The sequence below is a fragment of the Ailuropoda melanoleuca genome, chromosome 19, assembly GCF_002007445.2.
Source record: "Ailuropoda melanoleuca isolate Jingjing chromosome 19, ASM200744v2, whole genome shotgun sequence".
NCBI lineage: Eukaryota > Metazoa > Chordata > Mammalia > Carnivora > Ursidae > Ailuropoda > Ailuropoda melanoleuca.
This window is the reverse complement of record NC_048236.1, coordinates 23591169-23879526: the sequence shown is the minus strand read 5'-3', so window position 1 is coordinate 23879526 and position 288358 is coordinate 23591169. Positions and strand designations below refer to the sequence as shown.

The 288358-nt window shown below is 37.5% G+C and overlaps 3 protein-coding genes, 1 long non-coding RNA gene and 1 pseudogene across 6 annotated transcripts in view; 1 reads left to right on the top strand and 4 right to left on the bottom strand.

The window, feature by feature from the left end:
• The window catches only part of LOC117797144, a 28094-nt pseudogene extending 16785 nt beyond the window's left edge, over nt 1-11309 (bottom strand).
• The window catches only part of RIMS1 (regulating synaptic membrane exocytosis 1), a 721356-nt gene extending 710026 nt beyond the window's left edge, over nt 1-11330 (bottom strand). Inside the window, exon 1 of the mRNA XM_034647841.1 lies at nt 11214-11330. The gene's annotated coding sequence lies outside the window, so the exon portion shown is untranslated. The remainder of the gene's footprint in view (nt 1-11213) is intronic.
• Nucleotides 11331-165916: 154586 nt separating this feature from the next.
• Nucleotides 165917-265044, top strand: LOC109491336 (putative uncharacterized protein encoded by LINC00472). 3 transcript variants are annotated; one of them, XM_034647888.1, is made up of 3 exons: nt 166062-166728; nt 170057-170152; nt 264889-265044. In XM_034647888.1, the coding sequence occupies exons 1-2, from the start codon at nt 166363-166365 to the stop codon at nt 170084-170086; spliced, it is 396 nt and encodes a 131-aa protein (XP_034503779.1). In that variant the 5' UTR covers nt 166062-166362; the 3' UTR covers nt 170087-170152; nt 264889-265044. The 3 variants fall into 3 exon arrangements, 2 of the variants coding, with proteins under 2 accessions (XP_034503779.1, XP_034503778.1); XR_004622030.1 differs by lacking the exon at nt 264889-265044 and having other exon boundaries at nt 165917-166258; nt 170057-184779; XM_034647887.1 differs by lacking the exons at nt 170057-170152; nt 264889-265044 and adding an exon at nt 168018-168032 and having other exon boundaries at nt 166062-167209.
• LOC117797145 lies at nt 190146-265560 on the bottom strand. Its single transcript, XR_004622031.1, has 3 exons — nt 265124-265560; nt 260375-260497; nt 190146-190238 (listed from the first exon to the last, which is right to left on the bottom strand). It is a non-coding gene; the product is annotated as an uncharacterized LOC117797145 (long non-coding RNA).
• Nucleotides 265561-266809: 1249 nt separating this feature from the next.
• Nucleotides 266810-287488, bottom strand: OGFRL1 (opioid growth factor receptor like 1). Its single transcript, XM_034648273.1, is given in 11 exon segments — nt 266810-273414; nt 273674-273884; nt 275624-276002; nt 280343-280488; nt 280594-280624; nt 280626-280658; nt 280755-280833; nt 284212-284293; nt 284441-284527; nt 286899-287036; nt 287477-287488. Coding segments are annotated over 11 exon segments (1272 nt in total). The 3' UTR covers nt 266810-273340.
• Nucleotides 287489-288358: the final 870 nt, after the last annotated feature.

Sequence of the window (288358 nt, the reverse complement as noted above, 5' to 3'; positions counted from 1 at the left end):
GCAGAGGGAAAAGAAAAAATATATGAAAAAAATAATGTCTAAAATGTTTCCAAATTTGTTAAAAACTATAAATCCACATATCCAAGAAGCTCAATCAACTCAGTACAAGAAATATGAAGAAAGCTGCAGGAAGACTCACATCATAATCAAATTGCTCAACGCCAGTGACAAAAGGAAAATCTTAAAAGCAACCAGAGAATAGATACATTACCTACAGAGTAACAAATGTAAAGACAATATCAACTTCTTATCTGAAATAATTAAAGTAGAGCAACATCTTTAAAAAACTAAAATACAACAAAAAGCCCCTGATAACCTAGAATTCTATGCCCATAATCCAACAGGAAGGCAAAATAAAGTCCTCTTCGGACTTTATTTTCAGACTTTATTTTCAGTCCTCTTCAGACTCTTTTACAAAGGTAAAAGAATTCATCATCGGCTTCCATCTTAAGAAAGTACAAAGAGAAGGTCAAGTTAAGCCCAACATAGGTCGAATAAAGGCAGTAATAAATTTAGAGTGAAAACAATGAAATAGAAAACGAAAAGCCAACAGAGAATAATCAATGAAACCTAAAGCTGGATCTTTGAGAAAATCAGTTAAAATTAGTAAACCTCTAGCCAGAATGATGAGAAAGACAATTGACACAATTATCAATATCAGGATTAATAAAGTATTAGTAACAATAGACTCTATAGATATTAAAATGATCATGTGTGAACATTAATAAATAATATAAACAACTTTATGGCAGTAAAATCTACAACTTAGAGAAATTGACAAATTCTTTGATACTAACCATCAACGACCAAGAAGTAAAAAATAGCATGAATAATTACATATCTTTTATTAAAGTAATTGAATTTGTAGTTTAAAATCTTCCCACAATGAAAATTCCAGGCCCAAATGGCATACCAGTAAATATTACCAATTATTAAAAAGAAATAACACCAATTCTACACTATTCTATTTCAGGAAAATTAAAGAAGAGAGAATACTTCCCAACTCATACTACATCCTGCTACCAAAACCAAACAATTGTAAGAAAAAACATAGGTTAGCATCCTTCATAAACATAAATAAAATTTCCTATCAAAATTTTATTGAATCTGACAATATCTAAAAAGCATAAAACATTATGACCAACCGGTTTATCCTAAAAGTGCAAAGTTGGATTAACATCTCAAAATCAATCAATATAATTCACCATATTAACAAACTAGAAAAAATAGAAAAGAAAAAGAAAACTACAATGATCATCTTAATAGATGCAGAAAAATCATCTGACAGAATTTCACAGTAATTCCTGACAAAAGCTCTCAGCAAAGTAGGGATAGAAGGGAACTCTCTTAATCTGATAAAAAACATCAATGAAAAGCCTATAGCTACCATCATACTAATGGTGAAAGACTAAGTACTTTCCTCCTTAGATTAAAAGCAAGACAAGGACATCTGCTCTAACCAATTCTATTTAACATTTTACTGGAGGATCTAGTCAGTGCAATGAAGAAATACAAAGAAATATAAGGTGTCTACACTGGAAAGGAATAATTAACATTTCTTTATTCCCAGACATGATCATCTATGTAGAAAATCCGATGAAATCTCCAAAAAACTAATAAAACTAATAAGTGAGCTTACCTAAATTACAGGATTCAACAGGAATATATAAAAAAATATTACTTGCACATTTTAGCACAATATTATCAGGATTAATACTTAAAACTAATGCCATTTACAATAGTATCCAAAAATATGAAATTTTTAGGGATAAATTTGACAAAAGATGTGAAAGACTGGTATAATGAAAGCTACAAAACAATGATGAGAAATTAAAGATCACAAAAGACCTGCACATGAATGTTCACAGCACTGATATTAATAATAGTCAAAAACTGGAAATAATGCAAATGTCCAGCAAGTGATGAATGTACCAATAAAATGTGCACATCCATACCATGGAATATTATTCAACAATAAAAAGGAATGAAATATGAATGTATGCTATAACATAGGTGATTTTTTAGCCATACTCTCAAGACTAGAGCATATGATTCCATTCATCTGAAACTTCCAGGAAGAATAAATCTATAAAAACAGTAAGCAAATCAGTGGTTCTCTTGGCCTGGGGTTTGGAATAAGGAGTAATTGCAAATAGATTTGAGGGATATTTTGGGTTGTGGAAAGTTCTAAAATTAGATTTGGGTTTTGAATGCACAATTCTGTAAAATTTGCTTCATTTAATTGTCATAAAGGGGGATTTTATTGTATATAAAATCCTATATATACTATGGCCCATATAGAGGCCATATATAGGCCATAATAAGGCTGTTTAAAAAAAAAACTATATGGATATCTATTTTTATTTTCCCTCCAGATTACCTTAAATAAACTAATAACAACAGTAAATCTAGTAAGTTTGATTAATGGCTTTTTTTCAGTAGCAATAAGAAATTTTATCAAGAAATAGCCAACCCGGGCCTTTTTCAGTCTGCAGAAGTATATAAACTAGTTTCTTTTTTAAAAGACAAAAGTATAAGTAAGTAAAAAATCTGCAAGACAAATTACTCATCTTCAGCAATTTTACACTATTATATATTTGTCAAAGTATTTAGAGAGCCATCCTATGATGTTGATAGATAAAATATCTTAGTTCATTTCAAAAGGTGAAGAAATTTAAGGCACATTGAGTTAAAGTATTTGTCAAGTCACAAGACCTCAGGCTTGGAAGAAAACTGCCTTCTTTTTAGGATGACTACTCACTGATGTTTAAATGCCGCTCTACAATCCTCCCAAGAGCTCATCAAATCTCTGCTGGAAGACTTTTCACAGCAAAGAACTTGCTATCCTCAAGAGGGAGGAAGTTTCCATCTTTGCAAAGCACTGATAACTAGAAAGGCTGAACATGGACTTTCTGAAGCTTCTATCCATAACATGAAGTTAGTTGGTGGAGAGAGATTTATACTAATCTCCAGATATCCACTACTTTAAACATATATAGTGCATATTTAAAAATGTGGATTGACACAATCCAAATCTCCATTAGATATAAATTCCTTGAAAGGTGGGACAGAGTTCATCATATTTACCATTGTATCCATTGAATCTATCACTGTGCCTGGCAATTTGGGTACTCAATCAATGATTTTAAACTAAACTTATAGTTTTATAATGCAAAACAAGCATATGTAAATTATCTGAACAATTTTCCCACATTTATTCCATAAACATTTATTTTATGCTGCTGTTTTAGAGAAATTAATATACTTTCTTATTATATGTGACATACAAACAAAACATAGGAAAGTGTTAGCCTAGGTAAGTTAGGGACGAGGTGATAAAGTTAGTGATTTTATTGATATGACTAAAAATGACTGAAACATGCCACATGATGTACAATGAACTATGATTTACAACCACTTTTATTATTAGAAAATAATATTGTGACAGCCTATATCACCTTATTTAGAATTCAAATTATTAGGAGGCTTAATTTGTGAGAGGTTTTATTTTGAACTGTACAGTGACAACAATAGTCATAGGAATAACATAACCTGAATTATTAGGGTAAGAATAATACCTGTCATTGTTACACATAGAGAAGCAACATGTTGCAGTGCGATAACACACATGTGCACACACACACACACACACACACACACACACACACACACACACAATTTTAGAAGTCAAAAGGCCTACAATAAATCTGGCTCCTATTAGCTGTGGTTAACTCATGCAAAAACTTCACTTTGTTTACCTATGACAACAACAGCATTATAATTCCTGCCACATATGCATCAGAATATAATTGTGAAGATCAAACAAGATAGTGGGTATGAAAGCAATTGGGAAACTAAAGTGCTAAACAAAACTGACAGAGAAACATGGTATTAAATTGCTGGAAATTTGCTTATACATGTTTATTAAGTTATATAAGATTATGCTTTGACATCCAAAATGTTCGATTCCCTGTGAAATAGCAAGTTTGTTCTAATTTTTCACATCATCAGTTTTACAGATGGCTGTCATTCTTCAATAGGACAAAGCCCATGCCTTAAATACTAGAACAAGTATATAACAAGACAGTGCACAGTAAAAAGATTCTTTGCTGGTAATAAGCACTTAATAAATACATGCATTTGGAGAGTTGCTCTCCAACATCCTTAAATTATTATTTGGGAGAAAATTAATTCTATGGCAGCTTTCAAAAATTATCTGTATCTTCATTGATTTTTTATTTAAAATTTAGCATAATTCTTAATTGGTTTTTTGAATCTTGAACACTGAAGGGAATCTGACAAAAGTGAGAAAAATCTAGTAAAAAGCTTATATGCACACACATTCTGCTTACAGATTCAGAGACCCTGCAGCCTAAGAATTAACCTATAATTCACAGACTCCAGATTAAGAACCTCTGTTTTAAATTGTTATGAAAATTCTTAATTATGCAATTAGAGTGTATAGAGTAAGTGAAGCTTCCCCCTTTTTTGGCTCCTTAAACAGCACTCCTTTATATTTGCAAACGTGCAGCTTTTACTCTGACCGCAATGGTGTATCCAGCAAACAAACACAGTCATTATTCAATATGAGGTAGCATTTGTAAACAGTAATGAGGTGGAAAATTAATTAAATGTGGCTGAAAATTATAAATTAATGTTACTTCAAAATTCTGTCAGCGAATAGAAGCTGCAGGATGGAGTAGGGATAGGGAGTCTCTCTGAAAGCCCTTTACCTTTTGCAAAAGTATCTCTGGAATTCAAAATAGCAGACACACAAATGTTCCAGGAACTTAGGTCAAAGCCTTTTACTCCTCTCTTTGGAAATTAGCAATAGTGCTGGTTCCAAATAATCTGCACAATTCCTATAAATCTTGTGATATGTCATAAATGAATCTGATAAGTAAATGCATGAATGCATTTAGACCCCAGACCTCTCTGCCAGGCCCCTCCAGGAATTTGACTCTCTTACAATAGTGCTAATTAAAATCTTGCCTACAAACAACCAAATTCAGTATACAGGGTTACTCTCCATGAAAGTAAAACTATAATTTTAACATAAAAATAGTTTTAATTCTCAACCATTTCAATGCAAGTATGATCACCAGCATAACTGAGACCTTTCCCTCGATTAATCAGGTAACTAAGCCACATATACATATTTTTGCTTTTGGTGACCAAGAAAAAAAAAAAAAAGGAAAACCAGTTAACTTCTCTACCTGAATCAATCTATTTTACAGTTCTACTCAACTAAAAAGTTCACAGTTAACTACAATCAGATTTTTATTTTTCATTTGGAAAGAGCTTTTACAAATGATCCACTAGGAAAATCCATTTTGAGCTTAAAATTGATGTCTGCTTACGTTATAACAGATTGTGTAATCAGTGAATCTAAAACGCTCAGCAGCCTGCCTCTGCTTAGGAAGCAAGTATTCATATCCCACAGGCAGTCTTCTTGTCAGATTTTTCTAGGGAATTAGCCCTCATTTCCATCCTCCCTCATCCTTAAAAAAACATATTTTATTCCCCAGAAACTAAACTTGTTGGAAGACTTTTTTTTTCCTCTCAGATGCCTATGGCCATCCTGTTTTAACCCTAAAACACTGGCCAATAATGAAAAGATCTAAGACAGTATGTTAAGAAGTACTCTGTTTTCTGTCTTTAGAAAAACCTTCAATCTTAGTAAAAATAAGGAGAAAGCTGAATCAAGAATTCGGCAACTAAGGAGATTTGACTTCTAAATATTTTTAAACCTTTTAAAATTTGTATTAGAAATATATTCTCTCTCATTTCTTCCATCACCATTCCATTCCTTGATGCCAAATAAGCAATTTAGATACTACTCTAAAAATCCTATGGAAAGAAACATTTAGCCTTAAACATTTAGCAAGAAGGGTATTTCTTTTCCTCGGGCCACAGAGTAAGACCCTGAGCTTTGCCTCTCAAAAGTGTATGATATATGTTTTGATACAGTAAGGAAACTAGGAAACAGGCAGAAGGGAAATATGTCTCCCATGCCCACCAGGAATTTAAGCAGCCAGTTGTGAAAAATGAGCTAGCGCTAGAGAGATGTCCAGAAAGGTCTTTTTGGTACCATTCTTTCACTCCTCTCATCTGGTTGGCCTTGTCTTCTTCCCTCCTTCAGGAAAATCCAGTACCATTAGGTTCTCTTGCCCATACCACTACAAAATCTGCACAGTAGATGCCAATAAATGACCAGAATTATGCATTTGAGGTCTGTAAAGGGGGATGACCAGGTCTGCTCTGTTCATCTCCATATCCCTGGACTCTAGTCCTGACCTTACTCAGAACAGATGCTCCATCAATACTGGTAAAGAAATGGATGAATGTTGACTGAAGGCAACTTGAAAGTATTAATCCTTCCAAGGGCTCGTGTGATTTAACAAGTGTCAGATCCTCAAGCTGAAGTGATAAAGACTAGAAGGTAGCTTTCAATGATCAATAAGCTTGACGGCAGAAGCATAGGAGTCCCAGGAGACCATCAAAGGCCCAAGGATCACTACATGTCACTTATAATTAGAGATGGTTCAGTCTCTTTGGGTAAGTGTGCCCTGCATGGCTTATTGTCCTTGGTTAAGGGCTAGAAAAAACACTGGATTCATCTCCAATTAATTCCTCCTTCATGTCAGAGAATGACCTAGTTTCGTACTACAGACTCTCTGTCTCCCCAAAATTCATACACTGAAGCCTAATCCCCAGTGTGATGGTACTTGGCTGTGGGGCCTTTGGGAGGTGATTAGGTCATGAGAGTGGAGCCCTCATGAATGGAATTAGTGCCCTTACAATAGAGGCCCCAGAGAGCTTCTTTACTCCCTTCCACCACGTGAAGTTACAGTAGGAAGATAGCCATTTGTGAACTAGGAAGTGGGCTCCCAGAAACCAAATCTGTACTTCCCAGCCTCCAAAACTATGAAAAATAAATGTTTGTTGTTTAAACCACCTAGTTGATAGTAATTTTGTTACAGCAGCCCAAATGGGCTAAGACATATGGCAAAGCCTGGGAAGTAAGTTGGAATAAATAGTGGACACTGAGGAGAGAGCTTCCCAGAGAACCTGAATGAAGTCTGTGTGCTCCTTTCTTCACCACTGGGCACCTTTCTTCTCTGTTTTCCTTCTGTCTTGTCCACAAACCCAGGGTCCAGATCTAAGCATCTCTGGATAAAGTAAGCCAACGTTTTTGAGCATTTACTATCTGCCCAGCCTTGTTCGAAGTGCCTGTCATTCTTTAACTGAAATCTACACAACAACTCTAACAACAGGTATGGCTTTACCTCCCTTTCTCCCACTCCATGAACGAACTATGCCCAGAGTAATGCAGCCTATAAGAAGCAGAGCCAGAGAAATAAAAGAAGTAATACTTATGGATAGCTCATTATGTGTCAGGGCTTTATATACACCACTTCATTTACTTCTCACCACAATCCTATGAAATACATACTTCTATTATTGCCATTTTACAAATGTACAAAATTAGACTTGAAATGGCTTTGTAACTTTTCCATACCTACACAACTAATAAGTGACAGGGCCAGCCTAGGGATACAGAATTCCAAGTTCCTTCCACTTACCCTCCCCAATCCTTTGTCCTCATCACACACAAGGTTCCGGGATCATAAACAGACTACCGTTTTATGGAATCCCTAGTATGTGTCAGGCATGCTTCTAAGCACTTTACATATATTAATTCATTTGCTCCTTTATGAGCTGGGTACAATTACTGTTACTTTTATTATTACTAATGTCATTTTGCATTTGAAGAAATTGAGGCAAAGAAAGGCTAACCAATTTTCTCAGATGCATGATGAAAAAATGGCTACACTTGGGCCTAGACCCAGCAGCCTATCTCAGACTCCATGTCCTGAACAACTGCATCATTATGCCACTTCTCAATGTTCATATGACTTAATTTAAATAGCATTTCTTTAGAAGTCATATTCATATTCCCACTAGAAGCTGACCCCAAGTCCAAAGCACTTAATCAGATTCCAGGTAAATTTTATACAAAAATAGTATAACTTCTCCATTTCCTATATTTTCATGGTAAGGTTGGGGTTGGGGGACACTTCAAAAATTTTAAAGGCCCAGACACTTGTTTGAAGACAAGACAGGAGAGTCTGGAATACTGGCACCTTTCAGCTCCAAGAAGCCTGGGAAGACATTCCTGCTTTAGCACCCTTCCTGGCTATGCAGTAGGGAGGGGTGGGCTGAGCCCTGGCCAGCTGAGAGGTAAGAGAGAAGAACTGAGCTGTGAAGAAACTGCTAGGTGGAGTTAATCCTTGTAGGAAGTTCTTTTTTTATTTTTATTTTTTTAAAGATTTTTATTGATTTATTTGACAGAGAGAGGGAGAGAGAGCACAAGCAGTTACAGCAGCAGTCAGAGGGAGAGGGAGAAGCAGGCTCTCCACTGAGCAGAGAGCCCGATGAGCTGAAGGCAGAACCTTAACCAACTGAGCCTCCCAGGCGCCCCTGGTAGGAAGTTCTTCGGAATCCCACAACCTTGGAAGGGGAGCTTCCTAATGCCCACGCCAAAGATGGGGCAGGCAGTGAGACATCTTCAGCAAACTTCCCTTTCAGGGAAAGGGAGGAGAGCTGGAAACTCCAGGCCCTTCCTTCCAATATGGCACCCTAGCCCTCCATCTTCTACCTGTGTCCTTTCATCTTGGGCCACACCTCACTTACGCCTTGCTCCCTGGCAGCAAAAGGTACCACTCGTTATATTTCTGCACTTTGCATCATTATTATTATTATTATTTTGGTAATCAGTTGAATTGATAGAGCACTGCACCAAATCAAATCAGCAACTTTTTCCATTGGTATGCCCCCATCTCTAATAGTTATACGCTTTGAAAGTATTACTCACTAATCCCCGGTAGTAACTGGGATGGAGGGAGGAGAATTCATCTCCATTAATTAATTAATTTACTTACTTTCATCTCCATTTAGAAAAGGTCTGTGCTGTGTACTTTATTTCTAACTCTCAGCCAGTTTCACATGATTGTGACTCACAGAAGAGATGAGGAAAATATGTTAATTAACAAGGTTTTTACTTCCAAGCTGTGCTCTTAGTGTGATTCATGCTGTAAACTATTGAGGGGAAAAGGCTAAATGATAAGCAAAATTTTACACTGCATAATAATTGCTACATTTTTGACACTAAATCAAACACACCAATACGACAAAGGGAGTGCCCCAAATACGCTCAAAGAGCCAACAGTGTTGTTGAGCACCCTGGATTATAGAACACCATAAATAAGAGGCTGAGTGGTAGGAAGGTAGGTTGGGGACGTCTGACCTCAAAATCTGGTGCAACTCTCCACAATAAAAGGTTATTTATTTAGGAGTGGCAACAGTGGGAAAATAATTACTGTGTTCAAAACAAAAAATTGGTAAATGATAACAATAAATGGAGATGCCTGAGGCAGGTCGTGAAAGAGGGTTTAGAATTCTGTGGAACTGAGCTGTGCTCCCGAGCGAGGAACAAGCTTGTGGGCCCCCAATGCACCTGACTCCTTCCAGCCCTAGGTGCCTCAGGGACAAAAGCACCACTCTCACCCTGCCCTGGGAGATCTGACAGGACTCATGTTCTCAGGTCTGCAGCAGAGACTGGAATCTCTCCTGCTGGTATGCCAGAGGTGAATCCAAGTGGAGTCAATGGCCTTGCCCCTTTCCCTCTCCTGCCTTTGGAACCTCCTCTGCAGCGAACCCCAGCCTGAGAAGTGCTCCTGGGCCAGGGGGTCCACTGGTAGATGGCACCAGCAAGGAGAGCACAGGTTCCTCTAAGCGCCCCCCCCCCGGGGGGGTGCAGAGGGGTGCTCTGGCCTGGGTGCCTGCAATGTCATGCTGCTGCACACAGAGCGCAGAGAGGGCACCTGGGCCACTGGTGCACCGGGACAGCAAGTTGGCCAGTGTGTAGGTTGATGTGTGCATGGCCGCTACTGTGTTCCAATTGTTGTTTGCTGCCTAAAAAGCCCCTTTTAAAGACGTCGCCAGATTTTCTCCATTTGTTCTTTTTTATTATTTGTTTTTTAAGCATCCATTACATATGCAAATTAATTTTGGCCATCCCTAGGATTGAGATGAAATAATGGGAAGGGTATATGTGTTTGAAGGTGTGTGGTCCCCAATATATACTGCTTACTTGATTGTTTCCTAACACCTTGAATACAGTAACGATCTACACATTACATGAAAATGCACCATATTGAAAAATAAAAATAACACACAAATTGCACAAAAATTTGTACAAGCATGATTGCTATACAAAAGAAGGCAAGAAGAACTCTTTAGAAATCGGAGATTATGTGATGAAAACAGTTTGCAATGCAGAAATGTTTCTAAAAATTTCCCAGAATTCTTGCCTCATTTGTTTAGAACCCAGACTGTCCACATTGTGTGCTTTCATGTTACCAGCCATGTTGGGGGCTTGAGAATCCTGGGATGATCACTAAACTGCTGGCTTCACAACAGACAAATGACAGAAAATTAGGCATGAAGATATGACAGACTCTCCTGCCTCTTCGTACTAAACCTCTTGAATGTGAAAATTATTATCAGTTTTAAGGGGAACTGTTTTGTGGAGCTGAGCACCAAAATAACATTGACTCATGCCAAAACCATACCAATGCCATTAAAATGTACACAGTAGCTTCAAGCACTAATAAGAGTTATTAGAACACTAAGTAATTAGGCAGTTCCCTTCACAAGTTGCTTTCTAATATGGGTGTTGACTAGGCTCCTTCAGCTTCCCTGGCTACTGTTAGGATTATGCTCATAAAAACACACATAGATGATACTCATTGTTTATATTAATAGAACATTTCATATTTTTAAAAACATTAAAACTGAAAGGAATGCAAAGGAAGCAGGCCAGATTATTCAGAGAGGAAAATTGGAATCAGTAGATGCCAATGTCACAGCTGTGAAGATGACCCCTGGGGGTTCTCTTCCAGGTAGTGTCAGCAGAGAGGAAAGCCTACAAAACCTAAGTCCGTCCTTGTAGAAGCAAAGACACGCCTTAGAAATTGAAGCAGGGATTTCAGTTCAAGTCTTCCTCAAGCTGAATTCTCCACATGTGGATAGGAATATCTGGAGATTGTACAATGAAGTTCTAAATGTTATATTTTGGGGTAGGGGCTAGAGAACTTTTAAAGTGAGTCCGTTCTCCACTAAGAACCATCACTATCACTCTGACCTACCTCCTTCTTGATGCCTCAGAATTCCCTCTTGGAAACTGGAGGAGAACAGAAGATTCCCTGGGTGCATCCGTATCTAAAATTCTATCACGCCACAAGCATGCACTGGAGAGGTGGAAGGCTCTTGCAGAAGCCTCACCAGGGGGCTGGGGGACCAGGAGGCAAACAGCAGCCAGGCTCTGAAAAAGAGGAAGGGTATGAAGTTTGAGAAGGCCTTTTCTTCAGACATGGAACAGATTCAGCAGAAGGCACAAATAAGAGAAGTTTGAGAAAGATGATAAGGAAGCCAGGCTTTCGTCGTATCCATTCAACACATTTATTAAGTACCTCCTCATTTTACCAGGTGCTTGGAACACACAGTAGGATACAAGGAGGTGGAATCCCTGCTTTTACCTTTCTTACAATGTAGTAAGATACAAGCAAACGTGAAGCAGATTCAACAAAGTAGACATTGCTGGGTGGTGAGGTCATGGTGCTGTTTATGATTTTATGATGAATTCCCTGTGTTTTGTAAGTTACCTGCAACAATAAAAATGCATTTTTGGGGGGCACCCGGGTGGCTCAGTCGGTTAATCAGCTGCCTTCGGCCTAGGTCATGATTCCAGGGTCCTGGGATCAAGCCTCGCATCAGGCTCCTTGCTCAGTGGGTCTGTTTCTCCCTCTCCCTCTGCCTGCCAATCCCCCTGCTTGTTCTCTCTCTCTCTCCCTCTCTCTGTCAAATAAATAAACTTTTTAAAAAATGTATTTTTTGTAATGAAAATAGAGTTTTTAAAAAAGAAGAAAAAATATTTTAAAAAGCTACTTAACACAAATATTAGATTTTATGTCTAGCAGGGTGGTATTATAAAATCCTTTGAGAGTTAACAGATGAGCTACCCGAACTCAGGTTAAGTAGCTTATCAAGATCACAGAACTATAGTGAAAAACCAGAACACAGTGGCATGCAGAGAAGTACATCTTACCAAAGTTTTGTGTTTTGTTTTTCTTTCTTAAGCAGGAGAGCTAGGATTAAAGCCTAAATCCTCTAAATCTCCAAATCCCAGCCCCTTTCTACCACCCAACAGTGCCTACCAATAACTGCAATAATGCAATCTGAAGGATCAAGGTAAGAACTGCAATATATTCCATCATAAAAAATGAAATGGAAGAAACCTATGTAAGAAAAACATCTTCAAAAATTTGAGTCTCATTGTCTTCTTTTCACTTTCCTCTATCACTCTTCCTTTTAGTTCTTTTTTTTTTCTATTTATATTAAAGACATATTCTTACATAGTATTTGGGACAGAAATAAAGGGAAAAAATTACATATTCCCACTATACTAAAATGACTACTGTTGATAATGTGGAATGATTCCTTTTAACTTTTTTTTTCGTAGAGTTAGGGCTTTAAAAAATTATTATAATTATACTGATACCTAATTATAAGCCTTTGGTGGATTTCTGCTGTAATTACCCAAAGTCAGTATTAAAAATTTAGCCAACAATAAGGGAACATCCCCAAACTAAAAGAGTAATAAATATATCAGATAAACAATCTTAGATCAACATTTCCTTAAGTGTAGGCCATAAAACACTACACACACGAAACATTCATTAAGAAAAAGGTTTAGTGGTAAATGAAGTTTAGGAAACATTTTAGATTCTCATCCCATTTTGGAGATTCACCATGCACTTTGCAAAAATCTGAAAGAAGCAGGGTTTAAGAAAGGAAAAAGTTCTTTAAATTTTGTTTAACTCAACATTTCCTAAATTTATTTGTACACAAAAATTTTAAATATATATATTTTACACTTATTAATGTCTTTTGGAATAGAAACAAACTTTGGGATACGCTGCATTAACTTCTCTAGTTATCTCCAGTGTTAGATTTTAAAGGACAACATTATTAGACCCGGCTATCTTGCCATGCGGTAGCCAATAGAAAAAGACACTAGAAATCAAGGAGCTTCCAAGATCCGCTAGGCCAGAAGTGAGAGGGCAAATGGGGACACCCAGGAACTCTGCACTTGGAAACCACACCTAGAAATGAAGCATTCAGAAGTCTTTAAATATAAAGTGTTTGTTTAACATAACATTTCAAGATTCTAAGTTTTCCCTGTCAGAGATGTCAGCCAATCGAAGAAGCCTGGAGAAATCACTAGCAGAAAGTGAACCACTGACATTATTTGCTGATTCTTCCTTTCTTCCTGACATTTCCTTGACAACATAAAACAACTTGTTCTGTTTCACACTATTCCTATCTCTACATTCAAGTAGATCCTACAAGGAGAATATCTGTTATGTCTTTTCTTTCCTCTCTACTCCTAGCCTCTCACTTACTCATTTAATAATTCTCTTTTGGGCACCTGCACCATTCTCAGTAGACATTTACCAGAAACATGGTATCTGCCCTGAAGAAGCCCACACCTAATGCGAGAGACTCATTCAGGTGTTATCATCTCTCACTAACACCACTGTATTAGGTCTTTCCTGCCTTCAGGTCCTTGTACTCCAGTGCCTCCTCTAAAATTTCCATGGGTTAGCCTGGCGATGGGTATTGCATGGAGCACTGGGTGTTACACGCAAACAATGAATCATGGAACATTGCCTCAAAAATTTAATTTAAAGTAAAGTAAAGTAAATAAAATCCCCATGCTTACCCTTTCAAAACCCAAATTTGATCATGTCACCCTCTGTCCTAAAGTCAAGTAATGGCTGCCCAATGTTATCTATGTACATTTAGGTAGAATTACATGAAAATGTCAATATTCCTACAAAGATGACAATTTCATGTGGTTCAACACAATAAAATGAAATTTCCAATTTTCCACTTGTTGGCTACCACATTATATGAAAATCCTGAGAAGGATCTTTTCCAAATCTGAAAAGCATGTTAGTATCACCAGACTTAAAATACAGACGATGAGACATGCATAAAATCTGCTTTAGGAGCCCCAAATCAAAAGCCATAGGGCACACTCTTCAATTACTGGCAGTGATTTAAAATCTAGATGCTTCTCACATGGGCAACTCTGTAGTTTGTTCTAGGTAAATAGCAGCATCAACTCCTGCTACATGTACCTCTAACCCAATAAATTTCCTGCATGTTCCAGCTTTTTTCTTCATGTTGTACTTCCTCATTGGGTTATTGTGAGAATTAAACATAAAAGAAATAATCTATGTAAAGTAGATGACAAATTACATTTGCTATTAGCAATAGGCCTGACAAATTCTCACTTTTGCAAAAAACCTTCATTTACAACCCTATTGGAAGTAATCTCTCCTGCACTGTTCTTCTAGCATTTCCTAATAAAGTGCATATCAGGGTCTATCTTGAGTTAGAATTATTTATGCATGTGTCTATTTTCTACTCTGGATTATGGAACCCTTCTGAGCAGGGATCATATTTTATTCATGTGTCTCACCTACATTGGGCAGGGGGCCTTGTACTGTGAAAGCAATTTGCCATGCATAAAGCCCTATCAACTTGATAATGATTTGCATCAAGCATATGCTGAATTGTATTGAATTCTTTGTTAGTAAGGGTCAATACCACTCCTCTCTGGAAACAACGTTCATGAAGTTAGAAGTTAGGACTTTCTTCTTTCAGTGAGAAGGCTTGCCTAGATGGCAGAAATGTGGAGCCCATATGCATCTTCTTATTGTTCTCCCTAGAACAATTCCACTTTCCTAAAGGTGGAATTATCTTTTTGCCTTAGTCATAGTGTAAGCAAATACAAGTCACCTTGCCTAATAAGACATCCATTTCCTCTTTTATGAATTCTTAGACAAAGGCATGAATGCATAAGACTCCTAATTATCTAAGTAACTGGGACAATGAAGAGTTAAGGAAGTATTCAAGAAAATTCATGGCCTATGACTTCTTTTTCAGTGTTTTGAGAATTCAAAGCTATTGAGAAGGGAAAACCATGGAGGGCTATCCCTGTGAATGACTTCCACTCTCTTTCCAAGCTTTCCATTCAAACTTAAGGAGAATGGAATCCAGAGAAGTGAAGAAACATATTCAAAAATCATATGATGAGAGGAAACTTTTCTGTTCTGCAATGGATTTAGGCCAACCTATATGGAAAGTAAGGGGTCAATTTGAGATGGTTCCAGAATCTTCTAACTTTAGATATCATACTTTCTAATCCCATGGGCTATCTTACCCTTGCTGTCAAAAAACTGACAGAGGAAAATCCAGGATAGACAGCAGAGTAAAATTGTAGCTTTAAATGCTTTTCTATGAAATGCTGCTCCTGGTGGTTTCCAGGAAGCCAGGAAGGCATTAAAACTGAAGAGACTGCTGTGGAGAAGGTCACCTTGAAACTCAAGTTTTGAGAGCATCATATGCTCTTTTGGACCTTGGAGAAGATAATCTTTATTGTTCTATGGAACTTGCAGCTCATCAGACCAACTTCAAGATGTTAGGCAACCTTGACTCAACTGACACGGAGCCAGAGAAGCCACAGACATGAAAACATTCATTTTACCTCCTTCCTCTTCATCATAGTTACTATTTGCTCACCATGTCAGCTGTGCCCAAATCAAACCTCTTTAATGATTTAATCAAACCTCACTTCCCCATTTAATTACCTCCCTATCATGATCTTCTGCCCTTTCTTCTGCTTTCCATGATCAGCCTTACTATCCTTCCTTGCATAAATCTAGCCATATCCAGGTAATTTCAACCATACCCCTTACCCATTCCAAAATACAGCAGAGCAAAGAAAAATTCCTTGACCTCCTAAATCACAGATGGCAGAAAATCACGTGTTAAAATTAATTAAGTACAAATTAGCTTTATCAGAGGCAGTAGAATGTTATGGTTAAGAGGGAAAACTCTGAAGCCAGACTGTGGTTCAAATCCTGGTTCTACTACTAATCACTTAACCTCTGAGTACCTCAGTTTACCCAATGTCAAAGTGAGAATGGTGTTGATACCAACAGCATCAGTTAGATAGTGGAAAAATAACAGCCACCTAAATGAAATAGAAGTTTATTTCTGATGGAGGAGTGTAGGGTTGAGGAGGTGGCTGTGAGACTGTGGGATTAGGCTCCTTTGTCAAATTCTGCTCTTCTTAAAATGTGGCTTCCATCTCATGGACCATGATGGCTACTCCAGCTCCCACCTGGCTGGATGTCCACACTATAGCTAGCAGGAGGGGAGTAAGAGAAGGAGTAGGCTCTCATTTCCATTAAAACTATGATCCAGAATTTCCCCCAAGTCACTTCCACTCACATCCCATTAGCCAGAACCTATTCAATGGCCACATCTAGTATCAAGAGATACCATATGTCTTTTGCTGAAACTTCTATCACTATATCAAAACAGGAGAATAAAAACTAGTGAGAAACCCAGTAATCTTTGCCACACCAATGCTGTAGAGTTGTGTAGATTAAATGAATTACACATGTAAAGCACTCAAAAACAGTTCCTAGAACATAGAAAATCCTTGATGATTGTTAGGTATTAAAATAATAATACTAATAGTACATTATTATGCCTATTTCTTCCCTGCTTTTGTACTATATGTTTGTGGAAAGTGAGAATCATGTGAAATATTTAGACCCTTTACAAATTACTATTAATATGAAATGCATGTTAATTTTTTAAAACTAAAATAAGTGAAAGTAAAAAGAACAACATAAGGGGTGCCTGGGTGGCTCAGTTGGTTAAGCGTCTGACTCTTGGTTTCGGCTCAGGTCGTGATCTCAGGGTTGTGGGATCAAGCCTGGCATAGGGCTCTGTGCTCAGTGGGGATTCGGCTTGGGATACTTTCTCTCCCTCTCTCTCTGCCCTCCTCCTCGCTTGTACACACACACACACTCTCTCTAAAATAGATAAATAGTTAAAAAAGAACAAAATAAGAACTACCTATCAAACTTTTCTTTATAAAAAGCCACATAATTATAATAGGAACAGTTTTGAGCAATAGAATTTTTTTATTATTTTCAGAAAATCTGTATGTACACATCAAAGTATTAACTAGGAAATTAGAAAATTGTGGGATTCAGAAAAACCAGTGTTTGCTTTGGCATATGTTTGAAAGGAACTGAATTTCTTAACAAAGAGAGATGACAATTATAGAGCTATTTTCTTTATAAAAGATCAACGGATTTAATTTGTTGGTCAAAGAGTTGACTAATACTTATGGGTACTTCTAAAAGAATAAAGAAACTCTCTAACCAAAATGTGGAAACACAAGTAAAACAAATGAAGGCAATCTTTTAAGCCAACAAGTGGCAAAACTTTGGCCAATATCAGATGTGTGTAAAGTGGAGGCTTTTCTCATATAAGAACTCATTAAGTTTTTAAGGTTATTACCAGCTCTTTGGGACAGTACAGAAAGCTGATTTCTGTACCTAATGGATGAATTTATGCTTTTTATATTGTCTATTATCATGGAATTTTATCACAATATTGCAGACTTAGCTCCACCTGTGCAGCTTCTCGTGGCACAACCCACGTCTGTGGCGCTCAGTGGCCTCTTCTCCGTGAACGCGGAGTGCATGCCCTGTTGCCACGACAACGTTGTCCTCCCGCCGGATGTGTCCTTGCTTGTGGGTCTCGGCCTGGCGCCAGTACCTGGTGCGTCCACAGCAGCTGAACTCTGGACCAGAAGGGGCCAGGAGATTGAGTTCAAGTGGCCGGTGATTGCATCAATCATGCCTACAACATGAAGTGTCCATAAAAACCTAAAAGGAGGAGGTTCAGAGAGGTTCCAAGATGGCGGAGGAGCAGGAGACCTAAAGTTCTTCTGGTCCCAGGAATTCAGCTAAAGAGCTACCAAACCATTCTGAATACCTATGAATGCAACTGGAGAATGAAGAAAAGAGTAGCAGAAACTCTATGAACAGAAAAGTGACCACTTTCTGCAAGGAGGAGAAAAGATGGCAGAGGAGTAGGAGACCCTTTCTCAGCTGGTCCTGAGTCGAGCTGGATATCTACCAGACCATCCTGAAAACCCAAGGAATCAGCCTGAGATGCAGGAAGATACATCCAGATCTCTACAAACGAACATTTCCAGCACTGAATATTGAGGTACAAAACAGGGAACCGTGAATCCGCACACAGATATCAGATGATAAATGGAAGGGGGATGGAGTTGACAAGCTCGGGCACCAGGAAGCAGTAGCCACTCGCGCTGGGGAGCGGGCCAGACTCGTGGAAGGGCACCCGGGAGAGAGCAGACTGAGACTGTGAGGCTGGGTACACACGTGCGACTGGACTGAAAACCGGAGCTCCAGAGTGCTCACTGGAACCAGACTAAAACCGGAAGCTCAGGAGCGCGTGTGGGAACTGGGGGCAGCTGGCGGCATTAGAAGCACAAAGGACAGAGAAAGGCGACCCTTTCTCAGCTGGCCCGAGTCGAGCTGGATATCTACCAGACCATTCTGAACATTCTGAGCACCCACAGAATCAGCCTGAGACGCAGGAAGATACATCTGGATCTCTACAAATGAACACCTCCAGTGCTGAGTATTGAGGTACGAAGTGGGGAGCTGTGAATCCGAGCACATATAGGAAGATAAAGGGAAGGGGGAGGGAGCCTCTGCGCTCAGGCGCCGGGAAGCAATAGCCCCTTGTGCTGGGGAGCGGGCTGGACTCTCAGACACGCACCCGCAAGAGAGCGGACTGAGACAGTGAGCCTGGGAACACCCGTGTCCAAACTGAAAACAGGAGCTCCCGAACGCACACTCGAACTAGAGTGAAACCGAGAGCTCAGGAGTGCAAGCGTGACCAGACTGAAAACTGGCGCTCCAGAGCACAGGCGAACCACACTGAACCAGGGAGCTCGGGAGCGCGCGCAGGGCGGCTGGCGGGGTTAGAAACACAAAGGACAGAGACGCGCCGGCCCTGGAAGTGAGGGCTGGGACGCCGGGTGTGGGGCACACATCCCGGGTTGCTGCAGGGTTGAGCAGCACCAACAGTAACAGAGCTAAAGTGGCCAGAACATCAGTGGAGAACGGGCCGCAATCCCTCCGTTCTGTGACAGAGGCTGAATTTCGGCCGCTACTGCTCTCTCAGAAGAGGCACAGCAGACCGCCAGGGAAAGCCACCAGAGANTTGCTGCAGGGTTGAGCAGCACCAACAGTAACAGAGCTAAAGTGGCCAGAACATCAGTGGAGAACGGGCCGCAATCCCTCCGTTCTGTGACAGAGGCTGAATTTCGGCCGCTACTGCTCTNAACTGCCAGGGAAAGCCATCCGAGAAAAAAAGCCCAGAAATACCACCTTACATTGTGCCCATCCCCATCCCCTCTTGCAGGGGACAAGGTGACTCTACCCAAACAGGGTTGCCTGAGTATCAGCACAGCGGGCCCCTCCACCAGAAGGCAGGCTGAAAAATCAAGAAGCCCACATCCCTAAGGTCCCTATAAAACAAGTGCACACTGCCTGGGTCCTGGTTAATAATTTGGGCTCTGGGCATCCCCGCAAACTCTCCTCATCAGAATGACGAGGAGGAGAAATATCCCCCAGCAAAGAAAAGCCTCTGCCACAGAACTGATGGATTTGGAAATAACCAAATTGTCAGAAATGGAGTTCAGAGTAACAGCGGTCAAGATTATGTGTATACTTGAAAAAAATATTAACGAAAACATTAACGATAATATAGAATCTCTAAGAGCGGAAATGAGAGTGAATCTGGCAGAAATTAAAAATGCTATGAATCAAATGCAGTCTAAACTAGACGCTCTGACAGGGTAAATGAGGCAGAAGAACGAATTAGTGAATTGGAGGATGGGATGGTAGAAGAGAAAGTTAAAACAGAAACATGGCTCAAAAAAATCCAATCTCAAGAATGTAGATTACGGGAAATTACTGACTCAATGAAACGTTCCAATGTCAGATTCATCGGCATCCCTGAGGGGGTGGAGAAAGAGAGAGGTCTAGAAGAGATATTTGAACAAATTGTAGCTGAGAACTTTCCTAATCTGGCAAAGGAAACAAGCATTTGTGTCCAAGAGGCAGAGAGGACCCCTCCCAAAGTCAATGAGAACAGACCTACACCATGTCATGTCATAGTGCAATTCACAAATATTAGATCCAACGATACAGTATTGAAAGCGGCCAGGAGGAAGAAAATCCTTATGTACAGAGGGAAAAATATCAGAATAACGTCAGAACTGTCTACAGAGACCTGGCAGGCTAGGAAAGGTTGGCAGGGTATTTTCAAAGCTCTATCTGAGAAGAACATGCAGCCAAGGATCCTTTATCCAGCAAGGCTGCCAATCAGAATTGATGGAGAGACAAAGACCTTCCAAGACCAGCAGAAATTGAAAGAATATATGACCACCAAGCCAGCCCTACAAGAAATATTAAGGGGGGGTTCTATAAAAGTAAAAAGATCCCAAGAGTGATACAGAACAGAAATTTACAATCTATAGAAACTAAGACTTCACAGGCAACATGACATCATTAAAATCATATCTCTCAATAATCACTCTCAATGTGAATGGCCTAAATGCTCCCATAAAATGCCACAGGGTTGCAGATTGGATAAAAAGGCAAGACCCATCCATTTGCTGTCTGCAAAAGACTCATTTTGAACCTAAAGATATATCCAGACTGAAAGTGAAGGGATGGAAAACCATTTTTCATGACAATGGACCTCAAAAGAAAGCTGGGGTAGCAATTCTCATAACAGACAGATTAGATTTTAAACTAAAGACTGTTGTTAGAGATACAGAAGGACACCATATTATTCTTAAAGGATGTACCCAACAAGTGGATATGACAATTATAAATATCTATGCCCCCAACAGGGGAGCAGCTTGATACACAAGCCAACTCTTAACCAGAATAAAGAGACATATAGATAATAATACATTAATACTAGGGGACCCCAACACTCCACTCTCAGCAATAGACAGAACACCTAAGCAGAAAATCAAAAAGAAACAAGACCTTTGAATGACATACTGGACCAAATGGACCTCACAGATATATATAGAACACTATACCCCAGAACAACAGAATACTCATTCTTTTCTAATGCACATGGAGCTTTCTCCAGAATAGACCATATACTGGGTCACAAAACAAGTCTCAACTGATACCAAAAGTCTGAGATTATTCCCTGCATATTCTCAGACCACAGTGCTTTGAAACTGGACCTCAATGACAAGGAAAAATTTGGAAGAAACTCAAATACTTGGAAACTAAGAATCATCCTGCTCAAGAATGATTGGGTAAACCAGGAAATTAAAAATCAGTTTAAATAATTTATGGAGACCAATGAGAATGAAAACACATCAGTCCAAAACCTGTGGGACACTGCAAATACAGTCCTAAGGGGAAAATATATAGCCATCCAAGCCTCACTCAAAAGAATAGAAAAATCTGAAATGCAGTTTTTATTTTCCACCTCAAGAAGCTGGAGCTGGAACAGAAGAACAGGCCTAACCCATGCACAAGAAGGCAGGTGATCAAGATTAGAGCAGAGATCAATGAATTAGAAACTAGGAGCACAGTAGAGCAGATCAACAGAACTAGAAGCTGGTTCTTTGAAAGAAAAAATAAGATTGATAAGCCACTGACCAGACTTATTCAAAAGAATAAGTTTATTCTTTTAATTAATAAAATTATGAATGAGAGGGGAGAGATCATGACCAACACCAATGAAATAGGAAGGATCATTAGAAACTTTTATTAACAGTTTCATGCCAAAAAATTAAACAACCTGGAAGAAATGGATGCCTTCCTGGAAACCTATAAACTACCAAGACTGAAACAGGAAGAAATTGATTTTTTAAACAGACCGATTAATTATGAAGAGATTGAAGCACTGATCAAAAACCTCCCCAAAAACAAAAGTCCAGGGCCCGACGGATTCCCCAGGGAATTCTACCAAACAGTCAAAGAATAAATAATAACTATTCTCCTGAAGCTGTTTCAAAAAATAGAAACAGAAGGAAAACACCAAACTCATTGTATGAGGCCAGCATTACCTTGATCCCCAAACCAGGCAAAGACCCCATCAAAAAGGAGAATTACAGACTGATATCCCTGATGAATATGGATGCCAAAATTCTCAACAAGATCCTAGCTAATAGTATCCAACAGTACCTTAAAAGGATTATCCATCAAGACCAAGTGGGATTCATCCCTGGGATGCAAGGGTGACTCAACATTCACAAATTGATCAGTGTGATAGAGCATATCAACAAGAAAAGAGTCAAGAACCATATGATCCTCTCAATTGATGCAGAAAAAGCATTTGACAAAATACAGCATCCTTTCCTGATTAAAACCCTTCAGAGTGTAGGGATAGAGGGTACATTCCTCAATTTCATAAAAAACCATCTATGAAAAGCCTACAGCGAATATCATTCTCAATGGGGAAAAGCTGAACGCCTTTCCCTTAAGATCAGGAACACGACAAGGATGCCCACTCTCGCTATTATTATTCAACATAGTACTAGAAGTCCTTACAACAACAATCAGACAACAAAAAGGGATAAAAGGTATTCAAATTGGCAAAGAAGTCAAACTGTCTCTCTTCACAGATGACATGATACTCTACATGGAAAACCCAAAAGACTCCACCCCCAAACTACTAGAACTTGCAGAGCAATTCAGTAATGTGGCAGGATACAAAATCAATGCTCAGAAATCAGTTGCATTTCTATACACGAACAATGAGACTGAAGAAAGAGAAATTAGGGAATCCATTCCATTTACAATAGAACCAAAAAACATACATTATCTCAGAATTAACTTAACCAGAGACATAAATGATCTATACTCTAGAAACTACAGATCACTCTTGAAAGACATTGAAGAAGACACAAAAAGATGGAAAAATATTCCATGCTCATGGATCGGAAGAATTAACATAGTTAAAATGTCCATGCTACCCAGACCAATCTACACTTTCAATGCCATCCCGATCCAAATACCAATGACACTTTTCAAAGCACTGGAACAAACAGCCCTTAAATTTGTGTGGAACCAGAAAAGGCCCCGAATCGCCAAGGAATTGTTGAAAAGGAAAAACAAAGCTGGGGGCACCACGTTGCCGGATTTCAAGCTATACTACAAAGCTGTGATCACAAAGACAGCATGGTACTGGCACAAAAACAGACACATAGACCAGTGGAACAGAATAGAAAACTCAGAAATAGACCCTCGGCTCTGGGCAACTAATCTTTGACAAAGCAGGAAAAAACATCCAGTGGAAAAAAGACAGTCTCTTCAATAAATGGTCCTGGGAAAATTGGACCGCTATATGAAAAAGAATGAAACTTGACCACTCTCTCACACCATACACAAAGATAAACTCCAAATGGATAAAAGACCTCAATGTGAGACAGGAATCCATCAAAATCCTAGAGGAGAATATAGGCAGCAACCTCTTTGCCATCGGCCACAGCAACTTTTTTCATGACATATTTCCAAAGGCAAGAGAAACAAAAGAAAAAATGAACTTGTGGGGCTTCATCAAGATAAAAAGCTTCTGCACAGCCAAGGAAACCATCAAAAAAACTAAGAGGCAGCCCACAGAATGGAAGAAGATATTTTCAAATGACACTACAGATAAAAGACTAGTATCCAAGATCTACAAAGAGCTTCTCAAACTCAATACATGGGAAACAAATAATCAAATCAAAAAATGAGCAGAAGATATGAACAGACACTTTTCCAATGAAGACATACAAATGGCTAACAGACACATGAAAAAATGTTCAAAATCATTAGCCATCAGGGAAATTCAAATCAAAACCACCTTGAGATACCACCTTATACCAGTTAGAATGGCAAAAATTGACAAAGAAGGAAGCAAGAAATGTTGGAGAGGTTGTGGAGAAAGGGGATTCCTCTTACACTGTTGGTGGGAATGCAAATTGGTACAGGCGCTTTGGAAAACAGTGTGGAAGTCATTTAAAAAGTTAAAAATTGAGCTACCCTATGATCCAGCCATTGCACTACTGGGTATTTACCCCAAAGATACAGATGTAGTGAAGAGAAGGGCCATATGGACCCCAATGTTCATAGCAGCATTGTCCACAATAGCTAAATTGTGGAAGGAGCCAAGATGCCCTTCAACAGATGACTGGATTAAGAAGATGTGGTCCATATATACAATGGAATATTATTCAGCCATCGGAGAGAACGATTACGCAACATTTGCAGCAACATGGACGGCACTGGAGGAGATAATGCTAAGTGAAATAAGTCAAGCAGAGAAAGACAATTATCAAATGGTTTCACTCATTTATGGAACATAAGAAATAGGGATTGGTAGGAGAAGGAAGGGAAGAATGAAGGGGGGGTAAACAGAAGGGGGAATGAACCACGAGAGACTAGGGACTCTAGGAAACAAACTGAGGGCTTCAGAGGGGAGGGGGGTGGATGATGGGCTAGGCCGGTGATGGGTATTAAGGAGGGCACATATTGCATGGTGCACTGGGTGTTATATGCAAATAAGGAGTCATGGAACATTTCATCAAAAACTGGGGATGTACTGTATGGTGACTAATATAACAAAATAAAAATTATTAAAAATAAAATAAATAGATAAATAAATAAATAAATACAATATTGTAGACTTAGGTAGAACAGAATACTTGTTTTGGAGCTAGATCATCTGGGTTTATATCCTAGCTTTAGCTACTGGCTGTACGACCTTGAACAAGTTACTCAATCTCTGTATGTATTAGATTTGTCATCTGAAAATAGGAACAATAATAATACATGTCCCATAGAGTAATTATGATGATTAATTAAAATAATACGTATAAAGCTTTTAAAGCAGAAGCATTCAGGAATTGTCAGCCATTTAATTATTAATATTACCCAAGTCTTTTAAATGTTTTACAGCATTACTGGGGTGCCTGGGTGGCTTAGTCAGTTAAGCATCTGCCTTTGGTTCAGGTCATGTTCCTTGGGTCCTGGGAGTGAGCCCTATGTCTCCCACATCAGGCCTCCCGCTCAGTGGGGAGTCTGCTTCTCCCTCTCCCTCTGCTTGCCGCTCCCCCTACTTGTACACACTCTCTGTCAAATAAATAAATGAAATCTTTTTAATAAAATTTTTACAGCATTATAGATGTTAACTTCTTACTTTTATACAGCTTTACCAATCACAAAATTCTATCTCCACTGTCTCATTTGATTGTCACTATTTTGTCACTACAGTTCTCAATTAGGGACATTATCCCCATTTTAAAGGCAAGAAAATTAAAGCTAAAAGAGAGGAAATAACTTACCCAAGGTTGCCCACCCTCCAAACCTTGGGCTCCAGTCAATGACTTGGTACTCTTGCGGGTTAGCTTACCTTTGCTTTAATCAGAGGAACACTGGTGGTGATGATACATGAGCCTTAGGTGATATGGTCCAAACAGCTCTTTCTATGGACCATGACACATGGCCATGCCTTCCTTGACACCCCTGATTAAGCCAAGGAGAGCACATGACTTTAGGGCAGTGCAAAAGGTCTACCCCAACAAAGATGACAGTCACTTTCTATTCTCTCTTTTGGAAATTTGATCATTTCTACCTCTGACAGCTAGTGTTAGAAAGAGCTTCACCCTACTCCATAATCTTTATCACTCTAACCTCAATTTCTTAAAATGGACCTTTTCTTAATAATGAAAACTCCATTTTAAAGCCTCTCTTCAAACCTGATTGTTACCCTTAAGTCCCATCTAAACAGAAATTCTAAACATGCCACTGAAAGGAGACTTGAAAGTTCTTACCAGAAACAGAAACTGAGAAGCATGTGGAGGAAGGCCAAGGGTGCCCAAGGGAGGGCATGCTTTTCATGAACACTGCCTAGTAGTAATGTAGCTATTGCTGGCTAGCATAGTAGCAGTTCCGATAGCAGGGTGAGTTTCTAAATCATGATAAAGGCAAAGATCAACAAAATCTTACTTTTGTGGACAAAAGTTCACTTAATTCTAGATTCTAACTCAGTGTTGAATCCTACTTATTTGGGAATCCACAAGTCTTCCTTAAGACCCCCTGTGGGTCTCTTTTGTTACTACATGAGTGTCTCAGAGTAACTCAATGGTGTCTCTATTTCTTGCAACCACAGTCTAAGACAAGGAGATATGTAAATGATCAGTTAAGATCTCTGTTAGGATTTTGAAACAAAAACACCCTATATTTTACATATGAAACCGTATGGACAGAGATGCGCAGAAAGGTCGTCTGCAATGAGAGAGAAGAATGAGGCAGAGATACAGAGAGAACTAGGAAACGAGTCAGAGTCAGAATCCCTTAGTTCAGCTCTTCCTTCCCTTGAGTTTTCTGAGACATCCAGTGGCCTTATAGTAAATTCTCCTTTTCTCCCCAAGCTAGCTTAGTTAGATTTCTGTAGTTTGCAACTCAAAATGGAGCTAATGTCTATATTTCTCATCCCAGAATTCTTTGGGGGCAATTCAACCGGATAAACTCTGGATGTGTAATTCAAATATGAACGCACATAAAAATGACACCAAACAGGCTATCCTAGAAGTTTAGGAAAGCATTAGGTCGCACTGAAAACCCAGCATTTAACCTTAACTGCCTGGTTTTGAAAAGATAGTCACGCACACCAGTAATATTCAACTAGGGCAACATAATTGTTGTTAGAAAATGTTCCGTGAATATTGTAATGTTTCTGAGCAAAGAGCACTGGCACCTGGATTAAAGGATGATTGAACAGCAACCCTAAATATAGAGCCCTCCAGAGAGTTAGAGAAATCTGTCTCCCTGGAGCTATTTGTTTACATTCCAGGGTGGTGAAGGTAATGAGGTAGAAACCTTCCCCTCCTCAGAGATCATTTGTTTACATTCCAGAGCAAGCCCCCTTGGCCCCCACTCTGTCTCTTTCTCTTCCCAGAGAGGAGGATGGGAAGACATGCTAGCTGCCCATATGCTATATAAGTTGTGAGTTTCACAATGTGTTCCTCTCCTGTGGTAACCGTGCAGGTCCACCTGGTTCTCCCAGAGCTCTCATGTGGGGAACTGACACAAGATGCTCTATGAGGAAATAAGAGATCTACTTTCTGATCCAGCCAGAGATCTTGTGTTTCTACCAATTAGTATGTATATAATTATGTAACTATAACTACATACATATATATAGTTAAATATATAAATATATAATTTAATATATAAAAATATAACTTGTTAACCTGCAGGTAGGGTAATATCTCAAACTCTGCCCAGTTTCAGACTTAACACTATATCCTAGATTGCCCAAGATAATCTTAGTTTACACTTACTATTTAAAATAATTATTAATAGACCTCATTTTGTTCTCAAAACTGTCCCTGTTTGGGAGGTAAATCATATGTTCACCCAACATACAACTCATAGAATCTCAAGTGCTATCCTTCAAGAAGTGCAATATTACCTAATTTTTTGCAGTTTTTGTTATTTGGTGAATCATTCCTTTAATTTGCTAACTCAGGTTACTTTGCTATTAGGTTATAATGCCAACTCAGGTTATATTGCCGCTGAAATCGTCTTAAGGGTCCCTTGAGGCTTCTCACTCTCAATTCCTCTAGAACTTGGTATCTGTGTTGAAGCACACATCTTCTGCTTTGTCTTGTAGCATATTTACGCATAATAAACTATACTATACTAGTCCACAATATTTTTCTTCATATACAAGTCCATTGACTAGTCCAGAGTTAAACAAAAGAATAAAATATCTCTTGGATAAGGCAAATAATTATCCCCAGGTTCAACTGCTTAAAGGTTCAGATTGTTTTCAGGTTTACTAAGAATATGGTTTACCTATGCCCAAGTTGTATGGCAACGACTCTCATGCGGCAATTTAAACAGGGTTGATATTGGTTTTCCTCCACAAATGGAAGATTGAGACACAACATTAAATCATTTATACCAGGTTAATGGCAAAAGGGAAAACAAAACTACAAAATATAGCTACTGGAATACCTGTTCAGCATTCTATCATCAGTATAACTGTGCTTCTATTTTGTGTGTTTACTCTGTGGAGTAATGTATTTTATTGTGTAATGTGTATAATGTATTTTATTCATTATAAGACACCGTTCTGAAATATTGGTCCTGCCTTCTAACACAGCATTAATAATAATTCATTTTTAAGGACCATGTTTTATTTATAATATTGATTTGTATATGTATTCATATATATGTGTATGTATATATTAATATTCTGGAACTACACAGATAGGTCCAGAAATAGAAGTTTTTGTTCAAACTTAGGATGGAAATGCATTTAACTATATTACAAAATTTTCTAACACTGGAAGACAGTGTACTCCAGCCTCAAATTACAAAACTAATGTATATTAAAGTAAATTTAATTTAAATAACAAAATTTTCTACAACTGGAAAAGATCCTAGTTCATCCCCCTTAAATTGTAAGAATAATGTTTTCCCTTTGCCATTCATTCCCAAACAAAATAATTTAAGTTTATTCTAGACAACCATATAGGTCCCAGTGCCCTTCTAGTTATTTCATTATTTATTTATTTATTTATTTATTTATTTATTTATTTATTTCCTTCTTATATTTCTGAGAGAAGCTACCTATTGGTAATGGTTTATTTATATTCTTTTACTCTGAACTTTTACTTTTAAATCCAATTCTTCACCACCACCATAACTGCTACCACGCCCTACTCCTCAGTCCCTCCCACACTAGTCTCAATCCCTTGACATATTTTCCTTGCAGTGATGTTCCTGTCCTTGTCCTTCACTGGACTTTCATTCTGTAGGCTCTTGCCTGCTGCCATCTGCTAGACCCAGTGTCTCCTCCAAAGATCTTTCCCACAAGTCTTCATGTCCCAGTGTAGGCCTCCAACCAGTCATATGGACCTCATCAGGAAATTCAGCATCCTATTACTTTATCCTACAGAGTAATTTTCTCTCTATTGGTCTTTACCTCTTCAACCCAAATTAGGCATAGAGTCTTTTTTATCATTATTGTTTTTACATTAAAAGGAAACATAAATTGTCCTCCCAAATGAAAAGAGCAATTATGTTCAGGAGTAATATTCAAACTTTTGAGCAGAAAAAAATGGCAAAGGTAGCAAGCTACCAGAACTGACTGTAGCAAGGCTGCAACTTTGTATATGTGTTGCCGAAGTGAGCACAGTGAGGCTGCAACTCTGAGTGACAATCCAGTGGGAGGGGGATTTCTCTGACCTCTTAAAGCAGCAATTCTCAAATGTGGCTGCACATTGGAATCACCTGGGGAGTTTTTCAAGCCCATCAGTGATTGGTCCCAACACCAGTCCAAGTGAATTGGCACCTCTAAGGAAAGGGTCCAGTGTTGGTATGTCTTAGAACCTTTGCAGCTGATTTTTTTAAAATTGTGAAATGATTACTACAATAAATCGAGTTACAATCCATCACCATAAACAGTTAACAGGGTCTTTTTCTTGTGATGAGAATTCTAAGATCTCTCTTGGCAACTTTCAAGTAAGAAATACAGTATTATTAACTATAGTCACCACTTTTGCAGCTGATTTTAATGTACAGACAGGGCTAACAACTACTGGGGTAGATGAATGAAATATACAGCCATGACTATTACTGCTCAAACTGTAGCTAGTTTTTGACATGGTTTTTCTTCTGTCCTTCTGAGGTCAAGAGGGTGAAGTGAATTGACCAAATTCAACACAAGAATCAGCGGCTAAGGGGCGCCTGGGTGGCTCAGTCGTTATGCATCTGCCTTCAGCTCAGGGTGTGATCCCAGAGTCCTGGGATCCAGTCCCACATCGGGCTCCTCCGTTGGGAGCCTGCTTCTTCCTCTCCCACTCCCCCTGCCTGTGTTCCCTCTCTTGCTGGCTGTCTCTCTGTCAAATAAATAAATAAAATCCTTAAAAAAAAAAAAGAAAGAAAAAGAATCAGTGGCTAAGTGGAAACTCTACTTGATCTTCTGATTCCCAGACAAGTCTTTCCACTGCACCAGGCCTCTGCAATATAAACTTAGCCTGCTGCATATTGTCACATTATATACGTATTTTGTTACAGTAGCCACTTGTGATTAGTCACATGATTCTATGTACACTTATTGACCTACTTTCTTGAATGCTCATCAAAGGCAGTTGTTGAGGATGGACAGGCTATAGTCCTGATGGCCTGGCTGTTTAAGATCCCCTGTGCCATGTCATGCAATAAGTAGGTAGTAGTGTTATTGTCATAATTGTCATTACAAACTGATGAAACCAAAGTACAAACAAAGAAGGGGTACAAAGCATAGCAGGAAGTACTCCATGATTCTGAACTCATTGCAATATCCACATGCTGTCTTGTACCAAAAAGAATCTGTGGGAATGCAAGTGAGCAGTATTTACAGCATCTGTGTAAGGGGACAGCAGACCCGACAGCAGGTTCAGAATGACTAGAGAAAAGCTAAGTTCAGTTTGTTCCCTTACCTCATAGATGAAGCCAAAATCATACATTGGGCTGGGATGCAGAGCCACAAGTAGAAACTGGATAGCTTGATCATCACAGGAATGCTTTACCAACTCTACTGTGATGTAGGATGGGGTGTTCCTTACAGCATTCCTTATAAAGGGAGGGAGGAAGAGAGAGAGGGAGAGATCATTTATATTCATTGTAATTAATCCATCAAAATTGTCTCATCCTAATATCTGAATTCTGCTTCAGGCAGTCTGAAAAAAGAACCCAGACTCTTGAACTATCATGCAAAACTACCTCCCTAGTAGTATTTAATAATATTAATAAGTAATCTATATATTAATTTTGATCTGTCAATCTCATATAATTATATCATAATATTAATTTGATATGAGGTACACCCATTGGCCTATCAGGGCTGGAAACATAATCCTTCCAAGACAGTATTTGACCCTGGAACAACACAGCTTTGAACTGTGTGGATCCACTTATATACACATTTTTTATCATACAGTATTGTAAATATATTTTCTCTCCTTATGATTTTCTTAATAACATTTTTTCTCTAGCTTACTTTATTGTAAAAATACAGTATATAATACATATAGCATACAAAATATATGTTAATCAACTGTTTATATTATTGGTAAGGTTTTCAGTCAACAGAGGGCTATGAGTAAAGTCAGGTTATACTCAGATTTCTTACTGTGTTAGGGTCAGTGCCCCTAACTCTGCATGTTCAAAGGCCAATTGTATTTAGATCACTGAGACTGTAGGATAGGATGAGTGAGCAGAGTTTTTGGTAACTTTCCTCCCCTTTCCCCAGAGGGATGGGGAGAATTATTCTATACAAAGTGCCTTGGGCTCTTTGAAGAAGAGCTGCCGTAATAATATAAATTTACAATTTGGCATGAATAGGAACAGGAATTCTACTAGATTAGTAACTAATACAATTCTGAATATTGAGAGTAAAATCCGGTACTCTAGGGGTGCCTGGGTGGTTCAGTCAGTTAAGCGTCTGCATTCAATTCAGGTCATGATCCCAAGGTTCTGGAATCAAGCCCCACAACAGGCTTCCTGCTCAGCAGTAAGTCTGCTTCTCCCCCTTGTTCCCACTTGTGCTATCTCTGTCTCTCTCTCTCAAATAAATAAGATCTTTAAATATAATAATTAATTAATCAATTAATTAAATTTAATAAAATCCTGTACTCTAGTTCTTCCTATATCAGTTTTGGATATTATAATTACAACCCAATTAAAAAATATTTCATTACAGCAATCTAGCAATCTTGCTTGCCATATACCTAGTGGTGTGCAGAGCTTTCCTCTCCCTGAAAACAAAGATCTCATAACCAGTAATCACCAATGTTAACAGGCCCTTGCTGTAATATTTAATTTATAGGGAAAAAAAGAAAGAAAGAAAATCCAAGCTGCAGCCTTAGGCTGGCTGGCAGTCTGTGGCTCAGCCTCTCTGCATTTTAACCAGCCTACAGTATTAAATATTTAGGCTCAAGGGATCTGTGATAGTTTAGACCCAGCTGTAATATTGGTTTAACAGTCAGGAAAAATAACTTTCCACCTCAGAAGCAAAATTAAAGTAACAATCATTAAACAGTATAATTGAACAGTATAACTTTGAACCACGATTCAAATAGAGGTGTACATTTTCCCATTGTTTCAACTTGTCAATAATTAAAGTCATCATTTAATGTAGTTTATGTAGCAACCATTAAATAACCCAAGAATGGGAATGCCTAATAAACTGTATAAATGTATTTTATTGATGCACAGTTTTTTACATGACTCTATGTGTACGTATAAATATACCTCATTAATCCAGACACCACTAATTTATGGAGTGGATTAATACAGACACAGTATTTTTGAAACAGTTCAGACACAGAATCTCTGTTTGGATTAATGATGTAGCATTTAAATGAGTTGAGGGCTGAAAGGGAAAGAGGAAAAAGCTCCTTGTCTTAAAGATTCTTTTAGGTTAGATTTTTATAACTGGATTACTATTTTGAAATTAAAGTGTTAATTGCAGGGTACATTGAAAGTCACTGAATGAAAAGTATTTGGGAGGCAGAATAGCATGGCTGTTTGAATGAACCTACAAGGATTAAATCCTAGCTCTGCCACTCAAATAGCTGGGTAGGCTATATTTAATGAAATACGGCTTTAATGAACAAAAGGGGGAATGTACTTGCAATTCAGACTGCTCAAAAATATTGATCACATGATTACCATGTACATAGTCTTATCTAGGCTCTGACTCAAGTAGACAATGATTCATTAAAAAATAGAACCCAAAAGTATCCCTGATACTCAGGTACTGATTCCACAAATAATCTCCATCACTTGTTCAAAGCTATCCTAAAACAAGACTGCCTGTGGGATAGAAAGGTAGGACTTGGGGCCTACAAAGTCATGAAGAACCATGCAATTTTGGCAAGTCATTGGACATCTCTGAGCTCCACTGTCCTTCATAGTAAAATGGAGATAATACCAACTCTTATGTTTGTTGGAAGAATTCAATTAAACAATATAATTCTTTGATAAATGGTAACTATTGATAGGAAGGTAATGATATCAGCATAACTTTTAAAGCAAACATTTGATCTGACTAAGAGAAAATGTTTTAATAGTAACCATTTGAACATAACTAGGGTCTTGAAATTCAGATAATCAACTTTTTTTTTTTTTTAAGGTGAAAGCAGCAGGATCTGTTGATCTATTCCAGGGTTGTTTAGTGGTTGCTAAATAAGCTACATTATTCATAGTCTTTGCAGGTCCAAATTCAAAAAGTAAATAATTTGATCCAAACCACATAACTAGGTAACACCCCAAAGGTATTAGTCAGGGTTCTCCAGAGAAACAGAACCAATAGGCAATACATATATGCATACATTTGTTATAAAGTATTGATTTAAGTGATTATGGATCCTGAGAAGTCCCACAATCTGCCCTCTGCATGCTGGAGACCCAGGAACGGTGGTGGTCTGGTTCAAAAGCCTGAGAGCCCAAGAGTCAATGGTAAAGATTCCAGTACAAGTCGGAAGGCCTGAGAACCAGGAGTGCCAAAAGCAAAAGTAGATTAATGTCCCAGCTCAGGCAATCAGGCAGAGAGTGAATTTAACTTTCCTCTGCCTTTTTGTTCTATTCAGGCCCTCACCAGATTGGATGATGCTCCCCCACACTGGGGACTGTAATCTGCTTTAATCAATCTACTGATTCAAATGCTAATCTCTTCCAGTAACACCCTCACACATACCTAAAAATCACATTTCTCCAACTATCTGGTCATCCCTTGGCTCAGTCAAGTTGACACATAAAACTAGCCATCACACCAAATGTCTTGATTCCCAGGAAACAAAAATTTTATAAGGAATCCCCTGTTCCTCCTCCTTTTTGTTCCCTTTATTTATTCCAATAGCAGAATTATATTTTCAAATGAACTCTTATTTGCAATCACAGAAAAAGTCGGAAGGGATCTTTTGCTTCCATAAACCCTTCGAGACCTCATGCCCTTGAGACATCTTTCTGAGGAACCCTCAGGCTCTGTGTAATACAGATTGAAAACCATTCTGTTTCACATTAATGTAGTTTCCACAGTCTATTTGAGAAAAGTAATTAAAGAATTGAATATTCTTATTCACATTTGAAAGTAATAAATCTATTTGGACATTGTACTAAATTTAGCAAGGCTTCTTTTATTATTAATTATTGAAGGAATATCAGATACATGTATTAAACTTACTAAAAGCCTTGCTCTTCATGGAGCTTATATGATAAAATATGACAAAATGTGATAAAAATCTAATTTAGAAGTGAATACATTTTTTCCTGTGACTTTCTAGCACCTTAATACCTTTTATGTCATATTTTATTTCTCCCGAAAAAATGCTGATTAGAAAATCATAAAATGAGAATGTATGTATACAATTATATATATCTTGCTCTTATATATGGGTACAAGAGCAAGCAAGAAAGAAAATGACTACCTAGTATAGTTAAGCTAGTACTAAGTCTTTTACATTTAATTTGTCACTTGATTCTCATGTAACTTGAATATGCTTAGGCCTCAATCATGCACAGATAAGAATGGGGCCATATTAGTATTAATATTCAATCTTGTTTGTTCTGTTTTTCACCCACTCAGCACAGAATTCTCAGTCCCGTTGATGTTGAGCATTATTTTTTTGTGGTTACTTGCCAGCCTTATATCTTATTTGCTGAAATGTGTGTTCAAACATTTTGCCAATTGTTTAATTGGTTGTTTTCCTAATGTTGAGTTTTGGGAGTTCTTTATATAATCTGAATACAAGCCTTTTAGCAGATTTGCAAATATTTTCTCTATATATCTGTGGCTTTTCTTTTTTGCTTTTTTTAAAAGATTTTATTTATTTATTTGACAGAGAGAGAGAGGGTACAAGCAGGGGGAGTGGCAGGGAGAGGGAGAAGCAGGCTCCTGCTGGCAGAGAGCCCAACATGGGGCTCAATCCTAGGATCCTGGGATCATGACCCAAGCTGAAGGCAGACGCTTAACTGACTGAGCCACCCAGGCGCCCCATAACTCTGGCTTTTCCTTTTGCTCCCTTAGCAGTGTCTTTGCAAAAGCCAAAGTCTTTAATTTTGATGAAATCTAATTTATCATTATTTTGGTGTATTATCTAAGAAATCCATACCTAACCCTCATTATGGATCATAATTTCGTGCTTCTCTGGATGCACTGTAATTTTTATTGGGTGCAAGATACTGTGATTTTTACCTTGTTGAGTGCTGAATATTTTTGTAGCTATTTTTGGCTTTTGTTCTAGGATGCAGTGAAGTTATTTGCAAGCAATATGACCCTTTCAAATCCAGCTTTTAAGATTTTTTAGGAAGGACTGGAGGAGCGTTTGGTCTACGGTTAATTATTCCCAAAACTAAAGGAAGGCCTTTGTGTACTCTAGCCAATGCCATACTAATTATGAGGTTTTCCAGTCTGGCAGGTAGAAACTGGTACTATTCCTGGTCGTGTATGTGCAGGCACTATTACCGCAAATCCTTTCAGAAGGTTATTTTCTGGGCCTCAAGTAGTTTGCCCACTTGAATACACTAATCAGGACTCTCCTAATTCCCATGGGGGCACCTTCTGCAGCTCTGCAGAGTTCTTTCTCTGTACAGACCTCTCCTGTACAATATTATGCCCAGCAAACTCTAATAACCTTTTCCTGGACTCTCAGCACTGTCTCCTCAACCCAGGGAGTTCACTGGGTTCTGCCTGGGTTCACCTCCCTGCACTGCAACCTGGACACATTCTCAAGGCCCTAATATGGGGGTAGTCATGTGACTCACCTTGTTCATTTGCTCTCTCTCAGGGGCTACTGTGCTTTATTACTTAATCTTGAAAGCCTTGAAAATCATTGTCTCATTGTCTCAATATATTTTGTACATTTTTTGTTGTTGTTGTTGTTGTTTCATGCCAGAGAGTGAACCTTGTCTCTGTTATTTTATCTTGGTCAAAAGTATAATTTCCTCCTGATTTTTAATTGGAAGTATGGTTACTTTAAATATGTCGGAGTAAGAAGATTGCTAAATATAAACACAAACCTCAATAAAGTGCCAATTTGGACAATCCAAGGACAACATGAAGACACAGGGAGTAGGAAAGAAAAGCAGGAGATAGTACATTATGAATGGTTCTGAATCAACAGAACACAAAGGTCTTTCCTTTTAAGCCACTGCATTCCACAGCACTAGCAGCATCACGGCACATGTTATATAAGGCTGACCTACCTTAAAATGCATGAATCAACCTTTATTTAGAATTAATTTTTGATCCTTTGACCTTTTATGAATTCTTAGCATCAAAATGTCAAAAGGCTTTGAAAGTTTAATCAAAATGATGTCATTCCTTCTCACGGTCAAATCTGCACTGTGCCTTTTGATAGTGACTATGAATATTACAGTTAACTATTTTAACTCTCAATAACTCTCTAATATTTCTTATAAAGGAGAAAGTGAGAAGACTACAAAGTGATTTACACATTGATTAAATTACTACAACACCAAATCTAAATAAACATTGACCTGCAACACCTAAACCATCAATCAAATGATTTTGGAATTGATGGAAATCTGTCCAATTTTTTGCCCTTTCTTTTCTGCCTATACTTTTTGCTTCTACTCAGTTTTGTTCTAAACTTTGCCCTGCAAAGCTTGAGCAAGCAAAAGAACCCGAGGAAGGGGCATCTGCTGTTCACTATTAAGAGTTGCGCCAGGCAGGTAGCATGACCATATGGTCTCAGTGAACTGGGGCAATGAAGTCCATCAAGAATTAAGATGACTCAAAGTAATTTGTGTTCTAGTTGCCTACTGCAGTGACATCAGTTGGTGACCAAGCACTTGAAGAAAGTAAAGGAATTACCATATGCTGTAGAAATTAGCAAACCCAGAGAACTTCAGAACCCAGAGGTCTTACTCAGACTTTGCAAGCTGAACAACCATAGCCAAGTTTTACACAAGTTATACCAAAGGCAAAAATTGGAGTTATTAGTGGCATATCAAGTATCTGGCACTGTAGTCATACCTTGAGACATATATCTCAATCAGTCCTCACACCAATTATGGAAGAGTTGTACTATTGTCCACATTTCACAGATGTGAAACCTGAGGCACTAATTAACTAATAAACTGAGGCACTGTTTGAATCCAGGCCTAATTCAAAATACTTCTTCCTTATTTTTTATTTATTCATTTTTGAATACATAATGGATGCACATAGTACAGAATTTAAAAGAGTAAACGAAGTCATAAAATAAAAAGTAAGTTTCTTTCTTATCTATTCCCCAGATGCACAGTTCCCCTCCCAAGTGACAATTAATTTGTGACTTAATTAATTTGTGTATACTTCTATAGATGTTTTACCAACTATAATAGTATACATCTCCATTTTCCCTCTCAGTTGTGTTAGTAGTTGCCTTATGTATTTTAATGGTCTGTTGTTAGGTTCATAGTAGTTTAGAATTATTATATCTTCTTAGAGAATGGTCTCATGTTATCATTACATAATGCTCCTATGTATCATTAATGATCTTCCTTGTTCTGAAATCGGCTTTGTATGATATTAATGTAGCTCTTCTAGCCTTCTTTTGATGAGTGCCAGCTTGCTTTACCTTCCTCCATCTCTTTACTTGAACTTATCTGAGTCTCCATGTTTAAAATAGATTTCTTGCTCTGCCACTTCAATTTTATGATGGGTCCAAGAAAGGCATTCATTTTCATCTGTCCAACTTTTTAAAGTCGTGAACAATAACTTCCAAGAAGCCCAATTATTTTTAAACATAATTTCTTCTCAGAGACAATGAACACGCATTTTAATACAGAGAAAGTCTTACCTTTCTCTTGACTAAAGCAGTAGAATGTGCATTGAATTTACTTAAGAGTTATATACATTACTTTAAAATATGATTAAAAAAAGAGTTAATAGGATTCAGCTGTATATATCATTTAAGGTTGGATTTACATTTGTCACAAGACTGTTCTTACTAACTATATGTTTAGTATTAACTGAGAAAGTATTAAAATTCAAGGAATCTAAGTTAAATAAGATCTGTATCCTTTTTTTTTTTAAAGAAAAAATATACAATTAATTTGAAAACTGCTGCAAATAGTCTTAGAGTGATCTTAACTGTTCCTTGGCCATAATTTTCTTTGGATCTGCATCCTTCTATTGGTTCAGTACCTTAAAAAATGCAATTCCATAATTTATTAAAGAGAAACCATCTGTACATTTTATAGAAATGTTTATTAATCTGATCAGTCTTGATTGTTACCCTTGGACACCATCATGAGGGCTCATATAAGTGATTATTGGTAGGGACAAAATAAATCTAAACAACTGAGGTAACAATAAACCATTTTCTAGGAGTCTTTCTTTTTCCATATTAAGTGATAACTCAGATTTCTTAGAGTACATAGAGTTACTAACCATGGAAAGACAAGATCTCTAAAATCTACAGAACTGACCTAGTTCATGAGAGTTTTGTACAATTATCAAGTTTCAGTCATGAATGTAGATTTGTGATGCCTTTTGCTTAAGACATAGTTGGAAAATATATCATTCCTGACAAGCTATGACAATTTTTTCCATTAAGAGCATTTTTTTAGTAAGCTTTTTTTATTGACTATAGCATATTATTTCAGTTATACATTGCTGATTAGCCATCCTAAAACTTAATGACTTAAACCACAATTGTTTATTTTTTCTTAAGATCCTATAAGTTGACTGGTTCTTCTACTGGTCTGGCTGACATTGCTTATGAGGCTGCATTCAGCTGGTGAGGAACCTGAGGATGGGCTCAGCTGTGACAGGTAGGATTTCTGAGCTAAATTTTCCATGAGTTTCCACCTGGGCTCCATCAGTAAAGCACTACAAGAGGGCAAGCTTCAGTGGATAAGCTCTCATAGGGCCTCTGTTAGCATCATGTTTGCTGATAGTCCATTGGCCATACAGCCAATCTCAAAGCCAACTGGGAGGGAAATATATTTATAAGTGTCTGGATGCTGGAAGGTTTTGTTCATTGGGGAACATTATTGTAAACACCCCTCCCAGTCCTTTCTTTGGTTCCATGTATTCACATCTTTCCCACATGCAAGATGTACTCACTCCCTTATGAGAACCCCAAAAAGCTCATCCAATCACTGTATTAGGTTCAAAGTCCAGAATCTAGTCATTTGCATGAGGTCCTGAGGCAAATGAGACTTCACTGGTGAAATTTCTCAAGTGCACGTCTTTGGGAGCAGCTCCTCTTAAACAATGGATTCATGAACTAAATAGTTATTATTTTTGCACATACATCCAACATACATTGGTGAGATAGGGAAAGGATAACTTCAACCAGTTACTTGGATTCCAAAAAGGGAGGAACAGAGGCACATAGCAGTCACTGGTCCATAACAATTAAGCAGTCCTGCCCAGGACATGTCGTCTGGCCCACAACTCTAAGAACCAGGTATGTTCTGGGGCACCTGGATGGCTCAGTCATTAAGCACGAAAACTCTTGATTTCAGCTCGGGTCGTGATCTCAGGGTCCTGAGATTGAGCCCCGCCTCAGGCTCCGTGCTCAGTGGGGAGTCTGCTTGAAGATTGTCTCCCTCTCCCCTCCCCCCACTCTCTTTCTTTCTCAAATAAATAAATCCTTTTTTTTAAAGAACAGTTTATATTCTTTAACAGAAACCAGTTCTGTTTATCAGTCATTCCCTAATCCTTTATTATCCTCACCTCCATCTTTAATTTTTAGCTATTTTAATATAACATGAATTTGCCTGAATTTGGTAGTGCTTCCTTTGGAGAATTCACTGTTGTTATATCTGTAGATATTCCTTCTGCTTCATCCTCTCCCTTCCCCCTTCTGAAATTTAAATCATGCAAATGTTAGATTTTCTCACTGAGTCTCACACATCTCTTGCATTTTCATTTCTTTTTTAGGACTTGTGATTTCCACATGAACCAGGTTAACAATAATAGAGCTGGAGCAAGCACACTCAAGTGAATTAGGAATGAGTAGCATGTCCTCTGCTTGTTTCAAGTGAGTTTGTTGTCTCCTCGGACTATTTGGTCTTGGGATAAAAGGCTGGATTTACTGTTGGGTAGTAGCTAACAATATTCTGTGGCTGGAGATAGAGAGATTAGGCCAATATCAAAACAGAAGGCCCTTTACTGAAAAGCAGGATGGAAAAAAGGAAGGAGGCAGAGTGTACAGGGCTAAGGTATAGTGCACAGAACCTGGGTTAAGAAAAATATTAGTATTTATCCTACCTTCAATCCAGCACCCTTAGTCTAGACAATTTTTTCCAGACATTCTAGTTCAGCACAGTATCTTTTCATTCAGATTTTATCACCACCCAATAGGAGAAGAAAGAATAGATAAGTAAAGAAATAATGCACATGTGGCACATATTCTCTCTCACCCATTTTATCAGTCTTCAATAATTAAGGGCAGGAAAACTTTCATAGGATTTTCCAATTCACAAATGTGTTAAAACACACATCCCAAGAATGTGCTGGATTTGCTGCACAGTCTCTTGCCCCCGTGATGTATAATTTAAATGAGGACTTCAGTCGGTAAGGGAATGGAGTGAGTGAGCTATAAGACAGCTATTGATACTTCCCAAATAACCATTCTCTGCTTATTAAAAGATGATGAGGTGAACCAGTATCTTATAGGAGCCAGATTTGGCAGGAAAGTAAATTGATTCTCTCCTTCACTTGGATGGAAACAAAGGAGTTCTCTTGCATTCATCCAAGAAATAAAACTTCCTTAACACAAAGAAGATATTCAAATTCAAAGCTTTAAAACAAATAAAATAGATAAATGGGTATTGAACAAACAAAACAACCCTTGAAATCTGGCATATACAAAAAGGCACAGCACTTAGGCTCAAAAATCTATCCCAGATATGTCACTTACTAGTTTTCTGACCTTGGCAAAATACGTAATCACTTAAAGCCTCAAATTGTACAATCTTAAAAGAGAATGGGAGATGCACGCAAACTCTACCTCCATCACTATTTTGTTAGGAGGATAAAATAAGATAATGCACATGAAAGCACTTTGTAAAGCCTTGAGCACTGTGCTGATGTAAGACAGTATTTTTGTACTGATACCTATTATGAGAAAAATAAAAGATTAATTCAAGACTATGCTGCATGGTTATGAAAAACTCTGTACTTTACAATATTCAGTTATTTTTAAGGATCCCTATTGCCATAGGCATGAACATTTAATCAGTCACCGAAAGAAAACAACATCCCCAAAGACCTTTGTCTAAGAAAAGCTGATAAAACACAGTCATGCCATGTTTCCATCTTAATCTTCGTTCAACATCCTCCCACCTTTTCTGGCTGCATACTTTGCATACTTAGAGTTTTAGGCCATTGAGTGTGTGGCACACACACACACACACACACACACACACACACACACACATATATGAATGGCAATGGTGCAACAGAAATAGATGCCATTATCATGGTTGGTAAAAATCTAGCTTCAGGGGCAGTATCTGCAGTCAAATGTGCAGCTAACCTAGTAAAGCTTGGTTAGCTCTGTTATGGAAAAGGCATGCTGAATCGGCATGTACATAAAGAACATTCTCTCCCTTAGGATGTTATAACTTCTGCTGATACACCTCACTGATTTTATCATTCAGATAGAATCTTTAAAACAGGAGAATATAGGAAATCATTGGTAGAAAGATAGATAACATGGAGTTATCATAAAAGAAACTTAACTTTGTAGCTATTTCACATTATTGCTAATGTAGGCATGAAACAAAGACACAAATTTTCCTGCTTACTTAGCAATGTCCTATTTTTCTTAGCTATTCTTAAAGACTGAATAAGGACACCTTTTTACATCATCCTTCCAGATTCTAAAAAGCAGGCAAAAGTAATGTGATAGTGATAATGTAAAAATAGCTACCATTTATTGAGTGTCTACTCTGGATGAGGCAGTTCATACACATTGTCTTATTACATTTTTAGTCTTTGGGATCATTACAGGTAGATACCATAATTTTCATTTACAGACAAGGCAACTAAGTCTCAGAAAGGTTAAATATTTGGTCACATAACACAACTAGTAAGTGGCAAAGTGGCAAAAAGATTTTATGCAATGACTTTCCCCATTTGCTAATAAAATCTGTTAATTAGGTTGTAGGGTGTTTGGGAAATGGGAATGCTGCTTTCTTTAATTTTCTTGATAACTGATGAATAATCAGAGAATTTGCTGTTATAACCACTGGCACTGAATATCTTCTTATGTGAACTTTTCTGTCTTTTTATGTAATGGATACAGCTAGTTTAAAACCTTTTTAAAATAAAGACAGGGGATGAAGAGAGAGTCAAGAAGGGAAGGAGGAAAAGGGAAAAAAGAAGTGTGAACAAAACTGATTCTCCTTTACTATTCTAGAGCATTAAGTCATTGTTTTGTATGTGTACAAAATCTTCCTCTTCCCTTGTCCCTGCTTCTTTGCTTGAATGAACTACTAGCTGATTGGAACAGACAAACACTTTCTAATAGCTTAAAGTTTTTGGGTACCAGTAGTTTTCTCATCTGCTCAAAATGTGCAAGGAAAAGAAAAGACCCTAGAAACAAAGAAGTCATCAACATGCATAATAACTATATTTACAATACTGAAAATCTGGACAAAAGTTTTGACAAAGAAATGTAATGCTACTTCTGTGTCAGGAAACCTTAGTTTGAGTACAATATTGGAAATTTGGTACATTTCAATGGTTTATGGGCATTAATATATTGGTAGTTTATAGGGTACCATGAAATGTGTCCCTCTCCTCAAAAACTAGAATTCTAAGATCACTCTCAACAGAAAAGAGAAATACACAAAATCACCTTAAAAATACTAGCTCCTGGTATACCAGCATTGGCTGTTGTATATTAAAAGATTTTTCTCTACATAAAGGAAGAATATGTCAGAAAAGAACTAATCAGCCATGGAAGAAAAATTAGGAAGGAAAAGTTTAGCATCATATATTTAAGAAGTCTCTGGGTAATGGGTATCCTTGAATAGATAATCTGATCTACTGGATTCTCAATTGTTGAGATGATGTTCATACAGTGAAAGATCGTGGGCTTCAGAGTCAGATAAACCTCCATAATGCAAATATTTATTTAGCATCTACTGTGTTCCCAATACTTCTAGACACTTACGATGTGTCAGTGAACAAAACACACAAGATCCCTGCCCAATGTCACAGACAGGGCAATAAGCATTAAACATAATAAATAAGTAAATCATAGAGTATGTTAGAAACCCAGTAAGAGCTATGAAAAAGAAAACATAAGATATAAGGAATTGAGAGGGCTCTAGAAGGAGGAAAGGGTATAATATTAATTTGCATGGTCAGAGAGTCCTTCTTGAGAAGTGATATTTGAGCAATGAACTGAAGGTGATATCTGGGGGGAACCATGTCAGGCAGAAGGAACAGCTAGAGCAATGGCCTAAAGATAGAAACACTCCTGGCACATCTGAGGAACTTTAAGGGGACCAGGATGGCAGGAGTTAAATGAACACAAGGGAAAGAGAGTTAAGGTCAAAAGGAGATCACTGTAGGCTACTGTAAGGACAGCTAGAGCAAGTGTGAGATCACGGTGCCAGGGTCTGGGGTGGTAGCAATGAAGGTGGTAAGACGTCATACTTTGGAGGGATTCCTGGGTGGCTCAGTTGGTTAAGTGTCTGCCCTCAGCTCAGGTCATGATCCTAGGATCCAGGGATCAAGCCCCACACCAGGCTCCCTGTTCAGCAGGGAGTCTGCTTCTCCCTCTGTTCCCCTCTCCCCTGCCCCTTGCTTATGCTTGCTCTCTCTCTCTCTCAAATAAATACATAAATAAAATCTTTAAAAGAAAAGAAGTCATACTTTGGATATATTTTGAAGGTGGAACAAATAAGTCTTCTTGAAAGATTGGGTGTGGAGTGTGAGATAGCTATCAAGAAGCACTCCAAGGCTTTTGGCCTGAACAACTGCATTCAAACCCCACCTCCATGCCCTACTAGTCATGTCTCCTTTGGTAATTTACTTCACTTCTCAGTATCATCCTCTATAAAATTGGGATCAAATGGTATCTACTAAGCAGGATGGTTATGAGGCCATTAAGTAAGAAACTATTTGCAAAGCATCTCATACATGGGAGACTTCAAACAACTGCCCATTATAAGCCACTTCCTTTTAAATTTTTATTTTTATTTTTTAATTCCAGTTAGTTAACATACAGTGTTAGTTGTACAATATAGTATGGATGTACAATATAATGTAGGTGTACAATATAGTGATTCAACAATTCCATATATTACTCAGTCCTCATCAAGGTAAGTGTACGCTTAATCCCCTTCACCTATTTCTCCCACCACCCCCAAAGACCTTCCTCTTATAACCATCTATTTTCTATAGTTAGGTGTCTGTTTTTTGGTTTGTCTCTTTTTATCCCCCCTTCATTCATTTGTTTTGTTTCTTAAATTCCACACATGAGTGAAATCATATGATATTTGCCTTTCTTTGACTGGCTTATTTCACCTAGCATTACACTCTCTAGATTCATCCATGTTGTTGCAAGATTTCATTCATTTTTATGGCTGAGTAATATTCTATTGTATATATATATACACCACCTCTTCTTTATCCATTTGTCTGTTGATGAATACAGGTTGCTTCCATAATTTGGCTATTGGAAATCATACTGTAGTAAACATATGGGTGCATATATCCTTTCAAATTAATGTTTTTGTATTCTTTGGGTAAATACACAATAGTATGATTATTGGACTGAATAGTAGTTCTATTTTTAATTTTTTGGGGAACTCTCCGTTATGTATTCCACAGTGGCTGCACCAGTTTGATTCCCACCAACAGTGTATAAGAGTTCCTATTTTTCCGCATCCTTGCCAATACTTGTTTCTTGTGTTCTAGCCATTCTGACAGGTGTGAGGTGATATCTCATTGTGGTTTTGATTTGCATTTCCCTGATGATGAGTGATGTTGAACATCTTTTCATGTGTCTGTTGGCCACCTGTATGTCTTCTTTGGAGAAATATCTTTTCATGTCTTCTACCTATTTTTAATTGGATTATTTGTTTTTTGGGTGTTGAGTTGTATAAGTTCTTTATTTATCTTGGATACTAGCCCTTTATCAAATATGTCATCTACAAATATCTTCTCCCATTCAGTAGGTTGTTGTTTAATTTTGTTGGTTGTTTTCTTAGTTGTGCAGAAGCTCTTTATTTTGACATCGTCCCAATAATTTATTTTTGCATTTGTTTCCCTTGCTTCAGGAGACTTATCTAGAAAGATGTTACAGCCAATGACAGGGAAGTTACTGCCTGTGCTCTCTTCTAGGACTTTTATGGTTTCAGGTCTCATATTTAGGTCCTTAATCCATTTTGAGTTTATTTTTGTCTGTGGTGTGAGAAAGTGGTCTAGTTGTTTTCTTTTACATGTAACTGTCCAGTTTTCCCAACACCATTTGTTGAAGAGACTGTCTTTTACACATTGCATATTCTTGCCTCATTTGTCAAAGATTAACGAAACCACTTCCCTTTTATGATTCCCTCTCAAGCCAACTTCAAAATAGGATTTACTGTGCTATCATTTTTACTTCCAGAAGAAGACTACCCCAGCCACCCCTCCACCAAGAATCTAGTAATCTAGCCTACTGTCCCAGCCAAAAACTCCCAAGAATCTAGTAATCTAGCCAACAACTGTGTTGTTATTCCACTCTCATGCTTGAATCTTTCTGAGCCTTCCTCCTGTGAGTACAACCCTGAGAGGTCTATCAATTCTTAGTGGTTTACACTTGTACTGTAGAGTATCTCCCCAAAGTCTACCACTTCTGAAGCCCGTTGAGTGGGCAATTAGTCACTTCTGGGCATATCCTGACTTTACCAAGTGTTTTTCTTTAATCAAATTACACAAACATTTAAAATTAGGACCCATCTAAACATCTTGAAGAGTTTGGCAACTGCACTGCTTTAATTCCAGTAAACTGGATTTAGAGACATGGATTGTGCTCTATAGTATGAAAATTTGAGAAAGTCTGATTTTTTTTCAAGGACATTTAACATATTAAAAAAAGAACATTTTGGATTATGATTGTATTAAAATCCTAAGAAAACCTACTAGTTATTGAACACTTACAATGTAATAGGCACTGTGTTAGACATTTTACATTGTGTAATCTCATTTAGCCCTCAACGCAACTCTTCAAAGCACTATTAGTTTAGCTGGGCAGGCAAAGAACCTAGGATCGTGGAGGGTTTATACCCCAGTGCCTGCACATGGTTCATAAGCAGTAAAACACTCAGGTTTTCCCACTGTCTTAGTGTACTTTTTTGTTGCTGTTCCCATTTGCTTCCTTTTTTTGTTTTTTTTTGGTGAAGAGGAGGTTGTTTCATTTTGTTTTGCTTTGCTTTGACTATGTTTCACCGTCATGAGATGATAGACCTTGTTTACTTTTAACTTTTTGTTTGTTCACTTGTGTTGTTTATTGATCTACTCTTTGCCCTCAACCAGACTTCCAGGCACTGGGAGTGGGAAAGACACTGGAAATAGCAATTCCCAAGATATGCTCTGCAGAGCACTGGACTTATAAGTAACTATCCTAAAAATGGTTCCTTGACCAAATAATTGAGTCTTATAGTAAAGATAATATCTTCAACCCTGTTTAATCTAATAGTTTCAAAACTATTTGACCACATAACCATTTTACTGGAAAATGACTTTAATACTCTGAAACTAATTCTGAGGGACAAATTTTGGGAATAAGGTTGTGGGGATTAGGAACAAAAAAGTCATTTGTCTGCCTTCTCAGAGGGCTCGGGAAAGAGAAGTTGAAGGTTTTCTCATGAAAATAAGGTTATTATAATAGTGAAGAAACAGAAAGAATTTCCATGTTATTTAATTCAAGCTGCTGAAAATCTTTGCAATTCAAGGCAGAAGAGTGAGTAATGATGCTGTGTTTGTCAGGATGACAGATCAAGCATTAAATTTAGAATTTGAATTGAAAAGCTGCTTGTGTAGAATACAGGGCAGCTTCAGGAATGGACCTTGAAATCCTGTCATGCTTACTGGTCCTGCAGCATAGTGACAGGGCTCTGGCTGAGCACTAGGCTTTGCCTCTTCACCTTTCACCCCAGTCCAACCTATACACATTGTCCATAAGAACCATGTTCCATGTTCAGAAATGTAAGAACCAAGAAATAAACAAAACATGAAAGGGTAGCAAGTTTCCCCACATTGTTGCACATCTTCAGGAAGAGCTTGAAATGATTTTTTAGAAAGGCAGCTGCCATTTTACACCACTTCTCATCAATCCTGACCAAAAATGGTAGAAGTGAGTGTTAGGCTAAGTGTCTCTGCCTGTGATCCCACCCCCAATTCCACCTCAGATCTGAGCCCTTGTTGTGAACACCAGGTGGTCACTGATCACTACAAAACAGCTTTGCTCCTGATAGTTTTCATTTCCTAGTGTTGGAATTAAATTACTGAATTAATGATTTTATTAATTTAACTTAATGATTAAGTTAGTCATTATCTAGGAGGATATTTTGTGCTTCAAAAGGAATACCCACCATCATTTTTATTTAATGTTCAACATATTAAACTTATACCCAATTACCAAAACTATGAAAATTAAATTTTGTCAAACGGTTAAACGTTGATTAAAGTCTTAATTAAAATCTCTTAAATGATGTAAACAATAATTATAAATTTACTATGACTACTTCCTTTGAATACTTTTAAACTCCCAAAAAAACAAACTGTGTACAAATCCAATGAGTATAAAATTTACTTTTTTCTTAACAACAATTTTGTAAGAATTAAGACCTGGGTTTATTTCTTCTCAGTATTTCTCCATTATTTTGTATTTTTCTCATTATCATTTATACACCTTTTTTTGTTATTACATTTTTTTGAAACCTAACCTACTTCCCCCTTCCTCCAATTAATACCTCAGATTAGTTGAGGTTCCAGGATTTGGATAACCAACCAATTGATTTTTGGCAGAAGTTGAAGAATCTAATTGCTTCTCCAAAGTGAGTTAGATGTGAACTAGTAGTCATCTGTCTGAGCTTTTTTGTTTGTTTTGCTTTTTATACTTAAACTTGATCTTTAAGGTTACTAAGACTTTTTAACTTCATGCTTTCACCTACATTTTTTTGCAACCTGGTATCTTGCCCCTTTTTATGGGTTTTAAACTCCTGCATGGTCAACACAACCCATCTCGTAATTTATCTCATCATGCTGTATAGACCTGGTCTGTTAGCGTTATCAGAAACTGTTGTACCATATTATTAGGGGCACTATTGACAGTAAGTCTCATTTTCCAAAATATAAGGCATAGAGTTTGCCCTATTATTGATTCCCATATGTCTTGTTGGTTAATCCATTTTCCTAGTACCCCCAATGTTTATTTTTTTCTACTTGGTAATTTCATGACACCCTTCCTTCTGATACCTGCAAAACCCCATTCTACCTGGTTGCTCAGTATACTCAGCAGCACCAGAATTGGTTGGTCCTGTGCCTACATTTCCCAAGTGTATTTGGCTTACTCACTTCCTACTTACACAGAATAAAAGTGCATATCTAGATAGGCTGGGAAGATGGCAAAGTAAGAGGACCCTAAGCTGACCTGACCTCGTCCCATGGATATAACTAGATAATACTCATATCAGTGTAATAACCCAGAAAATGACCCTAAAACTGGCAGAACAAACTCCATAACAAAGGGTGGAGAAGAGGTCACACTGAAGAGGGTAGGAAGGGCAGAGACACAGTAGGGAGTGGGAGAAAGCTGCAGGTCTGGAGAAGGGCAAGAAACACACTATCACACTGGAGAGCCTGCATGGGGAAGATGAATCCCCATAAGATTTGGCTTTGAAAATGAGACAAGTCAAATATTGTGAGTTCTTACAACCAGAGGGACATAAAGTCTGAAATTTTAGAAATCTCTAGGCTCAGCTCTGGCAGAGCCCAGAGGGCACTAGGAAGCTGAGTCCTGCCTCTAAAGAGATAGCACAACAGACAACCCACAGAGATACACTATAGAAGCAGCAGTTTGAAAAACATCTGGGATAAATGGGATGGAGAGCCATTTACTCATCTCAGAGCATGCCCAGAGGGAGATTCTTCCAGGAGCAAAGGAGCTGGCAGGTGCCATTTCCCTCCCCCACCCCCAGCATAAACACACAGCCACTTGTGGGAACCAGTGCAAAGCCAACATTCACTACCAAACTTGCTTACACCATGCCTCACCCCACCACACACACCCGGCATTGGCAAATGTGGCATTTCCAGTCATATTTGCCTCAGTCCCTGCACTGTGGATCCCCTCCCCCATAAGACCTGTATAAACCTTGCCAACACCACAGCTATCCACACACACATTTTGTGGGGTCTTGGTCCTGATGGCAACAGCAGTGGCAGGCACTGCAGAAGCCCAGACACACTTTGTTAAAATTACGTGTCCTGCATGGTCCTGGTCCTGGAGGCAGTGGCAGCAGCAGGTCTCATTTCACAAGCAGACAGTGGGTCCCTTGTTAAAACTGCGACCCACCCCAGCTGGGGACGAAACACTGTCCACAACAGGCAAAGAGAATCTCTGCACACAACTGGACTGAAGGGAAAAAGATGCCAGGACAAAACAGCAGGGCACATGCAGCACACATAGGAGACAACCTCTGAAGCATCAGGTTCTGGGGAACAGGGGACACTGCACAGCAGGGTAGTACAAGACCTCTTCTTCATAACGCCATTGCTTTCAAGAGCAGGAGATTTAGCTGACTTTCCTAATACACAGGAATAGATACAAAAAGTTAAGCAAAATGAGGAAACAGAGGAATATGTCCCAAATGAAAGAACAGGATAAAACCACAGCAAGAGACCTAAGCAAAATGGATGTAAGTAATATGCCTGATAGAAAATTTGAAGTAATGATCATAAAGATACTCACTGGACTTGAGAAAAAAATGGAGAACATCAGTGAGATCTTTAAAAAAGAAATAAAAAAGAACCAATCAGAGATGAAGAACATAAAATCATGACCAGTAAACCAGCCCTACAAGAAACATTAAAGGGGACTCTGAGTAAAAAGACCATAAGTAAGAATATGAAAGTAGGATACAAAAGTAGTAAAAATAACTGTATCTATAAAAACCAGTCAAGGGATTCACAAAATAAAAGGATGTAAAATATGACACCATATACCTAAAATGTGGGGAAGGGAGGAGTAAAGAATGAGTTCAAACTTAAGTGACCATCAATTTAATATGGACTGCTACATGTATAAAATGTTATATACAAACCTAATAATAACCATAATCACACTGGTAAAACATTTGCAAAGACTAAAGAGAAAGGAATCCACGTATATCACAAAGGAAAGTCAACAAACTGTAAAAAGAGCAAAAGAAGAAAGGATCAGAGAAAAAATACAACCACAAGCAACAAAATGGCAATAAATACATATCTGTCAATAATTACTCTGAATATAAAATGTTCCAATCAAAAAACATAGGATGACAGAATGGATACAAAAGTAATATCCATCTATATACTGCCTTCAAGAGACCCATTTCAGACCTAAAGACACATACAGATTGAAAGTGAGGGGATAGAGAAAAATCTGTCATGCAAATGGTTGCCAAAAGAAACCCAGAGTGGCAATACTTATATTGGACAAAATATACTTTTAAACAAGACTCTAACAAGAGACAAAGAAGGACATTATATAATAATAGAGGAGATAAAATCCAACAAGAAGATATAATAATTGTAAATATTTATGTGCCCAAATACATAAGGCAACTAATCACAAACATAAAAGAAGTAATTGATAGTTAATACAATAATAATAGGGGACTTTAACACCCCGCTTACATCAATGGACAGATCATCCAAACAGAAAATCAACAAGGAAACAGTGATACACTGGACCAGATGGATTTAACAGACACATTCAGAACATTCCATCCTAAAATAGCAGAATACACATTCTGTTCAAGCGCACATAGAACATTCTCCAGAATAGATCACATATTAGGCCACAAAACAAGTCTCAACAAATTCAGAAAGATCAAAGTCATACCATGCATTTTTTTGACCACACACTATGAAACTAGAAATCAACCACAAAAAAAATCTTGAAAGACCACAGATACATGGAGGTTAAATAACATGCTACTAAGCAATGAATGGGTCAACCAAAAAATCAAAGAGGAAATAAAAAAATACACAGAAGCAAATGAAAATGAAAACACAATGGTCCAAAATCTTTGTTATGCAGCAAAAGTGCTTCTAAGAAGGTTTATAGCAATACAGACCTACCTCATGAAGCAAGAAAAGTCTCAACTAAACAACCTAACCTTACACATCTAACGGAGCTAGAAAAAGAAGAACAAACAGAACCCAAACCAGCAGAAGGTTGGAAATAATAAAGATTTGAGCAGAAATAAATGATATAGAAACTAAAAAAAAAGAAAAAAAAAAAAAGAACATCAATGAAACCAGAAGCTGGTTCTTTGAAAAGATCAATGAAATTGATAAACCCCTACCCAGGCTTTTTTTTAATTTCAATTTTTTATTTACAGTCCAAACTACTCAAAGCAACCTACAGATTTAATGCAATCCTTATCAAAATACCAACAGCATTTTTCATAGAACTAGATCAAACAATCCTAAAATTTGTATGGAACCATAAAAGACCCCAAATAGCCAAAGAAATCTTGAAAAACAAAAGCAAAACTGGAACCCTTAAGTTATATTACAGAGCTATAGTAATCAAAACAGTATGGTAGTGGCATAAAAATAGATACATAGATAACAGAACAGAATATAAAACCCAGAAATAAACCCACACTTACATGGTGAAATGAATATAACACTTATGTGTTATAATAGTGTATGTTCACTATACTGGAATTAAAATTTTAAAAAGCTTTTATTACAAAGAAGTGCATAGCTATACTTTATAAAGATAATTTTAATAGCGCACCTATGTACCCATATATAAGTATTCCTTTCCTTATTAAAATCATAAAAAAACACACACTGCTATATTTTCCTTTCTTTTCTATTAGAGTTATTGTGCCCTTTATGTCAACTTGTCTTGAATTTTCAAAGATATTTAAAAAAAATACAGATTTCCTCTAATTATGATCAAGTTGTTACGACTTGACCAAAAGGAGTTTCATTAAGCTGTCCCTTATTCTTTAGCACTACCTGCATCATCCTTGAAAAAGGTTGCTTGCTTTCCAGCAAGAATAAGATGTTCTTTGTTCACTTTGAATTTTGCATTGCTCATGATAGAATCAGCTACTCTCCTCGGAACCCTGGTGTTTCTCTGTGGAAACAAGTGTAAGACCAGATCTAAGCACAGGAGTGTGTCACAGTATACAAATGCACTGCTGCTCCTTTTAACCACTTTTCATATGGTGCTAGAAAAAATATATTTTTAAGATGTAAGTTTACTTTAGTTTTTCCAATAAAACACCATAAATTACTGCTCCCTTGCATTTCTTAAAGAATGACTTCAAACCAGATTGACATACTCCATATACTTAAGCCCCTGAGAAATTATTTTCCATCAGCCTATATACCACTGTAGTAAGAGGGCCTTCCACCTGGGCCAGCCTCACATGTCCTTTTTTGTTGGAGTTGCTGAGGTCCCACTGTGCCAAGACCCATCCCTTGTCATCTAACTGCTTGCTATCCATAGCACCACATCTGTTCATAAATTAAGTCTGAAGTTTCCAATCATTGAATGAATTCTTCTACCTGCTGAGCAATGAAAATGACCTCATGGAAAAGTCAAGAATTTTCATACATTTGGCTTTTAGCAGAATTATGTTTCTGACAGATTATTATATTTGCATGTCTCTTTTTCCCCTGTAAATAAAATGTCCTTATCAGTGAAACGCCCTTTTAAGAATTAGACTATTTCTGAAGTTACAAAGCTTTAGAGAGGTACAGTGGGAAGGACTCCTGTCCACTCCTTCCAGATTTTTGAGCAACATTTCTGAAGGATCCCTGCTAGTAAACAAGAACAGGAATGTGGACAATCCATTTAGTAAATATAGGTCCTGGAGGGCAGCAGCTATTCTCCTCTTAGAATCTCCCCAGAGGGCTTCTATTCCCTGAATGGAACATTCTTTCCTGCCATGCTAAGAGGCACTTAGTCCTTTGGCAAACCTGCTTTTTCTCTGAGGTGTCCTCTGCTATTCCATGTCTTCCAAGTATTTCCTGGAACAAATAGCCTAGAGGTATTATAGTCATTAGCTTATTAAGCATGTATCACAAATTGAGCGCTATGGTTACATATCATCTCAGTTAATCCTAACAACAACCATTTGCAACACCATTGCTTTTATTCCATTTTCCAGACGAGATAACACAAGCCTTGAGTTGAATTAACCCAGCTTGGACGGGGCAGTATAAGGATTAGAACTCACAGAACCACCCCTGAGTTTGTACTCTTACTTCCTGTTCCTTTTCATCCTTGCTTATATCCCAATTTCACATTTAGAGAATGTGCCCCCCCCAAACAGATTTTATACTCCATTAGCCTAATCATCACCAATTCAATTTAGATACCATCTAGCAACAGCCACCATTCCTTATTTTAAAATTGTAATTGACAGTAACCTAGAAACCACATGCTGTTTCCAAACTATCCCCATTAAGTGTATATAACATCAAACATTCAACTTCTCCTATTGTTCACCTGCACCTTCCCTTCTGGCCTCTTATCAGTGAAATCAATTACAACTTCGTGTTCTTGCCTTTCACGTGTTGTCAAATCCATTCTCACACTACACGCTTAGGCTAATTGTGTGAATTCCGTTCCCTGGAGTTACTGGCTTTGAAAGGTTGCTTAGCTCTTTCACCACCTGGTCACCAGCACCCACACACTCTTCCTAAGATGATACCTTGGCCTCATTTTGATTAACTCTTTTCTGCTACTCTGGGGGAATTTCTTCTTCTCTCAGTTCCAATTTCCCTTTTCGCCAGCAACTTCGTATTTGGCACCAATGCTGATTGGTCCAGAGCATGTGAACAGAAAGAGTGAACTTGAATCTTAAAAAAAAAAAAAAAAAAAAAACTATATAAAACAATGTCTTGAAATACAGATATTTCTTATGCACAAAAGGTAGGAAAGAAGAGCAATGGTGCAGCAGAAACCAACATCTATATAATATATAACTTGTATTCTCTTGGACTGAGTATCTCGACATTATGGAAACATCTCCATTATACTGATATTGTATTGATATTTGATGGACTTCCACAATGGATAGCATTAAGAATCTTTTGTATCTCACCTCTGTTTCTCTCCCATTTTATTTCCTAATGTATGCCTTAAATTCTCATATGTAACATAGTTCTGTCAAAATTATGAATATCAAAAAACAATGAAATACCAAAGAATCCCTTCTAAGTAGCATAATGCAACTTGAATGGTACTTTTAAACAGACTCTTTTTTTTTTTTTTATTTGACAGAGATAGAGACAGCCAGCGAGAGAGGGAACACAAGCAGGGGGAGTGGGAGAGGAAGAAGCAGGCTCATAGCAGAAGAGCCTGATGTGGGGCTCGATCCCAGAACGCTGGGATCACGCCCTGAGCCGAAGGCAGACGCTTAACCGCTGTGCCACCCAGGCGCCCCTGAATGGTACTTTTAAAACATTCCCAGCATCTACAAGAGAATTCTAAATCAGGAAGAGACATAAAAGTCACCTAAAACAATCCCTTCTTTTTCACCTAAGAAATTTAACTGTTTGCTTATAGGAAATAATGGAAACAGCTATTAGTTAACAAGAATATATTTTATCAATAATAGTAGTTCTGAAGTCCGTGATCAAGTTCAAAAGCAAATTTTAAACTTCTACGTTGTGAAATAGTGGGAAAAAGTGAAAATGTCAGGATCCACTCACTGCATTTCTGAAACAATACTGGCTCCATCTGGTGGTTAAAGTAATGACTTCCAGTTAACAGCATCTGTGTTTATGATTAATGAACTATGCTTTCTTGAATTGGAAATGTCCAATTGCATCCAAGTAATTGAAGAATTTAAAACATAAATGTAGTCTCAAGAATGTTACTATTTCTACCTGTGATTAGTCTCTTCCAAAGAATATCATGATTAATACATTGTTTAAACTGGAATTGAAAAGGGGGAAAAAATCCAATATAGAAAAATTAAGGTACTTCTTCAACTATCTTCCAAGAGAAATTTGTGTTCAACTGAAAATATATTGATATATTTGTCATTTAAAAACATCAATAAACTCCATTACTTTTTTAATCATAGCTATATAATTAGTACCAATTTATTATTTAATATACATTGTCAATTAAGATGTAAAACACACAAAAGTTATTTAGTGATTCTAAAAAGCCATGGGGGAGTTACACTTTACTATTTTTTTCTCCTGTTCTTACTATAAACTAAAATGTAATAAGAAATTGCTCTATTCTAATAGGAAAGAGAAACTCATTTTGTTTTGTGTAGGGGATCTTGCTTAAAGTTCAGATTCTCAGAGTAGTTTCCGGCACCTTAATTGTTTATGAAACCCTGAGAATTAGTTACACAAGTGAGTTCGGTTTATGAAAATTCATCAGTTGTGCACTTAAGATAAGCTTATAAGTTATACTTAAAACACATTTTTTAGAAGTTTATGAATCATTGTTTTCATGTTCCCAAACTAAATATATAATAATAAACCATCACCATGTGCCGAAGTAAATACATGGTAAAGGTTATTAACCTTCTGAGGATCACATTTTCTAATGGCAAAATGTGAATCACTTCCTTTGGGTGGTTAAGCAAACTACTATATAAAATAAAAATTGTTTGAATTTTGATCCCTGTCTCTGAAATCCATCCATGCTGCCCCTCACTAGTTCTTCCTTCCCAGCTAGTCAAGGGCTGCTTGGAATCATTGACACACTGCCGAGGAGTGGGATTACAAGTTTTTTCTCACTATCCCACAAGAGAAGAAACTTGGAAAACAGAGAAAACGAAAGACGTGCACGTTTTAGACAATGTTATAGCACCAAAGTCAAAATGCGGTTTTGCAGTGCCTCTGGGCTGGTTATCTATTTCTTGCCTCTCAGCTCCAGATTCACCTTGTTTTCCTGCTCTATCAAAATGAATACGGGTCCTTTAAATGATTTCCTCTGACAGCTGACCCCAAAGCTTTATGAGAAGCTGCTGGAGAGACATTTCAGGAGAACAAGTTTTGCTTCCTGGTTCCGGAAGACTCACTCAGCAGGTTTCTGCTGCATTCGTGGCTTCTCCAGCCCCAGGCATAGGCCGTGCTCACAGCATCTCCAGCGGTCAGCTTCCATAGGATAAGGCAGTCAGTAGCACTCAGCAGCCAGCAGCTTCCTACAGCCACCCTCTTTTCCCACCCAGGGACTCTGTGGCCGAGTGCCTCAACTCCTGCGGCACTTGTGGCATCTCTACTGCCCAGCACCTACAGTGCCTGGTGGTCAGTGGCACCCAGAAGCCAGTTTCTTGCCCCAGTATTCCCCCCATGTGGTTTTGCATTTGGGTGCCCCCTATTAGATAGCTCTTCCTGAACCTATCTGATAAAGAGGGAAACACAGGAAAGCAGAACTGAATGGTACAAAAAAGAGGTTGCTGATAATAGCATCTGACGACCTGGATCTGGTCTCTGGCTGCAACTTTCTGAGGTTTTCAGAAACAAGAGAGAGTAAATGCCCTAAGTAAGTTTGAGTTTGCCCTGTCACTTGCCAATATAGTTGGTTACTACAAGTGATTTGTTTAATTGAGGCCCTTAGGTCATAGAAGGCTAATTCACAGTTTTCCTAGGTCAAAGTCCAGGAAATTTCGGTTAGGTATCTATCTATTAAACACTGACTGTGTACACAGCACTCTATGCTAGATACACAGATAGGTTTCTCCCATGCACTGGCAAAAATAGTGACCAGCAGATACTCGCTTATATCCAACAGTTCGGCAAACCCGGCAGCAAGAGATCTCCTCTTTCCAAAAAATTCCAGAGAAGTTCTGAGGCTCGTACTTATTAGATGGATTTGTGTTTTTATGCTAGAGAAGGAGCATTAGAAGATCAAATCTGAAAAGTGTTTCAGTGATGGTTGATGTTATTACCAGAGCAGACACTTCTACCCTTGATGTTCGGTAACAAAGTTAACACTGCTTTGGGTCAGACAATCTTGCTCAGAATATTTGGAAAAACACTTGCCAAAATGGCCAAACACACTTTTTGATGCTCCAATTTTTTTTTAAACCCTTTCCCTATTTTTTCTCATTCTTTTTCCAGTTGATGATGGTTAAAAATATTGAGATAGAAGTAAACTGTAAAAATTCAGCTCTGACTTGAGACAGATCAAAAAAGTGCAAGTGTAGCTCATTAAAGGTTGGAGTCTTGGGCTCCACTCTGTCTCTCTAACAGCGCCATTAGCATGCTGCCTACACTGACATGTCTCACGTCACCTAATATGATTGATTAAAGGATACATTTTAGAATTTCACCACTGTCTTTGTTTTTAGTTTTTATTTTCTAGACTGCTTGTCATTGGCCCCAGATCCATGAGAGGTTTGTATAAAATATAAAAGTAAATTTTAAAAGAAATACAATGTGTGACACAGTGACAAAAGCCAGAAAATTGTGTGTTCCTCCGGACGTGCCACTCTTCCTTCAGGTCTCTGCTTTGTTGTTTTCAGCTGGGAGAGTGACAGGCTGAACTGCCTGGTGTTTGTCAGTGGATGTCACAACCAAGATATTTAAACATAGGCCTTTTTGTAGTTCTTTTCTTCCATCCAAAGTCTTTTTGGAAATGTGCCAAATATACATTTACTCAAATAAATACAAAAGGTCAAGTTTTCTCCTCTGCTTTCCCATTTAAAGCAAAATATTTTTTCTTTATTTATTCATGGAAGTGTTAAGTCCATTATTTTTATTGTGCCGTAATATGTTGCTGGGTTACAATCCATTACTAATGTCAGCTTTTATCATCTAATCTCTTTTCAGGTGTTGAAATTTTCTCCTAGGTGCCTCTTTCTATTTGTCAAACTTAATTTTTTTTCTTTTGGACTTAAAATTCAAAACTCAGTGCCCATCTTTTTAAAAGTTTTAGACTTTTTTTTGGTTTTGCTATGAATGTTTTTAGAGGGGGAAATGTGTTTAGAGTAATGGTTACATGGAAATCGTATTTAATTAAATCTGTTATATAATCTTATTTTTAAAATGTATCATTTTACGTAAATCTATCAAAAGATAGATTCATATAAACTTATTCTAGAATACTACTAATTTGTGTTACAGTGTACTGTATTTTAGCAGCAAATTGCCAGGAAAAGTATAGTTTCTAAATGATCCAATAATAAAACAACATATTTTGGGTGTTGCTTATTGGCATTTTGTCCTAAAAGTTAACATTTGCTCTTTTTCTTGAAAAGACCATTAGGCATTACAAAACTAGAACCTGTTTTTCAAATATTTTAAAATAAAAGAACATCGCTCCAAAGCAAACAGAATTGATCTAACTGGTTCCCATTCTCTTCCATCATCAAAAGGTCACTTTGTTGACTGACCAGGTATAGCACTTTTAACAAGGACACTGAGATTTCTGTAATTTCTAAGGGTATACAACTGACTCAATGATCGCCTCACCCCAGAAGGCAGTAAAAGAAGAATTTTAGCAGTAGTTTCACTTGCTGGGTCTTCAGACACCTGCAAATAGTTAAAAATGTAAATATCTAACAAAATTGAGTTACAGTTGGTCTATAATTAGCTACACATTATTATTTAGATCACATTAATTTTTATCCATATGTCTTCTATCGCCAAAAGTAATTGAAGGTGTTCATAATATTATATATGCAATTAAAATTATCAGGATAAAATATTATAATCCAAGAAAAGAGATATTAAGGTAGTCATAGCAGGAACAAAAAAGGTCAAGAGCAGTTAGTATAAATTTTGCCGGCAAGACAAAAAACAAAGCATAATATATTACATAATGATCATCCAACTAAAGGAAGTATAACTATTCAAAAGAGACAAACATTTCCAAGTACTAATCTCTAAAGATTGATTGTTTCAAAGTTTATGGAAGGAAAACTTAAATATATTACCATCTATAAAAGTTTTTCAAAAATACCAAAAATCTATCATATGACTAGATTTCACTTAGTAACTATGGATGATAGCCAAGGAATAAATGTTAAGCCTTCCTCTTGTGAAAACATATTTATGAAGCATTATAGCATAATTTTTGGGTAAATGATTTCAACTGATAGGTCATACATAGGTCATACATAGAAAAGATCAAGGATAAAATAGCTTGTAGTCCAGTGGTTTCAAACTGTTCTGGGCCAAGCCCTAGAAATTCTGTGCTGCCACCTCCAGTCTGAGCTAGTTGTGCTCCTAGAATTCCCTATGATCACCCTGTCCCTCATTTCAATAAAAACAGCTCCACTTTTATGCATTTTTAGCCTTCTGCATGAGACTGCATTTAACGCACAGTTTTCAAACTAAATAGGGGTTATCAAAATGGCTATTTTAGGCTATTCAGATTCGACTTCATGAAATTGTCACAGAATATAAGAGGAGTATGTTCTGGAAAAGAACAGTACTACAAAAGCTATGGTCTTCTTTAAAGATCTATTTACTTTATTTTAGAGACAAAGACAGAAAAAGCACAAGAGCAGTGGGAGGGGCAGAAGGAAAGGAAGAGGGAGAGAATCTCAAGCAGACATCCTGCTGAGCATAGAGCCCCATGCAGGGGTCCACAAGGGGCTCGATGTGGGCCCCCCTCCCATGACCCTGAGAGCATGACCTGAGTGGAAATTAAGAGTCAGTCACTTAACCGACTGAGCCACCCAGGTGCCCCCAGAAGCTATGGTCTTTTAAGAAAGGAGGAGAGTAACCCAGAGTTTGGTCAATGACTGTAGGAATGGATAGTGGAATATGATGGGAAATTCAGTACTGGGATTTCTCAGAAAGAGAGAGGGCCAAGGGTTTGGAAGTAGCAATAAAGGAGCAAGAAGGATATCTAGTCTCCCTTCCAGACCTGGGACATGAGGGCTATGAAAGAAAACGTGTCCTCAGAGGAGAACCAGGTGGCAGAACAAGAATAAGGGAACATTAAGAAAATATGTTGAGGACACAGATTTACAGTGATGACTACCCAAGAGTTCCATACAGCGTGGAGGAAGGGTTTTAGGTATTGAGAAGAGGTAGGAGATGAAGTTAGAAAAGAGAGGTATAGAGCCATAGGAGCTTCTGGTGGCAGTTGACATAAACAGTGGAATATGGGCCAGGGTAAGATTTTTCTTGATGGTCCCATCAAAACTGTGAGTCTTTAAGAGAGGAAAAGAAGGGTCTGAAAGGACAGCCCAGATTATTAGGTCTTCCACCTCACCCCTGCTGACAGAGGCACAGACTCTACAGAGGGATTGGTTTATATTGAGTACCTGGGTTTACCCCTAAATTCTTCAAATGGGGCCCAAAGCCCATGAAGGGACAAGCTCCTTCTGATTCTGAACCCATTCCAATGTTTAGGTTTTTCCCACACTGCCAAGCAATTCTAATACCAGCAGGATGTCCTACAATTCAACTCAATTCTGACACTATCTACCTGGAGATGGCATTGGATCTCCCAGGTTAAGGGGTTCAGTTTCACAAGACTACCCCTCACACCCCACTTCAGACACCAACTGCAACCCCAGATTATCACCTGTGCTTCTGACATACTGCCTATATATTGGAGCTTCCAAAGACCCTCCCTCCTTGGGTTCAATTAATTTACTAGAGTGGCTCTAAAACTACTCACTAGATTAGCAATTTATTATAAAAACTAAGGAAAAGCCAGTTAGAACAGATGCAAGGGACGAGGTATGGGGAAAGGGTACAGATCTTCCATGCCCTGTCTAGGTGTGACACTTTCCCCAAATCTCCACATGTTTATCAACTCAGAAGTTCTCTGAATCCTTTCCTTCTGGTTTTTTTATAGAGGCTTCATTACACAGGCACAACTGATTAAATCATTGACCATTCTCCATGATTTAACCTCCAGCTCCCTCCCCTCCTGGAGATCAGGGAATGGAGCTGAAGTTCCAACCTTCCAATCACATGGTTGGTTCCCCTGGCAACCAGCCACCATCTTTAGGTGCTTTTCAAAAGTTACCTCACTAACATAAATTCAGTTATGGTTAAAGGGGTTTGTTAGGAATGTCAAAACACCTTTATTGCTCTCACCACTTAAGAATTTCCAAGAGTTTAGAAGCTCTGTGCCAGAAATGAGTATGAAAAACAAATACATATTTCATATTATAGATCACAACATTACATAACCCAAGTGTATGGGCCTTCTTATTTGGCCCTTTCTGCAGAGGTATGGAGGTTCTGTAGATGAATGTTTCCTCTTAACACCAGCCAGTACAAACAGTTTTTGAGCTTACAAGTTATAGATCCAGCTGGCAAGAGAGACCATGTCAATCATATTTTACTATTCCCTGGAAGCAGATTCTGATTGGTCCAGTTTGAGTCTGAGTCTAATTGTCTGTGACCAGGGCCTGTATGATTATGTCATATAAAATGGGCTACCAATGGTCCATCAGTGATGGGGGAAGGCAGACAAAGGAGTCTTTGTGCACTGGGCAGACACCTAAACAGGTGTCTAAGACTTTTAGATTATAGGACCAGAATCTGTCAACAGTAGGTGTCAGAAATAGGTAATGTTTAATGGCAAGATTTACATATACGTGTGCCCAGCGCACCCACCACCCCTACTTGATTAAGAGGTTTCTAGTTCTGAATGCTCAGGCTCTCTCCCTTCCACATTCTCCAGGGAGGGATATTTTATTGCTAAAGAGCAATTTAGACTTTTGTGATGTCAAAGTAAGAGAGGAGAGATTAGTGTGTGACCTACAGCTGCTGAAGGACTTTTTGGAGAAAGAAATACTACAGTGTAACTGCGTGGAGTGGAGGCAAAGTATATGAGAGGGAAAAAAAAAATTGGGGATTTTATTTTTATTCATTTATTTATTTTAAAGATTTTATTTATTTATTTGGCAGAGAGAGACAGCCAGCAAGAGAGGGAACACAAGCAGGGGGAGTGGGAGAGGAAGAAGCAGGCCCCCAGCAGAGGACCCTGATGTGGGGCTCGATCCCAGAACACTGAGATCATGCCCTGAGCTGAAGGCAGAAGCTTAATGACTGAGCCACCCAGGCGCCCCCCAAAATTTGGGATTTTATAAAGCATTTATGTGCAGCGCTACATATCTCATTATGTTTAGTGACCAAAAGAAAATTATTGCAACCATTAGAAAAATACTTTTGACCAGTTAAGTGTGTTTCTGGACTCATAACAGCACACTCAAGATACACCACATGGATCATGGCTTCAGTGAATCTCAATGAGTGGGGAGGGAAATTGGAGCTCCTATAAATGAGAACATTGCGCAATAACTGGACACCTAAGCAGAGACATCTTGAACAGCTGGACATACAGAATTATAGTTCAAATGAGAGGTCAGTCCTGGAGTAATACATTTGGAATTTATACACATACAGAGGGAAAAACAGGCTGTGAGGGACCAAGCCTCATAAAAACTTACAATTGCAAAGCACAGAAAAAAAGAAGATATAAAAATGTAGAAATGTTAAGAACTATGAAACTTATAATGAGAGAAGCCAGAGGAAAATATTCTAGGAACAAGGACAAAGTCACATAAGAGTTTTAAAGAACACAAGAATTTACCTAGTTCAGTCTCCTGCACTAAAAAACACCCATTTAAGCATCTTTGGAAGATGTTCTCCTGGCCTCTGGACGAAAATTTCCTGCTAGGGGAAGCCCATCTCAAAGGTAGCCACTCCATTGCTGAACCTTGCAAGATACAGGGTTATATCTTGCATACTCAATGGGGACAATATTTTCCCCTAACAGAGAAAAAATGATTCTTAAAGGGGACCCCCCCAAATCTTACTATTCTCCGTGGTATTACCATTTCATTGTTTGGGGGGGGTGTGGGCAGTGATTAGAAAAAAACATCCTCAAGGTCTCCTTGATGAAAAATAATTGAGAAACATGGTTTATATTAATTTGTGGTTAACAAATACCAGTGGATTTGTTCCCAGTGGAACATGGATGTTGCTATAAGTCCTTTCTGGAGAGCAAGGGATGTGATCCTAGTGGTTTCTGAGGTGTCTGCTTGCACAGCTATTCTTGGACCCAGGCTGACAAGGCTGTGGGTTTTTGTGGCTGGTCCCATTATGGAACATTTCTTTGATGGAGTGGAGAGAAACTGGAGAATCAAGGATACTTACTATCTCACACTGGAAGTCACAACCATCTCTTTTGCTCATATTTCATTGGCCAGAATAAAATACAAGCATTGTATAAATTCAAGGGGACCAGGAAATACAGGGGAGGAACTGAATATTTGGCAAGCATCACAACGTCTGCCATAGAGTTACCATGTGGAGCTGACGTCTACCTCTCTATAAAGACCCTATAGAGGTCCTTGCTTTGCAACTTTGGACAACATATTGTCACCTTATTCCTCTTCTACAATAGAGAAAATTAATTCTCTCTAAATTCCTTTCATCATTTCTGCAATGAGAAAATTAACAACACATTTATCAAACTGTCTTTCTCCTCAAGACTCTATAATTTGTCAATGACTATTTTTTAAAGCAGTCCTTAGTGGGGTACATAAGGCTGTGGGCCCAAATCTAAAGTATGAATTCCTCAATGCAATCAAATGTTTTTTATTTCACCACATCATTCTTTGCACTGATGCTAAGCTTATGGTCAGTCAGAATCCGGGGTTATTTTTTTACACAGCTTGCAGCAAAGCAAGAAACTATATGTCTCATCAAGGATTAGAAATTGGTGGATAAAATTTATAAGTGTGTTATCTAAATAATGCACTTCCAATAATAGATGTATTTATTTGTTTGATCTTTTGTGTAACAGAAGTTGAAAATAACAATAGCAAAAGCAATGGCTGTTTAAAACCAGTTATAATTTGTGACTAAAAATACCGTTATATAAGCATTGACCTGGGTTTTTGTTGTTTGTTTTGTTATGTTTGTTTTAAATATAAATGCCTTCATGGAGCTATGGAGGATTGTCCCAACTACAAAGGCTAATCAAGTAGGTAAAAATCAAGTGGCTGGGATTTTCAGCAGTTTTATTCTCAAGGTAGTGTCCCAAGTTTCCTCTTGATTTTAATGACAATTATGATTGTAACTCCTGTCCCTTTTTGTACTTTTTTCCCCCACCAAAATTTATCTTCTCATTTTCTAGATCAAAAAACACTTATGTGCAAGGCACTTTGTAACTATTAAGAATAAACTTTATGAATACAATTTTCATTATACAATAAAGTTTCTTATCTCCTTTCTGGCCTTCAAGGATGTTACATACTGAAAGAGAGACAGAGAGAGAGAGAGGGAGAGAAAGAGAGCAAATGAATAACCCAGACAAACATCAAAAGATTTGCAGAAGCAACTAATAGAATTTACATGGACTAAAATCACAGAAAAGAATCCATAAAAGGAGAGAGCCCTCAACTTTGTTTAAAAGAAAGAATATGATTTGGAAAAGTATGCTGATTGGGGTAAGGCATTCCACATTTTTCCACATTTGGGATACATTATGAACAAAGGTAAAGTGGTAATGAGAAGTTGTATAACTCAGGGGACAATGAGTAGAGAAACTCCACCTAAAATCCAGAATTTGTGCTAAGAGCAGTGAAAAACTTAAAAAGTTGTTTGAGTAACAGGTAATGATCTCAGGGTAAGTGAGATCAAGCCCAGCATTGGCTCCGTAGGCAGCAGGGAGTCTGCTTGAGATTTTCTGTCTCTGCACCGCCCCCCCATTCTCGTGCTTACATGCTCACTCATTCTATCTCTCTAAAATAAATAAATAAAATATTTTTTGAAAAAGATGTTTGAGTCATTTTATGCTGGCAAGACTTTGGTCTTGATGTCAAAGAGCCACTAAAGACTTCTGTGGAGAGCAGTGACATGATCAAAGGCAATTTTTATGACAAATATTATGACAGCAGTATCTAAGATGGATTGGGGTAGATATACAATGGCAATAGAGTGAGGAATTCAAAACTGAATGCAATGATACAGTGTTATATGACAAGAGCCTGGACTGGGGGCTATAGGAGAGTTGTGGAAACAAAGATAAATATTAGATATAGGAAAGGTCATAAAGGGTTAACTAAGTCACTTTATTAATTAATTAACAGCAATACGGGAAAGAATAGAAAAGAAACTTCAAGTTAATATGGCTGCATAAGATGCTGAGTGAAATAACCCCCTCCCATTTTAACCACTAAGAAATGCCCCACAACTGTAAAATTAAATCTGAACTAAAAGGTCAGGGTGGTAATAGGGAGGTGAATCTGAAGGCTTACCAAAAGAATTGGATGGACACTGATACTTGCCGTAGGAAGGTCACTGGGAGCTGGAATTGGAACTTGTGATATGCATTTTAGAATCAGAAAGGATTGCCCTGTAGGTAAAACAGCACACACCAGGCCGTAGGAAAGTGCTAGACAGGAAAAGTGCTAGACTAGGAAAGCAGTGAGACAGCTTGTCAACTTCGCAGAGCCGTGGTAGAAAATATTTACTTGTGGGAAATACAGAAAGCAGGCCTGAGACACACATATGCATTGTCTGAATTAAAGAAAACCATGCAATAGAGAAACCCTTTTCTGAGAAACTGGCTTAAAAACTATCTGGTACTTGGGGCGCCTGGGTGGCACAGCGGTTAAGCATCTGCCTTCGGCTAAGGGCGTGATCCTGGCGTTACGGGATCGAGCCCCACATCAGGCTCTTCCTCTATGAGCCTGCTTCTTCCTCTCCCACTCCCCCTGCTTGTGTTCCCTCTCTCGCTGGCTGTCTCTATCTCTGTCGAATAAAGAAATTAAAAAATCTTAAAAAAAAAAAAAACTATCTGGTACCAGTGAAAATCCTTTAATGTATTTCCATACACATTTGCATATACAAATCACTCTCTAAGGTTTCTCATCTAACCCTGGCAGAAACTGCAATGCACACAGTGAAAGGGGTCACTATGAGAGATAGCAGATGGAAAAAAAGAAACAATGAGGATTTATACCTGTGAAACAGAAGGTAATAGATTTTTTAAAAAAGCAGCGTGAACAACAATTAGACAATCAAACTTAAGTAACTAGAAAAATGGCTAAAACTTCCATAGAAATATGTCTCATCTCATGAGAAATATGTCTTTTCTCATGAGAAAAGGCCTCAAAGCAAGAGAAAGTACATGAAAGAAAACTAAGAAAAGGGAGAGCCAAAGAGGCATAACCCAAAATTCTATGCTAAGCTCAGCTCAAGTCTGGCTGATCTCTGAATTACACATTCATGAAACAAACTGAAAGCAGCTTCCAACTAAGACTGAAGTGATATCTGAATTGTCAACCACTATAGTCATGAAAGTGTGTAATTTGAGTTTAACCAAGTTAGTTGCCTACTAAAACAAAAACTTCAATATACTTGAAAAAATATAACAGAATATAGAGTCTGCACAACATAATACTCACAATCAACTATAATATTATACAAAATTATTCACCGTACAAGAAAGTATGACCCCTTGCCAAAGAAAAAGACAAGTCAAGAAATGTCAACTCAGAGATGACAGAAATGTTGGAATTACCAGGTAAGAACTGAAAAATAGTTATTATAATTTGGCTCAGTGGGGTAAAGGAACATATTCTCATAAATGAAAACATAGGAAAATTAAGCAGAAATTAGAAACAGTAAAAAGATCTAAACGGAAATTTCAAAACTGAAAAACACAGTATCTGAAATTTAAAATTTTCTTGAGGAATTTAATATCAGAATGGAAAAAAAACAGAGGAAAGAGTCAGTGAACATGAAGATAGATCAATAAGAATCATTCAATCAAGAAGAAGGAGAAGAAGGGGAGAAAGAAGAGGAGGAGGGAGGTGTGGAGGATGAGAAAAAGAAGAGAAGGAAGAGGAGAAGGAGAAAAGAGAGAGGAAAAAATATAGACAGCAAGAATATACTAAGCAAGAACAGAGCTTTCGGGATGTGAGACCATTCCAAAGGTCTACATATGGGTAGTTAGAGGCCCAGAAGGAGAAGAGAGAATGGAGCTAGGAAAAACATTGTAGAAATAATACCTCAAAGCAAAAAAAAAAGGTGAAATTCATAAATTTACATATTCATGCAGTTCAGAAAACTCCAAACAGAATTAGTTAGAAAAAGACCATGCCTAAGCATGTCAGGGTCAGACTACTAAAAACTAAAGGTAACAAGAAAATATTGAAAATTGTCAGAGAAAAATGACACATTACATACAGAAAATTATTGATTCAAATGGCCACTACACTTCTCATCAGAAGCCCCAGAGTCTAGAAAACAATAAACAATATCCTTAGTGCATGGAAAGAAAATAAAATGATGATCCAGAATTCTCAATTCACAAAAAATATTCATCAAGAATGAAGGTAGGGGTGCCTGGTGGCTCAGTTGGCTATGCCTTTGACTCTTGATTTCAGCTCAGGTCATGATCTCAGGGTTGTGAGATTGAGCCTCATATCAGGCTCCTCACTCAGCAAGGAGTCTGCTTGGGATTTTCTCTCTCTCTCCCTCAGCCCCTCCTACCCTCTCTCTCTCTCTCTCAGATAAATAAATTTAAAAAAAAAAAAAACGAATGAAGGCAAAGCAAAGACATTTTCAGATCTTATAATTGATTTTTTTAAAAAGTGGGCTTCATGCCCAGCATGGAGCCCAAAATGTGCTTGAATTCACAACCCTGAGATCAAGATCTGAGCTGAAATCAAGAATCTGACACCTGACCGATTTCCTCTAGAGGCAATCAAGGGAACTGATTACCTCTAGATCTATACTACAAGAAATACTAAAAGAAATCCATCAGGCTGAAGAGAAATAATACCAGAGAGAAATTCAAAAGTAAACTTCACAACAAAGAATGCTATTTAATATAATGAAGAACACTTTATAATAATAAAATATTCCATTCATCAGGAAAACATAGCAATCACAAATGTGTATCACCTAGTAACAGAGCCTCAAAATATATGAAGCAAAAATTGATTTTAAAAAATTTATAGAGTAATAAGGGAGAATTTTTACACTCCTATCCAACAATTTATAGAAACATGACTAAAAAATCACAAAGATATAGACTATAAAACACTACCACATTGATCTAATTGAAAAATTCGATAATAATAACAATGTATTGTAACAGTTCTAGATCACTTCAAAACTTTTATTTCATGTGCACGCATTACTGTCGTATTAAATATAAATATAACTAAACTTGAGAATAAACCTTTACTTCTCAAAAAGCTAAGGATGAATTCTAAGTGTTATTTCTTGAGAATAGGACTTGTAAATGATCAATACACACATATTTATATTCTCTCTCTATATATATGCATATTTTGATTTCAGGAACATACTTATTATAATTTAAAATATTTAAGTTTAAAGATTTTTAAGTCAGATATGAGTGGTGGACATGGCATCATTATATTTAGAAAAATCTCTTCACGAATGACACTGTATACTTTGTGATTCCATTTATGTAAAATGCAAATAAACCTGTAGTAAAAAAACAAAGCAGAGGATGCTTGGGGCTGGAGACAGAGAGGGAGGAGTGGAATGTAAGAAAGCATAAAAAATCTTTCAGAGGTGATGAATTGCTCTATCAATTTTTGATGGTTTCATGAATGTATACAACTGTCAAAACTCATTAAGCCACATGTTAAATGAATGTACTTTATGGTACATGGAATATTCTTCAAAAAATTGATAAGAAAAATAAAAAGTTGAATACCTTTAATTTAAAAAAGCATAAATAGTATGATCCCGTTTTTCTAACATTTTAAAATTTATCTTTCTATTGCTTTATGCATGGAGAGATTTCCTGTGTGATACTTCTCAAATGTTTATGATGGTGAGTTGAGGGACGTGGAAGGTTGGGAGATTTTTAAAAATCTTTTTATGTAGCTTACATTTCTTTTTATAATGCCTATATGTCATTTTTATAAAATAAATTAATTTTTGAAAGTGAATTGTTTTTTGTTTTTTTTTTAAGATTTTATTTATTCATTCAACAGAGATAGACACAGCTAGCGAGAGAGGGAACACAAGCAGGGGGAGCGGGAGAGGAAGAAGCAGGCTCGTAGCAGAGGAGCCTGATGTGGGGCTCGATCCCATGACGCCGGGATCACGCCCTGAGCCGAAGGCAGACGCTTAACCACCCCGAAAGTGAATTGTTAATGAGAAAATGAAAACACCATGATAGAACATTTCTCTTAAAACACTGACAGGGGCGCCTGGGTGGCACGGCGGTTAAGCGTCTGCCTTCGGCTCAGGGAGTGATCCTGGCATCATGGGATCGAGCCCCACATCAGGCTCCTCCGCTACGAGCCTGCTTCTTCCTCTCCTGCTCCCCCTGCTTGTGTTCCCTCTCTCGCTGGCTGTCTCTATCTCTGTCGAATGAATAAATAAAATCTAAAAATAAATAAATTAATTAAATAAATTAAAAAAAAAAAAAAACACTGACAGCATGGGGCGTCTGGTGGTTCAGCCAATTAAGTGTCTGCCTTCAGCTCAAGTCATGATCCTGGGGTCCTGGGATGGGCGGGCTCTCTGCTTCCCTGGGAGTCTGTTTGTCCCTCTCCCCGCCCCCTTCTACTTTTGGTAACTTGTGCACTCTCTCTCTCCCTCAAATTAAATAAATAAAATATTTTTTAATTAAAAAATAAAACACTAACAAAATAGAAGCAAAAAATGCTTATATGATTGTAGGGCACATTAGAAAAGGGGAAGAGTTTTCCCAAAAGGGAAGAATCTATAAATAAGTAAAACAGAGTCATGGAGGAACCCTGTGCTTTTGCCCCTCCTAATTCCCTGACTTTTGTTTTCCTGATTAGAAGCTAATCGACCTGTGAAATAAATTCATGCCAACATGCAAATAGGTACAAAGATTTTCCATTAGCCCATGTCAAATTTTCTCTTAGCTTAAGCCAAGGCGATCCAATGCCTCCTTCCAGAGAAAGGGCAGTAATGTTGCAAAATAGATAATCTGAGGATTCAAAATATGGTATGACATAGGTATTCAAAAGATATAATTTTAGTAAACAAATGAATCAATGAATGAAGACAGGCTAGCTCTCCAGCATAATTTACACTCCATCAGTGACTGCATGTTCTACCACAGCACATGTCTGGCGCACCTTTCAAGCCCTTTAAATTTGTGGTGATACAGGATCACTTTCTCAAATAATGGGTCATATATAAAGCATCTCATTATACTGTGGATGAGATTTTATACTTCAGTGCATATCATGACACCTATGTGTCATAGACACACCTATCATAAACACACATGTGTCTATACTAAGGAACATACAACTCTATAACCATTAAGTTAGAGATTCTAGTCTCTCAGCAGTTCCTGAAACTGAATTATAATATCCAACAGCAGTAACTAGGCTTCCATGAAATATATTATACACCACGGATAGTTTGCCTTTTGAAGTATCTTAATCATCCCCTCTTCGAGTTTATTGTTTTATACATGAGCAAAAATATAAATCAATGATAGGAAATGTAAAACCTGATATCCATGAAATGATAAAAAGTTCAATGAAAAAATTGAATATTATGTTTATAAATAATATCATAAATGCCATCCAGATATTTAAGTAAATGGTGTTTTTTAGCTGCTTTTTTTTCTCCAGTTTTATCTAGGAATTGGTAATTCTTAAAAGCCCCTGTAGGTATGTATTTTTGCGCTTTTTCAAAATAATCTATTTTTGTGACATTATTTTTGGCCTAAACTTGAAACAGTTGGTGCTGTTGCCATTAGCAACAAAGAGACGACATAAGCAGTATCCATAAGACAAATCTGACAAAATGATGGGTCACACTCATGACCCAGGAATCCTCATTTAAGGCTTATTAAAGCTGTGAATACCATACCAATTTTAAGCCATAGCATGGCTACTCTAGGGATCTAATGGTAAAGTCTCATAGTAGGTATCTATCTTTAAAAGGAAAGAAAAAGGTATGGTTTTGAGTTGTCATAATATAAAGAGATCTTTGGTTGTATAACTAAGAAGTTAAAAAAAAATCCCAAAATATCTTGGGTCCCACTTCCAACAATTCTGATTTAATGGTTATGAGATGTGCCTGGGCATTAGGATTTCTAAAGACTTTCATATGATTTTAATATGCAGCCAAATATGAAAACTTCTCAACTGGAATATCTTGAAATCTTCCTGTCCAATAGCTTAGTGACTTTTCCAGCAAGAACAAAAAGGAAATCTGATTTTCCTAACAATTACATGTAATTTTAACTTTATCTTGCGGTACTCGTTCAGCTGGCAAGAAAGAAACAATGATTTAAGTTTGGGGATAAACTGCAAAATTCTTTAAGGGCTGTAGAATAGATCAATGAAAAGTTTAAGAAATTATATGTTTTCCTTACAAAAATCACAAAGACTTGTCATGTCAACCCCTCATATTTGACTTAAAAATCTTTAAACTTAAATATTTTAAATTACAATAAGAATGTTCCTGAAATCAAAATATGCATATATGTATATAGAATATAAATATGTGTGTATTGATCATTCTCAAGAAATAACACTTAGAATTCATCCTCAGCTTTTTGAGAAGTAAAGGTTTATTCTCAAGTTTAGTTATATTTATATTTAATACGATAATAATGCTAACATGAAATAAAAGTTTTGAAATGATCTAGAACTACTACAATACATTCTGTTGTCATTATTGAATTTTTCAAATATCCAATGAAGTCCAAAGAATAACTTAAAACGTAACCACCACCTAGACTTAACATATTTTTAATTAATAAGCTTCAATTTTTAGAGCAGTTTTAGGTTCACAGCAAAACCGAGCAGAAAATACAGAGTTCTCATACACTCCCTGCCACCTCACACACATAGCCCATCCCCACTGTCAATATCCTGCACTACAGTGGGATACAGTTAGTGGACCTACAATGATGTATCATGATCACCCAGAGTCCATAGTTTACGTTAGAGCTCACTCTTGGTGTTGTACATTCTTAACCTATTATTTTGCAATATTTGCTTAGTTTCTTTTTCTTTAGTTTTAAGAAAACTATCCAGTTAAAGCCCGTTTTATGCCTTCCTATATCACTCCTTTTTTTTGTACGTAGATGTGCACTTGCACGTGCACACACATACACACACACACACACATCGCCACCTATTTCCTTCACAATCTTTGTAGAGAGAGGCAAACAACATTTTAAGTTTGGTGGGTGCCCTTTCACTCCATATTTTAAAAAATAACTTCACTAGGTATGTATTGTGTAGTATAATATCCTGATTTCTTAAACTTTTAGTTGACTTTCTCAATTAAATGTGTTTGAAGTTGACATAAAGGAAATCATACTGTATACATAATTTTGTAAACTGCTTTTTTTTTACCTGACATATTTTTATGATAAATCCATGCTTATAAGTGTAAATCTAGTTTGTTTATTTAAGCTGCCATAGAAAATTCTGTTCTGACTTATCAGGATTTATTGATTTTTCTGATGGATATTTAAATTTTTGCTTTTTATCATTTATAAACAATACTACAAATAATACATATTTCTTGTGCATACATATGTGCAAGTGCCAAAATTTAACTAGATTATATATACTTAGGGGTAGAATTCTAAGATTTTAAGATATACCTAACTTCAGTTTTTTTAGGTATTGCCATACTGTTCTCTAATGTGGTTATATCAATTTATGCTCTCACCAACAGCTAGCATTGTTAAACTTTTAATTTTGGTCTTTCTGATAGCTTGAAGAGTGAATCTTGTTTTAACTTGCTTTTCCCTGATTATGAGTCTGGCTGAACATCTTTTAAAATGATTATTAGCCATTCAGATGTCTTCTTTTAAGAACTGCCCTATCAATCTTTGCTCATTTTCAACTGGGCTTTATATCTTCTTCTCATTGATTGTACAAGGGCAGGAGTTCCTCCTAACTTTTCTGACATGTGTTTCAAGTATCTTTCTTAGTCAATGGCTTGTTTTTAACTTTGTTTTTGGTGTTGTATGGCACACAATTTTTAATTTGAATATATCTCATTTATCAATCTTTTCCTTTCTGTTTTATGCTGTTTGTGTCCGCGTTTAGGTTTATTTCTATAATACAGAAATGTAATTGTTTGGTAAAAATGCCTAGGAAGATTTTGAAGCTCTTAATAAAATGGTCATATTATTTTCCAAAATTGTTGAAGGGTTAATACACCTACCATTGATGTATGAGGGCAACTGATTTACTATGTTCTTGTGAGGGCTAATTTTCTGTGTCAACTTGGCTAGGCCATAGTATCCAAATATCTGGTCAAACATGGTAGATCCTGTGAAGGTATTTTTTTTTACACAAGATTAACATTTATATCAGTAGGCTCTGAGTAAACAAATTATTCTTCATAATGTGGGTGGTCCTCATTCTATCAAAGTCTTAAGAAAAAGACTGATCTTTCCCCAGGAAAAAGAAATTCTTCCAGAAGACTGCCTTCAGACTCAAATTGCAGCATCAACTTTTCTATGGGTCTCTAGCCTACCAGCCTACCCTACAGATTTTGGCTTGCCAGCCTCCACAATCACGTTGCATCAGTTGCTTAAAATAAATCTCTCTCTAAACACACATTAGTTCTGTTTCTCTGGAGAACTCTGACTAATAAAGTTCTATTACACAAGTTTTATTTTCTATATAAGTTAGATATATTCACAGCCCAGTGCCACTCACAGTTAATATGAGATGTCAGGCTTTCTGATTCCAGTTTGCTATAGTAGTCTCTTCCTTCTGCTCCTTTTATCACCATTATTTGTCTTTGCCTTGACTTGGTTGACATTTCCTCAGGATGGACTTTTTATGAAACTCTGTCCCCATTCATAAAGATCTTGTACTTGGAAGGTTTATTTCCACCTATCGAATCTCCTTATATTACTCTAAATTATCATATCATTGGCATATGCAATCAAATTGCTGAAATACATTTGCGTTTTCTTATTTTCCAGTAATCCAGTGATGGTGTTTAAATAAAATAGTACCAGGGTGCCTGGGTGCCTCAGTTGGTTAAGGGACCGACTCTTGATTTTGGCTCAGGCCATGATCTCAGGGTCAAGAGCGTGGAGCCTGCTTAAGATTCTCTCATCCCTCCCTCTCAGGCTGCCCCCTCCCTCCCTCACACATGTGTGCGCTTACACACTCTCTCTAAATATAAATGAGTGAGTGAATGAATGAATGAATGAATAGTACGTTATGAAAGAGAAAACCAATTTCTAATTATTTAACTTAATGCGTCTGCTGGAATGTGGTTCAAGGAGAAATTTTTACATCAGTAAGATAGCAATATATATTTTTAAATGTAGGAAATATCTCAAAAACAGGTATTTTAAAAAACAGCTTCTGTATCATTTGTATATAGCTATATCTCTAGGAACAGGTAGAACAAAATCATTCCCTGATCTATATAAACTATTTTCCATTTTAATCTGATGCTTTCTTTAAAACACAGTTTGAAAAGCACTATGGACTTTCAATAAACATGGACTGAAAATGGGAAACTTGCTATTGTTCCAACTTCCACAGTAACCAAACCAGCCTTATCCACATTCTACATCAATAGCCCAATGCCATTCATGAGACAAAGTAATTGCTGATAGCAACAGAAATATTTTTAAACTACCCTCTTCTTTTTATTCACATCTGTTCAGTGTTTGAGTGAATTTTTGCTTTGTTTTAGAAAATGTGCTTAACTGTATATTAAGTAGCTAAGATCTATGTGTGTGAATGAGTGAGAGAACAGCTGACACAGAGTATATCACGGACTGTAACATAATATGGATGCGGTGACCCGTGATGGTCTTTGCCTTGTGGGATAAAGTGTAATAGAACTCTTTATTAGTTTCCCAAACATAAACAGTACACATACTTCTGCGCCTTATCATTTTCAAATCATGGTGTGTTATTCTTAGAAATAAATGCTGGCATTAAAAATAGATACTTAATTCCCAAGTACAGGATTTGATAGTACAACAGTAAAACTGCCTTTTGATTTTAATATTTATAAGAAGCAAATTTCCTACGTGGAAAGAATGTAACAATTGAGAAATAAGCTGCCTTTTATTGTTATCTTCATGAAGCAGTAACTATAATGGATGTTCAGAAAAATCTTAAAAGTCTTCCTAAAACAAAAAGTTAAGAGAAAAGAGCCCCTCTATAATTGTAATCCTAAACACATCTCTTTCTCTGAAGGAAAGAAATTTTTTCTCTCAAGATTACTTTCTCCTTTAAGAAATATGGCTTAGTGCTGGACGCAGACTCAACTAGCCTACTGCCACTAGGGATGATGTACTTGTGTAGAGCATTTAATAAGGCTTTTTTTCTCCCCTTCCAATTAGGGACTCCTTCTGAATCATGAGTTCATCTCACCAGCCAGGTTTGTTCCAATATTTGCTGCCTTTCTCAAGCAGAAAAGCTCTTTCGAACTCAAGTGACGTCATTAGTAGTAAGAATGCCTTGAAGCTGTAAAATGCTGAATACTTTTAAAAGGAATTTCCCAGATAGTGTATCATTTCACAAGGATAGATTCAATTACTCTCTTTTCTTCTTTCCTTCCATTCAGCCTTCCTTCCATCCTCCCTCACTCCCTTCCTTCCCTTTTTTTTTCTTTTCTCTTCTCTTCCCTTCCGTTTCCTTTCTTTCCTTTTCTTTCTTATAAAAAATATTAAGCCAAGGGTGGTTTCTGAACCAAGCCTCACAGCTTGAGCTGTGCCTGATTCCACTTTCCCTCACGCTCCAAACCCAACCCATAAGCAATCCCGTCAGCCCTATTTTCACAATATATCCCAAATCCCACTATTTCTTCCACTTCCCCCACTGCCACCCTAATTCAAGAAGTGATTTATCCCTCCTCGGTACAACTGCAATACCCTCTAATTGGTATTTCTGGGTGCATTCCCACCTACAACCATCCAGTGTCCACACGACAACCAGAGAGATCTTTCTAAAGTATGAATCAGATCATGGCTCTTTTCTGTTTACATATCCTCCATGGCTTCCCGTGACTTTCAAGGCTTTTGGTGATTTGGCCCTACCTGTGTTTCTTGCTTAATTTTCTCCCCACTGGACTGACCTTCTTTCTGTCCTTCAAACATGCCAAACTTTTTCCTGACTCAGGGCTTTTGCACCTATTGCTACTTCTTTTTGGGTTCCTTCACCCCCAGATCTCCATGGTTGCCTCTTTATGAACAGTGATGCCTCAACTCAAATGTTACTTCCTCAGGGAGGCCTTCCCTTCCCACCCTTAGCAAAGCAGCTCCTCCACCATCCTTATAGCATATTGTCCCATTTTATCTTCTCTGAGCCTTGAAATTATTTTATTTATTAATTTATGTGTTTATTTTATCACATCCTCTATATTAGTTACCAATTGCTGCATGATAAATTAACCAAAACTTAGCAACTTAAAACAACAAACATTTACTATCTCACACAGTTTTTATGAATTAGAAATTTGGGAATGGCTTAGCTGGTTGTTCTGGCTCAGGGTCTCATATGAAGTTGCAGTTAAATGTCAGCCAGGGCTGCAGTCATCACAAGGTTTGACTGGAGCCGGAAAACCTCATTTCAAGAGGCTGACACACATAATTCACAGGTTTCTTCTGGTTATCAGGCAGAGGTGTCAATTCCTATAATGGACTTTTCCATAGGGCTGCTGGAGTCCATACAATATGGTTAGATGGAGTCCCCAAAAACAAGTGATCCAAGAAACGACATGTGTTTTATGACCGAGCTTTAGAGGTAATACACAGTCATCCAGCAACACCCTACTGATTACATACATAATCAGTATTCAATATGAGAAGGGATTGTACAAGGGCATAAATACCAGGAGGCAAAAAATCATTAGCAATCCCTCTTGAAGGCTGCTACACCATGGATATCACAGACTTTGCCCTGTTCAGCAATATCCTCTGTTACCAGGAAAGTTCCTGAAACTCAATGAATGTTTGATGAATAGTAGACTAACTGGTTGGTGGCAGACTTCTGCCTCAGTTTCTCAGTTTGTATATGTGCACATGTATGTGTAAAAAATCCTAACGGGAAGTCAAGGAACTGGTTTCCTTTCTACCTTTGGCTCAACTTCATCATATAACCTTGGAAAAATCACTTAACCTCCATGATCTCTAATAGTGTTATCTATAAAATAGAAATAACATCTATCCTGACTTATTTGCATATTTGTTATAAACATTATGTAACAGAAACTTAATTCAACCGGGGTTTAGGAAACTAAGATCTAGATTCAAATCATGTGGTTTTTAAATTATGTTACATTAGCCCTGACCCTCCATTTCTTCTTTGATAGAGCAAATAGGTTAAATTACATTATCTATAATACTCTTCCAATCCTCAGATTCTGCAGTTTTTATGGCTAAAGCAACAATTACACTGTGTTAAACTGAAGGCACTTTAAAAAACAGTATTATGTGGTTAGCTAAGGAACACTATTTTTATTGCCAAAAGAGTCAAAATACAAATCAACTTGTCGCTAAAGCAGCCGGAAGGTGTTTTGATTGAGGAGATGGGGCAGGCCGAAATGGGAATGCCACCCATTGTTAGGAAGGGCCCAGGGGACAGTTGGAAGTGGGACTGGCAATCACTGCAACCCTGACTTCAGTCAATTATGCAGCTGCTATCACTTCTCAGGCCCCATTCCAGCTAAAATTTGCCACTGGCCTTTGAGTTTTCTGACTTGAGGACCCAGAGAATTCAAGAAAGTATGAGGTAAACTTTTTTTACCAAGGCCCAAGAGGGCACCCTTGCTCCTTTCTAGAAATGGAGGGGAAACTGGTCCAACTACAGGTCAGCCTTAATATACAGTACTGTGCTCAGTATAAATACACACCTTTATTTTGGAATTCTAGTCAGCCGCCCTCAGTCCCTGCATGTACTCACGGATCTCAGCCAAGAACATTTTTCTCCCTCAAAATTGTAAGAAATCTCTTAGAAGCCACCAAATCACTAAATGCTAAGACTCCTAGCTCACAGGATTTCATTTAAAGTCCTCATGGCTTTTGTTTTAAAACGTGTTTGTTATATGTCAGTAGGAATTGAGGATAACACCTACTGTATTTGTACTTCACCCATGTTTGTTTCTTCAATATCATTTTGAAAACGAAGATTTGTAGGTTTTATAAAAACAATTTGTTGATTTGGCACAGAGACAGTTTAACTTTTAGATCTCTCTCTTATTACTTTTCTTACTAAAAACTGCTTCAATTTTGGGCAGTCATAACCCACTTGAGCTTCACAGTAGATGATACGATTAGCAGCCTGGGTTTGGGGGTGGGGTATTGTTTTTTGGTTTATATTGTGACACAAATGGAAATGTCTGAAGGAATTTTAATGTTTGTATCTTATAAGAATACCACATTTCCCATGCTTCTAAGAACCCAGAAATGTCTCTCATTTGTGTTTAGAATAAAATCTGGGGTGTAACATTCTGAACGATGATGTAACTGATATATTTGAACAAACATCTGTAGGCAAGACAAACTGTCATTGATTTGTTTGTGGAACTGGACCGTTTAAAATTAAGTATTAAGATCTTAGTTGCTTATTTGTCAGCATTCTTACCAGTTAGTCAGTTTATAATAAGCTTAATACACCCAAGCATTTTAGCACAGCTCTGGGCCTAGACCCCTAAAAAAAAAAAAAAAAAAATTAGGATTCAAAGCAATACAAAATAATGCTACCAATTGCATTGCATTACACATGTTGAATTTTTGATGCTTAATCCCTCAAAGCCACCTTGAACCATGTGTTGCAGCCACCAAGGGTGTTGAATGAAAAAAATCTGAAGGGATTAAGGAGTCATTTCCACTAGACAGAAACACATTTTCTCAACTGTTCTGGTTTCAATGAGGAAGGATTTTCCCTAAACCCTCCTGTCCTCTTCCCTCCTCTTTACTCCCTTTTCCCTGGGGGAAATAGAGTAATTTATCAGGTTGGGAATTTAATAATAAATTTGGCATGCTGAGCTCAGTTCCAACCTTTATCATCTTTGGTGGAGAGGCCCTCTGCAACTTGACCCAAAAGCCCTACCTGGCAGGCTCCCACAGCTAGGCAGACCCACCTGGCTTCAGCAGTACATTCAGGGTGGTAAATCTCTCTGGCGATCAGTGAATAGGAATATTTATCTCTCATAAAGTACAACCCTTAACTCTGTAATATGTTGGGTTTCCATTTGTCAGTCTTTACCATACTTCGCAAGACTCCAACAGTTTTCCACAAACCAATTAATAGCCTAATTAACAGAAATGTCCTGGCAAATTTCCATACACCTTCATATCCCCTACACCAAGCCCACATTGGCAGCAATATACTAGGTTTGAAGAAATATACATGCTAAGAAAGTAGTTAAGGTTAAGACAAGAAAATGCCTTTGATACCATATTAAGTGAATGTAAAATTTCTGTATTTTAAACACTGCATTAAACGTCCATGTAAGTCAACTTTTGTGGATATTCATGAGTATTTTTATTGACTTTAAAAATCTTATTTTTTTTTTTTAGAGAGAGAGTGCACGTACGCACGTGCATGCAAACAAGGGGGATGGGCAGAAGAAGAGGGAGAGAATCTTAAGCAGGCTCCACACCCAGCATGGAATCTGATCCACGGCTCCATCTCACAACCCTGAGATCACGACCTGAGCTGAAATCAAGAGATGGACACTTAACTAACTGAACCATCCATGCACCCCTCTATTGACTTTTATAAAAGATTTTTTTGGGGGGGTCAACCAGTAATTCAAAAGAGAAAAAAAATTTACATGGGAACAAAGAACAATGACAAGACAAGCGTCCCAAAATGTTGGGATACAACAAAAGCGAATCTTAAAGGACCGGTTACAGCAATACAGGCCAGCTCCAAAAGCAAGAAAAATCTTCCCTTCCTACTCCACCGATCTTCCTATTTCTTATGTTCCAGAAATGAGTGAAACCATATGACAATTGTCTTGCTTTCCTTGACTTATTTCCCTTAGCATAATCTCCTCCAGTCCCGTCCATGTTGCTGCAAAATTTGTGTAATCGTTCTTTCTGATGGCTGAGTAATATTCCATTGTATATATGGACCACCTCTTCTTAATCCAGTCATCTGTTGAAGGGCATCTCTGCTCCTTCCACCATTTAGCTATTGTGGACAATGCTGCTATGAACATTGGGGTCCATATGGCCCTTCTCTTCACTCCGTCTGTATTTTTGGGGTAAATACCCAGTAGTGCAATTGCTGGATCATAGGCTAGCTCAATTTGTAACTTTTTAAGGGACCTCCACACTGTTTTCCAAAGTGCCTGTACCAACTTGCATTGCCACCAACAGTGTAAGAGGGATCCCCTTTCTCCACATCCTCTCCAACATTTCTTGCTTCCTGCCTTGTCAATTTTTGCCATTCTGACCTGCGTAAGGTGGTATCTCAATGAGGTTTTGATTTGAATTTCCCTGATGGCTAATGATGTTGAACATTTTTTCATGTGTCTGTTAGCCATTTGTATGTCCTCATTGGAAAAGTGTCTGTTCATATCTTCAGCTCATTTTTTAATGATTTTTTATTATATTATGTTAGTCACCATACAGTACATCCCCGGATTCCGATGTAAAGCTCGATGATTCATTAGTTGCGTAAAACACCCAGTGCACCATGCAATACATGCCCTCCTTACTACCCATCACTGGTCTATCCCATTCCCCCACCCTCCTCCCCTCTGAGGCCCCCAGTTTGTTTCTCATAGTCCATAGTCTCTCATGTTTCATTCCCCCTTCTGATTACCCCCCTTTCTTTATCCCTTTCTTCCCCTACAGATCATCCTAGTTCTTATGTTCCATAGATGAGAGAAATCATATGATAGTTGTCTTTCTCTGCTTTACTTATTTCACTTAGCATTATCTCCTCCAGTGCTGTCCATGTTGCAGCAAATGTTGAGAATTCGCTCTTTCTGATAGCTGAGTAATATTCCATTGTATATATGGACCACAACTTCTTAATCCAGTCATCTGTTGAAGGGCATCTCGGCTCCTTCCACGATTTAGCTATTGTGGACATTGCTGCTATGAACATTGGGGTGCATATGGCCCTTCTCTTCACTACGTCTGTATCTTTGGGGTAAACACCCAGTAGTGCAATGGCTGGATCATAGGGTAGCTCAATTTTTAACTTTTTAAGGGACCTCCACACTGTTTTCCAGAGTGGCTGAACCTATAAAAGATTTTTTTAATGTTTTAATTAGTTCGCTCCCTACTGAGATACTTTGTATCACATTTTCAAACCAGTAAGTGTCCTAAATCAAAGATCTGCTGTCTAGCATAAAACTACAGCAGGGGTGCCTGGGTGGCACAGCGATTAAGCGTCTGCCTTTGGCTCAGGGCGTAATCCTGGCGTTGTGGGATCGAGCCCCACATCAGGCTCCTCCGCTATGAGCCTGCTTCTTCCTCTCCCACTCCCCCTGCTTGTGTTCCCTCTCTCGCTGGCTGTCTCTATCTCTGTCAAATAAATAAATAAATAAAATCTTTAAAAAAAAAAAACTACAGCAATTTTTCTATAAAATATATAGCTTTTCTTTATAATTACTTGACGATATATTTTTAAATGGAAACTTAGAAGTGAGGTGAAAATTTTAACTAGCCCAGGAACCAGTTTAGAAAAACAAAGTATTTGTAGACAGCAGAGCAGCTGTTTTATAATCAGCAAGTGTATTTCCTCCAGCTTGGCATTTATTTATTTTATCCAGTAACCCTGAAGGGAACGAACCTGCTGCTAGTCTTTCTTCCTTATCTGTGTTCCTTTCACTTCTTCACCCCACACTTTGTCCTATGCTTCAAAATCATGGCCAAAAGTTCCACTTCCCTAGTGACAGTCACTTTCAAGGACTCCAACCTGCATTGGGCAGCAGTTGGCTTGGGATTACGCAAATCACTGAGGACTTCCTCAATTCAAGCACACAAGTGAGTCTGTCAGAATATTTTTGTTTTATATTCTTGTGATTGAATTGTCTATATTATGAAGCTAAGAGAATCATGTATATTTCATTAAGGGTAGACTGCTCATGGTATTATATTGAATTGAACAGAAAACTCATTTTCTGAAGGAAAACTTTATGTGACTAGCCATTTAAGTGTTTCTATTAAGGTCCAAATTTATTAATAATTTTACATTTTCAGCCTGTCCATAAGCTAATTAAAAATGTCCAGGGGCGCCTGGGTGGCACAGCGGTTAAGCGTCTGCCTTCGGCTCAGGGCGTGATCCTGGCGTTGTGGGATCGAGCCCCATATCTGGCTCCTCCGCTACGAGCCTGCTTCTTCCTCTCCCACTCCCCCTGCTTGTGTTCCCTCTCTCGCTGGCTGTCTCTATCTCTGTCTCTGTCGCATAAATAAATAAAAAAAATCTTTAAAAAAAAATTTAAAAAATTAAAATGTCCAAACTCTTTTAGTATCTATACATCTTGAGTCCCTGTGTGTAGGTGTACGTGTGTGTGTGTGTGTGTGTGTGTAAGTGTAGGAAACAGGTGTGAATTTGGGATGTTCTAATTCACACTTACCTTAAATGCCTATATCAGAGCCTTTTCAGCTTCTTCCAAAATCTACGTGGGCATCTAAACCTACTTTCTCAGACTTTGCTTAAGAATCATGAGAGACTTGTCATTCACTTTCAAAGCATTCCTGTCTTTTGAGTTTCTCAGATAACCAACTTGATTCATTCCTTAAAAGCCACTGCAGCTCTCCTCTTAACTTTTCAGGATATAATAAGAAAGGGTGATAGATCTTCAACTTTGTTTAATTGTCTTCCTCTGAAACTACTTAAGGATTTTGAAATTGCGACAGAGACCAAGAAGAAATCTTTAACATGATTTGTTTCAAGGGGAAATGAACAGGATGTGGCAGGACCTAGCATGAAATGGAATGAAAGGGGAAACGAACAAATGGAAGATGTCCTCTGGATTAAGCAGTGAAAATAAAAATGAGGCGATGAAGACCTTTCATCAGAGAGTTAAAGGATTTTTAATTTCCCTGGACTCTAAGGGAAAACACAAAGCAGTTATCCATTAGGTTCACTGTGCCAAGATTTTCATTTCTTTCCTTCCGTGATTATTATTTATTATGAAAGGATTATTAAAACAACGTTAAAGGAATTACTAAACATGAAAAACACTGTTTGCCATTATTCTAACACCCTGAACTTTTGTATCACTACTGTGAGCCATCATCTCCTACCTCTAGGCCAGACCAGGTGCCTGTTTAAAGCTCCCTGTGTTTGTTTTCACAAATTTAGCCCAGCAGAGCTTAGATATTTTACTCTCAACTTTAGGCCCAGCATTTACCATAGTATGTGACACACAGTAGGTTTTCAATATATTTTTTGAGTAAACATGAATGTATAAATATTCCTCTTAATTATACATCCTTGAAACCCATACATCATCAGTTCTCCCCAGTTTGTAGTTACAGATGACAACATTTAAGCCACCAAACTGAATTTCATTTGTGTCAAGACCTCACCTGCTCATGCAGAAGTTCCTGGTTCCTAAAAGAGTCCCTCCTAATATTTAAATTCCCAATTCTTCTCAGTCTTTGCTGCTCCAAAGGGCAATTAGCCAACCATACCAGCCCAAGGTTCTAAATGCAACCAGAAAGGAGAAAAACAGTTCTTCCCACTCTCTCCTTCCTTCCCCTCTCTACCTACAGGAAGACCAGTTGGGCTCCAAAATGCTGCAAAGCTTTCCAGGTACACAGTCTACCTCTACCTCATGGTAAATGTGTGCTGGAAGATATGAGTCAATGATTGAGCCCCATATGAGTCAATCGGTGCAGAATCTCAGGGGAAAGTGGTGTCTTCTAGCCCCACTTCCAGTTTTTACACCTATGTGTTTAGGAAACCAGTTAACGCAACAGTCTGGTCTTGATAGGGGCATGAATGACATGCTGGTTTTGGGAGGGTTGTTTTTTATTTTGTTCCGTTTCTTGCCTATCATTTTATCTAACCATAATCTATAGAATTTCCTTTCAAGCCCTTGTTATCTCTGTCAAGATATAGAATGCAAAGAGTTTTGGTTCCTAAATGACCACAGAGAAAAGCTACCCTCTGACCAATAACACACACACAGACTTTATGTGTGCAAGAAAAAAACACTATTGGGTTACACCTATTCTGCATCCTAGCACAGTACCCAGAATTATCCTAAGCTAATACCTAATAGGTCTGTGAGAGAAGATGAAGAGTTTTGAGGTGGTTGTTGGAGCTTTCAAGGCCAGCTCTGCCACCTCTAAATGAGCTCTAGAGATGCCTAGATACTCTGCCTACTCCCATCCCTACCCCCAACTGCTATCAGTGTCTCTAAACAAAGCTTAGGTATCATGGCTCTCTTCATGTCTATGTGGTGAACTTCCCAATGGCCACATGCTACCCCCACTCCATGCCCTCTTTATCCTCCCTTGTCTATATTTATTGTGAGTCTCAGTGACTGGGACCAACTATAAACTCATGTTCGACCATTGGCTCCCTAGGAAAGGTATTCAAATTCTCATGGAAATAGAATCCTCAACAGCACCTCCTCCCTTTTCAGTCCCTCCCCCAAAATGAAGAATATTCACTGATCAACCTGAATTCAAAATAGCTACACAGCTAAAGTCTTTACTCTGGAGCTATGGCTGGGATTTTAATCATCAAGTATGGAAAACACTGTGGTCTACTCTTTCTCTTGCCATTTTTCATGCTGATTTTCCATGTATCAACATTGTCTGTTTATTTTTTATTTTAATAGTTGCATGAGATTACATTATACAAATAAAAAATAACATTTAACTATTCTTTTCTTGACGGACATTTATAATTTTCTTTTGTCCAATTTCAGTTTATTTTCACTAAGAAAAAAAATGACTATCCTGGTATCTTCAAAAAGACAAATTATTAAAATATAATTAATCCTGGCATCTAGGGAAGAAAAAAAAAAAACCTCCATAAAGTAGTAATTTCCTACAGGATCTCAGAGTATCAGATAGTGGATTCCAAGCCAGGAACTCTAACCGAGGCTGTAAAACTATGTGTGGTATGTTAAAAGTTACCTATTTGTTAATAATAAACTTATGAACAAGAATCTTTCAAACTCTGTTCACTTGGGAATTCAGGACCCATGAAAAGTCCAGTAGTTGTGAAAATTGCTTAACAATCTAAGTATTCCCAGAATTTTCAAAGTGTATTATGATGTTTGATTATTAACCTTAACTTTGGAAAAGAAGGTAATGATGATGGTATTACCACAAAAAGAATATTGACTCTCTCCCCAACATGTCGAATGACTGAGGAGAGTAAATAAACACAGCAGGAGACTCAGCAATGAGAGGCTTTACTGAATGCAAAGACACAGGGCCCTTTAGTGCAAGGTTGGAGTGTGGAGGCCTGAGGCGACTGAGGAGAAAAAAGAAAAAGCTGAATCTTCCATCAATCACATTTTGAAAACAGTGCTCTAGGGTTCCAAAAGTTATAGCTGGAAAAGCAATGCTGAGGACTAGGTCCAATGTGAAAGGTCAGAGTGAAAACGGAAGAACATTTAATGGGATCAGAATTCCAAAGGATGGGGAGTTAGCAGGCCAGAATGTTCAGAATAGGTATAAGAAGTAAATTTAAAGTGGGTGCAGCCACTTAAAAGGGTGGTGGCCTGGCACTCTATTGATAAGAATAATTACAGATCAATGACAGTCTATTTACATAATAACAACCTGAAGGCGATATAAGACCTAAAAATGCTTTCAAATGATCAAAAATATTTCATCTAATCTAAAATGCTAACTTGTGTAAGATACATTTAAATGCTTGTAATGAAATCTTAATATGAAGAAAATGTAAAAACTATAAAAATTAAAATGGAAGAATATATAGAAGAATATTTGCACAAATTTTGGTCAAGGGAAAGATTTTAAGATCAATAAGAAGCTTAGAAAGAAAATACAATTATATTTAACTACATTAGAATATACATATAAATTTTTTTCTATAATCCCTAAAAAATACTGTATGTATTGTTTTAGTTAGGCTGGGCTAATACGAAATAACCACAAATTGACTCTCAAATCCAAGTAGTATGTAGAGATTCCTTTTTTGCTCTCATCCCAGTCCGATGCCCATTAGGAAGATTCCTCCCACCTGGAGCAGCACCATCTGTAGCGCCAAGCCTCCCAAGGCCAATGCAGCAGGGAAGAGATGAAGAGGCCAGTTGAGGCGGTTAGTAGCCTTGGCCTGAAGCTATACTGTCTTTTCTGTCCAAAGTCCACTGACAAAGTGCTTATCTAGGCCAACTGAACTGCAAGGGAAGCTGGGGGTGTGGGGAATGACAATGGATACTTTTGGACACTGCCTCTGACAGAAACATAGCTAATCAAAGGGCTTTAGTTGGAAAGAAATCCTTCCAAACACCATGTGTGTTTTCATTAGAATCAAACAACTGAAGAATTCAACTGAGTCTATAATAGACATCTGTACTTCACGTTTGCCCAAGGAGACTATCTTTTGAAAAATAAGTAGCACCTTCTACCTTAATATTTTATAAATGGCACTCCTCTATAAAATATCAAATATGATTAATCTAAAGTAAACTCATTGGACTTAATTGCTTTTAAAGTACTGTGGACAAAGTATTTAGAATTCTATGGTAACTGCAATGTACAAGCGCCCTTTAGACCGAGAAGCTTTAAAGACTTAGACATAAAGCCCACCAAATAACCGTAAGCTAAGACAAGACTGCTGCATCCCACGGCCCAGGGAGTGTCATCTGTGCACCCAGGTGTGTATGGTGTGATGCACGGTCACTCAAAAAGAGAAAGGAGAATGTACCCCTGGAGTTACACAACACAGCCTCCCTGAGTGGAAATCTGGGAAAATATTCATTTTAATCTTTATTGGAAAACGATATCTGCCTTAGGAACTGTTATTAAGGACCTCAAGAAGAGAATGACAGCAAAATAAAATTAGAGAGCATTTTTGTCTAAAACTTTCTGTCTGAAATCAGGTAAAAATGAACTAATAAAAGAATTTAGCTGCTGGCCTGAAACTGTGAGTAAACATTGAAATAAATGAAAAATAAGAAACACTGCACCAGTACTTTGGAACAAGGCCAGGAAAACGGATACTTAAAACAGCAGAGAATCATTAGAACTTCTGAGGCTTCACCACAAGACCAGCAGGAGGGCTGGAAGCTCCTTCACTCCTACATTACTTCAACTATGTCTCGTTACTCTGCCTTGAGTCTGGTTATAAAGTAGTGTTACTAATTTTTACAAACATGCCAGAATTTATGCATCCAAATAACTGTTGTTTCAGTTAAAGTAGTCACCTTTAAGAGGCTTTGAGCTGATTTGATTGGCATTATCATTGCCCAAATATTTTTGGAAACTCCTGTTTTGGAATTACCTTCAAAGTCATCCTCAAGTTCTTTTGAATGGTGACAAATCAATATCCTAAGAAGAGAGACTGGTTGAAGCCATCAAATGTCAGTTGAAGTTAATTGAATAAGGCATATTATCAAGCTGGTTAATATCACTTTAAATTTTAAAATACATATAAGGACACACAAGTTTAACAATGAATATAGTTCTACTTTACCCCACACACAGTTCTGAAATATGCTCTGCTAAAATGCTTTGAGCAAAGGCAGCTAGCATTAATGTTATTGGTACATATATTTAACAGAAATCTCTGTGAAGTCCACTGTATTTACTTTAGCAATATACTCACACTCTCTCTCAGTCAAATAAATAAAATCTTTAAAAAAAATAAAATAAAAATAAATAAATAAAAACAGGCGTAAGGAAGAACTTCTAGAAGCCAATCACCCTCTCAAGTTCTAATAGTTTCTACATCTTTATGTCCTCCTTGCTCACAGGTCATTTCTTTCTAATCAAAATATGTCTATTATTTTCACTCATATATTTTGAAATTACAAACCACTTTTCTTTTATAGTAGTGTATACAAAATTTTTCTTAACTTTCCTCCAATTAATCAAAATAAATTTAATTCAATAAACACTTCCTGTCTGTTGTTGTCTAGTATGTATCCAGTACTGGGGGAAACATTTCCTGGGATACACATAAGGAGGTATGTGACATGGTAATTTCCAACAGGGCACTTCCAAACTTATTAGATACCATGTTACTCCTAAAACCAAAAATCTACACAGTTCATAGAGTTAAACTTGATATTAATGGACAATTTCCATACACTAATAATCACTTAAAATTTGGTAGCAGGAAGGGAAATGGCAAAGAAGTTGTTGTATGTAAAGATGGGAGGTTGTCTTTTTTTATCCTCTTCTGGCAAAAAAAACAAAACAAAACAAAATAAAATCTAATTTTCACTTCCTTTTCTTTTCAGTTTGTATGTGGCTTAGAGGAAGGAAGTGTTCAGGGGAGAAATCAGTTTCCTAAAGTTTTTAGAACCAAAAGACTTGGGGGATTGGATTTTTCTTTTGCTAAAGCAACAACTGCAAACGGATATTTATATAAAGAGTAAGGTCAAACCTAACAACTTAAGAGTTTATTTTTAGATTTCTGCTTGGCCAAAAGGGAAATATGGTAAATGAGCCTTATGTTCTTAAATGGGCATGTAGTTGAACTCAAAATATGTCAGAAATCTGACAGAAGTCACTGAAGAACACCAGCTTTCCTAGGCATCATTAGAAACCCCAAACAATGACAATATTACTACTGTTTTCTTTTCTTCCTTTTTTTTTTTTAACTTACTTTCAGTTTTAGTACTCAAGATCTCTACATTTTTGAAGATGCCAAGACAAAAACAAAAAAGATTATATAAACAGAGAGATATAAATAGAAAGTTAAGCTGAATAAGTAGCAGAGTTGTGTTCTTCTATGTGGAGGCCACCAGCCACATGTGGCTGTTGAGTGCTTGAAAGGTAACTAGTCCCAATTGAGATGAACAGTTGAATTAGATACACGCTGGATTTCAAAGATGAAGTACGAAAAAAGAGTATAAAATATCTCATTCAAAATTTTATATTGATTACCTACTGAAATGGTAATACTTTAGACATAATTGGTAAAATAAGGTATATATTAAAATTAATTATACCTGCTTCTTTTTCCTGTTTTTAAATGCAACTATAAGAAAATTTAAAATTGCATATGTGATTGACAAAATGTTTCTGTTCTACTCTCTACTGTAGTAGCTCTGAAGTAACCCATCTGGATTTAAACCAGACTACTGACACACCAGCCATTCCTCAGGAAAGTTATGTAGGCAACCTGTGCTTTAGGTTTCCTTACATATAAATTATGAATGATAAAATATTCTCTACTTCATAGGGCTGTGTGAGGATTAAGTGTGAAGAGCCTGGTGCAAAGTAAGAGTTCACTCAAGGTTGGTTCTGTTATTCTTACTTCAGAATCCAGAAGAGCGAGGCAAGCCATTTTTTTCTGCATGAGGAAGCTCTCAAAAGGAAGGGAAAAAATAAGTTAAAATCAGGAGTTTGCTGAAGTGAGGCTTTGCCTACCACCCTTCCCCACCCTATTACAGCCAATTTACTTCATTGAGAAGAAATCAAACCATCCTTCTAAAACAACATTTTCAAGATTTGTAGAGTCCCAATAGGTATTTCTTAGATTCCATAGCTGGGCCCGATTCTCTGAGGAGGCCAATGCAATTAGACAAAACTGCATATGTTTCCTTGGTATGGGTACACCTCATAGAGAATAAATAGGGTGTGATATATGGATCTGACTTAAAAACAAAATTAAAAGCATTTATCTGATGCTGCTGAAGTCATAGGGGCTAGCCTGAAAGTAATAATAATAGTTAATTCTGTTGAGCTTTTGCTACTTATTAAGAATTACCCTGAGGGCTTTATGTTTTTTTCTCATTAAATTTACCTAAGAGTTCGTTGGAGTAGATATTATTATTTTCTCCATTTTATGGGGCAATGGTGTCTCAAAAATGTTAAGTAATTGCCTGAGGTCAGAGAGTCAGTAGCAAGCAAGGACTGATCCAAACTCATCTGTGGACATATATCACTAGGGGATCTTACTAGTTTTCAAACAACTATCAGTAGGACTGCATAGCACAAATCACAGCCCTGCAAAGAAAGAGGAATGCCCTTATTTTATTTTTTTTTTAAAGATTTCATTTGTTTATTTCAGAGAGAGAGAGAGCGTGAGCAAGGGGAGCGGCAGAGGGAGAAGCTGACTCCCTGCTGAACAGGGAGTCTGATGCGGTGTTCTATCCCAAGACCCCAGGATCATGACCTGAGCCAAAGGCAGACGCTTAACCAACTGAATTACCTACGTGCCCGGAAAGCTCTTATTTTATAGCAAGGATATCACATTGGTGAAAAAAAAAGTTATGAGGATCATCACATTGTTTCTGCTTGAGCATAACTTCAGAAATAAGTTGTTTTCATAATTTCTTGTTCACTCAATGTGATGTTTCTGAGGTAAATGAAAGTCCTCATTTCATTTAGCTCTGCTGTCACTTAATACAACACTGAGCACACAGTTAGTGCCAATTTAATGACTGTTGAATGAGTAAGTGTATGAGCAAATGTGCTGCCAGCCTTTTTCAATCAGGGCTTGTCATCTGAACCACAGAACACAAAACATTTTGAGTGATTATTTAGTCAATTCTCCCAAGTGTGTACATAACAAATACCACTCTAGATTCACAGAAGAGAAGTTTAATCACTATATACAATGGATGCCTTAGGACATTAGGGCTTAATTCCCTCTTGGAATCCCATAGAGAACCATACTTGGATTAATCCGTGTTCTTTGAGAACCACCTTGACTGTAGTCAGGGGTGACAAATTTGTCACCAGCCTGGGACAAATGTAACTCATAGTTTGTTTTTGTAAGGACTTTCAGCTAAGAATATTATATTTTTAACGGTTAATAAAAAAAACAAAAAAGAATATGCAACGGACCAAAAATGGCTCACAATGCCTAAATTATTAACTATCTGACTCTTTGCAGAAAAATTTTGGCCTCTGCTTTAGCTAAAAGTGGCTATTATCCAAGTGGCACAGGATTAAGTTACCTGATAATATTTGAGGAGCTCTCAAGCACCCATGGTCTCCAAACTCTTCCCTAGAAATCTATCTTCAGATATAAAATTCCTATTTTCTTTCATTTGTATGTGGGCACCAAATCATCAGCTGTCCCACCTTCATCCTGAACCAAAGGCCCAATATAAATGCACAAGCCCTCCAGCAGCATGGCATAAAAGGTGATGCCTTGAACTTACAGTGACATGAATTCCAATCTCAGCTCTTATTAAGTGTTGCTTATTACATGACAAAACTGAGCATGCTGGAGTTAATTTCTTCATTTACCAGTAATATGTACAACAGACCCCTATCAAGAATGCTTTTTCAGTATATAACATGTGTATTCGTTATCTATTGCTGTGTAACAAATGAGCCCAAAATATAGTAATAGGGGAGTTATCTTGGAGTCTGACTAATACACCACAATTGTCATGGGGCAGGAAATACATAAAGTGGGATCAGATTGGCATGGTGGGACTAGAGAAAAGTCAAAACCTAGTGGAGCATATCAGTATCTCAGGGAGAGTATTACAGCTCTGAAATAACACAGAAGTTAAAAACTCTCTTGTTCTGTGACTTACAAACTATATATCCTTGGACAACTTACTTTATGTCCCTGACACTGTTTCTTCAACTGTAAATTGGAGATAATAATATCTACCTTGCAGAGTGGATGTAAAGATTAAAGCAGGTAACATCTAGAGAGCCAGCACAGTATTTGGAATATGGTATATGGTCAATAACAAAAGTTATTATTTTCCTTTTTACCTACATATTAGTCTATCAAACTATCAGTCCATACTTTTCAAATCACAAAGCTCTACACAAAGAAAGTTACATCCAGGAATGATGTTTCTGAGAAAAAAGCACTACGGTAAAATAATATATTAGTTTAGCACTTTGCACATAACAAAGCATTTTCACATGTTTTATTTCACTTAATTGTCACAAGCCCCGTGAGGGCAGTTTTCAGCTTACCTAGACTCATATAAATTGGGAAAACAAAAACAAAAACAAATCCCAAAAAGAGAAAGGTTAAATGACTTATCCAGGATTGCACAATAAATCAGTGAAAAGTCTCTGAAAAGATGGGGAAAGATTCAGGGGAGGCTGGTGGGGTCAGGACCAGCAACATGTTGAAACAAGAAGTACCAGTGAGACAGGAACCCACAGGGTCAGGAATCCAGAGGGTCCCACACTCCGAAGGATGGAGCAAACCAGTGAGTCAGCAGCCAGGAAACAAGTGGCAGCAGAGCTTGCCCAGACCAGAGCTCAGAGCAAACATGTAATAGAAAAAAACGCAATCAGGAAATAACCACGACTCGAACGCAGAAGAGCAAGGCAAGAGAAGGCCGGTGAGGTGGTGGGAGGCCTAAAGGAAAAAAGAATAAAGGGGATTTCTCAGCAGAGGGAATATTCAAGGAGATTTGAGAGCCACACAACAGTTAGAAGGGAGCTAGAATGGAGCACTTAGCCTACATGGTGTGGCTCTAGCGTGTGAAGAGGGGCATACCTCCATTGATTGGTTTAGGAAGGTTACAATGATGTTAACCTGAAGGAAGTAAGGAGCTCGGACTCTTTCCTAATGGTGACCTAGTTCTGAAGCAGACCACTTTTAAGTAGGGGAATGACATGATCAGATTTGTATTTTAGAAAAATCCCTTGGAGTCAGAGAAAAGGATGGCATAATTGGGGAAAGATTTCAAATAAAATAATTTATTTGCAGAGAAGTTTCTGTGAAGACCATACCTAATCAAAACAATCTAATTTTATGCACATTCTTCCACTGTATTCTGTATACCTGATTCCATTTTTAACCCCTTGTTAGTAATTCCCATTGCAGACACATCTATTTTAGGCTGGAAACGACTTTAATTGGTGTCCTATTCAGAATGCAAGGTCTTGTGATTAACTTCACTTATTCACTAACTTCCTAAAGACACGTCTGCTGGGATTTGATGGCCACTATGTTGTTTTTGGTTTTGTTTTTTTGTCATTTATAGTTGAGTTTATATTCTATTTCAAAAATGGCAACTGAAAAATAGTTTGTTTTTATGGAAATAATGAGCCATAGAGGAATTTTTTACCATTCGTTAGTGGCATCTGCCAGTCTGCTTGGCAGTGCATGACAATAAATATCTTTCTTGCTTTATGGAAATGATAGATTTAAATGTGACTTCATTTTAAAATGCATTTGGAAGGGAACGGATACATATCATAAATATCACAGGCACAATAAAGCGTAAGATAGTTGCACCTGACTCTTTTTACAGAGCCTCTTCATACTTCTTTAGTAGTAAGAAAGAAAAGGTATGAAAATTACCAAATGACACACAATAGCCATCTGATATTCACAGAGCTGAATATGTCATAATTTTTTAAGATTTATTTATTTATTTGAGAGACAGAGAAAAAGCACATGCACCTGAGTGGGAGAAGGGGCAGAGGGAGAGAATCTCAAGCAGACTCCCCACTGAGCACAGAGCCCACCATGAAGCCAGTAGTGGGACTTGATTTCATGACTCATGAGATCATGACCTGAGCCAAAACTAAGAGTCCGATGCTTAACTGACTGAGCCACCCAGGCACCCCCGATTATGTAATTCTATGGCATTAGGAGATGGGATGGTTGCTTTCGTGTGTATGGAGAAAGAACTAGTAGCACAGTGTTTAGAAAATAAAAATACTATCATGGACCCATAATTTGTATCACAGATGATCCTAAATCTTTGTTGTTTCCTATATTCTCAATTTACAGAACTACCAAATATTGAAGGTTGATGCTGTACAGTAATCATTAGTACTGTTCACCATGAAGTTCTGATTCTCTTCTCAAGCCTATAACAGAGCAATAGTTCTCTGTCCCTTTAAAGTTAAAAGCACCTATGTGACTCACTTTGGTCAATAAACTGTAAAAGAAAAGTAACGTGTCATATATGAGAAGAGGTCTTAAGAAGCAATGGCTCTTGTATCCCTCTGACATGGTAAGTGGGCATATCCAAGGTGGTGGCTGCTCTAACAGTCTGGGTCACCAAGTGACATAAGTGTAGACTTGGTGGGCATGTAGCATATGTAAGAAATAAATGTGATTGGGGCACCTGGGTGGCTCAGTTGGTTAAGCGTCTGACTCTTGATTTCGGCTCAGGTCATGATCTCAGGGTCGTGACATCAAGCCCCACGTCAGGCTCTGTGGTCCATGGGGAGTCTGCCTGAGATTCTCTCTCCATTTCCTTCTGCCCCTCCCCAACTGTACTCTATCTTGTTCTAAAATAAATAAATCTTTAAAAAAAGAAAGAAAGAAATGTGTATTTTTACTGCAGCAACCTCACCTATCTTGAATAATACCAAAATCAGTACCTAAACATGGTGTGCTACCATAGTAAATAAGCCTGCAATATATGGTAGTGGCTTAGGGCTGGGTAGTGAATAGCAAATGAATTACCACTGGAGACTAGAACAATGTAATATGGATGTTTTAACAAAACATTTGGTAAAACTGTTGCCTGTGATAACCTGGATGGCAGAAAATGTACCTCTAGAGAAAAAGATCAGAAAACAGTTTTAATAGAATCTATTGATTATCAATTGGCTGTATTTTATACGATACCATAGAAAGAGATGACCTCGGAAACAATCGAGTGGTTTGCAAACATCAATAAAATAAAATACAGAAATTTGGGAACCTTTAGGGTTGGAAGAGGAAACTTTCTCTCTCTGATAGGTAAAAGGTAAAACTAAGGGCTTTGATGTACAAAGGCCAATTAGAAGTCTGCCTTGTGACATAGGTCATATAAAAAAATGTTATAGGTTGAAACGTGTCTCCCCAAAATTCATATGTTGAGGTCCCAACCCCTAGTACCTCAGAATGCAACCCTATTTTAGGATAAGGACTTTAAAGAGGTGATTAGGTTAAAACGAAGCCATGAGAGTGGGGACCTAATCCACTAAAATTGGCGTCTTTCCTAGGAGAGACAGAAAGAATGCCTGCACATAGGGAAAAGGACATAGTGAGAAGGTGGCCATCTGCAAGCCAAGGAGAGCTGCATCAGTAGAAACTAAACTTGCCAACATGTTAATCTTGGGCTTCCAGCCTCCAGAACTGTGAGAAAATAAAGTTCTGGTGTTTAAGCCACTCAGTCTGTGGTGCTTTATTACGGCAGCCTTAGTAAACTAGGACAAAGGGAATAGTCATCGCACTGCTGAATGAAATAAGGTGTTTCAGCAAAAAAAAAACAGCAAAAGTTTTCAATTGGATCAGCTATCACAGAGCTCAAAGTTCTTACAATTAAGAGAAAGAGAGAGGCAGGAAGAAATCAAGAGAGGAGGAAGAAATCAAATATGGCAAATCTAAGAAATATGTCAAGAAAAGAACTATGGGTAGCTACAGACACATTTCACTGCTCGGAATCCAACAGCTCAGAAGCTGTATAAGCTAGTTTGGTGGGAAGCAGAAGACACACACAAAGTACAGTTGACCCCTGAACAACGCAGGGGTAGGGCCGCTGACCCCTGTTCAGTTGAAAATCCACATGTAACTTTTGGCTCCTCCAAAATTTAACTACTAATAGCCTACTGTTGACCGAAAGCCTTACTGATTAACATCAACAGTTGATTAACACATATTTTGTATGTTATATGTAGCATATATCCTTACAATAAAGTAAGCTAGAGAAAAGGAAATGTTATTTAAGAAAATCATAAGGAAGAGAAAATACATTAACAGTACCATACTGTACTTACCAAAAATAATCTGCATGTAAGTGGACCCACGCAGTTCAAATCTATGTTGCTCAAAGGTCAACTGTACTTAACTGAAAGGAATTTAATAGAGACAGTTTAGAGAAGCATGTCAGAATTAAGGTATCAGTTAAGGATGAGGAGGTACTCCCTGATAATTCATATGTTGAAATCCTAATCCACAAAGGTGGTGCTATTAGTAGGTGCAGTCTTTGGGAGATGCTTAAATCATGAGGGTGGAACCCTCAGGAATTGATTAGTGCCTTATAAAAGAGACCCCCACGGAGTTCCCTAACCCCTTCTACCCTGTGAGGATATAAGGAGAAGTCTTCAATCCAGAAGGGGGTCTTCACCTGACCATGCTGGCACCTCAGTTTTGGACTTCCAGTCTCCAAACTATGAGAAGTAAATTTCCATGTTTATATGCTACCTAGCTGGTGGTATTTTGTTACAGCAGCCTGAACAGACTAAGGCACTGTGCTTCATATTCACCAAACAAAATGCCAGAGGGTAAGGGAGTTTGGATAATGCAGTCCATAGAAGTCAGTTCCTACGGCAAAGAATAAGACACAAAAAGGAACATATTTGATGAGGAAAACAGAGAATAAGCAACACAGAAACTTACTAAATCTTTAAGATAGATGTACTGCCAAAGAAAGAACAGCCTTGAAGGAAGAAGTGAATGTTTGAGACTAAAAATGATCCTGGGGCCCCCAATCTTCTATTGGCCAGAAGGAGGAAAGCTGCTCATCACATCTCATTTGAAGAATTTGGGCCCAATCAAGCAGCATTTCTCACCACCCAAGGGCCATCACTTCTGCCCAACAGGTTCTTAGAGTTTCTATGCATCAATGATTGCCTGTGTCTCCCTTTCTTCTCCTTTCAATGGCCAAGGGTACAAAAGTGCTATTCTGTTTCTCTTTGCACTTACCTACCCAATAAAATTTAGAAGGTGTCATGACTTAATAAAACGTGAGCAAGATGATATGTGTGACTTCTAGATGGAATCCTTAAAAGCTAGCATGTTACTCATTACCCCATGCCTTTTACTTCTGGCACAGCCTCTAGCAAGTTCAAGATGGTGGTTCCTCCATATGATTAGGTCCCTGAGGACCTACAATAAGCAGAAGTGATTAACGTATATCATGAGCAAGAAATAAACTTCACTCATTTTAAGTCAATGTGAGATTTGGGGGTAGTTTGTTTTTATTCCACGCTTATCAGCCAATCCTGACTGATAGGCGTGGACAGTGAACTGCAGTTTAGACTATGTAGTAGTAAGTGCTAAAGTGGAAACAAACTTTAGAATCCTTAATATCAATATCTCCATTGGCATTGTTTAGGATCACATCAGTTGTGAAACAGACCAAATTTGATTCAATTATCTCTATCCCTCCATCTCCAGACCCAATGGAAAACTTCACTGCTCTACGCTTCCTATAAGCTTGGCTATAATTTGAACTGAACTGAATAATAATGGCTAATAACAAGTGTTGGTTTCTCTTTCACCAGTGGTCAGTGAACTCCTCCACAGTGTCAACACATTTCTAGGCCTCAGGTATCATAGAGTGAACAAGACAGAATATGGCCCCTACTTTCATGGAACCTACCTTCTAGTAAGAGGAAACCAGCAATGATATGAGTGACTCAGCCACTTTAGTGGGGAGGATGGAAAGGTCATTTCTGAAGAGGTGATATTAAAAGTATAATCTAAATGATGAGGAGCAGCCATGTGAAGAAGACAAGGAAAGAGGAAAATCTAGAAAGGGAGAACAACTTGTACCAAGGCCCTAGAGCAGGAATGCACTTGGCAAAATCAGAGAAAAGTCAAAAGACCACAGCTGCCGCTGGAGTATGGTGGTTGAAGAGAAAAATAATAGGTAAAGCCTTTCAAGGAATAGGCAAGTCCAGACCATATGTGGCTTTATAAGTCAGGGTAGGAGCTTGGGACCTATTCTAAACACAATGAAAAGTCACCAGTGGATTTTAAGAAGAGGAGTGATATACTCTCATTAAATTGCAAAAAGCTCACCCTGACTGATGTGTGGAGAAAGAATTAAAAGGAGAAGAGTATGAAAGCAGCTGGGTGAATTACAAGGGCACTGCAGCAGCCCAGGTGAGAGACGGTGGTGATGGCGAGAAGAGGGCAAATTCAGGATGTTTTTATGTGGATGTGACACTTAGGAATGCTAAATTTGACACCTATGAAAGGATCAAGAGTAACTAGGATTTTGGCTTCAGCAACTCGGTGGAGATGGGTACTATTTAACTAAATTAGGCTGGATGTCAATTAAGGTGCTTTGATAGCATTTGCATTTAACTGTGGCCTTTAATGTCTTAACCAGGATGGTGAGTATTTGAAGAATTGCAGAATTATTAGGAGAAATATTTTTGAAATGCTGTGGAGAGAATGCCTCCTTCTTTAAAAGAAAAAAAAAAGGAAAAAAGGAAAGGAGGGAGGAGTAGGGAAGGAAGGGAGTGAGAAAGGGAGAGAGGGAGGAAAAGAGGGAAGGAAAGAAGGCTGGTAGGCAGCTGATTTTTCTCACTTTGGCAATCAAGGATCTCCTCATGGCATAAAGTGATCTGGACTAAGGTGCTCTAGTCTTCCCACTAGATTAGCCCCTTCCCTTGATAAAATCTTATCCTTTGGACCAAAGGGTAAGAAGGTAAGAAAATTCCTATCTCCCTTTAATGTTAGATCCAAACTGTTAAAACCTGATTAAAGGAGACAATTTAGGTAATACAAACTTTAACACTTCATGAACCAGTCTCCTTTTGGAGAACTGCAAAATGGGGCAGATGGCAGGAAGCTTTTATAGAATAAAGAATAGAGAACAAGTCAGAGAAAAGTAGAAAATATCACATTGGCTGTAGCCACACAGTCAACCTTGTTTTGGGTTAGAAAGCCCAGAGTTGGCTGGGCATTTGGGAATTGGCTGACTGGAAGTATTGCATTTCTGGTCAAGGGGAACATTTACAGAGACATGAAAGTTACCTAAGCTTTTCATTTGCTGACGTGGTATCCTGGACAGGACCAGCACCATCTTGGGCCTAGAAATTTATTTTGACAAAACATAGCCAAACGACCCTTCCCTTAGTATCCTTGGAGCACCTCTTTGACAGAGTGAACATTTAAATGTGATTTCACTAAAGGAAATAGATGAAGGGCATAGCATGAAACTTGATTTTCCAGTTTGACAAGACATAACTTATCTTCCTCATCTTGCTGTCTACCACGGGGCTCCCTTTTACATTCCTAGTCTGTCCTCAGGAGGCGAGGATGGTGGGGTAGTGGGAGTCACTGTTACCCTAGCACATCTACTACCCAGACACCCACACCAAGACCTCTACTCTCACCTAGTCTACCTGCCCAAATGTTCCCTCTTTTTTTCTCACATGAGACCTCCTCTTTCCTGGGTGATTGATGCTGGGGATGAGCCCCTCCCTATCCACAGGACCGTGGTAACTGCCACTTTAAGTTCAAAAGAATGGCACATGAGTTACACATATATACTTACTAAGACAGGAAAGGAGCAGGGCGGCTGCGGTGGGGGGGTGGATCCTTTGCTTACCTCAGCCTCCTGGTATCAAATCAGTCTATGTCAAAGGCTTTCTCTCTAGAAACACCTACTGTGGTGGTTAAGAGCTCAGACTCTGAGGAGAGGCTACTAGTTTTCAAATCTTAGCCCCATTGTTTACTAAATGAGTGAACTTAAGCAAATACTTAACCTCTGGAAGTCTCAGTCTTTCACGTGAAGATCAGAGATAATAACAGTATCAACCTCACAAGGTTGTTGTGAGGATTAAATGAGATAATATAGGTAAAGTGATTAACCCTGTGATTGGCACTTATTAAATTCTCAACATACATTAGCTATTTCTATTAAGGTCATTATCGTTGTCATCCTCCCAGTTAGAAACCAAAGCATATTACAAAGCTTATAAATTTTCTGTAGTGTCAACCCAAAAATAGAGTGCTTACAGAAATTTCTGAGGAATGTGCACAGATGATCATCAATAAATAAGTAAATAAGCATCTTTCTGTATTTTCTCTGTCACTCAAAATATTTAGCTTTCTCACATACTAAAAATAAAAATTAAATCCATGAGTTCTGAAGCAATGCATTTTAAATGCCTAAGATACCCATTTGATATTAACTCTAGTGTTTGTGGATATAAAATATCGTTCAGCTAATGCTATGCCTCCAGCTTTATTACAGCTAAGAATTGCCTCTTTCATACTTGCTGCCATGTAATAACAAGTGAACGCTCTTCTAAGTTCACTATTGAGTAGTTGTTTGCAGACTGCTCTTAATAACAGTGCAATTTTGTTCTGAATCTATGATTCATGAACAAGGTTGAGAACTAAAAGGCAGAAGATGAACCATAAATCCTGGTGCTGACAGAATCAGGATATTGAAAGAGATGGACCCCAGACACCTCAGATTTGTGATCTTCTGGGTACTAATCATTATTCCCAGTAACAGGGAGAAATAAAAATAGTTGTATTTCTACAATGGATAAAGAGGCAGTTTACACAAGACTTTTCTATTCGGGTTAAAAACAGAAATGTAAATAAAAGCAAAGAAACCACCAAATAGTTAAGATCCACTTAAGCCAAAAATAGCTACTTCTGAGTTGAACTGTATTTGCAATAAGGCCCATTGATGACCCCAGTCATTCTAAAATATCCCTTCATTTTATTCTTTTCTCCTTAAAAGACAAAAACCAAACCAAAACAAAACAAAAACACACAAAGGAGACAAGTTATATAATCTACACACTGGAAGACTAACCATTTTTATTTCTTATTGCAATTTGAATTGGAAAGGAACACTCAGTCCTAGAACATGGTAATTCATCTCCTGTTTCTTTGTCCGCAACTACAAGTAGGAGATAGTTCAGAGCCATTGCCAATCAGAAAACACAACAAAGCCGTATTAGCTTCTCATTTGTTTACTGGCAGATCACAGGCCACTTCCCTCGCATCTCAGACATCCTGTTAGCTCTTAGAGACTCCATCCAGGCATACCTAGAGTACTCTGGAATAGAGAGGGCATCTGAAAATGCTCCTCTTTTTGTCTGTGAACATGTCATAGTTGAGTTGAGTTTTTAAAAAATTCTCCACCCTTGTTTGTTTCTTAATGCAGTCCCAAGATGTAATTTGTATGGAAGCCAAAAGTGAAGACATGCTGAATATGTGAATGCTGAGGAAGTGGTTTCCTTAGCAATAACAGGCATGTGAAAGTCAAAACTTCCTTTCCTTCTCATGTGACCTTTTTTTCAAAGCAATTCAGATAGAGGACAGTGGAACTGAATTCCAAGCACCCACAGTGTTCATGAATTGCTAAGCAATGATTCACCAAGCACCCAAATTACTCTAGACTGCTTGAGCATTTTATTAGAGAAATTGCTTTGTATTTAAATTTTCCTTCCTCACTTTGCACATCAGTTTTGCTCATTCCTCCAGGCCACTTTTCCATCACTCTGAGAAAATGCAGATACATGTGCAGCAGTCCTAAATAGTGATTAATATAAAGACTTTAGAATGTTAGAAGTAGAACATTACATACAATATTCATAACTATTTGTTCCTGTTGGACACACTGGATACTTATAGAAAGGTTTGTTTGATAATTCAAGTCTATTATTTATTCAGAAAAATAAATATAATATAATTTTTTGGCAACTCCTTAAATAATATTTTAGAAATATTGAAGCTTCATTCAATTCCATTACTGATTTATTTTGACCCACTCATCCTTAAAAAAGTGCTACATTTGGCTTACAAATTACATGTTCCAGTTAGTCCTCAAAGGTTAAATGGTGGTAACTTATTTAACAACATACTAGAAAGCTGGGACCTTAAGGTGTCATGTTATTTTGCCTTTAATTAAATTGCAGTGTTCTTGAGGAATGTAGGCAAGACCATTCTACGAATGCTTTATAGCCCTGAATCGGAAGCCTAAAGTCCCCAATATTACTCAACTTCTTACCATCATAATTCTGTGAAATGACTTTGAAGGGAGAGTTGTCAGACAGACCCAGGACATGGGGAGCTGGGTGACCTTTCCCCTGTGATCCTTACGTGTTGTAGGGATAATAGTGACTTTCATATTGGGTTATTAGACTCATAAAATAAGTAAAGAGAGGACCTAGTGGAGCAAGTGTTACACAGTAGCTCCTCAATAAATATTAGTTTTGTTTCTTGTTCTATATGTCCTCTCTATCCTGACATTTTACATTCCATTTATGCAGATCTCCTCCTAGTTTAATGTCTCTTCTGGACTCAGAAGTGGTCCAACATAGAACCTTCATGTTCAAGTGGGCCCCAACCAGTATCTTCCTTGATAGTAAATAAAGGATGAATTCTAATGAAAGCATAAGCATCTCCAGTGAATTCACTCTGGCCACTTTCTACAGTGTTTGTGAGGTTTGTTTCACAAAGACAATCTGAGTTTCCAAGCCAGCAGGGTAATTTTCCATACCCTCGGACAAGGGCAGGGGATATATAAAACTTGCAATGTTCTCATTTGCCTAACACACACTGCACTTTGGCAGTGAGAGAGATCAGCCTCTGGGGAGGTTATTTCTCAACCTGGATGTGTATCCCACAGTATGTGTTCACGAGGTACCCTCAGTAAAGAAATGGTTCTCGTTACTAGTGCCATCCATGTTATGAACATACCCTTCTTTTCTAATCAAGGCTAGTTCTGGAAGGTGGGCACTGGTTCACACGGCTGATTGGACTAGCCCTGTTACCACTAGAACCAAAATCACTAGGATAGTACTTGCCAGTCTTTTGGAGTATAATGAAAGAATAGGGGAAGACAGTGGGAAAAATATATAACAGAGGGATAAGTAATTGCTTGCCATAATATTTTTAGTGTTTATTTGTGGTTGATTCAGCTGGTCAGGGAAAGGTGACTCCAGAAGTTAGTAGTGACCTTGGCTAAGTCACTTTATCTCTCTAGGCTTTGGAACCATGGATTAAATTTCAAACTATGTTTCCTGGTGCCTTAGAGTTCTGCTATGGTGGAGGCTGGGGGAGAGGTGATAAAAGAGACACTTAGCAGGTAGGATTCTGCATGTCTGGACTCTGAGAAGCTCTGCTTTTATTTGTTTTTATACATTGATTTAACTTATTAAAAAAGGTCCTTTGGCAAAAAGAAAAAAATTAAAGATATAGGCTAGATATTTTCTGATTTCCTTTGAGCCTTGATACTCTAGAGCTGTAGGAATACAGATTTATAGATTACAATTCATATAAGAACCAATTAGCAAATACAAAACAACCACAAAAACATGAACCACAAACTGTTTCAAGACCAAAGTCTATTCTAATCTTAGTCAGGATCTTCTAAATGCTTATGTTTGTCCACAAGGCATTGAGAAAGATGTCAAGATAATTCATGGTAAATCTGTAGTGATAGTAGACGGAAACAACAGAAAATGCTGCACAAGCCTGAGGTTAACATGCCTATAAATCAATATGGTTCTCCCTATTACTTGTGGGGAAGGAAGTCCCCAATACCAGCCATGCATTTTGGGCTATCTCAAACTAACTTATTTTTATTCTTTTCAACCGTTGAAAATGTCACAGGCACCACGGGGTGTTCAAAGTGAAGGTCTTAGAAGTAGACAATATTTTGTCTACATCATTAGGCAACATTAGGAAGAATCAGCCACGAGGGGGTGGAGGGAACCCTCTTTCTAAGTGGTTCTCTTAGTAACAGATTTGGGGTCACTCTCTGTGCAGCCTATTTTTAAGAAGTGAATTGTTTGATACCTGTTCCCTATTATCCAGTGTTTCAGAAAAGGCTGGAAGTAAAGCAGCCAGTCTTTTTGGCATGGTTTTACCCCTATTAAAAAGGCTATTGTTGAACTGTTCAAATTGGGATGCTTTGATTGTTAGCACGTTCAGCAGGCTGTGATTACAGTAATTACAGACCTGTGAAGGTCAAATTGACAAAACTGAATATAAACTGGAACTGAATATAAACTGGGACAGCCCACTGCACTAGTTCTTTCTGCACTCTTTGAGATTTTTTGTTGTTGTTGTTGTAACAGTTGCCAAGTGGTAAATATATAATAAAAATGAAAGTCATTGATTTGACAATTTGGCTTTGACCACTTAGACTCACTATTTGAGGCACTGAAGTGAATGCTACATCATACTTTCAGGTCCAGATACATTTTTGGTGCTATGACCTTCCTCCCTAGTCATGGCCTTGAGTTTGTATGATGTATCTAGGAACTTTCTAAAGCACACCATGAGTCTTCAATGCCCCCCCACTTGTCTCTTTGCAAGAGTGTGATGCTGAATACAAAATGGACAGATACATTTTTTTATTTGTACATGTATTGTGGAATATTTAGCAGAAACAGCTCTCAAGAAAAGAAAACCCACAAAAATATATGAAAATAAATGAAATAATCTTCTTATAATTACCTATTGGAAAGCCAAAATAAAATTATTTCTCGGGTACACTAAATACAAATGTCTTTATTTTCCTTTGTCCTTATTGATGGCTTCAAGCAATAGTTTAAGTAATAATTAAGTAAAAATAGAGTCTATTATCATGTATACTATGTGAAGGAACAGAAAAAGGTAGAAAAAAATAAATCCTTTCTACACAACAGAGAGGGGTGTTTGTGCTAGGAAAAGGTATGGGGTCAGAAGAAAGGCTGTATCTGAATAAAGCCAAAATAGGAGAGGCGGATGGAAATTAATCAATTCACAAAAATCCAGATGTTTTATCTATTCAGAGCCAAGTATCTGAATTTTGGCTGCCTGAAATGTTCATGTTTCCTCCAGATGTTCGCTTTCAGGTAGACATAGTCATAATCTCACATGCCTGATTTCATTATAATTTACCATATTGTTCGAAATTTAAAGTGGCTTATGACAAGAATAAGGATAGGATAGTACAAGCAATTTTCATGTTTTAGTAGAAATGACATTGTTAAAGCATAATTTTTTAAGGATGAAATTATGCCTCATATAAAATGAATATGTATCACAGATCTTATTTAACTCATCAATGAATGACAAAAACAGTAAAATGTTACAACTGGTTCAAAGGAGAATTCTAAGAACCTTGTGTGTGTGTGTATAAAAGAATTTTGAGGTGAAATTATAAAGAGATGCAAAGTGGGTCTATCTAAAGGGCAACAGTCAATTGCCTTTTACCAGATACAATCATTTTTTATTTCTATGGACAAGAGTCATTACATTATTATCAGGTTTCTGCAACTTACTAAAATAGCTAAAAGACAATGGAAGGCAGAAATAACCCAGAACAGTGCACTAAACAGGACATGTGCTAGGCATGTTTATTCCAATTTCAGTCTTTATTGTAATTTTTCATAAAAGACTTTGCTTATTAAATTAAAATTAGTATACAAATATTTCTGAACTCCCACCGTACTTTTACTGTCACCTAATTTACCACCTTCTTAGACATCCTCAATTACATTATTGATTCTTGTATACATCTTGCCTTGTAAGCATCTCCTTGTTTTAACTGCCTCCTATTCACCCTATTGGTGATGGAGGCATTCCTGCCCCAGGGTTTTGAGGATGGCCAAACACCTGACACCGGACAGATGCATGCCATGCAGTTTCTCAGTCACACATATTCACAGTCCAGGGGAGGACACCATGCCATGCAAGGCCACACAGTGGCTGCACTCAGGAAAGAGTAAACAACCAGGGCTATGGGAGGCAGGCACTGTACTATCAAAAGGATAAGGTGCTGGTGCCCAGGCTCTGGGCATATAGCAGTGGAGGGAAAAAAAGGAACACTGTCTTCCCTTCTAGAGACAGTCAATAAACAAAAAAGTAAAATACTCAGTATGACAGAAAGTAAAGAGGGCGATAAAGAAATGACAAGCAGGAGATGGAAAAAGAAAGTGCAGAGTGATGGGGTGGAAGCACTTTGTTGAAATTTTAAATGTGGTAATAGGGAAGCCTCACTAAGACGATGACATTGACACAGGAACTGAAGCAGTGAGCCATGAGGACATCTGGTGAAAGAGCTTGCAGATGGGGAGACCAGCCAGTGCCACGGATGTGCAGCAGAAGAATGGCCTTATGTTCAAGAAAAGCAAAGGATCCAGTATGGCTAGAGTGGACTGAGCTAGGGAAGAAGCAGAAAGAGATAGGGTCCCACTAACATACTGGGTTTGGAGTAGGACTTGCGCAGGGCTTTCCAGTCTTTGATTTTTTTTTTTTTTAAGATTTTATTTATTTATTTGAGCGAGCGAGAGAGAATGAGCAGGAAGAGCTGCAGAGGAAGAGGGAGAAGCAGATTCTCCGCTGAGCAGGGAGCCCCATGTGGACCTTTATCCCAGGACTCTGGGATCATCACCTAAGCCAAAGACAGACGCTTAACCGACTAAGCCACTCAAATGCCCCCTAGTCTCTGATTTTTACTGGAAGTGTTGGGAACACATTGAAGGGATTTAGACATGGCCCATCATTTGACTGATTGTTCTCTTTTATCTCTTACAGGGCCTAGCAAAGCACTAAGAATATAAAGACTGTAGAGCAGTAGTTAATTATAAAGGGGACAGTCCCTTCCTTTATTGTTTCCCGCAGTTTCCTACCATGATAACAAGTAGACGTTGAAGCTTCTCACCTAAAGCACACTCGCACTGCAGAGAAATGGGCGCTCAGAAAATTCAACTTCTACATAGCTGAGTTTCTGAGGCAACACCTATTTCTTCCCCGGTCACATCCCCTAAAAGATCTGGGTCTCCCTGACATAGAAACATGGCAGGGATATAAAAAACTAACACAGTTCCAGGCAGCAGAGGATACAGTCTTTCCCTGTACATGCAAATTCTAGAATTTTCTGCAGCCCTCTACCATAGGACAAGGAACATTTGAACTTTAATACAGTAAACATATTTCAACTAGCCTTTCTTCTTCACAAATTTAGTTTACACAATGCAAATATATTTCAGGTAGTATAGTAGTTATAAATTTATACTGGAATAGACTCTTAAAAATTTTCCTTCTATGAACAAGTTCAAATATAAAAACAGTACGTGTTATAAATTCTGAAATCAGCAACTTGACTATATTTTGTGCAGTTTGACAGACAGGACTCATAATTTAGTCCAGTCATGCCTTTACTGAGTAAATATAGATCTATCACTGACATGATTATGCTGTCTTCATTTTCCCGCACCTTGATCATGGATTTGATGCTTTTACCATTAGCATTTAGAAATAGTGGAACATATAATACATTAAAGATTTGGCTATAGAAAGAAAGCTAGAGGAATTACTTTATCTGCTGCAGGAATGTGTCATTCTGAACCCTGAAGCTGATTCTGTTTGCTTTTAATAAGGTATCGTCTCCTAAATTTTATATTATTTTGGAAATACTAATGACTGCAATGGGAAGAGTCCCAAAAACATGATGAGGAAAGTTGTTTGATGTTATTAGAGAAGGGCTCTCATGCACCCTTTTTCACACTCTTCAGTTCAGACACATCTGAAAACCCACCACCACCACTCCCACTCTGTTCACCTGGCACATAACACTCATCATCAAGATTCAACTCAGGCATAACCCAGTTGATGAAGAACTTTCTTCCCCTGCTCCTCCCCTCCCAGAATTGACCCTGCACTCATTATATCCTATATGCATTTTTATTATTGTGTGTAAGGCACTATGTACTTCTTTCAGTCTGTTTCTCCTATTAGACTGGAAGCAATTTAAAAGCGGGGGCCACAATTTAATCATGTTTCTATCCTGAACACCAAGCCCAATGCCTAGTACATATAGGATTTTAAAAATACTGTTAACAGTTCAATCTTGTTGTATTCACTAGGTACAACATTATACTGTGCGAGAACAAAGACTAGTCCAGCTTTATGATTTGGGAAAGGCCATTCTTCTTTCCTAGAGGCAGCATCATGACATAACAGGGCCACCATTCATGGCAGCAGAGTTTGGTATATAAAGAGAAATGGGACCACTAGCATTTAAATAATTCTGTTTCAGCACTATGTTACAAGGTATTTATTTAATATAGGTTTTCTCATATTGTCTCTTGTGCATTGTCCCTGAAAAACCCACCTGCTTTGTGTGAGAGATACCACTTTGCTGAGCCTTGTTTCATCATGGGTATGTAATGAATGCACCTAACCACTGTTCTCAGAGAAGTGCTGACTAGTACAACATCCAAATGGCCATAGTTTGGAACAGGATTTACGTATATTATATTCCATTTTTTTAAAAATCATCACCAGTTGCCTTCTCGGAGAGTAGCATGACACTGCTGGGATTATTTTCACATTCAGCAATGGTTTTTACTTCCTCCTACAGGCTCAGATATAGGGGTTGGGGCTCTATATTCTAGGAGGAGAGGGCCTAAGAAAGGAACTATGGACCAGGGCACCATATGTGCCAGTTGTCAGAGGCAAGAAGGGGGAGAAACCAAAGGGATCCTTTGAAAGGCAGTACATAGACTCTGACAGTGATTGTTTAAGAGTGTTTTCCACTCTGTATTTTAAATCCCCTCTTGCACCCTACAAGTCTTCATTAATCCTGTCAAACACAATAGCTTTGGGTTGGGGAAATACAGGGATAGTGGCAGCGGCATGGACAAGAATAATGAGATAGTTGGTGGAGTATGGTGTGGGAGCAGTGGTCCCCCGTAAAAAGTGACAGGCAGAAGCCTGAATAGCTTTATGCAGCATTGTGACATCCACGAGGGATGCTTAGAAATGTTCAAGAACAGCCCTGGACTTGCTTCAGTCAGGCAGGCTGGGAGCTCAGCTTGCAGTTGTTTGACTCTCCAAAGAAAGAGCGAGCTTTGAAAAACTGGCAAAACGAGGGGCACCAGGATTACAAACAGATGGCTTTTCTCAAAGTATAAGGTAAGACTAAAATAGGTATACGTTACAATATGTACCCCCTGAGGAGCAAAGGGTTTCCAGTGAAAATTCCATAACCTTTCTGTCTTTACTCCTTCACTTAATAAAAGGCCTCCTAGACTGAAAAAGCCACAGGTCTAGTCAGAAGAGGAGGCAAATGAGGAAGGGGGGGGACATGGGCACATAGAAGGAGGAAGAGGTCAGAGAGGGAAATATGGAAGAGTTTCCCCGGGGATGAGAGAATTCTTCAGGGCGCTCTCAGTGGCTTGGATTAAGAACAAAGGTGATAGTCACAGAGAATAGGTAGCATGGCACCAGCACTCACCAAACAGGACAAAGAACCAATCAAAACAGACCAAGTGGTGAGCAGGCAGGAAGGCCTGGCAATGTATGCTGGCCGATTGTCAGCAAAGAGTCCTACAGACACCAGTGGTCTCCAGCGGTCCTGACGAACTGGACCAGATGCCAGCACTCTAATCAGAGGGACTGGCTGATAATAAAAAGTATCCTGTCTGTGGCGAAGAATTTTTCTGAAGGTGGATTTGTGCATGGTGGTAAGGAATGCTACCATTTGGTCAGTCTCCTTCCCCCATGTGCCCTTTTTTCCTCCCCACTTCTTTGCTAGGCTCAAGTAGGAGCTATTTTTCCTCTCCTCCTACTTCGTCAGCGTGCTCTGCAGCATGCACTCAGCTCTTTGGAATTCTGTGGGTGGCAGGGGTTTTCTCCTCCATTTCTTGTGCTCAGTGATGTGGAAAGGGAAGAAGTATGAACTCTGACACTTTCTTTTTGCGAACATTTTGATGACAGGACAAGTGATAGTCACAAATCTTAAAGCGGGTCGCAGAGATCTGGAAGACACCTTATTTATTACCAGCAGCAGGTCCTTTCTCAGATTATCCCAAAAATGCTGGCAGGTTCCCAACAGCCCAATTTGGAGAGAAGCCCATTTTATTCAAGCCCCCAATGGAATAAGCTATGCAATGGTTCATTGCATAAATACTCATTCTCTCCCTTCTCTAAGCCTTAGGTCTGTCCCTCTTGCACCCTAGTCATCTTTGCTATTTCTCTTTCATTAAATTCCTTTGAAGTGGTGGATTATTTTTTCTGTCTTTGAAAATTCCTTCTGGCTAGCGGATTTCAGAAGTGCAAGTGCTTTAAACTTTTCCCTCCTCTTTTGAATCAATACTGTACTCCACATTTTTTCTTTCCATTTTTGGGGACCGACTACTGTGTTGTTTTATATTACATTTTCATCTCAGAGCTGTTTGAAAATGGAACTCATGCCATGCACGTGAATATTTTGCCTCCTCTTAGCTGATTTAATCAGCATGGATACCATTATTCATGCAATTGCATGAATAATTTATTTCACTGTTGTAAAAGTTTAATAAAAGTTTTCTTGTCTTTATCAAATTCCATGTTACCCTTTGTTCATTTTATAGCAGCAACATAATCAGAATATAAAGCAGCTTATATCAAAAAGCAGCAAATGGCATGGACTACATTAAAACTCTTGTGTATATTTTATTGCCGTTTTATCTATGATTAAATTAGAATTTATACATGGAGAAAATATAGTAGCAATATAGATCCAAGCATGGCCAACATTAACCCATCAGTGCCACTTATAGATCGGGAAAAAAATTGGAATTACATTATTACAACTGAGAGGCCCGGCCTCATTTGTACCATTTAACAGAACACAAGATTCTAGTCCATGTGTATGTGTGAGTATGTGTGTGATTTTCCACTCACTCACTGTGTAATACTATATTAATGATGAATTCCTAATGCAGGATGATGAGTATTTCCTACATAGAGGCACTAGAAACAAATATTAGTTCACAGTTAATTTTTCTGTTAAACTCCCAAAATGGCTACTTCCACCCTGTGAAATTACTCTATAGGTTAAAAGTATATCAATATTTACATATCTTCCTTTAATGCTAGCATGGCAGACTTCATGAACAAAGCCATCAATATTTATATCTACATGTTAGTAAAGTCATATTATTATCAAACTATGGATGTTAAAATTGCAATTATGCTCTTTTCATGTGGTTAGGTGCAAAATTCTTGAAAGTTATAAATAAATTCAAGGCTGCTATGAAAAATCCTAAAAGGCATTTATCTGATACAGGATGAAAGCATATATAACTACAAAGAAAAAAAGGTTGGTCACAGTCCAGAAAACACTCATTTGCTGACACAAGTCCACAATCTCTTATCTTAAATTCCTGTAGCCAGGATGTGTTTTAGAAATCAGAATTTGAGGGATTCTAGAAAGGTGATACAATACATATACACCATATCATGTAACATCACCTGGGGAGTCTAGAGCAGCACCCTGCAATAAAATGTTTAATATTTCCTAAGCCAAACTTATAAATGTTCATTCTGTGTAGGTTAATTAATGACTATAAATACTTTCATGTCAGTTCAGATCAGGTTTTCTTGTCAAATCAGTTCAGATCAGGTCAAGTTTGCTGCAAATTAGCCACTTCGGCTTTTTCAGATTGTGGATTTGTGTCTACATATTAATGAACATTTAGAAGCATCAGCATGGTCTGGGTACTGTGCTAGATGTTGTACCTAGAATTAAACATGACAAAGTCACTTCTCCCAAAAAGTAAAGAGTCTAATTGATGAGACACTTAAGAAATATTTACATGTTTGCATTGGATCATAAGGAAAAAAAGAAAAAGAGCATCTAGATGAAAATGAGGAATCAGGGAAAGTTCTTAAAGAAGTTTCCATCTCTAATCTAATAAATATTTTTCAGGAATAAACATATATAAATATTTTAAACACTTCCAGAAAAACTGTACTTCTGTACTTGTTTTAGGAACAAAGCCATAAACATAGTATACAATTCTAAGCCCCCCAAATTATGGGTAAACTTTTACCAGATTATGCCACAGTAAGAAACAACTTCTAGATTTCTATGGTTTACAACAAAAATTGTTTATTTCTTATTTGTGTTACATATATATTGTTCCATGTGTCTTCTTTATTCTCGGATATAGGCTGAAGGATCAGTCGTTACCTGGGATATTGCTACTCTTACAGCAGGGGGAAGAGAATAATGGCACTACTGGGGTACCTGGGTGGCTCAGTCAGTTAACCACCTGGCTCTTGATTTTGGCTCAGGTCCTAATCTCAGGGTTGAGGGATAGAGCCCCGCATTGGGCTCTGCCCTCAGTGAGAAGTATACTTGGGATTCTCTCTCTCCCTCTCCAGCTCTGCCCCTACCCCAGCTCTCTCTCTTTCTCTCTCTCTCTCTCACATAAATAAATACATCTTAAAAAAAAAAAGAAGAATGGCACTACCACGCAATGGCTCTCAGTGCATCTGCCCAGAACTGACACATGACATTGCTATTCATATTTAATTGGCCAAAGGAAGTTACATGGTAAAACCCGATATCAGGGAACCATAATCTTCCCACAGGGATGGCTCATAGTAGTGCCCCATAAGGATCAGGTAGGAAATTTTGATATTAATGCCACACTTGGCTTCTTTATTCTATGGTCCATGTCCTTCTTTGGCAAGGTGCCCTATCTCTTTGAGTCAGCAGCAAGGTCTGTCTCTATATTTGAACAAGTGGTAAATCAACTTTCTCAAATAGTGTGAATACCATTCCCATCAAATGAGAAATGTGTCTCATGTAGAAGTCTGGTGTGATAGAGATTGATGAATAGATGAAGACTATAAGAATTAGGAGCTTTAGTATATATATTAGTAAACAATAAATAACTGGGCCCTTGGCAATGGGCAGAAAGGTCTATCACCATTAGGTAAGAGGTCAACAGCAACAACAACAACAAAAACAAAAAAAGAGACCACTGAAATATTTGTGATACAATTTCAATAATTTAACTAAAAACTAAATACTTCTGCATATAGCTAACTCAAATATCTTCTTTAAGAAATGAAATGCACTGTGATCACTTAGAAAAATTAAAGCTAGAAAATTCATACACATATTTAATAACATAGAAACATTTGTTTCTAATCATGTCTCCACTAAATAAGGAGCATAAAGTAAAATGCACAGGTGTAATACAGAGGATTAATTACCTATTTGCAAAATCAATACATGATAATTTAAAGTAATGCCATTTTGCCTGTAGAATATACAATGATCTTTGAAAGAATTAGGAACAGCTTTATAAAAGATAATAAAACTAGTACAGACATTGCTCTCATTTGTGTAAATACAATATCTCATTTTAGTCTTCCTATGATCACAGAATTATAAGAAATTGTAGAGGTCCCAGAAAAGAAGCAGAAAAAATGATTAATGAAATCAAAATGTCTATGTATATAAAATATTACATATTATATATACTAATATATGCAATACATTAAAGGGTTATTAAGTCTGAGGCTATATAGAAAGATTATATTCATGTACTTATGAGGAAGGCTATCTATAAGATATATTTTTTAAAAATCTTGCTTCAGAACAGGAATAGAAGAAATGAATCAAAAGATTTAAGATCATGAGGAAGCAGTAGTCACATTCATACGTATATGGTAACAGTAATTTCCAAAAATAATTATTTGAATATTACCTGAAATTAAATAATTTAATAATTTAATTTACGTGATTGTGATTAAGTTTACTTATTCCTCTTTATTAATACATGATGAATAATACCAATTCTGGCCCTTATTGCCAAACATCAAAAATAACTGACTAATTAAAGCAGAAAAGGAATTTATTATAAGGATATAGGTGCTTCTGGTTAGGATGTAGAAAATCATGAGACCACTTCTCCCACTCTAACAAAGAGAACAAGGCAGACAAATTATAAAAATATGGTTTTGGTTTTTTTCCACTAGAGAGCTGAAGATAAAAAGAAATATAAATGGATTGAATTCCCAAAAGGTAAGAACCTTTCCTAGGAGAGAAGAAACCCAAATCTATGGGCACAGGAGGAGGAGCAAACTCACTGTAGACAGAAGTAAGGAGAAACAAGCCACAATTTTACTAAACGCTTTACAGCCTCATGTGGCTATCACGAAGGAGGTCCTTGAGAGTGTGCTCAATCCCAATTTTATCAGAGCTTTCACTGAATACATGTATGGCCAGCTGAAGGATGGAAGCCGAGCAGTGGACGGGGAGAGATTACTGTACTTGAAGCCTTACAGAGTGCATACAATCATGCTCTAAATCCTGTGGATAGGGAAAGAAGATACAGAGATTCCTGAAAAGGTGGATCAAGTATATAGCAACTGAAATCTGGGTGCATGACTGGAGAGCTGAGAAACATCATCTCCTAAGTCATTCATGGCTCTTACCTGAGTGCAAGGCAGTAGCATGCCAAGAGCTAAGAGCACAGCAGCAATGCAGAAATAGAGTTCATGAAGCTCAGAAAGTCAGAAGCCTGGCTGGAGAGAGCCAAGAGAACACCATAGGAACCAAAAAAATCTGGGTGGCATGGCTACTGGGCTGTAAGACATAAAGAATTATACTACTGCTCAGATAAACTAGTCCCAATTCTTCTCATAAAACATTTGAAACCTGTGGTGAACTACTGATCTAACAAAAGCTATCACAAGCCTCAGAGCCAGCTCAACTACAAATTAGGCTGCTTCAGCCTCATCACATGCAGCCTATCACAGGCATGACATTTCTTTTTCTTCAGTAAATAATATTTACAGTCCTTTTACACACAATTTCTGGCATAAAATTAAAAATCATGTGGTATGTAAACAAGCAGGGTGATGTCATCCATCAACACAATAAATAGTCAATAGAAGTAAACCCAAATGTGACCAAAATGTTGGAATTAGAAAATAAAAAAATTAGTATAAATATTGTTTACAATTTATTTATTTATTTATTTATTTTTGAGAGAGAGAGAGAGAGCACAGAGGGAGGGGAAGAGAACACAGAGGGAGAGGGAGAAGCAGGCTCCCCACTGAGCAGAGAGTCCAATGCGGGGCTCAATCCCAGGACCCTGGGATCCTGAGCCAAAGGCAGACGCTTAACTGACTGAGCCACCCAGGCACCCCTATAAATATATTTTTAAAACTGGTGGAAAAAGTGGTCAACATATGGATACAATGGGGAACTTCATTTCAGTAGAGGACTAGAAACTTTTTTGAAAAAGGGGAAATTCTAGGATTTAAAAATAAAATATCATAAATGTAGAATTCATTCAATTTGTGTATGTTACAGTAGCCTAGAAAAAGCAGAAGAAAGGATAAGTGAATTCAGAGTCAAATTAATTGAAATTATCCAAACTAAAATAAAAGGAGGAAAAAAATTAAAGAACTGAGAAGAGCATCTAAAACCTGTGATCAAATGTACTGTATTGGATTCCAAGAAGTAGAATAAGAAGAAAATGTAGCCAAAGAAATATTTGAGGAGATGAATGCCAAGAAATGTCCAAAATTTATGAAAGATATCAACTCACAAATCCCAGACAAAAAAAAATGTAGTAGATCTCAAATAGGATAAATACAAAGTCAAACATCTGAAAACCAAATATAAATATAAAAGCAGATACCTGACCTCTACCCCCATCCTGACACACAAACATATGCTACATTCAGGGGGAAAAGAAACCCAATAATACTTAACGTCAGACTTCTCATCAGAATCAATAATGACAATGGCATGACATCTTTAAAATGCTGAAGGGAAAAGATGAGCAATTTCAAGAGAGTGTAGTGCAAATTATTTACGTAAGTATTAAGACTCCTCTATTTTATTAGTTCTAAAATAGTATTTCTCAAGCTTCACTGGGCAAGCCTGTTCTTGGTTATGTGGGATTTAATATACCATGCAGCATATCCACCCAACGATAACTTTCAAAATCCTATAGACCACTCAAATCCTATTTCAATTTTTGAGAATAAGTTTAAGTTTAAAATAATTAAATAAGACTACTCTTGAGGGGACGGTGGGAAGATGGCAGAGGAGTAGGGGACCCTATTTCAACTGGTCCCCTGAATTTAGCTGGATATCTACCTAACCATTCTGAACACCCATGAAATCAGCCTCATGTAAGAATACATATCTGGATCTCTACAAGCAGAAAATCTCTTGTGGTCCTGAGGTATGAAGGGCAGAGCCATGATTCTGCGGGCAGATATTGGAAGATAAACAGAAGGGGGAGGGAGCCACCATAACCTGGTGCTGGGAAGGTGATATAACATGGGAGTGCAAAAGCATCCCATGCTGGGGACCAGGCACAGATTCCCAAACCAGTAGCGGTGGGGAAAGGACTTTAGTACATCCCCCAGACGGGATCCAGAAGCTGTGGGTGGATGTGTGCAAACTGGGGGTGGCTCGCAGTTTTAGAAGCACAAAGGGCAGAGACACGCCAGGCCCTAGAATCGACCTCTGGGACAGTTGCAGGGGGGCCTACCACCAGGGAGGCTGCGGTTTTTAGCAGCACAGACAGAAATGGAGACTGTGTGCCCTGGAGAGCTCAGTGAAGAGCAGACTATGATTTCTCTGCTCTGGGTCAGAGGACTGGGTGCTGTCATTTCTGCTCTGACTCTCAAAAGAGATGCAGAAAACCGCCAGAGAACAAAAGCTCAAAAAACCGTTTCCACTGAGCATACCCCATTGATAGGGGGCAGAGCAACTCTGCCCAAGCAAGGGTTGCCTGAGTAACAGTGCAGCAGGCCCCTCCCCCAGAAGACAGGCTGGAAGAATAAGAGGACAGCAGCCTTAAGGTCCCTATAAAACGGGTGCATCTTGTTTGGGTTGTGGTTAATACTTTGGACTCTGTACATTCCCTCAATCACCCCTCAACAGAATGACTAAGGGAGGAACCCCCAACAAAGAAAAGAATCAGAGACTATGGCCTCTGCCACAGACCTAATGGATATGGATATAAGCAAGATGTCAGAGATAAACTTCGGAGTAGCAACTATGATGTTGATTTCTGGGCTTGAGAAAAATATTAGCAACAATATAGAATCTCAAAGGGCAGAAATGAGATGTAATCAGGCCAAACTTAAAAATGCTAGGAATGAGATGCAGTCTAAACTGGATACCCTAACAGCCGGGGTAAACAAGGCAGAAGACCTAATTAGTGAGCTAAAAGATAAGATGATAGAAAAGAAGGAAGCCTAGAAGGACTGGGACAAACAGCTTGAAGCCCAAGAGATCAGACTGAGAGAGATTAATGACACCATGAAATGTTCCAGTGTCAGAATTGTTGGGATCCCTGAGAGGGTAGAGAGAGAAGTCTAGAAGATATATTTAAGCAAACCATAGCTGAGAACTTTCCTAATCTGGGATAGGAAATAAAATTTCATGTCCAAGAGGCAGAGAGGAACTCCTCCCCAGATCAATGAACACAGATCAATGCCCCCACATATAATAATAATACAACCTGCAAATCCTAAGATTTGCACGCATTTTATAGAGACCAAGGAAGCAATCCTGAAAGCAGCTAGGAGGAAGTGATTTCTTATGTACAGAGGGAGAAACATCAGAATAATGTCAGACCCATCCACAGAGACCTGGCAAGCCAGAAAGGGCTGGCAAGACATATTCAGGGTACTAAATAAGAAGAACATGCAGCCAAGGACACTTTATCCAGCAAGGCTGTCATTCAGATGGAGAGACAAGGAGCTTCCAGGACTGGCAGAAACTGAAAGACTATGTGACCACCAAGCTGGCCCTGCAAGAAATATTAAGGGGGGTTCTATAAAAGAAGAAAGACCCCAGGAGTAATATAGACCAGAAATTTACGAGACAATCTATAGAAACAGGGACTTCATAGGCAACATAATGGCATTAAAATTATATCTTTCAATAGTCAGTCTCAATGTGAATGGCCTAAATGCTCCCATGAAATGGCACAGGATTGCAAATTGGATAAAAAGACATGACCCAAGCATATGCTATCTATAAGAGACTCATTTTGAATCTAAAGATATATCTAGACTGAAAGTGAGGGGATGGAGAGCCATTTTTCATGCCAATGGACCTCCAAAGAAAGCTAAGGTAGCAATTCTCATATCAGACAAATTAGATTTTAAGCTAAAGACTGTAGTAAGAGATACAGAAAGACACTATGTCATTCTTAAAGAGTCTATCCAACAAGAAGATCTAACAATTGTAACTATCTATGCCCACAACATGGGAACAGCCAACTACATAAGCCAAGTGTTCACCAAAATAAAGAATCATATTCATAATAATTCTTTAATAGTAGGAGACCTCAACACTTCACTCTCAGCAATAGACAGATCATCTAAGCAGAAGATCAACAAAGAAACAAGAACTTTGAATGACGCATCGGACCAGATAGACTTCATAGATATATATAGAACATTCCACCCTAAAAAAACAGAATACTCATTCTTCTCGAATGCACACAGAGCTTTCTCCAGAATAGACCACATACTGAGTCACAAATCAGGTCTCAACCAATACCAAAAGACTGAAATTATTCCCTGCATATTTTCAGACCACGATGCCTTGAAATTAGAATTCAATCACAAGAAAAAATTTGGAAGGAATTCAAACACTTGGAAGCTAAAGACTACCCTGCTAAAGAATGTTTGGGTCAACCAGGAAATTAAAGAAGAACTTAAATAACTCATGGAAGCCAATGATATTGAAAACACATCAGTCCAAAACCTATGGGATACTGCAAAGGCAGTACTAAGGGGGAATATATAGCCATCCAAGCCTCACTCAAAAAAGTAGAAAAATCCCGAATGCACAAGCTAACCTTGCACCTAAAGGAACTGGAGAAAGAACAGCAAATAAAACCTAAAACAAGCAGGAGAAGAGAAATAATAAAGATTAGAGCAGAGATCAATGAAATAGAAACCAGAAAAACAGTAGAGCAGATCAATGAAACTAGAAACTGGTTCTTTGAAAGAATTAATAAGATTGATAAACCACTGGCCAGAGTTTTCTGAAAGAAAAGAGAAAGACCCAAATTAATCAAATTATGAATGAAAGGGGAGAGATCACAACTAACACCAAGGAAATAGAAACAATTGTTAGAAATTATTATCAGCAACTATATGCCATAAATTAAGCAACCTGGAAGAAATGGATTTCTTCCTAGAAACTTATAAACTACCAAGACTGAAACAGGAAGAACTTGACAATCTGAATAGAACACTAACTGTAACAAAATTGAACCAGAAAAAAAAAAAAAAAAAAAACTTCCCAAAAAATAAGAGTCCAGGGCCAAATGGATTCCCAGGGAAATTCTACCAAACATTTAAAAAAGAAATAATACCTATTCTTCTGAAGCTGTTTCAAAAAGTAGAAACAGAAGGAAAACTTCCAAACTCATTCTATGAGTTCAGCTTTACCTTGATCCCAAAACCAGGCAAACACCCCATCAAAAAGGAGAATTATAAACCAATATCCCTGATGAATATGGATGTCAAAATACTCAAAAAGATCGTAACCAATAGGATCCAACAGTACATTAAAAGGATTATCCATCATGACCAGGTGGGATTTATTCCTGGGATGCAAGGGTGGTTCAACATTCCCAAATCAATCAACGTAATAGAACACATTAATAAAAGAAAAGACAAGAACCATATGATCCTCTCAACTGATGCAGAAAAAAGCATTTGACAAAATACAGCATCCTTTCCTGATTAAAACCCTTCAGAGTGTGGGAACAGAGGGAACATTTCTCAATTTCAAAAAAATCCTCTATGAAAAGCCCACAGCAAATGTCATTATCAATGGGGAAAAGCTGAGAGCTTTCCCCTTAAGATCAGGAACACAACAAGGATGCCCACTCTCACCACTACTATTCAACATGGTACTAGAAGTCCTAGTCTCAGCAATCAGACAACAAAAAGAATTAAAAGATATTCAAATTGGCAAAGAAATCAAACTCTCTCTTCACAGATGACAGGATACTTTATGTGGAAAACCCAAAAGACTCCACCTCCAAATTACTAGAACTCATGCAGCAATTCAGTAATGTGGCAGGATACAAAATCAATGCAGAGAAATCAGTTGCTTTTCTATACACTAACAATGTAACTGTAGAAAGAGAAATTAAGGTATCAATTCCATTTACAATAGCACCAAAAACCATAAGATATCTTTCGTGGTAAAGAGGTAAATGAACTATACTCTAGAAACTACAGAACACTTATGGAAGAAATTGAGGAAGACACAAAAAGATGAAAAAACATTCCATGCTCATGGATTGGAAGAATAACCGTTGATAAAATGACTATGCTGCCCAGAGCAATCTACACTTTCAACTCCATCCCTATCAAAATACCACTGGCATTTTTCAAAGAGCTGGAACAAACAATCCTAAAATTTGTATTGAACCAGAAAAGACCCTGATTCACCAAGGGAATGTTGAAAAAGAAAAACAAAGCTTGGGGCATCACGTTGCCTGATTTCATGCTATATTACAAAGCTGTGATCACCAAGACAGCATGGTATTGGCATAAAACAGACACATAGATCAATAGAACAGAATAGAGTCCCCAGAAATGGACCTTCAACTCTATGGTCAACTAATCTTTGACAAATCAGGAAAAGTAGCCAATAGAAAAAAGACAGTCTCTTCAGTAAATGGTGCTGGGAAAATTGGACAGCTATGTACAGGAGAATGAAACTCAACCATTCTCTTACAACATCATACACAAAGATAAACTCTAAATGGATGAAAGGTCTCAATGTGAGACAGGAATCCATCAATATCTAGAGAACATGGGCAGTAACCTCTTGAACATCATCCACAGCAACTTCTTTCATGACATGTTTCCAAAGGGAAGGGAAACAAAAGCAATAATGAATTTTTGGTACTTCATCAAGATAAAAAGCTTCTGCACAGCCAAGGAAACAGTCAACAAAACTGAGAGGCAACCCACAGAATGGGAGAAGATATTTGCAAATGACATTACACATAAAGGGCTGGTATCCAAGATCTATAAAGAACTTCTCAAACTCAACGCTCAAAAAACAAATAATCCAGTCAAAAAATGGGCAGAAGACATAAACAGACACTTCTCCAAAGAAGACATATAATGGCTAACAGACAAATGAAAAAATGTTCAACATCATTAGCCATCAGGGAAATTCAAATCAAAACCACATTGAGATACCATCTTATATCCAAAAATTAACAAGGCAGGAAACAAACATTGGAGAGGATGTGAGAAAGGGGAACCCTCTTACACTGTTGGTGAGAATGCAAGCTGGTACAGCCACTTTGGAAAACAGTATGGTGTTTCCTCAAAAAGTTAAAAATAGAGCTACCCTATGACCCAGCAATTGTACTACTGGGTATTTACCCCAAAGATATGGATGTAGTGAAAAGAAGGGGCACATGCACCCCAATGTGCACAGCAGCAATGTCCACAATAGCCAAACTGTAGAAGAAGCCGAGATGCCCTTCAACAGATGACTGGATAAAGAAGATGTGGTTCATATATACAATGGAATATTACTCAGCCATCAGAAAAGATGAATACACACCATTTGCATCGAAATGGATGAAACTGGAAGGTATTACACTAAGTGAAATAAGCCAAGCAGAGAAAGACTATTATATGGTTTCACTCATATGTGAAACGCAAGGAATAGCACTGAGGACATTAGGGGAAGGAAGGGAAAACTGAAGGGGGGAAATTCAGAGGGAGAGACAAACCATGAGAGACTATGGACTCCGGGAAAAAATCTGAGGGTTTCAGAGGGGAGAGGGTGGGGGATGGGGTAGCCTGGTGGTGGGTATTGAGGAGGCCACATGTTGTAATGAGCACTGGGTGTTATAGTCAAATAATGAATCATGGAACACTACATCAAAAACTAATGATGTACTGTATGGTGACTAACATAACAGTAAAAAAAGAAAAAAGTAATTAAATAAGCATCCATTCAACAGAAACAAATCACAGAGATACCACCTAAATAAATAAAATGTATATTTAATTTGCTTCAGTAAAAAATAAAAATAGAATACCATTACCTATATATAGCTTGTTTTCAGTTGTAAAAACTCATAGGGGTGCTCATGTGGAAATTACTTTCATGAATATGAGGCAATTTTTTTTCCTCTTTCCTTTGACATACATGAATTAGAATAGAAAATCATACATCATTAAGCTAAAATCACATATAATTTTCTTTTTTCTTGCTGGGAGAATAGGTGTGAAACAGCAGCTCACCCTCCAGCATTGTACTAGTTTAGGTAACACTAGCTACAGTAACAGATAAACCACCAGATCTTAGTGGTGCAACACAAGTTTATTCCTCACTCACCTAACAGTCCATATAAACATCTCTAGTCTGACAGCAACCCAGACACTCAGCCTCCTTCCAACTCATGGTTCTTCAACATGACTTTCAGGGTTCATCTGGAAACCAAGAAGAGAACCAAAAATGTTGTGTAAGGAAATCAAACCCAATCTAAAGAAAAATGGGTTATCACTTTTTTGTTTCTTTAGCCACTATGCAATAAACTAATAGTGGACATTAATCACTAGGGCTCTAAAATTAGATAAATTGAAAGACAATTCATGATTACTGGTAGCATAATTCATGAGTGAGTTTACTCTTTGTCCATAAAATTGCCTCTGCCATTTTGCCTTGATGAAAAATATACAGCTATACTAAATAACCGATGTTATTTTTCTCTTGTCATTTTCAAATGCAGAAAAACTAAGATTCTCTATTAAAATTAATTTTTATGGTCTTCTGTGAAAATAGTTCTTTTCTGCTGAATTTAAATGTCTTCTTTACTTTAAGGATTCCACTTGAAATTTATGGCTCAAAATGTGATGTACTCCATGACATATGTAACTTGAATTTATTTCATCTTATAGCGGCTCCCTCACAGTCACTCAGGTAAGTTCATCTGGACTGAGTGCTTATGATTTTAATTACAAAGTAAACAGATACCATTATATCATCACATAAAAATATATAATGGAGATATTTGGTCAAGAGAGTACAATAAGTTCATGCTCTGATACCCCTCTGCTCCAAATACACCTAAATAATATGTTTAATAAAGCTGTTTTAAAGAAAGCCAAAAAGTATTGCCTAGTTTTAAAAATATGATAAACAATTCTGTGGTTAAGAAATACAAAGCAGGATAGGCCGGTGATGGGTATTAAGGAGGGCACGTATTGCATGGAGCACTGGGTGTTATACGCAAACAATGAATCATAGAACACTACATCAAAAACTAATGTACTGTATGGTGACTAACATAACATAATAAAAAATTTAAAAAAAAAGAAATACAAAGCAAAAATACAAAGAGGTAAGCAGGAATAAGCTGTAGGCCTGGGGATTTCCTAGTTTAGAAGCAGACAACATTGAATAGGAGTTTGCTCCCTAATGGTATCAAGGATTTGAACTAGGCATTGAATGAAACTAGTGGCTATGGTGGGTCTGCCTTCTTCTCTGACAAAGGAGGCTCAAAACATACTACTACTGACCTTCACAGGTAGGTAAGGGTTTAGCAAGCTGTGAGTGGGAGGCCGCAAGAGGGGAAAGCCTTGTGACTAAACATACTATTCCCCTGGTTGGATAACGGGATCCGTAAGATTTCCATAGTTACCAAGAAGGAAAGTATCATCAACTTAAACTACCATCCTAAGACCAATTTCTGTACTGCGGTACTGGGACCCAATGGTGGGAACCCCAAAAGATATAAGGGAGGGGAGACACTGGAAGAGAGAAAAAAGTAAGAACATACTTAACAACAAAAACATTTTCACTCAAAATTAGCCTGTAATCCAAAGTTCTAAAATATAAGAAGAAATACAATTCTAAGGAAGACAGCCCTCCAGATGAAGTTAGTATTGTAAAACAGTCTAACAAAGACTTTTAAAAAGTATGTTTAAGATGATCAAAAGAAAAAAAATAAAGACCTGTCATTTGCTTAAAGCAGGAGTCTGCAAACTAACTTTTGTAAAGTGCCAGTTAGTAAATATTTTTTGGCTTTACTGGTCACGCTGTCTCTTTTGTTACTACTCAACTCTGCTGCTATAGCAGAAAAGTAGACGTACACGATATGTACATTAATGGGAATGACTATTTCAATAAAATTTTATTTATATAAATAACAGTGAACCAGATATGGACTATGAAACATAGTTGCATATACTTCACTTAAAGAAATATGAAATTATCAAACAAAACAGGTAGAAATGTAATAGGCATTGGTATGTATGCAAAAGAAATAAACAACTAGAAATCTTGAAATAAAAAAATATGATCATTGGTATAAAACAATGTTCAAAAAGAAGAATCGATAAATTGTTTTTTTAAAAAAAGCAAAAAAATTACATACTTAAAACCCATTAAGGTTTATGTAAAATTTGGGTAAAAGAGTAAAATATTATATAAATTTGAGAACTTGTTAAGAAAATAAGTATAATTAAGTAGGTATGTTAAAAACATGTTTAATAATAATCATTAAAATAATAAGAGTATGTTTTATAGCTTCCAACCCAGCAGAGGGGGATAAAAGTTAAAGAGTCAATTGGACCATACACAAGCATCTTACTCTATCTAGACACATGAAAGCATTGCATTTCCCTGCCCATTTAGATATGTCCAAGGAACTTCTTTTGGTCAATGACATGGGAGTCGGAGTGGCCTGTGTCACCTGTAGACGGCAGTGTAAGACCCAAGCGGATGTTCGGCATATTCTCCTTTCTCTTCTTCTCTTAGGAAGCATGTATTGAGATGAAGCCTGCATCAGTTTGGGTTTCTGAGTGGCTAAATAAGTCAACCCCCTGTGATCATGTAGAATGAGTGAGAAATAACCTTGATTTGAAACCACCGAAAGTTTAGTCTTTGTTATTCCAGTACGCCAAGCTTTTCCTGACAGGTAGGCTCTAGCAGTCAAATTGAAACCATGAAAGGGGAAAATTAAAGATAAAAAAAGAAGGATGGCAAACAGAAAAGAATGCAATCATAGGACTAAACATATTATAAATCATGATAAAGGTTAAGTAGATTAAATCTGTCCATTTAAAGATTTGTTGGAAGATTAAAAATTATATGCTTTTTAAAAACACATTTTAAAAAGCACACACATACACAGAGCATTAGTTCAAATTTTCCAAGAAACAGACACTAAGACAGGATTAAATTTGTAGGAAATTTATTGGAGAAAATGTCTGTTAGGACAAAAGGGGAAGGTGGGAATGAGATGGGAGCCTTCTGACTGTGACGTAGATCTGAACCCTGTGAAGGACAGAGGAAAGGAAGGATGGAGTAGGAAGAGTCTTGGATTGCAGTGCAGTTCCAATAAATTTTTTGACGCTCTAATCTAGAGTCCTTGAATCACAGTCACCTGGTTGAGGACTCTGCATGTCCCAAGAATGGGCCTGCATTAGTTCTCTTGATATGCTCAGTCTTTGAGGAAAGTGTGGCCTCATCATGAATATGGTATTGAATCCAGAAGACCAGAAGCTGGGGTACCTAATCAATTATGCTTCCTCATTAGGAAATCTGAGACATGCATTTTTATGGCTACTATAAGCAGTTATATATAGATGGGAAATTTCTATTAAGCTAAACCTAAAACAAAAGAAAGCAGCATAAGAATAGTTATATCAGACAAAATAGTTAGCAGCTAAAAGCATTTAAAGGAATAAAGAAAGAAAGTAATAATAGAGGGATGCTCTGTTACCTGGCTTTGAAGGTCGGGTAAGATGAGCATGAGGCCAGAGGAGGATGGACAGAGGTCACACTGCAGAAAGCAGGAGCCCATACACCCCCTAAAAGTGGTCAGCATTCTGGGGCACCACCATCTGTTTCTCAGCTCAGTGACAGAGAGGAGAGAGGATGTGGGAGCCAGCCTGGGGGTCTTTGTTGTCCTTGTCTTTCTGGATCATGGAGGCCAAGCTGCTGATGCTTCATTACAAGATTTGATTGTCATCACCTTCTGGGTGAGCCTGGCATTCTTCGTCATGCTTCTCTTCCTCATCCTGCTCTACATGTCCTGGTCAGGCTCCTCACAGGTGAGGAACAACGCCCAGCACCACCCACCAAGCCCCTGGAGTCACAGCCTCCCCCTCTCCCTCTGCATCCGGAGACACCCCACAGGCTCCTCCGAGCTTGGGAGGAGAACCAGGCAGCAGAGCACGCAGCCCTGAGCAGCGGCTGCGGCCACGAGCCCCTCCATCCTTGCCCCACTCTGCCCCCCAGACCACCCTGCTCTCTTCCAGGAACTGGCCTTGGATAACGACCCCCACCGCATCAGCTGACATCGGGAACAGGCGGAGCAAGCCTCCCCCTGGAGACAGAACCTCTCCGAGCACACTGGTGAACTCAAACCGACCTGGACACACAAGTGCCTTGGCAAAGCCTGCTTACGTGCAGCGAAGTGCACCTAGGCCAAGCTGTACTCCAAGAGGGGGCACGAGTATGCATTATCCAGGGCGTGCGGTACCCCCAGCACAGGGAAGCAGCTCTCAATGGTACTGATTTCCAGTGCATTTTACCTGCAGACTTACTTCTTATGTTCACTTTGGGAAGGGTACAAAATAAAACATACATGAATTAATTTTCAAAAAAAAAAAAAGAAAGTAATAATAAAAAGAGTCTGTGGTGGCTTTGTACTTGTCAATCCAGCTAAATTGGAATTAGGCTCCCAGAATTCCTTTTCCTGCATATTTCCAGATTAGGGTTGGCCTCAATAGAAATTTGCATAACATTTGGAACTCAGAAGTTGAAGTAATAGCTACTTTTGTGCTCTGCAGCTCAGCTGTTCCAGTGCTTGGGCAGCCCCCATGCCCAGAGCTCCTCTGACTCCTGCTAGGTCTCCTCCTAAAGGTTCTTCAACTGCTGCATCCTTATACACAGTTCTGCAGCAAAAGGCACTAGCTTCTCCTACAGGTCACCTGCATCATCAAAGGTCAAGACTAAGTCAGTGAAATACAAACACAGGTTCCAGTTTGTCCCCCAGGTTTCTAGATTGTCCTCACCGGTTCTGTTTTTTTCTTGTTCTTCCAACTTCATGTCCATTTTCCTTCTTAGATGTTCCCCTACTACCATCAAGTTCAGCACCAAATAAGTAGCATAGACAGCTTAACCAGAGTCCACAACTACATATGGTCAAACCCCTGTACTAAATCCCTCCCTCAACATTATTTATAGTGGTTCTGACCTCTGATTATGCCCTAAATGATAGAGAAGAATTACCAAAAATAATGGGACAATTAAAAATTACAAGGAGATCTCAGAGTTCTGGGGAAGCTGGCAGAGTAGGTGGACCCTAAGCTTAACTCCTCACATGGATACAACTAGATAACAGCCACATCAGTGTAAATAACCCAGAAATAACCTGAAGACTGGCAGGACAGACCCTTCACAGCTAAATGTAAAGAAGAGGTCACATCAACAAGGGTAGGAAGGGCAGAGATACTATCAGGAGCTAAAGAGACCAATGGGACTATCCACAGGAGGGAGGGATGCTGTGGATCCCAAGAGGGGAAAGAAACAGATCCTCACACCAGGCACCCGAGCCATGGGGAACCGTCATAGGGAAGATGAATCCCCGTTAACATTTGGCTTTGAAAACAAGAGATGCATAATTTCCTGAGTTCTTACAATCAGTGGGGCTTAACACCTGGAACTTTAAAAATCAGCAGGCTCTGATCTGGAAGAGCCTGAAGGACAAGAGGAAACTGAGTCTCTACCTTTAAAGAGAGAGCACAACAAATATCCCTGCTGAGATATAGCATAGAAGCAGCAGTTTGAAAAACACATGGCATATATAGGAAGGAGATTTATTTACTAATCTCAGAGCATGTGCTGGAGGGGCAGAGATAGTGGAGAGACTTCTCCAGGAACAAAGGAGCTGGTGGGCATCAATTCTCTCCCCCAACTCCCCTACCCTTGACACAAGGATACCTGCAGGAACCAGCACAGTGCCAACACTCTCAAATAACTTGCTAAAACCCTGCACCCAACCCCGCATTCTCCTGACCTACCCCGTCCAATATGCCCTTGACCAGAGCCCATTCAAACTAGTGCCACAAGCCTAGTATGCAAGCAGCCCCAACAAATACCAACACCAATCCAAAGTGACTTCTGCCCTGGGAAGAGGGGAAGATAACCACACACACCAGTCCAACTGCAGCCACAGCAGTGGGCTGGGAGCAAACATCTGATCTGACTATAGGCCCCACCCACCAGCAAAAGCTTCTCAGGGTACAAGACAGAAAAGCACCCTGCAATTCAGTGCCATTACATGTCTGGAAAATGCCTGGTCTGACTCAACTCAGGTGCAAGGCAGCCCCAGACTGGCCCACTAACAACACAGGAACCAAATCCTGCCCACAACAAGCAAGGACAGCCACTGCGGATGAGTGGACCACAGGCAAAAGCAACTCAGCCACAACAGTAGGGTGCATGCAACGCACATAGGAGAGACTCCTGAAATGCCAGATTCTGGTGAATAGGAGACATTGCAATGCAGGGCACTATAGGACCTCTTCTTCATAAGGCCATTACTTTCAAGAGCTGGTGACATAGCTGACTTTTAAAACACATAGAAACATATAAAAACAGAAAAAATAAGAAGACATGGTAATATGTCCCAAATGAAAGCATGGGGAAAAAAATCAAAGTAAGAGACCTAAATAAAATGGAGATAAGTAATATGCCTGATAGAGAATTTAAAGTAATGGTCATAAAGATACTCACTGGACTTGAAAAAAGAGTGGAGGACTTCAGTGAGACCCTTAATAAAGAGATAGAAAACAAAAAAGAACCAATCAGAAATGAAGACTTCAATAACTGAAATTAAAAATAAACTAGATGGAGGGATGCCTAGGTGTCTCAGTCAGTTAAGCGTCCGACTTTGGTTTCAGCTCAGGTCATGATCTCATAGGACATGAGATCAAGCCCTGCATCAGGCCTTGTGTTCAGCTTGGAGTCTGCTTGAGATTCTCTGTCTCTGCCCTTCCCCCCCCCATTCTTTCTCCCTTCCTCCCTCTCTCTCAGATAAATAAATAAATAAAATCTTAAAAAAAAACATTAAAAAACTAAACTAGATGGAATAAATAGCAGACTAGAGGAGCAGAAGAATGGGTCAGTGACCTGGAGGACAGAGTAGTGGAAAGTAATCAAGCTCAATAGGACAGAGAAAAAAAATAACAAAAAATTTAAATAGACAGCAACACCATCAAGCATAATAAAATTCACATAATAGGGATCCCAGAGGAGGAGAGAGAGAAGAGGACAGAAAAAGTATTTGAAGAAATAATAGATGAAACTTCCCAAGTCTGGTAAAGAAAACAGAAATCCAGATCAAGGAGGCACACAGAGCCCCCAACAAAATCAACCCAAGAAGGTAAACCCCAAGGCACACAGTAATTAAAATGGTAAAAATTAGTAATAAGGAGAGAATTTTAAAAGCAGCAGGAGAAACCAGTTACATATAAGGGACCCCTCATAAGGTTTTTCAGGAGAAAGTTTGCAGGTCAGAAGGGAGTGGCATGATATAGTCAAATACTGAAAGAAAAAACCTGCAGCCAAGAATACTCTTTCCAGCAAGGGTATCATTCAGAATAAAAGAAGACACAGGAATTTCCCAGACAAACAAAAGTTAAAGGAGTTCATCACCACTAAACCAGTCCTACAAAAAATGTTAAAGGAGACTCTCTGAGAGGAAAGACCATAAGTAGGAGTAAGAAAAGTAGGAAGCACAAAAGCAGTAAAAATAAGTATATCTATAAAAATCAGTCAAGATTTCACAAAAAAGGGATGTAAAGTATGATAACATATAGCTAAAATGTGAGGGCGAGGGAAAGAAGACTAAAGAATGGGTTCAAACTGAAGGGACCATCAACCTAATATAGACTGCTATATGCCTAAGATGTCATATACAAGCCTAATGGTAACCACAAATCAAAAACCAGTAATATATATGCAAAAAATGGACAGGAATCCAAGTATATCACTGAAGAAAACCAGCAAACCATAACAGAAGAGAGGAAAAAAAGAAAGGAACAGAGAAAAATGACAAAAATGATCATAAAACAAGTAACAAATGGCAATGAATACATATCTATCAATAATTACTTTGAATGTAAATGGACTACACCAATCAACAGAAGAATAAAGAAGCAAGACCCATCTATATGCTGCCTACAAGAGATTCATTTCAGACCTAAAGACACATGCAGATTGAAAGTGAGGGAATTTATCATGTAAATGGAAGTGAAAAGAAAGACAGAGTAGAAATATTTATATCAGACAAAATATACTTAAAAAAAGACTAAGAAGAAACAAACAAACAAAAAGACACTATATAATCATAAAGGGAACAATCCAACAAGAATACAGAATAGAGAAGACATAAAGATTGCCAGTGGACACACGAAAAGATGCTCAACATCACTCATCATCAGGGAAATACAAATCAAAACCACAATGAGATACCACCTCACACCTGTCAGGATGGCTAAAATCAATACAAGAAACAACACGTGCTGATAAGGATGTGGAGAAAGGGGAACCCTCTTGCACTGTTGGTAAGAATGCAAACTGGTGTAGCCACTATGGAAAACAGTATGGAGTTTCCTCAGAAATTTAAAAATAGAACTATCCTATTATCCAGCAATTACACTACTGGTATTTACCCAAAGAATACAAAAATACTAATTCAAAGGAATGGCACCCTGATGTTTATAGCAGCATTATCTACAATAACCATATTATGAAAACAGCCCAGTGTCCATCAACTGATGAATGGATAAGGAATATGTGGTATAGATCTACAATGGAATATTACTCAGCCATAAAAAAGAATGAAATCTTGCCATTTTCAACCACATGGATGGAGCTGAAGAGTATAATGCCAAGTGAAATAAGTCAGTCAGAGAAAGACAAATACCATATGATTTCACTCATATGTACAATTTGACAAACAAAACAAATGAGCAAAGGGGAAAAAAAGAAAACAGAGAGAGAGAGGCAAACCAGGAAACAGACTCTTCACCATAGAGATCAAATTGATGGCTATCAGAGGGGAGGTGGGGGGGGGCTGGGTTAAACAAGTGATGGAGATTAAGGAGAGCATTTGCTATCATGAGCAATGGGTGTTGTATGGAAGCATTGAATCACTATATTGTACACCTGAAACTAATGTTATCCTGCATGTTAACTTACTGAAATTTGAATAAAAACTTTTTAAAAAGAAGAAAAAACAATTGAAAATATTTATGCACCCAATACAGGAGCACTCAAATAAATAAAGCATCTAATAACAAACATAAAAGAAGTAAATGATAGTAATATAATAATAGTAAGGGATTTTAACACCCTACTTACATCAGTTGATAGACCAAACAAAAAAATCAATAAGGAAACAGTGGCTTGAATGACACATTGGACTAGATGGATCTAACAAACATATTTAGGCCATTCTATCCTAAAACAGCAAAATATACTTCTTTTGAAGAGCAAACGGAACATTCTCCAAAATAGATCAAATATTAGGCCACCAAACAAGTCTTAACAAATTCAAAAAGGCTGAAGGCATACGAGGCATCTTTTCCAACCACATTGCTATGAAACTAGAAATCAAGCACAAGATAATATCTGAAAGAATGTAAATAACATGCTATTAAATAATGAATGTTTAGTGGAGGTTAAATAACATGCCACTAAACAATGAATGAGTCAATCAAAAAATCAAGAGGAAATTTAAAAAAACACATGGAGACGAATGAAAATAACACAATGGTCCAAAATCTCTGGGATGCAGCAAAAGCTGTTCTAAGAGGGAAGTTTATAGCAATGCAGGTCTACCTCAAGAAGCAAGAAAAATCTCAAATAAACAATCTAACCTTACATCTAAAGAAGTTAGAAAAAGAAGAACAAACAAAACCCCAAACCAGTACAAGGAAGAAAATAATAAAGATTAGAACAGAATGAACAAAACAGAAAACTAAAAGAACAATGAAACATATCAATGAAACCAGGAGCTGGTTCATTGAAAATATCAACAAAATTGATAAACCTTTAGCCAGATTCATCAAAAACTAGAGAGAAGACTCAAACAAAATCAGAATTGAAAGAGGAGAAACAGTAACCAACTCCACAGAAATACAAAAGATTATAAGAGAATATTATGAAAAATTCTATGCCAATAAATTGGGTAACCTAAAAGAAATGGATAAATTTCTAGAAACATCTAATCTCCTAAAACTTAATCAGGAAGAAACAGAAAACTTGAGCAAACCGTTTACCAGCAATGAAATTGAATCAGTAATCAAAAAAGTCCCAAAAAACCAAAAGTCCAGGACCAGACAGCTTCACAGATGAATTCTACCAAACATTTAAAGAAGAGTTAATACCTATTCTACTTCAAATATTCCAAATATAAAAGCAGAAGGAAAGCTTCCAAATTTATCCTATGAGGCCAGCATTACTCTGATACCAAAACCACATAAAAATACTACATAAGGAAGAAAACTACAGGCCAATATCTCTGATGAACATAGATAAAAAAAAGTCCTCAAAAAATACTAGCAAACTGAACCCAACACACATTAAAAAACTCATTCACCATAATCAAGTCGGATTTATTTTTGAGATGCAAGTGGTTAATATTCATAAATCAATCAATGTGATAGATACATCACATCAATAAGAGAAAGGATAAAAAACATGATTATTTCAATAGATGCAGAAAAAGTATGTGACAAAGCATACCGATTCATGATAAAAGCCCTCATAAAGTGGATTTAGAAGGAACATACCTCAACATAATAAAGGCCATATATAAAAAACCCACAGCTAACATCATACTCAATGGGCAAAAACTGAGAACTTTTCCTCTAAGGTCAGGAACAAGACACAGATGTCTACTCTCACCACACTTATTCAACATATTACTGGAAGTCCTTGCCACAGCAACCAGACAACAGAAAGAAAAAAAAAAAAGGCATCTAAATTGGCAAAGAAGTAAACATTTCAATGTTCGCAGATGACATGAAAGTCTATATAGAAAACTCTGAAGACTCCACCAAAAAACTACTAGAACAGATAAATGAATTTAGTAATGTCACAGGATACAAAATTAATATGTAGAAATCCACTGAATTTCTATGTACTAATATGAAGTAGCAGAAAGAGAAATTAAGAAAACAATCTCATTTACAATTGCATCAAAAATAATAAAATACCTAGTAATAAATTAACCCAAGGAGGTGAAAGACCTGTACTCTGAAAACTATAAAATATTATGAGAGAAACTGAAGATGACACCAAGAAATGGAAAGACATTCCATACTCATCGATTGGAAGAACAAACATTGCTAACGTATCCATACCACCCAAAACACTCTTCACGTTAAATGGAATCCCCACCAAAATACAAACATAATTTTTCATAGAACTAGAACAAATAATCCTAAAATTCGCATGGAACCACAAAAGACTCCAAATAGACAAAGTAATCTTAAAAAACAACAAAACTGGAGGTACCACAATCCCAGATTTCATGACGTATATACTCTGTATATAGCTCTGTAGAGCCATAGTAATCAAAACAGTACTGGTACAAAAACAGACACATAGATCAACGGCATAGAATAGAGAGCCCAGAAATAACCCCATGATTACATGCTCAATTAATTTTTGACAAAGGAGGCAAGAATAGGCAATGGGAAAAAGGCAGTCTCTTCAACAAAGGGTGCTGGGAGAAGTGGACAGCTACAGGCAAAAAAAAAAAAGAAAGAAGAAAGAAAGAAAGGAAGGAAGGAAGGAAGGAAGGAAGGAAGGAAGGAGGAGAAGAAGAAGAAGAAGAAGAAGAAGAAGAAGAAGAAGAAGAAAGAAAGAAAGAAAGAAAGAAAGAAAGAAAGAAAGAAAGAAAAAAGAAACTAGATCACTTTCTTACACCACACATATAAATAAACTCAAAATGGATTAAGGACCTAAATGTGAGACCTGAAACCCTAAAAATCCTAGAAGATAGCACAGGCAGTAATTTCTCTGAAATCGGTCACAGCAACATTTTCCTAGATATGTTTCCTGAAACAAGGAAAACAAAGCAAATATAAACTACTGGGACTATGTTAAAATAAAAAGCTTTTGCACAGTGAAGGAAACAACCAACAAAACTAAAAGACAATCTACTGAATGGGAGAAGATATTTGCAAATGGTATATCTGATTAGGGGTTAGTATCCAAAATATATAAAGAACCTATACTACTCAACACCAAAAAACACAAATAATCTGATTACAAAATGGGCAGAGAATCCAAATAGATGTTTTCCCAAAGAAGACATACAGATGGCCAACAGTTTCTTTTATATATATATAAAATGGAATATTGCTCAGCCATAAAAAAGAATGAAATCTTGCCATTTGCAACAACATGGATGGACTTGGAGGGTATAACGTTAAGTGAAATAAGTCAGTCAGAGAAAGACAAATACCATATGATTTCACTCCTATGTGGAATTTTAAAAACAAAACAAATGAAGACAAAGAAAACAAAAGAGAATCAAAAAAGATGGATGACTAAAGTGAAGTTACAGAAAGACAAATATCATATGATTTCATTCATATGCGGAATTTAAGAAACAAAATAAACAGGCAAATGAAAAAAGAGACAAACCAAGAAACAGACTCTTAAGTATGGAGAACAAACTGATGGTTACCAGAGGGGAGGTGGGGGAGAGGTGTGGATAAAATTGGTGAAGGGGATTAAGAGCACACTTATCATGATAAGCACTGAGTAATGTACAGAATTGTTGAACCACTATATTGTACACCTGAAAGTAATATAATACTGTATGTTAACTATACTGGAATTAAAAGAAAAAAAATAATACCAAGAAGATAATGACAAAATCACAATCATAGTATAAGAGTTTAAAACATTTTATTAGAAACAAAAAATAGTAAATATATAAAAGATTTGAACAATAATGATCTAATATATATAATATAAAAAGGCCTATTTTCTGTATGTATTATACATTATATAACATATAATATTATATAGGCATATATATTTATATGCCTAGAAAATAGAAAAAGAAACTTTAAGTACACAAGGAGGAATACTGCCCACAAAGCGAGCTTCAATAAACTGTGAAGAAATTATGTAATACATAACATATTCTCAGATAAAAAACAGTTATAAATTACCAATAAAAATACAGTAAAATATTTATATGTGAATAGAAACTAAAAACTCCTACATAATCTTTGAAGCAAAGAGGAAACAGCAATGGAAATTATAAAATACTTCAAGTTACTTTTTTATATAGTTCATATAAAAATGTGTGTGATAGTGCGAAAGTACATTACAGTATGCTTGCAAACTTAAGTGCATATAGTCAAAACAAAACAAAATACAAAAGAATTTTTAGATATGCACCAAGTGTTCAACTTAAAAAACAAAAAAGAACAGTAAAAGTCAGACTAAAGAAAATAGAACAAAGGAAATAATTAAAATAAGGGGAAATTAATAAAATGGAAAGCTGAGAAACAATAGCATGAGTCAAGAAAACAAGCTGTAAGCTCCAGAAATACTATTCAAGAAATAAAGAATGAGAGATGATATGAAAAACAACATTAGAAAATTTAAAAGAGGACTAGCCACAGATACTAGGAAGATTCTAAAAAGTAATAGGATATACTAGGAAAAAGTTTTGGCAAATAAAATTTACAACTTTGATGAAATGGGTAACAAAAATATAAATCACTTAAAAAACTCAAGATGAAATGGAAAACCACAATAAGGCAATGAAGTTTACAGAAACTGGATTATTAATAGCTATATTATTGTTAGATTCCACAAAGGATCTAAGGCCCAGATGACTTTCAAGGCAACCTTGATTCCAAAGAAAAAAATTATTGTTGCTTTATGTAAACTGTTGCAGAGAACCACAAGAACAGTAACTACAAAGCAACAATCAGGACCATCAAGAAACATACAAGTATAGACCAATCTCACTTAAAGATGCAAAAATACTAAATAAAATACAAGCAAATGTAATTCAACTATTATAACATATATACCAGGAAGAAGAAAAGTTTACGCCGGATGTCAAGATGGTTCAACATCAGAAAATCTGTTAGTGATACATCATAGTAACAAGTAAGGGGAACAATTATACAATCACCTAAGTAGATGCTGAGCATATAAATAAATTGTTAAAAAATATACATTTATAACAAAATATTTTAGTAAACTCAGAAGAGAAGATTATTTCCTTACCTTGATAAAGAATATCTATGAAGGGGCGCCTGGGTGGCTCAGTATGTTAAGGGTCTGCCTTCAGCTCAGGTCATGATCCCAGGGTCCTGGGATCAAGCCCCACATCAGGCTCCCTGCTCCTCCCTCTCCTGCTCCCCCTGTTGAGCTCTCTCTGTCTAAATAAATAAAATCTTAAAGAAAAAAAAAAAGAATACCTATGAAAAAGCTAAAGCAAGTGTTATCCTTAACTGTGGAACTTCGGAGCATAATTTTAAATCAGAAATAAGATAAAGATGATTACTACCACCATTTTATTTAAAATTTTATTGGAGGTCCTAGCCACTGTGATAAGTAAAAGAAATAAATGATGCAAGTTTTATAAAGAAGACATGACTATGTTTATTTGCAGATGACCTAATTGCATGGAAAATCCATAGACATGTACAAATTATTTAAAATACTGGCAATTCAAGAAAGTTTGCTGGTTGTGAGATCAGCATTCAAAATAAATTGCAGTTGAATACCATAACAATAACCATAAAAAATACATAAAAGAAAATAAGATTCCATTCAAAATAGCATCAAAACCTGTAGATGTTAGGGTTCTGCCTAACAAAATGTGGATGAGGAGACTCAAGTGTATGAAGTTTCAATTTCCCCCAAATTCATCTATAAATTTGATGTGATTTCAGCCAAAACTCTAGCACATTTTTAAGGAGTTTGACATAGTTCTAAAATGCATTTGGAAAATTAAAGGGCCAAAAATAGCTACTACAATTCTGAAGGTGAGCATCAGAGACTTGTCCCATCAGGTAGAACTTTCTATATTATATTGCAATTAAAACAGTGATGTAGAAGGCCAAGGACAGGCAAATTGACAAAGGATAACAGAATACAAAAATCATAAATAGACTCAGACATCTATCAAAAACTAATGTGTAATCGAACTTTACATTGGAATCCAGGGATGTACTGTATGGTGACTAACATAATATAATAAAAAATCATTAAAAAAAACCTAATGTGTAATATAAGAGTCATAAATAGTAACAATGAATTATTCAATAAATGATACAAGAGTGATTGGTTTTTCTTATGGGAAAAAATCAGATATCTACTCCTACCATACACAAAATAAATTTCAAGTTTAATAAATGCCTAAAAGTAAAATCTAAAATTTTTAGAAGAAAAAAATTTTTAGAAGAAAAAATGTAAAAAAAAATCTTTATGAACTTGAAAAGGGGAGAATTTCTTAAACGACACTCAATGAACTAAAATTCCAAAAAGAAAAGATTGATAAATGTGACTACATTAAAATGAAAAAAACCACATTATTTAAGGCACCATGGACACAATGAAAAGCAAAGCACAGACTGGAATATGAAATTTGCAAAACCTTGGAGCTGTGCTCTTTAGTTTACATGAAATCAATTCATATCATATCTGATCTTTTTTATTTAAATGAATAGTTATACTTAACCAGTGGAAATGATATATCTACATGACTAATTTCCTAATTTTTCTAGTTTCTAAGTGTAACAAACTTTTATTTCATATATATTTTTTGAAAAACTCTTAAAATCTTATCAGTTTCATGTCAAAAGTATTTGTTGTCATTCTTCCACTGTTGAAAACATTTTTATAGTGTTCCCCTGAATAACAACTGTCACTTCTAAAGTATTCAGTAACTGTAAATCAAATAAAATATAATCTACAGGCTTAGCCCTTATGTTAACAACATTAACAATGAGTAATGTATCAGTGGCAACCTGGGAGCTCTTTGTTATGCCAGAATTAAGTCAAACAAAGAGAACTTTCACAGGATTTCAGTCTGTGTTCTATGAACTACCATCTTGAGTTGTATTCTCAGTCCCAGGACCACTTCTATCAGAAGTGCACCTTACACATTCTCTCCTAGCCCTTCTCCTTAATTATTTGGCAGAGATAATTTTTCCAGGCCAGTAGTAAGGATTTTTTTTTTCTTAATTAGCTAGGGAATGGGGTAGTGTCAGGAGCACAGGGAGTCTAAATTACTAGCACTGTTACATTCCCATTTCTAGTACCATATGGTTAAAATATGCTGAAGGGAAAAGCAACATATGGTTTATCTCTTTCCCTAGAAATTTCGATTTAGTGGTGACATACTTGATAACAGTTTGAAATGGAGAGAGAGCATTTGAAGAAGCCTGAGAGAAGTTGTTCTACTAAGTTCCATTGACATACCAGTGCAAAAAGGGGTCTCATCAAGTGCCCCCCTAGTGTCATCATAAGAAGAAATACAGTGTCAGAGAAACTGGGGCATGGAGACAAGGGAATCCTTCAGACCGGAGTGATTTCTAGCACCCAGTGGCATTTACAAAGATAGAGGTAAGTGAAAGGAACCATCAACCATAACATTTCTAAACTTCCACTATGCTTCAATTACAACCTGAGTCAGTGGAGTAACTACATTCAGTAAATGATTACAAGAATAAACCATGTTCTGTACAATTCAGAATATGCTTTTGTTGCATCTTTGATTGCCTATATAATTTTTATAGCACCTGTATGCTTTTTTATGCTATACAGGTTTCTGATAGAAGGAAAGAAATTTCTATTTGTATATGTGTGTGTATGTGTTCATTCATCTGACATTCATCTGGCTGTCTATAGAGATAGGACCAAGCAAATTTTGAAATCAGACAGACCTAGGTTGAATTCTACTTCTTCACTTATGTATTGTGACCTGGACAAATTACTTTGTGAACCTCAGTTTTCTTTTCTGTAAAATAGATTTATAATACCTGCCAGCAGTAGGAAAAAGAACTAAGGATTGCTTAAATGTGTAAAGTATAATTAAATAATATAATAATACTATAACAAATAATTGTCTTCTCTATTGACAGGCTAAACTGATAATGGACTGTCAATTTTTCAGTATTCTCACAGGTCTTTTATATTTTTGGCAGTGCCATTATCTGAAAGAACTAAAATATTTCTACAATTGCATATGTTCACTCTTGAAAGAAAATTCCTTAAAATATGATAAACTATTTTGTTCTCCTTATACTTAAAATCTGTGCTCATAATTAAAATGCACTGAAGCTATAAAATTGGCTTAAGTGCTGTTTATATGAATTTTAACCTAGATGTATTCACATCTAACAACAAGAACATATTATTACATGTCAAGGATCCTATGAAATAGTGAGCATATTCTTGATTGAAAATCTAGAATCCAGAAAATAGTGAGTTCTGAGTTTCACTTTCTGATCACTTAAAGAAGCACACAGAATAGAATATAAGATCTTCATCAACAGATTCAAAGACTGCTTTAGATGAACCCAATTCATTCATTCAATCAAAAAAAGAATTATCAAGAGCCAACCAGATTTTAACTACTCCTCTGTTTGCTCACCAAAGAAACAAGGAGCTCAAAAGCCAGGGGTCTTCCATCTTCATATCCTTCCATCACCCAACTGCTCCCTTCATTTAAGCCTCTTCTGAATTACCAATTCCTCCAAGAACTCAAATTTCTATGTAAAAGTAGTAAATTCTCCTTGTCACCCCTTTCTTTAATCACGCAACACTTGGGAATCCCTGAAGTCATTCTTAAACAGACTTTACTTTCTCGAACGTTTTAGTAAATTGTCTAATTACTAGAATAATTCACCAACTAATTAAATATTTTCTGGATATCTATGTTATTTGCATTGATTATCAATGGTATTTATTTAGATATCAATGGTATTTATTTAAAAGAAAGAGACTACCTATTAACTTGTTCTTTATAAGATAAACAATGGTGCCACATGAAAGTTACTTAGTTGCTTTTGTACTAAGTAATAACTCCTTAGTTGTCTTTCTTTTTCTGTTGAAGGCAATAATAATTATAGGAATGTAGAAAAGCTATTTACTGGACATAAGGATTACTGTGCAAAAAGGCTCCCAAGACTGCAAGATTGGTCGGGGAAGGCAGTTTCAGGAGAGAAGAAGGATAAAACCGTAAGCAGCAGGAGACAGGTATGAAGGTGCTGGGTGGGGATAATGGACTAAAGTAGAAAACATCATGACAGCATGACACCTTCCCTGGTGCTGTTTTACTACTAGAACTTAAGTAAAATTAAAATATTCAAAGGAAGTAAAAGTAATACAAATTTAAGATTGCCACAAAGGAGTGAAAGAAAATTCCTAGAGAGTCAACTGTAGGTTTTGTCATAATTAAGAAGCCAAAGGCTTGCAAATCCTTGTTTGGTTGGTTCTAACCACTAGCAGGTCTCCATCTGCATACTCCAAAGATTGTACTGATAACTTTTCAAATTACCTTCCTGGTTGATAAAGTAATCTATGATCCTGTGCTAACTCATTGTTACAATAGGTTCCACTTTTATTTCACTATCACATCATTTTAGAAACTTTTTATTGAAGTGCAATATTCATACAAAAAGCACATATATCATAAGCATACTACTTGATGGGTTTTCACAAAACAAACACACCTGTGTACCAGCACCCAGACAAAGAAACTGAACATTATCAGCACCCCAGAAGTCCTCCTGTACACGAGGGTATCAATTATGCTGACTTTGAACAGCATAGATTAGCTTTGCCAACATTAATACTTTATATAAATGCACTCATACAGCATGCATTCTTTTGAGTGTCTGGCTTTTTTCACTTAATATAAAGTTTGTGAGATTTCTCTATACTGTGGCGCATAACAGTAAGGTCTTTTGTTTTCATTGCTGTATAGCATGCTGTTGTGTGAATATACCACAATTTATCTTTCCATTTTAATGTTAGGGGCATTTGAGTAGTTTTCATTTGGGGGCTACTACGATAATATTACTGTGAAATTATATGCCTATAAAATTACAATGAACTACCACATAAAACAATATTCCTTGGGAAATAATGTGTTCACATTTTCAATTAAATAAATGTTTATATGTTATTTTATATGCGCTAGCCTATATTCTCAGTACTTTATAGGTATTTAGTTATTTTATAACCCTCTTGACCATCCTATGAGGTAATAATAAATTACTATTCCAATTTAACTGAGGAAATGGAAGCTCAAGATAATATAGCTAGTGAATGGCAGAAACAGAATTTAAGTCCAGATAGTCTAATACTATACTCTGAGATTGACTTTTTAAAATATTTTTCATATACACTAGTAGATATTGAATAAATTATTAGTTCCCTTCATTCCTTGGCACTTGGGCAATGCAGTATGCTGGTGGTCAGAGCTATGGTGCCCAAGGTGTCCTCCATGAGTGAGACTCTTGGATATTTCTGCCATCAAAACCCTGTATCTTTCTTTCCATGGATCCTGTATATTGGCCTAAACTTTTTCCTTTCCACAGAAACTATCTGAGCTTCTGGGAAGGTTCTTTCTGCTCCCTGACCACTAAGAAACACCACAGAGTTTCACAATTTTTCCCTGCATTTCCATGGGCTTTGGGAAACAGTGCCAATGGAATTGGGAGATAGACACATGCGTCCTTCTCAGGCTAGCCCACCCACAACTAGGCAGGATAAGAAACACAGAAGTATATTCTCCTAGTATTTTTTCATTCTTTCATTCATAACAAAAATTTATTTAGCACATACTAGGGAACCAGAAAGTACTAGGTATTGTGGTAAATATAAAATGGACTAAAAAAAGAATCAGTGATCTTAAGAAATATACAGGCCAGTAGAAGAAATGAATAGGATTTCATTCTTTAAAGTATGTTATATGAAATATATGTGAAGGGGTGATATTTAGAAGGTTTAACACCTATCAGGATATAAACATTGGCCAATCAGAATGTATGTCATGCAGAGGCAACAGCACGGCAGTGTGCAGCTTCTGAATAGCAGCCTGGCATGTCCGAGGGACAGGACTGGATAGAAGGCTGTAGCCAGAACATGGAACACTTTGAATGCCAAGTGACGTGCCTTGACTGTATTCTCTAAGCCCCCCAGAAGCCACCGAGCAGTTCTGAGCATGGTCATGATACAATAGGGCTATGTTTAGGGACATGTTTCTCAGTCCTTTAGCCTACTGGAGACCCAGGGCCACAGAATAAAGATTGCTCTTTCTTATTCTCTGACTTTATTTCTCAACAACCCATGACCTAAGCACTGGCTTATAACTTTTTCACTTGCTACAGCTTTCTCAAAGTCCACAAAGACCAGATCTGGTTAGTTGTGTTTGGACATTTGGAATATTGCAGAGTTGTCATCCATCAAGAAGCAGACAGCCAGCTGAGCTTTTGACTTGTGTGTGCCAGAGAACAACTGAAATAAAAAACTCACAAGGGGATGTACAATATGACTGGAATTTCCCTCTGCCAGCTGGCTGCTGTGACACTTGTGCTTCTTTTCATAATGTTTCCCACTTTTGAGGCTACTAAGGAAGCAAAGGTTAAGCTGGGGGCTGGGCAAATCCCAGTGAGTGAAACAAATGAAGGAATGTGGAAAGATGTCTCAAAGAGACACTTCTTTTGAATTACACTCCATAAGAAGGTTCTCTTTAGCACTTATTTTTTTTCTTAAATTTGCCCTTTTGAGGCATAGTTTGCTAATTTCTCCCACATGAACTGAGCCCTGTTTCATCCACCAAGGATTAGTTGGCTAAACTTATCAGCTTGGCTTATTAAACAGGGTTGAAAAATCTCCTGGCACACTATCTGCAGGGAGGATGGCATGGAGGGAAGAGTGTGAGCACTGGTCTGAGATTGCTTGGGTGTGACTTTTGGCTCTGCAGTATGCTGTAAGGTCTCGAAAGGGTTTCCTTTCTTTCTTTCTTTCTTTCTTTCTTTCTTTCAAGATTTTATTTATTTATTTGACAGAGAGAGAGAGAGAGAGCACAAGTAGGGAGAGCACCAGGCAGAGGGAGAGGGAGAAGCAGGCTCCTCACTGAGGAGGGGAGCCTGACATGGGGCTCGATCCCGGAACTCTGGATTATGACCTGAGCCGAAGGCATTTACTTAACTGACCGAGCCACCCGGGTGCCTCTTGGAAGGGTTTCTTATTGTCATTTTTCTCATCTGTAAAATGAATAATGATAATGTTAACTACCTCATATGTGGTAGTGAAGGTTACATGACTTTCAGTGTATGGAGAAAAGAACCGGACACATAGTATGCACACACACATGCAAATGTGAATTGTTTCATAATCATTATTAATTATTATTAGCTTGTGTTTTCCTGTGTCTCCTTCCATTCTTTAATACACTTTTGTTAATGATGCTTAAGTTTCTATAAGCCACAAACTACTAAAGATTCATTTATCTCTCCAAAGCATAAGTCTCTAAAACAAACAAAAAATACCTAAAACATATAGAAAGTCAGATTCTTTGGTATTTTTTCTGTAAGAGAACAAGTCTCCATTAAGACCTCTTTCTAATTTTCCGGACAAGCCAGGCTGTTCTGAATGCAAATAACTAATAATTCTCTAATCAAAAATAAGATCACTAAAATACCTGCTAGCTTATTGAATGAAAGTATTTAATCAATATTATTGATTACTCCTAAAGCAGTAAATGTGAGGGTATCACATTTAGCTGGACAAGTAACTCTTCCTCAACAGTCCTCAAAGTGTACTTGTAAAGGTATGCTGTGCAGAGAGAACCACCACCCAGAGCGGGTAGTACTGGCCAGTGATGTACTTCACAAATAATTATATATACCCATTATAAAAGGGAAGGTTGCTCAGATGCTAAGGAATGGGAAAACCCATCAATCTGGAAATATGTGATTTGGATCATACTATTGATTTTTGAGTGATTTCTTTTGATTATAGACAATTTCCTTGCTTTTTGCCTTACATTGGTTATCTGTAAGATGGTAATGATTGAAATGATTTTTCCTTACAATGACCCTAATGTATTTTTAAAGATTAAAAACAAAATAAAACTGTGAAGTACTTTGAGTTCCACAAAGCAATCAAGGACTGGTACTAGAGAGCATATCATGCACATCGACAGATGGCACTCTTTGTTAGTTTCAGTAAGATCTGCACGACCAGCTAATTGTTGTGTTATTTTATAAGGAAGTAGGTCAGCAGAAAGCACCAAGCTGGGAAAAAAAGAAAAAAAAAAAACTACAACAACAAAACACTAGAATGTGTGTGATGATCAATTCTTTGAATTATTCATTCTCATCATTGATTGCTTAATTGAGTAATATAGATACAAAATTCCAAAGTGCCCTCCAGAACTCAAGATATTAAGACAACAGCAAGTCTCTCATCTCTCTAGTCTCTCTGGCTTGGAAGGATCTGTCTAAGATAGATGAAGGGTTCTGTTTTAAAAGAGAACCCGGCTAGGAGCCCCTGATGAAGCTTTTCCTAACTTCTCACTCAAATTCATTTGAAGTTAAAGAAAAAATGTGAAAACAATGCACGGAGACCAAGACCCTCAGGCAAACCTACATCTGGATCCTGGGGGCATCTCCAGGGATGTCAAACAACTGGGAAGAGAGAAGAGCCCTGAAAGCAAGGTACGCTGGGAATTTTCGTTTTCATGCCCTACAACTTCAGATGGGCAGAAAAATCCAGAACTGAGGTTTAGGTTTAGGAAGAAGTCTCTGTCATAAGCCAACAGATGTCAACTACAACATATGGTAAGAATTGTGCTAAGAACTGGCATATTAGCCTAACAGTGGAGAAACGGTGCTGCTAAGATCTACTCACATACCACTTGCATTGAAAAAAAAAGGTTATCTACTTAAGTGTCTATCTATTTAAGTGAGAGTGACCAAAAAAACCCCAAACCCACACAAATTGAAAATGGTATAATTGTTGGAAAGGGGAAAGGAACATAATTCTCAATTCCTATATTAAAAAGCATACTTTTCAAAGTTAGTTTATCCACTTTAGAAAGATGTTCGTCATCCTCTATAAGATGCAAGAAAACATTTTCTCTATGAAATAGAAGTTGAAAGTTAAATGCAGAATGAAAGAAAAAATATAAGATTATGAGACATGACTGATAAGCAAAAGACATACAAAACAACTAAAAACACAAATGCTAGTAAGAAATTCCACTCACAGACATGTACCTAATCCTAAAGAGATTCTTTTACCTCTTCTATCTGCATCAGGAGTTACATATGTGAATGTTTATCATGTAGTAATTTGTAATAGCCAAAATCTAACCATAACTGAATGTCCATCAGCAAAATAATGGATAAAGAAATACATCCTTGAATATTTAAAATATCAGTAGTTCAATTATATCCACAACAAAAGCAATACACTCCAGAATTTGCACTATGAAAAATCAAATCAAGGATCTTAAGGACAAACTTGAATAGTTTTCTTAGAAAGCAGAGGAAAATGATGAAAAGATGAAAATCCTAAGAAGGGAGATGACAGTCATGGAAGACAGAGAACTGAAACTCAAATCAAGAGTTACAGATAATCTCAAGAAAAAGAAAAAACAAACTATTGAAGTAGATCTGAATATAAAACATATCCCAGAGTGGGGGAAAAAAATCAAAACTTTACAAGAATACCACCACTAAAAGACTTCAGTATTAAAATAAAAAGTGTTTACCATATTCAAAGCAAAAATTCATTAAACAGGCAAATGAAATAGAATCACATTGAGTTATGTCCTGGAAAAAACTTTAAATTCAATAATTGCGAAGGTTATTTTAAGCATTCAGGAAGGAAATGAATTAATGATTTCTAATAAAATTGAACCACATGCTATTTATAAGACTTTATTTTCCACAAACAAAATTATGTAAATCCATGCAGCAACATCTCTTAAGGGAAAAATTGTGAGGGCAAAAGTTGCAAGAATTATGTTCCTAGAGAATGTGACCTTCAGGTATAAAGGAAACAGAAAGATATTCTCAGGTTTGCAGGAGCTCAGAAAATGAGCTATCCATGTGTGGTTCTCAAAAAGGTTAAAGTTGTATTCCTACTGACCAAGAGATGAATCCTAATGAAGACCTCAAGCAGAGGAAGTCATGATATACATCAAACCAGTACAACAGAAAGGCGATCTCAAGAACTATTGCTAATATTGCTAAAAACAAAAGGCCAAGATAGCAAGTAAAATATGAATTTAATGATAATTATATGGATCAAAAGTTGTATATTAGGTAAGGGAAAAACAGATGTGAGGAAAAGACAAAGCAGAAAAGGAAATTAAACTAAATTCCTCATTTTGTATGAAGGGAGTCAAATCTATCCTTTCTTTTATAATCCTATAATCAAAAATATGAATTAATAAGTATAATTTTGAAAAATCCAAAAGAATTCCTTACACAATTAAAAAACAAATACTAGAGAGTGTATTATGACATAAGCAAAGTTACCAAAACACTGAGGAAAAACAGAATCCAAGAAAAAAGAAATGTGAGTAAACATATCAGTTATAATAATAATTTGAATGATTGGAAATTCCCTAATGGCAAAAAAAAAAAAATCTAGTTTAAAAACATTGAACTTCATGATATTTATTAGAGAAACTCTAAAACAAAACTGATACTGACAAGTTAAAAACAAAGAATGGGCAACTACGCATCAGGCATTCACAAAAAAAAAACAGGAAATACTAATTTCAAAAAGGGCAAAAGATATTAATGGTGAGAAAGGGTCATTACATATCTATGAAGATACATATCAGAAGGAAAACAATAGTCATTCAACATTACAAGCAGAGTAAGATAATGTCAATATATATAAAGCAAGGATGTTAGAAAGATTAGAAATGTGAAAAGGAAAGCATTTTGTTATGGGAGACTTTAACATATCCTTCTTAGGCCCTGATAAACATATATTTTGTTAACATTTATTTATTCAGGAGAGACAGAGAGAGAGAGAGGCAGACGCAGAGGGAGAAGCAGGCTCCCAGGGAGCCCAATGCAGGACTAGATCCCAGAACCCTGGGATCATGACCTGAGCCAAAGGCAAATGCTTAATCAACCGAGCCACCCAGGTGCCTGTTTTTGGTTTTTTCGTTCTTTTTTTTTTTTTTTAAGATTCTATCTATTTATTAATGAAAGACAGAGAGAGAGGCAGAGGCAGAGAACATATACTTGACAAATATGTACAATTAATAACTTTCAAACTATTGATATATTGACGTTTCTATCCTAAGAAAAAACATATATATATACGGACACTATTTTCAAGATTAATATAACTTTTCATAAAAATTCAAAAATTATTGTCACAAAGAAAATATTCAAAAGTTGGGGCGCCTGGGTGGCTCAGTCATTAAGCGTCTGCCTTCAGCTCAGGGAGTGATCCCAGAAGGCGTTCTGGGATCGAGCCCCACATCAGGTTCCTCTGCTGGGAGCCTGCTTCTTCCTCTCCCACTCCCCCTGCTTGTGTTCCCTCTCTTGCTGGCTGTCTCTCCCTCTGTCAAATAAATCAATAAAATCTTTAAAAAAAAAAAGAAAATATTCAAAAGTTATCAAATCAGAAATTGCAGAGGCTACATTCTCTAACTGCAGTATAATAATAAGATATTTTTTAAAAACTCAAATACTTTGCAAGTTATAAATGCCTTCCTAAATTACTATCTAGTAGAAATAAAAATAAGAATAAAATCTCCAACTTGTTTTAAAATAATGAAAACAGGACTATGACTTATTAAATTTTACAGAATGTGTGCAAATGTAGATATGTAGTCTGAACTATTTTTTGGTCCAATTAAAAACGTAATTTAAAAAATAAAACTGAATGTAACTTTAAGAAGTTTAAACAGAGCAAAGTATCTAAACAAAAGAAGAAAATATTAAAAAATAAATATACACATTAATGTATGAGAAAAGAGAAAAACAGTAAAATTGGTAAATTACAATACTGAATTCCCAAAGAACAAGAACAGAGGAGTCACATCACCAAGATGGCAACACACATTGTTTCTGATTTCACTCTCCCTCACAAGAATAACTAACAACTAACAACTATTGAAAAACAAGATATCACCAAGAGAATCCTAGAACATGAGGGTGAGGTGGACATAGTCCCTGCATCACACAGACCTAGACAGACTACATTAGAAGGGTGCAAGTAGAGGCTACACGTTGACCACATTGCACCATCCTAAGGCCAGCATAGCACCATGCAGAGAGGTCTCCTCTGAGCCTCCAGTTCCTCCACTAGAAAAAGAGAACCCAGGGGGCGTACATCCAGCCTCCCTCAGCACTGTGGGTTGATTTCTGGGAACGCCTACTCTGATCTTGCACCACGGGGACTGCAGAGGAATCTGTAGCTCTCAAACACTGGGAATCTGACTTGTTGGAGAATGAGAGAGGAACTTACAACAACCAGCACCTGGATCTTGACAGACTGAGTTTATTCCTACAGTGCCAAGTAGTAATCCCAACAAGCAGTTTTGCTCATCTGCAGACCAAGTCAGGGGCACACTCTGCCCCAGGGAACTTGGTGGGGTACAGATCTGCTTGATTCAGGTCCTCAGATGAGGAGCTTTGCCAGCCCTGGAGCCTGGTTTGCCTATGCCCAGGCAAGGAGTTGAATCACAGCCCCACCCTTCATGGAAAGTATCTTCTGGCTCCATCCGACCAGAATGGCTGGAGTCAAGTCTTGGAAGCTATGTGGTTAGTGGCACTCAAGCCGAGAGGCAGGCAGGCAGATCTAATAGTTTGCAAAACAAAGCTGCCTTGTTCAGTCAGGGAACTTGGGGTGCAGGTCAGCTTGAGTTAAGACAATAAATAAAAAGCTTTGCCAGCTTTACAGCTGCTTCTCCCACTAAGCCTGGGCAGGGAATCGAATTTGTAACCCCACTTATCGCTGAATACAGCCTTCAGCCTCTCCAATCAGGGAACCTAACCAGAACACATGGAAAGCCGCATAGCCCATTCAATATACAATGGCACTTGAATAGGAACCACAACCCAAGGCTTCCCCCATCTGCAGAGAAAAACTAGTGGACTCACCAAGCCAGAGAATTTTGTACATATTCTGGACTGATTCAGGCCCCCAAACAATGAACAGTATAGGCCCTGCATCCCATTCTACTGCCCTGCCAGGGCTAAAAAGCTAATTCAGTAGCCCTATATACTACTGAATTTAGCACTCAGTCCTAAACATCGAGCAAGCCTGACCAGAGAATCTAGACAAATGTGGATCCTATCCTACAGCCTCACTTGGGCAGGGAAATAAGCCAGCAGTCCTATCCAGCTGTTCTCAGCTAGTGGCACACCCTCCCTATCCCTGTCCTCAGAGCTTGAACAGTTGCCTCACCCCAAAATAGGCCATAATAGCAAGCCCCACCTACCCAAGAACATCACCAGCAGACACACCCAGAAAGCCAAACTAACTGACTGGCAAAGAACTTTCTCTGCCAAAGCAAACCTATAAAATCTAGAAGAGGAGCCTAATTACTCAAATGCACAGATACTAACATTTGGAATTAAAGATCACAAAAAAATCAGGTAACTATGACAACACAAAAGAAACTAATAAAGCTCCAATAACTTACCATAAAGAAATGGAGATCTCTGAACTGTCAGAAAAAGAATTCAGAATAAGCCTCTTAAGGACATTTGGTAAGCTACAAGAAAACATATATAGGCAACTAAACAAAATTAGGAAAATAGGGTATGAACAAAATGAGAAGTTCAACAAGGAAATGGAAAGCATTAAAAAAAAAGTCCAAAAAAGAAAAAAACAAAACCCAAATAGGAATAGAAATCCTAGAGCTGAAAAATACACTAACCAAACTGAAGAACTCAATAGAGAGTTTCAAACTAGACTCAGCCATGCAGAAGAAAGAATCAGCAACCTGCAGCATAGGACACTGGAAATGTCCTGATCAAAGGAACAAAAAGAAAAAAGAATGAAAAACAGTAAAGAAACCTATAGGAATTATGGTACACATGAGAAGAAACAATTATGGGAATTCCAAAAGGAGAAGAGAAGAAGAAAGGGACAAAAAGTATATTTAGAGTAAAAATGGCTGAAAACTTACCAAACCTGGGGAGAGAAATGGACATCCAGATCCATGAGGCCCAAAGGATCCCAAAAGGTTGAACCCAAATAGGACTATACCGAGACTCATTATAACTAAATTATCAAAAGTCAAGGACGAAGAAAGCATTTTAAGAGAAGTAAAAGAAAATAGAGGAGCTACATAGAAGGGACCCCCACCCCCCATAGAGCTATAGGTGAATTTCCAACAGAAACTTTTCAGGCCAGGAGACAATGGGATGACATTCAAAATATTGAAAGAAAATAACTGTCAGCCAAGAATTCTATACCTGTTGAAGCTGTCCTTCAGAAACAAAGGAGGGATACAGACTTTCCTACACAAAAGCTGAGAGTTCATTACCACCAGGCCTGCCTTAAAAGAAATGTTAAAGGGAGTTCTTTGAGTGGAAGTAAAATAATACTAATTAACATCATAAAAACATTAAAGGTAGTAAATCTCACTGGTAATGGTAAATACACAGTCATAGTTAGATTCTACAATATGGTAGAGTGGTGCATAATGCCCTTACAACTCTAGTTTAAAAGTTTAAACAAAACTAATGAAGTAAAAATTACCATAACTAAAATGATTTGTTATTAGTTACACAATTTAAAAACCTGTAAATTGTTACACCAATAACCAAAAATGTGAGGGGTGGGAGAAGCAAAACTAGAGTTTATGAATTCTGTCAAAATCCTATCTTTGAGAGAAAAGAAAGGCAAATTTCTAAGGAAAGAAAGAACAAATTTTCTAAGAAAAGAAAAAACAAAATTATACCTTTGGAAGAAAGAAGAAAGCAAGAGTCTTCACACTTTCTGGTTTCAATCGATAGTATAAAACTATAGTCATCAAAACAGCCTGCTACTAGCACAAAAACAGACAAATAGACCAACAGAACAGATTCAAGAGCCCAGAAATAAGCCCAAGCATATATCATCAAATAATATATGTCAAAGTGGCCAAGAATACTGAATGGTGAAAAGTCTTTTCAATAAATGGTGCTGAGATAATTGGATATTCAGATGTAAAAGAATGAAACTGGACCCATATCTTGTATCATTCATAAAAATTAACTCAAAATGGATCAAAGACTTAAATGTAATAAGACCTGAAATCATAGAACTCCTAGAAGAAAATATAGGAATAAAGCTCCTTTCCATGGGTCTTGATAATGATATTTTAGATGTGACATCTAAAGCACAAGTGACAAAATTAAAAATAAACAAGTGGGACTACCTCAAATTAGAAAGCTTCTGCACAGCAAAAGAAACCATCAAAAAGTGAAAAGAACACCTATAGAATGGCAAAAAGTATTTGCACACCATATATCTGATAAGAGAGGTTAATATCCAAAATACATGAAGATCTTATACAATTCAATAGCAAAAAAACAAATAACCAAATTTAAAAATGAGCAAAAGGGGCGCCTGGGTGGCACAGCGGTTGGGCGTCTGCCTTCGGCTCAGGGAGTGATCCCGGCGTTCTGGGATCGAGCCCCACATCAGGCTCCTCCTCTGGGAGCCTGCTTCTTCCTCTCCCACTCCCCCTGCTTGTGTTCCCTCTCTCGCTGGCTGTCTCTCTCTGTCAAATTAATAAATAAAATCTTTAAAAAAAAATAAAAAATAAAAAAAATAAAAATGAGCAAAAGGCATGAATAGATGTTCTTTCAATGAAGATACACAAAAGGCAATATGTACAATAGGTACATGAAAGGATGCTCAACATCACTAGCTATTAGAGAAATGCAAATTAAAACCACAGTGAGATATCACCTCAGTCCTATCATAATGGCCATGATCAAAAAGACAAGAGATGCCAAATGCTGGCAAAGATGTGGAGAAAAGGGAACCCTTGTGCACAGTCCCTTCGTGGGACTGCAAATTGGTGCAGCCACTATGGAAAACATTATGAAGGATCCTCAAAAAATTAAAAATAGAACTACCATATGATCCAGTAATTTTACTTCAGTAAATATATCTGAAGAAAATTAAAATAATAATTCAAAAAAATACCTGCACTCCCATGTTCATAGCAGCATTATTTACAAAAGCCAAGACATGGAAATAATCTAGGTGTCTATCAATGAAGGAATGGATAAAGAAGTTGTGAAATATATGTATAATTCAGCTATAACAAAAAAAGGAAGAAATCCTACCATTTGTGACAACATGGATAGACTCTCAATGCCTTATGCTAAGTGAAATAAGTCAGACAGAGAAAGGCAAATATTTTATGATCTGTTTATATGTGGAATCTAAAACAAATAAATCACAGAAAAAGACATTAGGCTTATGGTTACCAGAGGCAGCGGTTGGGGGAAGGTGATCAAAAGTACAAACTTTCAGTTGTAAGATAAATAAGTACTAGGGACTTAATGTACAACATGATGACTATAGCTAACACTACTTTTGATATATAGGAAAATAGTTAAGAAAGTAAATCATAAAAGTTCTCATCACAAGGAAAAAAACTTTATTCTTTCTTTTTTTATTCTGTCTATATGAGAAGATGGATGTTAGCTGAACCTATCGTGGTAATCATTTCATAATGCATGTACATCAAATCATCATGCTGTATGCTTTAAACTCACACAGTGACACACTTAACATACTCAGATGTCAATTATTTCTCAATAAAATGAAAAAAGCATATATTATATATATATATTTCATATATATAAAAGAAATATCATCCAAAAGTCCTAGCAAATCTAATCAAGAAAAAGAGTAGACAAATAAAATTAGAAGAAATAACATATAATCTTAAAAGGACTTAGGGGCACCCGGTAGCACAATCTGTTAGGCGACTGACTCTTGATTTCCACTCAGGTCATGATTTCCAGGTCATGAGACTGAGCACCGGGTGGGGCTCTGTACTCAGCACGGAGTTTGCTTGAGATTCTCTCTTGCTCTCCTTCTGCCTCTCCGGCTCATGCTCTCCCTCCCTCTCTCTCTCTCTCTCTAACATAAAAAAATAATAAATCTTTAAAAGTAAAAGGATTTAACAACAGATTCATAGATGATTTTAAATATGATTTTTTGTGCATTTTTATTAAAATTCCAGTTATTTTACATATAGTGTAATACTAATTTCAGGTGTACAATATAGTGATTCAACACTTCTATACATCACCCAGGGCTCATCACAACAAGTGCCCTCCTTAATCCATCACCCATTTAACCATCCCCCCACCCACCTCTCCTGTGGTAACCATCAGTTTGTTCTCTATAGCTAAGAGTTGGCTTCTAGGTTTTCCTCTACCTTTTTTTTAAAATCTTTGCTCATTTATTTCTTAAATTCCAGATATGAGTGAAATCATATGGTATTTGTCTTTCTGACTTATTTAGCTTAGAATAATACACTCTGGCTCCATCCTTGTCATTGTAAATGGCAAGGTTTCATTCTTTTTTTCCTCTATTATTTCATTGCACATATATATTAAATTTTTTTAAAAAAGTATTAACATAAATAGTTTAATAAATTTGAAAATCTTAATAACAAGAGTTCAAAGATAATGAAGAAAAAAATTTGTGGGCCAAAATTTAAAAGACCAATATCAACTGAAGAATTGAAACTCAACAAGTTTTCAATAACTACCTTCAAGACAGCTGCAGAGTCAAGAGTTTTATCAATAAGTGCTTTTCAGCTTCAGAAATAAATCATTCTTGTGATGCATAGTCTGTGCATGGGAAAAAAAAATACGAAAAATGTTCTAACTCACTTTAAAACGCCAGGGTGACCCTCATAGTAAAACCTAAAAATGCTTAGTATAGATGCGGAAGTTTGAATTACAAATTATCATATTCAACTCAGATTATACTAAAATAATAATTTATTCCAAATAATTAAAATTATCATAAAAATTAAGGTATATAATTCCTAATAAATAAAAAATCACACCAATAGACTGAAAAATAGATAAATGTCTCAATAGATCTGGAAAATAATTTGATAAAATTTAATGAACCCTCTCTGGGTTTTAAAACTTGCTTAATAAGTTCAGAATAAAATGATAATTCATGGGCATAATAAAGAATATTTATCTTTAACATATAGCCAACATCATATTTTATAACAATACACTGGCAAATCATAGACTAGTCAAGAATGTCTATTATTAACACTATCATTTCCACCTGTTCGAGAAGTGATAGCCAAAACAAACAAAAGAACCCCAGAAACATTAAGGTGTATTTGTTAATTTAAAAACAAACTGGGGACAGATACAATTATTTATAGATAACAGGATTTTTTTACCTAAGGAATCAACTGAAAAAAGTATTGGATATAATAACAGTTCAGTAAAGTGACTAAGTATAAAATAAATATATATAAATCAGATTGTGGTACTAATAATATATAATCAAAATATGATGAAAAATATCCCATTCATAATAATAACCAAATATCATAAGAAACAATTCTAAGAATAATCTTTAAGATTTGTGTGGAACCTATAGAATGACAATTACAAGAGGCTGTAAGAAAAATAAAAAGACTTTCAGGAATAGAAGAACATACTTTGAGGTTGAATGGGTAGAAGATAGGTTAATTTAATCCATAAAATTCTAACAATCATTCTTGGAGTACCAGTGTGATACTAACATATCTTTTCAAAGAAATTCCCAAAGTTTATCAGGAATAAATAGGAAAAATGAAAAATAAATAAATTAAAAAAAACATTAAAAATTTAATGGGGAAAGCTTGTCTCACCTGAATGTAGTGGGAAGTGAAAATAGACAAAAAACTAACTCTAGTAGATTAAAAAAACAAAAGAATAGGGGCGCCTGGGTGGCACAGCGGTTAAAGCGTCTGCCTTCGGCTCAGGGCGTGATCCCAGCGTTCTGGGATCGAGCCCCCACATCAGGCTCTTCTGCTATGAGCCTGCTTCTTCCTCTCCCACTCCCCCTGCTTGTGTTCCCTCTCTCGCTGGCTGTCTCTATCTCTGTCGAATAAATAAAAAATAAAATCTTAAAAAAAAAAAAAAAACAAAAGAATAAGAACTGGAAAGCTCTGTATGAGATAAAGGTGACATCATAAATTAGTGAGGACATAAAAGTTCATTAACGGTGTAAGACAATTATTTAACAAACGGAGATAAAATTAAGTTAGTTCCTCACTTTATATCATAAAACAAACTGTAGAATGATTAAAGTATTCTAATGTTAAAAACTGAACACACACACACACACACACACACACACACACACTCCAGGAAGAAAATATGAGCACTTAGCAGATCTCAGGATGGGCAACGGCTTTCTAACTCTAAGAGCACTGAAAGAAATCATGCAAGAAATAGTATAAATTTGACTTTAGAGAACAAAATTTGAAATTTCCCTACAATAAGAGCATCAAAAACTGAAATTAAACCTTCATCATCACAAAAAGATAAATATAATTTAAAAAGCACACAATTGGTAAAATACTTGACACAGGTTTATACAAAAAAAATTTCGTATAGTTAATATATAAAGAGCTTATGTAAATCTTAAAACCGCAATAGAAAAAAAATGGCAAAGAAGATGAAGTATTTACTTCAGGAAAGAAAAAAGAAAGAAGGAAGGAAGGAAGAAAGGGAAGGAAGGCGGGAGACAAGGAAGGTAAGGGAAAAAAAACTAAACATGAAGGAAAAAGTCAAATTACTGAATTCCAAATATTTTTGTTTTAAAGGCTATCTTTTTCACTTATCAAATTAGCTAAACTTAACTCTAAAGCCCAGTATTATTGAATGTGAGATTAGAAATTGGAATGACTTTTCTGGAGAGCAAGTTGGATGATCTACATCAAGAATTAATGCTCTTAGATTGAATAACTCTACTTTGAGCCATTCATCTTAGGAAATAATTAGGGAACATTTGAGGGCAGGAACATTCATTGCCACATTATACCTGTATTAGCTGAATTTATCATTAATCACTGGAGATGTCAAAAAATATCCAACATCATTTGTGAGGGGTATCAAAAGTAATTTGTAACTATTAATAGTATAAGTGCCAAACTAAACATTATTTAGTAAATTAAAGTACAGTCAAGGTTATCTCTGTAATATTATTCTTACTCCTATTACAATATACTTCATGAGTGGGAAGAAAAGGAACAGAGCAGTGGCAAATGCCCAGAGAGATTTGCATAAACCAGAGCCTTTTTTATCTATGTGTACATGAGAACTCACTGGCTTGTGAACAACATACATCTATGTGTGTTATAGAAGAGAAAATAATCAGAACCACTTATAGAACTGCAGTCATTTAAGATACGCAATACAGACACTTTAAACTTTGTTTTGGAAGAAGTTTGATAAGACGGGTAAATGTTCACTATATGGTGGAGGCAGAAAGAAGGGTTGGGCACACAGTGACATGTGTTTTATAAAAGAACCAGAAGGAAGTTTTATAAAAGAGCCAGAAAGAAGTGGTGGTCTCTGGGAGTTATTTTTCTTTTTATGCTTTCCTGAATTTTCCAAATATTAAGTAGTAAGCAGATGTTATTTAACGGCCAAAAAGAAATTATTAGCAAAAAATACTGTACAATTATAAAGAAGTACAGAATGTTTACAAAGTAATCCTGTAATCCTCTTTCCTTCCTGATCCCTACTCCAATTAAAAATATATAATAAATATTTACAGAAGAGGATTTATGCCTTTCTGATTAACCTCACAAATTAATTCTATGATATACGAAAAGGAAAGCCTCTGAAAGCACAAAGTAACTTGATCTTCAACATGTCTTTAGCTAACCTGCCAAAGACAATTTTGTGACTCTTTAAGCATTACATACTTAATAAAAAACTAAAACAAAATGTAATCATGACATATCATTTTATCCTTCATGAAAACATACCCTGTTCTTGGAGGGAAGGAGTAATAAAGACCAAATGGGTATACTTTAGTTAACAGTCTTCATTCTTATTTACAGGGAACTAAATTAATGCCCTCTCTAGGGAGAAAAATTAAAAAGCACGCAGTGACCTTGACTGAACTTCATATGCTCACCAACTGAAAGCATACTTTTTAATGCCCTGAAAAACATGCTTCAGGGTTATGGGGTTAACACAATACAAAATGCTGCCAAACTTCCTATTATTGTTGTTGTTGTTTTCTTAACCCAGGAATCTTCCTATGAGAACACAAGTTGCACACTGGGGTGATGGAGAGGAAGACTTCTCTCCTGTATCCACGCATCTTGTCCCAGAACTGCCTTTCCAATAACTCATGATTCTGAAGGGCACATAAAACATCATAATAAGTGCATTTTGTGTTTTCATTCATTTCTTGGGAGAATAGCAGTCATTATTAATGTATGTTCTTGACATATCATTGGATTCACATTCCCAACTATTTTGAATTACTACCTAAAATAGTCTTTTGGGGAATGTTAAATAAAAAAATAATAAAATAAAATAAAAAGCCATTCTCAACTAGGTTGCTGAAGCACAGTTGTTTTCTATGAGTTGTACTATTCCAATTCTGTTTTCTCAAACACTGTGATTAGCTGCCTTAGGTTTCTCATTTTTAAATATTATTTTATAACACAAAAATCTACTAGAAATATCTTTTTTTTTTTTTACTTTTGCGAGGGAAATATCACTTCTGTTTTTCATTGCTTGAAAGAAAACATATAAATAAGGATTGATTTGTTTAGGTTTTGAAGTTGATGGTACCATTTTGTTTATTTGTAGATAAAAAGGTGTCTAAAGCAGGGTTTCTCGGCCTGTACAGTATTGACATTTGGGGCTAAATAATTCTTCATAGTTGGGGGGGTTGTCCTGTACATTGTAGCATGTATAGCAGCATCCCTGGTCTCTACACACTGGATTCGGTAGCACTCTCTGCACCCCACCCCCCTTGTGACAACCATAATGTCTCCAGACACTGCCCAAAGTCCCCTGGGCATGGCGGGGGGTGGGAGGTGGGGTGGGGGGCGAAATCTCCCCTGGTCAAGAACTCTGGTGTAAGTCATATCACTCACAGAGAGCCATGTGAGTATTACTTATCTTCTCTATCAAAGTCTTCAAAAAGTGAAATTCCTGTCTTTCAAATGTTGAGACTACTTGCTACTCTATTATTTACTAGTCCTTAACTATTCTACCTAAAGTAAACTAATAAGCAACTAAGATTTCCCACATCTTTAAAACACACACACACACACACACACACACACACACACACGCAGCTAATTAAAAAAACTAGAATTTAGATGTTAGAGGTAACTGTCAACGTTGAAAATTCATTTCACTTCTCTTGATATTATTTCCTTATTTTTACTTGGTCATAAAAGGCATCTAAATTATTTTATCACAATGAATATTCAAACTTTGGGTTCAAAAGTCCAAGTAAAAAGATTTTCAATAAGAAGCAGATAATATAATTCATATAATGCATGAACTTTTTAATTCATAACCTTTATAACTAATGTAGCAATAATGGAAAACAGAGTTTCCGTGTCAGTTATACACCTTCTTACTATTTTACTTTTAACATGTTTATTGGAAAATTATCAGAAAACACAGATAAGTATGTAGATTACCATAATCCTACTACACAGAGATAACCACATTTAGGTATTGATCTTTCTAAGTTATTCTATTCATATAAATATATCCTATACTAAACCCTTAACAAACCACTATTTATACTCCACTCTGTGAATTAAACATGTTTACTAGACATTAAGGGCAAAATTTGTAATGATAAATATACTTAACTATTTTCTCAAACAACTATTTTTTACAGCACTAAAGCACACAATGTTGGGTTGTCTATTTTTAGTAATAACCTCTATATGGTACAATTTTTCTGTTTCTCTAACCCATAGGCTTTAGCAATAACAAGAGAGAAGTGAACCCACAGATACAATTAGGGCTTGTTTTGGTTTTTTTTTTTTTTTTCATTCTACTCTATGTGTCATCTAGATATAGATCTCCAAAGTCCTAATTTTTCTGAAAATTCTAGGGGAAGGAAGAGACGGTCTTATATTTTCATGGTCATGCCTCACTTTTCTGTGTTCCATATGTATCCACTGAAACAAAACAAATAACAGCCCCCAAAAAATCCCTCACACAAGGCCATTTATGTGTTTAGAAAGTGTCACTGATCACTTGCCCTTGAACATGAGAAATCCTCTCTCATGTCCCTTCTATCCTCAAATTCAGGAAATCTTCAGGAACTGTTTCATCCTTTGTAGTTCCCAACTCATACCACCTCCCTGGTTCTCTGTGCCCTTTCTCTTCTCTCTGCAGCAAGAGAAATTCTGTTTTCTACAGAGCTCTTCACCTCCACCTTGGTTGCATGCAGCCCTTCTAGGTCAGGGGAGAGCCTGAGAGAGTTGATGAACCAAATTCTTGATTATTGTGCAATTTCCAAACAGAAGAGCCCTAGTAACCAATTAGTCTAACTCTTCAATCCACAAAAGAAATTGAGAAAACCAGCTTACTATTCTAATTTTATTTTTATTGACCACAGCTCAAAGCATTGATCAAAGTAGGGGAATAAACACTTGCGAATAATTAGAAGACTTGGGGGCCTGGGGCCTGGAGTTTGGGGTTAGGGACCCAACCTTATGTAACTGGGTAACAGAGGACTCATCTCAATCATTGTGACTCCTTCCCATTCTCTATAAAATAGGAATAGAACCCATGCTAATAAGAACATTGGTGACCCACATAATGGTCCACAAAGCATGTGCAAACAGATGGCTGCTTCTGCTCTCAGAACAACACAGCAAAAGAGATATAGCATCTATAATTATTATCAACCTCATTTACAGGCCCAGAGGAATTAGTGGCCTGGTTGAATCTCACAGAAGTAGCAGAGCTCAAAACCATCTTGGAATCCAAATATGACACCAAGTGCCTTCTCTCTATCTGGAGGGAAAGTTATGAGGATCTAATGACATTGCATATTATAAATGTTCTTTTCAAATGAAAAATAAAAAGTAAACGAAAACCCAACACTTATTGCTGTATTTATTTTCAGATAACTTTGGTAAGACGCAACCACATAAGAATGCTTCCATGAGAGCTCAGGTATTTTCCACAAACATTTTCTCCAAATGACACAGTACATTATAAAATAAAACTTAACATATTAGGATTAAAACACTACACTACAACAGTAGTTTTTACTTCTATGATGATTCTTTAATTTTTCTGGACTTGGTTTTAGATTTATCCTGCTCCTTATCAACCAGCAGGTGATCCAAACACATATTCAGCCTCATCTCTTACACATGAGCATGCCTGCTTGTGCACGTGTGCCACACACACACACACACACACACAAACACACACACACCTTTTCTTTCTCCATGGTTTCTGGTAATGATTTTTTTTCCTTGACTTTGACTATTTACAACACAGACTGCTTGATTTCCCAAGATGAACTGATTCTAAGAGACTACTAGGAGCATTTCGCAGTGGCCCCAATATTCTCCTTCACTGGCACAGAAAATTAACAATGTATTATATCTGAAAAATTTGAAACCCCAAAAGCTCAAAAATGTCAATTCCTCAAATATTCCATGTTCTAGATTTCTAATTCCTTTTGTAACTTTCCACAGGATCTTTTTCCATAATTTTCATTCATTTCTCAAGCTATGAAGCTCACAATTGAACACATTTTCTATTGAGTTTTTGTGTGTGCTGAGTCAAATGGTTTCAAATGACACAATTACTTCATTAAAAAAAAACAAACAGGCATTTAACAAACACCCTCTCGATACGCAGTCTGCACTAGAATCTGTGGGATCCAAAGACGCAGTTGTTTTCAAGCACAAAAAAAAAAAAAAAAAAAAAAAAAAAAAAAAAAAACCTACTATACTATGAATTGCTTTTGAAGGAAATAAGTTCACTATATATACATTATATTACATTATATTTTCTTTCTTAAAACTTCCACATATATTCCTGATTAATGTTTGTATTTCAGTACACTGGGATGCCAAACAACATTGTATCCTACCCTAATTACCTAATAATTGTGGTTCAATACATATATTGATACCCTACATTTATTTTTTAATAAATTTCATGCTAAGACTTTTTTGTAATGAAAAATTTCATAAAAACAATATTCACACGTGGTTTAAAGAAATTAAGACAACAATCTTCCTCACACACAATTGCAATACTCTCAAAAAAGAAGTCTTTTAACCATGTCTACTTTTAGAAAACTAATTAATAAACTTAGTTGAAAAAATACAAAATTTGGATAATGAAACAAATATATCTTGCTGTTTATCTATCACACAGAGATGTGCTTGACTCTTATCTATGTAAAGTGAGATTTTAGTTCCTCTACTGTAGCACTTTTTTTTTTTTAAAGATTTTATTTATTTATTTATGTGACAGAGACAGAGACAGCCAGTGAGAGAGGGAACACAAGCAGGGGGAGTGGGAGAGGAAGAAGCAGGCTCATAGCGGAGGAGCCTGATGTGGGGCTCGATCCCCTAACGATCCCATAACGCCGGGATCACGCCCTGAGCCGAAGGCAGACGCTTAACCTCTGTGCCACCCAGGCGCCCCTCTACTGTAGCACTTTGCACAGCACCTCTGTAATTTTGATGAGCATATTATTTTAAGTTTTGTTGGCTATAAGTTAGAAATCTCTAGTTACACTCCTGTTTCTTATCCAAAAAATTTTAGTCAGTTTCTTGACACCACCCTATCTGGAATAAGGTTGTTTATGCCTCTACTCATCCCTCAGTTTTTGCTACCTTCTTTCACCTTCCACCTCTGTCAGCTAGCTATACATTTACTTTTACTTTGCCAAGGTTGTAAAGTGAACTGTTTAGTATTTAAGCTAAAAAAAATGTTTTTATGGGATGCCTGGGTGGCTCCGTCAGTTAAGCATCAGCCTTTGGCTCAGGTCATGATCCTGGGGTCCTGGGATGGAGCCCTGCATTGTTGGGGGGGGAGGCTCCCTGCTCAGTGGGGAGTCTGCTTCACCCTGCTTGTGCTCTCTCTCCCTCAAATAAATAAATAAAATCTTTAAACATAAAAAAATGTTTTTATATTTAAGTCAGATTGAGTTGAGTTTTCTACCACAACAGAAACTGTCTTAACTTCACTGAGCACCTCCTACCTGCTTACCTGATGGCCAGAAAAAGGGATGCTACAATTTACTTTGTGTAAATGACTCTATTTTAAAAGGACATGAATTTTTTTAATACATTGGTTATATTTAGTTAAAATATATCTCATAAAACAAAACAAAATGATAAGATGAAGCTCTGCAATAGTCTAAGACAATATTTTAGTCAGGAAAAGCCTTTCAAAAATAAAACCATTGTAGAATATTATTTGAAAACAGGGGGATACATTGTTTATTTTCTAAAAGAGACACTAAAATTGAAGGAAATAGGTGTATAGTGATCCTGGTGAAAAGATTTATTGCATTTGAAACATATTCTAGGGGTTATTGTCTTAAGTATAAAGGCTACTGAAGGCTAACATGGGAAGTGACCATGACTTAAGTATAATTTATAATATGTATTTCAGTTTATATTTAAGTCAAATATTCTTTTTTCAGTGAAATCTCTGAGTTTGCAGAAAACATCCATAAATATATGTTTCCTATAACTTTAACTTTAAAAAAGAAGTGTAATAAATCTTCCCTATTTTATACTATACTTTTCTATACTTTTCTGCCTCTCTGAAAAAGGTTTTGAGATGCTATGCCTGGCGAATCAGATTCCTCTTTCTTTGTGAATGAAAAACCACAGCAATATCCTTCACGTTGTCTTCACTACACATTCTACTTAAGTTATGCTCACCTCAACCCCTCATAAACCAGGGTTTACGTATGGTTCAAAATATGTTAATCAAGCATACAAAAATTCACTTCAGAAAGTATTCTAGGTAGCTTAAATAAACTATATGCATACAAAAGCTAGTATATAGGTGAAAAATAATAAGCTAAATACATGTTTATTAAAAAAATCACAATGAAGCAGGCCGTAATACCTTCCAAATTGAGCTGTAAATTTAGTTCTGAGCTTCCTGATAGTTGAAATAAAAAGGAGAAGTTACAAAGATTTCAATTCAGGGGAAACCAAACTTCTGCTAATACTAAACTCTAAAAGAAATTTCCCTTAGGGACTGTGTCCCGAAATAAAATGAGGAGGGAAGCCTCGTGTGCCCATTACCACTATTTTCTGGAATTTTCTCCTTGTTTGTCCATATGCATATAAAGATGTCCTGCCATAAATACATCCCACACTGAGGAAACTCTGCACAGTCAGGTTCAAGAAATCAGAAAAACACAAGTTTTGTAAAAGGCGAGTTAGAGGGACGTAATGTTGTGGTTCACAAAAGGAATTTTCCCTCATCCATGTCAGAATTAGAAAGAAAAATGAGAGATTGTTTTTCTATTCTCTCAATATAGATATTACTTCACTGTTCCTAATAACATCATTTTCAAATGAGTAAATTGGATTCAGTGAATTGGAGAGAAGTCAAATGGAAGTCTGATTTATCCAAGACACATAGAAATTCAGAGGCATATCAATGATCAGAATCCAGAAGATATGAATCAAGTTATTCGTTACACTCATTGATGAAGCAATTTAAGATGATAGTATCTTAAATGTAAAAACACACAAAAAAATCATATTGTTATTAATCATATTACCACACATCATGTGATATAACTTATAAAAGATTTTATGTCTCTGTATTTTAAAGAATTATCTTTACAAATGCTAAAACTACCTCCAAAGTCACAGCTTCTCTAGTAAACATTTAAATGCATGTTAAAACTGGCAGCTAAGAGTGACAGCTCTCTTGCTCCATATTGAACAACTGATGAAGAAATCATTGATGAAAAACTTTGAAAATATCATTTAGTGAATGAAATATCACCATAGTGAAGTCAAGAATATTACCCAGATAACTGATAAAATATTCATTTCCTGTAATAAATGGGTGTGGAGTCATCAATTATCAGGAAACTATCAAACACTGGTTTTGACTTAAATATACTTAATAAGTCATGTTTATTGGATTCATATTGATCGATTCTTCCACAATTTTCACTCAGAAAATGAAATCTGTGCAGTTAATTAGTTGAAAATAACAACTGCTGGTTCAATTAAATTTAGCAAATTTCACATTCTATTGTCACCATATGTACATTTGTTTGAAGTAATAATTAAACTTCTGTACTAGATTGCATATTTTGGAACAAAGTAAACAAATTACATTATGACATAGAAATACCTCTAAAAATACACATTTGATTTCCTCTTGGAAAATTAACCAAAAATGCCTTAAGTGAATCCCTAATAAATGGCTGCAAAAATTACTTGATTACATGGGTATAAATTTGACCTAGCCATTAATAACTTCTACATAAAACTATGCATACTGGCAGTCATAAAATATGTTAAATTTCTCTCCTAAAACATTACCCATTAAAAAAAGAAGAATGAGAGAGAAAAAAAAGAAAGAAAGAAAAGGCTTGGAAGTGCTGCTTTGCTCTAGAATTAAGAAGCTGGAGTTTCATTCATATCTAAGTTGTGGGAAAACTGATGGGATCAAAAAATATTTCAGGTTGGAAAAATGTGCAGTCAGAGGAAACACCGCTGGGCTGCCAGCAGGCAAGTACCTTGATCTTTGCTTGTAAAAAAGCAGAGAAGGAGTATATACATATTTAAGGCTGCTGTGCACTTGGCACATCTCACAAAATCTTAACAAATCTATCTTTGTTGGATCTCAGAGCACCTTGATTAGGCATGCAGAATTGGGGATACTGTCTTTTCATAAAAGAGTTAGTCATTAAGAGATTTGCTCAAGATCAGTCCAGAATCTGGATCTTTTGACAAAATTCAGGCATGGGGTCTATGCCTAAGACACGACAGCTATTTGAAATACAAATACGTATGATTTGATTTTAATAAATGCAAATATATGTTACTACAAACTGTTTGTAATCATGGGGTAGTCCACTTTCAATAAAGAGCTCAATAAAGTTTATGTGACCGACAATAACAACAGCTAATTAATCCTACTCGTATCAAATAAACAACTACGGAGTGAAAATTATTTGCAAAGTATTGTGATTAACAGCTAGAGTCATTTATAGCAAATGGTTTACTCAAGTCCTTTCTCTCTCTATATATATATAATTTTCTATTCAGCTATTTTATCCAACCTCCACTGAAGATAATGTGTGACTTTATTACAAAAATAAAGCTCACAATACAGATGATTTATATATAAAACTACATTTTCATTCTTGAATGGAATTTTCTTTTAGAAAGAAAAAAAAAGTTGGCAGCGCCATGACCACCTGCATTTTAGGGCAGGAAAGACACTAACCTATTTCAGATACCTGGTGTTCCGGCAAACTTACTAATACAAATACACCAACCTCAGTGCTGTCTGGTTACACACTTTAAAGCAAAGTTCTAAAAGTAAAGGCCTTAATTTGAACAGTCGATAGTGCTACAACGTGTTTGTGCAGTTTTCTTTCACATATAAACTTTCGCCACAAAAGCAGCTTAAAAGTTCAGGGTAGGGATTTAGGTGACCTACAAAAGTAGTACGTCCAGCGTTCCCATTTTCTTCAACACCTTATATTATTATACAGTAATTTAAGAACCAGACCTGCCTCGACAGCCTCTCACTTTCTGACACAGCTCCGGCCGGACTTGACTTGCTCTGGGCGCCTGGATCAGGGTCCCACCTCTGCGCTCAGAGCAGTTTGTTCCTAGTGGATCAGGGCGGGTGTGTTGCCGGAGTCGTGTTCCATTGGCTACACTCTCGGGGACTGGCCGGGCTTTCCGACACTTGATTGGACGGAACTACCCCCTGTAGGCCAAGATCATTGGAGGGTGCGGGAGCCAGGGGGCGGGGCGGGTTCCCCAGGATTCTTGACCGAGCGCGCTCAGCTGCGGAGCAGGGCGCCGGGCGCCTGACTGGAGCTCGGCGGGCGGGCGACGGTGGAGGGAGGACGGGAGGGTCCCGGCGCGGAAGGGTCTCGAAGGGGTAGAGCGACACCAGGGCTGGTCGCCGGCCGCCCCGAGGGCAGTCCCATATTCCCCCCGGTGTCGGCCGCTCCAAGACAGCATCTGTCAACGCTCTTCCTCAGTGCTCCTCCTTTGGCCGGGCCGGGCTCCGCTGGCGGCGCCTGGGAAGACGCGGGACCCAGCGTGACGAGCCCATCAGCTGTCAGACGAGCTGCGAAGCGACCCGAGGGCGGCGAGAGACACACAAAGAACGCGGTGAGCGGCGGCGGCGAAAGGGGGCGGCAGATTCGGGACGGCAACTCCCAGCCGCGCCCGCTTGTGCCGCCGCCGCTAGGGCTGGGTCCGAGGCCGCGGAGACAATGCGGCCGGGTTCCGGCCCCGCGCGCCTCAGAGTGCGGGCGCCTGCGCTCCCCCGGCCCCTATTTGACCGTCGCTCGCCTCGCCCAGCCCCCTCCCGGCCGGCTTGGCCCCCGCCCGGGGAAGGGGCGCCCCCTCGCTCCCGCAGCCGGGAAGGAAGTCCGTCCGCGGCCGCAGAGCCCGGCAACTTGCGAGCCGGGAAAAGTTTGCGGCGCCTCCGCGGGGCGGCGCGATACGGCACGGCCCGCCCCTGGCGTCCGCGGTCACCGCCGGTGACTTTCTGGACTCGTCGTCAGCCCGGGCCGCGATGCGGCCGGCGGCGACTGCCGGGAGGGCCAGAGTCTGTCCGAGGGCGCCCGGGGCTGCGGGTGAGTTGGCCTTTGGGGCGCGATGGGTTTAAGCTGTCTGGGGCACTTGGGTTTGGGGAGAGGATAAGGAGAGTGCCTTTAGTACTTTTTGGAGCAAGCGGGGAGAACAAATATAAGTGCGATTGCTTAAGAGTCGCTGACATGCCGCTGGCTCGTGAACCGTATCGGTGGGAACCTTTTAGGAGCCGGGGCTACTGAGGGCCTGTGCAGGGTGGGGGTTGGGAGGTGGAAAGATTAGAAGGTCGCGCGCACCAGCCTTGCCTGTAACTGGCTCTGCGTGACCTTGGACAAGTGACTTAACCACTTAGATCTCCTCATCCGTGATACATGAGGCTAGAGCTACATATCTCTGGGGTCTTCCCGGTTTTTAAATACATCTCGGTTTGAGATTTTCCTTGGGCCTCAACGTGGTACAGGAGTTATGAACCAGTAGGCCAGGATATATTTATAGGCTCCTGGATTCCTTTCAGCCTACTGAGAAGTAACTTTTAAGTCTGATGTCTTCAAACAGTAATATTGGAAGGTTTGGGAGGTTTTTTCCAGTGAGAAATAATTACCCGTTGTTTAAAAGCACTTCTTTAAACTGATCTACTTTGCTGCAGCATTCGGAGTAGTAGGAGCCAGGCTGGGGACAGTGAACCAAGCTTAAGGGTGAAGTGGCAGGTGCCTGCAGCGATACCTTCATCCCTTCTGGATTCAGTTTAAGGGGAGAACAGGGCTTTTTTTATACATAGGAGAGAGTAAACAGGGCAGGTGTTTTGTTGTTATTTTTCTGTATTGCTTCTTTCTACTGAAAACTTTGTGGAGGGCAGTGGGGGAGTGGGTTCTAACTTCTGACAAAGGAAAAGAAAATGGCACTTAAAACCAAAGTAAATCTTAAACTAATGTAAATCTTCCTTACCAGAACAATAACACATAGTGCAAGTACATCTTGATCTAATTTTAATGAAGGATTGAAAATAGCTGCTATGTTCAGTATCACCGACGCCAAGATGGCTCACTTACATAATCTTCTTTGTTGGGTTGTGTTAGTGACATGTATAATTTGGATAAATTATTAATGTTAAAGGTTTGGTCTGGGAATGGTATTGGAATATTTTCATCGCAGGTTGTGTTGCAACACAATGGAGTGTTAACTTTCGGTTATAATAATAAGCTGCATTTTTTTCACTAAAACATGAAATCAAGCATTTTTCCCTAACCAGAACTCTTTCAACTATTAAATGTTTATTTGTCAGTACTGAATACAGGAGAAATTATTTTGTTCTCTCAATGATAAATTTTTCCAGGTTTTTCAGTACTTGTGAGCATGCCTTCTAGGAGTGAGGTGCTCCACTGGTTTTTTCTTCTCATGGAGCTTATAACAACAAAAGCTGATTTCTTTTAATGTAAGTGTGTAAATACACTCAATAAATATTCGCTGGACAAAATACCCAGTACTTAGATAAAAATAATTTAAAATTCTTTTCACCCATCCTTAAAGAGAATTATCATGCTTTAGGGGGAAGAAAGAAGGTGTCAGAGAAAACTGGCAGAAAAACTGAGCTGAATTCCAGTATCTATCATGAAAGTTTACATTTTAAAATTAAGGATACAGATTTGGAAAGAGGCAAAGATAATTGATAGGGCTTCCAGGAGAAAGATAGCAGTATTAATTTAACGTAATACATCTTATGACCTAGCTTTCTTTGAAGAACACAAACCTTTGAAAAGGTATGTGTCTTGAATTATCAGTAGGTATTGGCATTGTAATTGAGCGTCTAATTAAATGGCCTAATCATAACCATTATATTTCACTTGAGTGATATCTGATTTTTAAACTCTTCGTTAACATGAAGTAAACCTTTCAGTGCAGTTGCATTCTGAAGGAAGGTATACCTTTTGAAATCAACTAAACCTGCAGTAAGAAAATCATCTCCAGTCTTACACCAAATAAAAAATAAGCACTGGAAATAGCATCTTTCCAAGAAGGTCTTCGCTCTAGACAAATGCTATGTGTGCAGAGGGATCCTATGTGGACTATATCGTGTATAAGATATTCTGATTTTCCTAAGGGGTCTGTGTAATAGTCTATTTGTTGACAAGGAAAGTAAGTCCCCAACTTTTGTAAGCCTGGAAACTCCTGGAAAGCCTCTTGGCCTTATGGAAAAGTGACTACTTAACCTAAAACATAGCACTGATATTTGAACAACGAGCTGCCTTTGTAGAATGTGTATTCTCTTCATAGCAAGTTTGCTGGTTGGGCAGCCTCATAGGGGGTTAGAGCAGAGCAGTGCATCTGAGAGTGTGGTCCTTTGACCACTTGTATCAAATCTTTTGTAGCACCTACAAAACTTCAGACTGCTGGGCAACTTCCTACACTTAAAGAATCAAAATATCTGTGAGCAGAACCTAGAGTCTGTATTCTTAACAAGCTTCTACCAAAGTGAGAATCACACTAAATTTCAAGAATTAGTGTTAGAGTTTTCTTGCCAGTGTTTAATGGCAACCATTGCTTTCTCCAGGAGCATTTAAAAAGTACTCCTTCTCCCCATGCTCACTGCTCTGATCACTTCTCCTCTGGCACCAGAATTGGTGGCTTCATCTCTTAGCTGTGGCCAGGGAGCCCCTCATGAATAGCTTCTACAAGCGCACCAAGGTACCATCTACAGGCAAAGTTGAGGCAGCTTTGGAGCACAGAGCCAAGAGACCCCTTCTTCTATGGGATACTCCCACCGCCCTCTCCTCTGGTCACCTCCTCCTCAAGTAAGGAGATGAGGTTTCAGGCAAATAATTGGGAATGCACCCCAAGGGACAGAAGGCCTGAGTAGGAACAGAGCTAGAATGCTGAATGGAAAGCTATCCCTCAACATAGTTTAACACTCATAGTTGATGCTTTTAGTTCTAAAGCTGATAATTTGGCAGTTAAGTGTGTGGCAGAACCCACGCCCCTTGCTGTATATTGTTAAAATTTTTATCTACAAATCTGTATAATGTTCCTATAATATCTTTATCCATAAAACCCCCAACATTTCAGTATTTCATGGTTTATTGAAGAAAAAGGAAAGCGTTTAGGAGAGAAGTTCAAAATGTAGGCTAAGGAGTCAGCCACACCTGATTCAAATCCTAGCTTTGCCATTTACTACCTAGGTGACTGAGCTGTATCCTTGACCCTGTAAGCTTCAGTTTCCTTCCTTGGTTAAATGAGGATAATAGTACCTGCCTCATAGGAGTTTTTTGGGAATTAGGTAATATACAAATTAGTGGCAGATAATAATTGTCACTCAGTATATACTCCATATATGTACTTTTAATTTATTACAGTAACTTTCTAAAATTTCTTTTTTAGCCCTGGAGAGTTGCTGTAGAAGAGGGATAAGAGAGGAAGACAACGCAGGAGGAGAGAAGGCACTCTGGACACAAGGGAAGATCACACTGCTAAATAGTAATTATTGAGCAGAGGGGAAAGGGATAAGGGAAGGATGCAGACCGCAGTCCTGCTAGTAACCTAGGTTTCCCCACGTATCACCCTGGTTCAGGTGCTGTCTCCTCTACCCTCCTCCCTTTTCATACCACTTGATATACTATTTTTTGACTCACTTTGAGAAGACACTGATTATGTAGTCTGCCTCAAAATGTTAATCCTGGTTTTGGATTTTAGTATCTGTGATCCTCAACTTTGCAGTAGCTTAGAGACAGTTATCTCTCCTCTTGGCATCTAGCCTTTGGAGTTATTGAAGGGAAGAGATTTCTATCTCTGACCCCAAAGAAGTAGATCCAGAATCCAACTCCAAATTTGCCTTTTCAGAGAAGTGTATGCCATCAAGACATGGCAATGTGATGAGAGAGGCCACTCTCCCCTGACTTCAAAGAATACATTTACTATCTAGAGCTCTTATACTTTTCAAAGTACTTTGTCTCTCATTAGCTCACTTTTTCCTTACAGTCGTGTAAAATATCAACATTAGTAGACACACAGACCCCTATGAGGCCTGTCAAATCTTTTTCTTCTCCCTTCCTCCATTCTCTTGCAAACCTACTGCAGGGCTAGTCTTTGCTATCTTCACATGATTTTTCTTAAAATCGAGAGCCTTTCGTCACTTTCTATATGTCCCCCATATGAGATTGAACCTCCTCTGCCTGGTTTATGTGGTGGCTTTAAAAACCGTGTCCCATCCTACTCTAAATATATTCTCCCCGTAGTTCCTGGAATATGGCCTACTCACTCACCACTGGGCCTTAGGCCATATTGCTTGCTTCATTAGTGATGCCTTCTCTTGAACCACCTAGATTCTACCCATTCTTCAATTTCCAGCTCCTCCTTGGAGCCTTCACAGATCATCAGTTCCTTAAAGATTCCATCTTGCTCTGAACTCCAGTGGTAGCCACGGCTATTTGCTCAATTATAACCTGTTCTTAAAATCCTAATGGAGAAAAATTATGGCATAAATTTGATATAGAGAAGAAAGCAGTAGACTAATAAGTTTTAAAGACTTGATGTCTACTAAAGAGCTGTGGGAGCAAAGCCAATTTGCTCTACCTTCGTGGTTCTACATTTTCTTAGCGTAAATGTAGAAAGGTTTGGGTCAGATTATGTTGGTGGTCCCTTCTCATTCTGAGGCTCTTAGACAACTTGGCCTTCCCGATGGGATTCTTACTGAGTTCTTGGATGAAAATGTCAGGAGTGGACACTCAGTGTCTTCAGGACTTATTCTGTCCCACAGATCTCTATTGTTAAACTTGGCAGTTTTTGAATGCCATGTACCTTTTTTGGTAAGCTTTTTAGCCACAAGCATTCAGGGAAGGTTAGTGGGGGTGAATTAGGAAGCAAGATGATGCGTTAGGGATAATACAGAGTTATCTTATGAGCGACTTCCTATGACGGAATAAATAGGGTCAGCTATTAGATAAACCTTAAGTGTTAGCATTTAAAATTTTGCATTTCATCTTCATTGGGTAGTGCTATATATTAAATACAGTTATATTTTCTTTTTAATCATTTCATAAATTGAAAAACATTAAAAAAGTCAAACTCTAGGATAGGCACTAGATGACTTTCCATAGTAATCTGGTGGGTGACATGTAAATCTACACCTGTGTATATATATCACACGCATATTACACTTAAACTAAGAAGGGTATCCCTAAGTTATAAGGTGCTATTATGCATTGACCAGATTTAAGAAGAATATCTCTTTAAAATGTGTTGACATTTAATTGACCTTTGAAAGTTCATTCTGTTAATCATACTCAAAGTGCTAAAGCTATGGTTGACTGCTCTGGTGTTTTTACATTCAGTCGTGCTTAGCATATAAATTCTTCAGCATAATTGCTACTTATTTAGCAAGAGTTTCCTTTCTTCTCTGAAAATATGAGTTGTGTTTTATTTTTGTAACTTCTTTTTTTTTAAACTTTGCTTCAGGCTGGATAGTGTTAGAGGTTTGAATTGAAATGCTTTCCTGTCATTAGTTGTATGGGGTGTGGCTTCTTAATATAGGAGTAATGGAAATTTCTTGCTTAGTGGAAGTCTGAGGTATGCTGCTAAAATTTAGAAAAGCTTAGCACCTCAACACTACATATTTTTAACATAATAAACTTTTGAAAATCTTTCAGTTCCATTTGTGTAGATTAAAATTATCAATACTAATACTTCTTATTAAACATGGATTCAAAGGATTTGTTTTCATAGCAAACTCTAATTATATTCCTTGAATCACTGTGAGTGGAATTTAATTTTACTATAAACGATGTCCATGTTTTTAAAAAGTCAAATATGTTTCTTTTTTAAAGCTTAACATTTTATTACTATCACCTAGAGAACATCTGCTGAATTGTTTAAAAATTTCTGGGTATTAAATTTATGAAATCAGTCTATGGAAATAATTTTTAATATGGTTAGCTGTCTTACAGGCTTCTAAATTAATATTCCTAGTGATCATGGAAAAGTAGCTACACTTTTTGCTAAATGTTAATAGAAAAATAAAGCCATATAATTTCCGATTTTTTGCTAATTTATCTTTGACACTCCAGATGTATTTTTCAAAATATTTTTATCTTAAAAGCAGTTTTTAAATAGAAAAGATAAAGTTTAAACCAGAGTTTTTTATTTTCATGAGGTCAATTTATACCTTTCACGTATGTAGCTCCATATTTGAGATATATTTTGTTCTTTGTTTGGATAAGTTTTAATTTCATTTTATCTTTATTTATTCATGTATTATAAGCATGATAAACAGTCTCATCTCATGAAACTGACCTTATTTTCTCATCATTCTCTCTCCTTCCCTATTGTCCTTTTTTTCCGCCTTTTTCTGTTTCTAGTTTTACGACTTACAGCTGTCCTTTTCATCTCATTATAGCCCCACCTCCAAGGGAAAATAAGTTTTTTTGCCTTAGTCCAAACATTTAACTTGAAACTCTATCCTTTTTTAGAATATACAATGAAGCCTCTTAAATAATATTATTTAAATAATGTGTAAAGAATTCAAATGACTACAATGCTGAATAGTCAGATATAGAATATCCCAGACTAGGGTGAACTCTTACACTTCCATTTGTAAACTGGTTTCAACAGATAGATTTATTTCTTCCTTGATAATCAAGTATCTCAAGACCAGGCCAGAATTGGTTAAATACAAAATGTTTAGATAAAGCCTGGTTCCTTGGGTAATCTCTCTTAGCAATTCAACTAGATTGATGACACATACTGACAAAATCAAGACATTTGTTCTTCTTTTCTATTTGAAGTCTGTTTTACCAACATACCAACATCATTCTTTCATTTACCAAACGCTGTTCTAAACACTTTACAAGTATTAGTTTCTTTAATTATCTTGACTCTATATTTATGGTTATTACTGTATAATTATAATCATTGTGCAATTGAGAAAACACAGAGTTTTATTTTAAGGTAGGCCTTAAGTGAGGGGTGACTGATAAGTGTAGGCAGAGTGGGTAACTTAGCAGTAGTGCTAAGAATCAACAAAAAGATGTGCAAGAGTTTTGGAAAGAGGAGTGTACATGGAAAGGGTCAGGGACTTAGCTCAACCCAGTCTTAAAGAGCAGTATGTCTTCCTTCCTCAATTTTAAGCCTTGGGCTATAGAATCAAAAGCCAAACTTAGAGGAGACACTCCTCAGTCCTGGGAAGTGGTCATTGCATCAGAAGTGACCATTGCCATGGGTTTCAGCTGCATGGCATGATGAGGTAGGCTCCACTGGCTCATTGTGATTCTCATAGGGTTGCATGGACCTTTATGCCTTCCCTCATCCTAGCATTTCTCAGGACAAGCTTCTTTCTTCCTACAGAGTTTGGCTTCTCTCTCAGCTGGAAGTTTGGGCATTGCAAATACAAATGGTGAATTTTTTTTCCCAGCCTTAACCCCAGCCCACTCCATTCTCTCTTCTTGCCCTAATTTGTGCATGACTTTGAAAATATTATTCAGTAGTGTTTACATGTGTGTGTTGTATGAAGTTTAGGGACTGATGTTAAGCAATGAGATTAAAGGACAAAGTTATCTTTTCTGTTGAAATTGGAGATTGAAGAAGATGAGAGAACAGCTGAACACAGGAAATATGAGAAAGGAGAGAGACATCATGGAAAAGAAGAGATATGTGGAGGAAAAAAAGATGGTGAAAAAATGAAGAAAGAGAATTACTGATTTGCTTCACACCCACACCTCCTCCCCAACTTCACGGTAACAGAGGCAGTTACTCTCTCTTTTGCCTGACGGGAGGTTCACCAGGAAGTTATGCGCCGTGGGAGTGGAAAATTTCTCCCTTTTGCATTTTGAGACTTGGGTGTGCTGCTTTGAGATGCCACTGGTATCTAAGTAATATTTGTTTATACTGGATATTTTTCTCTGTAGCCTTTGTGGATAGGGCTTAGAATACAAACAATACTGTTAGCAGAACTGTAGGTACTCGATTGCTATGTTTATTTTATTAGTTAAAAAACTGCCAGAGCCCTAGGACTTCTGAGTACATTTAAGAAATACCAGAGGCAATTTTAAGTAGTGCTTTGGAAAGAAAAAATAAGAAAAGTTAGGACTTTCAAGGCTCTAGAATGCCAAACGATGTTGGTAGGTTTTTTTTAGATTAATGTCTTCAAAAACTCTAAATTAGGATAGTTTCATTAATTATTTTTTAAAGTGAGTTTAAAGTACTCTTCTTGTATATAAGCCTTTTGTTGGTAGATAACTTAGGTAAAATAAGTGTGGCACTTTTGTTGCACAGGCTGTAAAACTAAGATTAATTCTTCAGGGAATTTCGGATTTTTTGGATGCTGCTTAAATCATCTCTAATGACTTTTTTTGGTCAGATCACAGGTCCAAAAGTATTTCTCACTGATTTACAATTGTATTGGGACAGAATCACTGAAATTGTGATGTTCCTGGAAAATCTAAAATATGGTCACTTTTACCCTTAAATTTTCTGGAAATTCATTTTATGGTCCCCTGAAGTCTCTCTCTTTATTCTGCTCTCTGTAGAAAGTTACATAGTTGTATTTATGAAAAACACCCAGTTTAAAAAATATTGAACTAATCAAATGATAAAAGTATTGACTTGAAGACATTAATTTATTTTTAAATGGCTATTCATTTCTCAGGGAGAGAGCTCTGGTCTTAACAGGTTCGATTTGATCCCCGTCAGTAAAATAAAGTTAAGATTTTTTTTTTCCTCAGTCATTGCATGGCAGTAACATATTGTTCAGACATTTCAAGAATCACTAACAAATTACCCTTTTGGAATAGAAAGGGAGAAAGGGGACTCTTCTTTCTCATTTGTTCTTTTTCATTTTATCCTTTCCCATTCATGGAAATTTTTACTTTCCTCCACTGTTCATCAAAAGTTCCCCATTTGTACCTCCTAGATTACTATCATACTAAGTTTTCTTAAAATTAGGCAGAAACAGAACCTGGCCCTTTAGAAGCTAATGGAAACCATCCCACGTTTTCTCAGACTCTCTTCCCCAGAGGCAAGAGGAGCAAAAAAGTAGTTGGTGGTTTGTCATTGTTGCTTCTGCCGCTGTCCTGTTTGGTTGACCTAAGCTTTTTTACCTCCATTCTTAATGCTGAAATCTACAAATGAAATTAGGGCCAGGCACGCTGTATTTCCCTCATCAGCTATCCCTAGTGGTTCAAATTTAGCACAAATCTGTGAGCACATATTAATTAGGCTAATAGAATAGGATTAAATGATAACATGAGTTTTTCAATAACTATATTTTGAATTGAAGTGTGGTTTTATCTTATGAGTTTGCAGTTATTTTGTTGGAAATCTGGAAAATCCTTATGTGAGCAACTAAGCTACTGATAGCCCCAAACAGTATAAGTTAAACATTAACTTGCAGTAAACTGCTGAAGTGTCTTTGATTTTGAGATGCAGTGAGCTATTTCAAATTAAGTTGTCCATTTCTATGTGGAATGGTGTGGAAATCTTGCAACCTGATTTCAAGGTTGGACTCTGAATAAGAATATTTTGTCTCTGTTTTCTATGCTATGTCACTGTCACAGGCATAAAGTGGATGTGCCTCTATTCTTTTGCTCCTTATAACCCAATTCCCATGCCAGACAGTATTGGAGGCAATTAAGTTCTTCTATAGAAAACTTCATAAGTCAGCTACTAACTACTGTGTCTGTAAATATACTCTCAAACTATTTTGTAGTCCTGCTATTTTTAAAAATGTGTGGGTGTGGGAAGTAATGGTGAATGAAGTCAGGGTAATTGGTGCTTCTTTGTATTAAGAAAAATCACACTACTTAAAGGAAGTCTGCTTCCATGATTTGTATATGCTTAATTTTTAAAAATTCTTCTAACCCTCTCCCATTTCAGTTCCTACCCCTACTTCATAAATTAAAGCAATGAAGGAATTAGAGTCATAGGATTTTATAGCTGGAAGGATTTTAGAGAGAATCTGATTAACTCTCTTATTACACTTGAGGAAATTGATGTTCAGTGAGGTCAAATGAGATCATGTAGCTGTTTAAAAGCCCAAATGACATTAGTAGTTTATTTCCATTAGTAAACATGTTCTGATTAATCTCCCTTAACATGTTCATAATCACAAGGAAATAATAAGGATAAATAACTAACATGTGTATGGCACTCTCTCATATATATCTGTCACTTCTCAGAAGAGCTGTGTAAGGTATAGGTACTGTAGTTCCCGTCCACAGAGCAAAAGGGCTCAGCAGTGTTCAGAGATCTGTCCATGCCAGTCTCTATCAAAAGGGCCCAGGGCTCCCTGTCTTCCCACCTTGGCAGAAGCATCAGCTGGTCTCAAGACAGTTCTCATATCTTTATACCATAGTTTTGGCTCTAAGCTTGGTCCAATTATTAACTTTGGTCTATTTCATCACTTTTAAAGAGGAAAAAAAAATTTAAAGAGCTATGAGCTTATAAATTTTTCAAAAGAAAGATGCTGAGTAATTGTAAATAGGGGGCTTTTAAGAATCTCTTTATTGACATTTTAAAAATTCAGCCAGTATATATTGAGTACCTTACTATGTATAAGGCACATAATGGGCTGCTCCAGTAGACAGAATAGTGATTGGGGCAGAATCATGGCTTTCAGGGAAGAGGCTCATGCAATTGTCTCTCCTTTCAAAGATTTACCTAGATAGAAAACTATTCTTGAGAAATGTCTGATACTGTCTCTGTTACTCTTGAGATAAGAGAGCTACTATAGTTGACCCTTGAATGATGTGGGGGTTAGTGGTGCCAATCCCCTGCACAGACAGAACTCTGTTTGCAACTTTGACTTTCCAAAACTTTACTAATAAGCCTGTTGACCAGAGTCTTACTGATAATACAAACAGGCAGTTAATACATATTTTATATATTGTATGTATTATATACTGTATTCTTATAATAAAGTAAGCTAGAGAAAAAAGTTATTAAGAAAATCATAAGGAAGAGAAAATACATTTATAATACTGTGCTGTATTTATCAAAAAGAGTCGTGTGTAAGTGGACTCGTGCTGCTCATACCCTTGTTCAAGGGTCAGCTCTAATTCTTATGTCTGAAATGGGCCATTTTCTTCTGATTATTTATATTCAAGTATTCACATTCAAGAAAACTTTTGAAATACAGAAAAATAGAAAAAAATCATATGTCTATTCTGCATCTTACCATGGTAATATTTATATCGTACATATAGTTTTTTTCTTGGCTTTTTTTACCTGATGGGATAGCTGATGTTCTATATCATTGCATGCCTTTGTAAACATGTTTTAATGATTACATAATTTCAGAAAGAGTCAGTTTCTATTGTGTCAATAATCTGGCTATTCTATGACAATTACAGTTGTTATTTTATACAAAATGATTAATCAAAGTCTCTAACCTGGACTACTACTAAGAAATACTTTCTTAAAGTATTTGAAAAAAATAATGAACCAAGTAACAGATTATTTTCTGTTCTTTAAGAGCATCAGAATCATTTTATTTGTTTAAAATATCTATAGAAATATCAACTATGTACAGTTGACTTACATTAGAAATGGATTTTTTAAATGTGAAATTTGTAAACAAATATTTTTTAAATGTAGTTTCCATTATAGAATTGTGTTCCTCTGAAATAATTTCTAATTACTGTGAAGGTATAGACTAATCATGTTGAATTTTTGCTATTTGGGGGAATTTAATCTGACAGCTTTGATTTGAAAAAGAAAAAAACCAAGGACTTCTGAATTCTGCTGTGGCATTATTACAGTGAAATTTATCTTAAATTCACCTAATTGCCCTCTAGAAATATGATCTTATATTTCAACAGGACTGGGAGGGTATTCCTAGGTGAGAGTTGCTCTTTGTGAAGAGTCTAATGGAACCCTGAGGTGGGGAAGAGCTGAGCCAGCAGGTTGTCAGAGGGATGCAGCCTGGGAACTGCTGACAGTTATGTGCCTGAGGGAAGGGAAGGAGATGAGATGAGGGGAGTTGGATGGAAAGTCCCTTATTAGCCTGAAGGCTAGGATGCCCTGACCCTTGGAATCCCCCTCCCTAGTGAGAAAGCCAGCCAGAGTAGGAGGGGAAAGCCTGGGGCAGATGGGGGAGTAGGGTACTAACAACCAAAAAACTTGGAGAGTTCCTTTCTGGGGAACCCTGGCGTAGACTGTAAATCAGTATATTTTAAGGAAGAGTTTGGCAAATGAGTAAATATATGTCTGCTGAAATGAGTGACTTAATGAATTGTTTTATCACCAATCAGGATATTTGTTCCTCCTCTTAACATTTTTTTCATTTATTAATTTTTTTATGCCCAGTTTATCATATAAACACAATTTTTATTGAATTTTCATTAACTACCTCATATTTATTCAAACCAACGCCTTCCCCAGTTCCACGAATGATTCAGAAGAGCTTACAATAAGCAAAACCTCAGGATAGGAAAGTGAGTGTGTGATTCCAGCTCTCCAAGCCTAGTGTTCCCATTTGCACGATGATCATGATAGTAAATGTTTCATCATACCATGGCAGGGAGGAGATGAGATAGTGCATAAACATTGCATGGCATACAACAAAAATGATATATTAAAGTTAAGGCTATAAACTTGATACACACAGTTTATCAGGCTTAATTCTCAGTTTATTTCTCACTACCATTTTATTAGAGAATGTTAATTGAACAAAAAATACTTGTTTTAATTTCTGAAGTAGAAGATTTTATTCTTTGTAACTAAATCCTTTAGATGCAAGATACTGTTTGTTTTCCTAGAATTTGAGTTTCTTAATCTTCCATGTATGCACAATCCATGCGAAAATGTTCCTAGTAAATTCCTATATCCTTCATCCATTTTCAACAGGCAACAAGCAGATAGGTCTGTATTTCTTTCTTTTTTTTTTTTAATGTATTTATTTATTAGAGAGCACAGGCAGGGGGAGCAGTAGGCAGAGGGAGAGGAAACAGCAGACTCCCCGCTGAACAGGGAGCCCGATGTGGGGCTTGATCCCAAGACCCTGGGAAGGCAGACGCTTAACCGACTGAGCCACCAAGACGCCCCTATATTTCTATTAATCTCCAAAAAAAGCAAGGAGAAGTTCATCATCATTGTCATTAACAAGAAATAAAATGAGAATTAGAAGCCTTACTTACTGTGAACCAGTAAGTATAAAGTATAAATAAAAGAAGGTGAAGATGAATTTTGAAGGTCAGAATTTTGTTTGTATATTTATTTTACTTCCATTCCAGAATCATTTCTATGTATATGCTTTCTACAAAAGGAAACAGAAACTCTTTGTTTCTTGTCTTTAGATGGGTTTTCTGAAGGAAAGGATAGAGTCCAAATACGCAGTTGCCTGGGACCTTGGCCCCAGAGAGATGGTAGGTGGAAGGAAGCAGAGCAGAGCCTGGCCACTAGGCCCTGTGCTGACATGAAGCACCCACTCCTTGGGTGTTCTGAATGAAAACATTCAGAGACCAGAACAGATGGAGGTTAGATGGAGGAGAAAGGTGGAACCAGAGGGAGAAGCCTCACTCTAGTGAGGTAAGGTCACCTCCATGTACCTTTGCATTTCCATGGCCAAGGGAAGTCCTAGTATAAATAAATAAATTGACAAGTAAAGTAATAGTAACTTCCACCACCTGTTGGTAAGTGCCTAAAACCTTAATATTCAAGTATGGGCCATTTAATTTAAAAAGTCTAATGTATTAAAATCCAGAGAATTGTGTGTATGAGTGGAAGGAGGGGAGCTTGAGTGGCTGTAATATTTTAACCTTTTCTTAGTTATACATAGTTTAGGAAAATGCATAATTATAAAATCAGTAAGAGGGTTCAAGACGGAATGGTTCAGTGTAGCTAAGAAAAAATTTTAAACTAATTGTTACTAGTCCTAAACTACCCATCCCAAGAAGGAATTAATCCTTCAGAGAGTTAAAACTAATATGAGGAAGATTATAAAAACTGATTAGGGCATAGACATCCAGAACCGCACTTTTGGGTGGAGAGACTTTTCAGACCTATCTAACAGGGCTAGAGCAGCCAGCATTTCTGTGGTTTTGAACAAACTAAGTTTTTTGTGAACATTTCCAGGGTTATTTAAGACAATATATAGTATCTGATGTATTGGACACAATTGAGTCTTACTCTGTCATATTTGTTTTTAATTCATGATTTTTAAATGGATTTACTGGTGCTATTTCTCAAATAGTCGGAAGGGTTTTTAGTCTCAAGCAAGTTTATTTAGTTTCGTCTTTCTAGATTAATAGTTCTCTGCCAGGAACATATAGCAAAATCATTTGATAGATTTTGCAAAATGCACACACTCAGCACCCTCCCCTTCTGAATAAGAATTGCAAAATGGATGGGGCAGGAGGCAGTCCAGGTATGTGGGGTTAGAAGAAACTGTCCTGATACTTCCAGTGCCACCTTCTCATTTTGAGAATTGCTGTCCTAAATGGAACCGATACTGTTCAATTACCAGGAAACAAGCAAATAGCTTAAATAACGTTGAGTCTCACTTAAACTGGCAAAATTGTTCAGCACCTTGTTGGGATAAATCTGCTTTACCATCCACGTAGGTTTCATCCAGCTGGTATCTTGCCAAAAAGGAAGCCTGTGTATACAGGCAATGAAGTGTACTATACTGATGCTTGTTGAATACCCTTCCGTTGATGCACCCTTGTAACTTTTTATCATCTTCCATGCTTTGCAGAATTTTTTATGTTTATTCATAGAGCTCTGAGCAAAAGACTGGATGTTCAAAGTTGTGCTAAGGTTTAAGACCTCTTTCACATGTTTGTACAATTCTTATTTCAGGTTGTTTGCCTACTATGTACTAGTGACTTACCGTTTTTAATTGTTAAGTGGCAAGATTCCAAGACAAGTAGGAGATCTGTCACTTTGAGAAAAATTTATGGAAGTAAAAGTATTTCCTTTTGCTAAACAGTTACTGCTATATAATGTCTTCACAGGGTGTAAGGTTTGGTATTTAACTATTTTAATTACAGAGTACCATGCCTATTTGTGACTAACTTAAAAGAAGTTGGTGTCTTGGTGAGAAGTTCACAAGGTTTAGCTGTAGCTGAGTTTGGTGAACTGACTGGAGCTCTAGTCAGCAATGGTATATGCGAATGCCAAGTACAAAGAATTTCAGGAATGTAGAATTGCACAGCACTGATAAAGTTTGCTTTGTTCCCCTATGTGACTTGACCCATTGAGAAAATGCGGTTCCCTAGGAAGTTTTAATAGTTCAAAGTCCTTAGTTAATAAAGAAAAAGGCCTCAACATAATTCAGCTTGTTTTCACCTGCTGCCTCAAAGATTAACTTTCTTAACCTTAATGGGATAGAGTTACCCTTTGCTTTGAAAAAGTAATTTATTGAACTCTGCACATTTGTTAGTTTCAGTAAACATGACACTGTGTGTGTGGATTTGGTTTTGGGTTTGGGTTTGGTGTCACAAACTACTAAGACTTCTGCAACCTGAGAACCTTATGGTTACTTCATCTAAAAAGTCTTGGGGAAAGGCACACCTACTGCTCTGTATCAACTTAATCTTTCACTAGACTAGGAAGAATTTTGAATTCCTCCAGGAGAGTAATGACTGATAGAGCTTAGCCTTCAGTTTTCCTCATTTATTTTCATAAGAGAATGGGAGTGGAATTCAAAACATTCAAAATTGGAGTTAATGTGCGTCACTCTGTTGCGAGTGATAGGTTCTGTGTTTTTCCAGTGGGGAACTTTGATCCACAAACTCATGTATGCCTGTTATAGACCTCTTATTTCTTTCTATTTTTCTCCTCATTGTTGCATATGCTTTCAAAAACTATATGACTATACAAGTTGTCTCTGGGAGCAGATTTCAGAGCAAAAGTGGTACTATAAAACACGTAAGTCTTTTTTTATGAGAATTTATAATGTTTGAAATAGACCTTTTATGTTTTCATTGAGAGTCTAAGCTTACTTAAATTTAGTGTTTAATGTTAATGTGCACTTTCTGTTATTAACATAATTTAATTTCTGTGTTTGGTCATTTTCACTCAAAGAAGGATTTTAATTGCATAATACATGTTGGAGCCCTATTAAGTAATCCTGCCTTGTTTGTTTCTTAGCTAACAGTAATGGATAAAAGCAATTTGCATACATTGTCTTAATCTATCACAAAATCCTATGGGAATTTGGCAGATAAATAACAGACACGAAGCTTTTTGTTTTGATTTTGGGACATTTTCTAGAATATTTCTGTGTTGGAATGAGAATTTGGTAATGTACAGAATTGCTGCTTGTACATCTTAGAAACACCTGCTAGGGACCAGTCTTTAGGTTAACCAGACAGAAAGAAGGTTCACCCCTCTTGACAGTGAGCGACTGTAAACATCCTCGACTGGAAGCTGTGAAGGCACAGATGGGCTTTCAGTCGGATGTTTGCAGCTGCCTACTGCCTCAGACTTCAAGGAATTACTTTAGGAGCAATTACCTCGTGAGCTAAAACTGAATACCTTGCTTTCCCTTTGATTCATTTTTACAAAGCTTGGGTGAAAGTGATATAAATTAAATGACTTTTAAACCATCTCTTTGCATCTTTAGAGGACTTCAGCAGGGTAGAAGGAGAGGTGTTCTGTGTGTGTATACAATTTGCGATGTCAAAAAAGAAAAAAAGAAAAGAAGAGAAAAGAAAAGGATGCAAAGTATCCCTGAGAGAAGTGAGGAAATGTATTATAGTCTCTTTGTTCTAAAAAATAAGGTGTACTAGGGTAATATTTCACAAATTACTCCAAAAAGTGATTTGTCCCACTGTTTTATTTATCTATAATTGCAAAATAGGTGTCTTTTAGATCCACTCACAAACATATGAATGAAGTATAAATTATTTGAAAAGAGGAAGAAAAGGCCAGAATAAAGAATTAATTCACTTTCACATTACTGAATTAAACTTTTTATTTCCTTATAGGTTCAGTCTTTAAGTAATGAAGTTAGTTTTCAATTTAATGAAGTTCCTGAGATAAACAGATATTTGAAAAATCTACTTGTTCTCGTTTGTGCTGATGAAAATAGTATTTTACGCCATTGTTGATACTGTCTTCATTCAATTGAACTGTTGACTTTGCTCTGTGTAATAGCACATATCTCTTAAAAATGATGCATGCATCAAATGCTGCCCTAACTATACGAAGGCAACCTAATACTTTTAAAAGAGTCCTGTTGTGGACCTCTGTGAAGGACCTAATAACTTGTCTTTTTTGTAAATCTATGTTGGTCTCATGGCAGATTTGTTTAATATGAGACACTTAAATAGTAGAAATGAGACATCAAAAGGAGGGGAAAATAGCATCCTTTGTCCTCTAAAACACAATATTTTCTAAACATGCAGTATTGTCTTTAACACAGAATGTATAGTTTCTGTTTCCATTTAATACCCACTGATAATGTCAGTAAAAGGTGATACTGAAACAGCGTGACCACTATTTAAATTTTGACTACTATTTAAAATTTGACTAGACTACAGTTAAACATTCTAATTAGCTGGGATGGAAGGAGACATGTATAGAAATGCCTTTAAATTTATCTCATACATAAAGCCATCAAGTGAAAAACTTCAGATAGTCATGCTGGGCCATGAGAGGTTAGTACACTCCCCTGAAACAGGGGTGGGAGGGATGGAGGCTTTCCATCTGGTAGGCCCTGGGGTCTAGAATGGAGAGTGCAGCTTGTTTTTTAATAGGTAAACTTAAAACACTTAGAGCAAATAACTCAGCTGTGTCCCAGGGAACTTAACCACATTTCCTAGGTAAACAACTATAGGTCTGGAGAAATGGGTAAACTTTTCCTAGTTCCTTGACCTTCACTTTCTTTAGGTTCTCCTCCTATGCTATTTCATATCCCCTTTCTCGCCTCACTCCCCTCTAAATGTTCTATTTCCCACCTATTTAGTTATTTTCTTCATTTAAGTGATTACTTACTAGAATATTTTAATTTTCAAAAAATACGGCTTTCTCAAATGTTCTTAAACAGAGAAATACAAACCTCCAGAAAACATGCTGGGTAGTTTTGAAAGTCATACTTTTAATTTATTATGCCTTGGGCCCCATATTTCACTAGAAAAAAATCTAAAATGCTATTCTTTTTTTTTTTTAGAAGCGAGCTGCAGAATTTATTTATTTATTTATTTATTTATTTATTTATTTTTAATGATTTTTTATTGTATTATGTTAGTCACCATACAGTACATCCCCGGTTTCCGATGTAAAGTTCGATGATTCATTAGTTGCGTATAACACCCAGTGCACCATGCAATACGTGCCCTCCTTACTACCCATCACCAGTCTATCCCATTCCCCCACCCCTCTCCCCGCTGAGGCCCTCAGTTTGTTTCTGATAACATCAAAAGTATGCTGTTTATATTCGGAATAAGATCTGGGTGCAATTTTTTTATTTCACAAAAATATCCAACTTCTAAAATTTACAATGTTACATATCTACAACTACATAGACAAAGTTATTGTTCACTTAAGTGGGATAAATTAATATTTAGCATAAATCAGAAACTCTATTGCTAATTGCTTTCATGTGGTTTTCCCTCTTTACAAATTTTTTCCTCTTAACAAAATTTTTTAAAATTTTATGTTCAAATCAGCATAGTAAAATATGTATGATTAGAACATGAAATTCCTGAAATGGGCCACAGTAGGTCAGTTACTGAGACTAAAACTTTGTTAACTGTGTGCTAGATAAATGTAATATGACTGTTGATGTAAAGTTTATAACATAAAACAAAAAACAGCACCACACTGAGTAATCATCATAACTATTGTATATTTAGTTTTTATTTGTGATTTGCAAAAATAAAAATGGGTACATCCCTAAAAGGGAAAATGCTATAGGAAGTGTAAAAGGTCTAAAAGTAGCAGTGGTGACTCATTTAAATGATATTGATTTTTCCTGACCATTAAGCTCTGATTTGAACCTGAACTCCGTTTTGTAGTGATGCTATCCATATTATTACACGTGTGTGAAATCTTTCCTCTAGTAAAGAATAACTAAAACCAGAGGACAATGGGAGCAAAGGAAACTGATTAAGAATATAGTCCTGCATGGAAATTAGTAGCTATACCTGTGAAACATGTCCTCACCCAAACAGATGCTATCAGAATTGCCTTGTGTTCTTTAGCTAAAAGTGTAGCTAACTATTACGGTTGCGGGGGAGGAATCTTTCTTGAGTCTTTCTTGAGTGGTGTCAGTTGGTGGTGGCTTAAAAATAATAATGTAAAGATGCCAGTTGTTTTTCTGTATCAGAAGTATAACTGGAAGTTATTTCTCTTAATTTTTTAAATGACTTACTGAATTCTTAAAGGTGGTTCTTAGTGAACTGTCTCAGCAGTATCACTACAAGAATGAATAAGACTTTCTCTGTATGGTAATATATCAGAATAACTATTCTAAATAGATATAAAATATATGGTTGATAGTATATACTGTAGTTGTTTGTGTGCACAAACTAAGCTATTAAATCATTTAAGAGATTGGGGTTTTTATGATTTTTGTTTTTCCCCTTCATTTTTACTCCTCTTAATGGCAAAAAGCCAGTAAATAAAATTTAAGAAAAATTTCATTCTCCAAATGTGCTTATTATTAGAAATAATAGTCAGTGAATTAAGTATTCTTAACAGGCTTCTTCAGTTGTTATGCACAGACAAGTATCTCTCACTAATACACACTCTTTAAATCTTCAGTGTGAAGGTGGTAGGCAAGTTAATGTTGCCAAGTGATACTTAATCTGCCTTTCCTAATTTGTATATCTAATTATTATATAAACTTAATGATGCAGTACTTTGAGGGTAGAGGCTTTTTAATGCAAATTAAAACAAAGTAGATTGGGGATTCATTCAGCATAACCACTAAATGTGAACGTACTGTCCCCAAAGGCTCCAGTGCCCTGCATGGTTAGAGAAATTAATGAATGAACTCCTCCAGGCACCTTAACAACTGAGTAAAATCAGAATCTCTCCACAGCTCTCATTTCAAAAATGACACCAGGAGATCTCACATATGAGATACCTTACTGGAAAGAGTGTTGGAAAATATGAAATGTTATGCAATGAGGTAATATAATATAAGCTTGTTATTCTCAATGTGCTTCCACGCAGAGACTGAACTACCGTTTCTGTATTTTGAATTTTGGTGTTTTTCAGTTCAAGAGTTAAACTCTTGAAAAGAATAAATGTTTATTATACCAGTGAAGGAAAATATATGTAAATAAATGTCTCATGCCATTAAAGAGTAGCATTTGCAGTGAAGATTTCCACAGCAGAAATATATTTATTTGCAAGATGTATGATGTTAACGAATAGAAACCGTTGTCCTGTTTAAATAATTTATTTGCACTGGGTGTTAAGTATGTTGAAATGAGTGAGAGAATTGGTAAAATTTGCAAATTCAGATATTCAGCTGTGAGTATTGATGTTTAAATCTTTTAAGTGCATATTAAGGAAATTATTTTGTTCAGTTCCTTTTTAATTATTGTGTTAGATTAAAATTATTTTTGGAATTATAATCTTTCAACTCTGGAATGCCCATCTGGAGAATTTGATTTTGAAACATTTATTCTTTTTCATATACTTTCAGTAGCTTTCATGGCCATATCAGATACATAGCTTTCTTTTTCTAATTTTCATTCTACTCTCTTACTGCAGTAAATCTGTATTTTGCTTAAAATAAGTTCTGACAGTCAGACATTGAATAAGAAATTAAGAAATTTGTTCACTGTTTGTTCATGGGAAGAATGATGTTCAGCTGTATCATGAACCAGCCGTCTAACCTTTCTACACTTTAGCTTTAGTGTTTGGGCTGATTGTCTCGATTTCTTGTAACTTGTTCCTAAATCTCTGAGTAGTTAAAATAAATTATCATGAATTATTAGAAATTCCAAAAATGTAAGGCTGATTTAATAGCATAAATTCAATTTGTCCAAGTGCAATTAACTGAAATATAATTTTTTTGTATAGAAAAGAATCTACTCAGGTTGTTGGTACAAATTCAGTGTGTGTGATATGCTAATACCTAATTAAAACCAGCTTTAAAAATGCTTTCAGTTTCCCACCTGAGATAACCCTAGGACTAGTATTAGGAGAAGTTATGGTTATGTTTAGGGTTAGAAAACAAGCTCCCAGGGGCTGATGAGCAGTCCTATCCTCTAAATCTTGGATGTGGTACCTCACTTTTCCTGAAGGAAATATAAAAATCCTAGGGGTGACTGATACCTAGCACTACTAATTATTTTTAAGTTAGGAGAGAATAGGGGAATACCTGTGAAGGCAGAAAGATTGTTTTCTTATGAAGAATGATTAATCTGTATCTTAAATTGAACTAGTACATGAGGGCCGCAGTGCATAGATGCTCTACTGCCCCTCTTTTACATCCTCTTCTGAAAGAGGTCTTTACGATTCGGCTCATGGCCCATCTTCTGCTGTCCTGGGCTTTTTAAGCTGAAGCCGCATTGGCTTTCAGGTCTGCAAACAACCTTCCAAGCCTTTGCCTTAGCTCTTCCCTCTGCATAGATGGAATACTCTTATCTTACCCACCTCTACCCCGAAACACATACAGCCATGCACACATAGACGCATGGACACTCATACCTTAGGTATCATACTTCATGTCATTTCTTCAGAGGAAGTCTTATTCCTTTTCCTTCAGGCTGTGGGCTCCTTTGTCCTGAGATAGGAATCACAAGAAGCAGTTCATCATGTGAACAGGAGCAGAGGTTGGATCAGGCAAAAATTATAAAGTATTCTGGTTCAGAGTGAGTAAGATAAGGTCAGAGAAGTAAACAAGGGATAGGCATTTGTAGGGCTTTATAGGTCACAGTGATGAGTTTGAATTTTACTGATAAACATCAAATTTTAGTACTTGTTATTGTGAAACGTTCTTTGAATTTTGGATTCTGTTTAATTAAATGATAGGACCTCAGTCATAGTGACTGACCCTACCAGAATGTGGCTAGTATTTTTTTAAAGATGAATAATAGCTTGCTTCAATAAATATTGAATGCCTACTTGAATAATAAATGCTAGGGGCTAAAGGATACAAAGTTGAAAAAGACTTGATCCCTGTGATTGCTAATAAGGGTGGGATGAGATAATGTCATGTGGACCAGAAACCCAGGATTACTGAAATTCTACCTGAGATTAGCCACCCCTTCCTGAAAAGATTTCACAGGAAATACATGCTAAGGAAAGAAAAAGCAAACAGTAATATCACTAAGTAGAGCGTCCTCTTCAGCCCCAATAGGGAATACTAATGAAGCAGTCCACACTAGGGAATCTTTTATTTCACACTCCTTTAGCCTAGAGCCCCCATATTGGGCAGTTCTATTTACGAGATCTTGAAGAAGAGAGAGAGATATCTGAGAAGGTGAAAGAGAAAAACAGCGACCTATCCCAGAGCATACCTTAACACTTACTATTGGTAGGAAGAACAGCTACAAGAAAGTTTGTCCAAATGGGATAAAGACTATGCCTATGCCTTCATGAACCTTCAGCTGAGCCCCCAAAAATGTCTGCAACATTCCCCGCTATAGCAACAGTCCTCCTCTTTGGGTATGTATCTGAGGCGGGAGCAGGGGAGGAAGAGGGAAGGGGGCATGAAAGGGTGCTAGTATGTACCCATACTCTCCCCAGATGCCAATAGTTGCTCTCAAGCAAATTTTTGTTTAGGTGGAGTTGGTGAAATACATGTGAAATAAGTAATAGCAGTGCATCGTGTCCTCCGTAGTAGTAATAACAGTGAAGTACTGGCTGATGTTTATTGAGGGTGTGCTATTAGAAGGCATTGGTCTAGACGCTTTGTATTAACTCACAGTTTAATCCTCAGAATAGCCCTGTGAAGCGGGTGCTATCATAATTTTACAGATAAAAAAAACTGAAGCACAGAAAGGCTAAGTGACTGGCTCAAGGTCACTCAGTAAATGGCAGAGAACCTAAAATAAGAAATAAGAGATGCTACAGGACTGAGGAAAGCATTCGATCTATACTTTCCTCCAGTTGAAGACGTGAAGTATGGGGTGCATTTGGAGAGAAATGTTTGAGTGCAGGGTGTGGTGTACATGACAGAAAGATGCCTGGACTGGCCAGATTGTTGCCCATTTGGCCCCTTAGCAGATCATAGGGAACCTGGAAGCCATGCAGTCAGAAATTGTGCTGGAATATTATGGAGGTTTGAAATATGTGGCACAAAAATATCTCTTTAAGCTTATGGCAAGCTACGCTTTTAAATAGTGTTGAATTATAGGATAAAGTTATTATGCAGAAATGTTTTGTTTCCCTTGAAAGCTAGAAAACAAGGAATGGCTCTCCCTGCATCTGTAAATAGGCTGCTGTTTTTCTTTCTTTTTGTAGTTGTAAAGAATCATTCATGCCAGCGTAGTTAATGAGCTTCCGCAGCTGTTAAATGAAATTATATATTCTGTTCAACTAGGGCCTTCTAATGCTGCCATTGTCTCCTGGCCGTCTTGGTGTCTTCTCTAGCACCAGGATACTTCTAAATCACAATGATGTGAGTTGTTCTTAGTCCAGGAGATTCTGAAGTCTGGGTCAGAGAAGCCTGCAGAAAGAGAGGCTATTTTAGCAAAGGTAGCCATAATAGGATGTTATTTTTCTGTATCACAGCTGCCCTCTTCAGCAAGCACTGTGAGGATTGCTAGAGGGGAACTATTCACAATTGTCTGAAAAGATTTTTAAAGCAAAATTATTATCCATCGAATTATACACAGACACTAACTTTCAATCTTCCAAGTAGGGCACTTAACCAGCTACATAGACAGCTGTGGCTGAGGGACTCGACTCCGACTTGCTTCTCTTCCTTCATGATGGTTCTTTGTTCCACACCTGTCAGAACTGGATCTCCCTGGCCAGGTCTTTTAGTATACGTTTGAAGATTTTCCAATCTTCCAGTCTGTTATTGCTCTAAATTCAGACTTTCACATCTAGTCTTCCTCAACTGTTTCTCTGAAATGCTTACTTTCCTTTTGTGCCCTCAAAAAAAAAGTCACTTCCCCATGTGCTACCATGAAGTCATTTCTCATTCTGGTGCCACCAGGCTCCACTCTGAGTCTCTGATATGCAGGCTGCGGACCTCTCCTGCACCATGCTGGGTGGGAATCTGCCCCCTGCTGTGGTAGTGGGACTGGTTACGCCAGACACTTTGTGGTGGAAAGGAAGTAACTCAAGATTGGGACTAACTCTGCAAGTCTCTGTCATTGCATGGGAGTTACAAAACTCTGTTATTTCTTCATATAAGCCCCTTTTTCCAGACACCTAATTCTCTTTCCTCCTCCATTGAAAGAATATTTAAATTTCTTTCCACAAACATTTCTACCATATATTTACCATAGGAAAAAATTATTTGCTAGGCCATATTTGATTATCTGCTACATGAAAAACCAAGTCTGTGGCTTCCGGGTTACCAAGAGTTAATCTTGGTGAAGTATTAATTTAACCAGTTAAATGATAAATTTAAGAGTCAAACAGAAGAAAACCAGTGAATAAGCATAGGAATGAGTAGATATATGCAGACATGTGGCAGCTACGTATACTTTCCATTTCTTTGCATTCCTGACTCCCATATGTCCCTTCCATAGGTGGCCAGTTGTTATTTATACATTTGGGCTGTTTGCATAATGGGTGTCATTAATCTAATTGTGTTAGTCTGATCATCAGTTACATCTTTCTGTTGTTAATATTAGAGCAATATATACATTCTCTTATAAGTTCTTCACTTTTGCACCTCTTCACCTTTGAAGAGGAAATTAATTTCAACTGAAAGTGATGAGGAAGATACTTTTGAAGAGGAAAAACATTGCTTAATAAAGAAGAGAAAACCGTGAGAGCTTTTCATGTCTTGGTCTCTGTTTATATTACTAAGGAGATGTTAAAAATATAGTCTGGAGCCTATCATATATTGTTCCTAGAGCATGGCTATCTGCTGCCACGTAGGCCACTTCTGAGATATAGCTTAATAACACATTTCAAATAATCTGATGCCATCACTGCCAAATTAATCTCTGAACTAATGAGTGTCCTTTCTGGGCTTTACAGATCTGCTTAGAGATATGTAATAACAGCTTTAAATTCAAGGACGGCTGCAGTGATGGTATTTATGCAGCTTGGCTAGAAATACTTGCTCTCTCAACATGGTGGGTGTTTAAGATGAAGACTGTCCCTGGCATTGTGCGGCACAGTAGGAACGTTGGCCTGCTGACTAAACAAATATGATTGCCAAAGTGAATTATTAAATTCCAACTGTCCTCACTTGCTAGAGAATTTCACTCCTTTCTCTCCCACACAGCTTCCTACTTTTTATTAGATGAATAGTTTTCAGCCCTTGCAAATAATTGCTGTATTTTGCTAGTCATTACTACAGCAGTTTCCCACTGTTTATATTTTGAAACTAGCACTTGGAAGAGTCCCGTTGAAGCAGAACAAATAAATATGTGTGTGCATCTGTGCAAATATTTATCTAAAATTTCATTATTAAAAGTCTCAGTGAACTTTCAGTCTAACCGCTGTGCCTTGTATCACTTCTGAAACAATCGCATCATCAGGCTACTGTTACTTTACTAAACATGGGTGACTTCATTCCAGTGTTTCCTTTAGAGGACTATTTGGGAGACTCCCTTCCAATAGAGGAAGTGGTTTGATGAGGGCCAGTGTTCTCATTCCAGATCCTTCACATCTCTGAAAAGCTGCATCCTTTGTAGAAAATAGATCTGTATGTGTGCCAAAGTGTAACCCTGATGTTCATCAGGGGAGGGAGAGGAGGTCACATATTCCTTGTCTGTTTCAGCAGTAATCCTCCCATTTGGCAGGAGTTTGAGAGGAAGTATTTAACAATGGGATTTTATAAAATTCAATGTAGTAAAGAATGTTTTTATATTTGAATGGATCTAAGGAAGTTTTCTTTTTCTCCCCCCTGATAAGTGGAGGGTATTTAAGGGTAATGGTATCTGTGGATTTGTTGGGAGGATTTGGCTCTTTTATTGAACTTTGTGGAATAATTATTTTTCCATTTTATCATTTCCATGAAAGGTAATCCTCAGAATAAAAAGCTGTAGCCTCTTCATACTGATCTTAAATATTTTGCTTAAGGGGAATTAGTGAGGAAATAACAGTCTCTCAGGAAGGTTTAAAACTGTGATTTTATTCAGCAACCAGAGCTCTTTTAATGTCTCCAACCATGCCAGAAACTATGAAGTTAATTTCTTTTGCATACTCACCATAAGATGGGTATTTTAAAAAGCCTTAAACCCAAGTAGCTTTATGTTTAAAAAAATTTTTTTAAATGCACAAAGTAGAGGAAATGATGTTCTTGTCATCATCTCCTGTTTGCTTCCAACCATGTGAGATCTCCAAAGGCTAAAGACAAGTTTCCTAGGTCTAGGGTACCTATCAGATAGGGTCAAGTGGCTAGTTAGCAGTTACAATAGAAAGAGGTCTTCTGCTGAGGAACAAAGATAGATCCCTTTCCTCTAGGACCTACTAGGTTTACAAGTCTAGGATACAAAAATGGTTTAGGTCTTCTTTAGCCAGTAACCCATGCCACCATAACACAGAGCAATAGTTACGCAAAAGTGTTTAGTCAGTGTCTGCTAGCAAAAAAAAAAAAAAAAAAAAAAAAAAAAAAGGAGGGCAAAATAATCATTGATGCACCTTTCAATTTATCGGGCAGTCTGTTTAGACTTTGTTAATATCTAGTCTTTTTTTAAAAAGTAACTTAAGTAGATTTACTTGTTACAGTATCATCAGGGCATCATAAACTCTTCCTCTCATCAGGAACATTAAATCACTTCGGCCACATCCCTGTTAAATGGCAGCCCCATTAATTGATCATCCAGGTAATATTTTGTTATCTCCTCATCTCCAGCATCACATTTGCACATAAAAAATTCATCCATTCATTGGATAGGTGTTTATTGAGCCCTTCACACAGGGATATGGCAAAGAACAGTGCAGCCTCATCTCAAGGAGTTGGCAACTTAAAAGTTGATAAAAACATGAGAATCATTGATTGCATGAGAGAACCTATGGTAGAAGTCCTGTTGAGAGTTTTAGGAGAAGAGGTGTACAGAGAAGAACCAGGAAACAGTTCAAAAACTTTCTGAACATAGGGAGGGACAAGCAGACCCTGGGCAAGTGGATCAGTTGAGCAGATACACTGGAAAAATAAAGATCATGTCCAGAGGATGAAGGTGTGCAGAGCAGAGCCTTCTCAGGAAGAGCAGCTGGTGGATCATGCTGCCCAAGTAAGTGTGAGAGGAGGGCCATGAACATCACTGAGGAACATGACATTGAAAACTGAGCAGAGGAAGATGCCAGAAAAGGAGCCAGGAGAGGAGGAGGAAAATGAGGCTACAGGTATAAAGGGGACAGAGAATTCAAGGAAGAAGTCAACAATATCAACAGCTTCAGAGAGATGAAGGAGTTTTAGCCTTTGAACAGGAGAGTCCTCTTCCTGCGAATAAGAAACAATAGGTAGGCGTAGAACAGATTTGAGCTGGGACACAGTAATATACTTTAAGGCAGAATGTGCCACATGAAATAGGGAGTGAGTTAGGTGGGTCACCCCTGAGAGGGATGAAAATAGGGAAGAGGAGGAGGTTGGAGAAGCTGCTGTGAGCATAGAAAAGAAAGCTGTCTGTGTCTGTGGAAGCTATTCTGTGCTTCACTGAGAGCCAGCTGAGATGAGAGGCCATACATTTGGAGAGGCATGTATCCACTTGTTGGTATCACTTTTTTCCAGCCTGAAATTCAAAGTCCAGATATAGGCATGAAGGAGGAGGGTCTTGTGCACTGGAAGTCCCACCTGAGAAGGAAATATGCCCTGAGTTTGGTGTATAGTGCACCATCACTGTAAAGGGACCATGCAACTTTTGGCTATTTTGGTAAATCACATGTTAGACTTAGGTGGAAGTAGCTGTTTTTCCCCCATCCTCCTGTCAGCACCCAACATCTCTGGTTGTGCCACGACCTCAAGAGAGCTGAGAGCCCACGGATCTCGTGTGGCTCAATAGAGCTTGGAGTGGAATGTTTCATTCCTGTGACTTCTCATGCTTATTTCCCTCTTTTCTCAAGCATTGCGGATTGACCTGTGTACTTCAGTGCTTCACTGTGTGCAGTAGTACCTGATTTATTGACCCTATTCAGGAATGAGCTGATCCTCATAATTGAATTTTCTAGATAAGTGATTTATATCCCATTTAAAACTAAAACAACTAAACAAACAAAAAGATCATTTCTAAGATGTATTTCTATCAGTCTCTATACAGAGAGTACTGGACCTTATGTATAGCAGGTTCTTGATGACTTTGGGCCATGGTTATAAATATCAATTAATGGACTATGTATGCCTGTTGAGTATATTCAGGCCTCTGGGCTTTTTTTGTTTTCAGTTTTGGTTTTGGGTGTTTAGGAGTTTTGAGGGGCCATTTCTTTGATAATTAGTCTGTCATATCACATATCTTACATTGTTTTCTGATCGCTAATCTTCTGACTAGAATGTGCCTTAAAAGCAGGGATTTCATGCCTAATACTTCTCTATGCCACATAGCACCTAGGACAATGCAAATAGAAGCTCCGTAAATACTTGGTTGATTTCTAAAGATAGCACAGTCCTCTTAATGTTGGCTAAAATCACATTAGGCTTTTTGGGGGCAGTCATTAGTATTATTCAGGTTGGGCTTAATGTCAGTTAAAACTCATTCCTGTTTCACATGAATTGCACTTCTGCCCCAGTTGGTACTTGTTTGGCTCATCGTCTGAATTTAAAATCGGTATTTACATTTATCCATAAGAGATCCTAAGAGCTGCAGTTACATCACCTTCACTAAGTAAGAAATTTCTTAGAAATGCTACCTAATTGTTAGAATTGGCCCATTGCATTAATCTGTCAAAGTCCTTTTGGATCCTAACTTAGTTATCCAACAGAATTTTATGTCAGAAAGATTTTATTCTCTAGTTTAACTGAAGATAATTGATAAAGATCAAAATTGTTGCATAAGAAATGTCCAGGCAAGGACAGTGCCATAACCCTGGCACTCAATGCTCTCCTCCAGGTTGATCTAGAGATAGATCCAGTCCTCAGTTCCTCTGGGGCACAGTTGTTCAACAGTTGTGAATCTTCCTGATTATAGTAGGAGCCAGACTATATTTCTCCACAAGGACATGAGAGACTTGGTCAAACACACTTTGCCCAACACATTTTCTCCGTATGCCTCTTCGGTAATCCTATCAAAAGGAGAGGAAATAAAAACCAACAACCATATTGTACTAATAATACCTGCCCGCGTTCTCTCCCAGGTCCTTCTCAGAAAAGATAAAAGATTTTATTGGATCTCAGACAGAGGACTTCAGACGTTGGTTTATTCACTTAGTAAATATTTATTAAGGAGCTATTCTAAACTGGACCCTGTGCTAAGAGTTTAGGATACAGCTGTGAACAAGTCAGACATGGTCTCTGCCCGCCACAGAAATGTCTGTTATTGCCTGGCTGCTCTCAGAGAGGCTGAAGGGTGGGGCTTGAGTGTAACACAGCTGTTCTAAGTAGGAGACAGACCAAAGCTGGGACATAGCATGTGCAGAAGCTTTTCAGTTACTGAAATTTTAACAAAATATGGTGTCAAGGTCTAGAGAGATTGGGAAACTCGCTGAACTATGTAACAAATAAACCCTAAGAAGTTGAAATTTGGAGCAGCTTGTTTTCTAAAACGTTTGACGTTAATAGACTTCACTCCAGTAATTCAAGTGCATACTAGTGATAACTTTCACGCACACTGGTTAACATGCTATAAAAATGACACTGTCATCTGAAGTCAATGTCTTTGAACTTAGAACTGCCATGTAAGAATTTCAATTCTTTTGCCACAGGGGGAAAAAAGACCTAGCAGAACAATGAATCAATTTTTTACTACATTGCCTAAGTCTAATGTTCTTCAGAGAGTTTTCAGAGAACTGCTTACGCAACATCCATCTCTCCCACTGTTTCTCCAAAGGGCTGTATTAATCATTTTCTGAAAGTCCCTCTTTGTTTAGGTGTGGGTTATACCTGGACTGACTCTTATACAGAGTTCAAAGTTAATCATACCCCATGCACAGATCTCAAAAGGACCATAGGTGTAGGTGGAGAAACATAAGATAATTGGCCTAAGACCCCTTATTTTACCCTAGCTCAGTTCCTTTTCCCATTTGTCAGTGCAGCTTATTCCTGAGTCTAAAGTTTAGTAGCTTCACTAGAAAGGACTGCATAAAAGTAATGTCATTTTTCCTTTGGAACCTTTCAAGAGGCTCCTAGATGTCCAGCTTTCCTTCACCCCTTTAGAGATCCTATAGGCCAGGGTGTTTGTGCTCAAACTGAGAAGCTACTTGTGAGACAAAGGGGAAGGCGATGTTTTCTTTTCTCCCTATTGTTGTTTTCTTCCGCTCTTCCTTTATATATGATCCTAACAGTCTCTACTTCCCAGGCCTTTCAAATCCCTGTTTCTCTATATAGTAGCTTCTGGTACAAATGGGTGTAACACTCAGTTGTTACACATGAAATTCAATAGACATGTGACGCCAGATACACACACAACCCACTCCCTTGCTTCATTTAGTCTTGCTTCATTTAGTTTCAGTAAGAAAGGCCTTACCTGACCCCCCATTTAATAGCACTCCCTCCCAACTGATCACTTAACCAGTTGTACTTTCCTTTGAAGTGTTTATCACATCTGTCAGATTGTATGTTAATTTCTTAATTGATTTTGTCTCTTCACGGGTACCATGATATGAAGAACTCACTGCTAGCTTCATCCCTAGAGTCTAGAACAGTGCCTGGTGCATAGTAAACCCTTAAATTTGTTGAAAGGAAGAAGTCCCTATTAAATTTTAACAATTAAGAAACTTGAGGTTCATCTTAATGAGGAAGTCACTGTTATCATCATGTGTTTTAAAACTTACTGTATTGAAGTTAAAGCTTGCCCAAGGTCACACAAGTGGTACGTGGAACCAACGTCCAAATTCAGACGTGCTGACTGTATGTATTCATATGACGCTATAAAATGTCTCAAGTAAAGATAAATTAATTTTATAAATATTTATTGGTATGTCTTTATAGAGAAAGCATAGTGAACATAAAGGGCAGTACATTAAACTTTATCACAAGCAACTGCTTATCATATGTCAACTTCTTATCAGAATGAATAAGGCCAGGATATCAATTATAATTAATCTGAAGGTTGCACATCAATCAAGTGCTCCACTTTTTCTCCAGAAACTCTTAACGTGGAATATTTATGAAAAAGGAATGGCCAATTCAATTTTATTTTTCATTCCTTTTGTCTGATTCTAAGGTACTTTTTCATTCCATTTAACTCATGTTGCTTTATTTTCCTCCCCTTTGGAGAGAGGGGTGAGATAGTGGGGAAATACATCTTTCATGTTTATAAATTATTCTCCTTCCAAACCCACAGATGTCTCTTGCTTCCCTAGAGGCACTTGGGCACTGGTGGTTAAGCAACTAGATTTGGAGCCAGTCAAAAAAAATTTTTAAGCATCTGAACTTTTTCTTGCTTCCCTTGCAAACACCCCAGCCTTTAGATGAGTTGGAAAGGTTATGTATAGTTCTCAGATGAATTTTCAGATGATAGAGTTTCATTTTTTTTCAAAGACTTTCTTGCTGGGGAGGAGACAGAGTGGACTGGGTCAAAAGTTTTGATTTTGCAAAGGTAACAAGATTACATATTCCTTTATCATCAGATCTTTTTTTAACTAAATTTCAACTGATATACAAATTTATGTTAGTTTCAGGGGTACAAGATAGTGATACAATATTTTTATGCATTATGAAATGATCACCATGATAGGTCTCTTTACCATCTGTCACCATACAAAGTTATTATCGACTATATTCCCTGTATTGTACATTACATCCCCATAACTTTCATAAGACTTTTATCATAGTTTATTTTTTCATCTGAAATATACTTTTAATTTTAACATAGTGTAAAAAATGGATATCTGTGCTTAATCTGTCTGTATAAACACAATTAGAAAGACATAGAGATTAAGTACTCCCGTAACAAAGTCCTGAAGTATTTTACTACAGTTTGCTTTTAAAAATTCAGCACGTTTTCTTCTTTGCTTGAGTCTACTGGGTTCTGTTTTGTATCACAAGAAACATTCTGTCATGTCAATATACAATAGCAGCAAAAAACTGCACAAGAATACCACCCTCGGTGCTGCTGAAAAGAAATCACTTTCAAAAGTTTTCTTAAAATATATGGAGTCACCTATTCGGGTTTCACTAAATATAATCAGCCACCTGAGAACTTTTTTATATTTTTGCTACTATTTTAAAAGCACAGTCAATTGCTGTGTGGTGAGCAAACATCTTTTATTTGAACGACCTAAAAAGAACATTACATCATTTGTCTAAATTTCATCATTGTGAGGCTAGGTGCTCTCATGTCTTTCTTTGTCTTCTTAAAAATTGTTGAAGCATTGACAAAATAGTGACCAAAAAGTTCCCAAAGAAAAATGATTCATTCATAATCTTATTATCACACCCAAATGTTTTAGTTTTTGCCTATTAATGTACAGTGTCTCCCATTTAAAAAAAATTATTTAGATTCAATTTAGTTAACATATAATGTATTATTGGTTTCAGGGGTAGAAGTTAGTGATTCATCAGTTGCATAAAACAACCAGTGCTCACTATGTCAAATGCCCTCCTTAATTCCCATCACCCAGTAACCGCATCCCCTCACCCACCTCCCCTCCAGCAACCCTCAGTTTGTTTCCTATAGTTAAGAGTCTCTTATGGTTTGCTTCCTTCTTTGTTTTTATCTTTTTTTTCTTTCCCTTCCCCTATGTTCATCTGTTTTGTTTCTTAAATTCCACATGAGTGAAATCATAAGGTATTTGTCTCTCTCTGACTTATTCCACTTAGCATAATACCCTCTAGTTCCATCCATGTCATTGCAAATGGCAAGATTTCATTCTTCTTGACAGATGAGTAATATTCCATGATAGATAGATAGATAGATAGATAGATAGATAGATAGATTTGTTTTATGGTTGAGCACATAGTCTATTTTGAGAGAAGTAAACCTGAGTTTAGATCTTAACTCCTGTGTGATTTTGAGCAAGTTTAAGCCTCAATTTCCTCATCTGTGTGGGTTTATTTGCAACACTATGATAATTAGCATTTGGCATGGGGCTTGGAACATGAAAAGCACTCAAAAAATATTAGCTTTTATTATTAATGTCTGATCAGTCATAATAACCCAAAACTGTTAAGTGCTTTATTCAGGTAATTCAGTGGAATTAATTTTAATCAATGCATTTTCTTTTTCTGTTTGGGGAATTTATAATATTCAGTGTTAACAGTAATTGATGGCATTAGAGTCTCAAACATACTGTAAAAGATGTGTTCCCTGAAGCAAAGTGAAAGCATGCTCTCATCATCATGAAGTGCATCTAATGCCTCTGCCTATCCACATGGAGGGATTGTGCAGCAGTTAGTATAATGTAGTAAACATGAGGGTTGCCCATTATGACTTTATGACCTAAAAGGCAACAACCATGACAGAAATAGAGACAATTGGCTTTGTCTTTCATAAGTTGACAATGAATAAATCGTAACAGACTTCATTTAATAAGAAACAAACTATTATAATGGGAAATAAACGAAACAGATTAAAGTTTAAGCAGAAGGAAATATAGGAGCCATAGTGGACCACAGGACAAGCAGCAATCAAGAATTCAGGCATCCTGCTTTATAGTAGGAGTATGAGCTGTAACATCAGGCAGACCCAAATCTGAACTTCATCATTTACTAGCTCTGTGACTCTGGATAACCTATAACCTCACTGAATCTCAGAAGAAGAAGGAAAACATTTTCATTTAAGTACACCATTTGTTGCCCAGTAGGCACATGGTAAATACTTCTTTGCTTCTTATCTTCCTTTGCTATTCACAAAGGTAATTTGAAATACATCCCAACCAAAATATTTTTGAAAACTGTCAATGTCTCCTTCAAATTCTTCATCTAGCAGAATATAAGGGAACTGGAGTTATTAAATTTGGAAGCCCATTTAAGAGAAATGAAATTTTCTTCTTCTTTTCTAATATAGGCATTTCTAATATAAGCATATACATTTCCTTCCAAGCATGTCTTAACTGCATACCACAAATTTTAATGTTGTGTTTTCATTTTCATTCAGTTCAAAATACTTTATTTCCCTTGTAATTTCTTTTATGACTCATGAGTTATTGACATATATGTTATTTAATGTCCAAATATTGGGGGATTATATAGATATCTTTTTATTATTTTAACTTATTTGCAGTCAGAGAACATCTTCTGTATAAATTCATTCCTTTTAACTGTGTTGATATTTGTTTTGTGGTTCAACACATAGTCTATTTTGACTAATGTTCTGTGTGTACTTGAAGAAAGTATGTGTTCTGCTGTTGTTTGGTACAGTGCTCTATAAATACCAATGCAACCAATCTGTTTCAGAGTGTTGTATAGCTCTGTCATTACTGATTTTCTGCTTGTGTGTTCTATCCCTTACTGAAAGAAGCATATTTAAGTCATCAGCTTAACTATAATGGTAATTGTTTATTCCTCCTTTGAAGTCATAGTTTTTTTTGCTTCATGTATTTTTGAGCTTTATTGTTGGATACATATATACTTACAATTGTTATAAATCCCCACTGTATTGACTCTTTTATCAATATGAAATGTCTTTGGCTCTCATAATACTTCTTGAAGTCTATTTTACCTATTCCTGATACAGCCACTGAAGTTTACTTATGCATACTGTATATCTTCCCAAACTTTTACTTTCAACCTATTTGTTTTTTATATTTAAAGTGTATCTCTTACAGATAGCATATAGTTGAATCTGGATTTTTTGTAGTGTGGCCCAATAATGTACATCTTTTGATTAGAGTATTTAGTCCATTTATATTTAATGTAACTAGTGATATAGTTGAATTTAGGTCTGCACTTTCGCTATTTGTTTTCCATTTGTGGCATTTATTTCTTGTTCCTTTCCTGCCTTCTTTCATTTTAAACAAACATTTTCTAGTGTATCTTTTTAATTCTGTTGACTTTTCATAGTTATAGTTCTTTGCATTATTCTTCTAATTGTTACTGTAGGGATTACAATATGCTTCTTTATCATGATCAACTTAAAATTATTATTGAATTAAGATACATATATATACATACATATATATATATGATGTAACTGTACAGTTTCATTTACCTCCCCTCCATCCTTTGTGCTATTATTGCCATATATATTACATCTATATATTTTGAAACCCAAAATATAGTGTTATATATTTTGCTTTAGCATCCCTATATCTTCAAGGAATTAAGGGATGAAAAGAATAAAAGTGATGTTAAAATCCCTGGGTAGTTATTAAAATTAATTGTGTCTCTAAAATCTTATAACTCATAATTTTATCAGTTATGAGAATTTCTGTTATTTTTTGTTACTTTAAGAAGTATACCAAATGTCCAGTAAAGAAGAAGAAAAGTTCTGAGCAGTCAACTAGACTCACTTGTTCTCTAATAAAATCTTAGTCAAATGATGCATCATTATTATCATGGACTTACTTCAGTTTTGCCTCCCAAAAGGCAAAACTGAAAATATGAAATCCTTGACCTCCAAAGATCTACTTACTGCATTTTAAATCATTTAGCATTCATTGTCACTAATTATAAGCTTTTTAAAACGAAGGCTTGTAGTGATCCATTTATTTAGAATTTACTAACTAGTTTAGTAACTATGATAATATAAATTAACGACATGGAAAGCCTTGTGGATAGTATTTGTTTGCTTGTAGTGTACATTTCTTTCCTGCTGAATAGAGGAATGACCAACATTGCTTTAGGTTACAGTGACACCTGGTGGTACTGGTTTTTTTTTTTTTTTTTAGACTATTTTCTGATTTGATCTGTTTTGTCTGGAACTTTTTTAAAATAAACGTTTTATCAGTTAGGATGTGCCTTAAGAAGCCTCTCCCTTCCCGGCCCTACATTGTTTTATGTGGCAGGGATACTTGAGCCAGAAGCCCTACTGACAAAAGCAGCCAGTATCCCTTATATTTCTACCTTGGGCTGAAGAAAGAGATCCATGCCCCTATACAGGAGATACATCTGTATTATTTTATCATTTTATAGATGGCAAAACTGAGGCTCAGAGAGTTTTAGAGAGTACCCAAAGTCACAGTTAACCAATTTGATTAAATATCTAAAGAGGCCAGAACTCCAATTGAACCCTATGTCTAATTTTGTTAGAGAATTTTAATTTAAAATTAAATCTGTATATATACAGATTTATAGAGATATATACAGATGTAATTTCATATATATATGTATAATATATATCATTTAGATAGAAGTGTGAGTACATTCTTTTAAAAAAATTAATTTGATGCCAATAAAGTTGAAATTTTCTTTGATACCCAGCCCTAGTTCCCTCCTCCTTTCCCCAGAGGTCACTACTGCTATTTTGTGTGTAGCTTTCCAGAAACAGCCCCCCACACACACATACATGCATGCACTTTGTTTTAAAAATAGGGATGGGTTGTGTGTTTCGTACGTAAAAGATAGTATCTGGCCAAAGTAACTTTAAGTTGGTAAAGCCTTTTCAGTGGAGAGGCTAATCTCATCAAAATATGAACTCGTGCCACTAAGTAATATAATATTTTGATACTCTGCAGCACTGGCAGTTATTTCCAAAGAGTTAATTCAGATGTCTGTAGTAAATACTTAAGATTTAACTAAAATATTGGCAGGCCCACCATTGGAGTTTTCTAATGAATGTTAGTATGACAACACTGCCAGAATACCTTCTCTTTTGTCAGTGTGACACACCCATCACTGTGGCGGGAGCCAAAATTAGCAGACTTTTACACACAGGAACCGTAATTATTTATCATGGCTCAAGCTGTCAGAATAATATGTAGTTTATAACATTGCTCACAGAATATATGGGGAGAGGACTCCAAAAATTGCCTTGTAAAAAATGTTTTTGAACCCAGTTTTTCCACCACTTTAATTGAAAACCTTTGGCCCCCATAATATTAAAAAAAACACACACATCTTGAAATTGCATACTTAATAGGAAATAATTATATTGATAGGCAGTAAAAAATATTAATTCATCCACATTTTCTTTTCTGGGTATAGTAAATGAAATGGTTAAGTGTAAAGGAAAGAATAACTAGAGAAATTAAAAGCCCAAAGAATTTTTAAGGAAAGTGTAATTGAATAGGTTACATCACACTGACTGTGAATCTGCTCACAGCATTCTACACAACGATGACACAAACTTTTGACTGTTCCCTCACAACTACAGAATTTTTTAGATTTTAGATTTAAGCCACAGTGAGAACTTGAGACAGAATCACTTCAGGCACAGATTCAAAGGACAGCACTTTGGGGATCAGGAAGAAGATCTTTTTCTCCAGGATAGGTTAATTAAAGGTTAATTAAAGAAGGAGTGGACTTTCTTAGAGCAAATGATTTGAAAATAAAACCATGGAATTTTTGAGGTGGATAAATCTCAAACTCATAAAATCTCTTAATTTTAGGAAGATATTCGGCACTTCTATTTTAAAGTCACCTTTTCATTGATTATTCATGTGTTGTAACACAGTGGCAGTGATGTAGTCTATACTTGCAGTTTTCCTTTAGGATCTCAGATAAATACAAACTAGATTAAGTTAGAGTAAAGTTACTATACACGAGGGAGGCTCAAAAGAGTGCATGTCATCGCATTTTAATTGTGATTTTTCTCATAGTTTCCTGGAAATTTCTGTATAGTCCATTATTCATTGAGAATATGTTTGTCACACTTGGATTTAGTTTCCAACTGAGAGGGGTGATGGTTTCCTATTAAATTTTCATCTCACAAAATTGGTCAGAATGAAAGTGCATGGGAGGTGAAATGGCAAGTGTATGGCCTGGGCGAGAGAAGAGAGCAGATGGGGAAGTGGCTTATGGAGATGTGCCCATAGAATAAGATGCAAGCAGGCATCCTCACCAGGGAATTTACAACAGCTTAAGATGCAACAATGGCAGGAGACCTGGTGCCTGACTAGGAATTAATAACACCCATGATAGGGCAAGGCAGGAGCAGTAGGAAAATCCTGAATGCACAAGATACATCAAGCTTCAAAAGTGGTAACAGTGGTTTTTCTCCAGTCATTCATGGTACTATGTTGCTGCTACATTTTAACCTAAAAACTGAGGTTGGGAGAAGGCTAATGTGTATCCTGAAAGCTGATGGGTACTATTGCAGAATATTTTTAAATCAGATAATAGATAAAAAGATCTTTTAATACAAAGTGTACCAAATGTAATCATATATAATATACGCTTGAAATAAATATCTCTTCATTTAGCACTCAAAGTGACCAAATTACTGGTTTATCAGAGATTATTTTTATGTAACTAAAATGCCTATGAAATCAGAAGCCCTATTTCAAAAGAGTAGATTTCTTGTTACAGGAACTTCTCTGATTTGTCTTTGAGTGGTTAAAATAATCATTTTATGTAACTAAAATTATTTTAATGACTGTATTTAGTTAGGGTGTGGTTCTTCCCAGTGAGAACATTTTAAACTCTTAAATGATTATTCAATAGTCAGAACCAACTATTAGGGTCATTTCCTTTCTTTCTTGTCCATTTATAAACTGTTTACATGCACTTCTCCTCTGCACTGTTTGTACCCTGATTTTTCTTCATTTGGAATCCATCACAAAAAAATTAAATTAAAACAAATCAAACTGCCGTCATCCAAAGTTAACTTTCCAAAAGGTTTTGCTGTCATTTAAGGAAAGATTGCTTATGATGCAGTAATTTATCTTCTTAGCTACAAGTTTCTTGGAAAAGTAAAGCAGCCTAACGTTGAATTATTTGAGAGTTTAAAAACACATGTTCAGGAACTGGTTAATTACTTATTATTTAAATATTTAAAACCCAAGTAATCATCTTCAAATTGTTAACAAACTGCCAGGTGGCACATGGCATCATACATTTACGCATCATTCATTCATCACACATTCATTCCCATCAAACGTGGGAACCTCCTGTAGTGCCAAACTTGGCTACAGGTTGTAAAAATTTTTTAATTAAATGCAATGAAGTGAAATGAAACAGTGTTTTATAGAGAGATAGGTAAGCAACTAATTGCAATAAAGTGTAAGTGCTGTGATAGAGGAATATGCAGAGTACCCTGATGGTCAAATTGGGGAATTAACAGTTCCTCCCCAGGCTGGAGGAAGGGCACCAATATTAGGGATGGTGATGGCCAGAGGAGGCTTCAGAAGATAAAATACTGGATTTGGGGTTTGAAGAATGTGTGGGCATTCGCCACCTATGGGGGGCAAGTGGAGGTACAGAAGCAGGAGAATAAAGAACAGGCTTATCTGATTTAATCCTTCAGAATGTATTCATCCTTTCAGTTATGACAGAATTAAATATGCCTTGAGTGTGAGTTCATAAACTTTCTAGCCCAGATCCACTAAAGATATTGTTGGTATTCTTCTGAGCTCCTTCCTTCACCACCCCTCTTCATATTCATTCCCTCCTATGTGAAAGGCCTTGTCACCCAAGCGAGACTTTGGAATTACCCAGACTTCTCCATCCCCTCAAGCAGTCACTCACTGAGTTCTGTTCTTTTTCTAATTTCTCAAATTTATTTTCTATGGTCCCTTACTGCTACTTCCCTAATTAAAACTCTCATGCTCTCCTCTATACCATTAATCCTTTTCTTATTTTCCTTACCTGCAGCCTTACATATGGAGTAAACTCTAAAGGACAGGCATGGTCATGCTGCTTGCCTACTTATAATCTTTTAGTGACCTCCATGGTTTAGAGATAATGCCCAAATTTCTTAACCTGGCATATTAGGAATCCTCATCATCTCCCACTCTGATCTACCCCTAACCTCACCTCCCCTCACCCACATGCATCTTTGGCTCTAACTCTACTGAACTTTTGAAGGTGTCAACATACATTCTTTGTCTTTCTTTCTCCAGCTTTGTGACTGTTCTTTCTGGTACATCTAAAACTACACTATCCCTTTTACTGCCCACCCCTTCCAAACCCATATTAGCACCATCTCGACTTAGCCAACCTTATTCAACCTTCAAGACAGCCTAGGTTATCAGCCAACTCAGAAGTGTCATTTTGACCCCCACAGCACTTGCCACTCTTTTAACAATGGCCTATGAGTCTGTCTGGTAGATTAGGCCATGTTTTTCTTTACGGAAAGGATGATACCATTCATTTCTCATCACTCAGAATTTAACACATGGTTGATATATGACAGGCACTAACAAATGTTTGATGAATGAATGGACAATGTCCAGTAATATTTTGAAATTAGGTGCCACTTTGGTTTACAATGTGGTGTAGAAGGCTGTTTTGTCATATACGGTATTGATGTTTTTCTTTTTCACCCAAGTGTTTAGTGCATCATAGATCAATAATAACAAATGAAGTCCAGGAACCGCTTGAATAAATGATTTTTAGAAAACAACTTTAGGTATTGACTAACTCCATTCATGTATATGCCTCTAATTGCAGATTTACTTCCTTCCAAATATATTTGATTCTTCAAAATTTCAGCATTTTGTTAGCAATTTACAATACACCATTTTATGCATACTACCTGTGTCCTACCATATTTACATTTTCTCATTTGATTGAGCTTATGACTATGTAACCCGTAATTAAAATAACTTTCAGTAATTACACTGATGGATGGTCTTCTTGTCTGCAAGCACAGTTCAGCCATTGTTCTCAGTTACATGCAGGAGTGAACTGGAACAAAGTTGTATAGCTCAGAGAGTGAGAGAGGCTGAATTTCACATCTTCACACATACGGAAAGGAAAGAGGCACCATTTAAGGGGTGGGTGAATCTTTTGAGATCATTTTGGGAAATCATAAAATATTGAAAATCCAACAATAACAGAATCCATGAGTGTGCAGGGCCAAAACTATAGATCCCAGGAAAATCCTAGGATGTGCAGAGCAGGAAGACAAAAACTCAGCAGGCGCCGAGAAAGTAGTGTCATGTGGCCTCCTCACCCACCCTTCTAGCCCCAGTCCTAAAAGAGCCATAATTTACTTCCAAGTATACTTTTCGGATCTTTTCCTGTAACACATTATGGTATCTTGAAATGATGCTGGGTTTCCTGAGGCTTGTGCTGCTGACCGCCAACCCCACCCTGAGCGACAGATACTGTAAACATCCTACACTCTCAGCTGTGGAAAGTAAGAAAGCTGGGAGAAGGCTGTTTACTCTGTCTGCCTTGGAAATCAACTACAGAGAAACGGATTTGGAATATTTTTATGTGTCGTGTAATTAATCCTATCCAGTATTTATTTATGAGGTCAACTCTAGAAGAAAAAAAAGTATATTGACTGAGTCATACTAACAAATATAAAATAATTTGTACGATCAGTTATCCTTGATCTGTCCAACACCGTTTAGAAAAAAAAATTACCAACTACCCAAGAGATGAAAGTTCTGGTAACCTATACAAGGCTGAGGCTACATTTTGTGAGTTGCTGTGGCCCAGTCTGTAAAAGCAACAATCCATTAAGTGCCTGCACATTAAACTGAACAATTCTCTATTAACCTGCACAGCATTTCTACCTTGAGTTTAGCTTTTTTTGAAGCAGAATTTCTGGTGTTCTGGCACTTACTGTTTTGTCAAGGATCGGATGCAATCCAAAGACCCAGGCTTAGAGTGGTAATGATGAGCAGTATGAATAAGGCCTGCTGTTTAAAGCCAGAATTTAGTTAGTTACACATCTCGAAGAAAGATAGGATTGTGGGGGAGATGCAAGAGAATGTTCAGAAAAAGCTACACAAACTAATTCTTAGGTTAAGCCTTAACCAGAAAAACCATAACTCTGTATTTTTTCTTCTATGCAAATAATTTAAATCAAGGATTTATTGAACTTAATTATTGTCAAGATTATTGAACTTGACAAAATCTGTTGGTTTTTTCCTAATCTATATTAAATATATTCTTTTCATAGAGCATATTTATATACTAAGGTACATTCTAATATAGCAAGCACTTAAAAAGGTTAAAAAACTAACTTAATGTTTGTTTTGAATATTAAACGAATCTGGACACAATTACTTGAATATATTGTCTTGATATAACAACATATGCCAGTCATTTAAACCAAAAGACACTACTGCTTTAAAAATATTAGAGGAACTTTTAATTTCTCCTCCTTGCCAAGTGCAGGATCTAAGACAATAGGAGCAATTATTTCATGTGAGTCTAACAAAAAAAAAATGCGTTTATATACAATTACCTTAGCGTGTGATTGCAAGGAAGTATTTGAACAAGCTGGCCTTGCAGCAGTGGCAGACACTGTTGAAGTGCTTGCTGAGCAACTCCAGCTTGGTTGAGTCATTAACCTTTTTAGATTTTGCCTGCAGGCTTGAGGAGGACCTCTGAGACAATGCTCTACAGTCTTCTAAAGAAATCGTTATTGTGGATGTTTAAAATTTTACTTTTGCTAGCAGGTGCAGATTATATGGCTAAATGCAAAGGCAGCTCAGAGTAAAGAGGAATGACCCATGCAGTTTTTCTTTCATAGCATTTGAGTTACTTTGCCTAAATGAAAAGTGGAACCATTCAGATATTCAGATGCAAGTTGATTTTGTCTTTTAGTTATGAATGTAGCTGTTTCAAGTTTATTGACATTTGTGCTGATAGGCATTCCATCAGCCAGCACATATTCATTGATCATTTTGTGCCACTTTTAGCCATTGGGGATCTAGCAGTGAACAGAAACAAAATCCTTACTCTCATGAACCTACAAGTAAATATATAACATGTCAGGATATAAACATCTTCTTTATTCTATGTATCTAAAATATCCAATTTTATTCAGTGGTATTGTTGTCTTTTTCAGTCTTTCAAAACTAAATGAATTTAAATATTCTGGAAAATTTATTTCATTGTCTATGAAAAACCTCTACCTATAAATCTATATAATATTGTTAGCCTTTATACTTAGCATTATTCTTCCAAATATGTTCTCATTGTTACTAGGCTGTTTTGTGACATAGGTATTGTATTAATAAACATGCTTGAGAGGTCACTGTTATTTATATGCATTTACTGAGAAGATATTACTAAGCAGTTACATAATAAAAAGTAATATAAGGGTTAATGTATATGTGTGTGTATCTATATATCCATACGGAGTAAGGCCCAAGTTAATAAAATTTACTTGTCCTATATACAGTGATAATTTGAATATATAGATATGTGTATACAAATATTCCAATATAATGCAATATATTAATATATTTTCAAATTAGGATATATTGTACAAGTGATTTTATCAACTTAGACCTTACTTTGGTCAAATGTGTAGTTCTCCAAATACTGATAAGGATGATTTATCTTTCCACTGTATTTGTATATTTGTTGTTTGCTAAGCAAATACAATAAATGCTTTAAAAGATCAAACTTACTCTAAATGTAAACTTCCATTTATGTTTGAAAAAGCCTAAGCTTTAGCTGACAGTTCTTTGCAAGCCTAATTGTGTCAAAAAAAAACTCAACAGAAATAAGTCTAATATATACTGTATTAGATTATGAATTCATAGTTTCCTTGTCCTTATTTCTTTAAATTACTAAGTCTTTATAATATAAATATTTTTATGCCTAGTAGTGATCTATTTCTATAAAATTCTCTTGCTTAGATTTCTCTGGATCTAAATATAGTTCCTTTCTTTCTTTTAAAACTGCTGAGAGCAAGTTATCAATCACAACAGTGGCTCTTGGGTGTTATTTTTTTAACTCTGTCATTGAAAAGTTATGTGGATAATACACAAAAATCACTTTTATTTCTTAAATCAGCAACAGACAAATAAACGTGAAATTTTAAAATACTGTTTATAATAGCAACAAAAACTCAAATACCCCAAGGATAAATCTAACGAAAGACATGTCAGACCTTATACTGGAAATTAAATAATAGTGGAAGAAATTAAAGAAGACTTGAGTAAAATGGAATGATATAACATGGCCATGGAGAACAGGACTGAAATTGTTAAGTGGCTAATTTTTTCCAGGTTGATCAATTTGGAAATTGAGAAATTCTAAAACTTACAATTTAAATGACAAAGAATAACTAAATGGCAAAAGGCAGTCTTGAAGAAGATGGAGAAATTACCCAACTACATATCAATATCTATTATAAAGTCATAGTAACTACAATAGTGTACTATTTGTGTAGCAACAAACATACAGACGATGAATGGAAAAACAGAATAGAAACACTATTATGAGAAAGATGATACTGAGTACATTAGGGAAAGGATGGTCTTTTCAGTGAGCAGTGCTGGGTTAATTTAATACCCTTATTAAGAACAATTAATTTTTAGCCTCTGCCTCACACCATGCACACAAAAAAAATCCAGACAGATTGTAGATCTCAATATGAAAAGTAAAACAATTAAGCTTCCAGGAAAAAAAAGAAGAAGAAGAACATATTTATGACCTTGGAGTGGGCAAAATTCTTTTAAAAAATCATAAGACAGCACTAGTGGAAAGAAAAAAATATGACAGTTTGGAAAATAATATCAAGAATTTCTCTTCATCAGGACATCTGGGTGGCTCAGTCAGTTAAGCGTCTGCCTTCAGCTCACGTCATGATCCCAGCATCCTGGGATTGAGTCCCACATCGGGCTCCCTGCTCAGCTGGGAATCTGCTTCTCCTTTTGCCTGCTGCTCCCCCTGCTTGTGTGCACTCGCGCTCGCTCTCTCTCTCTCTCTCTCAGACAAATAAAATCTTTAAAAAAAAAAAATTCTCTTCATCAAAAATCATTAAAAAAATGAAAAGATAATATAAGAGAATATATTTACAACAAATATACCGAACAACTTGTATCTGGAATAAAGAATAAGACAGACAACCTACTAGAATAATGGGCTAAGACTTGAACAAAAAGAAGATATGCAAATGACCAGTTAACATAAAAAATTGCTCAGCCTCATTATTATCAAGTAAATGCAAATTGAAATCACAGCTTAGTGCCAAGATGCAACTACTAAAGTGGGTAAAATTAAAAAGAAAAAAAAATGTTGGCAAGGATATGGAGCAACACTGCAGATGGAAGCATTTGTTGGGACAACCACTTTAGAAAACTGTTTAGTGGTATCTACTAAAGCTGAATATGTCTGTACTCTATGTCCCAGCTCTTGTTTTCTACCCCACAGAAATTTGTAGAATGTTCTCCAAAAGAAATGACTAAGAATGTTCATAGCAGTATTATTTGTAACAGCCCCAGCTTGGGAAGTACACAAATGCCCATTAACAGTAGGATTTATAAATTGTGGTATATTTATATGACTGAATACCACAGCACTGAGAATGAACAATTTACAATTCACATGAAATTATCAGTGAATTTCACAAAGTTGAATGAAATAAGCCAGACACAAAAGAGGACATACTTTATATTTCTATTTATAATAATTTCAAACAGGCAAATCTAATCTATATGTATGGTGATAGTCCAAATACGGTTACCTTGCAGGGTGGGAAACCAATGCCTGTCAATGGGCATGAGGGACAGGACATCTGGGATGCTGGTAATATGTTGGCCTAAGTACTGGTTACACATGAAATGTCTTCAAGCTGAAATTTATTTTTGTACTTTCCGGATTGCGAATTATAGTTCAATAAAAAGTTTTTAAAATTAAATTGAAAAAATTAAATCATCTGATCTTGAATTAGACAGGTAGAACTCTTAATTCAAGCAGTCACTAAGAGAAATTCTTTCTCCCTGAGAATCTTTCTCTCAAAACATCGTAACAGCACACATCTTAAGGAACATTCTCTGAAACTGCCACAAGCTGTTCTACCATCCATAAGTTCACATAGCAAATTGACTTTTAAGCAAACATCCTCTTTCCTTCAAGATACTGTGCTATTTCACAGAACACCATTCTTCTCAAAATCTCACTGTACCAGTTCCATCAAGTCCCCAGATTACTGAAAGATCAGAGTGAAATGGCTGATGACAAGAGGCGTTCAGCCATTGCCATGCTGCTACACTCCTTTAGTTACACGTTCCAGGGAAGGGCAAGGCGTCAAAAGGTTAACTGCCTTACACAGGATTACACAGGTGTCAGTAGCCACTTGAGAACTAAAAGAGATACTCTCTGATGCCTTAAAGTATTTCCATAGCCAGGTAATCCAGGATTGGGTTAGAAACAGATAAGCCCTCTACCAGTCAAGGTCAAATATACAACTAGACTGTAAATTTAGCATTCTTATTTTTCAGCTTTAGAATGGTAATTGTGATTGAATTTTTGTCTTTTCTGTGAACAAAAGACTGTTCTGTGGTTGTTAAAATTGTCTTTTAAAATTTATTTTTTAAGAAAAGACTTCAACTTCAAACACTAGTTTGAGGATGCTTTTATATTCAGCCAAAACTAAGAAACCTTGACTCCTTCACACATCAAGTCACATGTGCTAATGAGCTCCACTTAATGATTCTCATCTGGGAACAGGGCAGCCCCACGAGGGTGTTTGGAAGTGGGCGTCGGCATTTTTGGTTGTCACAATAACTGGGAAATGACAGTCTTATGAGGTTTGGAACTGTCCCAAACAATGAAAACTAATGGTGACTAAAGTAATAGTATGCCCATCCATCCAAAATAAATTTACACTTTCTCAAAGATAATTTACTTTTGAATGTTACGTTTGAATGATACACACTTTAGAGTCTCAGGTTTAACACACCTCTGTAGCGTACTACCTGGGAGCCTGCAGTTCCGAAAGAGATAAATATGATGTGGATCATCTTAAAAATAATCATAATTAAAGCATAAAAATTGCCTCCAGACTGGCCAGAAAAATACCCTATGATCTTAGAGTGACTGCCAAACATTCTGTAATGTTGAGTTCATCAAAGCTTTGTCACCAAAAAGCCAAGTATGGCCTTAAAGTGCTGTTTTTTGACTCAAAGAGAAAAATGCATCCTATTTAAACCTCCAAGTCTCATAGGGTAAAACAGTTATTTCTGCAGTTTGGTAATGCCCATTACTTGAGAATCTGCCAACTTCCAGGACTTCACTGTATAATTCAGTCACTTGGAAAGCTTTGAATTTCTAGATGTACTAAAATGCTTTAAACACCTGGACCTAGACATTCCAAAAAAAAAAAAAAGGCAACATGTCTTTAAAACCACCTTTGAATTTTAAAATAGTCCAGTTTTAGTGTTGCTGCTAGCCCAGTCATGTGAGTGTGCTGAAGCGGCTAAGTCTTCACCTTCTTTCCTGTGCACTCTGATTAGACATTGTTAGTACAGTGCAGTCACTGCAGTTGGGCTGGGCCATTTCCATCTCATTCCACTCCGCAAATATTCAGTCATCTCCAGAATAAGCCAGCGTAGCAATGGCCCTGGACAACAGTGGGAAACAACTAAGATGTCCCCACTAGTTTTGTGGGGACTGCACCTGCTGCCCTTGCTACAAATTTATGCTTCGGTGAACATTTTAAATTCTACATAATCCACTCCAGCTCAGTCAGTGGAATCTGATTAGATTTTTACTGACTTTTTTTTATTTCACAAGTATCAGTAGGACGGTGCTGGGCAACAGCAAGCTTGGCTTCAGTTCAGGTAATAATCATCGTCATGATAACTCCCAATCATCACTAAATATTCTCTGTGTTCCGGAAGCCATGTTAGGGGCCAAAAGTAAATACCTAGTGTCCTTACGATGCACCAGGCACTATTTTAAACAGTTTGCTTATATTAATTGATTTAATCCTCACGATTAAATAATTGGCATGAATACTATTTTTTCAAATGAGGACTCCGAAGTGACAGAAATTAAGAAAAGTACCCAAAGTTGTGCTAAGAAGCATTAGAGCTGAGATTCCAACCTGGGTCACGTGGCGCCAGAGATCTGCTCCTACTCATTACATGATATGCACAAGTACCTTCTAAGTTAGATATTATCATCTCAGTTTTTCCAGGGGACGAAACTGAAGTTGATTGTTAAGAAGACGTTGGGTTGTTTACAAATTTTCAGTTCTCTCTTTCTGGCACATGAGAAGTTGGCACTTCTCCATATCTTTTGAGTTTAGGCATGACTTGCTTTGGTCAGTGAAATGGGAACAGAAGCACCAGGGAAGCAATAAGGGCCTGGATACAATTTGCCATGTTTCTTTCCCCTGTGTTGGTGAAACACTTGTCAAAATGGGGCCTTTGTCACCTGGATCCTTGACTGACTATGCTAGACAGTGGCCCTCTGCTGGACCAGCGTTGGACATAAAAAGGAAATTTTTCTTCTGGTAAGCTCCTGAGATTCTGGTTGAGGATGGAGAAGGCAATTATTTGTAACCATAACATAGTCTAGTCTAAATTTAATTATCTGCCTAAATAACTTGCTCAAATTCCTATAGCCTGTTGGTACCAGATGTATGTCTCAAATCCAGGTCCCTCTGACTGAATAGGTCATTTTTTTTCCATTTATTATCTCTCTTGATATTGCATGACATGCAGGAATCTGAACTTAGTTTCTTTGTTTGCCTTTTAGTTTTATGATAGTAATGAAAGTGCTAAAAAGTACTGTCTGATATTTTTGGTTGATCCAAGATTAATAGTCATGTATGTAGAAGAAAATGTATGTAGAAGATAAGTACCTGTCATTCTCTGGTCCATGTGTTTGGTCTGGAACTTACATATCATGATCTAATGGCCTCTTCTGCCTTCCTTAATTCTGAGAGTCACACTGTGGCAATAGACTGTTAACAATAAATGTTAGGTAAGGAAGGATGATTTGTCCCGAGTTTTACTCAAATTCCTGACAGTGCTTATAGTTTTTATGGTACAAGTTGGTATATGACTTCACCTTTTTTAGGTTAATTGTCCCTCAGACACTATGACTCTGTAAAGTCACTCCATCATGTATGTATACATTGCTTTCTGTGTTCATGCAATCACCAAATTATCCAGGTTCCCGGGTTTAAATTCAGAGTTGTGGAGATTTCCAAATCCATCTGCTGAGTGCACTAAACAACTTAGTTGTGTAGCACTGACTACCGTGACAATGAACACGAGAGGTTCTGAACCTTTCCTGAGGATTAGGCTCCTGCAACCTAAGTAAACAGAAGACCGTAAGGATCCTACCTTTTGCATTTTTTGAATTATTGAATGACTAATCCTGTGCTGGTGGTAGGTGTTTGTGCAGGATGAAAAAAGACAAAAAGGAAGCTTTATCCCCTAAACTAGCAGTTACCTTTTTAAAGACTTGTGGTTTTCTCTATTACTTGCTGAAAGTTGACTGTTAGGCTGCTTTAACTCATAAGATTACTTTATTCATTCAATCACAAAATTCCTAACCCTTCATTCAATAGTTTTTTTGAACTTTCTTTAAGTTTACTTGTTTATAATCCTGTCTCAGTACAGAAATGATTAGAGGCAATTTCTTTGCATATATTTCACCTTGGTGAATAGCTGTTGAATGATACTGAGCTAACTTGTAGATTGTATAGTTGTTTTCTAACTTTTTTATTTTGAAATAATTGTAGATTTTTTAGGAAGCTGCAAAAATAATATGATGGAGTGAGCCTATATACTTTTCACCCAATTTCCCCCAATAGTTATGTCTTACAAAGTTATGGTACCCTATCAAGGCTAGAAAACAATGTATGGGCATAGTTCTATACCATTTTATTACACATATAGACTCATGTCACCACCACCACATTTAACACACAGACTATTCCATCCCTGCAAAGATCTCACTCTTTCTTCCACCATCCCTAATTCCTGACAACCACTAATCTGTTCATTCTTACAATTTTGGCATTTCAAAAACATTCTATAAAGTATTATTTTTTAAAGACATGAACATTTTTCTCATGTGTTAATTAAAGCATTCAAAATCTGGGAGATCTCAAATATAACAAGATTTTTGCTCATATTCAACAGTGATGGTTAGTATACAAATTGTTTTGGGATACCATTTTCAGTCATTTTTTGTATAATCTACATAGATATTAATTGTTAGTATATTTTAGAGGATAAAGACTTTCTTGATAACTTGAACAGCATCAGCATTTTCTGTTGGTAATAGCAATTGGCAAATAAAGGCTAGATGAAATGACACTGCTGTGCAAAGCGTGGCTCTTCCAGTAGGCCCCGGGTTTGGTCTGAGACCTATTTAATTACAGTAAGCCTTTGGATTATTTCATTCTGGAAGTGGGGATTTGATATAAATCTAAATGTGACAAACTTTCATTAAAAAAAATCTTGACCTTCCATTTAGAGCATGGTCATTCACTGTATCAAGCTTACATGGATGTGTATTATGTAGTAGAATTTTACAGAAGATAAATTCCTATAAGATATATTCATTGCTGAATAGACATTTTTCCAAAGAAGACATACAGATGGCCAACAGACACATGAAAAGATGCTCATCAATCTCCATCAAGGAAATGCAAATTAAAGCCACAATAAGATACCACTTTACACCTGTCAGAATGGCTAAAATAAAAAACACAAGAAATGACAAGTATTGGCAAGGGTGTGGAGAAAAAGGAACCCTAATGCACTGTTGGTGGGAATGCAAACTGGTGCAACTACTGTGGAAAACAGTATGGAGGTTCCTCAAAGAATTAAAAATAGTATTACGGTATAATCCAGTAATTCCTCTACTGAGTATTTATACCCAAAGACAATGAAAACGCTAATTCAAAAACATAAATACACCCTTTTATTTATTGCAGCATTACTTACAATAGCCAAATTATGGAAGCAACTCACGTGTCCATTCATAGATGGATGGATAAAAGAGATGTGGGATATATATACAATGGAATATTAGTCATAAATAATGAAATCTTGCCATTTTTAACAACATGGATGGACCTAGAGGGTATAATATTAAGTGAAATAAGGCAATCAGAAAAAGACAAATACCATATTATTTCACCTGTATGTGGAATTTAAGAAACAAAACAGACAAACAAACAGACTTTTAAATACAGAGAACAAACTGGTGGTTGCCAGAGGGAAGGTAGGAGGAGGGGGATGGGTAAAATAAATAAAGGGGATACCTTGATGCGCACTGAAAAATGTATAGAATTATTATACATTATGATTATAGAATCATATTATACACCTGAAACTAATATAACACTATATGTTGATTATACTTCAACAAAATATATATTCATTGCTAACTTAATTAGAAATAATCTTTTTATGCTCACCATATATAATAATTCCTCCATTTTCAGTGAATAAACCTGTGATTAGGTCACAATCTATCATAAGGAGCCTAGAGGCAACCAGTTGGCCAATGGAAGGTCATCCAGCCTAAAGAGGAGGAAAAAAACAGTAAGGTAAAATAAAAATGCCAATACATGCTGAGAAAGAGTTATTAGAAAGTGTGTGATGTTATCCATACTGGTGATACTAAAATGAAATAACAGTAACTAGTAAAAAGAATGTATATAAATTTTATTCTTTGATAACTACACTAGGGTAGGGGGTAGAAAGACAGGAAAAGAATGAAGACTTAGCCTACTGAAAGAAATTATTTGACCCATTTATCCGAAATCGAAATTAAAAATCCTAAATTTTACAAGGTCTTCAAATGTTTAGCTACATTTTCAGGTAGGCATGCATTAATATTAAACAGCTAAAGAAGATGGGTTATATTCTACCCATAACTTGTTACATATCATAAAACATACCACATTAAGAATCATTAATTTAGAGGAAAGATTTGAATGGCAACAGGACTCTGTTTCAGTCCTGCCCTACACCACATTTTTAAGTTTACTAAGATAAAGATATGTTGGATTTATTTATTTATTTATTTATTTATTTTTTAAAGAAAGCAAGAAGACAGTGTTACAGTAGATGAATCAAGACCCCAGTAAAATCTCAGCAAGCCAAAAGGAGGATAGGCCAGGTTAGAAATAATGAAACTGAATTGGTAAAACATAGAAGTCCAGCCTTGGGGATCAGACAGCTACCTATACAAGGACTGCATGGGGACATGTGACTTGTCATCAGCAAATGTGGAAAAAGACTTAGGGCTTGTCCTAACCACCACCTTTGCAACTCATAGAGTGACATGCTGGTAAAACAAAACAAAACAAAACACTATATATATAAAATGACATTTTATCAATGTATGTTATAATGTCCAGGGTAGAACAAATTGTCCTACTCTGTTTTATGTGGTCAGATTTTCCAAGAAGTTTTGTGTTCATTTCTGTAGAGGTATAATTAAGTAGGACATGCCTAAAACAATGTGACCATTTGGTAAAGGAGACTCAATTGTTGAAGAGCAGAATGCATTTCTGACTTCCAACAACAAAACACCAGAACAAGGATGGTTTAGATTTGAACTTTGTTGACCCCAACCGCAAAGTTGGCATAACCTGAACCAAAGTCAAAGACACATGGAAGTAGAATTCAACACAACATAAGAAAAAGCTTTTTAGCCATTTTAGAGAATCCAAAGATTTGGAGGCAATGAGTTCCTTACCACTGGAGATACTCAAGCAGAAATCTCAGTGGCCACAGTGGGTGTGTATTATAGTAGCGATCTAAGGAACAAATGTTACAGTCTCTTCAACCCTGAGAGTTTATTAAATGTGTATCAGCAATTCCCAAGTGTCCCACTTACCAACTTCTTGGGTATCACTTAACTTCTCTGCGCCTCAGTTTCCTCCTATTCAAAGGACTGAAGGGTAATAGTACTCACAAAGCTGTTAGAGAGATTAAATGAGGTTGAAGAACAATAGCAGTAGCTTGATTCCAAATCTCCCCCATGATATTCCCAAAATAACCATACAATTAATAAGGAGAGCAAATAAAACTACAAGGGACCTATGACTTAAACATTGTTAGGGAACAGAAAACACTGCAACTTTCAAGTCACTTATAAGGGGAAAAAAAAGAAATTCTAACAAAGCTTCTAATACCTGCAAACCATCCCAGGAAACCTTTTGCATAGAGAAGTGGGGTTAGAGGCCAATAGGAAGAGGTGAGACATGCAAAAAAATGTCAGACATACATTGGGATTTGGTCATTTCCAGCCCTAGCTACAGGGAAGGGCCTTGAAAGTGTTCAGGGCTTGAAGTAGCAGCCTTATAGGCAGTGCTTCTGGGGGAAGATTGTAGAGAGAAAAGAGATTGTACTCCTTGGGTATGAGGTGGTGCTGGGGGAAAAAAGGAGAATATTAGAGATCTTGCCGAATAAGATTGGTTGATTATATCAATGTCAATATTATGATTGTGATAACTGTGCTGCAGGTTTCCAAGATGCTGCCACTAGGAAAAACTGCAAAAAAGAGTACACGGGATCTCTTTGTACTCTCTTTTACAATTTCATGGTACTCTTCATTATCTCAAAATTAAAAGTTTTATTTTAAAAACTTATTTTATTTTCATAAGATAAAAAAATGGGCAAGATGAAACTATATTGTTTAGAAATTTTTATTTAGGTGGTAAAACTAAAGACAAGCAACTCATTATCATAATGTCAATAGACTGGTTTCCTCTACAATGGGAAGAAGTTGTCACTGGAAAAAAGGGAGGTGGAGGTGTTTCCTAACTTTACGATTGTTACACTCTGTGTATACTTTAAAATAATTCATTAAGTTTTCCATTTATGTTTTTAAAAAAATTTACAAGGGGTACACACCTCCAGGCCATAATTTGTAAACCACTGTTCTAAGACACAAAGAGAAATTTGATAATTACCATAAAATGCAGTACTGAAATTGATCTGACCACAAAACTAGATCTGCCATAAAACTAGAAAATAAAAATAAAATAAAAAAATAAAATAAAAGGCGTGTCACCTGGAAATTAAAGATCTTGCATGAAATAATTCTTAGGTGAAAAGGGAATAAAACAAAATTAATGTATTTATGAAAAATAACAATAGTAAAAACATTCTATACCAGAAATATTTTGGAGCAAATTTCACAAGAAATGCTGAAAATCTACATGAGGAAAACTATAAAACACTTCTGTAAGACACAAAAATCGGCCTGAAAAAATGGAAAGACATCTCTTATTCTTTATTAGCACATCACAATATCATCAAGATGTCAATTCTCTCTAAGTTACTTTACAAATGTAATCTGATCCCAATAAAAATTCCAATGGGCTTTTTTTATAAAGCTAGATAAGTTGGTCTTAAATGTCATATACAAAATAAACACACAGAGAGTGGCAGAGAGATGAAGAGAGGAGCAAAAGAGAAATGAACTAGAGGGGTGATGTGGGAGATTCAAAACATGAGAATGGCTGACTTGCTATTGCTGTCCTTGGAGACAGAGAAAGGGGGTCACTGGCCAAGCAATGGGGGCAGATCTTAGAAGCTGAGAACAACCACCAGCCTACAGACAGCAAGGTAATGAGAACATCATTTCTACAACCACATACGATGAATTTTATCAACAGAATAGATGATCTCGGAAGATGATTCATCTTCAGATCCTCCAAAAGAGAATCAGCCTCAGTGACACCATGATTTCAACTTTATGAAATCAGAGCAGAGAACCAGCCAAGCCGACACAACACTCCCCTATGGAAACATACAAATACTATACAAAGATTGAAATGCAGCAAACAACTAAGTCTGTCAGTGAACATGAAATGAATAAATGTGGTATGTTCTGGACAAAATAAGAATTATTAAATTATATGAACCTTCATTTTTTTTTAAACATAGGTGAGAATAGTCAAGAAAATTTTGAAAGAGTATACTGAGAGACACTTGCTTTGCCCGGATATTGAAATTGTTTCAAAGCTACAATAATTAAAATGGGATAGTACTGTCTCAGGAATAGACAAATACATTAATAAAACAGAAAAGAAAGCCTGCATACAAAATTATGTCTATGATAGAGATCATTATCCACAAATAAAGGATAAATTATTCTTTAAATAGTACTAGGACAATTGGTTATCAGGAAAAAGAGTTAGATCTTCATCTCATACTGTATAGCAAAATAAATTGGAACTGGATTAAAAAGTTAAACATTTTTTAGGGGCACCTGGGTGACTCAGTAGTCTCTGCCTTCAGCTCAGGTCATGATCCCAGCATCAGGAGATTGAGCCCCGTGTCTGGCTCTGCACTCAGCATGGAGTCTGCACGAGATTCTTTCTCCCTCTGTCCCTCCACCCCCCCGGCTGCACTCTCTCTCCCAAATAAATAAATCAATCTTAAAAAAAAAAAAAAAAAAGTTAAACACTTTTTAAAAATCAAATAGGTGAATAGTTATTTGATCTGAAGATGGGAGAAAATCTTCCAAGCATTACAGGAATTTTCAAAAACCCACAACACAAAGGACCCATATAAATAAAAATAATTAAAACCTTATGTATCAAAGTATGCCAAACCAAATATGAAAACAAATAACAATTTGGGGAAAATATCTGCAAAACTTATGACAGTGAGAGGATTAATAGACATAATATGCGACTCCTAAATAATTAAGACAGAGACTTTAACAGAAGAAAACAGGAAAATACGTCAGATGGTAACTCACAAAAGACATTAAGCTGTCTGATAAAAATGCTTAAAAGTTTGTGAATAATCACAAAGTTTTCTAAAATGAAAGTTCTCTAACCTTGAAGGCAATCTCTTCGGATTGAAAAGTTAAGCCTTCATGAAATGGTCTGTTGGCTTATCATTGGCACATAAAATTGAGTACCTAAGTTGGTGTGACACATCTTTTGAGCTGCTTTTTCATTTTTTTATTTCTATTTTGTGAGCTGCATTTTTTATTATTTTTATTAAGTTCAATTAGCCAACATATAGTACATCATTAGTTTTTGATGTAATGTTCAATGATTCATTAGTTGCATATAATACCCAGTGCTCATCAGATCACGTGCCCTCCTTAATGCCCATCACCAAGTTACCCCATCCCCCCACTCACCTCCCTTCTACAACCCTCAGTTTGTTTTCCGGAGTCCAGAGTCTCTTATGGTTTGTCTCCCTCTCTGATTTTGAGCTGCATTTTGTAAAAACTTTGGACTATCTCAATGGAGTATAATATTCTATTGATCAACTATAATATGTGGTTTGAACTTGAGATTACAAAATTTTTCCAGAATTAATGGAAAGAATAGCTCTGTTTTTGATGAAACTTGATGGGGAATACAATTTTTAAATACTAATTTATGCCACAAACAAAAGAAAATGTTCTTTGACAATAAACAGAAATTCCATAGAATCCATTGAATTTTTAAGACATAATTGATCTTCGTGGACCACTGGGGTCATCGGATATGATTTCTTGAATCAAAATTTGAAGCAGGTGAACCTGACTGTAGTTTTGCTTACTCTGATCTAAACTAGTGTGCTTTACCATGATGGAATCAGTGCTGGTTTGATCTTCTCTGGCTTCTGTAGGGGCACGTCAGTATAGACACAATCCCAAGGCAGAAGCAGTGGACTACAATCATCTTGAGTTAGTTTTAGGAACATAAATACATACAATGGAGGGTTCTATTAATTCAAAGAGTGATGAGATAAAAGATTGTTTTCAACTGTAAATTTCCACCAGAACATGGTGTTGGCATGGTTTTCTTTCCCCCTTGGTGGAATGGGTTATTGGTGAGATATGGAAAGTAAGAAGAATGAGAAGATATTAGGAATAAGGCAGTAACATTAATTTTTTTCAAGGCTGTATTGAACTGAAATAATTTTCTTCTATACTCCCCTCATAAAGAGATGAAATAAGTATTTTTCATAGGAATAAAATGGCTATCATTCTTCTCTTTACAAATGCAGTTCCCATAATCCAGGTTTAGTATGATTTATTAATAACGATATAGTGAAAGCCACCTTTGTGTTGATTAAAATTTTAGTTTTATTAAAAACTAAAAATGAAAAATAAAAAACACAAGGATGGCTAGGAAATTATTGAATATGAAGATCTGTAGGGTGATGGGTGACAGTGGGGTTTGGGGGACAAGAGAAAGAACTTCTATCATGTATAAAAATATGCTACATTCATTAAACAGTATGGTATTGGCACAAGAAGGAGCCGTCAGACCAATGGAATGAGTAAACCTCCTGAAATAGATCCAGCTACATATACAAATCTAGTTTATGATAAAGGAGGTATCTCAAATCACTGGGGCAAAGTTGCTCTGTTCAACATACAGCATAAGGATGATTGGATAGCCACTTGGAAAAAAGTAAAAGCAGAGCCATTCTTTTCGTCACACCCAAGAATAAACTTCTAATGATCAGAGATCTAAATATAAAAAGAAAAACCATACAAGTACCAGAAGAAAACATAAGTGAATTCTTCTAAAACCCATGTAAAAGGAGAGGCTTTCTAGCTATGATCTATAATGCTAAATACAATAAAAGAAAATGTTAGTGAATATGACTATTTACTGATAAAAACTAATAAAATGTTTTGCCTGGCAAAAACATTAACAAAGTCAAAGACATCTGACAAACTAGGAAAAATATTCACAGCATACGTCACAGATAAAGGGTTAAATCCTCAATTGATTAAGACTTCTTTTGAATTGAGGAAAAATTCCTGTGGAGATCTATTTTCACCAGTCAAGATTACAAAATTTTCAAAAGCTTAACAATATACTCTGTTGATGAGATGGTGGAAAAACAGGCACTGATCAGCACTGATATTGCAGATCGATATGAAAAATGGTGTGACTCCTAAGAAGAGGAATTTGACAATATTTAGCCGACTACATATAGCCAAACCAAACCACAACACAGAGTTCCCTCTATGAATGTATCCTGACTGTCTGTCTCCAACAATATGAAAATATGAATGCACACGTTGTTTACAGGCAATGTGAAAACAGGAATGCACAAAGTTATTTACAGAGTGTTATTTGTCATTGTCAAGCATAAATGGTTGAATAAATGATGGGACCTACATACAATGGAGTACTATGCAGCTATGAAACATGATCGAGAAGAGTGCTATGTGTGGATATGGAATGATTTCCAGGAAATATTATTGTGTAAAAAAGCAAAGTACAAAAAAAATGTTTAGTGTGCTAATTTTTGTGTAAAAATAAGGGGGAAACTTTAAAATACATGGCTTATCATTACAGACAGGAACATGAGAAGCATGAACCAGAAAACAACGAAATTGGTTGTCTACAAAAGGTTGGGGAAATTGGGTAGAAAGAATACAGGAAGCAGTGACGCATTTCCGATTATACCTTTTATATTGTTTGACCTTTGAAATCATGTTAGTATTCTACATATTCAAAAATAAAATTAAATCAATAAAAATACAAAGAAAGTGCTAAAACTGAAAGCAAGCGGAAACACATGAACCTAACTGTGTTTCAAATGAATACTATACCCACACTTAAGGAAGGAAGGGAGACAGGGAGAGAGGGTTGGGAAGGAACAACCAATCTAAATAATTTATAAACACAGTATTTGACTATATACCCTCAGTCTTGGGTAGATGGGGAGAGAGACTACAAACAAATCCCAAACTCTTCTTAGTACATTGTTTATTGTAATGTCATAGGCAAAGCAATTTTGAAACTCTTTTAGATGTACTAAAGGGTTTAGATGTACAAATGAGTAAATGTGATGTTGTTGGAAGCTAGAGTTCTCACTATGGAAGAAGGAAATACAAAGATGGAATGCTGGAAGGCAAGAAAGAACCCTCTGGGAGTGTATTGCAACTGGAGAAATTGGTGTAAACTCATGACTTCTAAAATATGTATATGAATGTTTCTGTGCACATATATATGCATGCATATATGTATATGTGTGTGTGTCTCTATACTGAAATGCAGGCACATGCATACATGTACATACGCATCATCGGTCTCTTCACCGAAAGGGTCCTACAGCAAAGACCAGAGTAGCAACAAGCAAACTTAGCTCCCAGACCTTGGTCCCACTGAAATGAACGAAGGCTTCTAGGAGAAATGGTCCATTCCAGGGCTGGGACAGGGTACCTTAGTTCCCAAGAAGACAGGCTGTCTCTGGCATCCAACACTAGTTCTCCTCTTCAAATTCTGTGAACCTGTACACAAGTTCTACCTACGATTAACATGATTTTTAGTCAATCTCCCTGGGCTGCCATAAAGTTTATAATGATCCTCAGGACTTTAAAGAACTTCCACATAGGGGTGTCTGGGTGGCTCAGTTGGCTAAGTGTCTGCCTTCTGCTCAGGTCATGATCCCAGGGTCCTGGAATCAAGCCCCATGTCAGGCTCTCTGCTCAGTGAGAAGCCTGCTTCTCCCTCTCCCTGTGCCTGCCGCTCCCCCTGCTTGTGCTCTCTCTCTCTCTCTCAAATAAATCTTCAAAAAAAAAAAAAAAAAAGAACTTCCACCAATCCCAAATTGTTGCTTATTTTTATCCTGTATTCCTGCAAACATTCCTTTAAAGGCCATATAAAACTCAATTTTAATTTGCACCATGGTACGCTTCTCTTATTTGCAATTGGTTCCACATTTCTACTTCCATACATTTGTCTGACATTATAGTTCTAAAGGTTTGCCAGAACACAAATGTCAGAAAAATTGGCCACAGCTAATTAAACAGTACACATCGTAGAAGCACAGAGTCAGAATAGCATGGTAGAGATGAAAACACTTCATTGGCTGAGAGGACTTGCAGCGTGGATGTGCCAAAGCTCACTGGCCAAGCACGCACCCTACAAGCTCACTGGCTGACGATACGTCTGTTCTCTGAGCGCAGGAGAAAATACATCTGAGACAGACCGTATCATAACAAATTGGCCCTTGATTATCTTCCAAGTGTCCACCTAACGTTTTTATTACCAGTAGCATTGAACTGGAGACTACAGCTTACGTCAGCATGTCCATGATGGGTGCCCTAGCCCATGGGGCCACCTACCCCAGAAAGGGCCGCTAGGCAAAGGAGGCCCTCTCACCTAGAGCCGCCGCTGCAGAGGCTGGCCCTTCACCTACCTGGAGATGGTCCAAGCTCGGATCCAGACCTGCTAACCTTTGGGAAGCAGGGGCAGAACAGTCACCAACTCCAGGCCATGTCTCTTCCTTTGGAGTAAGTGTCAGTGAGGAAGGGAAACGGAAAGCTATTCTTTCCAGAGCTTCAGAAAAGGTGCGGGTGCCTAACTGACGGGCCCAAGAAGGACCTGTGTGTTACGGCAATTTCTAGCTCTGTAGTTTGTTAAGTGTGAGCTCACTACTCTTTGGCAGGACCCGCCTGCTTCAGCTCCACACAGCTAAGCCATTTTCCCTTTTTTGTATGTGCTTTCATGGCTGCTTCCGCTGACTAATTCTGGCACCCCAGGAGAATGCCTGTGTTATAAGTTTGAGGCTCATCCAGTATCAATCTTAGTTCTATGCACCACATCGTCCCCAGTTGAATGTTTGCTTAATTTACTTTTCTCTGGATGAAAAGAGAAGGGAGACTCAAGCATTATGGAGGGAACCTAGATTTTCTTCTTTTCCCTCTCTCTCCCTAAACCGGCTAGTACAGGACTTTCAAGTGGATTATGGAAAGGATTAAAAGTGAAGGGTTAAAAGACAAATAGAAGTGGTTTCTATTGTCAGCCTCTGAAATTCCATGAACAGACTGAAAGTTCAATTGAGGTCTATGAAAATATTAGCAGATGCCAAAAGGCCAGCAGCCAGGATTTGTGTCTTTGTGCAAGAACTGAATAGCTACCAACAGCTAGAAAATTTTTTAAACCATGGCAGTGATAGAATAGTCCTACGAAAAAGAAAGAGAGAAATGTTTCTGAAGTGATGAGATTTACAAACTTGTAAAAAGAACGTGTTCTACAGGTCGGAAGCCTCTCAGCACGTAGATAACTGGAATATTAAGACTTGAAGATAATATTTATTTATTCTTTAATGATGCTCTTTGTAACAGCAGTTAAAATGAATCTGACCTAACAAGGTCTTTTAGTGAAGGGAACTTGTATGCATCATTATTAGCCAAAACTTAAGTTTGCAGCAAATGTAAGAAGCTCTATTTTTAAGTTATTTAGAATATTAATCACATGACATCTTAACAAGATGGAGATTCTTTTCTCAGTAGTAAATTTAGTTAATTACATTGATAAAATAAGGATTGGCCCTCTCTAGTTATTTTGTGCTCATGAACACTTAAATTGGAAATATATCTTTTTGATTCATCTTTAAAAAAAAAGGTGTTAGTCAATGTAGTAAAAAATTTCAGCTGTATCTAAAATGAATTAAAGCCAATGCCGAAAGTTGAAAGTGTTCTTATAAAGTAGAATTTGCATTTTTAAGATTAAAACATAAGTGACAAAACATGATTAAGGCAAGTATTTGGGATTTTCTTTGCAGATCAAATTATAAAATGTGTAAGTGTTTCAAAAATGTGTAGGCAATGATAATTTCCTTTTTTATAATAAAAATCCATAGTTTTAATTTAGTTTTATCATAATGAATTTATTGCTTTTATTTCTATAAGGACAACTTTTCTATTAAATTATCTTAACGGATATTTGACTGCAATGACAGAAAAAAGCCAGGAGAGGGCACTTTAGTTCTCTAACAGAATAAAACCACTCCTACACCCTTTCATAAATCAGTAAAACAGACAATGAGAGGATTTGAAGAATCTGGTAAAGGTTAAACAAAAATGTAAAGCAAGTTGCTCTGCTTCCCGTAGCCTAATAAAAGATGGCCTAGGTAAATGGCAGTTTCTTTCTTTAATCATTCCATAAATCAAATGAGCAACATGAAAAAAACAAAAGTGTTCTCAGATCTGCAAATCCGTGGTTCCATCATTTCAAGAGTATTTCATTTTAAAAAACCTCACATTTACTAGGGAAGTTGCCTGGCATATTGAATTTTTAAGTGGCAGACTGAGTGTTCTAAATATGTAAGAAGTAGCACCACGTGACACTGGATATTTCTTATATCTTGGTTTGATGATTACTAACAATTAGCCTGTGCCTTTAATCGTTTTATTTAATCAGTTTCCTTCAAAATTATCTTCATCATCATCATCCTCATCATCACCTCAAGGCAAGGCTTCTGCTTTCAAGTAGCTTCCATTCTACTGTAGTTGAAAAAAGTAACGTTAATATATGAAACAGTGGGGGCGCCTGGGTGGCACAGCGGTTAAGCGTCTGCCTTTGGCTCAGGGCGTGATCCCGGCGTTCTGGGATCGAGCCCCACATCAGGCTCCTCTGCTATGAGCCTGCTTCTTCCTCTCCCACTCCCCCTGCTTGTGTTCCCTTTCTTGCTGGCTGTCTCTATCTCTGTCAAATAAATAAATAAAATCTTAAAAAAAAAATATATGAAACAGTGAACAATAGAGAAAATAATGCACAATTAAATCTAAATTCTGTTATTCAGCGTGTAAATCATCCAGACAAGTTATTATAATTCCCTGGGCCTCAGTGTTTCCATCTTACGCGGTTCTGTACTTGATGATCTAAAACATTGTCATCCATTCGTGTTTTGTATATTATTCTATCAAATGTGATTATCAAGTGCCCAGGCTCTCAATAGACCTAGCATGATTCTTAACCATGAGACTGTAAAGACCCACTTAAAAATCTTACAGAAGATGTGGAGCTTATCCTCCTGTAAAAAAAAAAATGCTCTAATATATTTCTTACTCAAATGTGTAAGATTCATTTGAGGAGTTTTAGGGACTTTCAGAAATCAATCTATAGGCTCCCCAGTGGGTTGTTTAGCATAACAAACTCATAAGTGCATCAAGAATGCCTGATAGAGGCACAAATTATACAGTCCCTCCATATGTTGGGGGTTATTCCTAGACCTTTCATTTGTTGCTGTTGTGTCAAGATGGGTGATGCAGTCAGAGAGAGAGGTATGCAACACCAAGCGATTTTAGACCTTATCCCATAAATGACAGCAAGTAAGCTGGAATGTTTAAACATAGAAGTGGAAGATGCACATTTTAAACAGCAAAATTGGAGAGTAGAATGTAAAATAAACAGAAGAAGGAGGGCAGGAAGCTAGATGATCATTAGTTTACAGTACAATAATCTGGGTGAGACATAGCGAGAGCCTGTTTAAAAATCTTCCCAAAATCAGGGATGTTACCTTTTCTAAGATAGGCCTACTTTGATTCTGTCTAGTAAATAATGAGACAGATGTTTTCAAACACCAAGGGACATCTTGAAACCGGACAAAGGATTGTTCCGCAGTTCCATGTATTTTTTGCAACAGTGGATACAGTGGACACCAGCAGCCTCATGTTTGCAAAAGCCTGAGAAGCCTGGGACTCACCAAGGAGGTGTGGCTTACCCCTCCTGCAAAGGCAGGCCAGAGGCTTTGCTCCCCGTTCACATCAGGCTCAGGGGCAGGTGTTCTGTCCTTTACATTGTATCCCTTAGGGCAGAAATGAGTGGCAGAAATCGTGGGATGCTCATAATGCTATTTGAGGCTAGACCAATGAGGAAATATCTCTCTATTCTGTAGTAGCCAAAAACAGTAAAACAATAAGCAAGCAAAATTTTGGATAGGGACATTTCTCACAGAACTGTAGTGAAAATTTAATGAAATTATATATATATATACATATATATATGTATATATATATAATCTTATATATATATATATAATTGTGTGTGTGTGTAGATTGTTTTCTAGGAAATTTGCACATAGATCCTAATATTGCCATATATTGCCAAATCCCATTTGTTTTCTATAAGAAAAGGAAAAGATAATTAATGAAACACAGAGGATTGGATACAGAAACGTTCTCATTCTTATAAAGGGGAATTTGGCCAAAAGCTCCCACGAATAAGGGCAGAAATAAGACAGAGTCATGGCATTGGAGAAAACAGATTATAGTCACACATCAGTTTATTGATTCTACTCAGAATCTGGTATTTATTTAGATGCAGGAAGTAGAACAGAATCTATAGAACAGAACCCACACACCTCGTTCGAGACACTTCACAGTCCAGCCCAACTCACCATCAGTCCCCACGGCACCCCAGTCTGCATTCAGTGACATCAGACTGCCAAACACATCACACACCTTGATGTCTGTGTGAATTTGTGCACATTGTTCCCTTGGCCCAGAATATGCTTCCTTATGACTCTCCATCTGGTGAAATCCTATCCTTTCCCACATCTCAGCACCAAAGCCACCTCCTCTGTTAAGCCCTTTGTTAGGGCCCTCTGCCCACTTCCTGAAAAAAGAATCACCTCTCTCTGGGTCACCTACACACCATTCATGTGTGCAGTGCTCATCAGAGTACACGGAAGTGAGCGTCGTTCACATCCTTCCTTCCCACTGCTTTGTGAGCTCTTCACAGGGGGAGCCTGCTCTAACTGCTTTTGTTTCCCAAGCTTCCAGCACAATGTTTGCACACTATAAGGAATAGGTCGGTATTTCTTAAAGAAAGAAAGGGAGAGAGAGAAAGGAATTCCAGTTAAAAGACTGCTATAATAAGCCAGACAGAAAGTCTCATATGAGCCTAATTATGGAACGTGACATTGGGAATGGAAATTCACAATTATGAAAACAGAATGGATTCAAGTAGCTGAGTGATTAAATGTAGGGAATGAGAGAGAAGAAGGATTCAAAGATCATCTGACCAAGTTTTCTGGCCCAAGAGACAGAACAAAAAGAGATGATTCTAAAAATATAGAGAGACTAGGAAGGGGGGCAGAAAATGAATTACTGTTTCAGACTTTGAACTTGACATGCAGAGGGACACCCATTTTAAGGTGGTTAGCAGGTAGTTGTATATTCAGATCCGGAGCTGATGCTTTAAGAAAAGTTCAGGGCTTACAGCACAGCAGTGGAAGCTATGGAGTGGGTGACATTGATAAGAAAGGCATCAATGACTGGATCTGGGGGTTCTCCCTTTATCTAAGAAATGAGGAAAAGAAGGCAGGCAGTGAAGGAATCTGAGAAGCCAAATGAAGTGATCCAAGGAAACAGAGTTTCCCAGGAGCCAAGAAAAGAGCCATTCTAAGAGCAGGGGAGGTCTAAAGTTCAGAACGTGGACGATGAGCCAGAGATGGACTGACAGAGCCACTGTCATTGTGAAGGAGAGCAGCCTCACCGAACAGGGGAACGGAAATGGGGCCAGGATGGAGATGGAGAGGGACTGAGGACAGGAGTATGACCTGCTCTTGAGAATGTTGGTCATAAGAGGGAGGAGGGATGTTTCTATACATTCTGTAAATGATTTCTGGTTGTGACCTACATTGTCTTTTAATTGAATGTTGGCTTAATCATGTTTCATTAAAGTCAACCGCCCACAGCTACTAAGATAAATTTTGCTTCTTTAAGAAGTTAAAAATAGAATCTATGTATGGGCCTGGAGTTGGGGTGGGGAAGTAGTTTGATGATTCATTCATATTGTCTTTTAAAGTGTATCATTTAATTCTAAATATGAATCAGCTCAGTTTTGGTTTTTCCCCAAGGATGAACCCAGAAGAACTTAAATAGTCCCTTCCACAAAAAAAAAGAGAGAAAGAAAGAAAGGAAGGAAAAGAAAAGAAAGAAAGAAAGAAGAAAAGGAGGAAAGAAGAAAGAGAGAAAGAAAGAAAGAAAGAAAGAAAGAAAGAAAGAAAGAAAGAAAGAAAGAAAGAAAGAAAGAAAGAAAGAAAGAAGGAAAAGGAAGTAAGAAAAAAAAGAAAGAGAGAGAGAAAAGAAAAGAAGAAAGACTTCCATTAAATCCAGCTGGATTTGTGTATGCTCCACTGATCTAGGGCTGGGCCTTGAAATAGGGTCAGGGTTTAATTGTGAGTCCTACACACCTGAAGTCATTATTTCTCACTTGGCTCTCTCCTCCTGTCTCTCTAGATTGTATTGTTTAATGTAGCAAGGGGATAATTGAAATGTCTGCCTTGCTCTCAGCTGAGTACTTTTTATTGTCCCATTCCCTATTTATTACTGAGGAGATCTGTGGATTTTAGATCATAATCAGTGAGACTTGTGGCTGTCTTCATCCAGTGCCATGCGGGCCTTCGGTGAATTAATGCCATTGATTTTAGAACGGAAGACCTGTGTGTTTTAGTTTGGTTTTAACCAATTATGTTTTCAATATATTTTCTGAACTGGTTTTGGGAAATGTATTAAGATCCAGTTAAAAAGCTGACTTTGCAGGGATCAAAAATATTCACTAAGTAATACACACAGGGTCATTTTACTTTGTCAGTGACTTTCTGGAAATTATATTTGATGAACTTCTGCAAAGGAACTATTTCCTTCCCTGGTCAAGAAACAGGGAGCCAAAATGAAAGAACCTAAAAGGGGCAAAAAAAACAGAGGGAAGAGACTTCGCTTCCGGTAGTGGCAGATGAGACAGTTGCTGCTGAAAAGCAATTTTAAGAAAAGCTGCGCTTTATGGAAGTATCTTTATTTAGATATAATTTATTTATGTATTTTGTTCAGGTACATATTAATGTCTCCCTGCTAGAATGTAAGCTTCCAAAGGGCAGGGATTTTTATTCTGTTCACTGACAGGTCCCAAGCACCCAGAACAGTGTCTGAAACAAAGTAACTGCCCCATGATTCTTTGTTTGGTGAGTGAATGAATGATCAAAAATTCCCAAGTCCTGGGAGCATTTCACTTTCCTACCACAGAGGGGCTCTCTTTAGCATTGCTCATGCTGTCCCTGTCTCTTCGCCCTCTTCTCCCACCCAGCCCACGTCTACTACAGCTCACTCCCCTGGAGAACACCATGCCCCGCCCCCAGGAGAGAGGCCTGGCTGTGGTCTACAGGTTATGGAAGGGAATCCTCCATGGGTCTTCTGTAGAAGTGGAAGAAAGGGGCCGATAGGCCACAGGGTTGATCGGGGGGAGGGAGGTAAAAAAAACTGGACACCAATCTTTGAGCTTAATCCCACTGAGACTACAAACAGAGACACTGAATCTATTAGCATGGCTTCTGTCAAACTTTGGTGAGTATTCTGGGCTCTACACTTAAACAGCAATTTGTAACTCTATAGTCCTTTCCTATTTAACAGGACTGTTGTTGCTGAGTGCCCCAGGACAAAAGGTGAAGGTTGCGATAAAAAGCTGATGTATTTAACCTCTGGATAATGATCTTGCCACCCCAGCCCCTTATTGAACAATTCACGTGGCTATGGTATTGTAGGGAGGCGAGAAACCAAGTCACAAATTTGCGATCTCATATTACCTGTCCCTGCGCACGCTTTGGCTGGCAGAGTAACGCTGACCAAAGAGCAGCAGCTATCAACTGTGAGGCAGTGGGAGAAACAAGCAGAACTTGCACTTCTCTACCTACGAAGACCCTCTTACCCCTTGTGATGGCCACGAAGACCACTGCTTAGACCTCCTTTCAAGAGGTCCCGCGTGGGGACGGCCTCCAGCTGCTGCATCTCCGAGTCTGCCCCAGGACTCTTGCCTGAGCCACGCTTCCCTCATGCTTCCCCCACACTTCTCCCAGGCCAGGCTGGGGCAGGCACAACTCTCCTAACGTGCAAACTTTGCTCAGGGACTCCCAGTCGGCCTGGCTGAGACTCTTTAGAACGGCACTGTGGTCTGAGATTCTTCCCAAGTGTCAGATCAGTTTCCAGGCCCGGAGGGTCACCTACCAACTCCTGCTGCCTCCTCTTTCATCCTTCGCTGGCATTTCCTCCCAAAGAATCTTTTGCACATCTAACCCTGCCTTGACACTAGCTTTTTGGAGGACTTGAGCTAATACATATCCAATAGCCAGTTGATCCTGCTAACAAACAAAATCCTTGAGTATCAATATTATAAAAAGATACAATAGATGAAGATGTGATCTTTTAAAAGCCTTATTGGGATACTGTACCCACAGAGGTAGGTGGCAAAACCCATCTCTGATCAATGGAACCGATGAAGGAGGTTCTTGACCTCGGGTTCATGGGCAACTTTAGGAGTTCCTGAGCCCCTTAAATTTGTGTGTATTGTGTTGAGTGTGTATGCAGTTCTCCCTGAAGAAGATCGATAGCTTTCATCACAGTCATCTGCAAAATTCTCACCAGTGGCAACTCTCAGTTAACGCAACACTTCAAAAGTCATATTAACATGAAATCTGTATTACAATGTAACTTATTCTATACAATAAACAATCATGCCTCTATTTTCTACCTGAAACTAAATGTCATCTTTAAAGCCCAGCAAACTAACACTGGGACAAAGATCAGTACTGCATTCTTCTTCTAATACTGAACTTTAAAAGAAGTCGTGCTCTAATTGAAGCAGTTATGGGCATGAAAGAAATAAGTAATTGAATAATCAATAGGTTAATTTGTCACAGTAGAGGACTGAATATCAGTAGATGTCTCAACTCTTAGCCCAGACAATGCTTAAAGTTCATCCGCAGAAAGTTAGGAAAAAGCACCTCTAGCAGCTGTTCTCAAGGAGAAGGTTTATGTCAGCACCATTTACATCAACTATACACGGAACATGTGTGTCAGCAGCATAAATGCTGACATGTCAGCATCTCTATTTTATACCCCCCCCAAAATGTGTATAGTTTAATTAGACCAAAGACAGGGAATGGTTTATTGATAGCTCAACCTGGAAGTAATAACTTCCTAAGGGAGATATTCCTGCCCCACCCTGGGGAACAATCTAATATGTGTCACCGAAATACCAGACCCGTATGGCAGTTCTCTGCAGGAAACTATTCTCAGAAAGTAATCACTTTACCCCTGAATCTAGTGGAATGTTTATGGTAAATTGGGATAAATAATTTGCCTGGGCACCCCCAGACCTCTGTGCTCTGCTGCTAGCAACTTCAGCCAAGCGTTCTGAATTCTTCCCTGTGGGGGCTTATCTTATTTCTGTGCTCATTTTAAATGTGAAAAAGAGGGGCCACCTGGTTGGCTCAGCCAGTTAAGCATCCAACTCTGGGTTTCTGCTCAGATCATCATCTCGGAGTCATGAGCTCGAGCCCCATGTCAGGCTCTGCGCTCAGCGTGGCATCTGCTTGAGATTCTCTATCTCCCTCTCCCTCTGCCCCCTCCCCTCTCACTCTCTCTCTCTCTAAAAATTAATCTTTAAATGGTAAAAGAAAAGCTTCTGCAGAGAGAACTAGCAGATCAACAGAACAGCCCTACAGTCCACTGTTAGGCTGGAACAAGCAAGTCCTTCAAGGGAAGAACAGGATCCCCTGAAGAGAGTAGATTCATGAGCAGCAAAAGGCTTAAGAAGGGATGGATACGGGACTCTCTCCCTCCACCTTTAAATGTTCTTTGAACGTATTTGGCCATTACCTTGGCAGAAAATTTCTTGCTCAGTACCACTGATTTCTCAGTTCCTGATAGTATTGAATCATTTTAGGAAGCAACTTAAGTTCATTCTTGGAAAACTACGAGAAGAGATTTTGCCAGGGGGTGGGGGGGTGGAGAAGGACAACAGATGTAGAGGCTGCAATCTTTTCAGTCACCAAGGGGAAGGGGAGAATTAAATCCAGGAAGTTTTAGAAAATACTGAATTATCTGAAGCCCTCTCTGTGGAGAGCCAGGTAGTGGGAATAAAGGTCAGAGAAGCATTAAAAACTGTGCTCAGGCTTTTGAAGAGAAACCAGAGAATTCCCCATGTTGATGACAATCGCATACTAACTCCTGACAAAACAGACCTGTTACCTCCAGCTAAGTTCCTTCCTGACAACTAGCTGAGTTCCTTACTTATATTTTTTTCTCTATTGGAAACTTTTCTTTTTTTAAAAAAGTAGTCATCTACATTCTGAATTAAAACATCTGTTTTGAAACACACACACACACCTGCACTTTTAAAGCATTACTCTTCAGCGTACAAATTTAATGGGGTAGTCAGCAAGTGTAAGATGGTCATCATGATGATTTAGACCAAATGCGAACTCCTGTCGGGGTGTTATATATTTACTAAGAAATCTTTACACCAGAATCCTGACACAGACCCAGAAAGGGTTATAGGATTCTCAGCTTGGGGCTGCCAAAGTCCTCAACCAGTTCTCTTAATGGTCCCCAGAATGCCCATCAGCATAACCCTGCAGGCCCTAAATTTTTTAAAAAGAAAGAGAAAAGCAAAAAAATCTTTGCTTCCAGTTTGACCAATGTCTATTGCACATTTTAAAAATATACTATCATAGACACAAATCTGGAAAAGCCAGAGTTATGGACGTGGAAGATCAGAATAAAATATATTAGGTGTCATATGTTACTTTGTTAATACAGAGTGATAATTTTTACTTGCACTGCATCTTTTTGAAGGATCACAAATTGCTTTACTGCTGTCAGTACAGAGCCACTATTCAATCTTTCTGAGAAATTATAAAGGACACACAGAACACGTCTAAAGATGAAAGAAGGGAAATGCTTTCCCTATCTAATAAAAAGGAAAAGGGAGTGTCACAGGAAATTATAGACTGCTAGACTTATATGAGTACCAGAGCAAATGATCAAACAAGCCATTATAACATTGCATAAAATATGTAGCAGGGAACATAACTTTTGAAGAGCATCATACTAATGAAAATACATAGGGTTTTGTTTTTTTCTTTTTTTTTTTTTTGGCTTTTTTGAAGGAATGACATGAACAAAGCAGTTGTAATGACAATAAGGTTTCTAAGTCCACTGTGTTGAACAAGCAACATACTGCCATACACTAGAAGTAAGAAGGCATGGATCTAGACTTGTCTCTTCCACAGAGTCCCCATGGAACTCTGAGTAAATCATTCCTCCTTTATTTCTTGGATTCTCCTCCAGTAAAATCAGATAATAATTCCTACTTGTCAATGTATCCTGGACTAGAGCCCTGAAGGAACTTAGAAGAGGGGTCCAAAATCCCAAGGACACTGATATCTTAAATACATGCTAACTAGGGTGACTACTTGGCTCACAGGATCCCCACCCGCTGGAATTAGCCCCCTTGATGCAGAAAGTTTGGGATAGAAAATGATCATACCTGGACTACAGGATCCTATTTCTTAGTAGCAATGTCTACAATAGCCAAAGTATAAAAGGAGCCAAGATGTCCATCAACAGATGAATGGATAAAGATGTGGTCCATATATACAATGGAATATTGCTCAGCCATCAGAAAGGATGAAATCTTACCAGGTACATTGACGTGGATGGAACTGGAGGGGATTATGCTGAGTGAAATAAGTCAGTCAGAGAAAGACAATTATCATATGGTTTCACTCACATGTGGAATATAAGAAACAGTGCAGAAGATCATGGGGGCAGGGAGGGAAAATGGAATGGGAAGAAATCAGAGAGGGAGACAAACCATGAGAGACTCTTGACCCTGGGAAACAAAGTGAGGATTGCAGAAAGGGAGGTGGGTGGGGGGATAGGGTAACTGGGTGCCAGGCATTAAGGAGGGCACATGATGTGATGAGCACAGGGTGGTATATGCAACTACGAATTACTGAACTCTACATCTGGCACTAATGATGTACTATATGTTGGCTAATTGAATTTAAATAAAATAAATAATTTTTTTAAAAAGTATCCTATTATCTTTGTCTGCAACTGATTAGTGCAGGCATTGACACGTCATTTAAACCCAGCTAATCAAATTCTCTCTCCCAGGACACCAAATGGAGAGACAGAAGGCAAAAAAGATTGGGAATTGTCAATCTAGAGAGTCCTAAGACATTTTAAAAATTGTGAAATAATAGGTAGAATGGATCATAGGGCAGTACTCTTGGCCCCTCCCCCCATGCATTGGCGTGGAATTACTCTTGCTGCCTGGCACAGGGTTCCTTTTGTGGCATTGTATGAGATTGGGCTAACAGGATGGTGCTGACCCAATGATGTGGGAACCCTACACACCACAGTGGTTCCTAAAAGTGGTCAGAAAGCATTACTAGTAGTAGGAATAAAGTTTGTTTTGTGAGACTTTTTTTCATATGTATATTTATATAATTTATATATATTCTGTACAAAAGTAATAAACATAAATAATATTTATATTATATCTAGAGATGTTTCTATAAATATTATGTTTATATTATACATTTACATTTATATACATTGATATAAATTTCTTTTTTTTTAATTTTATTTATTTATTCATGAGAGACAGAGAGAGGCGGGGGCAGAGGGAGATCCAGGATGCTGGGATCATGACCTGAGCCGAAGGCAGGTGCTTAACCAACTGAGCCACCCAGGCGCCCCTATAAATTTCTTACTGTAAGTAAAAAATATTGCCCTTAGTGAACTCCCACCTTCACCTAAAAATAGATGAGTACATGTGAAACAAGTGTTGGTAAATGGCAGTAGCAACACATAATATAATGTAAAGTTTATCTCAAGTAAAACAACTTAGAAAAGGTAGAAACAGTATGTTTATTTATAATTCCATTCACAGCATTTCATTGCATTCCATTTCATTCCATTCATGACCCATTCATGAGTTTAGTAAACAGAATAGATACATTTTCCCTTTTTTTCTCTTTCTTTTTTTTTTAATTTAAATTCAATTAGCCCTTTTATAAACTGGGCAGAGCCAGAAACATACTCCAAACTGGACAAGTTGTAAATGGAGAACGGTCACACAAACTTCAGCCCACAATTGCATCTCTTAAACAAGGCCAAACAAATAATCACCTCGGGGCCCATTCAGACGTCTGGGTCTAATCATTAATGCAAAGATCTGAAAGTTTGACCTCCACGTTTCATTACCTCTATCCCATCTACCATTTTGCACTGGCTTTTTAAATTCTGTCATGTTATTGATCAATAATTGAATTGTAATCCTAAAATTTAATCATTTAAATTAGGTCTTTTAATTCCGTATGGAAAATAAACTCATCACGATAAGTAAAAAATCAAAATTTCAAACAATTTTGCATTTGCATGACTCCTAAAAATATCAAGTATATATTTAAAGCTCCCTTAATCCATTCAGTCAATTGTGTTGAGATCAACATGTTAGTCCTGTCAGTGCCTGGCCAACTCTGAAAGAATCAAACTCTATGACTCAGGGCTAAAAGGATAGTTTCTGATGCTTGAAAAGCTGTCAACTACCTCATGATTTCTTCCAGCTTATGGGTGTTCATTATAGTAGTATTCATCACTCGTAAAAATCCATCCATGACTTACTGTCAAATATACTTCCTTCAATTAAAGGGTATCCTCCCTGATAATGTTTCCAAAACTATATTCCTTTTTTTCTTTAAAAAGTGTGGCGTTATTAACAACTATGAGAAAATAGACTCGATCATCACATTCTTTGGCAGATAACGTCTTTCTGCCTATTCTTTTCTTTGAGACACCACAGCCTTTTTATGTTCATGCTGTCTGTGCATGTTTATGACATCCATCACCATGAGCCATACCTGCCAGGGTAAGGATATGGCGCCATAGGGAGAGACATCGCTGGCCAAATCCCTTGTAGATTATGTCAGAGTGAAAGATGATGCTGCAAGCTTGCAGAAGAACGGCAGAAACTGTGAGAGTCTAGGATACTTTATCTAGATCAGAATTTGTGCAAAGCTCCTATGGTGAGTATTTTCTTGAACATTTTTAATATTCAACCTAAGCCAAAATTTTATCTTTAAGGCCAAACCATTCCATATCCCAAGTTACTCAACTAAGGGTATTTTTCAGTATTTGTTATCCAGTCTGACGGGTACACAATAATTCAATGCTTTTAGGAGAGCATCACAGTCTTATAAGAAAATGATATAAAAAATGGGAAAATACAATATTGGCTTGTGACGGCCAATTGCTTTTTTCAGAGAAGGGAAATATTGGGTTCTCTGTTGCCTTTATTCCAAAATTTTTAGCACAGCTTCAAAGTCCGTAATGATTTCTCTCTTATCTTCCATTATTGCTTGGTTAATGTGGTTCTTTAGAACACACCCTACATCACATCCATGCCCAACAATTTGCAATTTGCAATCACCTTAATATGCCATGCTCCAGGTGCATAGGAGCCAGGAGGCATGCAAGGAGGAGAGCCATTTGGCTATGGTCAACATTTATAACCACTTCAAAGTTAAGCTTTGCTTTATCTCCAGATGATATTACACATAGAGTCACATTTATACACTGACAATATATTCGTCATTCAAACATTCATCACACAATTTTTAATATGCGCCATCTAGGCCTATGCTGCCTGGATGGCTTTTTAAAATAAATCCTGTGATTTCTTTTGAGCAGCACTTTTCATGTGTGTTAATGGTTTTAATGTATGAAAGGTAAGCATCTAAAATTACCACAATTTTCGTAATTTGTTTTGGCATTTCTGCAATTCGAATAATCCGAGGTCCTCAGTAGTTAGACATGGTCATAAACTCCACGTTGTTCTTTCACATCTCACTGCCTCAGTACTCGGTACTCGGTACTCGGTATTCGGTACTCGCCACATCCTTTCTCCCCTTTGCTATGCTTAAAGAAGCAGCTGCAACCGACCTATGCTCAAGCAGAGATAGTGACTCCCTTCTCTCTGCTCTCAAAGTACACATCTTTATTACATCCATCACAGTCTACACTATACGTGTTTACGTGTGCATGCCTGTCCCTCCATACACTGTGAGGACTCAAAGACAGAGAGGTTACCTTCGTTAAACCCAAATCACCCTAGCAACAGATGCTCTTCCCTCTACTCCTAACAAGACCAGCTGGCAGAGGGTACACTGGACAGTGGTGAATTGGCATCTCTCGGAACGTCTGCATACTTCAGTTACCCCTTTGGAGTTGTAGNAAGCAGCTGCAACCGACCTATGCTCAAGCAGAGATAGTGACTCCCTTCTCTCTGCTCTCAAAGTACACATCTTTATTACATCCATCACAGTCTACACTATACGTGTTTACGTGTGCATGCCTGTCCCTCCATACACTGTGAGGACTCAAAGACAGAGAGGTTACCTTCGTTAAACCCAAATCACCCTAGCAACAGATGCTCTTCCCTCTACTCCTAACAAGACCAGCTGGCAGAGGGTACACTGGACAGTGGTGAATTGGCATCTCTCGGAACGTCTGCATACTTCACTTACCCCTTTGGAGTTGTAGTCTAATCAAGAGTCAACTGCATTTTTTCCCATACCTATATGCCAGTTTTGATAGTTACTAGAAGTATGTAATTTCATTAAATATTAAGCAAACAATAAATGAGAGCAGTAGAAATGAAAACTTTGTCAACTGTATCCCAAAAGTTATGGGAAAAACAGAGATGAATTACACACACACACACAGGTCAAATAAATCATGGGGAAAAGCACTATACAAAACTGAGGGGGGATTCTTAAACATTTAGAAGGAGTCTAATTCAGATTTATTGCACATATCTTTAAGTCTTTTCTCTATTTTAAANGTTACCCCTTTGGAGTTGTAGACTAATCAAGAGTCAACTGCATTTATTCCCATACCTATATGCCAGTTTTGATAGTTACTAGAAGTATGTAATTTCATTAGATATTAAGCAAACAATAAATGAGAGCAGTAGAAATGAAAACTTTGTCAACTGTATCCCAAAAGTTATGGGAAAAACAGAGATGAATTACACACACACACACAGGTCAAATAAATCATGGGGAAAAGCACTATACAAAACTGAGGGGGAATTCTTAAACATTTAGAAGGAGTCTAATTCAGATTTATTGCACATATCTTTAAGTCTTTTCTCTATTTTAAAGAAATCACAGTTGAAAAGCTGTGTGAAGATCTGTTTTTTTCAAGAAGCAAGGTACAGCTCCAAACAATATCCCAGAGTTTAAAAAAAAGAAAAAAATTCTTGGCTTTACATCAAAAGATTGGCAAATTAATTCATTAAAATAAAATGTTTAAGAAATATCCTTTTAAAGCTTTCCTTTCTTTAATCTGCTTTTCAACAAGAACTAACAAATCCATGATAAAAGACCTTCTGCTGAACCCTGCCCTACCCCTACCCTTGCAACAAAGACTGGGTGAAAAACTGGAGCTGGACAAACAAAGGAAGAAGGTGGTTCCCTTCTGAAGGGAAAACGAAATGTGACCCAGGAGCTACCTGTGGCCATGAGTTGTAGAGGGAGCTGGAACCAATCAAGGATGTGAGATGGAGACAGAAAGATTTGGGTCCCCAGGCACTACTCCTGGGGGCAAGCACCCACCTTCCATGTAGGAGTGCTCACATTGTAGCATCTTTCTTTTTGCTTACGTTCATGCAAGTTGGGTGTCTGTCCCATGCAGGCAAAAAGAGCCTAATAATACAAAAAATGAAAGACACCACTACTTTATACATCATCATTATTGCGGAAGTTGTTAGTTGACTCAACAAATATTGTTGGACATCTCCTCTGTGCCAGACTGTGAGGAGATGAAAAGACCAGACCAGACCGAAGGCCAGGCTCTCATGGAACTTACAGGCTCGTGCCCTGAGGGCTGGGATGAATTGCAAATGTAAACTTTATGCTTATACCACACTAATACTTATATCATAATATAGTTGTTTATGCATCAATGGTTAATAGGTCCAAAATGGACAGTAAAGGAAGTTAGAATATTTTTAAGGGAGTAGCCATAACCCTATTAAAGGCCAGTGAGTATAACAGTGCCTAAATCATATCCCTGTGCCATTGTCAAATTTAGAATTCAGTATTGGAAGAACTCTGATTTAATAAGTAAAGCAATGTCTTACGTTAGCATGATAGAAATATACGGAGGCCTCATTTAGCTTGGTTACTGCTCTATGAGAGTGCTTGTAAAATTTCAGAACTGGAAGGAGACTTCTTGTAGGGAAAATAAAGCACAGAGAAATTAAGCTATTCACTCACAGTGGTCAGCCCAACTGTGAGTGCCGCAGATCTCAGACAGATGTCAAGATACCTGGGAGGCCAGAACCAGTTGGAAGTGTATCACAGTAGTTTGTTGCTACTAATAAAATAGTGACATTTGGATAGTGGGAGAGAAGTGTGTCAGTCTACTCCCCAGCAGTGAGTCAGGAATTGCACACTCCCAGGAAACCCCATGGGGAAATCAGCATTATGCAAATCAATAATATGAGTGTTTTCTGTCGCTGGGGACAAAAAAATCATGTCAGCTGGAAGGAAATTCAGGACTAGAACCTAGCATCCTGAGTTTTTCAGAGGGTTCTGTTTTTAAATCAACTTACAATAAAGGATAGGATCGACATCAAGGAGGGAGAAAATTTGACATGTGGTTATAAATGGCCCGAGGGAAATAAATAACCCTCTATCAAACGAAGCACAGTCTGTGATATCTGTAGACCCCGTCTTCCTCTGTTCCTCACCGTGATTCAGTGATGTGGAGGGAATTTTACTTTTATCCTTCCTAACTCAACTTCCGCTTGCTGTAGGGGAGGTTAATGTCTTGCCTAAACTTGAGCTTCGTAAAGTGGTATTTGTACCCGCCAACTAATGTCTTATTCAAATACCTCAGATGAAACAAAACATCATTGACGGGGGCCTGCTCCTATAAACCTCAGTTTTCAAAAGCTTTCAGTGTCAATTACCTCTCACAACAAAGCAGTCCACAAGCCACCTGATAACGCTCAGGATGTCATCTCATCGATCCAGATCTGTTTACACTGCACAGTAAAATCCAATTCCTTATAGTTACCACTGAGGGGTAGGCTGCCTTAATCGTGGAATTCCTAAAGAAAATGAGCATCTCAGAAAGAAACCTGAACTTATTAAAACCAACTTCCAGTCAAAATTTCCACTAGCAAAGGCGCTTCCTAATTCATTTCATCCAATACATGCTACTCAGCATTTTCAAGGATATATTTTCCAGACTATGGTAAGATCTGCCCCCCCCCCACCATTAGAGGGAAAAAAAAAATCGAATAGAATGCAATTCATACAATATTAATAACTTGCTCTACTTTACAGCTGAGTAATAAAGTTATTTATGCTGCCAGAGGCATCTCGTGACATTAGCAGTGGAAAGATAGCAGTAGACAGGCGGGCCAGGCCTGTGCCTTTTATAAAGCTGCAGAGCAGGACTGTGGCCAAAGGGAATAGTCCCGGGACAAAATCTCCGTACTATACACAGAAGGAGGGATAGTCTAAATCAATCTCTGTCCTACCTTTTGGAACAAACGAATAGCAAAAAATAATAATTTTAATTAATATAGCCTGGGCAAAGATCACCTAGTTGCCACACCACTAATCTCTTCCCTGGATCAAAAATATTTCCTCCGGGGGCGCCTGGGTGGCACAGCGGTTAAGCGTCTGCCTTCGGCTCAGGGCGTGATCCCGGCGTTATGGGATCGAGCCCCACATCAGGCTCTTCCACTATGAGCCTGCTTCTTCCTCTCCCACTCCCCCTGCTTGTGTTCCCTCTCTCGCTGGCTGTCTCTATCTCTGTCAAATAAATAAATAAAATCTTTAAAAAAAATATATTTCCTCCAAGATTTAAATTACACATTGCACACACCTCCTTTCACTTCAGCACCAGGGAGGCTCTCAACTGCTAGCCCCGCACACACATAGACATACTTATAATCTTTGATTAGGCACTGTTTTATATTCTCTTATCTATTTATTTCATATCATGTTTCCGATATTCAATTCTAAGCACCTAGAAAGCATCACCACATCTTATCCAGTGCCTCCCCAGCTCCCATAGCACCTGGCACAGTAGTAAATTGAAGACCAATGCTGAAGAAGTATTTGTCAATAAAGAAATATGGTGCCAAAGTGGTGTCTGATAAATGGTTATAATATGGTCATTTTCCATGATTAGATCTCGGCTGTGCAAACAGAAGAAAGTGAAGGTATAAATAATTCAAAATAGCTCATTGGAAAGTCATTTAGATGTTACTTGGAAATGCATGAAGGCTGGCCACAATTTTATGGCCATTTATAGACTGGCCAACGGATGGTGAGTTGTGTGCTGCGGTAAGGGAAACGGTGGACTGGGCATGTGAAACATTTGTCCTATTTTGTCAACCCAACATTCATCCCCCGCTTTCTTCCAGCATCCTAATATCCTCCTAGGTAATTATCTCCCTTATTATGTGCAATCCTGTTGGGAAAGTGAATCGAGGCATCACTGGAGGCTCCTTCAACTAATTTCCTTCTGAAAATTGCCTGGTGTAGCTAAGGGCTGGTACGTCAATTACATTCAGCCAATCAGACCCTCTTTTCAAGGGCCTTGAATTTCAGGCCATGTTATACAAAGGCTGAAAAGAAAAAGAACATTTCAGGGCTGGCACATTAGTGGGCATCCTTCAGAATCTGCTTCTGAGAACCTCTGGACATACTTAAGTCCCACAAGTCCCAAACAGGGGTCTTGTGATCTACCCATAGTTTCTAATGAATTCACTTTTCATAGAACTTAATAGAGTTATTTTCCAACACACTCTAAAAACTATGACAGGCCAATGCTTACCTGAGAAATGTAGAAATAGCAAACCAGGACACAGACATAGTATGCCAAAAGGGTAGAGTCTGAGCTAGAAGGCCATGAGTTAGCATAGAGGCCAGAGAAGAGAAGGAAAGTGAGCAGAGGCTGTTATTCATTTGTTAGAGATAACAGGGAGCCAAGGTGGTTGACCCATAGAATAAGAAAAAGGATAGGAATCACAGGAAGAAGCAGATATGCCATGAAGGTACACAACCCTGAAACCTCTGGGTTGGCCTGGCCTCCAGTGGTGGTACAATTCCCAACCCTATTTCCCAGGAAAGTCCACTGTATATTTCCCTGGAATTTCATCACTTTAATAAGGCCCTCTGGACTCATCCAGAGCTTTCAAAGGGAAAGTACAGTGGTTAAAGCATGAACCTTAGGGTCTGACTTCTTACATGAAAACCTAGTTCTATTCAGTTTTTCCTCCCTTCCCCTATGGTCCTCCATGCTATTCCTTATGTTCCACATATGAGTGAAACCATGTGATAATTGTCTTTCTCTGCTGAGAGAGAGAAACCATGAGAGATTCTGGACTCCAGGAAACGAACTGAGGGTTATAGAAGGGAGGCGTCTGGGGGGATGGGGTAGCCGGGGGATGGGTATTAAGGAGGGCATGTGTGGTGATGAGCACTGGGTGTTATACACAACTGATGAATCGTTGAACACTACATCAAAAACTAATGATGTACTGTACGTTGGCTAACTGAACATAATAAATAGAAAAGAAAACCTAGTTCCAGCACTTAGTTGGATGGGAAAGATCATTTATAAAATTATATGTTGCAGATCTGTTTTAAAATACAAAAATTCATCTTAAGCCTGAAAGAAAAAAAATTAAAAATGTTGACAATGCTAGTTGTTGCCTGGTAACTAAAAGGTAATCTTAGAGTGGTGACTAGGGTACCTTGAATTCACGCCGAATGGGCTCAAATTCCTGCTCACTACTTTCTAATTGCATGTCCAGGGCCAAATTACCCTATAGTCCTAAGGTTTAGTTTTCCTCTCTTTTGCGATAGATACAGGAATAATACAGGATAGATACACGTTAGATATAGAGAGATATAAGATAGATGGGATAATACAGGATAGATACACGTTAGATATAGAGATATAAGATAGATGGGATAATAGAACTACCTCAAAGTGCCATTGTGAGGCATAATTGAGGTCTTTCTCATCTCAGTAAATATTACTGTTACCTAGTTGCTCATCCTTGATTTTACTCTTTCATATCTTTCCCTCATCTCCTCCATCCAAAATTCCTATCAGCTCTCCCTGCAAAACAGATCCTTCATCCACTCCCTTCTTCTCTACCTCCACTGATAACATCAAAGCCAGCATCATCTCCTGACTATAATATGCAAATAACCTCCTAATGGTTCCGCTCTTCCTCCCATACAATCCATTATCAACACTACAACCAAGTGATCTTTTATGGCACAATTTGTGTCATGTCACTCCCTACTTAAACTCTCCAAAGGCTTTCCATTGCACTTAGAGTAAGAATAGCACTCATTACCATCACCTACAAGTTCTCAGGGCTCTTGCCTGCCTTCCTATCTCCTCTGCTGGTCTTCATCCTTAGTTCATGTCACTGAACTCAAGCACACACACACAAACTCAGGCCTTCCTTCTGTTCTTCAAATACATCAAGTCCATTCCTGCCCCAGGATCTTCGTGCCTGCTCTTCCCTCTTGTGGAATGCTCTTCTCCCGGTCTTTGCGTGGCTCACCCCTTCTTATCACTTGGGTTGTTTTTAAATGCTGCCTTCTCAGACTTAACCGCCTTTTCTTTTGTGGACCCCACACCCTCATGCTTTATTCCTCTTTGCTGTATTATTTCCTCAAATGACTTAATTGCTACACACACAGTCAAGGCACTAGATTCCCTGGCTAAGAGAATAAAGCTAGTGGGAAATCTGCATTAGTTCTCTAAGTCACTGAAATAACTCTCCAACCCAAGCCTCAGTGATCTGAAAAAGTCCATGGAAGTCCCTGAAGGAAAGAGAAAAAGCTAGTCATCTGCCAGGAAACACTAAGCCTTCCTGCCAGACACCATCCGTGCCATTCACAGCCGCCGCCTGCTGTAGTGAACGCTGGTTCCCACTGGTGCAAACTCCAACATGGTCCAGATCCTGCCAAAGTAATTAACTTACACCAAAGAAGTGGACTCAAAATTAAAACAAAGGGATTTTAAAAGTTAAACCACAAGGTAAAAAGTGCATAGCTGCTGACACTAAGTGGGTAAACTGCTTCGAAATTGGTGTTGAATTGGCACTGGGTTCATAATGGGACTTGATTATTTCCACATGGCATTTAACAGGCACATAAAATCCCACTAATATGAAAGAAACGTATTTTAAATGTTGGTTGACAGGGAGAAGAATACTTTAAATTACTAAAAAATGCAAAAAGGAATTTTATGGCAACTGAAGTATATTATCTCAAAATATTGATTAAAAACTCTTCAAATAAGAGAGAATAGCTTAAATGACTGCTTGATATTAATATGTATCCAGTTGATTAGGATGGAGCCTTTTCTTGTTTGTATAGAAACTATTTTAGACTTTTAAATAAGCTTGAATTATGTTTGAAACCTTCCAGCAAAACATTTACCAGAGATTTCCAAGACTCCTTGACTAGACATCATTTGCTGTCTGGATTAATCTCTAACATCTGAACCCTTCTGCCTTTGCATGGAGGCTGGCCCATCCTGCTCTGTCCTGTTTGGAGTTGAAGACAAAAGCATGAACAAGTACCAAGTCCTCAGCATAGTTTCATTGCTAACATCTTAGCCTTTGGAGTCAGACCCTCAGGATTCAGATCCTGGTCAGGCCCCTTAATAGCTGTGTGACATTGAGCAAGTTACTAAATCTTTCTGCGACTTTGTTTTCTCCTCTGTTATATACTGCCTACTTCAAAGGTTAGGAACCAAAACAAACAAATGAAACAACAACAAAAAAAGAAAGACCCCATCAACAACCAGGGTCATCCAACAAAAACCAAAAAACAAAACCCAAAAAGACAAAAAACGCTTCATCTAAATTTTGCATTGACAGACAATCTCCATACACCCCAAGCCTCCTTCCAGACCACTTTCTCAAGTAATGTGTACCAGCTTCTCCCCTCTCTCCAATCCTCTCTGCTTTGAAGATGCCCGGCACAAAGCAGACAATAAATGTTGAGTGACACCAGCTGCTCATCTAGATTCCTTAAAAGCAAACTCATTTCCACAAACCACATGGGGACCCCCAAGACACACCAGGACTAGCATCAGGTCCGAGCCCTCAGGGACAAGTGAGCAACAGCATTCAGGCTGTATGAGACATATTGATCTGATAAACATCCTCTCTGCCTGGACCACATCATTACAGCGATTAGAAATAAAGATAGCGGAGTGCCTGGGTGGCTCAGTTGTTAAGCGTCTGCCTTCGGCTCAGGGTGTGATCCCAGAGTCCTGGGATTGAGCCCCGCATCAGGCTGCCTGCTCTGCTGGGAGCCTGCTTCTTCCTCTCCCACTCCCCCTGCTTGTGTTCCTCTCTCGCTGGCTGTCTCTCTCTCTGTCAAATAAATAAATAAAATTAAGGAAAAAAAATAAAGATAGCTCCACTTATTGATTCTACTGCAGGAAGGCACTGTGCTTGTCATTTGTAATATGATCTCATTTAATCTTTGCTTTCATCTTTGCATTACTGTGGGAGAAACAAAAATGTCAGACAACCACTGATGTTGATTATCTTTAAGAAAAGATAATTTCATTTCCCAAGTTTCTCAACTAATTATATTTTTCAGTTCTTTGTGTCAGGATTTGATAGATATAAAATGATTCATTATTCAATTCTGTGCCTACTCAATAGTTTTATGAGAGAACTAGTCTTATAAAAAAGCCAGGATGTAAAGTGTGCCCGAATTTAAATCCTTTTTTTTTTTTTTGGTTTCCCTTTTTATTGAAGTTTGAGAAACATAGCTAGAAGTGCACACAGACTCACCGTACTGCTTGTCGTGTTTCCACAAACCGAACACACCCGTGTAAACAGTACCCAAATAAAAAAAAAGGAGGACATTATCAACACCCCATAAACTGCCTTTGTACCTCCTTCTTGTCACCAACCCTTCCACAATTGTAACCACCATCCTGTCTTGTAACCCACTGATACCGTTTCGCCTATATTTGCACTCTGTATGCGTAGAATCATGGAGTATGAACTCTACTGCATTTGACTTCTTTCGCTCAACATTGTTTGTGAGCAATCACCTCTATTGCCATGTATAGTTAAAAAGGATCTATACAGAACTCCATTCCTGCATATATTAGAATTTGTTTATAAATTACAATGTCGGTTTGATGGGCAGTTTGCGGCTATCGTGAACAGTACGTCTTCTGGTGCACACACATATGTGCTTCCGGTGGGCATCCACCTCGGAGTTTAACTGCTGGTCATAGGATATATATATGTTCTTTATAAGGTATATATAACTACTCCTGAATAGTTTTCCAAAATGGTTATGTCCATTTACAAACTGCTATCAATGAACAGGCATTCCAGTTCGTCCACATCCTAACCAACACTTGGCATTTTCCTTTTATTTTTCTTTTAATTTTAGCCATTCTCATAAGAGTATATCAGTTCAAAGATGCTTCTTAATGCTCATCCTTGATCCTAGCTTTTCTGCCCGTGGCTGCAAGATACCACACACTGTCTGGTGATGCAGAATGACCATGCGCCCAACTATACTAGGCCACCTGGAAGACAATCTCAGCACGGTAACATGGCCTAAACTCTCACCCCCAAAAAGCCTGGAAAAGCAATGAGTTCTTCACTTAGTCTCTTGAGGAGAACGTGGTTGAAGAATTACAACACACAATACATTCCTAAGACAGCTCTCTCTCTAACATCCCAGTGTCATGTCAATCGCCCCATTTCTTCCTCAGGATCCCTTTTCTGTTCTCCTCTCTGCTGGGGCTCCTCTCTGCCTTATATGCCCCTTCCTTTCTTTTATGATTTGTGCTGACTTCTGGGCTCTCCCCACGCTGGTCCTCATCCTGGATGGTACTGCTCAGGTCCAAGACAGATTCTCCAGCCAAAGAACTGGTCCTTCCTCCTTAGAGGTGGGAAGAGCAGCAATTCATAAATATTAAAACTTAATATTTCCTCTTAATGCTTGTGTGGTGGGTGATTTTGAGTATGAGGGTGTGTACTGTACTCTTAGTTTTTACCTGTCTCCTGCTCCAGCCTACTGGGGAGGACCCAGTGATTCCTTTAGACAGATATCTTGGCCGGGCAGAAAGGCAGACCACCAGTAGCCACAGGCCTTTTCACTCTTGCAAAATCCTAAATCCTTAAAAGAGATGGTGCTAGGAGTTGTGGAAGAGAACAGAAGAATAGTGCCTTGGAGAATCATCCGTGCCGAGAGAAGGGATTCTGCCCCATGCAGCGGGAAGAGGATGAGCAAGCTGAGGCTCTGCGAGGGGCAGCAACCTGTGCTGGGCTCTGCGGCAGTGCCAGGACGAGGGAAGGGCCACAACTAGTCTGCACATGAAGCCTTTGCGCCGATTGGGAAATGCACCCCTCTGGGCAAATGTAAGCCAAAAGAAACCCAGCTTTCGAACAAATGGTGCCTTTGTCCAGAGTAAAATGGATCAGCCTCCTACCAGGGCACAGGGCCTGGTGAGCAGGGTGCAGCCTGGCTCTAATCCCCTTTACCCCCTCAATCATGCCCTTTGTCCGGGGCACAAAGTACACCTCTGTGCACAGTGTTGCTGCAAAAATGTAGCAAGACCTCCACAACATGGCTCCGTGGTGTGCCTAGAGCAGAGAACCCCGAGGTGTTGGCAGCCTTGGCCTCACCACACAACAGAGAGCCATGAAACCCCAAGGAAGCATACATTTTGAATTTGATTCATACTTTGATATGTCAGCTGGGACCATGAGGGCCTAGCAAGTAGAGGCCCTTTTCCTTACCCCATACCATATGAACCTCCCAGATGTCATGATCCTAAGAGAATCAGAGACCCCAACACTGACTANTTTGATTCATACTTTGATATGTCAGCTGGGACCATGAGGGCCTAGCAAGTAGAGGCCCTTTTCCTTACCCCACACCATATGAACCTCCCAGATGTCATGATCCTAAGAGAATCAGAGACCCAACACTGACTGAGATTGCGTTTCCTGGAAATGTGGTGAGGCTGGGATCAGTCTGTTTCATTTCATTTAAAGGCAATAAGAACTGAGATGTTTCTTACACCCTTGAGTCTATTTTCTACACCTGTCACACCTGAATTACAGTTTCTTTAAAAAATAAACCTACTTTTGATTAGTAAAACTATAAAATCCAACTTAGAGAATGACAGTGGAATCACTCTTGTGTAGGTCTAAATAAGTAGATCTCTATTTCGTCCATGTGAGCATTAGAATACAATCTTAAAGATGAATGTAGTCCTGTATAATTTCATATGACTTAGTACCTAACAAGAGGCTAGAATGTTTATCATATAAAACATTGGGANACATTGTTCAAGATCATAATGAGTAAAGATCTGACATTTCCAAGTATTCACATGGGTTTTTAAGCAGATTACTTGTCAATATTTTCCCTTTGTTCTATTGTTTTTTAGATTGCTTTTTTTAAACCTGAGAACCAGAAATAACTGACATGTTACAGATGTCATATTAACACATACTCTGAACTATTTGCAAATGTCTGCAATTAAAATGTTTATTTTCGAACACACAGTGCTGATTTGTTTTCATGACGCTAAAGAGTGGTGCTTGAATAACATACAGCCTGATTTTGAGACAGTCAAATTAAAAATGATTGACATTGAAAATTAATTTTATAAGTTATTGTGAGGTATTATAATCACAGTCAGTAACATTAAAAAACATAAGAAAAATTAAGCTAATGATTTTCTCATTTAACCTAAAATAGTACAATTTTCTAAAAGCTTTTGCTTGTGAATAAAATTCTAGATGACAAAATAAATATTAGTGAATAAAATTATGATAGATCATGAGAGTGGCAAAAATCTGATACCTCAATCATGCTGTAGATTTTTAGGTGTCTTTCCTTTGAAGAGTTCAAAGTACTTGAAAAGGGATTATCTTAATATATTCCACTTTCTAGAGTGATAAAAAGGCAAATATGACTCTCCCCAATGCATAAACAAGGAAAGTGGAGCACAAAATTTTAATAGATTCTTCAGGACCACAGTCAGCCATTAAATTATTCATATACATGGATACTTTAATGCCTCCATGTTTTTCTTTTATCATAGGATATTTTCCTTATTCACTCTTCTTTAAAATTCTATTTGTATTCTAAGACCTAACTGAAATATTAACCTCTTCCATCAAGCCCTCCCTGAACCTCAGGCAGAAGTAACTGGCCAAGCCAGCTGTTATTCACCAGATCCCTTTGCTTTAATTACTGAAATGTATCCCTTTGGATTTTAAAGAGTTTTCTTAAATTATGACTAAACAGAAGCCAAGAAGGAATCAAAAATGCACCAGAATTGTTAGCCATGATTATGTGTGGGAGTTGTACTGTCTATAACTTTTTAACTTTATATTTTCCAAATTTTCTCTAAATGTCATGCAATTTATAATTGGAGAAGAAGCAAAACAAAACAAAATGAATGGGGAAAAAAGACATATGAAGTTTTTTGAACTGTCACTTTAATTTGCAGCTAGGAAAAAGCAATGCTCCAAGATTAGCTACAGATACAGAAGAGACATCTAAGGAGAGGAAAGAGACCTTTGAGTAGAGAAGGGACCAAAAAGCTCCCCCCACACACAAAATGTTACCTCTTTCATATATTATATCTAGATATGACTCTGCTCCCCAGGCAGCTTGGCAGACCACAGAAGATCCCGGGAATACCTGTGTCGGTTCCGACAAAGTATAAGACAATACGCCAGATAGACAGATGTCTACTGGGAAAACCAATCTGTCTTCCTTAATAAAATGGATAGAGAGGAAGGAATAACTTAAAGCCTTCTTGGGAGAAGAAGTAAGACGTAGTGAGGAATCCAGCTGAAATGCCTAGTGACCAGCTAAAGTTTCCAGCTTTCAAATGGGAAATTGAGTCTGAGGAAGACCAACAATGGCTGCTCATGTGTCCTGGTTAGGAGGGGAAGCCAAAGGGTTGACCGAAGGGGCACAAGAACACAGCAGCTTAAAGAAAATGAGGGGTATTTCTCCCTTATAACTAGTCTCGGGGTGAGCGGCCTGGGCCGGTGAGCAGCTCCACGGGGTCATAGGGCACCTCTCTGTCTACGTAGTCTCTTCACCATAGGCAAGAGTTAGAAAATTGCGGGCCTGTGAGCCAAATCGGCCTGCTACCTGTATTTATAAATAACATTTTACTGGAAACAGCCATGCCCATTTGTTAATGTGTCATCTTTGGATGCTTTTGNTGTGTCATATTTGGATGCTTTTGTGCCACAAGGCAAAGGCTCTATAGTCACAAAACTGAACATAGTTACTATTTGGCCCTTCACAGAAAAAGTGTGTCGGCCTCGGCTCTGTGGTATTGACCTTGCTGCATGGTGGAAGCTGGAGTGTGGACACATTTAAATTCCTAACTTGTAAAAGAAAAAGAGTGCACGCCCATGCTACAAGGCCCACACCCAGGAGCAGCACATGTCATTTCTCTCACATTCTACTGCAAGGACCCAGGCACAACTCTTCACAGAGTGGGAAGGAGGTGGGAAGTGGGTCTCTGGTTGAACAACCATGTGTCCACCTACAGTTTTATCCCAATGAAACAAAGAGGATGAATTTTGGAGGACAGCCAACAGTCTCCACTATGTGATATGTCTGTTTTGCACCAATGCCTCAACTTAGATCTTGTTAAGTAGCATATATCCACATGTGTGTCATGTCAAAGGCAAATGATCACATTTTTATCCACACAGAAACGTATTTTTGCTACAACCAAGCCAACATACATTCTAGTATTGCTGGTCAAAGCATTGAGGTACAATTCAGTGCAAGGTAGAACTATAGTGAATGTCAAGCCAAACCAAAGGAAACTTGTGTTTTCCTTGGAACATGCAATGACATAAGCAAGCTGGCCAAGATGGTAGATGATTCTTCTCAAATGGCACTGTGATGTTAAAGGGTGGCCTATGAAGTGTGCCATGCCAAAGGCAGGTGCAAGCTAGTGCCTTCAAAAAGTACTATCCAGGGGTGCCTGGGTGGCACAGTCGTTAAGTGTCTGCCTTCAGCTCAGGGCATTATCCCAGCATTCTGGGATCGAGCCCCACATCAGGCTCCTCTGCTGGGAGCCTGCTTCTTCCTCTCCCACTCCCCCTGCTTGTGTTCCCTCTCTCGCTGGCTGTCTGTCTCTGTCAAATAAATAAATAAAAAATCTTTAAAAAAAAAAAGTACTATCCAAATACCAAATGACTTCTCTCATATGTGAAATTTAAGAAACAAAACAAATGAACAAACAAAAAAAAGAGACAAACAAAAAACCANCCTGCTTGTGTTCCCTCTCTCGCTGGCTGTCTCTGTCAAATAAATAAATAAAAAATCTTTAAAAAAAAAAAGTACTATCCAAATACCAAATGATTTCTCTCATATGTGAAATTTAAGAAACAAAACAAATGAACAAACAAAAAAAGAGACAAACAAAAAACCTNTGTCAAGCCAAACCAAAGGAAACTTGTGTTTTCCTTGGAACATGCAATGACATAAGCAAGCTGGCCAAGATGGTAGATGATTCTTCTCAAATGGCACTGTGATGTTAAAGGGTGGCCTATGAAGTGTGCCATGCCAAAGGCAGGTGCAAGCTAGTGCCTTCAAAAAGTACTATCCAGGGGTGCCTGGGTGGCACAGTCGTTAAGTGTCTGCCTTCAGCTCAGGGCATTATCCCAGCATTCTGGGATCGAGCCCCACATCAGGCTCCTCTGCTGGGAGCCTGCTTCTTCCTCTCCCACTCCCCCTGCTTGTGTTCCCTCTCTCGCTGGCTGTCTGTCTCTGTCAAATAAATAAATAAAAAATCTTTAAAAAAAAAAAGTACTATCCAAATACCAAATGACTTCTCTCATATGTGAAATTTAAGAAACAAAACAAATGAACAAACAAAAAAAAGAGACAAACAAAAAACCAGACTCTTAAATACAGAGAACAAACTAGTGGTTGCTAGAGGGGAGGTGGGCAGGAGGATGGGTGAAATAAAGGGGAATAAGAGTACACTTATCCTGATAAGCATTGAGAAATGTATAGAATTGGGGGGGGTTTTGGAAGATTTTATTTATTTATTTATTTATTTGTTTATTTGAGAGAGAGTGAGAGACAGCACGAGGTGCGGGGCTGAGCGAGGGANACGAGGTGTGGGGCTGAGGGAGAGGCAGACTCCCCACTGAGCAGGGAGCCAGACACAGGGCTCGATCCTGGGACCCTGGGATCATGACCTGAGCTGAAGGCAGATGCTTAACCGACTCAGCCACCCAGGTGTCCCCATTGTATAGAATTGTTGAATCATTATATTGTACACCTGAAATTAATATGACACTGTAAGTTAACTATATTTCAAGAAAAAAAGAAGAAAGAAAAAAGGTACCATCCAAAATTCTGTTTTGTGAAAGCATTCCTCAAACACAAAAGAAGTTTGAGACCCATTCATAAAGTATTGACCACATACAAAATATGCTATAAGCCTCCAATCAGGTTCCATTTAAAAAGAAAAAGAAAGTGCATATGAAAAGAACTAATGAATAGTCACAATTTCCATAGGGGACTTTACAGTCCATTTGCTCTACTACCATATGAGAGTAGAAATAGAAAAGGCATCTAAGCTAATATTTCTGCTAGGATGATTCCCTGCAGCAAATTTTACTACCTTCTTGGATTCAATTTTAAATGTCTAGAGCAATGTGCTCTCCTCATCCTTCTCCTGGAGGCAATTCAAAGTCCTGTGGGAAATTTTCCCAACCATAGTGGTGTAAAAAAAGTAATAGAGCGAGGAATAGGGAGATAGAAGTTCTGGTTCTCAGTCATCTGCTTTTCAACCACATGAACTTGCATGATTTATTCTTTATATTCATTCAATTGGTGTATTTTTTTCTACTAGATTCAAAGCCACTGCTATGGGAGAGGCAAGGCTGTCAGAGACTGAGCCCCAGCCTTCTATGAGTTTATGATCTAATATAGGAGCAAGTGCAAGAAAAAGGAAAAATGCTTAAGTAGGTAGAATCCAATCAGTTGTGAGTGATGGTAAAGAGGGTCATGCAAACGAGTTTCAAAGACTGGTGAGAACTAGAAAGGCAAAGTTGGAGGGGGAAGCATCCCAAGTGGAAAGAAAGCAAAAGCCAAGGGTAGAAGTAAGAAAGGAGATACTCAAGGAATGACTGGTGGTCAATGTTAGTTAGAACATGTGTCATTCAAGGGGGTATTGTGGGATATTAATTAGGAAAGATAGTGAGGATCCAGACTGGGAAAACTAGTGAGTCTGATGTTATTTAGTAAGCAAAATGAAGGGTTGTGAGAAGGCAGGTGATTTAATCAAGGAAAGACTTTAGAAGTCACATGGTGATTTGTAGGGACTGGGGGTAGGGAGACTAGTTAGAAACTACTTAGAAAGTAGGACAGCAAGACAAATGTGGAAGAGATTTCCAATAAGGAACGAATTCAAGGAATTATTTTCCCTGTTTTGAACATGATCCAGATGCTTATATTAGAGATCCCACAATCAAAATATGATGAAGCAGGAGATATCACACTTGAGTTGACAGACAGAACAAAGAATACTTGCAATTGAAATGACAGAAAAATAACTGAGTAGAAATGCATTTGAATTTCAACTGCTTAATTTGATGTTTATGAAGACTTTGACCTATACTGTAAGCTAAGAAAGGCAGTCAACCTGAAACTCTGGGAAGGGTGTGGGAACTGGCTCCTCTTATGAAGAATATAGAAGCATAAAGAGAGAATGACTATCCTCCTGGATTCTCACACTTACTCCAAGTGAGATGGACTTTGTAGGCTCTACCTTTCCTGATTTTGACTATTTTACTTATTATTTCTTTGTTTATGCATTAACTTTGTGAAATTACATTTTGTGTATAATAAAATGCACCTATTTTAGGTGTACAGTTTGATGGGCTTTAACAATATCTACATCTGTATACATCACCGTAATTAAGATGTAGAACTCTCTCACCACCGCCCCCCCCCCCGACCCCGTAACTGCAGTTAACACCAACCCCTTCTCAGGCACCTGCCGATCTGACTTCTATGGTGGGTTAGTTTTGCCAGTTCTAGAACTTCACATATATGTACAATCAGACAGCATACACAGTCGTACACACTCTTTTGTGTCTGCCCTTTTGGCTCAGAATGTTTTTAGATTCGTCAATGTTGTTGAACGTAAATAGCTTGCTCCTTTTTTATTGCTGGATAAGGTGCACGAATACTTCACAAATTGTTTATCCATTCATTGCTAAATAGAATGTTGGGTTGTTTCCAGGTTGGGGCTACTGTGAATAAAGCTTTTACGAACATTAGTGTGCCCGTCTTTTTGTGGACATAGATTTTCATTTCTCTTGAATTAAATGCCTAAGCCTGAATCATATGGAATTATATGTTTAATTTTATAAGAAACTGGCAAACTGTTTTCCAACATAATTACAGTATTTTACACTCCTAACAGCCGTGTATGAAAGTTCTAGTTACTCCACATTCTTTCCAACACTTGATTTTGTCAATCTTTTTAAATTCTAACATTCCAGTGGGTTTTTAATAGCATCTTATTGTGACTTTAATTTACTCTTCCCTAATGATTAATAATATTTTCATGTCCTTATTTTCATGTTCTCACTGGCCATTGAGGGTGTGTGTGTGTGTGTACTGTGTGAAGATTTTGTTCAAAACTTTTGCTCACTTTTTAACTGTCATTTGTCTTATTTTTGAGTTGTCAGAGTCCCTTTCATATTCTGGATGTAAGCCCTTCTTCAGATATATGTATTACAGATATTTTCTTCTGATCTGTGGCTTGCCTTTTCAGTTTCTTAGTAGTATCTTTGGAAGAGCAGAATTTTTTAACTTTAGTAAAGTCCAATTTATCTGTTTTTATAGATAGGGTTATGTTCTATCTACAAAATCTTTGCCTCCACTCAAATTTTGAAAAATGTCTCTGTTTTCTTCTAGAAGTTTTATATGTTTAGATTTTACTCTAGTTCTGTGATACACTTGGGGTGTGTTGTTGTGTAGTGTGGGTGTAGGAGTCGAGGCTCATTTTTTTTCTGTTTAAATATCCAGATGTCCCAGCACTATCCATTGACTCTTCCTCATCAAGTTACCTTGTCACCTTTGTCAAAAATCAATTGACTTTCTATAAATGTTGGTCTATTTCCGAACTCTTTATTCCATTTCATTGATCTATTTGTTTATCCTTACACCAAGGCCACAATATCCTGATTATGTAGCTCTCAGGTAAGGCTTGAATTTAAAAAAAGGAAGTCCTTCACGTTTATTTTTCTTTTTTTTAATTTTTTAAAAGATTTTTATTTATTTACTTGTCAGAGAGAGAGAACAAGCGGGGGAAGCAGCAGGCAGAGGGAGAAGCAGGCTCCCCACTGAGCAAGGAGCCCAATACAGGACTCCATCCCAGGACCCTGGGATCATGACCTGAGCTAAAGGCAGTCACTTAAAGATTGAGCCACCCAAGTGTCCCAAGTTTATTTATTTTTTTAAAAAAATTATTTTGGCAACTCTGGGCCCTTTACATTTCCATATAACTATTAGAATCAGTTTGGCAATTTCTACAAAGAAGTCCTGGGACTTCTATTGAGCTTGCATTGAATCTAGAACAATTTGGAGAAAATTGATGTCTTAACAATGTGAGTTTTCTAGTTCAAGAATATGGTATCTTTCCTTTTTATTGTCTTTATCTTAACAATCTTTTGTAGTTTTCAATGCACAGATTTTGCACATGTTTTGTTAAATTTATTCCTATGTATTTCAGACAGCCTGTCTTAAAAGTTGACTACTGCAGAAAGTCATCTCGCCCATTATTTATTTGTTTTATTAGTTTGATTGCCAGAATAACAATTTCTTCAGATTGATGGTAGTAAAGGAGGGGTGGTAATGGGGAAGGGTAATTCCCAATTGGAAGCATTTCCAGTAATGAGAGCATTCCCTGCCATATTAGAAAAAAATCTCCTCATGAAAGCTTCCTCCACCCCAACTGCAGGAATGTCAATAAATACATATACAAGAGGGAGTGTAGACATGGACAAATCTGCCTGGTGTCAATAATGAAGCTACTTACCAAGATAATTAGGTGTTTAAAGTTGAAAGCTGCTCTTTTGCAGATTTCCCAGTCTACAGATCTATGTATAGTTACCACTCAAAAATTACCTGATTTGTCACATCAGTGGGCACTTTGAAAATTTTTTCCTAGGGCTGGATATATTCTTCACAGAATTCCCATACTTTAGTTTGAATCAGCATTTGTGCAATCACAGAGTACTTGTATGAGGCCTAAAGATTAAGAGCGGAGAGAAATGTTTATCAGCAGTTTTACCTAGATGGACAAAATTCTCTTGAAAACACTTATGGGAAATCTAAGTCCCCCACTGATCTTTTTGCTTTCCACACAAAAACAGTGATGATAAAGAGGAAACTAACTTTCTGAACCATTAAATATTATATTATTTCTCTTGCCAAGTTTCCTGATGGGTATTTTATAGATTTTCCTTAATTTAAAAAGTAGATGATTCAAGATTCCTGAAATAATTACATTATAAATATAATAATAACATTAACTAATGCAGTGCTTCTTCTATTTGTAATATCAATTTTTTCTCATAACCATCAAGTTAGATAAAGAAGGATTAGGTGTCACTATGTAATCAGGAAACAAACTCTAAAGAAAAATCAAAGACCGATCTTAAAATACGATATAGAGATCTGGCTCTGTGTCTTTTCATTCTTCCCATTCCCCCTTTCCTCCTTCCTCCTCTCTTTTAAATTTTGGGCTTTAAAAGAAACACTCAGAAACCACAAGTATTCAAGAAACAGCAACAACAATAACAGTATATTTACTACTCTGTGTCAGGAATAAACACTGCAGTTCTATAACTTCAGACATCTCCAAGGTGAGAGATATTGTTCCCACTTTACAGAGAAAGAAACTGCAGCTCAGAAAGTGTTTGTAGCCTTTCCCAAGGCCACATGGCCAGAGGAGATGGGGTTCAAATCACAGAACCAAATCTCTATCACACAAATGCCTCCGAACTATTATTTAACTAATTCAAACCAAAGAGTGAATTCAAAGGTAGACTTTAGCATCTAGTTTTAACAGAAGATCTTTCCGCCTGTATCTATTCAGGAAACTACATAAAAATTTGCACTTACAGGAAAGCGCCTTGCATCATGGAAAAGCATGGAGCTGAAGGGCCGGGAGACCTAGGTTAGAGCTAACGTGAACAGCAGATCCATCACAGAATCCAAGGGAACCCTTTAAACCTATTTATTTATAAGTAAATCCAGGTGTTGGACTTCCTATTTTCTAGTTTGTTCCAACTCTAGATTCTACTACAAAACAGAAAGTACTCTATGTTTATTATTATAGGGGTTATTTGCTTTTCTCTTCTGCTTTCTGCATAAATAAACTTCTCTTTAATCAAATCATATCAGAGTCTGTAAAAATGTCCATAGATATATCAGGAAGCTGGAAGGCCCCAAGCTTCCTGGTGTCACACACTCCTCGGTGCACCGAAGCTTCTGGGTGAACATTTTTGGCAGCCATTTCCACCATTGCATGGAGCAGTGGAATTGAGATGGTCACAGAAGACCCGTTTGTCTGCTCTTTGTAGGAACTTCAAGACTGAAGGCCATCAGCTCCACTATGAGCACCATCAGATTGAAGTTCAAATAGCCAGCTGAGACCAGCTGAAGTTTAGCAGTTACCCGACCAGGAGCAGGCTGGCCAAACCACTCTACAGTTGTGCCCAGAGAGCATCCAGATCACACCCCAGCGATCCTTTCTCCTGTTCTCCTCTGCTGTCACGGTATTTAGTGCACCTCATCAATGCCTCCAGATGCCCTTTATTGGGCAAGAAAAAAAGAGGGTTAAAAACCTGAATGACCAGTAATTTAGCAAAAGAAACAGGGTCATTCTGGTTCTTATTCAAATTTTGAGGAGTTCAGATGTTTAACCAAAAGGAGAAATATAAACATGAAGTGATAGAAATGGTTCCATTGGCAAGTTTAAGTGTCCTTACTAATCATCGGGGTGGGACTCATGAGGTGGGACTCAGATGAGCTGTTACGAAATAGGTGTACATTTTCTCCACATGACTGAGTTTGGAGTGAGTGACTTTGTGACCTCACTATACTTTTATAATTTGAGTTCATTATAATAAGCTAAAAAAGAGCAAACAAAATGAAGACTCACCCTTTTCACAAAGTCAAGTTTAGCTCAAGCTTTTCTGAGGGTACAACACACGCAGGCCTTGCTGAGGATTGCTCATCAAGAATGCTCATGAGTTTAAAAGAATTGGATGACCATTTACTTCCATCCATGAAAACTTCCACAGGGTTTCCATTTAATGGAACCTTAAGATAAGTGAATTTTTTTTTCATTTTAATTTGGTTGTCAACATGTAGGAAAAAGCAAAGCCCACATCAAAGAAGGAATATTATCAGAAGATCAAACATTAAGGGAAAAAGCCATTTCTTCAAGTGTGGCCTTCACTGTCAATCTGAATTTTGGTCTAAAGTGTAAAACCGGAGGGGAAAAAAGTCAGCTCTGCTGTGAACTGCTAAGGGAATTGTTTTTATTCTGCCGATGTTCCAGATGCTTTTCGTACAGAGAGACTTCATCTCATGCTCACACTTGTTTATTTCCATGCATCTCTCAGCCAGGCACGGATACAGGGACTTTGTTGATCCACTGAATATGATATTTAAATTACTTCATCTTACCTAAAATTTCAAGCCTAGCAGGAAAAGTTGGACCATGCACTGTTCTTCCTTTTTTTAACCTTGAATTTGAATTAATGACATTTATTTCTAAGTGACCCAAGAAACCAGGAAGAAACTATGATCTAGGTTTGTCAAAGCATTAAATACTTCAGAAATGTTGCAATGTAAATCTGTTTACTTACCATAACAATAACTCATTTTGAAGGCTCTTTGTCTCGAGGAAAAAAACCATTTTATTTCAGAAATAGATCCAGAACTGTCCCTACACTTACACATCTTGTTTCAAGTTATAACTGCTAAACATTTTTTTTTAATTCAGTCATTGTTTACTGAGTGTTTATTACGTGCTGAGCCCCATGTGGGGCACCCTAGATACAAAGGTACTGCAGTATCTCCTGAAGGCTGCATTCTCTCTGAAGGCAGAGGGAAGACTGGGAGTCATTTGCAATAGATAAAGGCCTATGGGAACAATGGGGATGCAAATGAGGGAGTGGAGCAGAGACAAATTTGAGAAGTAAAATTTACAGAATTTGTTGCCAAACTGGATGTGTTGACAAATGAAAGTTCAGAGGTAGCTCCTGGTTTCCAGTTTGGAGATAGTGATGCCATTCAGCAAGATCAGAAATGCCAGGGTGACAGCCATACAGACACCTCTGCATTACCCCAGAGATGAGGTCTAAAGGAGCTACTATGCACAGGAAGTCACGTGGTCAGAGATGACTGTTTTCAAAGTCCATTTCCAGAGCCTCAGTGGGTTTCTTTCCCACATGCAAGTGTTTGAACCTGCTTCAGAGCCTACTAAATCAATGGCCAGTGGCAAACATGCTCAGCGGTGAGAAAAACTCTTCTGTGGAGAGGACTCCAGTCCTCGATTAATCCTGCAGCATAGGTCAGCCCACTGTCTAGACTGATGCTTCTGAATCCATTCTAATTAGCAAAGGGTTCTCGAGAGTTAAAAGGGGCCACCCGTTGCAAACATGATGAATAGAGAGCCGGGAGGCTTAGGTCCTACCTCCAGCCCTTGCGTCTGCAGCATTTGAGGGAGGAAAGTCATGTCACCTCCTCATTACCTAGAAGATTAGCATCCGCACTTACTGCCAACTAGAAAGGTCTGTAATTTCTCTTCCCATATATGGACATTGAAACAGAAAAATGAGGGGAAACCGGTCGAAATGAATGCTAAAGAAAACAAAACTGTTCAACTTCTATCTACACCATGAGAATTTATTTCATATCTTATTTATAGTATGTGTGTGGCATTCTGAAAGGATAAGTGGTTAACAAGACAATGACCCAAGACCTATGGTGACCGCATTTTAATTTCACAGTATGAAGATACCTACAGCTTCGAATTTTGAAAGATGAATATTTATTTGGCACAAGAGTGTTCATCCTCCTAGTTCTGACTATAAGTAAACAATAACAAGTAGGCCACAGTGTTCATAGAATTAACTACATACACATTTTAAAATAGTGTTAACTATTAAGTGGCCTTCCACTAAGACATGAAGAAAATATCTATTCGAAGGGTTTGAAATCAAAATTTTCTGCTTTTGATAAAAATCCATACTGGTAGTGTCCTAAAATAAACGAGATCATCTCCTGATCCAGGTCAAAAGGCTTCAGCTCTGCCTCATACTACAGCTCATTCTTGGCAAAAAAGGGAAACCCACTCAAAAAAATACTAAGGAAGTAATGAAGGGCTCTTTTGTGCATTCACATGTTCACAGTGAGGGAAATTTTCTATACTGTTGATATCAGTGTATCTAACATAAAATCATCAATTCCATACCTGGTAGCTTTTTTAGTAAAAGCTACACTAAAACTATAAGGCATCTGTTTCTATCTGTAAATCTGGTAAACACAGATTAGAGCAGATTGATTTCCATTGAGATAAGTTCTACATGATGTATGTCATGACCAAACATCTCATTTTCTTCTAGAATACTAGAAGCCACTGTAAAGGAGTATCTTGAATATGTCCCTCGTGTTTAAGTCCTTTCAAGAAACTGACAAAATAGATATTACTACCAATGAGAGACCAAAGACCCCGAGAATTTACGTGACCTGTCCAAAGCCACACAGCCAACGATAAGTGATGATTTTGCCATATGGATCCCCATCTCTGGCCTGAAAGTCAACTCCGCTCCATTAAACAAAATACCTCTTTGCCCTCACTTTTTACTCCTTCAGGGCTTTTTCTTGAACTTCTCTTTCTGACAAGAGTCAAGTCATCCGTTCACAGATCTCAGACAAGCTCAGCTTTCCAAGGTAAGCTGTCAGATCGCATTTGGTTCACATCAGCTACCACTTCTTTGTCTCTTCTTCTTCCTCTAGAATCTTCCTTTTCCAAAGTTGAGAGTTGATAAAACAGGCTATTTCAATCACAACAAAAATGTTATACACCATTTGAAAAGAAAATATTTATATATTCATTGGTAGTATTAAATATACACCGGGGTTATAAAAATAGTAGAGTGGTAACTAGTATAGCAAAATTAATAAGCCCAGTCTTTCTGAATCATTAGGTCAAATCCATGCTGGCTCTTTAATCTCTGTCTTTAGTAACCCGTTTTAAAATGTTCTTCCAGGGGCACCTGGGTGGCTCAGTCGCTTAAGTGTCTGTCTGCCTTTGGCTCAGATCATGATCCCAGGGTCCTGGGATTGAGTCCCCTGGTATCGGGGCTCCCTGCTCAGCAGGAAGACTGCTTCTCCCTCTCCCTCTGCCTCTGCCTGCCACTCCCCCTGCTTATGCTCTCTCTGTCAAATAAATACATAAAATCTTAAAAAAATAAATAAAAATAAATAAAATGCTTTTCCAATTAATCCAACATCTTCTCAGGGATAATCCCAAGGGCAGGATAATCCTTTCATGTTCCCTGTGTCAGTTCAGCCCCTTAGTCATAATTGCCAAAGCATAAAATCACCTACAAGAAGCCAAATGACCCATCATTACTTTTATCCAGGCTGGGATTTACTTCCCTCCCTGGAACATCAGCTTGCCTGCTGTGCATCCACTTGAGGTTTAAAATAAGGAACATGTTATAAATCTTTTTTCCAAATTCTCTCCCATATTACATTTTATGCTCTTAAAGAAATGCAGACTCAGTCTTGAATTTCTCACTGTATTGAGAATCTCCAATCTCTTAGGATTTTACATTGCCTGCAGACATTCAACGTTTGGGGAAAAGAAAGCTTCTCTATCACCAGAATGTGCCCATTCTTCCCTCAAGACAGTAATTGCGTGCATTCCTCTCTACTAAACAATTCATCCCAAAGGCTGCAGTTAAAATCATGCTCACTCATCACTGTGGCTGTTATTTTTCCCTAACAGTTTCTCAATTATGCGCGATGTCATTTCATTCTGACTCTTACCACAGTCTATTCTTAGTTCTTTCGTCCTCTCTTTTCCTGCCTATCTAGATCCGTGCAGCCAAGCCCCTCTTCATCTTCATCCACACTGTCCCACAATATCTAGAGCAACCTCTTCATTTTCACCTCACAACTGCATTTTTCTTAGTCAAAAATTTGACTTCTTACAATGCTACTGTAACAGCGTTGTATGGTGACGGCTGGTAGCTACTCTTGTAATGATCTGGGCATGACATACAGAGAAACTGAGTCACTAGTTTGTACACCTGAAACTAATGTGACCGTGTGTGTCAACTATACTCTTATTAAAAAGACTTATTAAAAAGACCAGCCCTATTTAGTGAAGAAACATCGTCTCCATTAGTTATTCACTTTCATTTATCTGTGTTCAATATACTTTTTAAACTTTGCATTAGAGAAAAGCAAAAAAAAGAAACAATAAACATCCAGGTATTTACACATGCGATCTGCCCTCCAAAATCTTGCAACAAAAATAACTTCATATGCAAATAAGGTTTTGCCCTTCAAAATAAAATATTTATTTTACAAGATAAAAGGAAATAATGTTGATCTCACATGATAATCATAAAAATATGTCTAATCATAGAAAAACAGCAAGTCATTTGTTCCAGCTCTTCAAAAATATTTTAATCATGCAAAATCAATATAATGTACTCTAACATAATGCTAAAATGTTAAACCAAGATGAAGTGGCTTTTATTCATTTTACAGGACGTATATTTGGCAATAGTTTTTAAAAAATAATTACTCTAAAGGAACTCTAAATATATTATTTCAGAAACAATATTTTAAAATACAGCAGTCAGCAACAGAAACTATTGTTCTTTATACATTTTTGGCATAACACTGCCATACAATTACAGAATTATAAAATAAGTGTTTCATAGTACCATACAGATCCAGAAACTGGTTACAACTCCTACCACACGCACATGGTATTGGTCCTAACAGACATGCACAGCATTCTGTAATTCATACTGCAGTAGAACAGAGAGCACAAAGACCCAGCAGCTGCTGGACAGTGAGAGCTTGGGTGGGAAGTAAAACATACATCTTGTTAAGAATCATACCCATTTTCCTGACATACTTAAAATACAAAGGACACAGTAGTTTCCAAAGTGAAATCGTTCCAGGACCCAGTTGGCCATCTATCTACTTAGGTAATACTAATGAAAGGCCAATAGCTTATTTAGGGAAAGTGAGTAAATGGTCTTTTTACAAAAATGAAAAAAAAAATGCTTGTCAAAGAATAAGCTAATGCTTTGCTCTCATTTCTTAATTGTAACACTGCACAATTAATATGCCGTCAACTCTTTTATGGGAGAGAGTTACTTCGTTTCTAGACAACCTTATTACTGAATCTTCTCTCAGCCAGTCCCTCAGTTTAATTTCTTGTTAGTAAAACCACTAACTATTTTGATACACACTGGCAAAGAAATTAAACTTGGTATCTGATCATTTGCCTACTTCTATCAGTCTACTGAAAGGTTTCAGTCTACTGTGGAGTAGGCAGAAGTCACGGTTCACATGAGAGGATCAATGCAATTCTGTCTGCACACCAGTCCCTGATCTCCTCGGCACAAATAACATAGAGCTAATTCTGAAATCACATCCCTACCATAAAGCTCTTATAAATCATTCCTCATCTGCTCCCAATAATTCTGTCACTTGTACAAACCCATCATTGGTTATATCTTTATTTCTGTAGTTAAGTTTCTTGTTACTGTTTCTAATCTTTTGTTTCATTTGTGTTTTCCTTTTCTTCACCTGAAACTAAATCTATCAGCACTGAAAAAAACAATGCCCATTTGACCAATGAGTATAGAACTGGAACATTTCTTAGGACCAAGATTATTACATAACTAATCTCTCTGTAATGTAAATGTAAACTGTTCCATAAACTCTGCTATAATTTAAAAATGTAAACTGTTCCATAAACTCTGCTATAATTTAAAAATGAAAATATGATAAACTTCATAGCTTAAATATATTTTCATAAGTTTCTGATTTTTTTTAACAAGGTCTTTCAGCGTAACAAGTAGGTATCAATGTCTTTTCCCTTTCAGTTCATTTTTAAAATACACTGAGTCATTTTATAAAAGCTTTTTAATATGTATCTATGAAAGAACAACCCAAAAGAATTTTTGATTGAAGAACTGGTGGGGTGGGTGGAAATGGTGTTTCAGTATTTCCCAAGATAGTTATAAAGATTCATCTACAATTTACATAGCAGGTGTCCAATTGCTCACAATTTCCTAAACAACTACAAAATAGTAGCAAATTATAACATATTTTGTGAAAATTGGTACCTATTAAAATTGTCTATGGAGTCCAAGGTAGTCCACCTTCTTCAGAAGTCAGGGATAATGGGGCTCAACACTCTAGAGATTCAGAGGAAGCTCTGAGGACTCATCATGCCTTTGGAGAGACTGGAACCCAGTGTTGGCTCCACTTTACCAAGATGCCCGCCCACCTGATTCTTAGTCCCCATTCTCAACTCTACTTCCAGGCAAAGTTTGAGCCATAAAACAAAGTACTTAATTGTATCCTCCATATGAAAACTTTAATTCAAGCAACAAACATATTAAGAAGTTATTTCCCACAAATAACTAAAACAGTAATTCTCAACAGATCAGGAAAAAAGCAGATGACAAAGAACATTCTCATCTAGGAAAAAAAGCAAAAACAGTGCTTTTTAAATGTTTCTAATAAGAAAATTGGTTTCAGATTCCTCTGACCATCTACTGGAATTAAACTTTTAAATAATTCTCTAACAGAATTCCATTTTCTGCATCCATCTGCAGCTAAGAAGAGGGTAAAATGCAGATAAATATTACTTGTAGTAACTGAGAAATGTTTAAAATGAAAATCATAGCATGTAGCAAAATCAAGCAAGAGCATAAATAAATGTACCAATGTAGTTAATCTTTCTTACCGTAAACACTTTTTGTCAAATATAACACATTGTTGAACACGGTGGCAAGTGCACTTCCTTATGAACTAATGCTATTGTCACAAAGGGAAAGTTCTCCAAAATGAAAAAGCACCAACGTAAATTCATTAAAATAACTGATATTCACGGTTTGGAAAGTTCCTTGTGGCAAGATTTTACAACGGAGTAAAAATTTAAACTTCTGAATGAAAACCATTTACATTAGTTAAGGCACATCTGGACACCTCCAGGCATTCATATTTGTAACTATATTATTATTAACTTCAGTAATAAGGGATTTCTAAAAACACAGCCTGTCCCTGAACACAATCTGCTGGGTGGGCTGGATAACTAGAACAGGGAAGGAGGCAGGGTAGTACTCACTGTCACCCTAGAGATTACCCACACAAATCTGTTCATGTCATAAACACTGCAGAATTCAAAGTTGAAAGAAGCCAATATATGTCATTCCTAATTTTCCAGATCCTACACTGACCCTGATTGACCCATACTCTGATGACTACCTGTCATCATTCTCTACAACCACAGCTGCATTTGAAATGATTCTAGCAATTCTAACTTCAGCCTACCTTATATTTAACACATATACCCCAAAAGACAAAAGGGAAATTCTCTAAGTGGGAAACAGATTAGAAATCTTCAAAACCTTTCCTATAACAAAGGATCCCCACTCAGCCCAAATAGACATAAAAGACCTATAGATGAAGCTACATTCAAGTAAGATCAAGAATGTCCTTCTTTTCTCAGGTTAGAAAATAAAGCTTCTAGAAGAACCTCAATTACAGAAAGACAAAAAAACCTGGTTGATAAGTTACTCCATAGAGTATAAACTCAATCATAATTCTATTTTAAACTTGGAAAATTTAACTTTAAACTGTTAACCAAATAGTCTCTGTCAGTTCAACCAGTTTTTGACCACTTGCTATGGAAGTTTACCTACTAAAATGGTCTTTTAAAGAAACTCAGAACACTGCACTGTTTTTCCTTTTCCGCCAGATCATATTTTCACTCAGATTAAAGCATAAAAGCTAGAAGCAAAGTAGGTAATTCTATACAACAAAATATGAAACATAGTAACAACGATAGGTGTTAAATGACATTTTCATATGTTTATATTTTTAATACTTAGCAAAAAAAAATCTTAGAACTTCTCTAGTAACTCCTGAGTTGTACATTTTATTTTCTACTTGAAGCTGAAAAGAAGTAGTCTCAAAACCTAAATTCAAAATAAAACTATACAAAATAAATTTTGAACTGAGAACTAGACCTGATTTAGAGAACGCAGATACATTTTTCACTTTTATCATGATTTAGAGTTTCTTATGAGATTGAGCATGAAACTGTATAATGATACAATATTTTTAATGTTATAAACTTTTTCTCTACTGTACAGAAATATATCTTATAATTATATATCACTTTACAGTATTTCAAAATACTTTCACATATATTATCTCCTTAGAGATATGAAAGCACAAAATATTAGAAATGTACTAGACTAACCAAGCGATATAACATCTATTTGCCGTGAAATGCAATTTAATATTTTATCAATAAGCCAATGTTTATATCCTCGCAGTCCAAGGTACAGCAATAAAGTCTATATATTTGCAAAGATTCAATAATGTTTCTAGCTATTTGGCCATGCTTCACCGCATTTTTAAAACAGCTTCTCAATAAATTTCTTGCAAGCATATGGTAGTTTTTAAAAATACAAAACATCAGAGTCAAACCCAGAGGGCTGTTTCATATCTAAGACCCACATAAATACATATCTATAGATCTTATTTAAAAAACTATTAATTGTACAAAGTATTCTTCATAGAAAAAAAATTCTAGACACTCATAATGTTTATCTGCAAAAGGAATGACATCCCCTCACTTGTTCTCCACTGAAGAATTCTCTCGCAAATTATTTGCAGATTAAATAGAGGAATCATACTATTACATATGAATATGGATCTTAAAAATGACATCGTGGGAAAAGGCCACTGTTTTAAATGCGAGCCAGGCGGTTTTTCCCTTGAGACCAAATATTCTCAAATTAATTGGCACAATCTAATCAAACCCCTAATTAGGAATAATATTCTAAAAGTTAAATTGTTGAATGAAATGTTTTTACTTGTAAGGGCTCTGATATACTATAGTTTCCAAGTCATTCAGATTATATCCACTTATTTTAGTCTCTGTCCACTGTTTATTAATATTTTAATATCTGGTCACAAATTTTTAATATTTTACACTTAGAAAGCAGTCTGAACACTTTCTCATGTATTCAAAATTGGTAAGCTATTTTGAATTAATCATGTTCCTACATTTTGGCGCAATGTGACAACTACCCTCACCGTCTAACCCTGGAAAACTGTTTATTAGCGCTAGGGGACATTGCTACAAGCAACACATTAGAGGGTCCATACAAAAAAGAAACTGAAATGCAAAAGCAGAATTGTTTCCCCGAATCTTTATGCTCCCTTCAAAAAACAAAAGAAAGCGAAAATTGGGATATTATGGGAACCAAAAATGAGAAAACGCTCTATGTTAATTGGAGTATGATATAAAACTTGGTTACTAATATTCATATTTAAAAAGTCAAGTTTGAGCAACTGTGATGTTTTGCGTAAACTTCGAAGCAATAAAGTATTTCTAAAGGCATACTGTTGATATAGTCTCTAGAAATCCTCTGCCGGAAATCCCCTGATCATAAACGTTAACAGAAGACGGTATGATACGACTAACAAATAGGACATAGTAAAAATTCTTGGGGGGTTAAAGTGAATCTAAAAGCCCAAGAGATACACAAAAGCCAATTCTGCTCCAAAAGAAAGTGAAATTTTTTTCTATTAATGGCTTCAACTGTATTTGTATGCATGCTCTGAAGTTCTCACCACAGCATTTCTGATTATTTTCTGATTTGTAATTAGTAATAGTAGTACAGGAAATAAAATTACTCGCTCTTAACCAGCATCAACACATTAAGCGCTTGCTAAACCTGAGGATATGGAATTTCAAATCTATTCTCAATTTCAAGGTTTGACAAGTTAGAGATACATCAAATTGTTTTCTTTTTTAAAGATACTCTGGACTAAGCAATAATATTAATTTCATAGCCCACAGAACACTCAGACAGTCAAGGATTTAGGGACCACTGCCTTGTTGCCAGTATAAGAAGCATGCCGTTGAAAAATGGGTAATTTCTTCCCTTATTTTTTAATTCTTTAGTCATTTGCATTCAGAAACAAGCGCCAAATTTATATGGAACAGCCATAAAAGCAAAATCCTTTTCTTGGACTTTGCATCAAAATTTGTTCTTAAGCATTTAACAGAGAAAAACATTTTTATTATTTTAAAAAAGCAAATTCTTGATTATCATACAGTCGAAAGTGCCCCCTGTTCCATTTAAATTTCAGTACAGGGGATCACTTGAACATCCCCTAGAAAAGCACATGCTGGCTGACAAAAATGGCAAATGAGGGCAAGTGCTGAGACAGGGAAAGAGGAAAAGGACAGTGGGGCCAAGAAATGGGCTGGGAGATTATAGCTCCCTGAGAACATAAATTTCACGTACCAGAATTTAAAAATAAGCATGCTGAGGTGTTGTAATGACGAGTCCAAATCACTTTCAGAACACATCTGAAATGACCAAATTTGTTTTTCCAGCTTAAGAAATAAATCCATAAATTGGGCAAAAAAGCATGGCAACAGAATGAAATTTATCCTCTTGACTGTAATCCTCCCAAAGAATTTATTTGATATATCAAATACTACGTGATTATTTGCAGATGTATTGAAAATCATTTAAAAGCAATAATTACGTACAGAATTTGAAACACCACATCCTAAAAGCCTTACAGAGCACATTCGTTTATTGGGTCTTGCTTAAAACTTCTTACTGAAGATTTAACTCATGGTCACCCAAAATAAAAAACCAACAACAAAACGTGACAACAGAAATCACAAACACAGACGGCTAAAGTCTGCAGTGTGACCTCTTCCTCGGAGACCTGGCACAGTCGCCCCTCCCTTACCCAAGCTGGGGTGCGGGTTCTCTGCTATATCACTGCGTGCCCGTCATCGTGGGAACCTGCAGTTCCAGGATCTTCACAGTCTTTGTTATGATTCTCACCTTGGGTCTTGCTTAAAACTTCTTACTGAAGATTTAACTCATGGTCACCCAAAATAAAAAACCAACAACAAAACGTGACAACAGAAATCACAAACACAGACGGCTAAAGTCTGCAGTGTGACCTCTTCCTCGGAGACCTGGCACAGTCGCCCCTCCCTTACCCAAGCTGGGGTGCGGGTTCTCTGCTATATCACTGCGTGCCCGTCATCGTGGGAACCTGCAGTTCCAGGATCTTCACAGTCTTTGTTATGATTCTCACCTTCTTCCTCTTTTTCAGGAGGAGCTGCACTCTCCTTCCTCTCTGTGGGATTGGTGACTGTTTTTTCGGCCCCAGAATTGGAACCTTCGGCGTCCTCCGCGTTTCCCGGCTTGGTAGCTTCACTGCTGGACTGGTCGGCGCTGGGCTTGTCTGTCTCCTCTCCAGCCCCTCCGGGTGCCGCTTTTTTTTCTTCGGCTGTTTTGCTACTTAAATGAACAGCTGAGGAGGAATTTTTGGAGTCCTTGGATTTTTTGTGCATAGAAGTTTGACTGATATGACCAGAGGTGGGAGGGGCAGGCATTTTCTGGGCTTTGCTTCCCTCTGACTGTTCTTTCCTCGGCGGCCCCCAGATAAAATTCTCTGAAGGCGTGTAATGTTTCTGGGCGAAACGTAGGAGCTTTCTCCTCTCTCTCCTGTCTCTAATTGTATAAACAAAATACTCCAGAGCACTCTGTTTGATATTGGGAATAGTATTTTCCACAAGAGCTTCATGAAGAATAAATTTTACAAGAGGAGATTTAAAACTTTCATATCCAAGCTCACCGAGGCTTTTAAGAATACGAGTGATTCGTAAATAGTTGTGCTGGGACCTGAAAGAGAGGATTGGATAAAATGTGGGGGGGAAATCAGGGGAAGGAAAGCAGGGGAAAGAAAAGTATCGGAAAAATATTTCTAACCAAACAATGACTTTACTGAAAGCCATATTAGACACCACAGGAAGAATAAATGAGAAGTTATTAAAATCTTATGCAGCAATGTAATGCCAATCTACGTGAAATTCAAATATATAATATAAATTCCCCTTGTTGCTTTAGTTCTTCATATTTGAAAAATATTTAGATCTAAAATTGATTCCCACTCATGCTAGATTGTTGTTTAAGTGCTCTGAGGATGTGACTAGAGCAATTATTTGCAACAACACCAACTATACTGTACCCACCACATGTAACTGGTACCAAGCACAAATGCAACATTAGCTATCAGCTGAAGGTATGATTTACAGTGTCAGCAAAATCCACCATTTTAGCCAGTTCATAAGGAAAGCATCAAAAACCATTCTACCTTGCTAGAACAATTGTAACAAAGGATGCAAAACTGACTCCTGTAGCAGAATATAGTTAGGAGCATGGACTTTGAAGTCACACCTGAGTTCACACCGTGGCTCAACCACACACAGCTACGTGAAGTTATGGTATCTCTCTCTGACTCAGTATCCTCATCTGTAAAATAGGGGAAATGGCCCATATCTTACTAGAGTGTTAGAAGAATCAAATGAGTTGAGACATGCAGGGCATGTAGAACTCAAAAAACATTAGATACTATTTAAAATTCATATTGTTATTGTTATTATTTAAATATGGTACTAAGGGCCACCCATACATACCTATCCCAACTTAATTACCTAATTATCTTCCACCCATGGCCTCTCTCTCCTTTTTCCCAGAGAATTTTAAATTTTGCTTATAATGGCATGGACTCCAATGATGCCCTTTTCCCCAAATTGCACAAATTACTTCTCTGTTCCCAAACTAAGGCCATTATCAGATGAAGGCTTTCCAAGCCTCTCTCTCACAATTCATAATATACCTGCCCTGTGTCACTGGGCAATAGTTGCCTTATTACAAATACCTGGCCGTATCCTCAAGGCTTCTTCAGCTGCATGTATTAATCATGCATCATCAACAGCCCAGGTATTTATTGACCCTACAGTGACGCACAACCATAACCACCACTTACTTCTAACTTCCTAAAACCTATTTTATACACCAGACATTGAACTTTATACATGCAATGAATATACCTGCTTTGGTTTCTTGGAGTATTTCACTTACAAAGAGTTAGCAAATTATTTGGGGAAAGTGAAGAAGGATGTTGAACTATCTGAGGGACAGAAGGGGATGGTTCCACAGTTTTACATTTTAATAAGANTTCGGCTGTTTTGCTACTTAAATGAACAGCTGAGGAGGAATTTTTGGAGTCCTTGGATTTTTTGTGCATAGAAGTTTGACTGATATGACCAGAGGTGGGAGGGGCAGGCATTTTCTGGGCTTTGCTTCCCTCTGACTGTTCTTTCCTCGGCGGCCCCCAGATAAAATTCTCTGAAGGCGTGTAATGTTTCTGGGCGAAACGTAGGAGCTTTCTCCTCTCTCTCCTGTCTCTAATTGTATAAACAAAATACTCCAGAGCACTCTGTTTGATATTGGGAATAGTATTTTCCACAAGAGCTTCATGAAGAATAAATTTTACAAGAGGAGATTTAAAACTTTCATATCCAAGCTCACCGAGGCTTTTAAGAATACGAGTGATTCGTAAATAGTTGTGCTGGGACCTGAAAGAGAGGATTGGATAAAATGTGGGGGGGAAATCAGGGGAAGGAAAGCAGGGGAAAGAAAAGTATCGGAAAAATATTTCTAACCAAACAATGACTTTACTGAAAGCCATATTAGACACCACAGGAAGAATAAATGAGAAGTTATTAAAATCTTATGCAGCAATGTAATGCCAATCTACGTGAAATTCAAATATATAATATAAATTCCCCTTGTTGCTTTAGTTCTTCATATTTGAAAAATATTTAGATCTAAAATTGATTCCCACTCATGCTAGATTGTTGTTTAAGTGCTCTGAGGATGTGACTAGAGCAATTATTCGCAACAACACCAACTATACTGTACCCACCCCATGTAACTGGTACCAAGCACAAATGCAACATTAGCTATCAGCTGAAGGTATGATTTACAGTGTCAGCAAAATCCACCATTTTAGCCAGTTCATAAGGAAAGCATCAAAAACCATTCTACCTTGCTAGAACAATTGTAACAAAGGATGCAAAACTGACTCCTGTAGCAGAATATAGTTAGGAGCATGGACTTTGAAGTCACACCTGAGTTCACACCGTGGCTCAACCATGCACAGCTACGTGAAGTTATGGTATCTCTCTCTGACTCAGTATCCTCATCTGTAAAATAGGGGAAATGGCCCATATCTTACTAGAGTGTTAGAAGAATCAAATGAGTTGAGACATGCAGGGCATGTAGAACTCAAAAAACATTAGATACTATTTAAAATTCATATTGTTATTGTTATTATTTAAATATGGTACTAAGGGCCACCTATACATACCTATCCCAACTTAATTACCTAATTATCTTCCACCCATGGCCTCTCTCTCCTTTTTCCCAGAGAATTTTAAATTTTGCTTATAATGGCATGGACTCCAATGATGCCCTTTTCCCCAAATTGCACAAATTACTTCTCTGTTCCCAAACTAAGGCCATTATCAGATGAAGGCTTTCCAAGCCTCTCTCTCACAATTCATAATATACCTGCCCTGTGTCACTGGGCAATAGTTGCCTTATTACAAATACCTGGCCGTATCCTCAAGGCTTCTTCAGCTGCATGTATTAATCATGCATCATCAACAGCCCAGGTATTTATTGACCCTACAGTGACGCACAACCATAACCACCACTTACTTCTAACTTCCTAAAACCTATTTTATACACCAGACATTGAACTTTATACATGCAATGAATATACCTGCTTTGGTTTCTTGGAGTATTTCACTTACAAAGAGTTAGCAAATTATTTGGGGAAAGTGAAGAAGGATGTTGAACTATCTGAGGGACAGAAGGGGATGGTTCCACAGTTTTACATTTTAATAAGAAAGTTTGTCTGGACAAAAGAAAAACCTTAATGATTCAGGCTAGCCAAACCTTGGAAAAGACAAGTCCAGCAGTTTTATCATTCCCATTCTTCTGGATGTTTAGCATAAAAGTATTATCTCAATATTCAACGCTTTGAGGTCAAAGGGTAAAACATAGCAGACACGTTTTAGTCTTATGAATCTGTATTTTTTAATAGTTAGGAAGGAAGAGTCTTCTAAGACAGCGTGAATTGGAATGAGGTTAAGACAATGTGCCATTAGCCGCAGAGTTGACTTAGGTTAGTATGGAGTTCCTATTCTCCAGAAACTCAGTGATAAAATCCTTGAGCAACATCTGCTCCATAAATCTGAGAAAGAGATGTATGGAAAAGTGGGGGGAATATTTTTCTTTAAAAATCCCAAAGATGAGTTACATGATCCAACAAAATTTACTCTATTGCAACCAGGTCAGTTGTACATATCCAGTCTTAGATGTACGGCCAGGATGAAATTTCTGTACACATTTATCTGTATCTTGACACTCTCTGATTTAAAATATTTACATAACAGTAGAAAAGGACAAAAACTTGGGTTGAAGAGAATGAAAATGAAGATTATGGAACAGAAGTATACAAGAAAGAAACTGAGTGCCTCAGTAGGATTTGAAATAAATATGACAAAGACAAAATGGAAGAGAAGAGAGCAGCTAAAACCTCCTAAAGTTGTGAGCAGTCTCTGGGGTTGCATAGCAGATAAGAGAGAGAAGCTGCGCTTCCCGACAGCAGGGTGGTAAATAGGACTGCAGGTGTCAGGAAGACCAGGTAGGTGAAGACAGAACACACAAAAGGCAAGAACAAGGAGGTGGAAAATAAAAGTGAGAAGCAATTCCAGGGTCTAAAGTATGGCTCCATAATCTAAGGTGATTACAAATAAAATCAGAAATACAGCTGAGTGGTTGGTCTATATATTTGTACTCCCGTGTCTGAAAATACTTCACTTCTTTTAGTCATGGTCACTTGTTCACTGAACGTTACTTCATTTCACTTTCATTCAATACTTTTTTGTCTGCTGGGCTACTATAAATATATTGAGTTTCCTGCCTACTCTAAGAAACTCAAGATGTCACACAGATTAAAACACAAATAAAAGCTCTGCGCAATACCCAGGGAAAGGAAAATGAGAGACAGTGGGTGGTGGAAAGAAAAGGATCTGAACGGGGCAAGGGAATGTGACGGTTAATTCAGGCTCCCTTCCCCTGACCCAAGCCAGATCATTTTAACTAAAACCTTCAGAAGGGTTCTATTTCCAACTATCGGATAGAGGAACTGAAAATAAAACCCCAAGGAGGATTTAAGCTGGCAAACGTCTTTTGTTCATTGTTTGTTTGTTCAACAAACATTTACTAAACAAGATTGCTAGTCCAAGCAGAAACAAGAAGCTGGGATGGCGATTCCCTACAATGATAGTTGTGCTGGTGTCCTTCACGTCAGTTAGGCTACATGAGTATAGCTTTCGTTGACAGCATGACAGGAGGGTTTAGAAACTCTGTCCAGAGACAGCCACCCAGACTGCTCAGGCAGCGGCATATATGCTTCTGCGGTAAGTGCCCTTTATAAATCAAATTTAACTTGAGTTATGAGTTAACGGGTCTTCTAGTCAGGATCATAAAGCTTTATGCCCATATCTTCAGTGTTTTAGTATAAGCTACCATTTTAATAATGTTGACTATGACTAATAAAGTAAAAAGAAGGCTTAAGGCTTAAACATTAATACTTATACTCATTTTAGCAAACCAAGATGAAAGTTCTAGAAAAACACCAAAAAATTCAGTTAATCAATGCTCAAAACTATTGGGCAAAGAAAAATTTCTTAGGTTACTTTTTTTTTCTTGGTACTTGCCCAACTCAGCTAATTATAATGTGCTAAAAAAAAAAATGCTTTAAAGCTGTTGGTTTAATAGTCCAGCGTTTATAAGTCACCCTATAATTGAAAAGAAAAAAAAATCAGTTTGCATACAAAGAAAATAATAAGAAAAATAAACTTTGGGTATAAGTATTAATGAAAGTTATAAATATCCAGGCAAAAGAATACAGCAAATCAATTCCAAATAAACCAAGTTAAAAATTTTCTTCACAGGTTTTAGGATTTAGTAAGCAAAAGTGGGCTTTTGTTCTTTACCAAAATACTGAAGATTCTAATTTTCCCTCTTTTTTAGCAATGTATAGGCACAATCTCAGCCTTATAAAATGATTTTTGTATGTCATAGGCCTAGCTTATGGATGTAATCTAAGAAGGTACCATGCGCAATGACAGACTGTGCACAAGAAGGTCACAACCTAGCAGAGGGGATGTGGAAACCTGTATACAAGAAAGAAGCAAAAATGCCAAGAACCGTGTACAAAGAGGGGCCTGGGCAGTAGAGAGGTTTCAGGAAGAAAGAGCTCTGAAGCGGAATGGCCTTATTCCTACCAGCAATTTCATTCTTGTTGTTTTGTTATGCTTTAGAACACAGGACAAGGGATAAAATACATTTCAGACTAGATTTTGAATTCAAATTCCGGGGCCCATCTACTAGTTGTTCCTATGTTCCACAGAGAATTCCAACCAAGAAAAAATAACATGCTGGCCCCAATGCACGGCGGGGGCTTTACTTACTCATTCAGATGTTGAAACCTTTCCTGCCAGTTAACGGCCCGAGCAACATTTCCAGTTTTATCAACCAGTTTTATTCCAAAAAATTCTAACATCATCTTATAAGCCAGGAGGAATCTTTTAATTGCTTCTTTTGTTTTTTTGAACTCCTAAGGGGGGGAAAAAGTCAGCTGAAATGATTCAGTAGTTACTAGGACAATAAATTAGCAATATTATTTGGCCATCTCCTATAAAATGAAATANGCATTTCAGGCTAGCTTTTGAATTCAAATTCCGGGGCCCATCTACTAGTTGTTTCTATGTTCCACAGAGAATTCCAACCAAGAAAAAATAACATGCTGGCCCCAATGCACGGCGGGGGCTTTACTTACTCATTCAGATGCTGAAACCTTTCCTGCCAGTTAACGGCCCGAGCAACATTTCCAGTTTTATCAACCAGTTTTATTCCAAAAAATTCTAACATCATCTTATAAGCCAGGAGGAATCTTTTAATTGCTTCTTTTGTTTTTTTGAACTCCTAAGGGGGGGAAAAAGTCAGCTGAAATGATTCAGTAGTTACTAGGACAATAAATTAGCAATATTATTTGGCCATCTCCTATAAAATGAAATAAGCTTGCATTACCTCAATTTCATATGTAGTCAATTCTTTAGCAAAAGTTCAAGCCTTGTTCTCTCAGGGGGAAAAGCCTATTTTTTAGAAAAATAATATTGTTATATTAATGTTATCTGGAAAACATACACGATTAAATACGACACGGTTCAAGATACAGAAATGTAACTGACCATTGAATGTAAGTGTGGTTGTGCTCCAGCTTTTCATAATCTCCTTTCCACTTATTTAGAACTTCTTCAATGTAAACACCTAGGTAGTAAATATTTAGAAAATGAGCCAGACATTTAAGACATTGTTGAAAGCATCTTAACATGTAAGCACTTAATCTTTATATTAAAACCTCTGAAATTTACTAATAGCACCTAAAAATTATACCAAGAAGAATACCCTATGCCATATGCTCAGTTATGTAACAGACCTAATTTTTCAAAACTCAACGCACCTCAAATCACAGAGAGTTCTACCAGACAGTGTTACTCTAAAACAGAAGTTGACAAACTATGCCATTTGTTTTATAAATAAAGTTTTATTGGAACACAGCCATGCACCTTCTTTGTTATTTTACACTACCACAGTAGAGTTGAGTAGTTGCAACAGAGACTACATGGCCCACATAGCTGAAAATATTTACTATCTGGCCCTCGACAGAAAAGTCTGCCAACCCCTGCCCTAGATGGTCCTACGTTCTTTAAATACAAGGTGGGATCAAAACGAAATGCAGCCCAGGGAAAAAGAAAGGAATAAAAGAAAGGTGAGAGAAGAGAAAGGGAGAAAAGCATGAAAAAGGAGATGGAAAGGGAGGAAGGAAAAACGGAAGAAAAAGACCCGCATTACACACAGTATACATCGTCCAGCTTAATCTTCACAAAACTCTCCCAAACCAGTGCTACCGTCCCCATTTTACTAATGAGGACATTGTACGATTTGTTCAAAGTCACACACTAACATAAGAATAAAGCTAGGGGTAGAACACAGGTCTTTCTGGTTCCAAAAACTAAGCCCTCTTTACCACATCCTACTGTCTCCCCATAAGAACTTATTATAGTTGACCTTTGAACAACATAAGTTTGAACTTTTTTATAAGAATACAGTACATAATGACTATCACATACAAAATATGTGTTAATCAACTATTTATGCCATCAGTAAATCTTCCAGTCAACAGGAGACTATTAGCAATTAAGTTTTGGGTAAGTCAAAAGTTACACACGGATTTCTGACTGCACGGGGTTAGCGCCCATTACCCCTACACTGTTCCAGGGCCAACTATAGAACAAAATCCTCCCGCTTCTCTAATACTGTCTTGGTCCCCACAATTGACTATGTGGCCATTTAGTCAATTTTACAGAAAAAAACACAACAACATATTTCTCTAAACATAATTCATCTCATTCTTGTTTTCACCAGAGATCACCAGTTTGTAGTGGAAGTCTACTCTTGGGAGGCTAAGTAAAAAGTTGGTTGTGAATCATACTGCTGGCTTTATCAGCATTTTAAAACCATTTACCCCATAATTTCCCTTCCAACTATCCCTCCTCCTGCTTGATAATTAAAATGCATCATTGCAGGCTTATGCTTATTGGCAAGTGTATGTGTGTGTGGGGGGTGTATGTGTACATGTACATATGCTGGGGAGGAAACTGGATGAGTTTATGTAATTTATATAATAAACTAAAATAACATTTTATGTGACCTTAGATAAAACTCCTGACCCCTACACCAACCGTGTAAGATTTCAAAATAAATTTTGTGGTAAAGATTACAAAAAAATTAATGCAGTGCTTGAAGTTATTACTTTAAATTACTACCTCAAAAATAAATTCACAACTACCCCATCCCCCCACCCCCCTCCCTTCTGACACCCTCAGTTTGTTTCCTGGAGTCCATAGTCTCTCAACACTACACCAAAAACTAATGATGTACCATATGGTAGCTAACTGAACATAATATAAATTAACTAATTCATTCATTCATTCATTCACTACTAGAAATACTAAAATAGGGGTGCCTGGGTGGCTCAGTCCATTAAGCATCTGCCTTCGGCTCAGATCACGATCCCAGCATCCTGGGATTGAGCCCCACGTTGTCGGGCTCCATGCTCAGGGGGAAGCCTGCTTCTCCTTCTCCCTCTAACCCTCACTCGTGCTTGTTCTCTCTCTAGTGCTCTCTCGCTCTCAAATAAATAAATAAAATCTTTTTTAAAAAAGGAAATACAAAAATAATTCAGTTAAATACTGTCATGTCCAACGTTTTTAATATTTGAAGGCATTCCTTTAGGTAAATTTTATTAAATTCAAGTCAGAGTCAAATTAACAACCTATCATTGCATTTCTTCGAAAGGTTTTCTTGTCCCAGGTCCTAAAAAACCAATAATTTAATTAGTATTATTTCAATTAGTAAATAAAGCAGTGTGTTTCTATCATTAGTAAATACAGCATAGCATTTTTATCCAGAGGTTTCCTCCTAAATCAGAGCAGACTTTTGGGACACCAGAAAATTAATTAAAGACAAGTGGATCTGGCCATTGCAACAATGTTCTTAAATCCTAACTCCCAACTGTTAACATCTCTCAGTGCACAGTACAGGAATTCCTCCTCTCAGCACTCCACCCAGCCTTCAGATAGCCTTCCTCCAGTTAGTTCACCAAAGAATGTAGTCCTGCTACTTGGAAAGCTTTGCAATCTATGACCCTCATTCCCGGACTCACATGGCTGTGAATTTGGCTCAGCTTCCACTAAGAGCAAAGAGCAGAAGCCAGGGCCATCTGGTCACCTCACAGAGATAAGGGCAAGAAGGAGAGAAGCCAACTTTGCTGGTTTGACCTGGATAAAATTAGGATGCCCACCATGAACCACAGCATGGTGCCTCGGTGAAATATGCGTATTCCCATAGTGAATGCATCCTCTCCCTATAGGGGGAGAATCTCAGAAAATCTTGCCAGGGCAATTTTATAGTTCTGAAGGAGGAGGCAGTTTATTTGGCAAAGTTGAATGGAGATCTACTGTCTCCAGAGTTCTCTTCCCAGGATATCGGAACACTGGACTGGGACTGCTGGAGCTCCCTGACCCCTGACTCTGAAAATCAACAGGAAAGATAATTCTCATATAAACATTACTTTTCAATTACATCCTAAATAATTTGGGGGTACGGTGTGGTGAAAAGAATATCGAACTCTGGATCCTAGACCCAACCCTACAATCAAGTGATCAGACAAGTCAGTCATATAAGCTTTAAGACCCAGTGACCTCATCTTTAAAATGAGGAGGATTAATTTGATTCCTCTAATGTTTCCTAGTAATATAATATTCTATGGTTCTATAAATTTATAAATCTCATCTCTTTCCCTCTCATAGAAGTGGCCCCCACTATCTTTAAGATAGTAGCCACCATGAACAAGCGATGGGAAGGTATTGTTAATTCAGTTACTCTTCCAGAATTTGCCAAGTGGATGTTCACAAGTCTAGAATCTGGAACTTTGGGGATACATCAGACTAGACCACATAGCAAAGTAAAGCCAGTCAATGAACAAATGCATTAAGAAGGTACTGACCACAGAACAAACAAAGAACAACTACGTGTATGTTATTATTTAAAGTTTGCTTTTTACCAGGACAGCAGATTACTCACCATCTGGCTTAAATGGAATTTTATTCTTATAAAACCGAAGATTGCTCAAGTCATTTTGATATCGAATATCTTTGAAGTTCTGCTAAAGGAAAAAAATAAATCAATCTCCAGCATATGGACACATAAAAAAGGCACAAGGACCCTTCTTGCATGTTTGCTTACTAGCACCACAAAATAAGAAAAAACAGGAAATATTTTACATTTTAGAAAAAACGTTCTATGCTCTTACTGGGTACTGATGTCGATATTTGTACAGATCCCTTGCAGCATAAAAGCTTCTCTTTGGTTTGGCAGTTGCTTCAGTGGACTCACCACCCTAAAATAAAAAATGAAATTCCATTTACATGGTGAAGTAAGATAATCTCACTGAGAAATCTCCAGAACATTTAAAATAAGGAACATCCATAAGGAAAGCCTGAAAAGTATCAAGCTGTTCAGAATAATGACAATATTAGAAATTTTCTTTTAATGAGGCTTACTAGTAGCGTTTATTGGCATTCTTTTTGCCTGATTTGAACCCAATAACATTTGTCCTAAGGTGTTTTACTGAATAAAACCAAGAGCCTATAGAGGCCAAATGTTCTAGATCAATATTCATCGGAAATAGAACTCAAAATGAATTTAAGACATTTACTTTGCCAGAGGTCACACAAGTGATTCTCTGACAAAATTTATTTTAGAATACATAATACAAAAAATTGTTAAGATAATAAATCAATCCTACAAAGAAAACTGTCATTAACTTTGCAACATTTAGCTGTACTTAGAAGGAAAATAAAACTTATGAAAAGAGGATTTTTAAAACAAACTAAATAGCTTTCTAAACTCCATCCTTTGTAGCACCATAACAAGTACACAAAAGCATGAATCATCTGTGAATCCAGTAATAACACAAGGTGACATAAATCAGCAAATTCAAAATATGTATATACAAAGTAGCAAAAGCTCTCAAATGAAATGAACTTCAGATTGTAGTAACTTATATGCAGTAGTTTATTCATACTACTTAAATTCTAAAAATTCTCACCACCATGAATAATTTTTAAAATGCAAGATATGGGTCAATGTAATCAGTCTCAATTCTCTAACTATATGTACTGCTAGAATGTATAAGGAAGTACTTTGTGTCCCGCGTCATGCAGAAGGACAATAAGACAGATGACGATGATGAAACAGAAGACAAAGTTTAGGTCTGAATATTCATTAAGAGCTTCACCACCCTCCCAACCCCTTTCTCATCATCCTCCACCCCCATCTGTGTTGACGGATTAGCAACCTCCAAGCAATTTTCGCACATTTTTGAAGTGGTGTGATTCTCACTATTACTACAAGTATAGAGAAACTTACTTTAACACCAAATTCTCTGATGTTTAACATTAGCTACTCTGTCATGTTACATAAGCAAGGAAAAGCTTAAATTCTGGTCCTTGCCACACATTTCAAAATAGCTCTGCCTAGCAAGTTTCTGAATCTATTTAGCCCAAGCTACAACCAAATGAATCATCATCCTACATTTGTGTAGAAAGCACTTTTCCATTTACAAAGCACTTACATGTATATTATTTCATCTGATTTTTATGACATACCAGGATGGCAGTTATTAGTGTTTCCATCTTAGAAACAAGGTAACCCAGGCTTAGAGAAGTTGAACAAGGCCTGGAGTTCGGTGACGGCACAGGAACTGGAATCCCAGGCTTGAGGCTGCAAGTCCAACTAATTAGCCATGAATGCATTTCAGCTCCAGTGAAACCGTGGCGAACTGTCAACAGCCCTAGACTTGGGTTGTCTTAACTCTGCTACTTATTTGTGAGGCCTTAAGCCAACCACTTAACTGAATCTTAGTTTTACCTTCTGTGAAACAATATAATGACTCATGCCCTACCTATTTCCCAGGATTATCATGAGAATAACTGCATCCTCCAACCTCTAACTGTACCAACCTGCGAGCATCTGACCTTATTTCTCTAACTTCTGCTCCTTTTGGAATTTCTATCCTGTCTCCTTTCACCTGCTCAGCTAAGGACTTTGTTCCTTAATACGTTGCTCCTATTTCCTGCATCATCAAAATTTCTCTCTTTCTGGAACATTCCCCTTGGCAGACAAACATAGTATCTACACAACCTTCCTTGGCCCAAATCCCCCCTCAAATACAGATCCATAGCTCTGCTCCCTATTATAGTAAAATATCACCAAAGAACTGTGCATACCTAACCCTGTCTTCTCTTCCTCTTCTCCCATGACCTGCCACAATCAGGCTTTCATCCTTGGCATTCCATCTAAATGGCTCTTTCAGTGTCACCAACAAATCTCCATTTTCACCAAACCATGTCTCAGGGCTCAACTCAGGCAACTTCCCAGCAGCACTGGGCCAGTTAAATGTCTCCCTCCTTCTTGAAATACTGTCAGATGCCATAACTCTCCTGGTTTCTCACTATCTCATTGGTTGCCCCTTGCCAGCCTTCTCTTTGGCTCCTCCTCCTATTCATATGTTCGAAATTGAGGAGTGCCCAGGGTTTAGTTCTTATTCCTCATCACTCCTTAATGGCCACGTATCTCCCACAACTTTGTACACCACCATTCTTATAAGCTGATGACTGCAGCCCTGGAAGACTTCATCCATAGATATGTTAAGAATTCCACTTGGACGTCTAATAGGATATAAAATTCAAGAAAATTCTTGATTCAACCTCTGATGATGCTTTTTCCCCAGACTTGCTCATCTTAATGGCGCCATCATTGGTCAAATATTCACTTGAAATAGGAATGAGGGCAATGAAGGAGGTGGGGTATGTTCTAGAGGTAGTTCGAGCAGTACTTGCAAATGACTATGGGGAGAGGCAACAAATGGAGTTGATAGTCAAAAAGCAACATTAAAAAGGAGATTTTTAAAAGAAGTTAAATGGTGACACTAACAAGAAAAATAAATCATTAAAGGGGAAAGGGAGGGCTGCTGTGGTCCACCATTTTCTGGGGTCACAACTAATTGACTGAAACGTTAATTATCACATTGTTTTATATAGATGGACCTAGTTAGATGGATTGAATCTAAGCTGGTGTTTTTTGATATCCCAAGAATCTTTGAGAAGGCTACTTAATTGGGAAACAAGAGAAAGGGGAAAACTGACATATAGCCTCTAATACTTTTTGGGGAGAGGGGGGTTGAATTCGCAATGCAAAATGACCCATCCACAAATCAGAACACAAGGAGCAGAGAGAGAGTCACAATTCCAACAGGTTCAAGGTTCTACGTTGGTTACAGACATACTTGGGTTTGCATCATTCATTCTCTCCCTGGATGTTCTTGGGCAAGCTTCTCATACTCTCTAAACCTCAGTTTTATCTAAAATGGGGATGAAAAACAGCAACTCCCACCCAACCCCTGTAATTGCAGGCGTCTGAAATAACATGTTCAGCACAGAGTCTGCACGAGGACTTTGCTTTCTCCTGACCTACACAGAGACGATCATCCAGATTTATGAGGCAGCTTTAGCTGTAATATTTAGGAGGTGACTCCTCTACTCCAGCCAAGCACCCGTGGGCATATTTGACTTTGGGCTCCATTTTTTTTCCCCCCTCACTCTCATTCCTCCACCGCTGAGAAGGGGAGGGCCTAATGCAGAATCACAAACCTTAAATACCTCCAGATGCGCACTTCTTTAGAGGGCTGGCTATACAGTTCCTCCTTTTTAAAGTTGTCGGAATTATTTTCAGTAAGCCAGAGGTTAAAAGGGATATTTATCTCTTCACCAACCTCTCCTCCAAATTGAATTAGGCAAATGATTTAAGCACAGTTGGCTCAACAAGTCTGGGTGATACAAGAGTTTTGAAGAGTGCCCTGAACTCAGTTGAAAGGCCTTACTTAGGGTAAGAATTGTGGCGTTTTAACTCCGGTTGGGGACCTTCCACGGTACTTTTAATGGCTGTTGACCCCACTGTAGGGGAGAGTGCTCGCTGCTCCTTAGGTGCAGTCCCTCCTTATTCTGGGTAATTCTTACCAATAACACGCACTAGACCAGTTTTCACCATCCTCTATTTTTAGACAGGTTCCTCCCACCCCACCTTCGCAGCACCCAGCTGCGCTGCAGAGGCAAAGAAAACACCCATTCAAGTTGGATTCTGCCTTGAGGGACTTCCTTGTCGTGCCCGC

Bases quoted from the DNA above. Each gene is read 5' to 3' on its own strand.
- LOC109491336 (XM_034647887.1), top strand. From the start codon at position 166,363: ATGCGGCCGGGTTCCGGCCCCGCGCGCCTCAGAGTGCGGGCGCCTGCG.